The sequence below is a fragment of the Pelophylax lessonae genome, assembly GCF_965119305.1.
Source record: "Pelophylax lessonae genome assembly, chromosome: 10".
Classification (NCBI taxonomy): domain Eukaryota; kingdom Metazoa; phylum Chordata; class Amphibia; order Anura; family Ranidae; genus Pelophylax; species Pelophylax lessonae.
Window position 1 is genome coordinate 791,051 of NC_138777.1, and position 249,222 is coordinate 1,040,272.

At 50.0% G+C, this 249,222-nt stretch overlaps 2 protein-coding genes across 7 annotated transcripts; both read left to right on the top strand.

Moving 5' to 3' along the window:
* Positions 1-83,127: 83,127 nt before the first annotated feature.
* On the top strand, positions 83,128-166,172 carry LOC309565555 (uncharacterized protein; the record flags this gene model as incomplete). The annotated part of the gene is made up of 9 exons (XM_082270512.1): positions 83,128-83,446; positions 114,810-114,893; positions 129,738-129,840; positions 135,491-135,595; positions 137,446-137,518; positions 141,168-141,268; positions 163,080-163,237; positions 165,258-166,096; positions 166,153-166,172. The coding sequence occupies exons 1-9, from the start codon at positions 83,379-83,381 to the stop codon at positions 166,170-166,172; spliced, it is 1,551 nt and encodes a 516-aa protein (XP_082126638.1). The 5' UTR covers positions 83,128-83,378.
* PLEKHA7 (pleckstrin homology domain containing A7) lies at positions 166,149-239,061 on the top strand. Of its 6 annotated transcripts, none has more exons than XM_082269861.1 (20): positions 166,149-166,430; positions 174,589-175,063; positions 177,687-177,773; positions 178,019-178,138; positions 183,383-183,436; positions 184,284-184,364; positions 188,809-188,877; positions 189,357-189,437; positions 192,853-193,002; positions 193,552-193,653; positions 194,133-194,241; positions 194,636-194,877; positions 202,689-202,895; positions 209,185-209,316; positions 222,026-222,079; positions 222,170-222,370; positions 230,612-230,773; positions 232,229-232,362; positions 234,369-234,511; positions 238,470-239,061. In XM_082269861.1, exons 1-20 carry the CDS (start codon positions 166,297-166,299, stop codon positions 238,490-238,492), a joined length of 2,760 nt encoding a protein of 919 aa, XP_082125987.1. In that variant the 5' UTR covers positions 166,149-166,296; the 3' UTR covers positions 238,493-239,061. The 6 variants fall into 6 exon arrangements, with proteins under 6 accessions (XP_082125987.1, XP_082125988.1, XP_082125989.1 ...); XM_082269862.1 differs by having other exon boundaries at positions 177,687-177,743; positions 209,185-209,302; positions 221,994-222,079; XM_082269863.1 differs by lacking the exon at positions 184,284-184,364 and having other exon boundaries at positions 209,185-209,302; positions 221,994-222,079.
* Positions 239,062-249,222: the final 10,161 nt, after the last annotated feature.

Genomic DNA, 249,222 nt, shown 5'->3' on the forward strand with positions numbered 1-249,222 from the left:
CCTTGTGTCTGGTGCTGGTCAGTGATGGTCCTTGTGTCTGGTGCTGGTCAGGGATGGTCCTTGTGTCTGGTGCTGGTCAGGGATGGTCCTTGTGTCTGGTGCTGGTCAGGGATGGTCCTTGTGTCTGGTGCTGGTCAGTGATGGTCCTTGTGTCTGGTGCTGGTCAGTGATGGTCCTTGTGTCTGGTGCTGGTCAGTGATGGTCCTTGTGTCTGGTGCTGGTCACAGTTGGTCAGTGATGGTCCTTGTGTCTGGTGCTGGTCAGTGATGGTCCTTGTGTCTGGTGCTGGTCACAGTTGGTCAGTGATGGTCCTCATGTCTAGTGCTGGTCACAGTTGGTCAGTGATGGTCCTCATGTCTGGTGCTGGTCACAGTTGGTCAGTGATGGTCCTCATGTCTGGTGCTGGTCACAGTTGGTCAGTGATGGTCCTCATGTCTAGTGCTGGTCACAGTTGGTCAGTGATGGTCCTCATGTCTAGTGTTGGGTACAGTTGGTCAGTGATGGTCCTTGTGTCTGGTGCTGGTCACAGTTGGTCAGTGATGGTCCTCATGTCTAGTGTTGGGTACAGTTGGTCAGTGATGGTCCTTGTGTCTGGTGTTGGATACAGTTGGTCAGGGATGGTCCTTGTGTCTGGTGCTGGTCACAGTTGGTCAGGGATGGTCCTCATGTCAAGTGATGGATACAGTTGGTCAGGGATGGTCCTCATGTCTAGTGATGGATACAGTTGGTCAGGGATGGTCCTCGTGTCTGGTGCTGGTCACAGTTGGTCAGTGATGGTCCTCATGTCTAGTGTTGGATACAGTTGGTCAGTGATGGTCCTCGTGTCTGGTACTGGTCACAGTTGGTCAGTGATGGTCCTCATGTCTAGTACTGGTCACAGTTGGTCAGGGATGGTCCTTATGTCTAGTACTGGTCACAGTTGGTCAGAGATGGTCCTCGTGTCTGGTGCTGGTCACAGTTGGTCAGTGATGGTCCTCATGTCTAGTGTTGGGTACAGTTGGTCAGGGATGGTCCTTGTGTCTGGTGCTGGTCACAGTTGGTCAGTGATGGTCCTCATGTCTAGTGTTGGGTACAGTTGGTCAGGGATGGTCCTTGTGTCTGGTGCTGGTCACAGTTGGTCAGTGATGGTCCTCATGTCTAGTGTTGGGTACAGTTGGTCAGAGATGGTCCTCATGTCTAGTGTTGGGTACAGTTGGTCAGTGATAGTCCTTGTGTCTGGTGCTGGTCTCAGTTGGTCAGTGATAGTCCTTGTGTCTGGTGCTGGTCTCAGTTGGTCAGTGATAGTCCTTGTGTCTGGTGCTGGTCACAGTTGGTCAGGGATGGTCCTTGTGTCTGGTGCTGGTCACAGTTGGTCAGTGATGGTCCTTGTGTCTGGTGCTGGTCACAGTTGGTCAGTGATGGTCCTCATGTCTAGTGATGGATACAGTTGGTCAGTGATGGTCCTCGTGTCTGGTGCTGGTCACAGTTGGTCAGTGATGGTCCTTGTGTCTGGTGCTGGTCACAGTTGGTCAGTGATGGTCCTTGTGTCTAGTGCTGGTCACAGTTGGTCAGTGATGGTCCTCGTGTCTAGTGATGGATACAGTTGGTCAGTGATGGTCCTCGTGTCTGGTGCTGGTCACAGTTGGTCAGTGATGGTCCTCATGTCTAGTGATGGATACAGTTGGTCAGTGATGGTCCTCGTGTCTGGTACTGGTCACAGTTGGTCAGTGATGGTCCTCATGTCTAGTACTGGTCACAGTTGGTCAGAGATGGTCCTCGTGTCTGGTGCTGGTCACAGTTGGTCAGGGATGGTCCTCATGTCTAGTGTTGGGTACAGTTGGTCAGGGATGGTCCTCGTGTCTGGTACTGGTCACAGTTGGTCAGGGATGGTCCTCATGTCTAGTGATGGATACAGTTGGTCAGTGATGGTCCTCATGTCTAGTACTGGTCACAGTTGGTCAGTGATGGTCCTCATGTCTAGTGTTTGGGTACAGTTGGTCAGTGATGGTCCTCATGTCTAGTGTTTGGGTACAGTTGGTCAGTGATGGTCCTCATGTCTAGTGTTGGGTACAGTTGGTCAGTGATGGTCCTCATGTCTAGTGTTGGGTACAGTTGGTCAGTGATGGTCCTCATGTCTAGTGTTGGGTACAGTTGGTCAGAGATGGTCCTCGTGTCTGGTGCTGGTCTCAGTTGGTCAGTGATGGTCCTTGTGTCTGGTGCTGGTCACAGTTGGTCAGGGATGGTCCTCATGTCTAGTGTTGGGTACAGTTGGTCAGGGATGGTCCTTGTGTCTGGTGCTGGTCACAGTTGGTCAGTGATGGTCCTCATGTCTAGTGATGGATACAGTTGGTCAGTGATGGTCCTCATGTCTAGTGCTGGTCACAGTTGGTCAGTGATGGTCCTCGTGTCTGGTGCTGGTCACAGTTGGTCAGTGATGGTCCTCATGTCTAGTGATGGATACAGTTGGTCAGTGATGGTCCTCGTGTCTGGTGCTGGTCACAGTTGGTCAGGGATGGTCCTCGTGTCTGGTGCTGGTCACAGTTGGTCAGTGATGGTCCTTGTGTCTGGTGCTGGTCACAGTTGGTCAGTGATGGTCCTTGTGTCTGGTGCTGGTCACAGTTGGTCAGGGATGGTCCTTGTGTCTGGTGCTGGTCACAGTTGGTCAGAGATGGTCCTCATGTCTAGTGCTGGTCACAGTTGGTCAGTGATGGTCCTCATGTCTAGTGTTGGGTACAGTTGGTCAGTGATGGTCCTCATGTCTAGTGTTGGGTACAGTTGGTCAGTGATGGTCCTTGTGTCTAGTGCTGGTCACAGTTGGTCAGAGATGGTCCTCATGTCTAGAGTTGGGTACAGTTGGTCAGGGATGGTCCTCATGTCTGGTGCTGGTCACAGTTGGTCAGTGATGGTCCTTGTGTCTGGTGTTGGTCACAGTTGGTCAGGGATGGTCCTTGTGCCTGGTGCTGGTCACAGTTGGGCATTGTTGGTCTTCATGGCTGGTGCATGGCACAGCTGTTCGGTGATGATCCTCGTAGAGGGAGGGGTGAACACCAATATGTGAATAATTGTTTAAAGCCCAGGGACTGTTTCTGGGACTAAGGAGTAAAATATATGATGGGTGACCAATGTCCAAGCCAGAGATATCCAGGCAAGAAGTCTTCTCACCGGAGGCCTCTAAATTCTTCCACATTTTACAGGAGATAATCACTCGGAGAAGAAACGTTTTCCGTTTTATTGGCCGGCTGCTCCTCTCAGAACTTTTATGGATGAAATAATCATAAAACACTTTTTATTGTGCGAGGTCTCTGGATTCCGACAGCCGCGAGTTACTTCATTTCATGTTCTAACCATTCTATTCTCTTCAAAACGTTCAATCCCCAAATCTCTTCTTGGTGTGCGGTCACTATTCCCATTCACCCCCCCCCCCCAGGATACCTCCACCCCTCAATGGTCCCCATTATAAATCACCCCCAAGATACCTCGATGGACCCTTCTATAAATCTCCCCCCCCCCCCCCCCCGTGTATTTCCACCCCTCAATGACCCCTTCTATAAATCACCCCCTGGTATATCTCTATCCCTTGATGGGCCCTTCTAAAAATCACTCCAGTACCCCAGTATATCTCCTTCCCTCAATGGACCCTTCTATAAATCCCCCACCCCCCCCCAGTTAATTTCCATCCCTCAATGGACCCTTCTATAAATCCCCCCCCCCCAGTTAATTTCCATCCCTCAATGGACCCTTCTATAAATCCCCCCCCCCCCCCCAGTTAATTTCCATCCCTCAATGGACCCTTCTATAAATCTCCCCCGGTATATCTCATCCCTCATTGAACCCTTCTATAAATACCCCCCCCCCCCCCCAGTACATTTCCATCCCTCAATGGACCCTTCTATAAATCACCCCCACTTTATCGTCATCCCTCAATAAACCCTTCTAAAAATCACCCCCCAGTAGATCTCCATCCCTCCAATAGGCCCTTCTAATAACCCCCCCCCAGTATATTTCTACCCCTCAATTGACCCTTATTTAAATCACCCCCCATTATATCTCCATCCGTCAATGGACCCTTCTATAAATCACCCCCCCCCAGTATATGATGAAGTAAAACAATCCCCGGGGTTTCCAGCATCAAGGGGGGTCATCATATTATTTTATTTAAACTTTCTACATCTTCATGTACAGCCGTGGCCAAAATTTTTTGCGAATGACACAAATATGAATTGTCACAAAGTCGGCTTCCTCCGTGTTTATGATGGAATTTGCAGACACTCCAGAATGTTATGAAGAGCGATCAGATGAATGAAGTCGCTCTTTGGCATGAAAATGAACCTAATCCCATAAAATACATTTCCACTGCATTTGTGAAGAAGGCTTAAGGGTGCCCAAGAAAGTCCAGCAAGCGCCACCCACCTGCCTCCTACAGGGGATTGAGCTGTGGGATGGGGGCACCACCAGTGCAGAGAGGGGGATGGGGGCACCACCAGTGCAGAGAGGGGGATGGGGGCACCACCAGTGCAGAGAGGGGGATGGGGGCACCACCAGTGCAGAGAGGGGGATGGGGGCACCACCAGTGCAGAGAAGGGGATGGGGGCACCACCAGTGCAGAGAGGGGGATGGGGGCACCACCAGTGCAGAGAAGGGGATGGGGGCACCACCAGTGCAGAGAAGGGGATGGGGGCACCACCAGTGCAGAGAGGGGGATGGGGGCACCACCAGTGCAGAGAAGGGGATGGGGGCACCACCAGTGCAGAGAAGGGGATGGGGGCACCACCAGTGCAGAGAAGGGGATGGGGGCACCACCAGTGCAGAGAGGGGGATGGGGGCACCACCAGTGCAGAGAGGGGGATGGGGGCACCACCAGTGTGGGGGGGGGGTAGGATGTCACCACCAGTGCAGAGGGGAGGGGGGGGGCACCACCAGTGCAGAGTTTGCTCAGTAATGGCAGCAGGAAGGTGTGAGTGTGTCGGCACGCACAGTGAGGAGAAGAATTTTGGAGGATGGTTTGGTGTCAAGAAAGGCAGCAAAGAAGCCGCTTCTCTCCAGGAAAAACATCCGGGACAGACTGATATTCTGCAGAAGGTCCAGGGATTGGACTGCTGATTCATGTGTGTGGGGGGGGGGGGGGGGGCTCCTCTGCCAAAGGAGGGGCTCACTCACAATTTGCCATGAATTAAGAATGGTACAAAAACCTCCTCCGAGATCAACTTCTCCCAACCATCCAAGAAGAGTTTGGTGAGGAGCGATGGCTTCTCCAGCATGATGGAGCTCCTCGCCATAATGCAAAACTCATAACTAAGTGGTTTGGGGAACAAAACATGGAAATTTGGGGTCCATGGCCAGGAAACTCCCCAGACTCTAATACCATTGAGAACTTGGGGTCAATCCTCAAGAGGCGGGGTCAACCAAAAACCTCCCAATTTCTGACAAACTCCCAGCATTGATTATGGAAGAATGGGGGGGCGGCCATCAGTCAGGGTGTGGCCCAGAAGTTGAGTGACACCATGCCGGGGAGAATTACAGAGATCAGGAAAAAGAAGAAAGGTCACCACTGCAAATATTGACTTTGCAGAAACTTCATGTCATTGTCAGTAAAAGCCTCTGACACTTCTGGAATGCTTGGAATTACTTCCGTATCCCATAGTAACATCTGACACCTATGATGTCATTATACTTCCGTATCCCATAGTAACATCTGACACCTATGATGTCATTATACCTCCGTATCCCATAGTAACATCTGACACCTATGATGTCATTATACTTCCGTATCCCATAGTAACATCTGACACCTATGATGTCATTATACTTCCGTATCCCATAGTAACATCTGACACCTATGATGTCATTATACCTCCGTATCCCATAGTAACATCTGACACCTATGATGTCATTATACTTCAGTATCCCATAGTAACATCTGACACCTATGATGTCATTACACTTCAGTATCCCATAGTAACATCTGACACCTATGATGTCATTACACTTCAGTATCCCATAGTAACATCTGACACAAAGATCTACAAACACGGAGGCAGCAGACTTTGTGAAAATAATATTTGTGTCATTCTTAAAACGTTTGTCCCCGGCTGTGCTCTGATCTGTAGATAATTAGTAGTGAGGGTTCCCTGACGGTTATTTTCAGTTGCTCTGCGGTGAGCAGGCTGGGGAAGGTCGGTGTATTTTCGGTGTATTGTGAAGCCGCGCACCTGCTTATATTTTTGTGGCGGTGACCTTTGTATGGGTGTGAGCGGTGTAGAATAACCCCGGGGAAGGTTTACTCCTCTGCACACCCCTTCTGTCAATCATTTCTCTTCCACACCTGTGTGCTGGGTGTTGTGTTTGGGGATTTGTACTCTGCGGAGATAAGGCACTGCACACCACTCCCGCTGTGTCTACACTCCCACCAACCGCCAGGGAAGGGTTAATGTTGTGTTATTCAGTGTGGTGACCTTTCTCCGCTCTCAGGAATGTCACTTCAGCTCCTTCCTTGTTTGCCTTTCATGAAGCTGTGTGCTTTATCCTGAGGGGATGAGGGCCCGAAACACCGCCTACAGGGCCCATAACATGGGTTAATGCAACACGGCCTACAGGGTCCACAACACAGGATAACACAACATGGCCTTTGGGGCCCACAACATGGGATAACACAACATGGCCTACAGAGCCCACAACACGGCCTACAGAGCCCACAACACAGGATAACACAACACGGCCTACGGGGTCCACAACACGGCCTACAGGGTCCACAACACGGCCTACAGGGTCCACAACATGGCCTACAGGGTCCACAACACAGGATAACACAACATGGCCTTTGGGGCCCACAACACGGCCTACAGGGTCCACAACACGGCCTACAGAGCCCACAACACGGGATAACACAACACGGCCTACAGGGCCCACAACACAGGATAACACAACACGGCCTACAGGGTCCACAACACGGCCTACAGAGCCCACAACACAGCCTACAGGGTCCACAACACAGGATAACACAACATGGCATTTGGGGTCCACAACACGGCCTACAGGGTCCACAACACGGCCTACAGAGCCCACAACACGGGATAACACAACACGGCCTACAGGGCCCACAACACAGGATAACACAACACGGCCTACAGGGTCCACAACACGGCCTACAGGGTCCACAACACGGCCTACAGGGTCCACAACACGGCCTACAGGGTCCACAACACGGCCTACAGGGTCCACGACACAGGATAACACAACACGGCCTACAGGGTCCACGACACAGGATAACACAACACGGCCTACAGGGTCCACGACACAGGATAACGCAACACGGCCTACAGGGTCCACAACACGGGATAACACAACACGGCCTACAGGGCCCACAACACAGGATAACACAACACGGCCTACAGGGTCCACAACACAGGATAACACAACACGGTCTACAGGGTCCACAACACGGGATAACACAACACAGTCTACAGGGTCCACAACACAGGATAACACAGCATGGCCTATGGGGCCCACAACATGGGGATAACACAACACGGCCTACAGGGCCCACAACACGGCCTACAGGGTCCACAACACAGGATAACACAACATGGCCTATGGGGCCCACAACACAGGATAACACAACACGGTCTACAGGGTCCACAACATGGGATAACACAACGTGGCCTACAGGGCCCACAACAAAGGAATATACAACACAGCCTACAGGGCCCACAACAAAGGAATATACAACATTGCCTACAGGGCCCACAACGCAGCCTACAGGGTCCACAACAGGGGCCAACAGTGGCCACAAGGCGGGATAACACAACGTGGCCTACAGGGCCCACAACACAACCTACAGGGCTCACGACACAGAAATATAAAACACAGCCTACAGGGCCCACAACAAGGCAATATACAACACGGCCTACAGGGCCCACAACAAGGCAATATACAACACGGCCTACAGGGCCCACAACATGGGAATATACAACGCGGCCTACAGGGCCCATAACACGGGAATAAACAACGCGTCTTACAGGGTCCACAACAAGGCCTACAGGGCCCACAACAAGGAAATATACAGCACTGCCTACAGGGCCCACAACATGGGAATATACAACGCGGCCTACAGGGCCCACAACACGGGAATAAACAACGCGTCCTACAGGGCCCACAACAAGGGAATATACAACACGGAAATATACAACATGGCCTACGGGGCCCACAACATGGGAATATAAAACCAGCCTACAGGGCCCACAACACGGGAATATACAACACGGCCTACAGGGCCCACAACATGGGAATATACAACACGGCCTACAGGGCCCACAACATGGGAATATAAAACCAGCCTACAGGGCCCACAACACGGGAATATACAACACGGCCTACAGGGCCCACAACTCGGGAATATACAACACGGCCTACAGGGCCCACAACAAGGGAATATACAGAACTGCCTACAGGGCCCACAACATGGGAATATACAACGTAGCCTACAGGGACCACAACACAGGAATAAACAACATGGCCTAGAGGGCCCACAACACAGGAATAAACAACATGGCCTACAAGGTCCACAACACGGGAATATACAACACGGCCTACAAGGCCCACAACACGGGAATATACAACGTGGCCTACAGGGCCCACAACATGGGAATATAAAACCAGCCTACAGGGCTCCCAACACGGAAATATACAACGTGGCCTACAGGGCCCACAACACGGTAATATACAGCGCAGCCTACAGGGCCCCCAACACGGGAATATACAACGCGGCCTAAAGGGCCCCCAACATGGGAATATACAACGCGGCCTACAGGGCCCCCAACACGGGAATATACAACGCAGCCTACAGGGCCCAAAACACAGGAATAAACAACACGGCCTAGAGGGCCCACAACACAGGAATAAACAACATGGCCTACAGGGCCCACAACATGGGAATATACAACGCAGCCTACAGGGCCCACAACACGGGAATATACAACACGGCCTACAGGGCCCACAACACGGGAATATACAACGTGGCCTACAGGGCCCACAACATGGGAATATAAAACCAGCCTACAGGGCTCCCAACACTGAAATATACAACGTGGCCTACAGGGCCCACAACACGGTAATATACAACGCAGCCTACAGGGCCCAAAACACAGGAATAAACAACACGGCCTACAGGGCCCACAACACAGGAATATACAACGCGGCCTACAGGGCCCATAACACGGGAATATACAACCAGCCTACAGGGCCCACAACAAGGGAATATACAACAGGGCCCACAACAAGGGAATATGCAGCACTGCCTACAGGGCCCCTAATATGGGAATATACAACACGTCCTACAGGGCCCCCAATATGGGAATATACAACACGTCCTACAGGGCCCACAACATGGCAACACTCAACATACCCTTTGGGGCCCACACCACTGGAGTACACAACACGGCCTACAGGGCCCACAACACGGAAATCCACAACGTGCAACATGGCTACACACAACATACCCTTTCGGGGCCCACAACACAGGAGTACACAACATGGCTTAAAGGGCCCACAACATGTTCTTATCACCCAACATGGCCTATGATCATACATATTGGGACTGGCCATGCTGCCTTATTTCCCCCATTATTAGCATTCTCTGGGTGATGGTAACCATGTGACTGACAGGTGACATCTGTTCATTGGTCCTTCTGGTGTCCCCTGCCCACCGATTGGTTCTCAGAAGTACAGAGATATTGGAAACCTGGCACTGATCCTTATAGTCATGATGTCATATCTGTGTCACACTGGTGGTGACGGAGGCCGGGCCCCAGCCTCGTTAGGGTAATGTATATATGATGGATGTCGTGAGGGAAGTCAAGCAAGCCCCAGCCTCGTTAGAGTGATGTATATATGATGGCGGTGGTAATGGAGGCCAGGCCCAGCCTTGTTAGGATATTTATGGCGGTAGTGGCGATGGTGAGGGTGGCCGGGCACAGCCTCATTGAGGGGGTGATGATGATGCCCCAGCCTTTTTGGGGTGATGTGAATATATAACAGCCGAGGTGAGGGAGACCAGGCCCCAGCCTCATTGGAGTGATGTATATATGATGACGGTGGCTGGACCCAGCCTTGTTAGGATGATATGTGTGGCAGTGGTAATGGTGGCCATGCCCCAGCCTTATTAGGTTGATATGTATGACTGTGGCAGATGACAGAGGCCAAGCCCAGCCTCATTAGGATGATTTGTATGATGGTGGTGACGGTGGCCAGGCCCCAGCCTTGTTAGGTTATGTATGATGGTGGCGGCGGTGGTGAGAGAGGCCAGGCCCCAGCCTTGTTAGGTTGATATGTTTGACGGTGGTGATCGAGGCTGGGCCCAGCCTTGTTAAGTTGATATGTGTGGCAGTGGTGAGGGAGGCCAGGCCCAGCCTCGTCGGGATGATATGTATGGTGGTGATGATGGAGGCCAGGCCCCAGCCTTGTTAGGTTGATATAACTGTGGTTGTGGTGATGGAGCCCGTGCCCAGCCTCGTTTTGGATGATATGTATGGCAGTGGTTGTGGAGGCCGGGCCCAGCCTCGTCAGGATGATATATATGGCGGTGGTGATAGAGGCCGGGCCCAGCCTCGTCAGGATGATATGTATGGTGGTGGTGATGGAGGCCGGGCCCAGCCTCGTCAGGATGGATTGTATGGCGGAGGTGATGGAGGCCGGGCCCAGCCTCGTCAGGATGATATGTATGGCGGTGGTGATGGAGGCCGGGCCCAGCCTCGTCAGGATGATATGTATGGCGGTGGTGATGGAGGCCGGGCCCAGCCTCGTCAGGATGATATGTATGGCGGTGGTGATGGAGGCCGGGCCCAGCCTCGTCAGGATGATATGTATGGCGGTGGTGATGGAGGCCGGGCCCAGCCTCGTCAGGATGATATGTATGGTGGTGGTGATGGAGGCCGGGCCCCAGCCTCGTCAGGATGATATACGATCGGCTCGGAGGGATCGGTAGTATTTCTGCGGTATGAAACGTTCTCCGGCGTTGAGGTGGATTATGAATGTTCATCATTCCGCACCATGCTGGCCGTTTTGTTCAGTCTAATGGCCAATAAAGTTTTATTGTAGGGAGCGCGGCCGGTACTTACGGGGTCAATTGCTCTCATCATTATCACAGATAACGAGGGAATAAAATGGGCGCAGATGGCGGACGCTGGCTGACCGCGTCCCTGGATAGAATCCCGTCCTCCGGATATATATATATACCGTACCGCCATCAGTCCTGATTGGTAAGAACTCTGTATTGTCCTCCAGCAGCCAATCAGATTCATGCCGTCCTCACGCCATTGTGTTGCAGTAATTTTATTGATAAGGTACAGACCGCCGTCCTGGTTGGTCGTTTTCTCGGTCGGTTGGGGGTGGGGGGAGGGGGCGCTATGGGTATTCGGGGTGCAGCCTGTTCAATATTTATTGGAAAATGAAGATTTGGTATAAGGAGAATCGGAAGAACGGGAATAATGGCGGATCTCTCCGCTTGTCGCTCGCTCGGTCGGTATTTGGCGATAATCTTGTTGTGAAATGAGAATTATAAACGGCTTAGAGAAGAGGAATTCCGCCGGCGTCTAACCGAGTGTGAAATGAGATTATCTGTCCGCTCCGTGTCAGGTGACCCCCCCCCCCCCCCCCACAGGGACCCCTCCGGAGCCGGGCGGGACCCCCAACCTCCACTCCAGGTCCTAAGAGGTCCTGTCTAGGAACAGATACCACAAGGTAGCGCCGTTAGGAAGAATCCATTGCACTTCATAGCTGATGGTAGAAGATTGTACAATGAGATTGTATGGTGTGTGGTCTCCTTTAGGCTGCTGCACACATTGTAATCAGATTGTGCGATCTTCTTTATTTTTACCAAAAGCTGTAAACTGTGAAGACCGCCATAATCCATCCAATCAGGCCGTGATCTCTTGTGGCCCCCATACATGGGGATCATATTGGGCAATAACCCGCCTTTGGCCTGTTAGAAAGGGGGAATGGTCTGACACGAGCCATTGTGTGCACCTCCATTCCTGATTCAAATGCAAAGAAAAGAGTGCCCTGATGGGACTTTAATTGAGGTGCACGCAATAGTCACTATTGTAGAATAATAAATGTATTGGTTTATTGTAAAAACATAACTGAATATGAACAAGTACCAAATGTCAGATATTAATACAAAACACGATTAACATGACAGCATTACAGAGCAACATACATATGAAGCAATGGACTTAGTATATAGCTTTAATTGAGTAAAAACATACAATAAAAGTATAATGGTAATGCACAAGCCAATAAGCATCCATGCAAGGCATATGTAGCAGTAATACATGAGTAGAATGTCTTGGATAAAAACTCAACAGAAAATCTTGTAGAAAACGACGCGTTTCATGGGTCTGTTGGCCCACTCATCAGGAGTAAATAATTATGTAAGCCTGTCCAGACAATAGTGCACATGTTATAAAATAGCCGGCAAGTATGGAATATCAACAAGTGTATGACCCAAGTGGGGAAAACCATACTTACATGCGGCTAAATATGATTGGTAGGGGACGCTGTCATGTGGTGGAGGTACCCGGGAGCTGAAGGGACAAGGATTGGTGACAAAGGGATGGAGAGCCAGGTGAGAAGCCGTGTGATATGAGAGTGTGATGATAAAACGCATGGATAAACGTCTCAGTATTAAACAATGTGTGAGCTGTATATCATAGTGATAACAGAAAAAAGTATTGGTATCCAATACTGGCCTGTTTGTTGTGTCTGTAATAGCAGATTGGGGGGATGGGAAAGGGGAGGGGGGGTAGTCTGCTCCCAGGGGGGGTCCGTAGATTGGGGGGGTCCTGTAATCATGATTGGGGGGGAGGGTCTGTAGATTGGGGGGGGTCCTGTAATCATGATTGGGGGGGAGGGTCTGTAGATTGGGGGGGTCCTGTAATCATGATTGGGGGGGGAGGGTCTGTAGATTGGGGGGGGTCCTGTAATCATGATTGGGGGGGAGGGTCTGTAGATTGGGGGGGGGTCCTGTAATCATGATTGGGGGGAGGGTCTGTAGATTGGGGGGGGGTCCTGTAATCATGATTGGGGGGGAGGGTCTGTAGATTGGGGGGGGGGTCCTGTAATCATGATTGGGGGGGAGGGTCTGTAGATTGGGGGGGGGGGGTCCTGTAATCATGATTGGGGGGGAGGGTCTGTAGATTGGGGGGGGGGTCCTGTAATCATGATTGGGGGGGGGGGTCCTGTAATCATGATTGGGGGGGGGTCCTGTAATCATGATTGGGGGGGAGGGTCTGTAGATTGGGGGGGGTCCTGTAATCATGATTGGGGGGGAGGGTCTGTAGATTGGGGGGGTCCTGTAATCATGATTGGGGGGGGAGGGTCTGTAGATTGGGGGGGGTCCTGTAATCATGATTGGGGGGGAGGGTCTGTAGATTGGGGGGGGTCCTGTAATCATGATTGGGGGGGGAGGGTCTGTAGATTGGGGGGGGGTCCTGTAATCATGATTGGGGGGGAGGGTCTGTAGATTGGGGGGGTCCTGTAATCATGATTGGGGGGGAGGGTCTGTAGATTGGGGGGGTCCTGTAATCATGATTGGGGGGGGAGGGTCTGTAGATTGGGGGGGTCCTGTAATCATGATTAGGGGGGGGCTGTAGATTGGCGGCTGGGGGGGGGGGGGGCTGTGAATTGGGAGCCGTTCCAGTTTGCAGTGAATGTCGGGAAGCAGATCGGAGTTCCTCCTCTCCTCGCTATCCATGAGAATTGAATTGGATTCAGCCGCTGCCTCTCCGTCCTCCGCACCGCACCGACCCCCCATTGTGCACCAGACGTGACCCGCACACTGATGTGAGGGGGGACCCCGCTCCTGAGTGCAGGGACAGATCTAATGCTATCTGCACTGTATTGTCATAAGTATTGGGACGCCTTCCTTTACACACACATGAACTTTAATGACCCCCAGTCTTAGTCTGTAGGATTCAATATTGGGTTGGCTCCGCCCTTTGCAGCTATAACAGCTTCAACTCTTCTGGGAAGGCCGTCCACAAGGTTTAGGAGTGTCTATGGGAATGTTTTACCATTCCTCCAGAAGGGCATTTGTGAGGTCAGGCGCTGATGTTGGATGAGAAGGTCTGGCTCGCAGTCTCCACTCTAATTCATCCCAAAGGTGTTCTATCAGGTTGAGGTCAGGACTCTGTGCAGGCCAGTCAAGTTCCTCCACCCTAAACTCCCTCATCCATGTCTTTATGGACCTTGCTTTGTGCACTGGTCCAAATCATTTGGTGTGGGGGTGTTTTTCAGGGGTTGGGTTTGGCCCCTTAGTTTCAGTGAAGGGAACTCTTAAGGCGTCAGCATACCAAGACATTTTGGGCAATTTCATACTCCCAACTTTGTGGGAGGAGTTTGGGGATGGCTCCTCCCTGTTCCAACATGACTGCCCACCAGTGCACAAAGCAAGGTCCATAAAGACATGGATGAGGGAGTTTGGGGTGTAGGAACTTGACTGGCCTGCACAGAGTCCTGACCTCAACCCGATAGAACACCTTTGGGATGAATTAGAGCAGAGAATGCATGTCGGTGCAGAAACAATGCTGCAGCCGGTTGAACCCAGCACTGTTCCGCACTGACATTCCAGACATATCATTGATCGATCTCCTGTTGGAGTTTTATTGTTAAAAATTAACTTCTCCTGCAACTCTTCCTGCAGAATAAATGTGATATCTGTAGCTGCTCCATACACTGAGAGCTCCCTACACTGATCTCTCCGTACACTGAGAGCTCCCTACACTGATCCCCGACAGTGAGAGCTCCCTACACTGATCCCCGACACTGAGAGCTCCGTACACTGAGAGCTCCGTACACTGAGAGCTCCGTGCACCGATCCCGGACACTGAGAGCTCCGTACACCGATCCCGGACACTGAGAGCTCCGTACACCGATCCCGGACACTGAGAGCTCCGTACACTGAGAGCTCCGTACACTGAGATCTCCGTACACCGATCCCCGACACTGAAAGCTCCGTACACTGAGAGTTTTGTACACTGAGAGTTTTGTACACTGTGAGCTCCGTACACTGTGAGCTCCATACACTGAGAGCTCCGTACACTGTGAGCTCCGTACACTGTGAGCTCCGTACACTGAGAGCTCCGTACACTGAGATCTCCGTACACTGAGAGCTCCGTACACCGATCCCGGACACTGAGAGCTCCGTGCACCGATCCCGGACACTGAGAGCTCCGTGCACCGATCCCGGACACTGAGAGCTCCGTGCACCGATCCCGGACACTGAGAGCTCCGTACACCGATCCCGGACACTGAGAGCTCCGTACAGCGATCACGGACACTGAGAGCTCCGTACACTGAGAGCTCCGTACACTGAGAGCTCCGTACACTGAGAGCTCCGTACACTGAGAGCTCCGTACACTGAGAGCTCCGTACACCGATCCCCGACACTGAAAGCTCCGTACACTGTGAGCTCCGTACACTGTGAGATCCGTACACTGAGAGCTTCGTACACTGAGAGCTCCGTACACTGAGAGCTCCGTACACTGAGAGCTCCGTACACCGATCCCCGACACTGAGAGCTCCGTACACTGAGAGCTCCGTACACCAATCCCCGACACTGAGAGCTCCGTACACTGAGAGCTCCGTACACTGAGAGCTCCGTACACTGAGAGCTCCGTACACCGATCTCCGTACACTGAGAGCTCCGTACACCGATCCCCGACACTGAGAGCTCTGTACACTGAGAGCTCTGTACACTGAGAGCTCTGTACACTGAGAGCTCCGTACACCGATCCCAGACACTGAGAGCTCTGTACACTGAGAGCTCCGTACACCGATCCCGGACACTGAGAGCTCCGTACACTGAGAGCTCTGTACACTGAGAGCTCCGTGCACCGATCCCGGACACTGAGAGCTCCGTGCACCGATCCCGGACACTGAGAGCTCCGTGCACCGATCCCGGACACTGAGAGCTCCGTGCACCGATCCCGGACACTGAGAGCTCCGTACACCAATCCCAGACACTGAGATCTCCGTACACTGATCTCTCCGTACACTGAGAGCTCCCTACACTGATCCCCGACAGTGAGAGCTCCCTACACTGATCCCAGACAGTGAGAGCTCCCTACACTGATCCCCGACACTGAGAGCTCCCTACACTGATCCCCGACACTGAGAGCTCCGTACACTGAGAGCTCCATACACTGAGAGCTCCGTACACTGAGAGCTCCGTACACTGAGAGCTCCGTACACTGAGAGCTCCGTACACTGAAAGCTCCAGACACTGAGAGCTCCGTACACTGAGAGCTCCGTACACTGAAAGCTCCAGACACTGAGAGCTCCGTACACTGAAAGCTCCAGACACTGAGAGCTCCGTACACTGAAAGCTCCAGACACTGAGAGCTCCGTGCACCGATCCCGGACACTGAGAGCTCCGTACACCGATCCCGGACACTGAGAGCTCCGTACACCGATCCCGGACACTGAGAGCTCCGTACACCGATCCCGGACACTGAGAGCTCCGTACACCGATCCCGGACACTGAGAGCTCCGTACACCGATCCCGGACACTGAGAGCTCCGTACACCGATCCCGGACACTGAGAGCTCCGTACACCGATCCCGGACACTGAGAGCTCCGTACACCGATCCCGGACACTGAGAGCTCCGTACACCGATCCCGGACACTGAGAGCTCCGTACACTGAGAGCTCCGTACACTGAGAGCTCCGTACACCGATCCCCGACACTGAGAGCTCTGTACACTGTGAGCTCCGTACACTGTGAGCTCCGTACACTGTGAGCTCCGTACACTGTGAGCTCCGTACACTGTGAGCTCCGTACACTGTGAGCTCCGTACACTGTGAGCTCCGTACACTGTGAGCTCCGTACACTGAGATCTCCGTACACTGAGAGCTCCGTACACCGATCCCCGACACTGAGAGTTCCGTACACTGAGAGTTTCGTACACTGTGAGCTCCGTACACTGTGAGATCCGTACACAGAGTTTCGTACACTGTGAGCTCCGTACACTGTGAGCTCCGTACACTGAGAGCTCTATGACTCAATCCCCCCAGAAGGGAAAAGAAAATGATTATATTTGATAATCTGCTAATCTTCCCCTCTACCTGCACAGCTCATGTGGGGGGAATGTTGGCCCGGTGCCCTCTTAATCTTCTCAGTGTGTCATAGGGGAAGAATATTGTATGATGTCATAGGAGGATAATATTTTAGAATGTCAGTGTGCTTTTATAGGGGAATGATATTGTGTGATGTCATAGGGGAAAAATATTGTATGATGTCATAGGGTGAGATGTCAGTGTAATGCCATGGGGAGGAATATTGCATGATGTCAGTGTGATGTCTTGAGGGGAGAATATTGTATGATGTCAGTGTGATGTCATAGGGGAAGGATATTGTATGATGTCAGTGTGATATCAGGGGAGATGTCAGTATGATGTCATAGTGTGTGTGGGTGTTGGGGATGTGAATGGTCAGGTGGCACATGTGATCAGTGTGATGTCATAGGGGGAGATGTCAGTGTGATGTCATGGGGAGGAATATTGTATGAAGTCAGTGTGATGTCATAGTGTGTGTGGGTGTTGGGGATGTGAATGGTCAGGTCATTAGTGTGCTGATTGGATGTAATGGTCATGTGATCAGTGTGATGATTGGACGGTAGTAAGAATCTCTCCCTCTTTCATTAGACCGGCACTCTTTGCTGGCACCGTTTCCTTCGGGTTTTAGTGATTTCTGGGCCCTGTGAAGTCAGCGGCCAGCTTGGCCAGAGCTCGGCTTTGTGCGGCCGCGGGATCGCGTCCAAGAGACCTGAGGTTGCCTGGAAACCCGGCGGATCGCAGATGAAAGTTGGAGCCGGATCATGTATTATTTAGCGCACTCAGTGCTTTGCATTTTTAATCTCCTGTCGCTTGTTCTGTGATCGGGGACCGCGGTGTAGTCCTGGCCGCCGATCTCTGTGTGCCCGCAGCCTCCGTCGGTGCTGAATGAGCCTCTCACAATATTTGCTCAGTGCCGTCCTTGTCTGCAGCGTGCCGCGTCTTGCCGGGTATGTGGGCGCTTCTCTTTATGAAGACCTCTGAGCCGGTAAACAAACCCAACCGGAGACAAAGGAGAGAATTCCTCTCCAACCGACTCACAATGCCGTATTGTTACATCGTTACCCGGCTGACTTGCTGCAGGTTGTTGGGGGCCAATCAACCTTAAGGAGCGACTTTGCACAAGTATACGGAGCGTGCAAATACCTGACTGGGGGGGGGTAGAGGGGTCCTGGGAAGCCACATTGCTAGCAGAGAACTGCGGAACTTATTAAAAAAAAAAAAAAAAAGTTCTATAAAAAGTGAATGTGAAAATAAAAAAAAAAAAACAAAGTGTCACAAGCCAGAAAAAAACGTTCGATCAAAAGCAAGTTCATAGATTTCAAAAATGGAAGGGCCCCGATCTACCGCAAAATCTGTGCAAGAAAATCTCACCATCCACAGCCACCACCTTCCGAAAAGTGGCTCCCCGGATGTTTTTAACCACTAAAGATGGATAGGATGGTCAAAATGTCTGAAATCAACTGAAACCTGCAGCAGGAAAATCTGCAGAAAGTTCGATCGATCTTTCCTTCAGCAGACAATCTCATTTTACTTATGGAAGGGTTGCAGTTCCTCTACACAGTGCCAGGGCTTTGGATTCCTCTACTCAGGTTCTGGGGTTGTGGATCCTCTACAACGGCCCAGGCCTTGGGGTTTCTTTTCCACAGCCCAAGCCTTCCAGTCTTTCTGTAGAAGCCCAGGGTTTGGGGTTCCTCTACAATGACCCAGGCCTTGGGCTTCCCCTACACCAGTCCTGGGGTTGTGGTTCCTCTACCTTTTGGGGTTCCCCGACACCGCTTCTGGGGTTGTTTCTCTACAATGGCCCAAGCTTTGGGGTTCCTTTTCCACAGCCCAGGCCTTGCAGTACCTCTGTGGAAGCCCAGGGCTTGGGGTTCCTCTTCCAAATCCTAAGCCTTGCAGTCCTTCTTCTCTATAGCAGCTTGGGGGGGGGGGGGGCTTTGTGTTCCTCTACACTGGTCAGAGCCTTGCTGTCCCCCTTCACCAGCCCATATTTGCAATTCTACCACTCCAGAGCCTTGGGGCTCCCTCTACACTATCCCAGGGCTTGTGGACCCCTTACACTGGCCTGGGGCTTGCAGGTACTCTACAACATCTCAAGTCTTACAGCCCCTCTCTTTCAGACCAGGGTTTGGGACTCCTAGACTGGCCCTGGGGTTGAAGTTACTTTAGATCGGCCTGGAGCTTGGGGTTTCCCCCATACCTACACAGGATTTCCTCTACACTGGTCTGGACCTTGAGGTTTTGCTATACTGCTCTGGGACTTGAGGTTCCACTACACTGGCCCTGGGGCTTTGGGGGTCCTCCACACTGGTCCAGGGCCTGAGGTTTCTCAATACCAGTTTGGCGCTTAGGATATCTCTATACCAGTTTGGAGGTTAGGGTTCCTCTACACCAGTCCATGTCTTAGGGTTCCTCTACACCAGTCCATGTCTTAGGGTTCCTCTACACCAGTCCAGGTCTTAAGGTTCTTTTATATTGCCCCCCTGGGCTTTGGGTTTGTGTGCACTGATCCAAGCCTTGGGGCTTGCTCTATTCTGGTCCTAGACTTTGGGTTCCTCTACATCAGCCCTGAGGCTTGAAGGCTCTCTATACTGAACTGATCCAGGATTTATGGGTTCCTCCACACCAGTCCAAGCCTTGCAGGCCCTTTTTATCAGCCTGGGGGTTCTCCAGACTGCTATGAAGCTTGGGGTTTCTGTACACCGGCCCTGAAGCTGTAGTTCCTGTACATTTGTCCAGGCCCTAAGGTTCCTCTAGACCAGTGGTCCTCAACTCCAGTCCTCAGGGCCCACTAACAGGCCAGATTTTAAGTATTACCTTGGGGAGATGCAGACTAGAATACTGCAATCACTGAGCAGCAAATGATATCACCTGGGATGTATTTCAGTTATCTTGCAAACCTGGCCTGTTAGTGGGCCCTGTAGGCCAGGGTTGAGGACCACTGCTCTAGAGCTTTGGGTTTCTGTACACCAGGCCTTGAGGCTGCAGCCTCACTGCTCTGGCACAAGGGTTAAGTTCCTTCTATGGAGGCCCAGGTTGTGGGGTTCCTCTAGACCACCATAAAAACTTGGGGTTCCTTTACAGCTGCCCAGAGTTTACAGTTCCTGTACACCGGTCAAGGGTTTTGGGGTTCCTTTATTCTCTCCCTGGATCTTTGGAGGTCCTTTGCAGCCTCCTTTTTATTCTGTTGTTTGATGCTGGGCTTGCTGGGACTTGTATTTCCAGTGAAGCCGATTCCCCCAGGCTGGCTGCTCTTCTTTAGGACCTATAATTGGTTCATGTAGTTCACTTTCCCCGCGTTGTATTAGTGAATTACATAAAACCTCCATGGAGGTCACGGCCCTTTCAAGAGGCTTTCCAAAGTCCAGCGGTGTTCGTCAATCGACATTTACTACATTTCATGGAAAACGATGCCGGTTGGCTGTTTAAATTGATGACATTTTTTAGATTGGCGCCTAGTTTGGAGTGAAACATTTCCTGAGGACGTCTGTCGGTGAGGCTCGAGGTGTTTTATTCCTCTTCAATTTCTTTGTAGCATCACCTGACACCCAACTATAAATCTTTCCTGCCATAAAAATCTGCCCAGGCGTGCCGTCATTGTCTCTGGAATTTATACTTATAGAGTAAAAATAGCGCCGTGCGTCTCTTCATACGCCGCCAAGATTTAGTGTCATGGCTGACAAATGGAGACGGTCCCGCGTGTAATGCCGCACTTCCGATATTCCGCCCGTCACTCCGCTCTGAACGCGCCGAATATACATTTATTCTGTCCGGGGCAGCGGCTGGCCGGCTTCCAGCATCCCGACTCATGAATTTCATTCCATCGCTCGCGGATTGCCGGGGGAATTGGGACGCGCTTTTGTTAAAGGGATGTTATTGTCAGTCACATTGAATTTAAATTCTGCCTTTAATAGGAGCCGAATGTCCGCATTTCATCGCTATTCCGCCAGGATGGTGTAGAACACCGCCGGCCCGTTCTGGGAGCGCTGCAAATACTCGGGATAAATTCCCAGCAGATGTGATATGGAGGATGTCGGAGATCGGCTGGAGGGTGACACAGGGTTAAAAAGTACCGTAACCCAATCAGAATCTCAGAGGCTTCAGCATGGTCACTCTATGTGAATCTGCTGCTTTGTTTCAAATACGTCCCCGGTGATCCCGCCATGGAGGTCCTTGTTCAGGCACTTCCTGTTATAGGGTGACAACACTCTGTTCCTGTCTCTGAATTGTGCTCCTGTGTTGTCACCCCGTCACATCCGCTTCTGATGGACACACAAACATTATGCTAGAGTGGATAGAGACAGGAAGTGGCTGCAAAGAGGCTGCAGGAGAACATCAATAATAGTAACAAAGGATGGGAAAAAAGGGTGAAAACGAGGTATTTAATAACATTTATGATACACAGAGCAAACGAATGTCATGCATTTCAAGTTTACATTTCCATTGATTTTCTAGGATTTCAGGCAGGATCTGAAATAACTCAGAAAGCCGGTAATAAAGTTCAGGAAACGGCAAAAGTAAAAATGTATTCTCTTTATTTCATTGGATTAACATTCATTATAATCTGTGACCTCTGGATTCAGCAGACGTCTCTCTTCGGAGGGGAGTGCAGGCTTTTGTCACATTCTTTCCTGTGCAACCTCCCTCTCATGCTCCAGTGTGTGTGGGCAGGGCTACAGTGCACTCAGAGTGGGTGGAGCTGGAACTAGAGAACACACTGGTTGGTTGTATTTCTACAGAGTGACCCAGAGGATGGAATACTGGCAATTCCAGGACAGCTGACTGCAGATGGGGGATGGTGGAGGGGATGATGGAGGCACTGTGCGTCCTCTGAGGGACATGTTTACATTTGATTGGGCTATACCCTGAAGTGGTCAGGAATAAGACCGATCTGTCCGTGCCACCAGTCCCGCCGCCCATGCCACCAGTCCCGCCGTCCATGCCACCAGTCCCGCCGTCCATGCCACCAGTCCCGCCGTCCATGCCACCAGTCCCGCCGTCCATGCAACCAGTCCCACTATCTTACCTGCAATTACCATGGATGTTAAGTTGAGAATCTGAGGTCTGGATTGCCTTTCACTGATGGCTGTGAGAAGCATAGTGAGAGGACCGTGGGAGGATAATGGAAGGACGGCGGTGGGGTAACGGGAGGATAATGGAAGGACGATGGTGGGGTAGCGGGAGGATAATGGAAGGACGGCGGTGGGGTAGTAGGAGGATGATGGAAGGACGGCGGTGGGGTAGCGGGAGGATGATGGAAGGATGGCGGTGGGGTAGCGGGAGGGTGATGGAAGGACGGCGGTGGGGTAGCGGGAGGGTGATTGAAGGACGGCGGTGGGGTAGCGGGAGGGTGATTGAAGGACGGCGGTGGGGTAGCGGGAGGGTGATTGAAGGACGGCGGTGGGGTAGTAGGAGGATAATGGAAGGACGGAGGTGGAGTAGTGGAAGGAGGATGGTGGAGTAGCGGGAGGATAATGGAAGGACGGCGGTGGAGTAGTGGAAGGAGGATGGTGGGGTAGCGGGAGGATAATGGAAGGACGGTGGTGGGGTAGCGGGAGGATAATGGAAGGATGGTGGTGGGGTAGCGAGAGGGTGATGGAAGGAGGATGGTGGGGTAGCGGGAGGATGATGGAAGGACGGTGGTGGGGTAGTGGGAGGATAATGGAAGGACGGCGGGGTAGTGGGAGGATAATGGAAGGACGGCGGTGGGGTAGTGGGAGGATAATGGAAGGACGGCGGTGGGGTAGTGGGAGGATAATGGAAGGACGGCGGTGGGGTAGCGGGAGGATGATGGAAGGATGGCGGTGGGGTAGCGGGAGGGTGATTGAAGGACGGCGGTGGGGTAGCGGGAGGGTGATTGAAGGACAGCGGTGGGGTAGTAGGAGGATAATGGAAGGACGGCGGTGGAGTAGTGGAAGGAGGATGGTGGGGTAGCGGGAGGATAATGGAAGGACGGTGGTGGGGTAGCGGGAGGATAATGGAAGGATGGCGGTGGGGTAGCGGGAGGATAATGGAAGGACGGTGGTGGGGTAGGGGGAGGATAATGGAAGGACGGCGGTGGGGTAGCGGGAGGATAATGGAAGGACGGCGGTGGGGTAGCGGGAGGATAATGGAAGGACGGCGGTGGGATAGTGGGGGGATGATGGAAGGACGGCGGTGGGGTAGCGGGAGAATGATGGAAGGATGGCGGTGGGGTAGCGGGAGAATGATGGAAGGATGGCGGTGGGGTAGTGGGAGGATGATGGAAGGACGGCGGTGGGGTAGTGGGAGGATGATGGAAGGACGGCGGTGGGGTAGTAGGAGGATGATGGAAGGACGGCGGTGGGGTAGTAGGAGGATGATGGAAGGACGGCGGTGGGGTAGCGGGAGAATGATGGAAGGATGGCGGTGGGGTAGTGGGAGGATGATGGAAGGACGGCGGTGGGGTAGTGGGAGGATGACGGAAGGACGGCGGTGGGGTAGCGGGAGAATGATGGAAGGACGGCGGTGGGGTAGTGGGAGGATGATGGAAGGACGGCGGTGGGGTAGCGGGAGAATGATGGAAGGACGGCGGTGGGGTAGTGGGAGGATGATGGAAGGACGGCGGTGGGGTAGCGGGAGAATGATGGAAGGATGGCGGTGGGGTAGTGGGAGGATGACGGAAGGACGGCGGTGGGGTAGCGGGAGGGTAATGGAAGGACGGTGGTGGGGTAGCGGGAGGATGATGGATGGACAGTGGTGGGGTAGTGGGAGGATAGTGGTGGGATGGTCATGTGACACAAGTTATGTGCATGTGTATAGTGGTGATATCACAACCCTCCTGGTATCCAGTGACATCACTGATCAGTAGATATACAGACAGCGGGCTTTTACATCTGTGACGTCAGCACGGCTCTATATATTGGATGACACCAAATTTAAAGAGTATTCAGAAAATGATGTGAATCCCACGCTCACATTCCTTGGTGAATTATCGCTGACCATGTCTGACTGTTGATGTACTAAAATTCAGCCATAAAAATACCAAAAATCTCATAGAGCATGTCTGCAGTTCCAGGTTTCACCAGCAGGTGGAGCTATAGTGATATCTGGATATTGTAGCTGAAGTTTGGGCAGAGAGGATCCCTTCGCCCCACTCTTCACTCCCCACCCTTCCCTCCTCCTCTGCACCCCATCCTTCCCTCCTCCTCTGCGCCCCATCCTTCCCTCCTCCTCTGCGCCCCATCCTTCCCTCCTCCTCTGCGCCCCATCCTTCCCTCCTCCTCTGCGCCCCATCCTTCCCTCCTCCTCTGCGCCCCATCCTTCCCTCCTCCTCTGCGCCCCATCCTTCCCTCCTCATCCTTCCCTCCTCCTCTGCACCCCATCCTTCCCTCCTCCTCTGCACCTCATCCTTCCCTCCTCCTCTGCACCTCATCCTTCACACCTCCTCCTCTGCACCTCATCCTTCACACCTCCTCCTCTGCAGCCCGTCCTTCACACCTCCTCCTCTGCAGCCCGTCCTTCACACCTCCTCCTCCGCAGCCCGTCCTTCACACCTCCTCCTCCGCCCCTCCTCCTCTGCACCCCATCCTTCCCTCCTCCTCTGCACCTCATCCTTCCCTCCTCCTCTGCACCTCATCCTTCACACCTCCTCCTCTGCACCTCATCCTTCACACCTCCTCCTCCGCAGCCCGTCCTTCACACCTCCTCCTCCGCAGCCCGTCCTTCACACCTCCTCCTCCGCAGCCCGTCCTTCACACCTCCTCCTCCGCAGCCCGTCCTTCACACCTCCTCCTCCGCAGCCCGTCCTTCACACCTCCTCCTCCGCAGCCCGTCCTTCACACCTCCTCCTCCGCACCCCGTCCTTCACACCTCCTCCTCCGCACCCCGTCCTTCACACCTCCTCCTCCGCACCCCGTCCTTCACACCTCCTCCTCCGCACCCCGCCCTTCACACATCCTCCTCCGCACCCCATCCTTCACACCTCCTCCGCACCCCATCCTTCACACCTCCTCCTCCTCCGCACCCCATGCTTCACACCTCCTCTGCACCCTGTCCTTATCTCCTCCTCTGCACCCCATTTTCACACCTCCTCCTCCTGCACCCCATCCTTTACACCTCCTCCTCTGCACCCCATTCATACTTTCAGGCTTTTCATGTTGGGGTGCCATTTCCTGTCCCCCCATATACAGAGCATTCGTCGGGGGATCGTCCTGCACACGGCACCCATCCTCCCAAACATTGATTATTAATGAAACATAAATCTCCAGAGACACCAGATGGCGATGTGCGTCCGCTGAGAGTCCGGACTGCCCGGTGAGAACTCTGCGTCCGCTGAGAGTCCGGACTGCCCGGTGAGAACTCTGCGTCCGCTGAGAGTCCGGACTGCCCGGTGAGAACTCTGCGTCCGCTGAGAGTCCGGACTGCCCGGTGAGAACTCTGCGCTCCGATCCCCCCACTCCTGTGACAATGAATTGGAATGTATGTGTGCTCATTGGAGACGCTTCTTCTATCCTAACCATCGGAATGACCTCATCATATGACATCACCTCTTTTTATTTTGGATATTTGATTTGATAAGGGGGTGCTCATGGACTACACCCACCAACCCAATACGATTGCCTTGAACCCCTCCCTTCTAATCCTGCCCCAAACACCTAGAAATGTTTCTCGTATCTCCGCTGCCATTGCTGGTTTTCCAGGTGAAACGCGTTGAGATGCATTGTGCAGGATTGACCGTATCTGGACTCAGTCACCCGTCCAGGTTATCCTGATGGTCAGTGTCTTTTGGTGAAGAATGTCCGCTGATAACGGGACGCTTTTTCCATAAGAGGCGGTGACAGCCGCCGACACAAAGCGAGCGCCATTCTCCAGATGAAGAATTACGGCTTTGTTCATTCAATGGACGACTTATCACCGGCGAGCAGACGCAGGAACATGGCGGATAAATCGCCTCCGGAGCCCAGCGAGGACTTTATATAGGAAGCCATTAATAACGCTCGTAAATCTGTGAGGTGACGAGTGCAGATTGTCAGCGACCAATCAAATCTTCTATTTCAGATGTACAGGAAACCCCCTCCCCCCCATAGAGAGCCGACGGTGAGGAAGATCCGGAGCCAAACAACAACCTGCCAATATATTGGAGGAGATCGAAGGTCCTCGATTTTCCCAGTATATTAATCAATCAAAAAACGGTCACAGAGTGAAACAATGCGACTTCTAGATGCTCCGCCCACCCGGGACAGATCCAGAAATGCGCACCCCATCCTTCACACCTCCTCCTCCTCCGCACCCCATTCCTCACACCTCCTCCTCCGCACCCCATTCCTCACACCTCCTCCTTCGCACCCCATCCTTCACACCTCCTCCTCCGCACCCCATCCTTCACACCTCCTCCTCCGCACCCCATCCTTCACACCTCCTCCTTCGCACCCCATCCTTCACACCTCCTCCTTCGCACCCCATCCTTCACACCTCCTCCTCCGCACCCCATCCTTCACACCTCCTCCTCCTCCGCACCCCATTCCTCCTCCTCCGCACCCCATCCTTCACACCTCCTCCTCCGCACCCCATCCTTCACACCTCCTCCTTCGCACCCCATCCTTCACACCTCCTCCTCCGCACCCCATCCTTCACACCTCCTCCTCCTCCGCACCCCATTCCTCCTCCTCCGCACCCCATCCTTCACACCTCCTCCTCCGCACCCCATCCTTCACACCTCCTCCTCCGCACCCCATTCCTCACACCTCCTCCTCCACACCCCATTCCTCACACCTCCTCCTCCTCTGCACCCCATCCTTCACACCTCCTTCTCACCCCATCCTTCACACCTCCTCCGCACCCCATCCTTCACACCTCCTCCTCCGCACCCCATCCTTCACACCTCCTCCTCCGCACCCCATCTTTCACACCTCCTCCTCCGCACCCATCCTTCACACCTCCTCCTCCGCACCCATCCTTCACACCTCCTCCTCTGCACCCCATCCTTCACACCTCCTCCTCACCCCATCCTTCACACCTCCTCCTCCGCACCCCATCCTTCCCACCTCCTCCTCCGCACCCCATCCTTCCCACCTCCTCCTCCGCACCCCATCCTTCCCACCTCCTCCTCCGCACCCCATCCTTCCCACCTCCTCCTCCGCACCCCATCCTTCACACCTCCTCCTCCGCACCCATCCTTCACACCTCCTCCTCTGCACCCCATCCTTCACACCTCCTTTTTCTCCGCACCTGAAGCTTTGTATTCAGATCTCCATCACCTGAACCTTTCTATCCAGATCTCCATCACCTGAACCTTTCTATCCAGACCTCCATCACCTGAACCTTTGTACCCAGATCTCCATCACCTGAACCTTTGTACCAAGATCTCCATCACCTGAACATTTGTACCCAGATCTCCATCACCTGAACCTTTGTACCCAGATCTCCATCACCTGAACTTTTGTACCCAGACCTCCATCACCAGAACCTTTCTATCTAGGTCTCCATCCCCAGAACCTTTCTATCCAGATCTCCATCACCTGAACCTTTCTATCCAGATCTCCATCACCTGAACCTTTCTATCCAGATCTCCATCACCTGAACCTTTGTATCTCCATCACCTGAACCTTTGTACCCAGATCTCCATCACCTGAACCTTTCTATCCAGATCTCCATCACCTGAACCTTTGTACCCAGATCTCCATCACCTGAACCTTTGTACCCAGATCTCCATCACCTGAACTTTTGTACCCAGATCTCCATCACCTGAACTTTTGTACCCAGACCTCCATCACCTGAACTTTTGTACCCAGACCTCCATCACCTGAACCTTTCTATCCAGATCTCCATCACCTGAACCTTTCTATCCAGATCTCCATCACCTGAACCTTTGTATCCAGACCTCCATCACCTGAACCTTTGTATCCAGATCTCCATCACCTGAACCTTTGTACCCAGATCTCCATCACCTGAACCTTTCTATCCAGACCTCCATCACCTGAACCTTTCTATCCAGACCTCCATCACCTGAACCTTTGTACCCAGATCTCCATCACCTGAACCTTTCTATCCAGACCTCCATCACCTGAACCTTTGTACCCAGATCTCCATCACCTGAACCTTTGTACCCAGATCTCCATCACCTGAACCTTTCTATCCAGATCTCCATCACCTGAACCTTTCTATCCAGATCTCCATCACCTGAACCTTTGTATCCAGATCTCCATCTCCTGAACCTTTGTATCCAGATCTCCATCACCTGAACCTTTGTACCCAGACCTCCATCACCTGAACCTTTGTACCCAGACCTCCATCACCTGAACCTTTGTACCCAGATCTCCATCACCTGAACCTTTGTACCCAGACCTCCATCACCTGAACCTTTCTATCCAGATCTCCATCACCTGAACCTTTGTACCCAGACCTCCATCACCTGAACCTTTGTGTCCAGATCTCCATCACCTGAACCTTTCTATCCAGATCTCCATCACCAGAACCTTTGTACCCAGATCTCCATCACCTGAACCTTTGTACCCAGATCTCCATCACCTGACCCTTTGTACCCAGATCTCCATCACCTGACCCTTTGTGTCCAGATCTCCATCACCTGAACCTTTCTATCCAGATCTCCATCATCCTCCGGGTCTCGCACACCCTTGACAATCTGCTTGACTTTTCCAGGACTGAAATCCCTGTCAGAATTTTCTGTTTAAATAAACAGATGATCTGGAGAGTTTGAAGTGCAATGCTCTGCGAGGATCTAGTTGGAGAAGTGGAGATGCAATGCTCTGCCAGAATCTAGTTGGAGAGGTGGGGGGTGCAATGCTCTGCAGAAGTTCATTCAGCACAAGTTGTGTGGTGGAGCGGACCTCCAGCGGTGGGGGGTGGGGGGGTCCTTTCAGCGCTGAGCCCCTCCCCACATTCCAGAGTGATGACAGACGAGTCCTCATTCCCGTCCCCCGCTCACACAATGACACCTCTGTTCCCCGACCTCCATAGATTGTCAGCTCTGCGTGTCACCCCCCCCCCCCCCCTTGTACAGATCACAATAATATATCCTCCCTCCCCCCTACTCAGCTTACATCACTCCCCACACATGTCCCCCAATATCAGCTGGGGGGGGGGGGGTTATAATGCAGTGAATATGACATCCCCCCCCCCCCCCCCTGTGTACAGAGATACAATATATCCCCCCCTCCCGGTCTTATAACCTCCCTCTCATCCCTCCTCCAGTCTTATATCCTTTCCATCCCCCTGAAGTCTTTCATCCTCCACCCCCCCCCCCTCCAGTCTTATATCCTCCCCCCCCTCCAGTCTTATATCCTCTCCCCCCCTCCAGTCTTACATCCCCCTCCCTCCAGTCTTATATCCTCCCCCCCCTCCAGTCTTATATCCCCCTCCCTCCAGTCTTATATCCTCCCCCCCCTCCAGTCTTACATCCCCCTCCCTCCAGTCTTATATCCTCCCTCCCCCCCTCCAGTCTTATATCCCCCTCCCTCCAGTCTTATATCCTCTCCCCCCCTCCAGTCTTATATCCCCCTCCCTCCAGTCTTATATCCTCCCTCCCCCCTCCAGTCTTATATCCTCCCCCCCTCTCCAGTCTTATATCCTCCCCCCCTCCAGTCTTATATCCTCTCCCCCCCTCCAGTCTTCTATCCCCCTCCCTCCAGTCTTATATCCTCTCCCCCCCCTCCAGTCTTATATCCTCTCCCCCCCCTCCAGTCTTCTATCCCCCTCCCTCCAGTCTTATATCCTCCCCCCCCCCTCCAGTCTTATATCCTCTCCCCCCCTCCAGTCTTCTATCCCCCCCCTCCCTCCAGTCTTGTATCCTCCCTCCCCCCTCCAGTCTTATATCCTCCCCCCCTCTCCAGTCTTATATCCTCTCCCCCCCTCCAGTCTTATATCCTCTCCCCCCCTCCAGTCTTATATCCCCCTCCCTCCAGTCTTATATCCTCCCCCCCCCTCCAGTCTTATATCCTCTCCCCCCCCTCCAGTCTTATATCCTCTCCCCCCCTCCAGTCTTATATCCTCTCCCCCCCCCTCCAGTCTTCTATCCCCCTCCCTCCAGTCTTATATCCTCTCCCCCCCTCCAGTCTTATATCCTCTCCCCCCCTCCAGTCTTATATCCTCTCCCCCCCTACAGTCTTCTATCCCTCTCCCTCCAGTCTTATATCCTCTCCCCCCCTCCAGTCTTATATCCTCCCCCCCCTCCAGTCTTATATCCTCTCCCCCCCTCCAGTCTTATATCCTCCCCCCCCCTCCAGTCTTCTATCCCCCTCCCTCCAGTCTTATATCCTCCCCCCCCTCCAGTCTTATATCCTCTCCCCCCCTCCAGTCTTCTATCCCCCTCCCGTCTTGTATTCCCCCCCTCCCTCCAGTCTTGTATCCTCCCTCCCCCCTCCAGTCTTATATCCTCCCTCCCTCCAGTCTTATATCCTCCCCCCCCCCCTCCAGTCTTATATCCTCTCCCCCCCTCCAGTCTTATATCCTCTCCCCCCCTCCAGTCTTATATCCTCTCCCCCCCTCCAGTCTTATATCCTCTCCCCCCCTCCAGTCTTATATCCTCTCCCCCCCTCCAGTCTTCTATCCCCCTCCCTCCAGTCTTATATCCTCTCCCCCCCTCCAGTCTTATATCCTCTCCCCCCCTCCAGTCTTGTATTCCCCCCCCTCTCCCTCCAGTCTTGTATCCTCCCTCCCCCCTCCAGTCTTATATCCTCCCTCCCCCCTCCAGTCTTATATCCTCCCTCCCCCCTCCAGTCTTATATCCCCCTCCCTCCAGTCTTATATCCCCCTCCCTCCAGTCTTATATCCCCCCTCCCTCCAGTCTTATATCCCCCTCCCTCCAGTCTTATATCCTCCCTCCCCCCTCCAGTCTTATATCCTCCCTCCCCCCCTCCAGTCTTACATCCCCCTCCAGTCTTATATCCCCCTCCCTCCAGTCTTACATCCCCCTCCCTCCAGTCTTATATCCTCCCTCCACCCCTCCAGTCTTATATCCTCCCTCCCCCCCTCCAGTCTTACATCCCCCTCCAGTCTTATATCCCCCTCCCTCCAGTCTAATATCCCCCCCCTTCATTCTTATATCCTCCCTCCCCCCCGTCCAGTCTTATATCCCCTTCCCCCCCCCCCGTCCAGTCTTATATCCCCCTCCCCCCTTCCAGTCTTATATCCTCCCTCCACCCCTCCAGTCTTATATCCTCCCTCCCCCCCTCCAGTCTTATATCCTCCCTCCCCCCCTCCAGTCTTGTATCCCCCTCCAGTCTTATATCCCCCTCCCTCCAGTCTTATATCCCCCCCCTTCATTCTTATATCCTCCCCCCCCCCCCCGTCCAGTCTTATATCCTCCCCCCCCCAGTCATATAGCCTCTCTCTGCCCCCCCTCCAAACTTCTATCTTCCCCTGGGCCTCCCTGCAAGTCTTGCAAAGCTCCTCCCCCGTGGACTGAAACGGCTTCCTCTATTTCCTCCGCACACTGTGAGCTTCTCAGCATGTGCATTAGAAGCTGCAGCAAGAGGAGTTCTGAGAAAGGGGGCTGTGCTGTGTTCAGGAAGCTATGTACCGCCCCCTGCCTGCCCCTCCCACCAGCCATAATCTGCCTGCATTGCATAGAGAAGCACAGAGACCCAGTGATGACATCTAAACTAGTTATGGAATATAAACTAAAAGGTTTTATTTATTATCCTGTTGATGAGGGGGAGGGGCAAAATATAATCAGATTAAACTTCACCTTTAAGACAACAATGAGGAATATGATAAAGTTCAGATCCGGCTTCCTGTCAGGATCCCCTCTGTGGTCTTCTTCAGCCTGATAACAGAGAGCAGCTGATTGGACCGTGTAATCAGGCTCCACCCCTGCAGAGCAGTCTGATAAATGCAGGGTGGTGATTGGTTGGAAGGGATGTTCTGGACTTTGCCCCTCACTTTAATAAAGGACCGGTTCCCCCTCAACTGCTACGTCTGTTCTGAGTGAAGCTGGAGGAGGTCCTTATTGGCTGTGACTTCTCTCCGCCCAAATATCCCATCAGAGGCAACAATGTAACAAACACACAATCTATCCATAGAGAGGGCCGACGCCCCCCCCCCCCCTCTGTATTGTATGTGAGTGACCGCATCTTCCCCATATTCTACTTCCCCCAATGGTGGGCAGGTGACATGGACTCCTCTCCCCCGCCCATAGCCCCCGACCCTTGTATTACCCCCCCATCATTATCACCCACCCATCGCCCGCTCCTTGTTTTAACCCACCCATCGCCCACTCCTTGCATTGCCCGCTCCTCATATCACCCACTCATCTCCCGCTCCTCGTATCGCCCCCCCCCCCCATCATTATCACCCACCCATCGCCCTCTCCTCATATCACCCACTCATCTCCCGCTCCTCGTATCGCCCCCCCCCCATCATTATCACCCACCCATCGCCCGCTCCTCATATCACCCACTCATCTCCCGCTCCTCGTATCGCCCCCCCCCATCATTATCACCCACCCATCGCCCGCTCCTCATATCACCCACTCATCTCCCGCTCCTCATATCGCCCCCCCCCCCCCGCCCATCATTATCACCCACTCATCTCCTGCTCCTTGTATCGCCCCCCCCCCCCCCCCCCTCATACAGAATCCTCATGTTTGTGACTTCCCATCCTGTTCTTAGACCTGGAGATCTGGACTTCGTGTTCCTCCTCTGGAGCTTCTGGATCTCTGTCCATCCAGCAGAAGTCCTTCATCCGGACTGTTCTGGAATAAAGAGTTTTTTTTCTGATCATAAACGTTTATTGAAAGTATATTCAAGTACAAAAAAGAACGTTTGTAACATCATTATGAGATTACATTAATAGATTTTTTCAAGCAAAAGTCATCAAATAAAGGTAAAAAAGAAAAAAACAAAACAAAAACAGTCGGCATATATTGGTTGTTTTCAATGTATAACATTTCCAGATAATAGAAAATTAACAAAATGAAGCCAGGGAGACGGAGGAATATCTGAGAATTGATTATTAATCCGTTCAGCACAACTCGTGAGTTTAAGGTGGCGATGAAATTGGTAATTATGGGAGTGTAACCCTTTAATTGTTGACCGAACGGATATATTAGGATATTTTGTTTATGTGACCTAGGAGCTTTTATATAGAAGTACCGGGGGTCCATTTCTGGTCAAATATTTTCTTGGAGTTTGTGATAGTATGATGGTATTGTTCCATCGATCTGATATCCTCGATTCTACCTAAAACTTGAATGGCTGCTTCTTTCCAATGTTTATCGATCGCCCATAACATTGCAATACAGATGGTGTGTGTCAGACGTGTCCGATGTGAGGAAATTTCTGGCATATCTTTAAAAAGTAAGCATTGTAGATGAGATGAAGGAAATTTTTCCCCCGTTACCTTCTCTATCAAAAGGAATACTTCAGACCAGGTGTTTTGGATTTTGGGGCATTCCCAAAAAAATGTGCAATAGAGAGCCTGTAGTATCACAACCCCTAAAACAATTGGGGGGGATCTCAGGGTAGAACTAATGGCTCGTTTCCACTGAGCTTTCTGGTACGGTTCAGTACGGTACGCTATTTATGCCGTTTCCATTGTGAATGGTACCCTAATTCCGAACCGTACCGTACCACTTTTTGGTACCCTTTCGTTGGGGTACCAAGCACATTAGTACCGTACCAACAGGGTGGAGCTACACTCTGCAGAACTTTGATTGGTTGACAGAGAATCGTCTATCACAGCTTTCCTGCTACACCACGCCTATCATATTGGCAGTGGAAACACAATGTGTACCGTTCCGAACCGTACCGTACTGAACCATACCATACCGTACTGAACCGTACCGTACTGAGCCGTACCGTACTGAACCGTACCATACTGAGCCGTACCGTACTGAACCGTACCATACTGAAACCTACCATACTGAACCGTACCATACTGATCTGAACCGTACCGTACTGAACCGTACCATACTGAACCGTACCATACTGATCTGAACCGTACCGTACTGAACCGTACTGAACCGTACTGAACCCTACCATACTGAACCCTACCATACTGAACCCTACCATACTGAACCGTACCGTACTGAACCGTACCATACTGATCTGAACCGTACCGTACTGAACCGAACCGTACTGAACCGAACCGTACCGTACTGAACCGTACCGTACTGAGCCGTACCATACTGATCTGAACCGTACTGTACTGAACCGTACCGTACTGAACCGAACTGTACTGTACTGAACCGAACTGTACCGTACTGAACCGTACCGTACCGTACTGAACCGTACCGTACTGAACCGTACTGTACCGTACCGTACTGAACCGTACCGTACTGAACCGTACCGTACTGAACCGTACCGTACTGAACCGTACCATACTGATCTGAACCGAACTGTACTGTACTGAACCGAACTGTACCGTACCGAACCGAACCGTACCGAACCGTACTGAGCCGTACCGTACTGAGCCGTACCGTACTGAACCGTACCGCACTGAACCGTACCGTACCGTACTGAACCGAACCGTACTGAACCGAACTGTACCGTACTGAACCGAACCGTACCGTGCCACTCAGTGGAAACGAGGTAATATTTAATTTTTTGGGGGTATAATACCATCTCGTAAATATTTTAATAGCCATTTCCCTTACTCCCAGCGATTTGGTGGCCTTACATAAATTCAGCCACATAGCTAGCCAGTCCCCCGTTGATAGGGAAGTTTGCAGTTCCAATTCCCATTCGATCAAATAACTCAACTTTGCATCCGTGTCACTTGTGTTGAGTGAGGTATAAAGTGTGGAGATCATCCTCTGCCTGTGAGATCCTTTAAACATAGATGTTCAAATGTACTAAGTGGAGATCCTGATGATTCAGAGTGGCACGACTCAAAGTCATTTTTAATCAGTTCGTAATTTAATTTTTCAGAGTGAGGGATGCTTTTCATGTTTACCAGTTTATCAAAAGAGTGGAAAACTCCCCCATCATAGAGGTCAATTTGTTGTCTGACCACCATGTGAATCTTTCGGGGGTGTTAAACGCTTCCTGAAATCTGGAGTCCCCTAGAAATGAGGTGCCGATGAAATACAGAGGTTTTGTAGGACCTCCAAACCCCAGAGTCATAGATTCATCCTAAATGTATCTCTGGAGTGTTGGGAGAAACTCACCGAACGTCTCACCCCCGAGACCTTCCAACAAGATATAGACTGAGACAAAAGATGGACATCCTGATGATCCAACACCAGAGAGGTGACTCGGTATATACAGTGCCTTGCGAAAGTATTCGGCCCCCTTGAACTTTGCGACCTTTTGCCACATTTCAGGCTTCAAACATAAAGATATAAAACTGTAATTTTTTGTGAAGAATCAACAAGTGGGACACAATCATGAAGTGGAACGAAATTTATTGGATATTTCAAACTTTTTTAACAAATAAAAAACTGAAAAATTGGGCGTGCAAAATTATTCAGCCCCCTTAAGTTAATACTTTGTAGCGCCACCTTTTGCTACCATTACAGCTGTAAGTCGCTTGGGGTATGTCTCTATCAGTTTTGCACATCGAGAGACTGAAATTTTTGCCCATTCCTCCTTGCAAAACAGCTGGAGCTCAGTGAGGTTGGATGGAGAGCGTTTGTGAACAGCAGTTTTCAGTTCTTTCCACAGATTCTCGATTGGATTCAGGTCTGGACTTTGACTTGGCCATTCTAACACCTGGATATGTTTCTTTGTGAACCATTCTATTGTAGATTTTGCTTTATGTTTTGGATCATTGTCTTGTTGGAAGACAAATCTCCGTTCAAGTCTCAGGTCTTTTGCAGACTCCATCAGGTTTTCTTCCAGAATGGTCCTGTATTTGGCTCCATCCATCTTCCCATCAATTTTAACCATCTTCCCTGTCCCTGCTGAAGAAAAGCAGGCCCAAACCATGATGCTGCCACCACCATGTCTGACAGTGGGGGGATGGTGTGTTCAGGGGGATGAGCTGTGTTGCTTTTACGCCAAACATAACGTTTTGCATTGTTACCAAAAAGTTTAATTTTGGTTTCATCTGAGCAGAGCCCCTTCTTCCACATGTTTGGTGTCTCCCAGGTGGCTTGTGGCAAACTTTAAACCACACTTTTTATGGATATCTTTAAGAAATGGCTTTCTTCTTGCCACTCTTCCATAAAGGCCAGATTTGTGCAGTATACGACTGATTGTTGTCCTATGGTCATCCAGAGTCATCACCCTGCAGTTCATCCAGAGTGATCATGGGCCTTGTGACGAGACCAATCTCGCCACTGGGCATTGGAGAAGCCTGGTTGCTCGCCTCCTGCAAGGTGACTATGGACCCTCTCTCATCAGCCCATGCTAAACGTAAACCCCATGGCAATTTGACTGTGTTTGTGGCATCTGAGTGCTGTTTGGATATGTTGAGTGTTCCAATCCAGGCTATCTGGGGATGGGTTGAATGTGGGGGTTCTGTTCAGTAGAGACTGGGAGTTTTTTTTTTTTTTTTTTTTTTGAGGTTAAAACAGGAACAACATTTATTGGAAGAACACAGCACACTTTTATACAGAATTTGGAACATCCTGCCCCCAACAACCGCTTTCCCATTGGTCAATTACACATTACCTGCAGTTCCCAATAAGGTCCTCTCCAGCCATGCAAATGAGGGCTTGAAAATGAGTCAACAGGGATTGGTCAGATACAGAACAATGGTTCCCTAACGAGCCCTCAATACACATTACTCTGAGTGTCAATACCTCCCTTAGCAGACAACAGGTGAGGTCATTAGCACACCTGACAATAGGTGAATGGAGAGCCACCTCAGACAGTCCGTCTCCTCAGAACTTCCTGTAATGACCATATTAGGAGTTGACTTCCTGTTCAGAGACCTCATGGCAAATGGGAACAAAAATCTTCATATTACAAGGGAGACATTTTTCCTGAATATGACTGTCCCATTTGTAGTAGTCCAAACCATATTTTCAGTGTTCAACACCCTCCTGGTCACCCTGCATCCATAACAGATGCAGGGTGACTTAAACATAAGAAAACCACACAAGGCTGGACATAGTGCCTCCCAACCTCTTTAAAGGAATTTGGGGTCCACAACCCCCATGCCCAGAGTGACTCCTGTCACAGGCCTCTTGGCTGCATCTCTGATCAGTCTTCTCCTTGTATGAGCTGAAAGTTTAGAGGGACGGCCAGGTCTTCGTAGATTTGCAGTGGTCTGATACTCCTTCCATTTCAATATTATCGCTTGCACAGTGCTCCTTGGGATGTTTAAAGCTTGGGAAATCTTTTTGCATCCAAATCCGGCTTTAAACTTCTCCACAACAGTATCTCGGACCTGCCTGGTGTGTTCCTTGTTCTTCATGATGCTCTCTGCGCTTTAAACGGACCTCTGAGACTATCACAGTGCAGGTGCATTTATACGGAGACTTGATTACACACAGGTTGAATTCTATTTATCATCATTAGTCATTTAGGTCAACATTGGATCATTCAGAGATCCTCACTGAATTTCTGGAGAGAGTTTGCTGCACTGAAAGTAAAGGGGCTGAATAATTTTGCACGCCCAATTTTTCAGTTTTTTATTTAACAAAGTTTGAAATATCCAATAAATTTCGTTCCACTTCATGATTGTGTCCCACTTGTTGATTCTTCACAAAATAATTTTTATATCTTTATGTTTGAAGACTGAAATGTGGCAAAAGGTGGAAAAGTTCAAGGGGGCCGAATACTTTCGCAAGGCACTGTAGAGTGCACACCCTAGAAGTGACTCGGTATATACAGTGCACACCCTAGAAGTGACTCTGTATATACAGTGCACACCCTAGAAGTGACTCGGTATATACAGTGCACACCAGATTGGTGACTCGGTATATACAGTGCACACCAGAGAGGTGACTCGGTATATACAGTGCACACCAGAGAGGTGACTCGGTATATACAGTGCAGGGTAGTCAGGGACACCGAGTCCTGAACATTGGGGAGATGAGGAAACCTCCCAACAAATGAAAGCCGGGAATAAGAGGAGAAATTCTACAGCTCAGGACTCGGCCGTCTTCATACACTAAGAAGAGACATTCCTCCGAGGACAGTGAGGTCACATTCTGGACAGAGAGGTCAGCTGGTTTATAAGAGGTGCGAAGGAGGCCATCTACGTCATACTGGAAGAAGGGTGGGGGCCTTCAGCACCATCTGTCCTCCACCAATAATCCAATTTTACCATCTCTACCCTGGAGATCCAACAACCATTCCACCTAGGCAGACCCCCTAAGGATAGATGATGTCACTAGAACAGGGGGCCCCCAACTTTTACACCTCCCATCCCGTTCTGTCTTGACACGTCCTCTGGGGATTGAATGAAGGTGTTGGATCCAACTGTGTGGATATAAATGTTGGGGTATCTTCCTAACCCCCCCAAACTGAAGAATCTACAAAACATCTTCAACATTTCAGAACGAGTCCAGATGAATGTGACTAATTAATACCAGAGATTCCCTTCACCCCAACAATGGCTTCTCATGGCTGAATGGAACCAACATGGCATTCAGGGTTTCCCAGGTGCCCCCTTGAGGGTCCCATGAGACCTGAACTACCCCAACCAGCCAATTTATAATGAGGATAAATATATAAATACAACACATAACAGATATGTGACATATACAGGATATATTAATATATGGAGGGAAGTGGTAGAAATAGGCTGCAGATGACCAGCAGCACTAAGATGGGGGAAAAAAGGGTGAAAAAAACGGAATCACCCGAAAACTGAAAACCCACAACGCAAACGACACGCCCTTCGTGTCAGGATATCGAGATCCATCGTCTCCGCCATGTTCTTTGGTCAGAGAGTGAAATAAAGTGAAGTTAATGAGAAATCTCATCATCCAATAGAGAGGAAGAACCCAATAACCATTCTGGGCTCTGATTGGACGCTTCCAGATCCGCAGCTTCCGGGGCGTTTTATATTCCTTTGTTGAATGTTACATTGATGTCATGTGTCCATATTATAGGAAGAGCGAGTACTGCGCTCCGGGATATGTTGGCGCTATATGTAGGATACAATGTATCCGTATTCTATGAGAGAATACTGCGACAGAACATTGTGGTGTTTATTAATTGCAATCATTAGCCCCCAGTGGGGGGGGGGGGGGGGTTGGTGGTTGCTGCTGCTATGGGTTACTGTGAACTCATCCTGTACGAGGTGTCTGAAAGCTGGGGGATGGGGGTTGTTGCTATGCATTACTGTGAACAGCCAGAAGTGGGTTGGTTACTATGGGTTACTGTGAACAGGTGGGGGTGGCTGCTATGGGTTACTGTGAACAGGTGGGGGTGGTTGCTATGGGTTACTGTGAACAGGTGGGGGTGGTTGCTATGGGTTACTGTGAACAGGTGGCGGTGGTTGCTATGGGTTACTGTGAACAGGTGGCGGTGGTTGCTATGGGTTACTGTGAACAGGTGGGGATGGTTGCTATGGGTTACTGTGAACAGGTGGCGGTGGTTGCTATGGGTTACTGTGAACAGGTGGCGGTGGTTGCTATGGGTTACTGTGAACAGGTGGGGATGGCTGCTATGGGTTACTGTGAACAGGTGGGGGTGGTTGCTATGGGTTACTGTGAACAGGTGGCGGTGGTTGCTATGGGTTACTGTGAACAGGTGGGGGTGGTTGCTATGGGTTACTGTGAACAGGTGGGGGTGGCTGCTATGGGTTACTGTGAACAGCCGGGTGTTATAAGGGCTGAAGTATCCGCAGAGCTCACAGTACCAGTATATCCCCAGCAGGTGGGGCCTCTCCTCTGTGACATTATCACAGCCTGACTTTCCCTGGAATAGGATGAGAGTCGTCCTCCCAGAATTATGGATCTGATGGGGATCTTCTCTGTTGGGGGGGAGGGAGGGAGATCATTGTCACCCCCCCCCCCCCTGTGTGAGATATGAGGAGCGGATAATACACAGTCCATGCAGAAATCTTTATATTATACATCCCGGCACAGAGGTACGAGGCACTCCACCTCACCACATTCATTCACTTCAACTTAAAGGGGTATTCCAAATTCTGCCATCAATGCCGGGGTCCAGGGAGTGTCTATCTGGGAGGATATTGTTTTATATCTCCCCTCTAGGCTTTATATCCTTCCTGTGTCCCTCCCTCTGGTTTTATTACCCCGCAATTTCCTGGTCTGGATCCGCCCTGACCGGGGTAATCCGAAAATCTGCTGTTGGTGGAGGGGATTGTAATGTGGTGAGCCAGGATCTGTGAGGAATAAAGTAACATTGTTTATAAACATTGATTAGAGAGGAGATAGAGAGATACAAAGTAACATTGTTTCTAAACATTGATCAGACGGGAGATAGAGAGATGCAAAGTAACATTGTTTATAAACATTGATCAGACAGGAGATAGAGGCCCCGTTCACACTGGGGTGATCCGACTTCCCCGGGCGACCACACAGGTCACGGCGCGCTTCTCGCACCGCGACCTCGGAGCGGCCGGCACGGACTTCATAACATTGAAGTCTATGACGGTCGCTCCAGGTCTGCCCAAAGAAGCTCTGGACCTTTTTTCTAAGTCGGAGCGACTTGTGTCGCTCCTATTGGAACGGGTCCATAGCTTCTCTATGGCAGGCGATTATCAGGCGACCAGGTCGCCTGACAGGTCGCCCCAGTGTGAACAGGGGCAGAGAGATACAAAGTAACATTGTTTATAAACATTGATCAGACGGGAGATAGAGATACAAAGTAACATTGTTTATAAACATTGATCAGACGGGAGATAGAGAGATACAAAGTAACATTGTTTATAAACATTGATCAGATGGGAGATAGAGAGATACAAAGTAACATTGTTTATAAACATTGATCAGACGGGAGATAGAGAGATACAAAGTAACATTGTTTATAAACATTGATCAGACAGGAGATAGGCTCCTTTCACACGGCCGCTCCGTGTGTCCGCAAATCATCCAATCCGTTTGCGGATGATTTGCGGACATAATGTAAGTGAATGGCACTGCGGGTGTCAGCGGAATACCACCCGCTGACACCCGATTTTCCTCCATTCAGTTCTGTTCCGTTTTTACAAATGGAACAGAACCCATTTTTTCTTCCGTGTAAAACACGGAAAGAAAGGAAAATCGGATGTCAGCGGTGTTATCCGCTGACATCCGCAGTGCCATAGACATACATTAGGTCCGTATATCATCCGCAAACGGATGGGATGATATGCGGGCACACGGAGCGGCCGTGTGAAAGGAGCCATAGAGAGATACAAAGTAACATTGTTTATAAACATTGCCGTTTCCTGGTAATTCGTGGAGGAGATTCTCATTTGACGTGAAATCGCCAGGAACATCTGTGTTCTGATTGGCTGAGATCTGAAATCACATTGATCGGCAGCAGTTCACTCATCAAAGCTGAGCCCCAGTCTATGTGGACTCCGCTATTAAATATCAGCAGCATATGGAACCCCAACTCCCATCAGAGGTCTGACAGAGAGATGGGAATTTCAGTCCAACAAATGCCTGACTTTCCACTGCTATTTACTCAGCATTGTCAGTACAGAGGTTACAGGTAAGGGTGGAGTCACATTGTGATGTGGAGCGCCATCTGGTGGCAGACTTGGGACATCGGTGACAGTCCGGAGTCCTCGGTATAATGTCGGTATTGTCATGTATGCTAATGGAGACTCCTTCACATTGCAGAAAACAATCCACACAAAGCACAATGGTGGAGCCGACTCCGGGGGGGGGGGGGGGGGGCGCATTCCATCCGCGTTCTTCCGACCCCCCAACTGTCCCTGAACAGTGCCGTCTCCGGCCAGAACTGAAGAGCCGACCCAAGTTGGAGCCGTATTCTGCAGACCCCCCCCCCCCCCCCTTCCCGTCTCCGGCCAGAACTGAGAAGCTGACCCCAGGGGTAGCCGTATTCTGCAGACCCCCACCCCCCTGGGACTCCCACCGTCTCCGGCCAGAACTGAAGAGCCGACCCAACTTGGAGCCATACTCTGCAGACCCCCCGCCCCCCTCGGACCCCCACCATCTCCGGTCACAATGGGATTGCGCTGCAGCTGTGTGTGTGGCCGGCCCGGGTATAAGAAGATTTCCTCCGGGCATCAGATGCAGAGTGACCCCTCTACTGACCTGGGGAGCCGACTGCTTCCACCCCCGAGCTGGACAACGTATGTGATTCCATCCAACACCCCCATCTACTATTCACTACACACATCCAATCTGGTTGTACAATCTCCTCCAGACCTACACACATCCAATCTGGTTGTACAATCCCCCCCAGACCTACACACATCCAATCTGATTGTACAATCCCCTCCAGACCTACACACATCCAATCTGATTGTACAAACCCCTCCAGACCTACACACATCCAATCTGATTGTACAGGGGGGGGGGGCATACATGTACTGGACTACCATATTCAAGAGATCTCGCAGCGTTCGCCACACTGCACCCCCAAATCCAAACATTCCCATACTGCTCATCTCCCGGTTCCCCACACTGGACCCCACTCTGCACTGCACCCCCAAATCCATAAATTCCCACTCTGCCAGTTTCCCAGCTCCCCACACTGAACCCCACTTTGGACTGCACCCACAAATCCATGCATTCCCACACTGCCCAGCTCCCCACACTGGACCCCGCTCCCTGTTCTTCATTGCACCCCCCAATCTGTACATTCCCCATTGCCCATTCCCCAGCTCCCCACACCTGGACCCCCCTCTTCTCTCCCCTCTGAACTGCACCCCCAAATCTGTTCATTCCCACACTGCCCATCCCCCGGCTCCCCTTGTTGAACCCTCCATCCCTCTAGGCTATTTTGTTGACCTCCATATTCTCGGTTCTCCCCATTTATAGGTGGGGTTCAGTGTCTTGGTAAACAGGAGCGGGGATGAGGGGGTTTTCTCGGGCACATGACTGACATTCTTCCGCTGTGTACCGCCGCGCTCCGGGCTCTGGACTTTGTCAGAATCATCAGAGGGTTTAATTTTAACTCCAGATAAGAAGGTGGCGGATTTGGCAGCGCCCTCCGCCGGGTCATTCTGAGGTTTTCTTTCCCCCTCTCAGTGTCACCGCGATTTGTGAGACATTTGCCGCATCCGATTGGGGTGGGGGATTTATAATGCGTGGGGTGCCAAATGATTGCTGTGATGATATAGTAAATGCCCCCCCCCCCCAACTTTTCCTTTTCTGGTTCTGTGTCTGCCGTACCGTGTTCTCATAAATCTTCAATGATCCTGCCAGTCCCTCATGCTTAGTGTGGTCAGGCAGTTATAGTCAGAAATAGGAAAGCAGAGAGCACATCCCTCCCAGTGAGGACAGGCAGGCTGTGCCGGGGGGGAGGCGTTACAGCACAAGTCTTGGACGCTGGAGGACAGGCAGGCTGTGCCGGGGTTGGGGGTGTGTCCGCACAAGTGTTGGCCATTGGAGGACAGGCAGGCTGTGCCGGGGGTGAGGGGCGTGTCAGCACAAGTCTTGGACATTGGAGGACAGGCAGGCTGTGCCGGGGGTGGGGGACGTGTCAGCACAAGTCTTGGACATTGGAGGACAGGCAGGCTGTGCCGGGGGTGGGGGGGGACGTGTCAGCACAAGTCTTGGACATTGGAGGACAGGCAGGCTGTGCCGGGGGTGGGGGGGGACGTGTCAGCACAAGTCTTGGTGATTGAAGGACAGGCAGGCTGTGCCAGGGGTGAGGGGCGTTTCAGCACAAGTCTTGGACATTGGAGGACAGGCAGGCTGTGCCGGGGGTGGGGGATGTGTCAGCACAAGTCTTGGACATTGGAGGACAGGCAGGCTGTGCCATGGGTGGGGGGCGTGTCAGCACAAGTCTTGGTCATTGGAGGACAGGCAGGCAGTGCCGGGGGGGGGTGTCAGCTCAAGTCTTGGCCATTGGAGGACAGGCAGGCTGTGCCATGGGTGGGGGGCGTGTCAGCACAAGTCTTGGTCATTGGAGGACAGGCAGGCAGTGCTGGGGGGGGGTTGTCAGCTCAAGTCTTGGCCATTGGAGGACAGGCAGGCTGTGCGGGCGGGGGGGGGGGGGGGAGTGGGGATGTCAGCTCAAGTCTTGGCCATTGGAGGACAGGCAGGCTGTGCCATGGGTGGGGGGCGTGTCAGCACAAGTCTTGGCCAATGGAGGACAGGCAAGCTGTGCCAGGGGTTGGGGGCGTGTCAGCACAAGTCTTGGCCATTGGAGGACAGGCAGTCTGTGACGGGGGTGGGGGGCGTGTCAGCACAAGTCTTGGCCATTGGAGGACAGGCAGGCTGTGCCAGGGTGGGGGGGGGGCGTGCCAGCACAAGTGTTGGCCATTGGAGGACAGGCAGGCTGTGTTGGGGGGGGGGCGTGCCAGCACAAGTCTTGGCCATTGGAGGACAGGCAGGCTGTGTTGGGGGGGGGGGGGGCGTGCCAGCACAAGTCTTAGCCTTGGAGGACAAATAGGCTGTTCTCCCAGCACAGACAGAAAAGTGACAGCAGGAAAGACTGAGTCGTCCATTTTTTTGTTTTTCGTTACTTTATTGTATCTTTGTTTGATACAAACATGCTTGGGACAATCGGAGATCTATACTCAGACAATAAATAAAATCATAAATTATTAAATAAATCATGGGAGAACAGCCTGCTTGTCCTCCAATGGCCAAGACTTGTGCTGACACGCCCCCTGCACAACCTGCCTGTCCTCCAATGGTCAGACTTATACTGATACCCCCGCCCCCCAGCAGAGCCTTCAGATTATTATACTGCTGTTTATTTTCCCCTAGCTCTCAAATCACCCTTGTGCAGCTGAGAACAGAGATTGTGATGTTTTCCCTTTCATTTCTGATATAAATAGAATGGGTTGTTTTACAAGGGAGGGGGTCTCATGCTCTCTGATAATCTTCTCATTTTGTGTTGATGTCCCTGCGTTGTAGTGATTGTACTTTCCAGTTCCTCTCTCTTTGTCATGAAGTCGAGGATTACTTAATTCACCCCCCCCCCATGAGTGTGCGCAATTCCCCCCAGTGACCCCAGGAGCCGATAGTGAGCAATTCCCCCCCAGGGGCTGAGAGTGAGCAATCCCCCCCCCAGGGGCTGAGAGTGAGCAATCCCCCCCCCCCCCCCAGGGGCTGAGAGTGAGCAATTCCCCCCAGTGACCCCTGGGGACCCACAATAAATCTTTACCCCAGTGACCTCTAGGAGCCAACAATAATGGTTTTACTCAGTGACCCCCAGTGGGCTGACCATGAACCATTCCCCCAGTGACCCCCAGAGGCCATCAATAAATATTTTCCTGTGAGTGTCCCCCCATGGGAGGACAATAAGCCATATTCCCAGTGACCCCCATTGACTGACAATGAGCTATTCCTCCAGGTGACCCCGAGGGGCTGAGAATGAGCTATTCCTCCAGGTGACCCCCGTGGAACGACAATGAGTAATTCCCCCAGTGATCCCCAGGGGCTGACAATGAGCATTCCTCCAGGTGACCCCCATGGGAAGACTATGAGCCATTCCTCCAGGTGGCCCCCATGGGAAGACAATGAATGATTTACTGGATGTGACCCCCATGGGAAGACAATGAACCATTCCTCTAGGTGACCCCCATGGGACGACAATAAGCCATTCCTCTAGGTGACCCCCATGGGAAGACAATGAGTCATTCCTCTAGGTGACCCCCACGGGAAGACAATAAGCCATTCCTCTAGGTGACCCCCATGGGACGACAATAAGCCATTCCTCTAGGTGACCCCCATGGGAAGACAATGAGTCATTCCTCTAGGTGACCCCCATGGGAAGACAATGAGTCATTCCTCCAGGTGACCCCCATAGGAAGACAATGAGTCATTCCTCTAGGTGACCCCCATGGGAAGACAATGAGCCATTCCACTAGGTGACCCCCATGGGAAGACAATGAGTCATTCCTCTAGGTGACCCCCATGGGAAGACAATGAGTCATTCCTCCAGGTGACCCCCATGGGAAGACAATGAGTCATTCCTCTAGGTGACCCCCATGGGAAGACAATGAGCCATTCCTCTAGGTGACCCCCATGGGACGACAATAAGCCATTCCTCTAGGTGACCCCCATGGGAAGACAATGAGTCATTCCTCTAGGTGACCCCCATGGGAAGACAATGAGTCATTCCTCCAGATGACCCCCATGGGAAGACAATGAGTCATTCCTCTAGGGGACCCCCATGGGAAGACAATGAGCCATTCCTCTAGGTGACCCCCATGGGAAGACAATGAGTCATTCCTCTAGGTGACCCCCATGGGAAGACAATGAGTCATTCCTCCAGGTGACCCCCATGGGAAGACAATGAGTCATTCCTCTAGGTGACCCCCATGGGAAGACAATGAGCCATTCCTCTAGGTGACCCCCATGGGAAGACAATGAGTCATTCCTCTAGGTGACCCCCATGGGAAGACAATGAGTCATTCCTCCAGGTGACCCCCATGGGAAGACAATGAGTCATTCCTCTAGGTGACCCCCATGGGAAGACAATGAGTCATTCCTCTAGGTGACCCCCATGGGAAGACAATGAGTCATTCCTCCAGGTGACCCCCATGGGAAGACAATGAGTCCTTCCTCTAGGTGACCCCCATGGGAAGACAATAAGCCATTCCTCTAGGTGACCCCCATGGGACGACAATAAGCCATTCCTCTAGGTGACCCCCATGGGAAGACAATGAGTCATTCCTCTAGGTGACCCCCATGGGAAGACAATAAGCCATTCCTCTAGGTGACCCCCATGGGAAGACAATGAGCCATTCCTCTAGGTGACCCCCATGGGAAGACAATAAGCCATTCCTCTAGGTGACCCCCATGGGAAGACAATGAGCCATTCCTCTAGGTGACCCCCATGGGAAGACAATGAGCCATTCCTCTAGGTGACCCCCATGGGAAGACAATGAGTCATTCCTCCAGGTGACCCCCATGGGAAGACAATGAGTCATTCCTCTAGGTGACCCCCATGGGAAGACAATGAGTCATTCCTCCAGGTGACCCCCATGGGAAGACAATGAGTCATTCCTCTAGGTGACCCCCATGGGAAGACAATGAGCCATTCCTCTAGGTGACCCCCATGGGAAGACAATGAGTCATTCCTCTAGGTGACCCCCATGGGAAGACAATGAGTCATTCCTCCAGGTGACCCCCATGGGAAGACAATGAGTCATTCCTCTAGGTGACCCCCATGGGAAGACAATAAGCCATTCCTCTAGGTGACCCCCATGGGACGACAATAAGCCATTCCTCTAGGTGACCCCCATGGGAAGACAATGAGCCATTCCTCTAGGTGACCCCCATGGGAAGACGATGAATGATTTCCTGGATGTGACCCCCCTATGAGTGATTCTGACACCTGGTACTCTCTTGTTTGTTGAATTTGTCTATAGAAGGAATTGCCTTCCCCCCTCCCCCGGGGTATATAACGATCGTTGCGTTCTGTATTCGCTGTAGAAGTGACGCGCTCGTTGTTTCCGGCGTTCTGTTCTAGTTTTCATTGTTGGAGAAGTTTGGGGAAGTTTTCTCTCTCGGTGGGGGTCCCCTCCCCCCTCCATATCCCATAATAATGTATGGCCTGTGGGCGGATGGGAACCTGCTGGGCGTTTGTTGGCTGGGAGCGCTGGCGTCAATGCAGAGCGCGGCGCGGGTAACGAGCGAGCAATCAGCGCTGTGTGGGAGGAATAAGAACATCGTTTTCTCTTCTCCTCTAATTGGTGATAAATGGAGAGATTTGTGTCATAATTACCCCAGAAAATCCCTGAATTCTCCCTCATTGTCACTCCGCGGAGACGCAACGCGTCCGGGCAAGACTGCGGATTATCACCAAATCCTTCCCATCACCCCAACATCTCACCTCTAACCCCCCCCCCCCAGTGATCAGACTGTACATTGTAACTTTGTAGAAGGAGGAGGAGGAGACATTTCCTCAGTCCCCCCCCCAGTGATCAGACTGTACATTGTAACTTTGTAGAAGGAGGAGGAGGAGACATTTCCTCAGTCCCCCCCCCCCAGTGATCAGACTGTACATTGTAACTTTGTAGAAGGAGGAGGAGGAGACATTTCCTCAGTCCCCCCTCCCCCAGTGATCAGACTGTACATTGTAACTTTGTAGAAGAAGAGGAGGAGCATTTCCTCAGTCCCCCCTCCCCAGTGATCAGACTATACATTGTAACTTTGTAAAAGGAGGAGGGGCATTTCCTCAGTCACCCCTCCCCCAGTGATCAGACTGTACCTTGTAACTTTGTAATAAGATGAGAGGCTGCAGCAGCGGCTGATCTGTGTCAGACATTTGTGAACACAGCCAGGGACTGCACAGGCACCAGGATTTACATGATGATGACAGCTGATTTTAAGGGGGGGGGGGGGGTTGGATCAGCTGATCTTTTGCTTTAGGTTTGCTATAAATGTGTCCAATATTTCCCCAGACAGTTCTTGGAGTTCTATGGCAGGACATGCTGGGAGTTGTAGTTGACGGGACATGCTGGGAGTTGTAGTTGGCAGGACATGCTGGGAGTTGTAGTTGACAGGACATGCTGGGAGTAGTAGTTGATGGGACATGCTGGGAGTTGTAGTTGGTGGGACATGCTGGGATTTGTAGTTGGCAGGACATGCTGGGAGTTGTAGTATGACGGGGACATGCTGGGAGTTGTAGTTGGCAGGACATGCTGGGAGTTGTAGTTGACAGGACATGCTGGGAGTAGTAGTTGATGGGACATGCTGGGAGTTGTAGTTGGTGGGACATGCTGGGATTTGTAGTTGGCAGGACATGCTGGGAGTTGTAGTTGACGGGACATGCTGGGAGTTGTAGTTGGCAGGACATGCTGGGAGTTGTAGTTGACAGGACATGCTGGGAGTTGTAGTTGACAGGACATGCTGGGAGTAGTAGTTGATGGGACATGCTGGGAGTTGTAGTTGGTGGGACATGCTGGGAGTTGTAGTTGGTGGGACATGCTGGGAGTTGTAGTTGACGGGACATGCTGGGAGTTGTAGTTGGCGGGACATGCTGGGAGTTGTAGTTGGCGGGACATGCTGGGAGTTGTAGTTGACGGGACATGCTGGGAGTTGTAGTTGGCGGGACATGCTGGGAGTAGTAGTTGATGGGACATGCTGGGAGTTGTAGTTGGCGGGACATGCTGGGAGTAGTAGTTGATGGGACATGCTGGGAGTTGTAGTTGGCAGGACATGCTGGGAGTTGTAGTTGGCAGGACATGCTGGGAGTTGTAGTTGGCGGGACATGCTGGGAGTTGTAGTTGACGGGACATGCTGGGAGTTGTAGTTAGTGGGACATTCTGGGAGTTGTAGTTGGCGGGACATGCTGGGAGTTGTAGTTGATGGGACATGCTGGGAGTTGTAGTTGGCGGGACATGCTGGGAGTTGTAGTTGTTGGGACATGCTGGGAGTTGTAGTTGGTGGGACATGCTGGGAGTTGTAGTTGGCAGGACATGCTGGGAGTTGTAGTTGGTGGAACATGCTGGGAGTTGTAGTTGGCAGGACATGCTGGGAGTTGTAGTTGGCAGGACATGCTGGGAGTTGTAGTTGATGGGACATGCTGGGAGTTGTAGTTGGTGGGACATGCTGGGAGTTGTAGTTGGCAGGACATGCTGGGAGTTGTAGTTGGCAGGACATGCTGGGAGTTGTAGTTGGCAGGACATGCTGGGAGTTGTAGTTGGGGACATCTGGCAGGCTGACATTCAGGTGTCATTAGACAGGAGTTTAACATTTAAATCCTGAACTCTCCCCTCCCCCCCCCCTCACACTGGGGGGTCCTGGACCCCATTTTATCCCCACATACAGAGCATCCGGAAAGTTCTCACAGAGCTTCACTTCTCCCACATTTTATGTTACAGCCGCATTCCAACATGGATTCCATTCATTATTTTCCTCAAAATTCTACAAACCCCCTCCCCCATAATGACAACGTGAGAGAAGTGTGAAATCTTTACAAATTTATTAAAAATTAAAAATAAAAAAATCCCATGTACATAAGTATTCACACCCTTTGCCATGTACAAAAGTATTCACACCCTTTGCCATGACACTCAGAATTGAGCTCAGGTGCCTCCTGTTTCCACTGATCATCCTTGAGATGTTTCTACAACTTGATTGGAGTCCACCTGTGGTAAATTCAGTTGATTGGACATGACTTGGAGAGGCACACACCTGTCTATATAAAGGTCCCACAGATAACAGTGCATGTCAGAGCACAAACCAAGCCATGAAGTCCAAGGAATTGTCTGTAGACCTCGGAGACGGGATTTTATGGAGGCACAGATCGGGGGAAGGGTACAGAAATATTTCTGCAGCATTGAAGGTCCCAATGAGCACAGTGGCCTCCATCATCTGTAAATGGAAGAAGTTTGGAACCAACAGGACTCTTCCTAGAGCGGCCGCCCGGCCAAACTGAGCGATCGGGGGAGGGGGGGCCTTAGTCAGGGAGGTGACCAAGAACCCGATGGTCACTCTGACAGAGCTCCAGCATTTCTCTGTGGAGAGAGGAGAACCTTCCAGAAGAACAACCATCTCTGCAGCCCTCCACCAATCAGGTCTGTATGGGTGTGGCCAGACAGAAGCCACTCCTCAGTAAAAGTCACATGACAGCCCATCTGGAGTTTGCCAAAAGGCACCTGAAGAACTCTCAGACCAGGAGAAACAAAATTCTCTGCTCTGATGAAACAAAGATTGAACTCTTTGGCCTGAATGGCAAGCGTAATGTCTGGAGGAAACCAGGCACCGCCCATCACCTGGCCAATACCATCCCTACTGTGAAGCATGGTGGTGGCAGCATCATGGTGTGGGGAGGAACTGGGAGACTAGTCAGGATGGAGGGAAAGATGAATGCAGCAATGTACAGAGACATCCTTGAAGAAAACCTTCTCCAGAGCGCTCTGGACCTCAGACTGGGGTGAAGGTTCTTCTTCCAATAGGACAACGACCCTCAGCACACAGCCAAGATAACAAAGGAGTGACTACGGGAGAACTCTGTGAATGTCCTTGAGTGGCCCAGCCAGAGCCCAGACTTGAACCCGATTGGACATCTCTGGAGAGATCTGAAAATGGCTGTGCACCGACCCTCCCCCATCCAACCTGATGGAGCTTCAGAGGTCCTGCAAAGAAGAATGGGAGAAACTGCCCAAAAATAGGAGTGCCAAGCTTGTAGCATCATACTCAGAAATACTGGAGGCTGGAATTGGTGCCAAAGGAGCTTCACCAAAGGATTGAGCAAAGGGGGTGAATACTTATGTACATGGCAAAGGGTGTGAATACTTATGTACATGGCAAAGGGTGTGAATACTTATGTACATGGGATTTATTCCTTTTTTTTTTTTAATAAATTTGCAAAGATTTCCAACAAACTTCTCTCACATTGTCATTATGGGGGAGGGGTTTGTAGAATTTTGAGGAAAATAATGAATTGAATCCATTTTGGAATAAGGATGTAATATAAAATGTGGAAAAAGTGAAGCTCTGTGAATACTTTCCGGATGCTCTGTATATGGAGGCTCCTCGGTCGGTGTGTTCGGTGTGGACTGTTTTCCTGATGTGTGATTGGCAGGTTCATCCGAGGTCTGGCCGCATTAGTCACCGTTCACACTACCGCCATCCGTCACCCCGAACACGTCATCCTCCGTCACACTGAGCGCCATTCTCTAATGAGGATTTAATCTCCGCCTGTAATGAATACGGGAAAATGACAAAACTCCAACCAGAAGGACGCTCTCTGCGACACACTGCGACGCCGCTCACCCTCCCCTCCCCCCCGGAGTGGCAGCAGATGTTCCTCCTGAGCTCCCGCTTCCCAATTACTTCCAACAAATGTCTGTGAAATGGAGAGAAATCTACCTGCGGCGTCTCTGCTCGGCGTCCTGCGCTGCGGCCGGCTCTGCGATGAGGTGAATATTTCCTTATTAGTGACAGTTCATCGGCCTCCTTATTAGATCCCCGGACACGCAGCGCCCGTCTCTGCTCTGCCGACGGATTGCATGCTGTTCGGTTCATATCTGGAACATTAATGTCACTGCGCTCATCTCCGATGACCTCTCCGCGTCCGGGCCGCGCCATTCTCTTAATAAGATGGCGGCATTTTATGATGAGTTATGAGTTCTGCTTCACCTGCCCACATCTTATTGTGAGAATTTATTTCTGATGACCCGCTCACTATGCGCGTTCTTGTACTGCGTCCGCCGACCACGGACTCTGATGTCCCTGACGAAGGACTGGCCAACCCCCGAAATCTGTCGGATAATTTTGTGTCTTATTGTGAAGAATAAAATGTAACTACACCGCTCGTGTGTGGCGCTCTCATCTCCTGACGCCGGACCAAGAGAACCTGTCCAGTGATCGATCGGATCGGCCGCTCTGTGATGAGATTCTCATGTCAGGGGGAACTCCGCTTGTACACCCCCCTGTCTGTGTGGGGGAGGATTTGCTGCAGTCATGACTGTAATAAACTTCTCCACATTGCGGGTTTCTGGTGGAACGTCTCTTCCAGGAACGTCTTTGCCGGCGGCAGTTTTCTTAATCCGTTTTATTCCTCTTCAGTTCGGATAATGATGAATTGTCTGATAATAATCTCCTGTCCTCGGATGGCAGAGAAATCGGAGTTCCCCCTTATATGAAGTTAGTGGAGGAGATCAACCACATCCTATAGAGGAGAGTTCCTTCATCCCGGCTGGAGCACGGCGGGGGGGGGGGGTAATACCTTGTCCTGCGGTGAGCATGGTGGTCCAGCCGCTAAAACCATCTAATGCCCTTTGCTGCCCCCCGCATCCAATGATGCCCCTTAATACCCCTTCTTACCTCAACATCTATCCTGATGCCCCTGTATTCATTTTGACATCCTTGTCCCTGACCTCTTCTTTCATATCTTTTAATTTTCCCCTGCATCTTCTTTGATACCCCCACATCCTCTGTGATTCCCCTCTCTGCCCCCTAAATCCTCTCTGATGCCCCTCTCTGCCCCCACATCCTCTCTGATGCCCCTCTCTGCCCCCTACATCCTATCTGATGCCCCTCTCTGCCCCCTACATCCTCTCTGATGCCCCCCTCTGCCCCCTACATCCTCTCTGATGCCCCTCTCTGCCCCCACATCCTCTCTGATGCCCCTCTCTGCCCCATACATTCTCTCTGATGCCCCTCTCTGCCCCCTACATCCTCTCTGATGCCCCTCTCTGCCCCCTACATCCTCTCTGATGCCCCCTTCTGCCCCTACAACCTCTCGAATTCCCCTCTCTGCCCCCACATCCTCTCTGATGCCCCTCTCTGCCCCCTTCATCCTCTCTTATGCCCCTCTCTGCCCCCACATCCTCTCTGATGCCCCTCTCTGCCCCATACATCCTCTCTGATGCCCCTCTCTGCCCCCTACATCCTCTCTGATGCCCCTCTCTGCCCCCTACATCCTCTCGTATGCCCCTCTGTCCCCTGCATCCTCTCTGATGCCCCTCTGCCCCCTACATCCTCTGATGCCCCCTTCTGCCCCTACAACCTCTCGAATTCCCCTCTCTGCCCCCACATCCTCTCTGATGCCCCTCTCTGCCCCCTACATACTCTCTTATGACCCTCTCTGCCCCCTACATCCTCTCTTATGCCCCTCTCTGCCCCCTACATCCTCTCTGATGCCCCTCTCTGCCCCCTTTATCCTCTCTGATGCCCCCCTCTGTCCCCTACATCCTCTCTGATGCCCCTCTGCCCCCTACATCCTCTGATGCCCCCTCTGCCCCCTACATCCTCTCTGATGCCCTTTCTGCCCCCATCATCCTCTCTGATGCCCCTCTCTGCCCCCTACATCCTCTCTTATGCCCCTCTCTGCCCCCTACATCCTCTCTGATGCCCCCCTCTGCCCCCTACATCCTCTCTGATGCCCCTCTCTGCTCCCACATCCTCTCTTACGCCCCTCTCTGCCCCCTACATCCTCTCTGATGCCCTTCTCTTCCCCCTACATCCTCCCTGATGCCCCTCTCTGCCCCCTACATCCTCTCTGATGCCCTTCTCTTCCCCCTACATCCTCCCTGATGCCCCTCTCTGCCCCCTACATCCTCTCTGATGCCCTTCTCTTCCCCCTACATCCTCTCTGATGCCCCTCTCTGCCCCTACATCCTCTCTTATGCCCCTCTCTGCCCCCTACATCCTCTGTGATGCCCCCCTCTGCCCCCTACATCCTCTCTGATGCCCCTCTCTGCTCCCACATCCTCTCACGCCCCTCTCTGCCCCCTACATCCTCTCTGATGCCCCTCTCTGCCCCCTACATCCTCTCTGATGCCCCTCTCTGCCACCTACATCCTCTCTGATGCCCCTCTCTTCCCCCTACATCCTCTCTGATGCCCCTCTCTTCCCCCTACATCCTCTCTGTTGTCTCTCTCTGCCCCCTACATCCTCTCTGATGCCCCTCTCTTCCCCCTACATCCTCTCTGATGCCCTTCTCTTCCCCCTACATCCTCTCTGATGCCCCTCTCTTCCCCCTACATCCTCTCTGATGCCCTTCTCTTCCCCCTTCATCCTCTCTGATGCCCCTCTCTTCCCCCTACATCCTCTCTGATGCCCCTCTCTGCCCCATACATCCTCTGTAATGCCCCTCTCGTCCCCTTGATCCTCTCTGATGCCCCCTTGTTGCCCCCCTGGATTGCGCGGTTGGTGAAGTTTTGGATGTTTTGCTGTTTCGGTTGGTTGGTAATGTGGAATGTGAAGCTGTAATCTGGATGGGATGTAAACGAGTCTAATGATCGGATCTGATGGGATTATCTCCTCGGGGCCCGACTGTTCCGGGAGAAACCGCTGCAGGTGAACCGAGAAGAGATCCGTCCGGGGAGCCGCTTTAAGAACCCATTTACACCGATGTCTCTGGGGGGGGGGGGGGGGGTGGGGAGTTCTGATGTGTAAGGGGGGCTCTGAGGAAATGTGGGGGGGACTTCCGATGTGTAAGGGGGGCTCTGAGGAACGGTGGGGGGGGACTTCCGATGTGTAAGGGGGGCTTTGAGGAACGGTGGGGGGGGACTTCCGATGTGTAAGGGGGGCTCTGAGGAACGGTGGGGGGAGTTCCGATGTGTAAGGGGGGCTCTGAGGAAAGGTGGGGGGGATTTCCGATGTGTAAGGGGGGCTCTGAGGAAAGGTGGGGGGGATTTCCGATGTGTAAGGGGGGCTCTGAGGAACGGTGGGGGGAGTTCCGATGTGTAAGGGGGGCTCTGAGGAACGGTGGGGGGGAGTTCCAATGTGTAAGGGGGGCTCTGAGGAAAGGTGGGGGGGATTTCCAATGTGTAAGGGGGGCTCTGAGGAAATGTGGGGGGGATTTCTGATGTGTAAAGGGGGCTCTGAGGAAAGGTGGGGGGGATTTCCGATGTGTAAGGGGGGCTCTGAGCAAAGGTGGGGGAGGGGTTCTGATGTGTAAGAGGGGCTCTGAGGAATGGGGGTGTTCTGATATGTAAGAGGAGCTCTGAGGAAGGGGGGGTTCTGATGTGGAAGGGGGGCTCTGAGGAAATGTGGGGGGGACTTCCGATGTTTAAGGGGGGCTCTGAGGAAAGGTGGGGGGGAGTTCCGATGTGTAAGGGGGGCTCTGAAGAAATGTGGGGGAGAGTTCCGATGTGTAAGGGGGGCTCTGAGGAAAGGTGGGGGGAGTTCCGATGTGTAAGGGGGGCTCTGAAGAAATGTGGGGGAGAGTTCCGATGTGTAAGGGGGGCTCTGAGGAAAGGTGGAGGGAGGGGGGCCTCTGATGGAAGATGGAGTGGGGGGCTTACTTTTTCCAGCCTGTGAACATCTGTAAAATCTGCAGTGTGGCCCTCATAGTGATCGGACCGGGGCCCCCGGGCACAGAGGACCCGATCCTTCACCTCTCTTATCTAATAGGAGGACGGCTGGCAGTGGAGGATCACACTGGAGGTGATCTGCTCTATGATGATGACATTCACACATAGATGAGATCCTGTCGTCAGTCTGAGGGATCCGATACCAACCGACGGCCAGCAGGACGGAGCGCAGATGTTGGTTTTGTTGGTGAATGGCAGCTGTCTGCATCTCCAGAATATACTCCTAACACCGACAAAGCAAGTTATTAATGTGATTTATGTGATGGTCCAAATCATCTGGTGGAGGGGGGGCATTATGATGTGGGGGAGGGGGGATTATGGTGTGGGGTTGTTTTTTAGGGGTTGGGCTTGGCCCCTTAGTTCCAGTGAAGGGAACTCTTAAGGTGTCAGCATACCAAGATATTTTGGTCAATTTCATGCTCCCAACTTTGTGGGAGGAGTTTGGGGGAGGAGTTTGGGGATGGCCCCTCCCTGTTCTACCACGGCTGCCCACCAGTACACAAAGCAAGGTCCATAAAGACATGGATGAGCGAGTTTGAGGTGGAGGAACTTGACTGGCCTGCACAGAGTCCTGACCTCAACCCCATAGAATACCTTTGGGATGAATAAGAGTGGAGACTGCGAGCCAGACCTTCTCATCCAACATCAGTGCCTGATCTCACAAATGCACTTCTGGAAGAATGGTGAAACATTCCCATAGACACTCCTAAACCTTGTGGACGGCCTTCCCAGAAGAGTTGAAGGTGTTATAGCTGCAAAGGGCGGAGCCAACTCAATATTGAACCCTTACTTTTGGTTATATAGTGTTTTTATATATACATTCTGTGTACTGTGTATGTGAGTGTGTATATACGGTATATACAGTGTATATATATATATATAAAATCAGTGTTACATTTAATGGAAAATAATGAATGAAATAAAAAATGAACCAATTTTAGTATTTTTTGCGCACAGATCGGTCGCAGAGAACGGCCGGAATTTTAGAATTAATTCTAAACATGCGAGATTTCACGGCGCGTCTTATTTTCTATAGAAGCGATGACTTCACCTCCATCTTGTATCTCGGTGTTCCTCGTCTTCTCTGCATCCAATTTACTGATCCCGATGTACGATCGTCCCGGGACCCGGCTCTGCCCTGATTACATCGAAGACTTATTATTGGTGTGATTGGGGGAGGGGTGATGAGTCCGCAGCGTCCGTTGTCTCCCCACCAATCCCCATCACTCCCCCTGTACAGTGTAAGGGTTAGGAAATAGATTTGTATTTAGAACCCTCAGCAGCCAATCAGCAGCGACCTTCCATCATTCACACTGCGATTAATGTGCAGCAGATGGAATGTGATTGGTGGACGGAGTCCTCACCCGACGCTCGTTTTACAGAAGAGCAAATTAATAACCATTTGCTCCGCGTTCCCTGGCGGAGGAGCTGCCATCGATCGATTTTACACATTGCAGATAAATCCGCTTCTAGGAGCTTTATGGGGCAATCTGAGGCCAATTCTCACATCGAGAGCGCAATTGTCTGAATTAGAAAAGATTGAGCCGCTCACCGACCAATCAGATGATGGCACAGCGAGAATACTAATCCCTGGGGGCACTACAGGGGGCGATACATATTAACCCCTTTATATATCTCTGACATATACCGCAGTGATGTACAGAGATCACTGAGCCAATCACAGAGGAGCTTACACTCTAATGTCCCCTCCCCCACAGTCACATCAGCCTCTGTACCAGAGGAGCTTACACTCTAATGTCCCCTCCCCCACAGTCACATCAGTCTCTGTACCAGAGGAGCTTACACTCTAATGTCCCCTCCCCCACAGTCACATCAGCCTCTGTACCAGAGGAGCTTACACTCTAATGTCCCCTCCCCCACAGTCACATCAGTCTCTGTACCAGAGGAGCTTACACTCTAATGTCCCCTCCCCCACAGTCACATCAGTCTCTGTACCAGAGGAGCTTACACTCTAATGTCCCCTCCCCCACAGTCACATCAGTCTCTGTACCAGAGGAGCTTACACTCTCATGTCCCCTCCCCCACAGTCACATCAGTCTCTGTACCAGAGGAGCTTACACTCTAATGTCCCCTCCCCCACAGTCACATCAGTCTCTGTACCAGAGGAGCTTACACTCTAATGTCCCCTCCTCCACAGTCACATCAGTCTCTGTACCAGAGGAGCTTACACTCTAATGTCCCCTCCCCCACAGTCACATCAGTCTCTGTACCAGAGGAGCTTACACTCTAATGTCCCCTCCCCCACAGTCACATCAGTCTCTGTACCAGAGGAGCTTACACTCTAATGTTCCCTCCCCCACAGTCACATCAGTCTCTGTACCAGAGGAGCTTACACTCTAATATCCCCTCCCATACAGTCACATCAGTCTCTGTACCAGAGGAGCTTACACTCTAATGTCCCCTCCCCCACAGTCACATCAGTCTCTGCACCAGAGGAGCTTACACTCTAATGTCCCCTCCTCCACAGTCACATCAGTCTCTGTACCAGAGGAGCTTACACTCTAATGTCCCCTCCCCCACAGTCACATCAGTCTCTGTACCAGAGGAGCTTACACTCTAATGTCCCCTCCCCCACAGTCACATCAGTCTCTGCACCAGAGGAGCTTACACTCTAATGTCCCCTCCCCCACAGTCACATCAGTCTCTGTACCAGAGCAGCTTACACTCTAATGTCCCCTCCCCCACAGTCACATCAGTCTCTGTACCAGAGGAGCTTACACTCTAATGTCCCCTCCCCCACAGTCACATCAGTCTCTGTACCAGAGGAGCTTACACTCTAATGTCCCCTCCCCCACAGTCACATCAGTCTCTGTACCAGAGGAGCTTACACTCTAATGTCCCCTTTCCCCACAGTCACATCAGTCTCTGTACCAGAGGAGCTTACACTCTAATGTCCCCTCTCCCCACAGTCACATCAGTCTCTGTACCAGAGGAGCTTACACTCTAATGTCCCCCTCCCCCACAGTCACATCAGTCTCTGTACCAGAGGAGCTTACACTCTAATGTCCCCTCCCCCACAGTCACATCAGTCTCTGTACCAGAGGAGCTTACACTCTAATGTCCCCTCCCCCACGGTCACATCAGTCTCTGTACCAGAGGAGCTTACACTCTAATGTCCCCTCCCCCACAGTCACATCAGTCTCTGTACCAGAGGAGCTTACACTCTAATGTCCCCTCCCCCACAGTTACATCAGTCTCTGTACCAGAGGAGCTTACACTCTAATGTCCCCCCCTTCACATCAGTCTCTGTACCAGAGGAGCTTACACTCTAATGTCCCCCCCCCCTTTACATCAGTCTCTGTACCAGAGGAGCTTACACTCTAATGTCCCCTCCCCCACAGTCACATCAGTCTCTGTATTAGAGGAGCTTACACTCTAATGTCCCCTCCCCCACAGTCACATCAGTCTCTGTACCAGAGGAGCTTACACTCTAATGTCCCCTCCCCCACAGTCACATCAGTCTCTGTACCAGAGGAGCTTACACTCTAATGTCCCCTCCCCCACAGTCACATCAGTCTCTGAACCAGAGGAGTTTACATTCTAATGTCCCCTCCCCCACAGTCACATCAGTCTCTGTACCAGAGGAGCTTACACTCTAATGTCCCCTCCCCCACAGTCACATCAGTCTCTGTACCAGAGGAGCTTACACTCTAATGTCCCCTCCCCCACAGTCACATCAGTCTCTGTACCAGAGGAGCTTACACTCTAATGTCTCCTCCCCCACAGTCACATCAGTCTCTGTACCAGAGGAGCTTACACTCTAATGTCCCCTCCCCCACAGTCACATCAGTCTCTGTACCATAGGAGCTTACACTCTAATGTCCCCCCCCCCCCATAGTCACATCAGTCTCTGTACCAGAGGAGCTTACACTCTAATGTCCCCTCCCCCCACAGTCACATCAGTCTCTGTACCAGAGGAGCTTACACTCTAATGTCCCCTCTCCCCACAGTCACATCAGTCTCTGTACCAGAGGAGCTTACACTCTAATGTCCCCTCCCCCCACAGTCACATCAGTCTCTGTACCAGAGGAGCTTACACTCTAATGTCCCCCTCCCCCACAGTCCCATCAGTCTCTGTACCAGAGGAGCTTACACTCTAATGTCCCCTCTCCCCACAGTCACATCAGTCTCTGTACCAGAGGAGCTTACACTCTAATGTCCCCCTCCCCCACAGTCACATCAGTCTCTGTACCAGAGGAGCTTACACTCTAATGTCCCCTCCCCCACAGTCACATCAGTCTCTGTACCAGAGGAGCTTACACTCTAATGTCCCCTCCTCCACAGTCACATCAGTCTCTGTACCAGAGGAGCTTACACTCTAATGTCCCCTCCCCCACAGTCACATCAGTCTCTGTACCAGAGGAGCTTACACTCTAATGTCCCCTCCCCCACAGTCACATCAGTCTCTGTACCAGAGGAGCTTACACTCTAATGTTCCCTCCCCCACAGTCACATCAGTCTCTGTACCAGAGGAGCTTACACTCTAATATCCCCTCCCATACAGTCACATCAGTCTCTGTTCCAGAGGAGCTTACACTCTAATGTCCCCTCCCCCACAGTCACATCAGTCTCTGCACCAGAGGAGCTTACACTCTAATGTCCCCTCCTCCACAGTCACATCAGTCTCTGTACCAGAGGAGCTTACACTCTAATGTCCCCTCCCCCACAGTCACATCAGTCTCTGTACCAGAGGAGCTTACACTCTAATGTCCCCTCCCCCACAGTCACATCAGTCTCTGCACCAGAGGAGCTTACACTCTAATGTCCCCTCCCCCACAGTCACATCAGTCTCTGTACCAGAGCAGCTTACACTCTAATGTCCCCTCCCCCACAGTCACATCAGTCTCTGTACCAGAGGAGCTTACACTCTAATGTCCCCCTCCCCCACAGTCCCATCAGTCTCTGTACCAGAGGAGCTTACACTCTAATGTCCCCTCTCCCCACAGTCACATCAGTCTCTGTACCAGAGTAGCTTACACTCTAATGTCCCCCTCCCCCACAGTCACATCAGTCTCTGTACCAGAGGAGCTTACACTCTAATGTCCCCTCCCCCACAGTCACATCAGTCTCTGTACCAGAGGAGCTTACACTCTAATGTCCCCTCCTCCACAGTCACATCAGTCTCTGTACCAGAGGAGCTTACACTCTAATGTCCCCTCCCCCCACAGTCACATCAGTCTCTGTACCAGAGGAGCTTACACTCTAATGTCCCCTCCCCCACAGTCACATCAGTCTCTGTACCAGAGGAGCTTACACTCTAATGTCCCCTCCTCCACAGTCACATCAGTCTCTGAACCAGAGGAGTTTACACTCTAATGTCCCCTCCCCCACAGTCACATCAGTCTCTGTACCAGAGGAGCTTACACTCTAATGTCCCCTCCTTGCCATCATTTACACGTTTCTGATTGTTTTATCTGCTATCTATAAATGTCAGAAAAACATTTCTTTAATCCCGCGGCGGCAGTTTATCTGGCGGTTGATTTGCCGCCATCGATCTGTTTACTAGAAATTCAGAATTGTGTGTCAGCCTTGTCCTCCCTCTTCCCGCTCCAGAAATATCAATACCAGGACAGCGGAGGGAAGTTCATAAATCATAGATGGTGACAGCGCTCAGGTGGTCTGATGATGGATGCGGCTGGGTTCATCCTCGTTTTCTACATAGTTACATAGTTACATAGTTACATAGTTAGTGAGGTTGAAAAAAGACATCAGTCCATCCAGTTCAACCTATGATGTGTGTGTGTGTTGTACATTGTATACCCCTGTATGTTGTACATTGTATACCCCTGTATGTTGTACATTGTATACCCCTGTATGTTGTACATTGTATACCCCTGTATGTTGTACATTGTATACCCCTGTATGTTATACATTGTATACCCCTGTATGTTATACATTGTATACCCCTGTATGTTGTACATTGTATACCTCTGTATGTTGTACATTGTATACCCCTGTATGTTATACATTGTATACCCCTGTATGTTGTACATTGTATACCCCTGTATGTTGTACATTGTATACCCCTGTATGTTGTACATTGTATACCCCTGTATGTTGTACATTGTATACCCCTGTATGTTGTACATTGTATACCCCTGTATGTTGTACATTGTATACCCCTGTATGTTGTACATTGTATACCCCTGTATGTTGTACATTGTATACCCCTGTATGTTGTACATTGTATACCCCTGTATGTTATACATTGTATACCCCTGTATGTTGTACATTGTATACCTCTGTATGTTGTACATTGTATACCCCTGTATGTTGTACATTGTATACCCCTGTATGTTGTACATTGTATACCCCTGTATGTTATACATTGTATACCCCTGTATGTTGTACATTGTATACCCCTGTATGTTGTACATTGTATACCCCTGTATGTTGTACATTGTATACCCCTGTATGTTGTACATTGTATACCCCTGTATGTTGTACATTGTATACCCCTGTATGTTGTACATTGTATACCTCTGTATGTTGTACATTGTATACCCCTGTATGTTATACATTGTATACCCCTGTATGTTGTACATTGTATACCCCTGTATGTTATACATTGTATACCCCTGTATGTTGTACATTGTATACCCCTGTATGTTGTACATTGTATACCCCTGTATGTTGTACATTGTATACCCCTGTATGTTGTACATTGTATACCCCTGTATGTTGTACATTGTATACCCCTGTATGTTGTACATTGTATACCCCTGTATGTTGTACATTGTATACCCCTGTATGTTGTACATTGTATACCCCCTGTATGTTATACATTGTATACCCCCTGTATGTTATACATTGTATACCCCCTGTATGTTGTACATTGTATACCCCCTGTATGTTATACATTGTATACCCCTGTATGTTGTACATTGTATACCCCTGTATGTTGTACATTGTATACCCCTGTATGTTGTACATTGTATACCCCTGTATGTTGTACATTGTATACCCCTGTATGTTATACATTGTATACCCCTGTATGTTATACATTGTATACCCCTGTATGTTGTACATTGTATACCTCTGTATGTTGTACATTGTATACCCCTGTATGTTATACATTGTATACCCCTGTATGTTGTACATTGTATACCCCTGTATGTTGTACATTGTATACCCCTGTATGTTGTACATTGTATACCCCTGTATGTTGTACATTGTATACCCCTGTATGTTGTACATTGTATACCCCTGTATGTTGTACATTGTATACCCCTGTATGTTGTACATTGTATACCCCTGTATGTTATACATTGTATACCCCTGTATGTTGTACATTGTATACCTCTGTATGTTGTACATTGTATACCCCTGTATGTTATACATTGTATACCCCTGTATGTTGTACATTGTATACCCCTGTATGTTATACATTGTATACCCCTGTATGTTGTACATTGTATACCCCTGTATGTTGTACATTGTATACCCCTGTATGTTGTACATTGTATACCCCTGTATGTTGTACATTGTATACCCCTGTATGTTGTACATTGTATACCTCTGTATGTTGTACATTGTATACCCCTGTATGTTATACATTGTATACCCCTGTATGTTGTACATTGTATACCCCTGTATGTTGTACATTGTATACCCCTGTATGTTGTACATTGTATACCCCTGTATGTTGTACATTGTATACCCCTGTATGTTGTACATTGTATACCCCTGTATGTTGTACATTGTATACCCCTGTATGTTGTACATTGTATACCCCTGTATGTTGTACATTGTATACCCCTGTATGTTGTACATTGTATACCCCTGTATGTTGTACATTGTATACCCCTGTATGTTGTACATTGTATACCCCCTGTATGTTATACATTGTATACCCCCTGTATGTTGTACATTGTATACCCCCTGTATGTTATACATTGTATACCCCTGTATGTTGTACATTGTATACCCCTGTATGTTGTACATTGTATACCCCTGTATGTTGTACATTGTATACCCCTGTATGTTGTACATTGTATACCCCTGTATGTTGTACATTGTATACCCCTGTATGTTGTACATTGTATACCCCTGTATGTTGTACATTGTATACCCCTGTATGTTGTACATTGTATACCCCTGTATGTTGTACATTGTATACCCCTGTATGTTGTACATTGTATACCCCTGTATGTTGTACATTGTATACCCCTGTATGTTATACATTGTATACCCCTGTATGTTGTACATTGTATACCCCTGTATGTTGTACATTGTATACCCCTGTATGTTGTACATTGTATACCCCTGTATGTTGTACATTGTATACCCCCTGTATGTTGTACATTGTATACCCCTGTATGTTGTACATTGTATACCCCCTGTATGTTGTACATTGTATACCCCCTGTATGTTGTACATTGTATACCCCTGTATGTTGTACATTGTATACCCCCTGTATGTTGTACATTGTATACCCCCTGTATGTTGTACATTGTATACCCCTGTATGTTGTACATTGTATACCCCTGTATGTTGTACATTGTATACCCCTGTATGTTGTACATTGTATACCCCTGTATGTTGTACATTGTATACCCCTGTATGTTGTACATTGTATACCCCTGTATGTTGTACATTGTATACCCCTGTATGTTGTACATTGTATACCCCTGTATGTTGTACATTGTATACCCCTGTATGTTGTACATTGTATACCCCTGTATGTTGTACATTGTATACCCCTGTATGTTGTACATTGTATACCCCTGTATGTTGTACATTGTATACCCCCTGTATGTTGTACATTGTATACCCCTGTATGTTGTACATTGTATACCCCCTGTATGTTGTACATTGTATACCCCTGTATGTTGTACATTGTATACCCCTGTATGTTGTACATTGTATACCCCCTGTATGTTGTACATTGTATAGCCCTGTATGTTGTACATTGTATTCCCCTGTATGTTGTACATTGTATACCCCTGTATGTTGTACATTGTATACCCCTGTATGTTGTACATTGTATACCCCTGTATGTTGTACATTGTATACCCCCTGTATGTTGTACATTGTATACCCCCTGTATGTTGTACATTGTATACCCCTGTATGTTGTACATTGTATACCCCCTGTATGTTGTACATTGTATACCCCTGTATGTTGTACATTGTATACCCCTGTATGTTGTACATTGTATACCCCCTGTATGTTGTACATTGTATACCCCCTGTATGTTGTACATTGTATACCCCTGTATGTTGTACATTGTATACCCCCTGTATGTTGTACATTGTATAGCCCTGTATGTTGTACATTGTATTCCCCTGTATGTTGTACATTGTATACCCCTGTATGTTGTACATTGTATACCCCTGTATGTTGTACATTGTATACCCCTGTATGTTGTACATTGTATACCCCCTGTATGTTGTACATTGTATACCCCCTGTATGTTGTACATTGTATACCCCCTGTATGTTGTACATTGTATACCCCCTGTATGTTGTACATTGTATACCCCTGTATGTTGTGGTCTTTAAGGTGCCCATCTAATAGTTTTTTGAAACTATCGATGCTCCCTGCTGATACGACTGCTTGTGGAAGAGAATTCCACATCCTTACTGCTCTTACAGTGAAGAACCCCTTACGCACTTTAAGGTTAAACCGCCTTTCCTCTAGTTTTAGCGAGTGGCCACGTGTCTTATTGTATTTCCTTACTCTGAATAGTTTGTTCCTTATGCTCGGGTCACCAGTACAGTATTTGTACATTGATATCATATCCCCCCTCAAGCGTCTCTTCTCCAGAGAGAATAGGTTCAGTGCTTGTAGTCTTTCCTCATAGCTGATGTCCTCCATTCCCCTAATTATATTTTTGTTGCCCTTCTCTGGACTCTTTCCAGTTCCAGCACATCCTTCCTGAGGACCGGTGCCCAGAACTGGACAGCATACTCCAGATGTGGCCGGACCAGAGTCTTGTAGAGCGGGAGAATAATCTCTTTATTTCTGGAGTGAATCCCCTTTTTTATACATCCCAGTATTCTGTTGGCTTTGCTTGCAGCGGCTTGGCATTGCATGGCACTGCCAAGCCTGTTGTCTACCAGTACCCCCAAGTCCTTTTCCATCCTAGACTCACCCAGAGGTTCCCCCCCTAGTGAGTAGCTTGCTTTCTGGTTTCTGACACCCAAGTGCATTACATTACATTTTTCAACATTAAACCTCATCTGCCATGTAGTTGCCCCCCCCCCCCCCCCATTATTTTGTTCAGGTCTGCTTGCAAGGTTTCCACATCCTGCATAGAAGATATTGGCATGCTTAGTTTAGTATCATCTGCAAATACTGAGATTGTACTCGATATCCCCTCCTCTAGATCATTTATGAATAAATTAAACAGGATTGGTCCCAGGACAGAACCCTGGGGGACCCCACTTTCCACACCCGCCCAATCCGAGTACTCCCCATTAATCACCACCCTCTGGACTCTCCCCTGGAGCCAGTTCTCTATCCAGGTACTCACCCTATGGTCCATACCTACCTTCCTTAGTTTGTACAGTAAGCGTTTGTGGGGAACGGTGTCAAAGGCCTTTGCAAAGTCCAGATACACCACATCCACAGGCCTTCCTTTATCCAGATACACCACATCCACAGACCTTCCTTTATCCAGATACACCACATCCACAGACCTTCCTTTATCCAGATACACCACATCCACAGACCTTCCTTTATCCAGATACATCACATCCACAGACCTTCCTTTATCCAGATACACCACATCCACAGACCTTCCTTTATCCAGATACATCACATCCACAGACCTTCCTTTATCCAGATACACCACATCCACAGACCTTCCTTTATCCAGATACACCACATCCACAGACCTTCCTTTATCCAGATACACCACATCCACAGGCTTTCCTTTATCCAGATACACCACATCCACAGGCCTTCCTTTATCCAGATACATCACATCCACAGACCTTCCTTTATCCAGATACACCACATCCACAGGCCTTCCTTTATCCAGATACACCACATCCACAGGCCTTCCTTTATCCAGATACACCACATCCACAGGCCTTCCTTTATCCAGATACACCACATCCACAGACCTTCCTTTATCCAGATACACCACATCCACAGGCCTTCCTTTATCTAGATACACCACATCCACAGGCTTTCCTTTATCCAGATACACCACATCCACAGGCCTTCCTTTATCTAGATACACCACATCCACAGGCTTTCCTTTATCCAGATACACCACATCCACAGACCTTCCTTTATCCAGATACACCACATCCACAGGCCTTCCTTTATCCAGATACACCACATCCACAGGCCTTCCTTTATCCAGATACACCACATCCACAGGCCTTCCTTTATCCAGATACACCACATCCACAGACCTTCCTTTATCCAGATACACCACATCCACAGGCCTTCCTTTATCCAAATACACCACATCCACAGACCTTCCTTTATCCAGATACACCACATCCACAGACCTTCCTTTATCCAGATACACCACATCCACAGGCCTTCCTTTATCCAGATACACCACATCCACAGACCTTCCTTTATCCAGATACACCACATCCACACACCTTCCTTTATCCAGATACACCACATCCACAGGCTTCCCTTTATCCAGATACACCACATCCACAACCCTTCCTTTATCCAGATACACCACATCCCCAGGCTTTCCTTTATCTAGGTGGCAGCTCACTTCATCGTAGAAGGTTAATAGATTGGTTTGGCAAGAACGATTTTTCATGAATCCATGCTGATTGCTACTAATAATACAGTTTTCATTACTAAAGTCTTGTATGTGGTCCCTTATCATCCCCTCCAAAATCTTGCAGACTACAGCTGTTAGGCTGACCGGCCTATAGTTACCCGGGATATATCTCGGCCCCTATTTTAAATATTGGTACCACGTTGGCTTTTTTCCAATCAGCTGGCACCATATCCGTCTGTAAACTATCCTTAAAGATCAAGAATAACGGTCTGGCAATCACCTGGCTGAGCTCTTTAAGAACCCTCGGGTGCAAGCCATCCGGTCCCGGGGATTTATTTATGTTAAGTTTCTCTAGTTTAGCTCTAAGTCTATCTTCTGTTAGCCATGGCGGCACTTCCTGAGGTGTGTTGTTTAGTTCTGCCTTACAAGCTGGGTTAGTGTAGCCCCCCCGATTCTTTTGTGAAGACTGAAGAGAAGAAATTATTTAACACTTCCGCCTTTTCTCTGTCCTCAGTGGCCATATTTCCTTTATCATCTTTTATGGGGCCAATGTGTTCTGGCCTCGCTTTCTTACTGTTTATATACTTAAAGAACTTCTTGGGGCTCTTTTTACTCTCCTCCGCTATATGTCTCTCGTGTTCTATTTTAGCCGCCCTGATTTCATCTTTACATTTCTTATTACACTCTTTGTAATGCTTAAATACTGCCAATGACCCCTCAGTCTTGTATTTTTTGAAGGCCTTTTCTTTAGCTCTAATATACATTTTTATGTTGGAGTTTAGCCACCCAGGGTTTAGTTTTGCTCTTTTAAATTTATTTCCCTTTGGAATGCACTGGCCAATCCCCTTGTTTAGTATGCTCTTGAAGCACTCCCATTTTTCCTCCGTGTTCTTTGTTCCCAGGGTTCTATCCCAATTGATATTTTCTAGCAGCGAGCGCAGTTTAGGGAAATTGGCTCTTTTGAAATTCAGTGTCCTTATACTACCCTTGTGTTTCCTATTACTGTAATTAATACTGAAACCAATTGACCTATGGTCACTGTTTTCTAAGTTGTCCCGTATTTCTATATCCGTGAGCAGGTCTGTATTGTTGGTAATCAGTAGGTCAAGTACCGCATTGTTTCTTGTCGGTGCATTCACCATCTGACCCATAAAATTGTACTGCAAAACATTTAGGAACTGCCGAGCCTTGGCTGAGTGCGCGGTTCCTTCTGCCCAGTCTATATCAGGATAATTAAAGTCCCCCATTATAATGACATTTCCCATCCTTGCTGCCAATCGTATCTGTAACATGAGGTCCACCTCCCCCTCCTCACTCTGGTTGGGGGGCCTATAGCATACGCCCAATATTACCTTCCCCACCGTGCCTTCCCTTTGAAGCTCTACCCATAGGGATTCTGCCTCGTCCATAGCTCCATTATTAATATCATCCCTCATATTTACCTGTATACTGTTCTTAATATACAGACATACCCCTCCCCCTTTTTTACCTTCTCTATCTCTACGATAAAGGGAATACCCCTGAATGGTCGCCATCCAGTCATGAGAGCTGTCAAACCAAGTCTCAGTTATCCCCACAAAATCTAAGTCCTCCTCAAACATCAGCAGCTCCAGCTCTCCCATCTTGTTGGCCAGGCTTCTGGCATTGGTATACAAGCCTCGTAATTTTGATCGGTTACATTTATCCTTGATGTTTTTAGGCTGCTCTCCTGATTTTTCCCCATACCCACCCTGGGTATAGGAGATCCGAGCACCCTACCGCTAATGCCCCCATTTCTGCCCTCTGAAACTTGCTTTCCACTGGCTAATTCTACATCTGTACCCTCCCCCCCATTCCCTAGTTTAAAAGCCCCTCTAACTTTTTGGCCATCCTCTCACCCAGTACGGCTGCACCCACCCCATTTAGGTGCAATCCGTCCCTACCAAAGAGCCGGTGACCGACTGAGAAGTCGGCCCAGTTCTCCAGGAACCCGAAACCCTCCTTACTACACCAGCTCCTCAGCCACTCGTTAACTTCCCTAATCTCCCGCTGCCTCTCTGGTGTGGCTCGAGGTACCGGTAGTATTTCTGAAAATACTACCTTGGAGGTCCTACTCCTCAACTTAGCGCCTAAGTCCCTTATCGTTTAGGACTCTCCGTCTTCCTCTGCCTATGTCATTGGTACCCACGTGTACCATGACAGCTGGGTCTTCCCCAGCCCCACCCAATAATCTGTTCACCCGATCCGCGATGTGCCGAACCCGAGCGCCCGGCAAACAACAGACTGTTCGTACATCAACACACAATGGGCACAGCGGGGGTACAGACCCAGGAACTCAGCACAGGGATGGTGAGAACCCCTCATAATGGGCACAGTGGGTGTACAGACCCGGGAACTCAGCACAGGGATGGAGGGAACCCCTCATAATGAGCACAGCGGGTGTACAGACCCGGGAACCCCTAATGGGCACCGTGATGGGGGGAACCCCTCATAATGGGCACAGCAGGTGTACAGACCCGGGAACCCCTAATGGGCACCGTGATGGGGGGAACTCCTCATAATGGGCACAGCGGGTGTACAGACCCGGGAACTCAGCACAGGGATGGTGGGATCCCCTCATAATGGGCACAGCGGGTGTACAGACCCGGGAACTCAGCACAGGGATGGTGGGAACCCCTCATAATGGGCACAGCAGGTGTACAGACCCGGGAACTCAGCACAGGGATGGTGGGAACCCCTCATAATGGGCACAGCGGGTGTACAGACCCGGGAACTCAGCACAGGGATGGTGGAAACCCCTCATAATGGGCACAGCAGGGATCTCTCTAGGAGATTGTTGACATTAAACTCTTCAACATCCAGAAAGAAGTGAAATTGCAGTTGTTGGTGGATCGGCCCCCCAGTAGTATACGGAGATAGCCATGGCCCCTCAGTAGTATACGGTGATAGCCATGGCCCCTCAGTAGTATACGGTGATAGCCATGGCCCCTCAGTAGTATACGGTGATAGCCATGTGGTGTCTCCCTGGGCGTGGGTTGAGTCGGTCTCCTGGGTCGTCTTATCTCCATTGGTTGGGATATTTTTGGCCGGGATATAAGTGTCTCTCGGAAGTCTCAGCAATCAGTCCTGTAGAGTGGAGAAGGTCGGCACTCCGGGGTGTACAGACGATCGCCTCTCCTCATTGTGGAGGATTGGTGGCTCAGCGGTGATTGTGGCGGAAGACGCAGACATGGCGGACGGTGTGGAGCAGTGCAGGTGATACACAGAGGATTCTGGGATATGACGATTGTTTCTCAGGACTTCGTCCTATTAGTGATCAGCGGTGTTCGTTGTGAAGATGAGGATGATTGTCAGTTTATCGGGAATAGTTCGTCCTCTGCTGGTAGCAGTGAGTGGGAAGGAATAAATGTGAATGGTGGAGAGGAACCAGGGGCAAGTCATACGAATTGTCACATTTACCTTTCTTATTGTCAGCTTACTGAATTCTGATTGGCTGTTGTGGGGGCGATTGCAGTTTAGTGATTTGTGCGGTCACTCATCCCAGTCCATTAGACTTCTGCTTACATCTGTGTAACCCAATCAGAGCATTGATTGCTGATGTCTGATTGGTGAGTTTTGGAGCACTGTTCCTCCACTCAGACTTTACCTATGTATCTTCCTGCAGCCGTAGAGTTGAGGGTAGTGGGTAACAGGCGTATGGTCGTAGTGTTGAGGTTCATTGATGGTGGTCATATGGTTGTAGTGTTTGGTGGTTATAGTCATACAGTCATAGCGTAGAGGGTTGATGTGACTTTTGTACAGTTGAGATTCAAGGGTGACTGTCATGTTGAGGGTTAGGAGCAATGGTCAAGGTGTTGATGGTCTGGAATGATGGTCATAGTCTTTGGGTCAGGTGTGACACTCTTAGTGTTGAGGGTTGGAGGTGTGGGGTGAGGGTCATACCTTCATAGTGTTTACGGTCAGGGCTAAGAGTCATAGTGTTGAGGGTTGGGAATGATGGTCGTATGGTTGTAGTTTTGAGGGTTGGAAGTGATGGTTGTAGTGTTGAGGGTCCGCAGGGATGGTTGTAATGTTGAGGGTTGGAATGATGGTCATATGGTTGTAGTGTTGTGGGTTGGGAGGGATGGTCGTAATGTTGAGGGTTGGAAGTGATGGTCGTAGTGTTGTGGGTTGGGAGGGATGGTCGTAATGTTGAGGGTTGGAAGTGATGGTCGTAATGTTGAGGGTTGGAATGATGGTCATATGGTTGTAGTGTTGAGGGTTGGAATGATGGTCATATGGTTGTAGTGTTGAGGGTTGGAAGTGATGGTTGTGGTGTTGTGGGTTGGGAGGGATGGTCGTAATGTTGAGGGTTGGAAGTGATGGTCGTAATGTTGAGGGTTGGAAGTGATGGTTGTAATGTTGAGGGTTGGAATGATGGTCATATGGTTGTAGTGTTGAGGGTTGGGAGGGATGGTCGTAATGTTGAGGGTTGGAATGATGGTCTTAGTGTTGAGAATAAGGAGTGATGGTTGTATGGTCATAGTGCTGAGGGTCAGGAGTTATGGTTGTAGTTTTGAGGGTTGGAAGTGATGGTTGTAGTGTTGTGGGTTGGGAGTGATGGACGTATGGTTGTAATGTTGGAAGTGATGGTTGTAGTGTTGAGGGTCAGGAGTGATGGTCGTAGTGTTGAGGGTTGTAGGTCAGGACTGAGGGTCAGGGGTGACACTTGTTGTGTTGGGTGTGATGGTCATAGGGCTGAGGGTTGGGGGTCAGGGGTGACTGTTGTATTGTGGAAGGTTGAGGTGATGCTTATAATGTTGAGAATGGGGTGATGGTTATAGCATTGGAGAGTGGGGTTGACAGTTGTAATGAGGGTCAAGGGTGATAGTCCTAGTGTTGGGGTTTGAGGGTGACAGTCATAGAGTTGAGGGTCCGGGGTGATGTTTATAGTGTTGAGGATCAGGAGTGTGATGGTCCTAGCATTGGGGATTGAGGGTGACGGTCATAGCAATGAGGATTGAGGGGTGACAATTGTAGTATTGAGGATCGGGGGTGACAGTTGAGGGTTGAGGATTGGGGGTGACAGTTGTAGTGTTGGGGATTGGGGGTGACAGTCGTAGTGTTGGGGATTGGGGGTGACAGTCGTAGTGTTGGGGATTGGGGGTGATAGTTGTAGCGTTGTGGATTGGGGGTGAAAGTCGTAGTGTTGAGGGTTGGGGATTGGGGGTGACAGTTGTAGTGTTAGGGATCGGGAATGACAGTTGAGGGTTGGGGATTGGGAGGTGACAGTGGAGGGTTGGGGATTGGGAGTGACAGTTGAGGGTTGGGGATTGGGAGTGACAGTTGAGGGTTGGGGATTGGGGGGTGACAGTTGAGGGTTGAGGATCATGAATGACAGTGGTAGTGTTGGGGATCGGGGTTGACAGTTGAGGTTTGGGGATCGGGGGTGACAGTCGAAGTGTTGGGGATTGTGGGTGACAGTCGAGGGTTGGGGATTAGGGGGTGACAGTTGAGGGTTGGGGATCGGGGGTGATGGTTGTGAGTTAAGTTTTGCTCAGTCCTGATTCATAATCTTCTATAAAATGATGTTGAGAACAGTTTCCTGGGGAACGGGTTCCTTGTGTTGGGGGTCCCTTGTGTTGGGGGTCCCCTGTGTTTGGGGTCCCTTGTGTTTGGGGTCCCTTGTGTTGGGGGTCCCTTGTGTTGGGGGTCCCCTGTGTTGGGGGTCCCCTGTGTTGGGGGTCCCCTGTGTTTGGGGTCCCTTGTGTTTAGGGTCCCTTGTGTTTAGGGTCCCTTATGTTCGGTGTTTCCCGGTGATTTGGGGGTTTGGGTGTGTACACTCGGAGAGGAAGCCATGTTTGCGGAGATCTTGTTCCCTGAAGGAAGAGAAGTCACCCGGATTCTGGAACCTCGGTTGATGTGAAGATCTCCCAGCATGCTGGACATTTTCTCCCCCACCCCCGATCATTGTTATTGGTGGTAGAGTTTGGATTTTCCCGTCTCCGGTGGCGGCTCTTGTCCCATCCGGTGAAGAGCGTTCTGCGTTTATCAGACGGGCGTTGTATTATGTCTGCGTCGCCCTTATCTCCAGCGCCTGACATCGTCCTTACAGCGACCTTGTTGCCTTCCGGGAGCGGCCGCTGGCGATCTGAGAACTATTTTATCTGGAATGTGTCAGATTGCGGGACGCGGCTCGGCAGCTCTTAATATGGAGAGGCGATTCTCGTGGCCCCCGGCGTTATCAGCCAGCCGCTGCCAGGGCCGGGACACTGACACTCCGCTGTCGCTTCATCCGCGCTGATACAACAAATCCGCTAATACACCGCCGAAAGGACGCCGATAATTCCGTCTGCTGTATAACCGATCACATGACCGATCATTTCTCCATTTTATTATTTCTTCTGATTTCTGATTCACTTCTTTATGTCAGACGAATGAAGCTGCAACAATGTAACAATCTTCAGCTTCACTCTGTGGGTGGGGGGGAGGGGATTCAGTCTCTATGGTAACATGAGTCCGCTTCTACAGCCAGTGCCGGGACAAGGTCACCTAGAGCCCCGGGGCAACATCCCAAACTGCCCCCCCCAAAGAAAAATATATATAAGTAATATGTGTCAGCAAGAATGCCCCCACAAAAACACTGAACACTGATCTGCATGATTACCCCCTAAGCATAAATCCCCCCCTCCACCCAGTACAAATATACCCCCTGCTGAAATCCCCCCTCTCAGCACAAATGTTTGCCCCCCCATCCCCCAAATCCCCTCTCCAAAAAAAAAAAATTCACCCCTCCTAGCACAAATCCTCTACCCCAAAAATTTCCTCCCTTGTTCACATCTTCTCCCCCACTTCAACCCCCCCAGTACAAATTCCCCCTCCTATCACAGATCATCTACCCCTAAATTTCCCCTCCTAGTTCACATCTTCTCCCCAACCCTCACTCCAAACCCCCCCCCCCAGCACAAATTTCCCTAAATCCCCCCTCCTAGCACAACTCCTCTACCCCTTAATTTCCAAATTTCCCCCTCCTAGTTCACATCTTCTCCCCCACCCTCACTCCAAACCCCCCCCAGTACAAATTTCCCTAAATCCCCCTTGCTAACACAGATCCACTCCCCCTAAAATTTCCCCTCCTAGTTCTCAACTTCTCCCCCACCCTCACTCCAAATCCCCCTCCCCCTCCCAACACAAATCTCCCTAAATCACCACTCTTAGCACCCCCTTAAATTTCCCCTCCTAGTAAATGTTTTCTCTTCCCACTTTATATCCCCCCTCCCGGCACTTATTTCCCTAACTCCCCCCTCCCGGCACAAATTACCCTTAATCCCTCCTCCTAGCATAAATCTTCATCCATCCCCCTCCCAACACAAATCCTCCTAAATCACCACTCTTAGCAACCCCCCCCTTCAGTTTTCCCCCCCTATAACAATACTTACATCCTGCAGCCCCCCAAATTCCCCTTTCTACTACAAATCCCCTCCCCCAGTCTCCTTGTGGTGCCCCCCCCCCAGGGCCGGAATAAGGGATGGGCAGGAGGAGTGGTTTCCCTGGGCACAATGGTTTATGGTGCAGAGATGGGGGGGGGGGCCTTTACCACAACCCTAAGGGAGGGAGGGTGCAGTTTGGCATCCTTGCCCTGGGTGCTGGATAACCTTGTCCCGGCACTGCGCCCCCCCTCCCCTTCCCACCTCACATGATACCACAGTGCCCAGGGCCAGCGTCCCTCATGCCCACCCCTTGTCCTGGCCCTGTCTACATGGGAATTGATGAGAGATCACATGACCCGGTCCCTCCCCCTCTACCTTCTCCCGCTGCTGCCGATTGGCAGTATAATGCCAGGCACGGAAGGGAATGTCATTTTAAATAAAACATTTTTTTTTTTTTTTTTAGCTACAAATTGTTTTCCCTCCAAAACAAAAAATTTGATCGCAGAGGGGCGGAGCTCTCAGGCCACTCCTCCAACATTGACAGTTCATGATTCTGGCTTCAGACAGTAACATGTTTCATGTAGTGGGATAAAGATGGCCGCACATTGGAACATTTTATTTTTGCATTCTTTAATTTAGATATAAAAACCCAGGAAAACGGCAATCTATAGAAATTGGAACGTTCTGATTGGCTGCTCGGTTTTTTTTTCTCCTATAGGATTTGACTGAAGATTCTTTTATTCCTCATTTGTACATTTTGTGTAACCGACCGATGGCGATCTCGCCGTGTGCGTCCGGCTCTGGTATGGGCGGGATTTCTCTCCTCCTGTAATTGTCTCTGCGGAGTTCCTCCGGCGGCCATGTTTTCCATGGTTACAGCGATGTGATTTCTCTGCGGTCCCGGCCGCGGCGTATAATGGGGCGCCGGTCTCAGGCGGTCTCAGGATTGATGCGACAAAGGGAAATGAAATGAAATTGAGGCCGGCGGGATCCTCCGGTGCGCTGCACTGCGCTCTCCCGTCTGATGAATCGAGAGACGATTGGGGGGGGGGGGGGTGAGCGTCATCCTTTATTCTCAGCTTCTGTAACAATTACAATGTGACCCCCCCACCCCCCTTCCCTACACGGATCTGCAGCTGCGGGGGACTGATGTGTGATTCTCAGTGCAGGCGCTGCAGCCTATAAAGAGGCCCTGTAATGCACATAACCCCTCGCTGGGCGGATTTGTGGTCTCCCGGGTTATGATGTCATAGTTTCTCTCCTGTGGACATCATGTGACTTTGTATCCCTCATGGTGTCCCAATGCCGGAATCTTCCGGGCCGCGCCTCGTCTTTGAAGTAATGGGATATCTGGCAGACATTGATGAATTGTCGGGTGACATGTCAGACTCGTTCTGCCGGTTACCTGCGGCCGCATTGTATAAATATTTAGCACATTCTGATCCTTCCTCATCTGCGGGTGTATCCCATCCCCCGAAATTCTGTACAATCGGCAGTTAGGACAGGGCAGGTTCTGGTACCCCAAGAAGATGGAGGGGGGAGAGACTGGTACCCCAGGAAGATGGAGGGGGGAGAGACTGGTACCCCAGGAAGATGGAGGGGGAGAGACTGGTACCCCAGGAAGATGGAGGGGGGAGAGACTGGTACCCCAGGATGATGGAGGGGGGAGAGACTGGTACCCCAAGAAGATGGAGGGGGAGAGACTGGTACCCCAGGATGATGGAGGGGGGAGAGACTGGTACCCCAAGAAGATGGAGGGGGGAGAGACTGGTACCCCAGGAAGATGGAGGGGGGAGAGACTGGTACCCCAGGAAGATGGAGGGGGAGAGACTGGTACCCCAAGAAGATGGAGGGGGGAGAGACTGGTACCCCAGGAAGATGGAGGGGGAAGAGACTGGTACCCCAGGAAGATGGAGGGGGGAGAGACTGGTACCCCAAGAAGATGGAGGGGGGAGAGACTGGTACCCCAGGAAGATGGAGGGGGGAGAGACTGGTACCCCAGGAAGATGGAGGGGGAGAGACTGGTACCCCAAGAAGATGGAGGGGGGAGAGACTGGTACCCCAGGAAGATGGAGGGGGAAGAGACTGGTACCCCAGGAAGATGGAGGGGGAGAGACTGGTACCCCAGGAAGATGGAGGGGGGAGAGACTGGTACCTCAGGAAGATGGAGGGGGGAGACTGGTACCCCAGGAAGATAAGGGGGGAGAGACTGGTACCCCAGGAAGATGGAGGGGGGAGAGACTGGTACCCCAGGATTATGGAGGGGGGAGAGACTGGTACCCCAAGAAGATGGAGGGGGGAGAGACTGGTACCCCAGGAAGATGGAGGGGGGAGAGACTGGTACCCCAAGAAGATGGAGGGGGGAGAGACTGGTACCCCAAGAAGATGGAGGGGGGAGAGACTGGTACCCCAGGATGATGGAGGGGGGAGAGACTGGTACCCCAGGAAGATGGAGGGGGGAGAGACTGGTACCCCAGGATTATGGAGGGGGGAGAGACTGGTACCCCAAGAAGATGGAGGGGGGAGAGACTGGTACCCCAAGAAGATGGAGGGGGGAGAGACTGATACCCCCAGGAAGATGGAGGGGGGAGAGACTGGTACCCCAGGATTATGGAGGGGGGAGAGACTGGTACCCCAAGAAGATGGAGGGGGGAGAGACTGGTACCCCAAGAAGATGGAGGGGGGAGAGACTGATACCCCCAGGAAGATGGAGGGGAAGGTTCGGGTATCCAAGAGAGTTGGAAGGGAACCTTCTGATACCACAGGAAGATGGAAGGGAGGGTCTGGAAGGGACTGGTACCCCAGGAGTGATGATGGGGCAGGTTCTGGTACCTCGGGAAGATGAAGGGTGGGGGAAGTCTGTATGGAAAGTTTCTCATACCCCAAGAAAATGAAGAGGCCGGCTCTGGTACCCCAGGAAGATGGAGGGGAAGGTTCTGATACCCCAGGAGCGATGATGCGGCAGGTTCTGGTACCTTGGGAATATGAAGGGGGAAAGGTCTGATTGGAAAGTTTCTGATACCCCAAGAAAATGAAAAGGCAGGTTCTGGTACCTAAAGAAGATAGAGGGGAAGATTTTGGTACCTTGGGAAGATGGAGGAGGGGGGGTCTGAATGGAAAGTTTGATACCCCAGGAAGATGGAGGGGGCGATTCTAGCACCCCAGGAAGATGGAGGTCAGTTCTAGTATCCCAGGGAGATGAAGAGTTAGGATTCTGAAACCCAAGGGAGGTGAAGGGGAAGAGACTGGTACCCCAGGGAGAAGTGAGGCGATAGTTCTGGTACCCCAGGAAGGTGAAGAGGTTGGTTCTAGTATCCTAGGAAGATGAAGGGTAAGATTTTGGTACCCCAGGGAGGGGAAAGGGAATGTTTTGGCATCCCAGGAAAGTGAAGGGGAAGCAGTTTGGTACCCTAGGAAGATGGAAGGTTTTGGTATCCCAGGCAGATTAATGGGAAGGTTCTGGTACCCCAGGAAGATGGAAGGGAAGGTTTTGGTACCCCAGGAAGGTGAAACATAGAAACATAGAATGTGTCGGCAGATAAGAACCATTTGGCCCATCTAGTCTGCCCAATATATCTGAATCCTATGAATAGTCCCTGGCCCTATCTTATATGAAGGATAGCCTTATGCCTATCCCATGCATGCTTAAACTCCTTCACTGTATTTGCAGCTACCACTTCTGCAGGAAGGATCTGGTACCCCAGGAAGATGGAAGGGAAGGTTCTGGATTCCCAGGGAGGTAAAGGAGAAGGTTCTGATGTCCCAGGAAAGTGGAGGGAAAGGTTCTGATACCCCAGAGAGGTGATAAGGACTGTTCTGGTACCCCTGGAAGAAGGGAGAGTATAATTCTGATACCCCAGTGAGGTGAAGGGGAAGGGTCTGGTACCCCAGGATGATAGAAGGGATGGTTCTGGTATCCCAGGGAGGTGAAGGGAAGGGTCTGGTACCCCAGGAAGAAGGGAGGGGATAATTCTGGTACCCCAGGAGGATGAAGAAGCAGGGTCTGCTAGCGCCATTTGCAGGTCCGTTAATAGAGTTTACTGTACTGTCAGCTGGATCCAATGTTCATTCCACTTCTATTCTCACACATCTCCCAGCAGTCCCTTCGTTGTCCCCCACACATCTACAATAATATTGTATGGTAAACATTCTTCTTGGTCGGTAAGACTTCGGTCTCCAGTGGGGTCACCAGTTTGGTCGCCCCGGCTTATAATTCTCCATGAAGCCATTTTGTTCCTCCTAGGGCCGAGGCCTCTCTTGGCTGTGGGCCCTGACCTGGTCAGTTGGGGGTTCAGAGAGGAATGGGGGAAAGCCTGTGGCTGCCAATCAGATGGCCAGTCAGGGAAAGGCGATTGCTGATTGGCTCTTTTAGTCATGTCTGTGGCGGTGTGACGGCTTTCATGACAGCGCAGAATTCGTTAATTCACTTTTTGTCTGCAGCCAATTACACTTCGATTAGCGAATTATCCGGATGATTCTGTATTGAATTTGACGTCGTCTGTGTCAGAGATATCAATATATTTCTCTAAGTGTCCGCCACCATCATCCGTCCCGCCAGACCTCCGGGGGGAGGGGTGACTATGAGTCAATTTCTCCAATTATTGTTATTATCTGCGGAGGAGTTATTGTTACAATGAATCAGATTTGTATGTGGCGGGAAGGTGGCGGTTCTCAGAGTGGGGGAAGCAATCTGTTCCTGGGGGGCTGTGCTGGGAGCTGCAAGCTGAAATCAGTCTGTCCTTACAGTAGGGATGAGCTCAGGCATGTTTGGATCCAACTCCGATCCCACCTGAGCGAAGCCCTTCAGGAGGCGGTCACTGTTCTGGGCCAATCATAAACAGGAGGGTTCTTGTAGATTGGGGTTCTTGTAGATGGTAGGGAGGGGGGGGGAGGGTTCTTGTAGATTGGGGTTCTTGTAGATGGTAGGGGGGGGGGGTTCTTGTAGACAAGAGAGGCCATGTAGATGATAGGGGGTTCTTGTAGATGAGGACGGGGTTTACGTAGATGAGGGGGTTCATGTAGATGGTTCATGTAGATGATGGTTCTTGTAGATGATGGGGGGGGGTGGGTTTGTAGACAAGAGAGGTCATGTAGATGATGGTTCTTGTAGATTGGGGTTCTTGATAGGGGGGGGGGGTTCTTGTAGACAAGGGAGGTCATGTAGACGAAGGGGATTCTTGTAGATGAGGACGGGGTTTACGTAGATGAGGGGGTTCATGTAGATGGGGTTCTTGATGGGGGGGGGGGGGGTTCTTGTAGACAAGGGTGGTCATGTAGATGAAGGGGGTTCTTGTAGATGAGGACGGGGTTTACGTAGATGAGGGGGTTCATGTAGATGGGGTTCTTGCCTGAATTTCAATCTATCTATGGGCAGGCTGGTTGTACTGAAGTTGGTCTATTGATTGACTTTGATACAACCAGTCTGGCAGATTATTTGGTATGATTACTGCCCCCGCCTCTAGGTGGCAGCAGTAGCCATTGTATTCTGATGTCGGGGAAACCTCCCACAATAGCGCACCAAGAGGGAGGGATTCCCCCGGCAACACTGTACTGATAGAGGAATCCAGCAAGTTTATTGCCCTCGGCCGATGCAGGGAAATTTCCGCATAGGTTGGAGATGGAGATGGACAGTCAGCCCAGCAGTAAATGAGGCGTTTGTAGTGAAAGTTTTTTGCTTTGATTCATTGCTGTGCATTGTTTGTCCTCTTTAAGAAGAAGGAGAAGAGGGCTGCTGGAGCCCCCCAGTGCACCCCGGCGTCTTCCCACTGCACCCCCCTTGTCCCAGCCTTAGGAGAAGGAGTTCAATGGCCAGGCACCGCATGGAGGCAGAAAGAGGGCTGTTGGCTTGGGGGTACAAATTAAGTTTTGGGGGGGGGGGGACACAGACCACCCCAGCACCCCCTTAGATCCGGCCATGATTGGGATCATTTTGGTGAGCAGGGTTTTTGAATTTCTCATAGAATTTATTCTGTGGGTGGCGAAGTCTTCGCTTCCTCATTCCTTCTCCTCCCAGAATCCCACAGACAGAAACCCGGCCCGGAAAACATAACATCCAATATAAATAGATTCTTATCTGACGGAATGTGCAACGGGGGGGGGGTCAGACCTCTGTCCTTCTTTTACATATACATTGTGAGGGGTTCCCACCATCCCTGTGCTGGGTTCCCGGGTCTGTACACCTGCTGTGCCCATTATGAGGGGTTCCCACCATCCCTGTGCTGAGTTCCTGGGTCTGTACACCTGTTGTGCCAATTATGAGGGGTTCCCACCATTCCTGTGCTGAGTTCCCGGGTCTGTACACCCACTGTGTCCATTATGAGGGGTTCTCACCATCCCTGTGCTGAGTTCCTGGGTCTGTACACCCGCTGTGCCCATTATGAGAGACTCCACTCTAATCCTGGATAATATATCTGGAGATGGAGGTGCAGTTAAAGTTGGAGAGAACAGAGACGGGGATATTGTCTGGGAGGTGTCACCACTGAAGGTATAGAAGGTCAGCCGTGACTCTCCACATGTAGCGGAATTTTCACTTTTCGGGAACCGGCCCATCTGAGGGTCAGTTCCTGAAAATGGCAAATCCTGTCCCTTTCATGGGCCTAATCATATCCCATTCTATATAACAGCCCATTCGTGTCCCATAAGGGGCCCATTCCCATCTCATCCAGGGGGCCATTCGTGTCCCATAAGGGGACCCATTCCCATCCAGGGGCCCATTCCCATCCCATCCAGGGGCCCATTCCCATCCCATCCAGGGGCCCATTCTCATCCAGGGGCCCATTCCCATCCCATCCAGGGGCCCATTCCCATCCCATCCAGGGGGCCATTCGTGTCCCATAAGGGGGCCCATTCCCATCCCATCCCATCCAGGGGCCCGTTGGTACACCATGTTCCTTGGTAATGGGGATGGTCTTCCATGTTGGGACACGCCATTCATATGGAATGTTGGGTGATACTTGATATAATAGGGGGGCAGAATTCTTACAATGCACAGATGGATCACGAGTAATGTGCATCGCACTGTGGGGGTGGGGGAGGTGCGTTGGGTATTATTGAACGCCGCGTTGGGATTTGTTCTTTTGTATATTTTGTATTTTTTATTCTTTTATGTTATTGTGTAACCTGCAATAATCTGTCAGCTTCCAGACAGAGCGACCTTGGGGTTCTGTGCGCTGCGTCTGCGTGCGTCATGTGTGGATTGGACGCCTTTCATGGTCGTCATTCCTAATTAATGTTTTGTCTCCCCCCCTCATTACACCGAATTCTTCACATCGCTCCCTTCGCCTTCGCTGAGCGGCCACATTGCGTCTTGCGGATAAATGTCGCCTTGTGTCGCACGGCTGAGCGCCGTCTCCCGATCATTGATTGATGATTCCCCCAAATTTTGTACCTTTCCTCTCTAATGTGGGATACGTGTGTCAGATGGGGCTGTGATGTCACAGTGATGTCATGGTGATACATTGTTGTACTTTTTGGCAGTGACACGTTTCATATAATGATATAAATCTATGGTGATACATTGTATCTTGTGATATCTCACTGATGCGTTCTATTCTATGGAGATACATTTTTCTATTCTATATATATATATGGAGAGACGGGCAGTGATACATTGTTATAGTCTATGGAGATACAGGCAGTGATACTTTGTTCTATTCTATGGAGATACAGGCAGTGATACTTTGTTTCTTGTGTTGTCACACTGGTACATTGGATTCGGTGGTGACACGTTTCATGTAATGATATGAATCTATGGTGATACATTGTATCTTGTGATCTCACACTAATACTTTCTATTCTATGGAGATACAGACGGTGATACATTGTTGCATGTCTTATCACAATGAATGATACGTTGGATTGATCGGTGACACAGCGATTCCTGTGGAAGTTCTCGGGGGCTCCAGTCGCACTCCATTCTTTGTCTGACGCCCGTCTCCATTGTCCCCGGAATTGTCTGCAGTGACCCCGTGCTGAGTGATCCTTCTGTAGACAGATGTCATCCTTTGTGTGGGGGGTCCCTGGGGCTCGGCGCTGCGGACCCCTCAAGGTCATAGATCAGTGGAAGGCTGGCGGTGAGAAGAACGTTTCACCTGCAGCGCGCCCGGCGCATCATTAGCTGATTGGAGCCATTCGCAGCATTGGCAATAAGTTGTGCTGTTGGCTGGTTGCCAGGAGGAGGCAGCGCTCGCTCTCTCTCTCTCTCTCTCGCTCTCTCTCTCTCTCTCTCTCGCTCGCTCTCTCAGAGACGTAGCAGTGTGTTCGCTCTAATGCAGGAATCTCCTCGTACCTGGAGCTGTCTTGTGATGCCGTGAGTCGCAGGGTTGATGGGGATGAAGTGTCGCCTGCTGTCTGGACTATTGGGATCCACAGCTGTGGAGTGCGGGAGGTGAACGCTGCGCTCTCTGCGCTCCGCTCTGCAGTAGATGATCTCCCCGACTCTGGATGGAATCATGTCTGGAAAGTGGATGTGAGAAGCGGAGAGGATGTGGAAGCCGGCGTACTCCAACTCCCTCCCCCGTGTGAATTATCCCATCTACCAGGTGCCTCGCAGGTGTGTATAGATCCGTCCGACCTTCCTCCGTCTGCTGCCAGCTGTGCTCTCCTGTATACTGTCACTGCGCTTTCCTGTATACCGTCACTGCGCTTTTCTGTATACCATCACTGCGCTTTCCTGTATACCGTCACTGCGCTTTCCTGTATACCGTCACTGCGCTTTCCTGTATACCGTCACTGCGCTTTCCTGTATACCGTCACTGTGCTTTCCTGTATACCATCACTGCGCTTTCCTGTATACCGTCACTGCGCTTTCCTGTATACCGTCACTGCGCTTTCCTGTATACCGTCACTGCGCTTTCCTGTATACCGTCACTGCGCTCTCCTGTATACAGTCACTGCGCTTTCCTGTATACAGTCACTGCGCTTTCCTGTATACCGTCACTGCGCTTTCCTGTATACCGTCACTGCGCTTTCCTGTATACCGTCACTGCGCTTTCCTGTATACCGTCACTGCGCTTTCCTGTATACCATCACTGCGCTTTCCTGTATACCGTCACTGCGCTCTCCTGTATACCGTCACTGCGCTCTCCTGTATACCGTCACTGCGCTTTCCTGTATACCATCACTGCGCTTTCCTGTATACCGTCACTGCGCTTTCCTGTATACCGTCACTGCGCTTTCCTGTATACCGTCACTGCGCTTTCCTGTATACCGTCACTGCGCTTTCCTGTATACCGTCACTGCGCTTTCCTGTATACCGACACTGCGCTTTCCTGTATACCGACACTGCGCTTTCCTGTATACCGTCACTGCACTTTCCTGTATACCGACACTGCGCTTTCCTGTATACCGTCACTGCGCTTTCCTGTATACTGTCACTGTGCTTTCCTGTATACCGTCACTGCGCTTTCCTGTATACTGTCACTGCGCTTTCCTGTATATTGTCACTGCGCTCTCCTGTATACCGTCACTGCACTTTTCTGTAAGCCGTCACTGCGCTTTTCTGTATACCGTCACTGCGCTTTCCTGTATACCATCGCTGCGCTTTTCTGTATACCGTCACTGCGCTTTCCTGTATACCGTCACTGCACTTTTCTGTATACCGTCACTGAGCTTTTCTGTATACCGTCACTGCGCTTTCCTGTATACTGTCACTGCGCTTTCCTGTATACTGTCACTGCGCTTTTCTGTATACCGTCACTGCGCTTTCCTGTATACCGTCACTGTGCTTTTCTGTATACGGTCACTGCGTTTTCCTGTATACCGTCACTGAGCTCCCCTGTATACCGTCACTGCGCTTTCCTGTATACCGTCACTGCGCTCCCCTGTATACTGTCACTGCGCCCCCCTGTATACTGTCACTGCGCCCCCTGTATACTGTCACTGCGCCCCCTGTATACTGTCACTGCGCTCCCCTGTATACTGTCACTGCGCTCCCCTGTATACTGTCACTGAGCTCCCCTGTATACTGTCTCTACGCCCCCCTGTATACCATCACTGCGCTCCCCTGTATACTGTCACTGCGCTCCCCTGTATACTGTCACTGCGCTCCCCTGTATACTGTCACTGCGCTCTCCTGTATACCGTCTCTACGCTCCCCTGTATACCGTCACTGCGCTCCTCTGTATACTGTCACTGCGCTCTCCTGTATACTGTCACTGCGCTCTCCTGTATACTGTCACTGCGCTCTCCTGTATACTGTCACTGCGCTCCCCTGTATACTGTCACTGCGCTCCCCTGTATACCATCACTGCGCTTTCCTGTATACCGTCACTGCGCTTTCCTGTATACTGTCACTGCGCTTTCCTGTATACCATCACTGCGCTTTCCTGTATACCGTCACTGCGCTTTCCTGTATACAGTCACTGCGCTTTCCTGTATACCGTCACTGCGCTTTCCTGTATACCGTCACTGCGCTTTCCTGTATACCGTCACTGCGCTTTCCTGTATACCGTCACTGCGCTTTCCTGTATACCGTCACTGCGCTTTCCTGTATACCGTCACTGCGCTCTCCTGTATACTGTCACTGCGCTCTCCTGTATACCGTCACTGCGCTTTCCTGTATACCGACACTGCGCTTTCCTGTATACCGTCACTGCGCTTTCCTGTATACCGACACTGCGCTTTCCTGTATACCGTCACTGCGCTTTCCTGTATACTGTCACTGCGCTTTCCTGTATACCGTCACTGCGCTTTCCTGTATACTGTCACTGCGCTTTCCTGTATATTGTCGCTGCGCTCTCCTGTATACCGTCACTGCACTTTTCTGTAAGCCGTCACTGCGCTTTTCTGTATACCGTCACTGCGCTTTCCTGTATACCATCGCTGCGCTTTTCTGTATACCGTCACTGCGCTTTCCTGTATACCGTCACTGCACTTTTCTGTATACCGTCACTGAGCTTTTCTGTATACCGTCACTGCGCTTTCCTGTATACTGTCACTGCGCTTTCCTGTATACTGTCACTGCGCTTTTCTGTATACCGTCACTGCGCTTTCCTGTATACCGTCACTGTGCTTTTCTGTATACGGTCACTGCGTTTTCCTGTATACCGTCACTGAGCTCCCCTGTATACCGTCACTGCGCTTTCCTGTATACCGTAACTGCGCTTTTCTGTATACCGTCACTGCGCTCCCCTGTATACTGTCACTGCGCCCCCCTGTATACTGTCACTGCGCCCCCTGTATACTGTCACTGCGCTCCCCTGTATACTGTCACTGCGCTCCCCTGTATACTGTCACTGAGCTCCCCTGTATACTGTCTCTACGCCCCCCTGTATACCATCACTGCGCTCCCCTGTATACTGTCACTGCGCTCCCCTGTATACTGTCACTGCGCTCCCCTGTATACTGTCACTGCGCTCTCCTGTATACCGTCTCTACGCTCCCCTGTATACCGTCACTGCGCTCCTCTGTATACTGTCACTGCGCTCTCCTGTATACTGTCACTGCGCTCTCCTGTATACTGTCACTGCGCTCTCCTGTATACTGTCACTGCGCTCTCCTGTATACTGTCACTGCGCTCCCCTGTATACCGTCACTGCGCTCCCCTGTATACCGTCACTGCGCTCCCCTGTATACCGTCACTGCGCTCCCCTGTATACCGTCACTGCGCTCTCCTGTATACCGTCACTGCGCTCTCCTGTATACCGTCTCTACGCTCCCCTGTATACCGTCACTGCGCTCCTCTGTATACTGTCACTGCGCTTTCCTGTATACCGTCACTGCGCTCCTCTGTATACTGTCACTGCGCTCCTCTGTATACCGTCACTGCGCTCCTCTGTATACTGTCACTGCGCTTTCCTGTATACCGTCACTGCGCTCCTCTGTATACCGTCACTGCACTCTCCTGTATACTGTCTCTACGCCCCCCTGTATACTGTCACTGCACTCCCCTGTATACTGTCACTGCGCTCTCCTGTATACTGTCACTGCACTCCCCTGTATACTGTCACTGCGCTCTCCTGTATACTGTCACTGCACTCCCCTGTATACTGTCACTGCGCTCTCCTGTATACTGTCACTGCACTCTCCCCCATACTCGGTCTGTACAGGTCTCCGGCTGGCAGGAGGTTCATGTCATTGCTGAGGTCGGGAGATCTGCATTGCATCCGCCAGAGCCGCTCCGTCTCTTCTATTGATTGCCGGAGAATCTCTGCGGATAATAGAGATGTGGGGGAGCAGCGTCCTTCTGTCCCCACTGGAGGGATCAGTCAGTCCGCAGAGTGCGGCCACCCTACCTACCTACCTCAACCATCCTATCCACCTACCTACCTACCTCAACCATCCTATCCACCTACCTACCTACCTCAACCATCCTATCCACCTACTTACCTGAGCCATCCTACCTACCTACCTCAACCATCCTATCCACCTACCTACCTGAGCCATCCTACCTACCTACCTCAACCATCCTATCCACCTACTTACCTGAGCCATCCTACCTACCTACCTCAACCATCCTATCCACCTACCTACCTGAGCCACCCTACCTACCTGAGCCATCCTACCTACATATCTACCTGAGCCATCCTACCTACTTACCTGAGCCATCCTACCTACCTACCTGAGCCACCCTACCTACCTACATACCTTAGCCATCCTACCTACCTACCTGAGCCATCCTACCTACCTGAGCCATCCTACCTACCTATCTACCTGAGCCATCCTACCTACCTATCTGAACAATCCTACCTACCTGAACCATCCTACCTACCTACCTTAGCCATCCTACCTACCTACCTTAGCCATCCTACCTACCTACCTCAACCATCCTATCCACCTACCTCTCTACCTGAACCATCCTACCTACCTGAGCCACCCTACCTATCTACCTGAGTCATCCTACCTACTTGAGCCACCCTACCTACCTACATACCTGAGCCACCCTACCTACCTATCTGAACAATCCTACCTATCTGAGCCATCCTACCTACCCACCTGAGCCATCCTACCCACCCACCTGAACCATCCTACCTACCTACCTGAGCCATCCTACCTACCTACTTGAGCCACCCTACCTACCTACATACCTGAGCCACCCTACCTACCTATCTGAACAATCCTACCTATCTGAGCCATCCTACCTACCCACCTGAGCCATCCTACCCACCCACCTGAACCATCCTACCTACCTACCTGAGCCATCCTACCTACCTACATACCTGAGCCACCCTACCTACCTATCTGAACAATCCTACCTATCTGAGCCATCCTACCTACCCACCTGAGCCATCCTACCCACCCACCTGAACCATCCTACTTACCCACCTGAGCCATCCTACCTACCTACCTACCTGAGCCATCCTACCGGCCTATCTACCTATCTGAGCCACCCTACCTACCCACCTGAGCCATTCTACCTACCTGAACCATCCTACCTACCCACCTGAGCCATCCTACCACCTGAGCCATCCTACCCACCCACCTGAGCCATCCTACCTACCTGAGACATCCTACCCACCTGAGCCATCCTACCTACCTACCTGAGCCATCCTACCCACCTGAGCCAACCTACCTACCTGAGCATCCTACCTACCCACCTGAGCCATCCTACCACCTGAGCCATCCTACCTACCTACCTACCTACCTGAGCCATCCTACCTACCTACCTACCTATCTGAACAATCCTACTTATCTGAGCCATCCTACCTACCTATCTATCTACCTGAACCATCCTACCCACCCACCTGAGCCATCCTACCTACCTGAGCCATTTTACCTACCTGAACCATCCTACCTACCTACCTGAGCCACCCTACCTACCTACCTGAGCCATCCTACCTACCCACCTGAGCCATCCTACCTACCTACCTACCTACCTACCTGAGCCATCCTACCTACCTACCTACCTACCTATCTGAACAATCCTACCTATCTGAGCCATCCTACCTACCTATCTATCTACCTGAACCATCCTACCCACCCACCTGAGCCATCCTACCTACCTGAGCCATTTTACCTACCTGAACCATCCTGCCTACCTATCTGAGCCACCCTACCTACCTACCTGAGCCATCCTACCTACCAACCTGAGCCATCCTACCTACCTACCTACCTGAGCCATCTTACCTACCTACTTACCTGAGACATCCTGTCTACCTACCTACCTGAGCCATCCTACCCACCTATCTGAGCCATCCTGTCTACCTACCTTCCTGAGCCATCCTACCTACCCACCTGAGCCATCCTACCTACCTGAGCCATCCTACCACCTGAGCCATCCTACCTACCTACCTACATGAGCCAAACTACCCACCTGAGCCATCCTACTTACCCACTTGAGCCATCCTACCACCTGAGCCATCCTACTTACCTAACTGAGCCTTCCTACCTACCTGAGCCATCCTACCTACCTACCTGAGCCATCCTACCACCTGAGCCATCCTACCTATCTACCTACATGAGCCAAACTACCCACCTGAGCCATCCTACTTACCCACTTGAGCCATCCTACCACCTGAGCCATCCTACTTACCTAACTGAGCCTTCCTACCTACCTGAGCCATCCTACCTACCTTCCTGAGCCATCCTGTCCACCTACCTACTTACCTGAGCCATCCTACCTACCTATCTGAACCATCCTACCCACCTATCTGAGCCATCCTGTCTACCTACCTTCGAAGCTTAGCCATCCTACCCACCCACCTGAGCCATCCTACCTACCTGAGCCATCCTACCACCTGAGCCACCCTAGCTACCTGAGCCATCCTACCTACCTACATGAGCCAACCTACCCACCTGAGCCATCCTATCTACCTGAGACATCCTACCTACCCACCTGAGCCATCCTACCACCTTAGTCATCCTACCTACCAACTTACCTGAGCCATCCTACCCACCTGAGCAAACCTACCTACCAGAGCCATTCTACCTTCCTACCTACCTGAGCCATCCTACCTACCTACCTGATCCACCCTACCTACCCACCATAGCCAACATACCTACTGGAGCCATACTACCTACCTACCTGAGCTATCCCACCTACCTGGGCCATCCTACCTAGCTGAGCCATACTACCTACCTAAGCCATTCTCTGTACCTGAGCCAACCTACCTACCCACCAAAGGGAAATCCAGCTTTCTAGGGGCACAGTGCACAGTATATACCTCTGCTGGCAGATTTACACAGAGCCTGGACTGGAAGTGGGAGGAGGAAACAGCACTTGGACTGGGAGAGGGGGAAGGGGGAGCACTTGGATTGGGAGAGGGGGAAGGGGGAGCACTTGGATTGGGAGAGGGGGAAGGGGGAGCACTTGGATTGGGAGAGGGGGAAGGGGGAGCAGCTCTTGGAATGGGGAAGGGATGTAGCCCTTGGACTGGAAGAGAGGGGTAGCACCCAGTGCCATCTTAAGAGCATTAAAGGGCCCCGGGCAATGCAGAGCACTGGGGCCCCGCCTACACAATCACCCACGAGAATATAAAATGCAAATTGTGGATAAGGCGATATTTATTTGTACAGCAGTGCCAGGCTAATGACAGCTTCCAAGTTCGGCAGCTGGGTCCGGTGACCTCACACAGGGATGGGAGTCAGACTCTGTCCTGTGCGCCTGTTCCCGTGGAGGAAGATAGGCATTTCTGCAGTTGGGGGCTCCCCCTCCATGGCCCAAGTGGGCTGGCAGCAGCACAGGGCCGACAATCGCTTGCCTGCCACCTGCTAAGTTTAAGGCGGGATACACATGGGACTCGAGACTAATGCTTGGCCGGGGTTGGGTCGCTGGGCAGGTGGGGCCCTTGGGCAAGTGGGGCTCCCGGGCAACTGCCCAGCGTGCCCATTCGGTAAGATGGCCCTGGTAGCACCTGTGGGGGGTGGGGTGGGGGGGGGGTAGCTCTTGGAGCCAACCAGATGCCCTGCATTCACCTGTGCTCACAGTAGGAGAGATCAGAGAGCTGACTGCATCAAACTGTTGCTGATCCTTCTTTGTCCTATCACGGGTTGGGGGTGGGGAAGTGACCAGGCTGCATTACTTAGCGGCAGTAGCAAAAAAGTGTGGTCAGACAGACCTGGCTGTGCTATGTGGCAGAGCTGTGTAATTCTCAGGACTGGATGGACAGAAGTAGCAGTGAACTCCCCTCTGTGTATTTAGCGCTTTGTCTGGAGAGAAGTCGCAGTGCAGCAGGCTTCCATTCCCAGCAGTCTTTGCAGCAGTTGTGTGCGGCTGTAAATGGAGACACTCGCACACATCTGGCAGCCTGCAGAACTCACAGCCGGGGGTGCATGTTAAGGTGACAACGCCTCTGCATTGCAAGCCAGCGGGGGGAGCGTTGTCACCTGACACCAGGAAGTGACATATACAAAGCGATGAGTGTGACAATGTCAGCGATATTCTGAGTGACACGTGGAAGGAGATGTGGATTGGGTGACATTTATTGGCTTTGCTCTTCGTGTCTCAGAAACAATCGGCTTTTCTTTCCCCATAAAATTTCCTGGTCCTCTTTTCCCAACTCAGCACTGCTGATCTCCTGCAGCCTCTTTACAGACACTTCCTGTCTCTGTGTCCCCCGCGATGACAATAGGGAGTCGGGGACAGAGCGTTGCCCCCCCATAATAGGAAGTGCCTGAACAAGGACCTCCATGGCGGGATCACCGGGATTATTAGAATGGAAGCTGCAGATTTAGAAATATTGGAAATGAGATTAGAAGTGACGTGAGCCGTGATTGGGTGTAAATCTCAGGGGGGGGGGGGTTCAGTTCTCAGGATTCTCCGGGGATTAATTATTTAGTGTGAAACAATTTGATGAGCGGAGAACGATAATCGGATTACAAACAATACAAGGCGGATCCAAACCGCTCCCCGCCCCGGGGAGAGCGCCGAGCCGTCTATTCGTATTATCCCATTATCGGGTTCCCAATAACATGGAGGGGACACAGATCCCACACCCATCCTACACACATCGAACACTCGGATCCTACACACATCGAACACTCGGGTCCTACACACATCGAACACTCGGGTCCTACACACATCGAACACTCGGATCCTACACACATCGAACACTCGGATCCTACACACATCGAACACTCGGATCCTGCACACATCGAACACTCGGGTCCTACATACATCGAACACTCGGGTCCTACATACATCGAACACTCGGGTCCTACACACATCGAACACTCGGGTCCTACACACATCGAACACTCGGGTCCTACACACATCGAACACTCGGGTCCTACACACATCGAACGCTCGGATCCTACACACATCGAACACTTGAAATCCTAGACACATTGAACACTCGGATCCTACACACATCGAACACTTGGGTCCTACACACATCGAACACTCGGGTCCTACACACATCGAACACTCGGGTCCTACACACATCGAACACTCGGATCCTACACACATCGAACACTCGGATCCTACACACATCGAACGCTCGGATCCTACACACATCGAACATTCGGATCCTACACACACCCTACACACATCGAACACTCGGATCCTACACACACCCTACACACATCGAACACTCGGATCCTACACCCATCGAACACTCGGATCCTACACCCAAATCGTACACACATCGAACACTCGGATCATACATCTTGATGGTACACACATATCGAACACTCGGACTGTTCACCCGGATCATACACTCAGATCATACTTCGAATTGTACACACACATCGAACACTCGGATGGTACACCTAGATCATACACCTGGATGATACATTTGGATCATACAGCTCGATCGTACACTCAGATCATACACTCGGATCCTACACCTGCATTGTACACCTAGATAGTACACTCAGATTGTACTTTGGACCATACACCCGGATCGTACACCCGGATCGTACCCTTGGATCATACACTCGGATCATTCATCTGGACTGTAAAACCAGATCGTACCCCTGGATCATACATTATGGATCGTATATTTGGATCATACACTCGGATCCTACATTTGGATCGCACACCTGGATTGTACACCCGGATCGTACACTTGAATCATACACTCGGATCGTACACATGGATCATACACCCAGATCAACCATTTGGATTGTACACCCGGATCGTACACCCGGATCGTACACCCGGATCGTACACTCGGATCCTACACTTGGAACGTACACCCAGATCGTACACCCGGATCATACACCTGGATCGTACACTCTGATCATACACCCGGATCGTACACTTGGAGCGTACACTCGGAACGTACACCTGGATCATAGACTCGGATCGTACACTCGGATCGTACACTCGGATCGTACACTCGGATCGTACACCCGGATCGTACACCCAGATCGTACACTCGGAACGTACACCCAGATCGTACACCCGGATCATACACCCAGATTGTACACTCGGATCATACACCCGGATTGTACACTTGGATCGTACACTCGGAACGTACACTTGGATTGTACACTCGGAACGTACACCTGGATCATACCCTTGGATCATACACTCAGATCATTCACCTGGACTGTAAAACCAGATCGTACCCCTGGATCATACATTATGGATCGTGTACTTGAATCATACACCCGGATCGCACACCTGGATCGTACACCCAGATTGTACACCTGGATCAAAGACCCAGAACGTACACCGGGATCATACACCCAGATTGTGCACCTATGTCGTACACTCGGAACGTACACCTGGATCATAGACCCGGAACGTACACCTGGATCATACACCCAGATCGTACACCTAGATCGTACACTCGGAACGTACACCTGGATCATAGACCCGGAACGTACACCTGGATCATACACCCGGATCGTACACCTGGATCATACACCCGGATCGTACACTCGGAACGTACACCCGGATCGTACACTCGGAACGTACACCTGGATCATACACCCGGATTGTAAACCCGGATCGTACACCCGGAACGTACACCTGGATCATAGACCCGGAACGTACACTCGGAACGTACACCCGGACCGTACACTCGGATCGTACACCCGGATCGTACACCTGGATCATAGGCCCGGATCGTACACTCGGAACGTACACCTGGATCGTACACCCGGAACGTACACCTGGATTGTACACCCGAATCATACACCCGGATCGTACATTCGGATCGTACACTCCTGTACACAATGTAACAATCTGTGCGGAGTCGCACCTTTACACAATGTAACAATCTGTGTGGAGTCGCACCTTTACACAATGTAACAATCTGTGTGGGGTCACACCTTTACACAATGTAACAATCTGTGTGGAGTCAGACCTGTAGACAATGTAACAATCTGTGCGGAGTCACACCTGTAGACAATGTAACAATCTGTGCGGAGTCACACCTGTACACAATGTAACAATCTGTGCGGAGTCACACCTGTACACAATGTAACAATCTGTGCGGAGTCACACCTGTACACAATGTAACAACCTGTGCGGAGTCACACCTGTACACAATGTAACAATCTGTGCGGAGTCAGACCTGTAGACAATGTAACAATCTGTGCGGAGTCACACCTGTAGACAATGTAACAATCTGTGCGGAGTCACACCTGTACACAATGTAACAATCTGTGCGGAGTCACACCTGTACACAATGTAACAATCTGTGCGGAGTCACACCTGTACACAATGTAACAACCTGTGCGGAGTCACACCTGTACACAATGTAACAATCTGTGCGGAGTCACACCTGTACACAATGTAACAATCTGTGCGGAGTCACACCTGTACACAATGTAACCCTGGCAGAGGCGGGTTTCGGGTGACACTCCCCGCACTCAGGAATGTGGATTGACGTTCCGGGGATATTCGTCATTCTTGGTTAATGATCACTCCTGGCTGCCAGGATCGGGATCTGCCGCATTTTCCGGGGATTGGAATTCTTTGTATTCCGGAGGAACTTTCTCTGTAAGTTTCGGATTTTTCTGATTTTTGCTTTTCTTTCACCAGCTGGACGCCGCTCAGTCACTGCATTCCACCCCCCCCAACAACCAATCAGACTCCAGCTCTCTGTAGGGGGACAGGGGGAAGGTGACTTCTGATTGGTTCTTGTGCCTTTTTGAGTGTTGTGTATTCAGCGCAGATCTCTTCTGTACTACCGAGGTCTCCCCTCCAGATTTCCTCCCAGTATGTGGATGGCGGGGGAGGCGGGGGAGGTGGGGGGGGGGGTTGTGTGCAATGTTTGTGTACAATAGTTGGGAAGTCATTCTATAGAAGGGAGGTTCTATCCGACCAAAGCTGTATATTATACCAGATCTTCAATGCCACCCAACACTCGGTGTATAGTACCGTCCATAGATCGGAGTATAGTACCGTCCATAGATGGGAGTATAGTACCGTCCATAGATCGGAGTATAGTACCGTCCATAGATGGGAGTATAGTACCGTCCATAGATGGGAGTATAGTACCGTCCATAGATCGGAGTATAGTACCGTCCATAGATGGGAGTATAGTACCGTCCATAGATGGGAGTATAGTACCGTCCATAGATGGGAGTATAGTACCGTCCATAGATGGGAGTATAGTACCGTCCATAGATGGGAGTATAGTACCGTCCATAGATCGGAGTATAGTACCGTCCATAGATCGGAGTATAGTAAGGTCCATAGATCGGTGTATAGTACCGTCCATAGATCGGTGTATAGTACCGTCCATAGATGGGAGTATAGTACCGTCCATAGATGGGAGTATAGTACCGTCCATAGATCGGAGTATAGTAAGGTCCATAGATCGGTGTATAGTACCGTCCATAGATGGGAGTATAGTACCGTCCATAGATCGGAGTATAGTACTGTCCATAGATCGGAGTATAGTACCGTCCATAGATCGGAGTATAGTACCGTCCATAGATCGGAGTATAGTTCCATCCATAGATCGGAGTATAGTTCCGTCCATAGATCGGTGTATAGTACCGTCCATAGATCGGAGTATAGTACCGTCCATAGATCGGTGTATAGTACCGTCCATAGATCGGTGTATAGTACCGTCCATAGATCGGTGTATAGTACCGTCCATAGATCGGAGTATAGTACCGTCCATAGAATGGAGTATAGTGCCTTCCATAGATCGGAGTATAGTACCGCCCATAGATCGGTGTATAGTTCCATCCATAGATCGGAGTATAGTTCCGTCCATAGATCGGAGTATAGTACCGTCCATAGAATGGAGTATAGTACCATCCATAGATCAGAGTATAGTACCGTCCATAGATCGGAGTATAGTACTGTCCATAGATCGGAGTATAGTACCGTCCATAGATCGGAGTATAGTACCGTCCATAGATCGGAGTATAGTTCCATCCATAGATCGGAGTATAGTTCCGTCCATAGATCGGTGTATAGTTCCATCCATAGATCGGAGTATAGTACCGTCCATAGAATGGAGTATAGTACCGTCCATAGAATGGAGTATAGTACCATCCATAGATCAGAGTATAGTACCGTCCATAGATCGGAGTATAGTACTGTCCATAGATCGGAGTATAGTTCCGTCCATAGATCGGAGTATAGTACCGTCCATAGATCGGTGTATAGTACCGTCCATAGATCGGTGTATAGTACCGTCCATAGATGGGAGTATAGTACCGTCCATAGATCGGAGTATAGTACCGTCCATAGATCGGAGTATAGTAAGGTCCATAGATCGGTGTATAGTACCGTCCATAGATGGGAGTATAGTACCGTCCATAGATCGGAGTATAGTACTGTCCATAGATCGGAGTATAGTACCGTCCATAGATCGGAGTATAGTACCGTCCATAGATCGGAGTATAGTTCCATCCATAGATCGGAGTATAGTTCCGTCCATAGATCGGTGTATAGTACCGTCCATAGATCGGAGTATAGTACCGTCCATAGATCGGTGTATAGTACCGTCCATAGATCGGTGTATAGTACCGTCCATAGATCGGTGTATAGTACCGTCCATAGATCGGTGTATAGTACCGTCCATAGATCGGAGTATAGTACCGTCCATAGATCGGAGTATAGTAAGGTCCATAGATCGGAGTATAGTACCGTCCATAGTTCGGAGTATAGTACCGTCCATAGATCGGAGTATAGTACCGTCCATAGAATGGAGTATAGTGCCTTCCATAGATCGGAGTATAGTACCGCCCATAGATCGGTGTATAGTTCCATCCATAGATCGGAGTATAGTTCCGTCCATAGATCGGTGTATCGTACCGTCCATAGATCGGAGTATAGTACCGTCCATAGAATGGAGTATAGTACCATCCATAGATCAGAGTATAGTACCGTCCATAGATCGGAGTATAGTACCGTCCATAGATCGGAGTATAGTACCGTCCATAGATCGGAGTATAGTACCGTCCATAGATCGGAGTATAGTACCGTCCATAGATCGGTGTATAGTACCGTCCATAGATCGGTGTATAGTACCGTCCATAGATCGGAGTATAGTACCGTCCATAGATCGGAGTATAGTACCGTCCATAGATCGGAGTATAGTACCGTCCATAGATCGGAGTATAGTACCGTCCATAGATCGGAGTATAGTACCGTCCATAGATCGGAGTATAGTACCGTCCATAGATCGGAGTATAGTACCGTCCATAGATCGGAGTATAGTACCGTCCATAGATCGGAGTATAGTACCGTCCATAGATCGGAGTATAGTACCGTCCATAGATCGGAGTATAGTACCGTCCATAGATCGGAGTATAGTACCGTCCATAGATCGGAGTATAGTACCGTCCATAGATCGGAGTATAGTACCGTCCATAGATCGGAGTATAGTACCGTCCATAGATCGGAGTATAGTACCGTCCATAGATCGGAGTATAGTACCGTCCATAGATCGGAGTATAGTACCGTCCATAGATCGGAGTATAGTACCGTCCATAGATCGGAGTATAGTGCCGTCCATAGATCGGAGTATAGTGCCGTCCATAGATCGGAGTATAGTACCATTCATAGATCGGAGTATAGTACCGTCCATAGATCGGAGTATAGTACCGTCCATAGATCGGAGTATAGTACCGTCCATAGATCGGAGTATAGTACCGTCCATAGATCGGAGTATAGTACCGTCCATAGATCGGAGTATAGTACCGTCCATAGATCGGTGTATAGTACCGTCCATAGATCGGTGTATAGTACCGTCCATAGATCGGAGTATAGTACCGTCCATAGATCGGAGTATAGTACCGTCCATAGATCGGAGTATAGTACCGTCCATAGATCGGAGTATAGTACCGTCCATAGATCGGAGTATAGTACCGTCCATAGATCGGAGTATAGTACCGTCCATAGATCGGAGTATAGTACCGTCCATAGATCGGAGTATAGTACCGTCCATAGATCGGAGTATAGTACCGTCCATAGATCGGAGTATAGTACCGTCCATAGATCGGAGTATAGTACCGTCCATAGATCGGAGTATAGTGCCGTCCATAGATCGGAGTATAGTGCCGTCCATAGATCGGAGTATAGTACCGTCCATAGATCGGAGTATAGTACCGTCCATAGATCGGAGTATAGTACCGTCCATAGATCGGAGTATAGTACCGTCCATAGATCGGAGTATAGTGCCGTCCATAGATCGGAGTATAGTTCCGTCCATAGATCGGAGTATAGTACCGTCCATAGATCGGAGTATAGTGCCGTCCATAGATCGGAGTATAGTACCGTCCATAGATCGGAGTATAGTTCCATCCATAGATCGGAGTATAGTACCGTCCATAGATCGGAGTATAGTGCCGTCCATAGATCGGAGTATAGTACCGTCCATAGATCGGAGTATAGTACCGTCCATAGATCGGAGTATAGTTCCATCCATAGATCGGAGTATAGTACCGTCCATAGATCGGAGTATAGTACCGTCCATAGATCGGAGTATAGTGCCGTCCATAGATCGGAGTATAGTACCGTCCATAGATCGGAGTATAGTACCGTCCATAGATCGGAGTATAGTACCGTATATAGAATGGAGTATAGTGCCGTCCATAGATCGGAGTATAGTACCGTCCATAGATCGGAGTATAGTACCGTCCATAGATCGGAGTATAGTTCCATCCATAGATCGGAGTATAGTACCGTCCATAGATCGGAGTATAGTACCGTATATAGAATGGAGTATAGTGCCGTCCATAGATCGGAGTATAGTGCCGTCCATAGATCGGAGTATAGTACCGTCCATAGATCGGAGTATAGTACCGTCCATAGATCGGAGTATAGTTCCATCCATAGATCGGAGTATAGTACCGTCCATAGATCGGAGTATAGTACCGTATATAGAATGGAGTATAGTGCCGTCCATAGATCGGAGTATAGTGCCGTCCATAGATCGGAGTATAGTACCGTCCATAGATCGGAGTATAGTTCCATCCATAGATCGGAGTATAGTACCGTATATAGAATGGAGTATAGTACCGTCCATAGATCGGAGTATAGTACCGTCCATAGATCGGAGTATAGTGCCGTCCATAGATCGGAGTATAGTACCGTCCATAGATCGGAGTATAGTACCGTCCATAGATCGGAGTATAGTACCGTCCATAGATCGAGGTATAGTACCGTCCATAGATCGGAGTATAGTACCGTCCAGCTCGCTGTCTCTATAAATCGGCTGCGAATTGATTTTCTGGCCCTTTAAATGATTTGTAGCGTTCTGTCAGATTGCGGCGGCGGTCAGAGCGCGGTTGGAGGGGGAGGGGGGGTGCGCAGTGTGGGGGGGAGGGGCGTATTCCAGCGGGGCTCCGTGTACTTGGTGTAAATTTTATTGATTAAGATTATCTTGTAATCCATAATTTAGTACGATTTGCTGAACCGCCGCACTGCCGGCTATTGAGCGCGGCCCCTCGGAGGATCGGCGTTGGCGGTCTGAGTGCGATTCGTCGGTCGGCGCCATCTGTTCTCCCGCCAATATTTCTCTGTGAAATCTCATTATCGCCCAGAGACGGCTCATCTATTTATAATGCACTTTGTGAGCTCTCTGAGAACCGCGCCGGTTATAAATTCACCGTGATTTACCGATCGTTATTGTGTGACGTTCTGCGCCAGAGGAACTGTGATCGGACAGCTAGTGTTACCCCCCCCCCCCCCAGGAACTGTGATTGGGCAGCTAGTATTACCCCCCCCCCCTCAGGAACTGTGATTGGACAGCTAGTGTTACCCCCCCCTCAGGAACTGTGATTGGACACCTAGTGTTACCCCCCCCCCCTCAGGAACTGTGATCGGACAGCTAGTGTTACCCCCCCCCCCCCCAGGAACTGTGATTGGGCAGCTAGTATTACCCCCCCCCCCTCAGGAACTGTGATTGGACAGCTAGTGTTACCCCCCCCTCAGGAACTGTGATTGGACACCTAGTGTTACCCCCCCCCCCTCAGGAACTGTGATTGGACACCTAGTGTTACCCCCCCCCCCCCTCAGGAACTGTGATTGGACACCTAGTGTTACTCCCCCCCCCTCAGGAACTGTGATTGGACAGCTAGTATTACCCCCCCCCCTCAGGAACTGTGATTGGACACCTAGTGTTACCCCCCCTCCCCAGGAACTGTGATTGGACACCTAGTGTTACCCCCCCTCCCCAGGAACTGTGATTGGACAGCTAGTGTCCCCCCCCCCTCCCCAGGAACTGTGATTGGACAGCTAGTGTCCCCCCCCCTCCCCAGGAACTGTGATCGGACAGCTAGTGTCCCCCCCTCCCCAGGAACTGTGATTGGACAGCTAGTGTTACCCCCCCCCCCCAAGGAACTGTGATTGGACAGCTAGTGTCCCCCCCCCCCCCCTCCCCAGGAACTGTGATTGGACAGCTAGTGTTACCCCCCCCCAAGGAACTGTGATTGGACAGTTAGTGTCCCCCCCCCCTCCCCAGGAACTGTGATTGGACAGCTAGTGTTACCCCCCCCCCCAAAGGAACTGTGATTGGACAGTTAGTGTTCCCATCTGCACATGACATTCATGAGTTGTTCTCCCCTTTTAGTAATGGATTGTATAGACACAACGTTCCTGGTGTGCACAGTTCCCTGTGAGATGCCTTGCTGCTCTCAATGCTTCACCTAGTTCCCAGAGAAGATTTCACAAAGTCTCCTTCCTGCTGCTGAAATCACTTTTCTCCTTCTGTGATTGGCCAGATCTGGTTGGGGGTGGGGATTGGGTTGTAGAATGATTCAGACATTGCCATCATTATTATTGTGTGTGAGGAAGAGTTCATTTCTCTGTTCTTAAATCGTTCTGGAGATTTCCCTCACTTCATTTCCCCGTGACACCTGTACAGAAACGGGGGGGGGGGGGGGGGGGTCCTTTCCCTGTAACGCCCATACAGGAATGGGGGGGTCCTTTCCCTGAGACACCCGTACAGTAATCGTGGGGGGGGGGTCCTTTCCCTGTGACACCTGTACAGGAATGGGGGGGTCCTTTCCCTGAGACACCAGTACAGGAATGGGGGGGTCCTTTCCCTGAGACACCTGTACAGGAATCGGGGGGGACCTTTCCCTGAGACACCTGTACAGGAATGGGGGGGTCCTTTCCCTGTGACACCAGTACAGGAATGGGGGGGTCCTTTCCCTGAGACACCTGTACAGGAATGGGGGGGTCCTTTCCCTGTGACACCAGTACAGGAATGGGGGGGTCCTTTCCCTGTGACGCCTGTACAGGAATGGGGGGGTCCTTTCCCTGAGACACCCGTACAGTAATCGTGGGGGGGGGGTCCTTTCCCTGTGACACCTGTACAGGAATCGGGGGGGTCCTTTCCCTGTGACACCTGTACAGGAATCGGGGGGGTCCTTTCCCTGTGACACCTGTACAGGAATGGGGGGGTCCTTTCCCTGTGACACCTGTAGAGAAATGGGGGGGTCCTTTCCCTGTGACACCTGTACAGGAACGGGGGGGGGGGGGGGGTTGTCACCGGGACAGGAAGACATTGATAATTTTCTCATCACTTCCCCTTCTGACCCGTCTCCCCTCTGCTCAGACAGAATCTGTCATTGTAGCGGGATTGGGGTGTTGGCTGTTTCTGGAAACACTGAACCCTTCACTGACTCCCCATTGGCTCTCCCCTCTGTATGGAAGCAGCGGTCTCTCCGCAGAGGTCTGCCATGCTCTCCAGTCAGCATCTGTGGGGGGTTGTAGTGGTCGGTGCCTTCCTCCTGTGAGAGGATCGGATTCTCTCTACATGGAAGTCATTCATTCGTTACTTTTTGTTATTTTATTTTTGGTCTTTTTTTTTCTTTTTCGGGATTTTGTTAGTTTGGATTTCTGTGAGACTTTTTGACGTTTGTTGTGCGATTTCTTCTCGGTGGGTTTTGGTGATCTTTTATTTTTGTAGACGTTTCTCATTTGTGCAGCTTGGATAGGACTTTGGCTTTGGCCAGTGATAATGGAGAAGTGTTACATTGTTTATCATTTAGGTGCGACTTTCATGCATTTTCTGAGGGTTTACATTGCAGTCTATGGCACTCAGGTTGCATGAAAGTCGGACCAAAGTAGCGCAGGAACTACTTTACAGTCGCACAGATATGAACGGTTATCATTGGAAAACTTGGGGAACGACTTGTCATGTGACTTTGATCTCCAAAGTACAAGTGTGAATGGAGCCTGAGGAGCGCTGTATGGTTCTCGGTGTATATAACATTCGATGTGACCGAGCGATTAGTGTTCTGGATCTGCAGTGTGGTGAAGGAGGTTTGAAATACATTGTAATGATAGGAGAACCGGTCGGGGCGAGATGATGTCATGGCGTCGCCCCCCCCCCCCCCCACCCCCATCCAGACACAACTCTGTCATCTCTCTTCAGATCGAAGGTGAAGATAAGACAATGCGCATCACAGTAACCTGCAAAGCCGGGTTTGAGGAACTACAACTCCCAGCTGGCTGTGTTATATTCCCCATTGCAGTGCATGTAGAGTACAGCGGGGTACCCAGCAGATGGATTGCAAGCTCTTTGGGCCATGACCACACATTACATGTCAGGAAATGTGCTGTGTTGTGATTTCGGAGTATCTCTCCACCCAGAACATTCGATGTCCTCCAGACTCCGCCGTTATCTACAATCCTCTTCCAGGTCATCCACAGACATTGCGATATTGTCCATCGCAACCAATCAGATTCAAACTTTCACCTGCTGTGTTGTTTTCCTGTGTGGGGCGGAGTCTGCTGGTTATGTGCCCTGGATTCCTGACCTCCCTCCACCCGGAGGAACCTGTTTTGTTGCCTCGAGGGAATTCCCTCTCCTCCATTCATTGCTGTGGTCGCCCTGGGTCACTGTGAGCTGCTGCGCCTGGTAACTGTCATCCACAGCCGGGTGATATTTGGGGGGCAGAGCCGGTGGTGGGTTCTGTCGGCAGTGAGTAGATATGGTGGGTTCTGTCGGCAGTGAGAAGGTATGGTGGGTTCTGTCGGCAGTGAGAAGGTATGGTGGGTTCTGTCGGCAGAGAGAAGGTATGGTGGGTTCTGTCGGCAGTGAGAAGGTATGGTGGGTTCTGTCGGCAGTGAGAAGGTATGGTGGGTTCTGTCGGCAGTGAGAAGGTATGGTGGGTTCTGTAGGCAGTGAGAAGGTATGGTGGGTTCTGTCGGTAGTGAGTAGGTATGGTGGGTCCTGTCGGCGGTGAGAAGGTATGGTGGGTCCTGTCGGCAGGGAGAAGGTATGGTGGGTCCTGTCGGCAGTGAGAAGGTATGGTGGGTTCTGTCGGCAGTGAGTAGGTATGGTGGGTTCTGTCGGCAGTGAGTAGGTATGGTGGGTTCTGTCGGCAGTGAGAAGGTATGGTGGGTCCTGTCGGCAGTGAGAAGGTATGGTGGGTTCTGTCGGCAGTGAGAAGGTATGGTGGGTTCTGTCGGCAGTGAGAAGGTATGGTGGGTTCTGTAGGCAGTGAGAAGGTATGGAGGGTTCTGTCGGCAGTGAGAAGGTATGGTAGGTTCTGTCGGCAGTGAGAAGGTATGGTGGGTTCTGTCGGCAGTGAGAAGGTATGGTGGGTTCTGTCGGTAGTGAGAAGGTATGGTGGGTTCTGTCGGTAGTGAGAAGGTATGGTGGGTTCTGTAGGCAGTGAGAAGGTATGGTGGGTTCTGTCAGCAGAGAGAAGGTATGGTGGGTTCTGTCGGCAGTGAGAAGGTATGGTGGGTTCTGTCGGTAGTGAGAAGGTATGGTGGGTTCTGTCAGCGGTAAGACGGTATGGTGGGTTCTGTCGGCGGTAAGACGGTATGGTGGGTTCTGTCGGCAGTGAGAAGGTATGGTGGGTTCTGTCGGCAGAGAGAAGGTATGGTGGGTTCTGTCGGCAGTGAGAAGGTATGGTGGGTTCTGTAGGCAGTGAGAAGGTATGGTGGGTTCTGTCGGCAGTGAGAAGGTATGGTGGGTTCTGTCGGCAGTGAGAAGGTATGGTGGGTTCTGTCGGCAGTGAGAAGGTTTGGTGGGTTCTGTCGGCAGTGAGAAGGTATGGTGGGTCCTGTCGGCAGTGAGAAGGTATGGTGGGTTCTGTCGGCAGTGAGAAGGTATGGTGGGTTCTGTAGGCAGTGAGAAGGTATGGTGGGTTCTGTCGGCAGTGAGAAGGTATGGTGGGTTCTGTCGGCAGTGAGAAGGTATGGTGGGTTCTGTAGGCAGTGAGAAGGTATGGTGGGTTCTGTAGGCAGAGAGAAGGTATGGTGGGTTGTGTCGGTAGTGAGAAGGTATGGTGGGTTCTGTAGGCAGTGAGAAGGTATGGTGGGTTCTGTAGGCAGTGAGAAGGTATGATGGGTTCTGTCGGCAGTGAGAAGGTATGGTGGGTTCTGTCGGCAGTGAGAAGGTATGGTGGGTTCTGTCGGTAGTGAGAAGGTATGGTGGGTTCTGTCGGCAGTGAGAAGGTATGGTGGGTTCTGTCGGCAGTGAGAAGGTATGGTGGGTTCTGTCGGCAGTGAGAAGGTATGGTGGGTTCTGTCGGCAGTGAGAAGGTATGGTGGGTTGTGTCGGCAGTGAGAAGGTATGGTGGGTTCTGTCGGCAGTGAGTAGGTATGGTGGGTTCTGTAGGCAGTGAGAAGGTATGGTGGGTCCTGTCGGCAGTGAGAAGGTATGGTAGGTTCTGTCGGCAGTGAGAAGGTATGGTTGGTTCTGTCGGCAGTGAGAAGGTATGGTGGGTTCTGTCGGCAGTGAGAAGGTATGGTGGGTTCTGTCGGCAGAGAGAAGGTATGGTGGGTCCTGTCGGCAGAGAGAAGGTATGGTTGGTTCTGTCAGCAGAGAGAAGGTATGGAGGGTTCTGTAGGCAGTGAGAAGGTATGGTGGGTCTTGTCGGCAGTGAGAAGGTATGATGGGTTCTGTCGGCAGTGAGAAGGTATGGTGGGTTCTGTCGGCAGAGAGAAGGTATGGTGGGTTCTGTCGGCAGTGAGAAGGTATGGTGGGTTCTGTCGGTAGTGAGAAGGTATGGTGGGTCCTGTCGGCAGAGAGAAGGTATGGTGGGTTCTGTCGGCAGTGAGAAGGTATGGTGGGTTCTGTCGGCAGAGAGAAGGTATGGTGGGTTCTGTCGGCAGTGAGAAGGTATGGTGGGTTCTGTCGGCAGCGAGAAGGTATGGTGGGTTCTGTCAGCGGTAAGACGGTATGGTGGGTTCTGTCGGCGGTAAGACGGTATGGTGGGTTCTGTCGGCAGTGAGAAGGTATGGTGGGTTCTGTCGGCAGAGAGAAGGTTTGGTGGGTTCTGTCAGCGGTAAGACGGTATGGTGGGTTCTGTCGGCGGTAAGACGGTATGGTGGGTTCTGTCGGCAGTGAGAAGGTATGGTGGGTTCTGTCGGTAGTGAGAAGGTATGGTGGGTTCTGTCGGCAGTGAGAAGGTATGGTGGGTTCTGTCGGCAGTGAGTAGGTTTAGTGGGTTCTGTCGGCGGTAAGACGGTATAGTGGGTTCTGTCGGCAGTGAGAAGGTATGGTGGGTTCTGTCGGCAGTGAGAAGGTATGGTGGGTTCTGGTGGCAGAGAGAAGGTATGGTGGGTTCTGTCGGCAGTGAGTAGGTTTATTGGGTTCTGTCGGCGGTAAGACGGTATGGTGGGTTCTGTCGGCAGTGAGAAGGTGTGGTGGGTTCTGTCGGTAGTGAGAAGGTATGGTGGGTTCTGTCGGCAGAGAGAAGGTATGGTGGGTTCTGTCGGCAGAGAGAAGGTATGGTGGGTTCTGTAGGCAGTGAGAAGGTATGGTGGGTTCTGTCGGCAGTGAGAAGGTATGGTGGGTTCTGTCGGCAGTGAGAAGGTATGGTGGGTCCTGTCGGCAGTGAGAAGGTATGGTGGGTCCTGTCGGCAGTGAGAAGGTATGGTGGGTCCTGTCGACAGTGAGAAGGTATGGTGGGTTCTGTCGGTAGTGAGAAGGTGTGGTGGGTTCTGTCGGTAGTGAGAAGGTATGGTGGGTTCTGTCGGTAGTGAGACGGTATAGTGGGTTCTGTCGGTAGTGAGAAGGTGTGGTGGGTTCTGTCGGTAGTGAGAAGGTATGGTGGGTTCTGTCGGTAGTGAGACGGTATAGTGGGTTCTGTCGGCAGTGAGTAGGTGTGGTGGGTTCTGTCGGCAGTGAGAAGGTATGGTGGGTTCTGTCGGCAGTGAGTAGGTATGGTGGGTTCTGTCGGCAGTGAGAAGGTATGGTGGGTTCTGTCGGCAGTGAGAAGGTGTGGTGGGTTCTGTCGGCAGTGAGAAGGTATGGTGGGTTCTGTCGGCAGTGAGTAGGTGTGGTGGGTTCTGTAGGCAGTGAGAAGGTGTGGTGGGTTCTGTCGGCAGTGAGTAGGTATGGTGGGTTCTGTAGGCAGTGAGAAGGTGTGGTGGGTTCTGTAGGCAGTGAGAAGGTGTGGTGGGTTCTGTAGGCAGTGAGAAGGTATGGTGGGTTCTGTCGGCAGTGAGTAGGTATGGTGGGTTCTGTCGGCAGTGAGAAGGTATGGTGGGTTCTGTCGGCAGTGAGAAGGTATGGTGGGTTCTGTAGGCAGTGAGAAGGTATGGTGGGTTCTGTCGGCAGTGAGAAGGTATGGTGGGTTCTGTCGGCAGTGAGAAGGTATGGTGGGTTCTGTAGGCAGTGAGAAGGTGTGGTGGGTTCTGTCGGCAGTGAGTAGGTATGGTGGGTTCTGTCGGCAGTGAGAAGGTATGGTGGGTTCTGTCGGCAGGGAGAAGGTATGGTGGGTTCTGTCGGCAGTGAGAAGGTATGGTGGGTTCTGTCGGCAGTGAGAAGGTATGGTGGGTTCTGTCGGTAGTGAGAAGGTATGGTGGGTTCTGTCGGTAGTGAGAAGGTATGGTGGGTTCTGTCGGCAGTGAGAAGGTATGGTGGGTTCTGTCGGTAGTGAGAAGGTATGGTGGGTCCTGTCGGCAGTGAGAAGGTATGGTGGGTCCTGTCGGCAGTGAGAAGGTATGGTGGGTTCTGTCGGCAGTGAGAAGGTGTGGTGGGTTCTGTTGGTAGTGAGAAGGTATGGTGGGTTCTGTCGGTAGTGAGAAGGTATGGTGGGTCCTGTCGGCAGTGAGAAGGTATGGTGGGTCCTGTCGGCAGTGAGAAGGTATGGTGGGTTCTGTCGGTAGTGAGAAGGTATGGTGGGTTCTGTCGGTAGTGAGAAGGTATGGTGGGTTCTGTCGGCAGTGAGAAGGTGTGGTGGGTTCTGTCGGTAGTGAGAAGGTATGGTGGGTCCTGTCGGCAGTGAGAAGGTATGGTGGGTCCTGTCGGCAGTGAGAAGGTATGGTGGGTCCTGTCGACAGTGAGAAGGTATGGTGGGTTCTGTCGGTAGTGAGAAGGTGTGGTGGGTTCTGTCGGTAGTGAGAAGGTATGGTGGGTTCTGTCGGTAGTGAGACGGTATAGTGGGTTCTGTCGGTAGTGAGAAGGTGTGGTGGGTTCTGTCGGTAGTGAGAAGGTATGGTGGGTTCTGTCGGTAGTGAGACGGTATAGTGGGTTCTGTCGGCAGTGAGTAGGTGTGGTGGGTTCTGTCGGCAGTGAGAAGGTATGGTGGGTTCTGTCGGCAGTGAGTAGGTATGGTGGGTTCTGTCGGCAGTGAGAAGGTATGGTGGGTTCTGTCGGCAGTGAGAAGGTGTGGTGGGTTCTGTCGGCAGTGAGAAGGTATGGTGGGTTCTGTCGGCAGTGAGTAGGTGTGGTGGGTTCTGTAGGCAGTGAGAAGGTGTGGTGGGTTCTGTCGGCAGTGAGTAGGTATGGTGGGTTCTGTAGGCAGTGAGAAGGTGTGGTGGGTTCTGTAGGCAGTGAGAAGGTGTGGTGGGTTCTGTAGGCAGTGAGAAGGTATGGTGGGTTCTGTCGGCAGTGAGTAGGTATGGTGGGTTCTGTCGGCAGTGAGAAGGTATGGTGGGTTCTGTCGGCAGTGAGAAGGTATGGTGGGTTCTGTAGGCAGTGAGAAGGTATGGTGGGTTCTGTCGGCAGTGAGAAGGTATGGTGGGTTCTGTCGGCAGTGAGAAGGTATGGTGGGTTCTGTCGGCAGAGAGAAGGTATGGTGGGTTCTGTAGGCAGTGAGAAGGTATGGTGGGTTCTGTCGGCAGTGAGAAGGTATGGTGGGTTCTGTCGGCAGTGAGTAGGTATGGTGGGTTCTGTCGGCAGTGAGAAGGTATGGTGGGTTCTGTCGGCAGGGAGAAGGTATGGTGGGTTCTGTCGGCAGTGAGAAGGTATGGTGGGTTCTGTCGGCAGTGAGAAGGTGTGGTGGGTTCTGTCGGCAGTGAGAAGGTATGGTGGGTTCTGTCGGCAGTGAGTAGGTGTGGTGGGTTCTGTAGGCAGTGAGAAGGTGTGGTGGGTTCTGTCGGCAGTGAGTAGGTATGGTGGGTTCTGTAGGCAGTGAGAAGGTGTGGTGGGTTCTGTAGGCAGTGAGAAGGTGTGGTGGGTTCTGTAGGCAGTGAGAAGGTATGGTGGGTTCTGTCGGCAGTGAGTAGGTATGGTGGGTTCTGTCGGCAGTGAGAAGGTATGGTGGGTTCTGTCGGCAGTGAGAAGGTATGGTGGGTTCTGTAGGCAGTGAGAAGGTATGGTGGGTTCTGTCGGCAGTGAGAAGGTATGGTGGGTTCTGTCGGCAGTGAGAAGGTATGGTGGGTTCTGTCGGCAGAGAGAAGGTATGGTGGGTTCTGTAGGCAGTGAGAAGGTATGGTGGGTTCTGTCGGCAGTGAGAAGGTATGGTGGGTTCTGTCGGCAGTGAGTAGGTATGGTGGGTTCTGTCGGCAGTGAGAAGGTATGGTGGGTTCTGTCGGCAGGGAGAAGGTATGGTGGGTTCTGTCGGCAGTGAGAAGGTATGGTGGGTTCTGTCGGCAGTGAGAAGGTATGGTGGGTTCTGTCGGCAGTGAGAAGGTATGGTGGGTTCTGTCGGTAGTGAGAAGGTATGGTGGGTTCTGTCGGCAGTGAGAAGGTATGGTGGGTTCTGTCGGTAGTGAGTAGGTTTGGTAGGTCCTGAGTCTCCCTGGGGGGAAAGTGAGGAGTAAAGTGTACCTGTCGCCAGCCAGTGGGCGGAGTCACACAAATGGCCGCCAGAATTTTCACTCTGGCGCAGCGCTCAGACCAGCCAACCATCGAATGATACCGAACCAAACTCCAACCTGACCATTTCCTTCTCGCTTTATTACCCCCCGGGTAAATGTGGGTGCACGTCGCTGCAGTATAGACGGTATAGTGTCAGTAAAGGGGTTGTGGTGACCCCAGCAGCCAAGCAGATGACAGCAACATTGGCATAGAGTTCGAGGCTTCGGGTATTTTACTGAAATTCCCCCCACAGAGCTGAGCAATTGGAACATCTATGGGCCCCTTTACTCTGCAATACTTTATCATCACCTAATGTAACAATGGAATACATGGACGTTAGACAAACACGGCTTCCTATTGGTGGTATTAGTAGTAACATGATACTTTGTATGTCACTCGCTCCCCCGTCTGATCAATGTTTATAAACAATGTTACTTTGTATCTCTATCTCCCGTCTGATCAATGTTTATAAACAATGTTACTTTGTATCTCTCTATCTCCCGTCTGATTAATGTTTATAAACAATGTTACTTTGTATCTCTCGATCTCCCGCCTGATCAATGTTTATAAACAATGTTACTTTGTATCTCTCTATCAGTTTCTGTATCTTGTGTACTCGGTGAATCTCGGGGATTGTGTTTGATAGTTGGGAGTTACCGGTAAGGGTGTGTCGGTAGTGGGCGGGAGTAGTGAGGGTTCTGATGGTAGATTGGGGGAGGGGCTGGAACGTTTGCCACCATTGTGCGGTCAGCGTCTCGGTATGAGGGGTGTCCTTTATACGGCGCCCTCTCATTGCAGGGCCGGGTTACAGCAGCCAATGTTTGGGGGGGCCGCAGGTTATTGGTCACAGTTGATGCGTGTTTATTACCCGGCACACGTTCCTGGCCGCGCTCGGTGTCTGGTCCCCCCCCCCCCCCCCCCGGATAACGCTGATAAATTGTCATTTACATTTAGATTGATATTGTTGATAGAATTAGCGGCGGCCATGACTGAGCGCCGCGCTCTCTGTCGGCTTTTGACAACTTTGCATTCTTGGTTGCATTCAGGTGGCCGGCCAATAAATGAATCCCATAAGAGATCTCATCTCAGTTGTATCGATCGTCTTCCCCTAATGGGCGCTGCCTCACTCTCTACAATGTAAACTTTTGAAAGTTGCGTCTTGATGTCCGCAGTTTGACCTTCAAGGAGGGAGACTAAAGGGGGGGGAGGGGGGTGAGCCCCATCATGGCTTGTGGAAAATTTCAGCCAATTACTGCAGTTAGATGTGAGTTTGCGTAGGCTGAGATGATGTCATCAGTCTGCTGCAGGCAGGAGAAGGCATTTCCTCAGTCTCCCCCCCCCCCCCCCCCCTGTGATCAGGGATTTTTTTCCTGTTTGATAATAGGAGGGGAAGTGAGCGTGTGCAGGAAATCCCCCCCCCCCCCCCCATAGTAAAATGTTAAAGGAGAACTCTGCTGAGGTAAATACAGAGGAAGGCAATGCCTCTCACCTGGCTGTCTCCACTGCCAACATCTTCAGTCTATGGCCTGGGACAAGCATGCAGCCAGTGAATAACTCTACCAGGTCAGTGCCTCAGAAAGTATTAAAGGTGGAGGATCAGAATGACAGGCGTCAGCGCGGACAGCCCCGGTCTTCTCTCCGATTCTCTCCTTTAACACGTTGAAGTCATTTCTGAACGATTTCCTGAAAGGTTTCACCCGTCGTCCTGTAATTCAGACGTACCGGCCCTTTAAGCGGTTGTCCTGTGCAGTGCGGGGATCTGCGTTCCCACCTGGCTGCCAATGGATTCCGGTAATTGGTTGTTTCACCTCGTTTGGTGCTCAGTGGGAGAGCGTTCCGTGATCGATGGCAGCTGTTTATGATGTGCGGGGGGAGGGAGCCGTCACCCATGGCAACCAGACGAATTCTGAGCGCTCGTGTTTAGGTCACCGCACTTCTTTCCCGTCTCCTGAGGAAGCCGAGACCGAGAAGCCGCACAATCTATCCCCGATTATTATAATCCAATCTATCCCCCATTTATTATAATCATGCAATCTATCCCCGATTATTATAATCCAATCTATCCCCGATTATTATAATCCAATCTATCCCCGAATTATTATAATCCAATCTATTCCCGATTTAATATAATGATACAATCTATTCCCGATTTATTATAATGATACAATCTATTCCCGATTTATTATAATGATACAATCTATTCCCGATTTATTATAATGATACAATCTATCCCCGCTCCATACAAGCGAGAACTTTCCATTTGAAAATTAACTTTATTACAATAAATGAAATGACAATGTCGGGGATAGAGGGCGGAGACTATTCTGGATTGTGGGCGGGGAAATCATTGTTTTGGGGATTGGGTTTATAGGAGAGCCGGAGACGTTTGTTATATAATTATAAATTTACGGAGGTGGATTTGTACCTCGCCATGGCCGATGGCGGCTCTATAGAGGTCATAGCTGGATTTGCACTGCGCTCAGGACGGCGGCGGCGTTATTGGCACTTCTGTCGCTCCTCATATTTCTCCTCCATCTCTCCTCATCTGCAGTTTATTGTTGCCAAGGGAACGGCTGCGGCTGGAAACGTATCATTAATATTCACATATTTCTCCATGACAGCCCGGCGCTCCTCCAACCAATCCTCGCCATCTGCCCCTCCCCCACAAATCTGCCGCCAATCATTGGGTGTGGAGGGTCCAACTTATTTCCTCCTCGCTCTCTTCCCATCTGCTCTTCACTGAAACATCGGAGGTCTGATTATTATTATAGAGGACCCGTCTACAATATATCCCAATATACACCATCATAACCCCGCCTTCCATCAGATCCAATCAGAGAGTCTGCCTAGGCTGGGATGATGTCATCAGTCTGCTGCAGGCAGGAGGAGGCATTTCCTCAGTCTCCCCTCCCCCAGTGATCAGACTGTACATTGTAACTTTGTAGAAGGAGGAGAAAGCATTTCCTCAGTCTCCCCTCCCCCGGTGATCAGACTGTACATTGTAACTTTGTAGAAGGAGGAGGAGTCATTTCTTCAGTCTCCCCTCCCCCAGTGATCAGACTGTACATTGTAACTTTGCAGCAAGTCACAAGGAGAGAGGCTGCAGCAGGGGCTGATCTGTGTGAGACATTTGTGAACAAGAATGGCAAAGGCACCAGGATTTACATGACGATGCCAGTCTCTGCACCAGAAGAGCTTACACTCTAATGTCCCCCATGGTTCTTGTGGGGGATGGGTGTCGATTATTATACAGCGCTGGGAAGGTCCCCTCTTTTCTGTACATTCAGCAGATTTCTCATCCAGAATCTTCTGCTCACATTTAGTCAATTAGGAGCATTAATTGGTTGTTGTGTGTCTGCCAACCGAGGAGAGAGCGCCATGCTGGGCCTCCGCCACACTCTGTGAAAGTATTCACCCCCCCCCCCCAATCACAGCTGAGTCATTCATACCGAGCCGCATTCCAGAGCTTCAATTCTCATCTCCAGCATAAAGAATATTAATCTCATCTCCGCGTCCCCAACCAATATCTATCCAATCAGATCTAATCGTGGAATTACTGAGGATTTCATGTCTCTATTCAGTTCAGAAGGAAATCCACATTGAGAGAATCCCTGTCCAATCAGGAGAATAGGCTGATCTGATTGGGTGGTTGTAAAAGATTAAATTGGTCTAATTGGTCGGTTGTGGAGGATTGGGGTGATGGGATTGGTCGGTTGTGGAGGATTGGGGTGATGGGATTGGTCGGTTGTGGAGGATTGGGGTGATGGGATTGGTCGGTTGTGGAGGATTGGGGTGATGGGATTGGTCGGTTGTGGAGGATTGGGGTGATGGGATTGGTCGGTTGTGGAGGAATGGGGTGATGGGATTGGTCGGTTGTGGAGGATTAGGGTGATGGGATTGGTCGGTTGTGGAGGATTGGGGTGATGGGATTGGTCGGTTGTGGAGGATTGGGGTGATGGGATTGGGTGGTTGTGGAGGATTGGGGTGATGGGATTGGTCGGTTGTGGAGGATTGGGGTGATGGGATTGGTCGGTTGTGGAGGATTGGGGTGATGGGATTGGTCGGTTGTCGAGGATTGGGGTGATGGGATTGGTCGGTTGTCGAGGATTGGGGTGATGGGATTGAGTGGTTGTGGAGGATTGGGGTGATGGGATTGGTCGGTTGTGGAGGATTGGGGTGATGGGATTGGTCGGTTGTGGAGAATTGGGGTGATGGGATTGGTCGGTTGTGGAGGATTGGGGTCATGGTGTCCCCACTGTGATGTTTGGGGTGCAGATTGCAGGGTGACATTTCTTCTCTCTCGGTTTTGGCTCCTCCCAGCGTCTCTCTGTCAGTAAATCTGATTTTCTGATTGGCAGCGATCTCGAATTGGTGACGATTGCGTTATTCAGACTCTCCGCCCTCTCCGGTTTGGTTCTGATTGGTGGAACTCCCAGCATCCCGCAGTTCCCGGTTTCCAGATCTTCGGTTGTTAGTTAAGGAGTCTCTTTATTTGGAGAAGTGGCAGTTGAGAAGTCACATGACCTTAGCCCTGCCCTCTCTTCACCCCCCACCAATGGCTGGCAGTTGAGGGAGGAGGAAGCCATGACTGTGCGGTATATGAGCAGTGGTAGGGGGGAGGGGTCAGTGCGATGCAGCCGGCCTCCATTATTTCCATATTTGGACCAGAAATTTTGTATTGTAGTTCTGAGGCCCTCATACCGGTCACTGGAAGAAGTCCATATGTGATCACATCCCATCCTAACAGCCATCCCCCGCTTTGTGGTCCAGGAAAGACTGGAATATCTGGGTGGTGGGATGAGCCATAAGGCGGAAGGTGATTGGCCGGGACACTCGTGTCTACTGGGGGGATAATATTGGCCCCTGGGTGGCAGACCTATGATGGGCCCCATGTGGCCCCGGGTTCCTGGAGGTGGGGTCTGGGTGGCTGATCTATGATGGGCCCCATGTGGCCCCGGGTTCCTGGAGGTGGGATCTGGGTGGCTGATCTATGATGGGCCCCATGTGGCCCCGGGTTCCTGGAGGTGGGATCTGGGTGGCAGACCTATGATGGGCCCCATGTGGCCCCGGGTTCCTGGAGGTGGGATCTGGGTGGCAGACCTATGATGGGCCCCATGTGGCCCCGGGTTCCTGGAGGTGGGATCTGGGTGGCAGACCTATGATGGGCCCCATGTGGCCCCGGGTTCCTGGAGGTGGGATCTGGGTGGCAGACCTATGATGGGCCCCATGTGGCCCCGGGTTCCTGGAGGTGGGATCTGGGTGGCAGACCTATGATGGGCCCCATGTGGCCCCGGGTTCCTGGAGGTGGGATCTGGGTGGCAGACCTATGATGGGCCCCATGTGGCCCCGGGTTCCTGGAGGTGGGATCTGGGTGGCAGACCTATGATGGGCCCCATGTGGCCCCGGGTTCCTGGAGGTGGGATCTGGGTGGCTGACCTATGATGGGCCCCATGTGGCCCCGGGTTCCTGGAGGTGGGATCTGGGTGGCAGACCTATGATGGGCCCCATGTGGCCCCGGGTTCCTGGAGGTGGGATCTGGGTGGGTTTCGGGGAATCTTCTAGATTTATGTCTGACGCAGAGATGCTGATAGAATGTCTCACAGTATTTTCTTCTCTCCGCAGCCACAACCAGAGAACAACGACCTTCCGACACCCGGTGACCGGCGACCTCTCCCCGGAGAATGCCGAATTCCATCTGCGTGAAGGGTAGGTGCCCATAGACATTGTACCTCCACACATAGGAAGATCGATCGATGAGCCAGCCCTCTGTCATGTGACCTGTCATTGCATCCCCTTCACTCCCACAATGCATTGGGCCAGAACAGGTCCACTCCGGTACTATTAGTGAGATGGGTAATACAAGAAGAGAGTGAGATGAAGGGTTAAGGCCCCCCTGGACACAACAATTATGAGGTGCTTAGACTGGTGGGTCTGTAGGTTCTCCCCAGGACTCTAAAATTGAGGTCCTTGGACTTTTAGGTGTCCCCAGGACCCCAAAATTATGAGGTGCTCAGATTGGCAGGTCTGTAGGATCCCCTCAGACCACAAACTTGAGGTGCTTAGACTCTCGGGGGTCTGTAGATTCCCCTTAGGACCCCCAAAATGATGAGGTGCTCGCACTCTCAGGGAGGTCTGCAAATTTCCCCCAAGGACTTCAAAACTGAGGTTCTCAAACTGGGGGGGGGGGGTCTGTAGGTTCACCCATGACCCCAATATTATGAGGTACTCCAGAATTTGGGGGTCTGTGTGTTCCCCCCCTGGACCCCAAAATTGAGGTGCTCAGACTCCTTGGCGGGGTGCTGGTGACCCCAAAACTGGGATGCTCTAGGATACTCGAATCTCATCTTTCCTGGAAAAGCATTGGATGATCCGTCTCCTCCCTCCTTTCCCGGGGAGCCAATCAAGTTGAAGAATAAACCGGAAACTACAGTTGGTGTGAAGGGGCCCCCCCAAGGTTTTTGAGGATCCCAGGCTGCTTGTGTAGGGGTATCCTTCATTGCCATCATGGGGGCCCTGGGATCCCTTAAGTCAGGGACACCGAAGTTCCCACCATCTGCATCTCCTTGTTGATATCTGAACTCTGAAGGAGGCATGGAGGGGAGACGGGGGCCAGAGATCTCCATGTTGGGGGTTCTCACATGTTGGGGGTTCTCACATGTTGGGGGTTCTCACATGTTGGGGGTTCCGGGGTGCTCTGGACTTCGTTCAGATTGAACTTCCGGAAGTTTAACTCTAAGGGCAGTAAGTGGTGTAAAAGGTGAACTTACCTCTTCTGTCTGTATTACTCCCTCCTCTGTCCTGTCCAGCATGCTGGAAAACCCGGGACCTCCATACACTTCTATGACGACGACTCCGTCCAATCGAATGCCGCAGAGAAAAGCGCCACCCCAAGCTCAGAGTCCATCTCCCGGGGGTCTTCTTTAGAGATGTATAGAGTGGGGAGATTTACCCCTCAGCGTTTCCCAGCTGAAAGCTCCAAAACGCGGGAGGGCAAAAATGAAGTCATCTATGGAGAAGGTTCAAATCTCCACTGCAAGTCACCCTATGCTCAGAAAAGTTCTGGAGGTCAAATTGGGCGGATTGGTGCGTTTTTAAGAGTTTTTTTTTTTGTTCCATAGAAATGCTTGGAAACATTTGATTTGAGCGTTTTAGCGCATGTTTTTGAGCATTTTTCTGCTTAAATGCAATAAGGAAATAAAAATAAATAATCATTAAATTATAAAATACATAAAACATTTTTTACAAATATATAAATAATAATCATCAAATAAAATAAATAAAAAGTGAATAAATGAAAAACCCCCTAACCCTGATATTAACCCCTTAACCCTATTAACCGCTAAACCTAATCAAATCCCTTATCCTTAACCCTAATATTAACCCCTAACCTAACTAAATAAATTAATTTGAAAATAAATATATCAACCCCTAACCAAACCTTTTAATCCCAAACCCCTTAAAAAAATGTAATAATAATAAAAAATGTAAAAGTAATAGTTATAATACATAAATAAATAATAATAAAAAATGAACAAAATAACCCTAATATTAACCCCAAATCCTCATACTAAACCTACAGCAATTCTAACAAAATAAATAAATGCATAAATTAACCCCTAACCATAACCTTTACCCTTTAATTGCTTAAAAAACAAAAGTTAAAAATAATAATAAATGTGGATAAAAAAGCTGAAGAACGTAGCAACAAACAATGAAACCGATGATATTTTTCTTGGTTGGCTAATAATAGAAAAACGCCAAAACTCAAAAACGTTTTAGAAGCACTGTGCAAAAATGTGCATAACAACGCTCAAATAAACGCTCAAAAACGTAACACGCGTGTGAACGCAGCCTAAGGCCTCATGGACACGGAACGTTTCCTCAGCTTCCCTGAGAAAAGCTGCTTAAAAACCTCACCTAATGCGGTGTGTGCACGCGCGTTTCGCTGCGTCGGTGCGTTATTGGATTTTATGATAACTTCTTCTGCCCATTGGAATGAATGAACACTAAATGTGTCTAGGTGTTTTCAGGTGCGTCAAGCATTTTTTTTGCTGCACGAAAGCTCCTCCCCTGAACGCTCAGCTGACAGGTTTTCTGCCTGTGTGCGCGGACACGCCACATAGACGCAGGGTGACATGGGGGGGGGCTTACAATTGGAACAAAAAGCCGAACGCATATAAAAGTTGTGGTTTTTTAAGCCCAATCCGTGTATAACATGGGTGCGTCTGGGTGGCATGGGTGTGCTGGTAGCATGGGCGCGCCGGTCACATGGGTGCAATGTTCTGCAGCTCGTTATACCATCTCCCTCCTGAGCATGACGGCGGCAGGGAAGTGATTAGAGGTCCGGGTGGAAATCTCTGATCTGTGGATGACAGTACATGAGGCGGGAGCGACGCACTGCTCGTTAATTTGCTGTACAGACCGCGAATACCGCGAGCGGCTAATAACTTTCCGCTTTGGTACTTCACACTAATTACACGCTGAGCGTTCCCTGAGCCCGGCAGAGGCTTCTAGATGATTATCGCTGTGGATTCGCATGGTGCGCTGGATGAGGGAACGCAGTGCCGTCCCAGGATGATCGATCATCCTGCCAACGTGGGTAATTCGAGGTGTGCTGTGCTCACTGGTGTCCTCCATAGTCCAAAGGGGGTGTGTTTCTCTGTCAGGTTATAATGGTGCATTGTCCTCCCCCAGGCTGCACTCTCCACCCGGGTCCAGCACGCTGCACTCTCCACCCGGGTCCAGCACGCTGCACTCTCCACCCCAGGTCCAGCACGCTGCACTCTCCACCCCGGGTCCAGCACGCCGCACTCTCCACCCCGGGTCCAGCACCCGCACTCTCTCCACCCCAGGTCCAGCACGCTGCACTCTCCACCCAGGTCCAGCACGCCGCACTCTCCACCCCGGGTCCAGCACGCTGCACTCTCCACACCGGGTCCAGCACGCCGCACTCTCCACCCTGGGTCCAGCACGCCGCACTCTCTCCACCCCAGGTCCAGCACGCTGCACTCTCCACCCCGGGTCCAGCACGCCGCACTCTCCACCCCGGGTCCAGCACGCCGCACTCTCTCCACCCCAGGTCCAGCACGCCACGCTCTCCACCCCGGGTCCAGCACGCCACGCTCTCCACCCCGGGTCCAGCACGCCACGCTCTCCACCCTGGGTCCAGCACGCCGCGCTCTCCACCCCGGGTCCAGCACGCCGCGCTCTCCACCCTGGGTCCAGCACGCCGCGCTCTCCACCCCGGGTCCAGCACGCCGCGCTCTCCACCCCGGGTCCAGCACGCCACGCACTCAACCCCGGGTCCAGCACGCCGCGCTCTCCATCCTGGGTCCAGCACACCACTCTTTTGGAGGGTGGCGGTTTCGTCTTTTGGAGGATGGCAGTTTCGTCTTTAGGCGGATGGCAGTCTGGTCTTTTGGAGGATGGCAGTTTTGTCTTTTGGAGGATGGCAGTTTTGTCTTTAGGCGGATGGCAGTCTGGTCTTTTGGGCAATGGTAGTCTCGTCTTTAGGGCCATGGCGGTCTCGTCTTTAGGGCGATGGTGGTCTCGTCTTTAGGGCGATGGCGGTCTCGTCTTTAGGGCGATGGTGGTCTCGTCTTTTGGGCGGAGGCGGTCTCGTCTTTTGAGTGGAGGCGGTCTCGTCTTTTGGGTGGAGGTGGTCTCGTTTTTTGAGTGGAGGCGGTCTCATCTTTGGGCGGATTGAGTGAGAGTTCCAGGATAGAGAAAGAAAGAGAATTCTCGTCTTTTGGGCGGAGGCGGTCTTGTCTTTTGGGCGGAGGCGGTCTCGTCTTTTGGGCGGAGGCGGTCTCGTCTTTTGGGCGATGGTGGTCTCGTCTTTTGGGCGGAGGCGGTCTCGTCTTTTGAGTGGAGGCGGTCTCGTCTTTTGGGTGGAGGCGGTCTCGTCTTTTGGGCGGAGGCGGTCTCGTCTTTTGAGTGGAGGCAGTCTCGTCTTTTGAGTGGAGGCGGTCTCGTCTTTTGGGTGGAGGCGGTCTCGTCTTTTGGGCGATGGTGGTCTCGTCTTTTGGGCGGAGGCGGTCTCATCTTTGGGCGGATTGAGTGAGAGTTCCAGGATAGAGAAAGAAAGAAAGAGAATTCAAGACTGGTAGAGATTGTGACCTTGCCTGGAAGGATAGACATCCATTATATTTTTTTACTCGATGCCGTCTCATCTCTTGGGATTTGTTGGGCTCAGTGATAATTGTTGTTGTACGTCGGCTTTGAGATGGAGAATCGATTTGTTGTACGCAAAGATCAGCCAGTTGATAACATGCGCTATCAGCAGAGTGGGCGCATCGCCATCCTATAGATCGGTGAGGGGGAACCTTGGCAACCCAGATCTTTTGGAACTACATTTCCCATGATGCTCCACTACACTGCAGAGTGCGTGAGCATCATTGGAAATGTAGTTCCAAAACATCTGGGGTTCCAAAGGTCGCCATCACTGCTATAGATGCATATTGTCCCAGTGGGGACTGAGATGGGGGCTCTAACCATTCCTTACCATTCCACCAATCACATTCAGGCTTCTGGACACCAGCTGATGTTTATAACCTGAGGCTCTCGCTCTGATTGGTTGCTGATATTAGTCAGATCGGCTCTCTTTGGCCAGTTTATGCTCGGTGCGATGTCTGCGTTGGCGGGACACGAATGAAAGATCTTCTTAGCGTCTGGTGGAAGGAGCTCGGCCTTGCATGGCGGGTTACAACAATATCTCTGCGTGCCGTGATTTTAGTACATGGCATAATTACAGCTGATAAAGGCAGCACGGCGCCTCCAGAGAGAGGACTTGTGCGGCTCCGTGCCTGTTACTATGGCAGCCAAACAACGGAACACCTGGGAGGTGGAAAGTGTAGCGTGAATCGTGGCGGCGTGATATTTCTTATTAACTCTTGTGTGGGCCGATGTTTACCACATGTGTCCCGTATAGAGAGCGCTCAGCCTATGACGCCGTCTCTGTGCAGCGTCTGCGGTAACCCATGGCAACCCCGTTTTACCATTTTCCAGCAGTCTAAACCTTGACAAAGCAGTTCTGATTGGCTGCTGTGAATTGCTGGGGTGAGTTGGTCGTTCTTTTTCTTTAGATAAGTTACAGATCTTCAGAAACCATGAAATTTGCGCAGTCCGTGGAAGTACCTGTAATCCCTGCCTCACTGTAAGCCTGATTTCAGCCATCAGCTGGTGTGTCAGCGCCTTCTCTTAAAGCTATGGTGAGGGGAAGGGGTTCAGGTTAGGTCACTGAAGGAGGGAGTTCACTAGGTGGTTTAGTGGGTGGAGTCTGCAGAATTGTGGGCTCTGAAAAGTGTTGTCTCTCTCCTGATGCTGTAGGTTGGGGGGCAGAAGTCTGTACTTTACTTTACACAACGTAACCGATTGGGTACGGGTGGTCTGTCTGTGTATAGAGCGATGAGGAAGGACAGTCGGTTATCTTCATCCTCAGTGAATAATCTGCTTATTCTCCGTCTGTTCCCTATAAAAATGATGAAAAACGATACAAATTATCATTGGAAGGATACAGAGGATTTCCTGTGCGGTGTCAGCGCTCCATGGGGGACACTCTGGGTGGGGACAGCTCACAACTCCTCACTGTGAAGGGAGAACAGGGATGTTCGACTCCAACTCAGGGATGAGGGGGTAAAATTTCTGGGGTGCAGACGGGGTGCTGTCCTCAAACTGAGGAGAACAGAGGGTGCAGAAGAGAGGGTGTTGCCCTTAAGCCTAGGAGGTCTGATTAGTGTAGTGGGGCTTTCTTCTCTGAGCCCAGATGGTGCCGAGGGGGTGCTGTCCCCAAGCCTGGATTTCAGAGGTTGCAGAGGGGATGCGGTCCCTGAGCCTGGAGTTCAGAGGGTGCAGAGGGGGTGCGGTCCCTGCCCCTGGGAGTGCAGAGGGGGTGCGGTCCCTGCGCCTTAGAAGTGCAGAGGGGGTGCTGTCTCTGAGCCTTAAGTTCAGAGGGTGCAGAGGGGGCTTGTCCTCAAGCTTGGGAATTCAGAAGGTGCAGAGGGGGTGCAATCCCCGAGCCCGGGAGTTCAGAAGGTGCAGAGGGGGCTCGTCCTTAAGCCTGGGAGTTCAGAAGGTGCAGGGGATGTGCTGTCCCTGAGCCTGGAGTTCAGAGGGTGCAGAGGGGTGCAGTCCCAGAGCCTGGAAGTTCAAAGGGTACAAAAGGGGTGCTGTCCCCGAGCCTGGAGTTCAGGGGGGTTCTGTCTCTGGGCCCAGGAGGTTGGAGAGCATAGAGAGGAGAGACACTGTCCCTGAGCACAAGAATTGGAGGGAGCATTGTCCCTGGGCCCAGTGGTCCGGGGGGCGCTGTCCTCAGGGGGGGGAGGTTGTAGGCGGTGGTGAGAGCCAATGAAATAGATTGTATGCTCTTGTGTGCTTACTAAGTGCCAGCCTGTGCGTTCAGGGATTTAACTCCTTCTTGTCCTATAAACTCTCACCCATCTGACATGTAATGCTGATAACTCTGCATTTTATTTATTTATATGGCACCGCCATTGTCTGTGGTGCTGTACAAAGGAACTGTTGTATTGGGTTCAATGGTGGAGCTCTTTGTATCTCCACATATGAACTATTAAAAATTAATGGTAACTTTTTGGGTGTGATTCAGGAGACATTACCATTGGCAGCCCCTCCCACCTTGGTGCTAACCCAATCACAGCTGGGAGGAGGGGGAGTGGGAGTGCACCCCTCCCAATTGCTGAATCCTTCCACATGTGCCGGACTGTTACAGAATGAGAACCTCATAAACTCCTGAGCCGGCGGAGGTGGAATTATTTTTTCTGAAGCCAGGATTTTGTACTGTCACCAGTTTAAATGTAGCCGGCACTGTGTATAGGCGGGGGCATGGTGAGGGCGTTCCCGCTGATTTGGGCACTTTGCCGCTGTGGAACGCTGCGATTGAAGTGTTTTGATCTCTTTGAGTAACAAATTGCACATAATAATCCATATTTGTATGTCGGGAATCTCTGGCGTGTGAGATCAGAGCGCGGATGTCGTCCGTGTGATTGAGAGCCACATGGCGGAAGATCTGAAGATCAGTCCAGACGCTTCTCTGTAAGAGAGATGAAAGATCGAGGAAAATCAATGTCATCTCCATCCTTCATCTGCCACTTGTAGGACTCGCCGGAGTAACTCCTTCCCGTCTGAGGCAGTGCCGGTGGACCCGCCTGATGGGTTGGAATCGGGAAGTCTCGTGTTTCAGGTTATGGTGACTTGTTAAAGGATCCGTTTATAGATCGTTCATGTAGTCCATTGGCAGTAGTCCGCGTAGTACTTAGCTGGGAAGAACTGCATTTAGATCTCCATAACGTTGGCACCGCGTTCCCAGCGGACTGCTTATTCACCGCCGTGTTCATAATTAAATGATTATCGATTCTGCAATAAACAAAAGCAGCGGAGAGCCGAGGATCATACCAACAGTGGTAACGGGAGAGAAGTTAATCGATAAAACTCTGGGAAGACACAAAAATCTGTCCATGGAATACAGAGATGCAGAGAGGGTCAGCGAAGGGCGATAATCCTGCGTCTTCACTGGGCCCTCTCTGGGGAGCCGCCGGACGCACGCACAGAGATCCTCCGATCCTTGTATCTGCTGTTTAATTATCTGTTTTCTTATTTCTATGTGCTCCTCTTCTCAGCATCTCATTCTCGTCTGTATTTAATTCCTCTCCAATCAATTCACCATTGTGAGAATTTCATCAATGGGATGTGCCGCTGCTGCTCCGTGATTGGGGCAGGAATGGGAGGAATTCAAATTGTCCCTCTAAGTGGCAATTACTGACACACATTTTCCATCATTAGTCTGGAGGCAACTCTAGAAGCCATAAAGGGGAACTCCAGCTAAGCCTTTGTTAGTTCTCTATGGATTGGGGAATGGTTTAGATCACCCTTCCCCAACATTGGTTCCTCCAGAGATTGCTTTCGTTTCCTTGAGGATTCAGCAATTCGTATCTCTCCAATAACTAACCACTGACACCAATGATCTGTTCTATGTAAAGGGAGCGTTCTTACTTCCCATTGACCACCAGTGCAATGGGACCATCTGCAATGACCACCAAGCTAGGACTGCTATTCACTGACATCCCATGACCATCATGATAGGTGGGACCATTCTCCACTGATATCCAATAATCAGTAAACAAGGGAGACCACTATACACTGACTTCCTCTGACCACCAAGCTATGAGAACTATTCTCCACTGACTTCAAATGACCACCACGCTGGGGGAACAATTCTCCACTGAATTTCAATGACCAGTGTAATGGGACCTTCTCCAATGACCCCCAAGCTTAGACTACTATTCACTGACTTCCAATGACCTTCAAGATAGGGGGACCATACTCCACTGACTTCTTGTGACCACAAAATTAGGGAGACCATTCACCCCTGACTTCCAATGACCAACAAGCTAGGGAGACTATTCTTCTCTGACTTACAATGACTACCAAGCTAGGGAGACTATTCTCCTCTGACTTCCAATGGCCACCAAGCTAGGGGAAACTATTCTCCTCTGACTTACAATGACTACCAAGCTATAGAGACTATTCTTCTTTGACTTCAAATGACCACCAAGCTAGGGAGACTCTTCTCTTCTGGCTTCCAGTGACCACCAAGCTAGGGGGAGCTATTCTCCTCTGACTTCCAATGACCACCAAGCTAGGGGGAACTATTCTCCTCTGACTTCCATTGACCACCAAGCTAGGGGGAACTATTCTCCTCTGACTTCCATTGACCACCAAGCTAGGGGGAACTATTCTCCTCTGACTTCCAATGACCACCAAGCTAGGGAGAGCATTCTTTTTTTTTTTTTTTTAAACAAAAGTTTTATTGAAAAAGTAAGGAACAGTACAGATCATGAGACATTATATACATGCAAAGCAGGGCAAAGACATCATTATCAAGTATATCTGTATGTAAATAACATTTCCAAAACATGGGTTAAAACTCAACATAGAGCTTCAAAACCTCTTCCCAGGAAGTCCATAACTGCAGACAGCCGGCCACACGCCCAGCTCACAGAGAATGATGTACGTGTCCACCATGATACATGAAAAGGGGTAGCCACCAGTCGGGGGGGGTGGGATATAACATTAAACTCCTGCGGGACACCGTGCATCCCTTATCTCAACTGTTGTCCTCCAGTACCTATCACTGCAAGATTCTCTGCATAACCAACTCCTCAGGAGACATCCCAGGGGTGTCGAGCCAGGCGGACCATAGCTTTTTGAATTTTTGGGGCCGACTATTCTTCTTTGACTTCCAATAATGACCAAGCTAGGGGGAACTATTCTCCTCTGACTTCCAATGACCACAAAGTTTGGGACACTATTCTTCTCTGACTTCAAATGACCACCAAGCTTGGGGGAAACTACTCCTTTGGCTTCCAGTGACCACTGAACTAGGGAAAACTATTCTCTACTGACTTCCAGTGACCACCAAGCTAAGGAGACTATTTTTCTCTGACCTTTAATGACCACTAATAGGGAGACTATTCTACCCTGATTTCTAATGACCATCAAACTAGGGAGACTATTGTCCTATGACTTCTAATGACCACCAAGCTGGTGGGACAATTCTTCACTGACATCCAATGACCACCAAGCTATAAGGACTATTCTCAACTGACTTCCAATCTGACATCCAATGAATAAACTGAGGTAACTACACTCCACCAGTGTAATGGGATCGTCTTCAATGACCACCAAGCTTGGACTACTATTCACTGACTTCCAATTACCATCAAGCTAGAAGGACCATTCTCCTCTGACTTTCACTGACCACAAAGCTAGGGGGACCATTCTCCACTGACTTCCAGTGACCACCAAGCTAGAAGGACCATTCTTTTCTGACCTATAATGGCCACTAAGCTAGGGAGACTATGCTCCTCTGACTTCTAGTGACCACCAAGCTCCGGAGGCTATTCTCCACTGACTTCCAATGACGACCAAGCTAGGGGGACTATTCTCCACTGACTTCCAATAAGCACCAAGCTAGGTGGACTATTCTCCCCTGACTTCCAATGACCACCATATTAGGGAAACTATTGTCCTTGGTGACATCTAATTACCACCAAGCTATGAGAACTATTTTCCACTGAATTCCAATGATCACCAAACTAGGGGGGCCATTCTCCACTGACATCCAATGATCAAGCCGGGGAACTATTCTTCACTGAATTTCAGTCACCGCCAGTTTAATGGGACCCTCTCCAAAGACCACCAAGTTTGGACTACTATTCACTGACTTACAATGACTATCAAGATAGGGGGACCATTCTCCTCTGACTTCCAATGACCACCAAGCTTGGGAGACTATTCTCCTTTGACTTCCAATGACCACCAAGCTAGGAAGAATTGTCTCCCTCTGACTTCCAATGACTGGGGGACGAGGAGCAAGCTACATTTATGAAAACAATTTGAAAGTGACATGGGACGTTACATTCCATGGCACACTGTATCACGTCCTGAAAGGGTATTACACTCCAGGGCCCGCTGTATTACCTCCAGCATGGGAATACACTCCAGAGTCTGCAGTATCATCTCCTGGATGGAAGTTACACTCCAGGGCCCGCTGTATTACCTCCTGGATGGGAGTTACACTCCAGGGTCCGCTGTATTACCACCTGGATGGGAGGTACACCCTGGGGCCCGCTGTATTACCTCCTGGATGGGAGTTAGACTCCAGAGTCTGCAGTATCATCTCCTGGATGGAAGTTACACTCCGGGGCCCGTTGTATTACCTCCTGGATGGAAGTTACACTCCGGGGCCCGCTGTATTACCTCCTGGATGGAAGTTACACTCCGGGCCTGCTGTATTACCTCCTGGATAGAAGTTACACTCCAGGGCCCGCTGTATTACCTCCTAGATTTGAGTCACACTCCCAGGGTCCACTGTATTACCTCCTAGATGGAAGTTACACTCCGGGGCCGCTGTATTACCTCCTGGATGGGATTTACACTGCGGGGCCCGCTTTATTACCTCCTAGATGGAAGTTACACTCCGGGGCCGCTGTATTACCTCCTGGATGGGATTTACACTCCGGGGCCCGTTGTATTACCTCCTAGATGGGAGTTACACTCCGGGGCCGCTGTATTACCTCCTAGATGGGATTTACACTCCGGGGCCCGCTGTATTACCTCCTGGATGGGAGTTACACCCCGGGCCCGCTGTATCATCTCCTGGATGGAAGTTACACTCCGGGGCCCGCTGTATTACCTCCTAGATGGGAGTTACACTCTGGGGCCCGCTGTATTACCTCCTGGATGGGAGTTACACTCCGGGGCCCGCTGTATCACCTCCTGGATGGAAGTTACACTCCGGGGCCCGCTGTATTACCTCCTGGACGGAAGTTACACTCCGGGGCCCGCTGTATTACCTCCTAGATGGGAGTTACACTCCGGGGCCCGCTGTATTACCTCCTAGATGGGAGTTACACTCCGGGGCCGCTGTATTACCTCCTAGATGGGAGTTACACTCCGGGGCCCGCTGTATTACCTCCTGGATGGGAGTTACACTCCGGGGCCCGCTGTATTACCTCCTAGATAGGAGTTATACTCCGGGGTCCGCTGTATCACCTCCTGGATGGAAGTTACACTCCGGGGCCTGCTGTATTATCTCCTGGATAGAAGTTACACTCCGGGGCCCGCTTTATTACCTCCTGGATGGAAGTTACACTCCGGGGCCCGTTTAATTACCTCCTGGATGGGATTTACACTCCGGGGCCCGCTGTATTACCTCCTGGATAGAAGTTACACTCCGGGGCCCGCTGTATTACCTCCTGGATAGAAGTTACACTCCGGGGCCCGCTTTATTACCTCCTGGATGGAAGTTACACTCCGGGGCCCGCTTTATTACCTCCTGGATAGAAGTTACACTCCGGGGGCCCGCTGTCCATAGGATGCACAGAGCGATATAAGCGGCATCATTAGGATGTATTGAACATTGGGCGGTGGGAGGGAATTATTCACGCTGCGCTCTTCTGGGAAGAATATTGATGCCCCGTCAGCCTTCCTGATCCTTGTAATGTTCGCTGTTCAGTGTAAATCATTCCCGCTCATTAAGCTGCTCCCAGGACGGCCGATGGAAGCTGTGCGCCAATTATGAAAAATAGAGGAAATATATTGAGGTCGATGGTTCTTCTTTCCTTATAGACAGCAAATATCAGGAGGGAGATCTCTGACACCCGAAATTCCTCAGTGCTCCCCGCCTGGAGGACGCACTGACTGCTTCCTGAACTCTGCTTTCTCATCCTGTACTTATACACAGAGAGCCTGCGCTCCCACACATACTGTACCCCCTTTCCCGGGCACAACACAGGGCCCTCACTGCAGCTAATCCCTTCCCGGGCAAAGCACAGGGCCCTCACTGCAGCCAATCCCCCCACCCCCTGGGCACAGCACAGGGCCCTCACTGCAGCCACCCCCCCTTTCCCGGGCACAGCACAAGGCCCTTACTGCAGCCACTGCCCCCACCCCTTCCCGGGCACAGCACAGAGCCCCCACTGCAGCCACTGCCCCCACCCCTTCCCGGGCACAGCACAGAGCCCCCACTGCAGCCACTGCCCCCACCCCTTCCCGGGCACAGCACAGAGCCCTCACTGCAGCCACTGCCCCCACCCCTTCCCGGGCACAGCACAGGGCCCTCACTGCAGCCACTGCCCCCACCCCTTCCCGGGCACAGCACAGAGCCCCCACTGCAGCCACTGCCCCCACCCCTTCCCGGGCACAGCACAGAGCCCTCACTGCAGCCACTGCCCCCACCCCTTCCCGGGCACAGCACAGAGCCCCCACTGCAGCCACTGCCCCCACCCCTTCCCGGGCACAGCACAGAGCCCTCACTGCAGCCACTGCCCCCACCCCTTCCCGGGCACAGCACAGGGCCCTCACTGCAGCCACTGCCCCCACCCCTTCCCGGGCACAGCACAGGGCCCTCACTGCAGCCACTGCCCCCACCCCTTCCCGGGCACAGCACAGAGCCCTCACTGCAGCCAATCCCCAAAAACCCCACGGCAGTCATTCTCCCCCCAGGCAGAGCAATGTGCCCTCACTGCAGTTTAACCCCCAGGCACAGCATGGCACCTTCACTAGAGCCACCCCCCCCCTTTCCTGGGCACAGCACAAGGCCCTTACTGCAGCCACCCCCCCCCTTCCCAGGCAAAGCACAGGGCCTTCACTGCAGCCACTCACCCCCTCTCTTTCCAGGCACAATCCAGGGCCCTCACTGCAGCCAATCCCCCCCCCCTTCCTGGGCACAGCACAGAGCCCTCACTGCAGCCACTCCCCCCACCCCCTGGGCACAGAACCCTCACTGCAGCCACTCCCCCCACCCCCTGGGCACAGAACCCTCACTGCAGCCACTCCCCCCCCCCCCCATTTACGGGCACAGCACAGGGCCCTCACTGCAGCCACTCCCCCCCCCCATTTACGGGCACAGCACAGGGCCCTCACTGCAGTTGCTCCCCTCACCCCACGGCACAGCACAGAGCCACTCCCCTACCCCCAGGCACCACCTGTAGTCACTCACCCTACCTTCTGGGCACAGCACAGAGCCCTTGCTTCAGTCACTGCCCCCACCCCTGAACATAGCACAGGGCTCTCACTCCACCCCCAGGCACAGCAAAACCAAGCCCCCCCTTCCCCCCATCCTGGACATGACAATTGGCCCTCATTGCAGTGTCATTCTACAAACCCCCTACCTTCCCCCTGAGCACAGCACATTGCCATCACTGCATTCTTCTCCCCACCAATTACCCCTCTGCAGTCATTCTCCCCCAGGCAGAGCAATGTGCCCTCACTGCAGTCACTCCCCCCCCCCAGGGCACAGCCCCCTCACCACAGCCCCCCCCCCAGTACATTCCCTGCAGCCTCCCCCCCCCCGGAGCACAGCATCCTCACTGCAGTGCCCCCAGTATGTTCCCTGCAGTCCCTAGGGCACAGCATTGTCACTGCAACCCCCCAGTTTGTTCCTTGCAGTCCCCCCCCCCCCGGGCACAGCATTCTCTGCAGTCCCCCCCCCAGGGTACAGCATTCTCACTGCAGCCCCCCAGTTTGTTCCCTGCAGTCCCCCCCCCCAGGGTACAGCATTCTCATTGCAGCCCCCCAGTTTGTTCCCTGCAGTCCCCCCCCAGGGTACAGCATTCTCATTGCAGCCCCCCAGTTTGTTCCCTGCAGTCCCCCCCCAGGGCACAGCATTCTCACTGCAGCCCCCCAGTTTGTTCCCTGCAGTCCCCCCCCCCCCCCAGGGTACAGCATTCTCACTGCAGCCCCCCAGTTTGTTCCCTGCAGTCCCCCCCCCCCCCAGGGTACAGCATTCTCCCTGCAGCCCCCCCAGTTTGTTCCCTGCAGCCCCCCCAGGGTACAGCATGCTCACTGCAGCCCCCCAGTTTGTTCCCTGCAGTCCCCCCCCCCCGGGCACAGCATTCTCCCTGCAGCCCCCCAGTTTGTTCCCTGCAGTCCCCCTCCCCCCCCCCCCCCCCGGGCACAGTAGGCATTGGTGGTGTGGGGCTGTGATGCCGGTGAGGACAGGTTAATGGTGTCAATGTCTTCTCTCTGCAGGATCATGTCTCCACAGCAGCTGAACCAAAGACCGTACAGCATGGTGAGTGAGGGCTCCACCGCGGTCACCACGTCCACAGCCGACGCCAGGCCCCCTCCCAAGGTAAGTTCTCCTTCTGATGTTCCTTAGAGAACATTATGGGGGTCCCCTGTACCCCCATACACGCGTTTGTCCTTGAAGTCTCTGAGGGACATTTCACATGTCAGACAGTCAGCACAATCAGCAGTTAGTGTTAAACGCTCTAATTTATCATCACTGATAGGGGAAGGTGCCGGCTGGATCTCCTGCAGATGGATGTCGTGGGTTTTGTTTGCTTTCAGGAAATTTGCAATTCAAACGACAGCGCAGTCCGAGGAAAGACTCTGTGTGCTGAAATCTGTGCATCCGGGACTCCGGCACATGGGGGGGGGGGGTAAACAAATAAGGCGTTTATTATTTGTATACGGGGAATTATTTGCTGCACTCTTCTTATTTGAGGAGGAACTCCGATCTCACTATAAATGTTTTCTATCTCAAAAATACTCCAAATTCAGCCCAAAACCCGCCTGAGAGAGACAGACGACTCCGAACCCCCAGAGAGGAGATTGTATACCGCGGGGTCCCCTACACCTCCTCTGTGCATGCTGAAGGGGTAGATGATGGGGGTCGTTCTCCACGGATCTGTATATGGAGGGGCTGAGGGGTACATAATAGGGGTTGTGTTTCTCAAATCTGTATAGGAGTACATGATGGGGGTCGTGTTCCTTGGATCTGTATAGGAGTACATGATGGGGGTCGTGTTCCTTGGATCTGTATAGGAGTACATGATGGGGGTCGTGTTCCTTGGATCTGTATAGGAGTATATGATGGGGGTTGTGTTCCTTGGATCTGTATAGGAGTATATGATGGGGGTCGTGTTCCTTGGATCTGTAAAGGAGTATATGATGGGGGTCGTGTTCCTTGGATCTGTATAGGAGTATATGATGGGGGTTGTGTTACTTGGATCTGTATTGGAGTATATGATGGGGGTCGTGTTCCTTGGATCTGTATAGGAGTATATAATGGGGGTCGTGTTCCTTGGATCTGTATAGGAGTATATGATGGGGGTCGTGTTCCTTGGATCTGTGTAGGAGTATATGATGGGGGTTGTGTTCCTTGGATCTGTGTAGGAGTATATGATGGGGGTCGTGTTCCTTGGATCTGTATAGGAGTATATGATGGGGCTCGTGTTCCTTGGATCTGTATAGGAGTATATGATGGGGGTCGTGTTCCTTGGATCTGTGTAGGAGTAGAAGTATATGATGGGGGTCGTGTTCCTTGGATCTGTGTAGGAGTATATGATGGGGGTCGTGTTCCTTAGATCTGTATAGAAGTATATGATGGGGGTCGTGTTCCTTGGATCTGTATAGGAGTATATGATGGGGGTCGTGTTCCTTGGATCTGTACAGGAGTATATGATGGGGGTCGTGTTCCTTGGATCTGTACAGGAGTATATGATGGGGGTCGTGTTCCTTGGATCTGTATAGGAGTATATGATGGGGGTCGTGTTCCTTGGATCTGTAAAGGAGTATATGATGGGGGTCGTGTTCCTTGGATCTGTACAGGAGTATATGATGGGGGTCGTTGTCCTTGGATCTGTATAGGAGTATATGATGGGGGTCGTGTTCCTTGGATCTGTGTAGGAGTATATGATGGGGGTCGTGTTCCTTGGATCTGTAAAGGAGTATATGATGGGGGTCGTGTTCCTTGGATCTCTATAGGAGTATATGATGGGGGTCGTGTTCCTTGGATCTGTATAGGAGTATATGATAGGGGTTGTGTTCCTTGGATCTGTAAAGGAGTATATGATGGGGGTCGTGTTCCTTGGATCTGTGTAGGAGTATATGATGGGGGTCGTGTTCCTTGGATCTGTGTAGGAGTATATGATGGGGGTCGTGTTCCTTGGATCTGTGTAGGAGTATATGATGGGGGTCGTGTTCCTTGGATCTGTGTAGGAGTATATGATGGGGGTCGTGTTCCTTGGATCTGTATAGGAGTATATGATGGGGGTCGTGTTCCTTGGATCTGTAAAGGAGTATATGATGGGGGTCGTGTTCCTTGGATCTGTGTAGGAGTATATGATGGGGGTTGTGTTCCTTGGATCTGTGTAGGAGTATATGATGGGGGTCGTGTTCCTTGGATCTGTGTAGGAGTATATGATGGGGGTTGTGTTCCTTGGATCTGTGTAGGAGTTTATGATGGGGGTCGTGTTCCTTGGATCTGTATAGGAGTATATGATGGGGGTCGTGTTCCTTGGATCTGTAAAGGAGTATATGATGGGGGTCGTGTTCCTTGGATCTGTGTAGGAGTATATGATGGGGGTCGTGTTCCTTGGATCTGTAAAGGAGTATATGATGGGGGTCGTGTTCCTTGGATCTGTAAAGGAGTATATGATGGGGGTCGTGTTCCTTGGATCTGTGTAGGAGTATATGATGGGGGTCGTGTTCCTTGGATCTGTGTAGGAGTATATGATGGGGGTCGTGTTCCTTGGATCTGTGTAGGAGTATATGATGGGAGTCGTGTTCCTTGGATCTGTATAGGAGTATATGATGGGGGTCGTGTTCCTTGGATCTGTAAAGGAGTATATGATGGGGGTCGTGTTCCTTGGATCTGTAAAGGAGTATATGATGGGAGTCGTGTTCCTTGGATCTGTATAGGAGTTTATGATGGGGGTCGTGTTCCTTGGATCTGTAAAGGAGTATATGATGGGGGTCGTGTTCCTTGGATCTGTGTAGGAGTATATGATGGGGGTTGTGTTCCTTGGATCTGTAAAGGAGTATATGATGGGGGTCGTGTTCCTTGGATCTGTGTAGGAGTATATGATGGGGGTTGTGTTCCTTGGATCTGTATAGGAGTTTATGATGGGGGTCGTGTTCCTTGGATCTGTATAGGAGTATATGATGGGGGTCATGTTCCTTGGCTCTGTAAAGGAGTATATGATGGGGGTCGTGTTCCTTGGATCTGTATAGGAGTACATGATGGGGGTCTCGTTCCTTGGATCTGTGTAGGAGTATATGATGGGAGTCGTGTTCCTTGGATCTGTGTAGGAGTATATGATGGGAGTCGTGTTCCTTGGATCTGTGTAGGAGTTTATGATGGGGGTCGTGTTCCTTGGATCTGTAAAGGAGTATATGATGGGAGTCGTGTTCCTTGGATCTGTATAGGAGTATATGATGGGAGTCGTGTTCCTTGGATCTGTGTAGGAGTATATGATGGGGGTCGTGTTCCTTGGATCTGTAAAGGAGTATATGATGGGGGTCGTGTTCCTTGGATCTGTGTAGGAGTATATGATGGGGGTTGTGTTCCTTGGATCTGTGTAGGAGTATATGATGGGGGTCGTGTTCCTTGGATCTGTGTAGGAGTATATGATGGGGGTTGTGTTCCTTGGATATGTGTAGGAGTATATGATGGGGGTCGTGTTCCTTGGATCTGTATTGGAGTATATGATGGGGGTCGTGTTCCTTGGATCTGTATAGGAGTATATAATGGGGGTCGTGTTCCTTGGATCTGTATAGGAGTATATGATGGGGGTCGTGTTCCTTGGATCTGTAAAGGAGTATATGATGGGGGTCATGTTCCTTGGATCTGTATAGGAGTATATGATGGGGCTCGTGTTCCTTGGATCTGTATAGGAGTATATGATGGGGGTCGTGTTCCTTGGATCTGTGTAGGAGTAGGAGTATATGATGGGGGTCGTGTTCCTTGGATCTGTGTAGGAGTATATGATGGGGGTCGTGTTCCTTAGATCTGTATAGAAGTATATGATGGGGGTCGTGTTCCTTGGATCTGTGTAGGAGTATATGATGGGGGTTGTGTTCCTTGGATCTGTGTAGGAGTATATGATGGGGGTCGTGTTCCTTGGATCTGTACAGGAGTATATGATGGGGGTCGTGTTCCTTGGATCTGTGTAGGAGTATATGATGGGGGTCGTGTTCCTTGGATCTGTAAAGGAGTATATGATGGGGGTCGTGTTCCTTGGATCTGTACAGGAGTATATGATGGGGGTCGTTGTCCTTGGATCTGTATAGGAGTATATGATGGGGGTCGTGTTCCTTGGATCTGTAAAGGAGTATATGATGGGGGTCGTGTTCCTTGGATCTGTATAGGAGTATATGATGGGGGTCGTGTTCCTTGGATCTGTATAGGAGTATATGATAGGGGTTGTGTTCCTTGGATCTGTAAAGGAGTATATGATGGGGGTCGTGTTCCTTGGATCTGTGTAGGAGTATATGATGGGGGTCGTGTTCCTTGGATCTGTATAGGAGTATATGATGGGGGTCGTGTTCCTTGGATCTGTAAAGGAGTATATGATGGGGGTCGTGTTCCTTGGATCTGTGTAGGAGTATATGATGGGAGTCGTGTTCCTTGGATCTGTGTAGGAGTATATGATGGGGGTCGTGTTCCTTGGATTTGTGTAGGAGTATATGATGGGGGTCGTGTTCCTTGGATCTGTGTAGGAGTATATGATGGGGGTCGTGTTCCTTGGATCTGTATAGGAGTATATGATGGGGGTCGTGTTCCTTGGATCTGTAAAGGAGTATATGATGGGGGTCGTGTTCCTTGGATCTGTGTAGGAGTATATGATGGGAGTCGTGTTCCTTGGATCTGTGTAGGAGTATATGATGGGAGTCGTGTTCCTTGGATCTGTATAGGAGTATATGATGGGAGTCGTGTTCCTTGGATCTGTGTAGGAGTATATGATGGGGGTCGTGTTCCTTGGATCTGTATAGGAGTATATGATGGGGGTCGTGTTCCTTGGATCTGTGTAGGAGTATATGATGGGGGTCGTGTTCCTTGGATCTGTGTAGGAGTATATGATGGGGGTCGTGTTCCTTGGATCTGTGTAGGAGTACACAATGGGGGTCCAATTTTTTTTGGTACAGCAGTGCAAGCCTAATGGCAGCTTCCAAGTTCGGCTGGGTCTGGAGAACACACACATGGACAGGAGTCAGACTCAGCTGTCCTGTGTGTGTCTGTTCCCGTAGAGGCGGACAGGCATTCCTGCAATTTTGGGCTCCCCCTCCATGGCCCAAGTGGCCTGACAGCAGCGCAGGGCCGACAGGTGCTTGCCACCTGCTAATTTCTGCGGTGGGATGCAAACGGGTATCGGCACTAATGCTTGGCTGGGTCGCTGGGCAGGTGGGGCCCCCCGGGCAAGTGGGGCCCCCGGTCAACTGCCCAGCGTACCCATTCAGTAAGATGGCCCTGGATGCGGATTATATATATATATATATATATATATATGAAGATGGTTACTTTTGATTGTAGAATAGATTCTTGCATCTCTGGGCGCAATGTGTAGATATATATATATATATATATATATATATATATATGTTATGTGCAGATGGATAGAGAGAGAGAGAGACACAGGAAAAACGAAGGACTGCTGCACTTAAAATGTATTTAAATAAATAGGGGGAGAGGGGGGGGTTGGTTCTGATCCTCCATCAACTTTAGATTTCTTTACCTTGATACAAATCCATTCTTTCTGCACCGATCACTGGAATTTAGCGTTCCCCGTTGGTTGGAGTGCGGACTGTGCGCATTGTTCAGGGAAATGTTGGCTTCCAATGACAATCCTCTCATTGTTGGTACCGGCGGCTTCTATTACCCCAGGAACATTACCCCCCCCCCCCCATTGTTCTCCAGTCTTTGCTGTCTCTTGTTGATCGGTGAATGTGATCCTTCCAGGAAATGAGAGATCTTCACCAATGTTCCTTCGTCTCTCCAGGTTCTGAAGTCCAACAGTAAAGCGTACAGCTTCGGTAAGAGAGATCAGTCCATCAAGAGGAACCCCAATGTCCCGGTCCTGGTGAAAGGATGGCTCTACAAACAGGTGAGTCCCGACTCTGGAGTTCACACAACATGGCGGATACTATATGTGAGAGTGTGTCCGATAGTGATTCCTTCTCTCCACAGAGAGCAGGGGGGGTCTCTATAGGATATATATTCTATATACTGTATATATGTCTCTGTGCTGATCTCCTCTATAGTAAGTACACCCCTCACATTTTATTCTATCTTTTCATGTGACAACACTGAAGAAATGACACTTTGTTACAATGTAAAGTAGTGAGTGTACAGCTTGTATAACAGTGTAAATTTACTGTCCCCTCAAAATAACTCAACACACAGCCATTAATGTCTAAACCACTGGCAACAAAAGTAAGTACAACCCTAAGTGACAATGTCCAAATTGGGCCCAAAGTGTCAATATTTTGTGTGGCCACCATTATTTTCCAGCACTGCCTTAACCCTCTTGGGCATGGAGTTCACCAGAGCTTCACAGGTTGTCACTGGAGTCCTCTTCCCCTCCTCCATGATGACATCACAGAGCTGGTGGATGTTAGAGACCTTGCGCTCCTCCACCTTCTGTTTGAGGATCCCCACAGATGCTCAATAGGGTTTAGGTCTGGAGACATGCTTGGCCAGTCCATCACCTTTACCCTCAGCTTCTTTAGCAAGGCAGTGGTCGTCTTGGAGATGTTTGGGGTCGTTATGTTGGAATACTGCCCTGCCCCCCAGTCTCTGAAGGGAGGGGATCATGCTCTGCTTCAGTATGTCACAGTACATGTTGGCATTCATGGTTCCCTCAATGAACTGTAGCTCCCCAGTGCCGGCAGCACTCATGCAGCCCCAGACCATGACACTCCCACCACCATGCCTGACTGTAGGAAGACACACTTGTCTTTGTACTTCTCACCTGGTTGCCCCCACACACGCCTGACACCATCTGACACCAAATAAGTTTATCTTGGTCTCATCAGAGCACAGGAGATGGTTCCAGTAATCCATGCCCTTAGTCTGCTTGTCTTCAGCAAACTGTTTGTGGGCTTTCTTGTCCATCATCTTTAGAAGAGGCTTCCTTCCGGGATGACAGCCATGCAGACCAATTTGATGCAGTGTGCGGCGTATGGTCTGAGCACTGACAGGCTGACCCCTCCCCCACCCCTTCAACCTCTGCAGCAATGCTGACAGCACTCATACGTCTATTTCCCAAAGACAACCTCTGGATATGACGCTGAGCACGGCACTCAACTTCTTTGGGGGACCATGGTGAGGCCTGTTCTGAGTGGAACCTGTCCTGTTATACCGCTGTATGGTCTTGGCCACCGTGCTGCAGCTCAGTTTCAGGGTCTTGGCAATCTTCTTATAGCCTAGGCCATCTTTATGTAGAGCAACAATTCTTTTTTTCAGATCCTCAGAGAGTTCTTTGCCATGAGGTGCCATGTTGAACTTCCAGTGACCAGTATGAGAGAGTGAGAGCGATAACACCAAATTTACCACACCTGCCCCCCATTCACACCTGAGACATTGTAACACTAACGAGTCACATGACACCGGGGAGGGAAAATGGCTAATTGGGCCCAATTTGGAGATTGTCACTTAGGGGTGTACTCACTTTTGTTGCCAGCAGTTTAGACATTAATGGCTGTGTGTTGAGTTATTTTGAGGGGACAGTAAATTTACACTGTTATACAAGCTGTACACTCACTACTTTACATTGTAGCAAAGTCTCATTTCTTCAGTGTTGTCACATGGGAGGGGTGTACTTACTTTTGTCAGATACTGTATATTCTATATATACTGTATATATATGTCTCTGTGCTGATCTTCCCTATAGGAGATATATTCTATATACTGTATATATGTTTCTGGCTGACTCTGTGCTGATCTCTTCTATAGGACAGCTCAGGGATGAAGCTGTGGAAGAGGAGGTGGTTCCTTCTGTCAGACTATTGCCTATTTTACTACAAAGGTGAGAGGTCAGAGGTCACTCCCATTACATTCCCTTCTATGGCTCTGCACATTTTGGGGGGATGTCGCCTTATTTATCCTCTTTTGCACTTCCTGGGTAGGGGGATCAGGGGTAACCCCATTAATTCCCTTTTATGATTGCATATTTTGGGGGTGGGGGAAGGGGTCACTTTCGCTTACTCTGTTCGGAAATAGCAGGGAGTGGGGTGGTGGGTTGAGGATCATCCCGTTATACCTCCTTCTGTAGCTCTGCACATTCTGGGGTTGGGCGAGTTAAGGGTCGCTCTCGTTACATCCCCTTATATGACTCTGTACATTCTGAGGGGGAGAGTCAGGGGACACCCCATGAATCCTTTTATGGCTCTGCACATTTTGGGGGTGGGGGTCAGGTTTACCCCATTACATCCCTCTTTATGGCTCTGTACATTCTTTGGAAAGAGGGGGTCAGGAGTACATCCCTCTGACTCTGGAACATTAGGGAGTCAAGTGGAGGGTCAAGGGTCACCCCCCATTACACCTCATTTTAGGATTCTACACATTCTGCGGGGGCTGTACACAATATGGGTGTAGGGGGGATTAGAGGTCACCCCCATATTACCTCCTTTTATGGCTCTGCTCATGGGGAGGAATTCCGGGGTCACCCTCTTTACTACCACTTTTCTGGCTCATTCTGGTGGGGGGGTGGGGGGCAGTGGTCACTCTATTACATCTCTGTCTAGGACTGCACACACTGGGGAGGGATTGTCCCATTACATCACCTTCTTTGGCTCTGCATATTCTGTGGGGAGGTGGATTCTACCTTTTCACCCCCCCCCCCAATTTTTGGTATATTATATTCCTTCTCTGTGAAATTCTTTGTCTTGGTGTCACATTCCATCTCTCTCCACCCCCAATGTGTCATGCTGCACCAGAGTATATACAGATAATACAATGCTCTGCTCAGTACTGGAAATGCTGTGGGGTACAACGCTGTGCAGAATGTAGTGGGGTGTAGCGGCATACGGGGTATAGCAGTAAGCAAGTAGGGGTGTGCAGAGTGTAGTGGGGTTTTAGCGGGGTATAGAGGTGTGCAGAGTGTAGTGGGGTGTAGCGGGGTATAGAGGTGTGCAGAGTGTAGTGGGGTGTAGCGGGGTATAGAGGTGTGCAGAGTGTAGTGGGGTGTAGCGGGGTATAGAGGTGTGCAGAGTGTAGTGGGGTGTAGCGGGGTATAGAGGTGTGCAGAGTGTAGTGGGGTGTAGCGGGGCATAGGGGTGTGCACAGTGTAGTGGGGTGTGTGGGGTGTAGCGGGGCATAGGGGTGTGCACAGTGTAGTGGGGTGTAGCGTGTATAGGGGTGTGCAGAGTGTAGTGGGGTGTAGCGGGGTATAGGGGTGTGCAGAGTGTAGTGGGGTGTAGCGGGGCATAGGGGTGTGCAGAGTGTAGTGGGGTGTGCAGAGTGTAGTGGGGTGTAGCGGGGCATAGGGGTGTGCACAGTGTAGTGGGGTGTAGCGTGTATAGGGGTGTGCAGAGTGTAGTGGGGTGTAGCGGGGTATAGGGGTGTGCAGATTGTAGTGGGGTGTAGCGGGGTATAGGGTTGTGCAGAGTGTAGTGGGGTGTAGCGGGGTATAGGGGTGTGCAGATTGTAGTGGGGTATAGCGGTGTATAGGGTTGTGCAGGGTGTGTGGGGAGTAGCGGGGTGTAGGGGTTGTGCAGAGTGTAGTAGGGTGTAGGGGTGTGCAGAGTGTAGCAAGGTATAGGGGTGTGCAGAGTGTAGCAAGGTATAGGGGTGTGCAGAGTGTAGTGGGGTGTAGCGGGGTATAGGGGTGTACAAAGTGTGGTGGGGTGTAGCGGGGTGCAGAGTGTAGTGGAATGCAGAGAGCTATAGGGGTGTGCAGAGTGTAGTGGGGTGTAGCGGGAAATAGGGGTGTGCAGAGTGTAGTGGGGTGTGCAGAGTGTAGTGGGGTGGCGGGGTATAGGGGTGTGCAGAGTGTAGTGGGATGGTGGGGTATAGGGGTGTGCAGAGTGTAGTGGGGTGGCGGGGTATAGGGGTGTGCAGAGTGTAGTGGGATGGTGGGGTATAGGGGTGTGCAGAGTGTAGTGGGGTGTAGCAGGGTATAGAGGTGTGCAGAGTGTAGTGGGGTGTAGCGGGGTATAGGGGTGTGCAGAGTGTAGTGGGGTGTAGCAGGGTATAGGGGTGTAGCAGGGTGTAGTGGGGTGTAGCAGTGTATAGGGTTGTGCACAGTGTAGTGGGGTGTAGCAGTGTATAGGGGTGTGCACAGTGTAGTGGGGTGTAGCAGGGTATAGTGGGGTGTAGCAGGGTATAGGGGTGTGCAGAGTGTAGTGGGGTGTAGCGGGGTATAGAGGTGTGCAGAGTGTAGTGGGGTGTAGCAGAGTATAGGGGTGTGCAGAGTGTAGTGGGGTGTAGCGGGAAATAGGGGTGTGCAGAGTGTAGTGTTGTGTGCAGATTGTAGTAGGGTGGCGGGGTATAGGGGTGTACAGAGTGTAGTGGGGTGGTGGGGTATAGGGGTGTGCAGAGTGTAGTGGGGTGTAGCGGGGTGTGCAGAGTGTAGTGGGGTGGCGGGGTATAGGGGTGTGCAGAGTGTAGTGGGGTATAGGGGTGTGCAGAGTGTAGTGGGGTGTATCGGGGTATAGGGGTGTGCAGAGTGTAGTGGGGTGTAGCAGGGTATAGGGGTGTGCAGAGTGTAGTGGGATGGTGGGGTATAGGGTGTGCAGAGTGTAGTGGGGTGGCGGGGTATAGGGGTGTGCAGAGTGTAGTGGGGTGTGCAGGGTGTAGTGGGGTGGCGGGGTATAGGGGTGTGCAGAGTGTAGTGGGGTGTAGCGGGGTATAGGGGTGTGCAGAGTGTAGTGGGGTGTAGCGGGGTATAGGGGTGTGCAGAGTGTAGTGGGGTGGCGGGGTATAGGGGTGTGCAGAGTGTAGTGGGGTGGTGGGGTATAGGGGTGTACAGAGTGTAGTGGGGTGGTGGGGTATAGGGGTGTGCAGAGTGTAGTGGGGTGTAGCGGGGTGTGCAGAGTGTAGTGGGGTGGCGGGGTATAGGGGTGTGCAGAGTGTAGTGGGGTATAGGGGTGTGCAGAGTGTAGTGGGGTGTAGCGGGGTATAGGGGTGTGCAGAGTGTAGTGGGGTGTAGCGGGGTATAGGGGTGTGCAGAGTGTAGTGGGGTGGCGGGGTATAGGGGTGTGCAGAGTGTAGTGGGGTGGTGGGGTATAGGGGTGTGCAGAGTGTAGTGGGGTGGCGGGGTATAGGGGTGTGCAGATTGTAGTAGGGTGGCGGGGTATAGGGGTGTACAGAGTGTAGTGGGGTGGCGGGGTATAGGGGTGTACAGAGTGTAGTGGGGTATGCAGAATGTAGTGGGGTGTGCAGAGTGTAGTGGGGTGTAGCGGGGTATAGTGGTGTGCAGGGTGTAGTGGGGTGTAGCGGGGTATAGGGGTGTGCAGGGTGTAGCGGGGTGTAGTGGGGTATAGGGGTGTGCAGGGTGTAGCGGGGTGTGTGGGGTGTAGTGGGGTATAGGGGTGTGCAGAGTGTAGTGGGGTATAGGGGTGTGAATTGCTGAGGTGCTGGGTGATGTATAAAGAGAAGTGCGGTCAGGAAATCCGCCCAGCCCCCGCTCTGTTATCCTGGAGCGAGCGCTCTGATTCTCCGATTTCCTCCCGCAGATATGAAGGAGGAGTCCATTCTCGGCAGTATTCCGCTTCCAGGATACATCATCTCCCCCGCGGGCCCTGAGGATCGCATCAACCGCAAGTACTCCTTCAAGGTATCCTTCCCGTTCCTTCTCTGTGTCCCCGCCCACTACGTCCCTCTTCCCATTTCCCTCCCCAAGTCCTTTTCTGTAATTCTCTTCTACATAAAATCATTCCCCGACCTCCCGCTCTGCATAGTGGAAGCTATAATAAAGATATTATTAGGCTCCGCCCTTATTGTCTCCCTCCCCCCCCCTCTACTCCAACCCCTTACCTCCAAAGCCTATATGAGTATAGACTCCCTGAAAGTCATTATTTGCATAACACTGAAAACACCCCGCCCACATGATGTTTGGAACCCCTCATAAAGGGCACAGTGGGTGTACAGACCCAGCAACTCAGCACAGGGATGGTGGGAACCCCTAATAATGGGCACAGCGGGTGTACAGACCCGGCAACTCAGCACAGGGATGGTGGGAACCCCTCATTTGTTATCCCATCACCAGCACTGCTGCTCGGTCCAGGGTAGAAGCACTTTCTCAGCTGTGTTAGCTGTCCGGGAGGCCTTGGAGCGTTGTAGGGCTGCTGGTTGGGGTAAATATCTGCTGACATTGGATCAGGCTAAGGCCTTTGATAGGGTTAATCATGAGTACCTATGGCTCCTTCTTGGCAAGTATGGCCTGGAGGGGGGTTTCATTGATTGGCTCAAGATTTTGTACAAAGGGGCTGAAAGCTTTCCTCTGGTTAATGGTTGGGTTGGGCAGCCCTTTGTGGTTGGCTCAGGTGCGTCAGGTCTGTCCTTTGAGTCCTCTGCTATATGTGTTTGCAATCGACCCCTTCATTAGAAGGCTAGAGAGTGGACCATGGTGTGGGGTACCTTTGGGCATCGCTGGTGAGCCTCCTTTGAAGGTTGTGGCTTATGCTGATGACGTTTCTGTTTTTGTCTCTGGGACTGGGGAAGCGCAGGAGGTGGTCTCAGTGATAGGGCAATATGCGGAAGCATCAGGTTCAAAGGTCAAACAGGACAAGTGTGAAGCTTTCTGGATGGGCGTGGAAGGTGAGAGCTTTGTTCTCCCGGACGACTTCCCAGAGCCCCAACAAAAAATTAGAGTTCTAGGCATTGAATTTGGCCCAGGTGACTATGGTCATGCAAATTGGGTGAACAGGCTGGAGAATGCCAATGCCAAGGTGGCGAGCTGGAAAAGTTGGTGGTTTTCCTTAAGGTAAAAGGTTGATCTGATCAAAGGTTACCTGATTCCAATTTTTCTGTATGTCAGATTTGTCTGCGTTTTGCCAGTGTCTCTCTATACCAGGATCTATAGTTGTTTCTTCCAGCTGTTATGGGGGAACAGAATAAACCTTGTCAAAAGGAGTGTGACTTATCTTCCTAGGCGGGAGGGTGGTCTAGGAATGATCAACCCTGTAGTCTTTTTCTCTCTGATGTTTGTAAAGTATAACCTGGGTAACATGTTGGCAGAGAGACCTCCTGGGTGGGTGGGTATTTTCCAGTCCTGGTTTAGGCCCGTTTTGCGAAACTGGGAAAATGGTGGGCCAGTGAAAAGCCTGAGGGTCAAGCATGATAACCTCCCGGCTTATATTGCCCCGTGTTTGAAAATACTTCGGCAGTGGCAAGTAACGGCAGGGGAGATCAGATCTCTTCCAAGGAAACTTCTTGAGAAGCGGATCATGAGCTCTGTTTTTTGCGAACCACTGGCCTTAAGGGATTGTCCAAGCCTGGTTTTGGGGAAGGGTTTGCGTTTGATTAATTTGGAGAGAATCCCAATGAAGTTTAGGGATCAGGCTTGGCTCGCTTTCCATGGAAAACTATATGTGAAGGGCAACCTGAAGTTTCTCTCTGTGAATGATCGGGCTGCCCGAGAGTAGAGTGTGGAGGAGCGGTGGAGTCCATGGATCTTTTTCTGCTTCAGTGTCCTTTTAATATAGAGATGTACAAGAGGGTAAGGAGGGCTCTGAGTGTACCCTTCCTCCCCCATATGAGTTATGCAGAGTGGGTGTATGGGGCATTCCAAACTCGCCGGGATTATGATTTGGAAACACTTTTTTTAGTTTGTTTAGTAGTCCGTTATTTCACGTGGAGTGCGCAATGCCAGGTATCCTTACGGAGTAAAGTCCTCCCTTTTGAGGTGGTGGTGCAGAACATTCTGGGTGAGGTTGGGAAGATTTAGGGTCTTGAGAAAGACAGGTGGCAGCAGGAGGCCTGGATAAAGGCGTGGAGGAATATCAGGACTCTGTAGCTGCTGCCTGTTGATCTCGGGGTGTGCGGCTTTTCTTTCTGTCCTTGCTTCACTCCCCTAGATTTTCAGATAAAATATATTTTTGATAAAAGTCTCCATGCATGGTGACGGTGATGTTCCTTAGTCTGGCTCTCTCGTAGGGTTTATGCTGTGCGCTATTCGGTTTATTTATTATGTTCTTGTTTGGTTTTTGGTTTTGTATCGTTATATTTAATTATTTTGTAAATATGTTATTTATTAATTTATTTATTATGGTTTTATTGTATATAAGTTGTTGTTTGTAAGATTTTCCAATAAACAAAATTAACCCCTCATAATGGGCACAGCGGGGGTACAGACCCGGGAACTCAGCACAGGGGTGGTGGGAACCCCTCATAATAGGCACAGCGGGGGTACAGACCCAGGAACTCAGCACAGAGGTGGGAACCCCTCATAATGGGCACAGCGGGTGTACAGACCCGGGAACTCAGCACAGGGATGGTGAGAACCCCTCATAATGGGCACAGCGGGAGTACAGACCCGGGAACTCAGCACAGGGATGGTGGGAACCCCTCATAATGGGCACAGCGGGTGTACAGACCCAGGAACTCAGCACAGGGATGGTGGGAACCCCTCATAATGGGCACAGCGGGTGTACAGACCCGGGAACTCAGCACAGGGATGGTGGGAACCCCTCATAATGGGCACAGCGGGTGTACAGACCCGGGAACTCAGCACAGGGATGGTTGGAACCCATCATAATGGGCACAGGGGGTGTACAGACCCGGGAACTCAGCACAGGGATGGTGGGAAACTGCCATTCCACTCCCTGACAGCGAGGTGTGAGGTTGCTGATTCCTTAGCTCGTGTGCTTCCAGAAGCCAGGGGCTAGAGTTGTTTCTCTGCCCCAGGAGGGATGCTGGATCCTGGGGAGGACCCCGGCGGGGGCCCCCTGGATAGGCCTGAGACTAGGCCTCAGCCTATGGAAGACATGGAGCTCGGCCCAAGGAGGGGTGAATCCCTATCTACCTTTAGACGGAGGATTGTGGACAAGCTGACAAGGATTGAGAAAGAGGAGGAGAAATTGGCAGCTTTAAAAACTGAATTTAAAAAGAAAAAGTTGTATTGTGCCAAACTGTACAGTAAGAAGAGACCGGCTCTGAGGCCTGAATTAAAGGACTTGGAGCAAGCTTTGAGGAAGCAGAAAGAGTTGGTGAGCTCTCTGAAGGAAAGTAGCGGAGCTTTTAAGGAAAAATACAGGAATGAGGAACGTTTCAGCCGTATGAGGAGAGGAGCCGTTTCCAGCATGGAGAGTGACCCAGTCAGTGAAGAGATGCAGGTACCGACAGAGTCAGCAGAGAGTGAGAAAGTGGGCCCGGAGGATGAGCCCAGCTCTTCAACACCTCAGACATCTGCTGAGCCCCCAATGGCGGAGGCCTCTGTCTCCCTCCCTCTGCAGCAGCAATGTGGAACATCTGAGCAGGAGGTTGAGGGGGGTACTGGCATGTTGGAGTTCATCGCTGAGCTGGAAACCCCTCTGGATGGAAGAAAGTTACATTTTTCTGCGGATTCCTCAGATGAGGAGATGGATACCGTTCCTCGCCCTATGAAAGAGAGACCTGTGGAGAGAGGAACATTCACCATGAAGCCTGCAACAACCAGGAGGAAGTTTGATCCCACCATCAGCCATGACACTGCAGAGGTAACAACACAGCAAGCAGGTACAGTGTGTGTGCAAGGTGGTGATGTGAACTTTAATGACAATGTGCTTGCTGAGGGTTGTAGTGCTATGGGCTGTCAGCCCACACCCATAGACAATCTGCAGCATGCAGTGCAACCTGATGCACCTGCTAAAAAAACTTTAAATGCGATTGGTGGGAAAACTGAAAATAACTTTGAGCTTTTGGTTGAAGTGTCTGCAGAGAGGAGCACCACGGACATTGCAAAGGCTTTTCCTGACCCAAATAAAGCTGTTGTTCCTGAAAATGGTGCAGGAGATGCTGGGAGCAGTAGTGCTACAACTGTTGGGGATTCTGCAGTAAAAAAAACTGTGATTGAACCCAGGAAAGCAGCTGAGTGCTTAGAGAAGGGGGAGGGGGTGGGTCTTGTCTCTGCTGCTCCAAAGACTGCAAGGGATGTTTCAGGCTCCTTGTCAGCAGGTGTGGCTGTGTCTAAGGACAATGCTGTAATTACTGGTATGTCTGGGAGGAAAACCTATGCTGGTGCTGCTACAGGATCTGGTAGGGGGGAGCATGGAAATGGTTTATCTTCCTCACTATTTAAAAGGAGGAATGTGGTTCAGCTCAGATGGGAAGGCGAAGGTATTCCCCCATATAGGAGAGCTGTGGTTGATAAGATTCTGCAGATGGGGTTTAGACCCGAAGATATCTTCGCCCTGATCAGTCCGACCGGCTCCTATGAGTATGATTTGTCCTTTATCCGTCCGGAGTCTTTGGACATATTTTGGGAGAAATATGAGCATGTGTGTAGGAGCCTGCCGGACTGGAGAGGGCTCATCCCCAAAGTTGTGTCACGTCAGCCACTTATTAAAATGGTGACGATTCTTGTGCGCAATGAGTCCATACCACAAGGGGATTTATCTGTATGGCTGAGGAGATATGGAGACATCCTGAGCCCCTTACACAAAATTATGGATGACCGAGGAATATGGACGGGGGGATGGTCTGTGCAGCTAAAACTGAGGGTTATTGATAATGTCATCCAGCATCTGCCATCCTCAGCTTTCCTGGGAAGGGACAGGCTGACCATCTTTTATCCAGGCCAGCCAAAACTGTGTAATAAATGTGGGGATAAAGGGCACTTTGCATCCTCCTGTCCAGTGATGAAATGCTCTCTGTGTCAGGATTTAGGGCATTTGGCAAAGGATTGCAACATTATAAGGTGCAACTTGTGCAATTCGGTTGGGCATCCTTATAGCCAGTGTCCAGAGGCAATGCATAACCAGCCTGAGCTCATGAGAGAGTTCTTCCGCCTGGACATGGAGGATGCTCAGAGCTCAGCAGCTAGGGTGCCTGCGATTCCCTCTGAGTCTGTGCCAATGCCCAGTGTGCATGTGTCTTCCCAGTCTGTGCATTTGCCTAGTGTGCCTGTGTCTTCCCAGTCTGTGCGTTTGCCTAGTGTGCCTGTGTCTTCCCAGTCTGTGATTTCCCAGTCTGTGCCAATTCCCAGTGTGTCAGTGTCTTCCAAATCTGTGGCGCCCCAGTCTGTGCGTTTGCATGTATCAGTTACCGAGAATGTGTCCAATCCTTCTGTGTCTATGTCCTCCAAAATTGCAGAGGCCGCAAGAGGTGCTGATGCAGGGGCATCAAGTGCAGTGCCAGTCCCACCCCCTCGACATTTCAGGGCTTCTATTGGGGACCAGGGGATGCAGAGGAGTGGGGAAAATGGTGAAGAGGCTGGCCTGGTGGCAGATAAGGTAAGGGAGAGTGGGGGTGAAGGGGAGGCTAAGAGTGGGGAGACTGTAATTTGCAGTTTGTCCAAGGATGATGTGGAATGGTTGGAGGAGAAAAGGAAGAAGGGCAAAAGAAAAAAAAAAAGGTGTTCAGTTGCCCAAAGTCCTAAGGTTTTGCCCTTGAAAAATAAGTTTGGGGTCCTGTCAGATGATGACGATGAATGGGACTCGTTGAGTACGGCGTCTTCTATGGATGATGAGTCCCAGGGTGCATTGAAGCGCACTGGTTCTCCAGGGAGAGAGAGTAGTCAGGCTAAGAAACGGCTGCCTCAATTATCCTAATGGCAGTTCCCACTCCGTTAAAAGTGGCAACCATTAATGTTGCCAGCTTAAAATCAGTGAGTGCTCGTCATATGGCCTTATTTTTGCTCAGCGAGTTTGATGCTGACATTTTGTTTTTGCAAGAGACCCATCTCAGTAATCTGGCTGATATACATCTGGCAAAGAAGGAGTGGAAGCGTGGTCCCTCCTTTTGGTCTCTTGCGGCCGAGCCTTACAGCGGGGTTGCGGTCCTTTTTTCCGGTATGGTAACATGCCGACGGGTAATTGAGGTAGAGATTGGGAGATGCATGATTTTGGATGTCTCTGTGAGGGGGCAGGACCTGCGCCTGATTAACATCTATGGTCCCCAGACAAAATGGGACAGGAAATGCCTCTTTACAAAGATTAAGCCTTTTCTTTTTACGGCTCAGCAGGTTATCTTTGGAGGTGACTTCAACACCATTACTAGGCCTAAAGACAGGAGAGGTTTCAGAGATAAGCTGGGCTATGACAGCCTTTTCCTAAATGCAATGGTTAGGGAAGCAGGTCTGGTAGATGTGCACATTAAGCGCTGCCCAGACAGCACGGGGTTCACTTTTCAGCGAGGTAATAGTCAGAGTAGGATAGATAGGTTTTTTTTAAAGGAGGACTCTGCTTTTTCGGCACCTGTTTGTCGGGCAGTGGAGTTTTCTGATCACTGTATTCTATATTTGACTCTGAATGCCTCAGGCGTGCCACCTAGGGGGAGGGGTATCTGGAGATTGAATTCGGCCCTCCTGGATGACGAGGAAGTAAGACAATCCTTTGAGGAATTTTTTCAGGCACAGGTAACTATCCTAGACTTTTGCAACAGTAAGTCAGAATGGTGGGAGCTTATAAAACAGCGGACTGTTAGGCTTTTCAAGGCCATAGGGAGAAAGAGACAGCAAGATAAGTATATCACCTACCAGCGTTTGCGGAGGAAACTTGACCGCCTTGTATCGAATGGAGGAGATTCTGGGGCGATCTCTGAGGTGAAGCTCCTCCTGAGGACCCATCAATATGACCGGCACGCCTCTTTGGTTCAGGAAAGGGACTATGGGAAATACCATTCGCCTGACCCTTACCAGAATTGTAAACAGAGCGTAGCAGTTAAGACGGTCAATGGCCTGAAGGACAGTACGGGCTCTCTGACGAAGTCTAGGTCAGGGATCCTGGAGGTCGTCAGGTCATACTATGCTGATCTCCTGGGAGGAAAGAACCTTGATCGGACAGGGATGTTGAGTTTTTTGGACTCTACGCCAGGTCTGGAAAATATTGTTCCTTTGATGAATTTGACAGATGAAATCACTGCAGATGAGGTGATCCAGGCTATTGATAAACTAGCCATCAGGAAAACGCCAGGGCCAGATGGTTTGACAGCCGAATTTTATAAATGTTTTAAGAAGATCCTGGCTTCACACCTTGCGGAGGTTTTTAATGGCTGTTTGCATGAGGGTTCTCTCCCTCCTTCCATGAGGCAATCTGCAGTGGTTCTTCTGTCAAAGGGCAAAGATCCTTCGATGATTGAGAATTGGCGCCCCATTAGCCTTCTTAATGTCGATAGAAAGATACTGGCAAAGATTTTTTTCTGGCGATTATCATCAGTGGCAGGCGATTTGTTATCCCATCACCAGCACTGCGCAATCCAGGGTAGAAGCACTTTCTCAGCTGTGTTAGCTGTCCGGGAGGCCTTGGAGCGTTGTAGGGCTGCTGGTTGGGGTAAATATCTGCTGACATTGGATCAGGCTAAGGCCTTTGATAGGGTTAATCATGAGTACCTATGGCTCCTTCTTGGCAAGTATGGCCTGGAGGGGGGTTTCATTGATTGGCTCAAGATTTTGTACAAAGGGGCTGAAAGCTTTCCTCTGGTTAATGGTTGGGTTGGGCAGCCCTTTGTGGTTGGCTCAGGTGTGCGTCAGGGGTGTCCTTTGAGTCCTCTGCTATATGCGTTTGCAATCGACCCCTTCATTAGAAGGCTAGAGAGTGGACCATTGTGTGGGGTACCTTTGGGCATCGCTGGTGAGCCTCCTTTGAAGGTTGTGGCTTATGCTGATGACGTTTCTGTTTTTGTCTCTGGGACTGGGGAAGCGCAGGAGGTGGTCTCAGTGACAAGGCAGTATGCGGAAGCATCAGGTTCAAAGGTCAACCAGGACAAGTGTGAAGCTTTCTGGATGGGTGTGGAAGGTGAGAGCTTTGTTCTCCCGGATGACTTCCCGGAGCCCCAACAAAAAATTAGAGTTCTAGGCATTGAATTTGGCCCAGGTGACTATGGTCATGCAAATTGGGTGAGCAGGCTGGAGAATGCCAATGCCAAGGTGGCGAGCTGGAAAAGTTGGCGGTTTTCCTTAAGGGAAAAGGTTGATCTGATCAAAGGTTACCTGATTCCAATTTTTCTGTATGTCAGTTTTGTCTGCATTTTGCCAGTGTCTCTCTATACCAGGATCTATAGTTGTTTCTTCCAGCTGTTATGGGGAAACAGAATAAACCTTGTCAAAAGGAGTGTGACTTATCTTCCTAGGCGGGAGGGTGGTCTAGGAATGATCAACCCTGTAGTCTTTTTCTCTCTGATGTTTGTAAAGTACAACCTTGGTAACATGTTGGCAGAGAGACCGCCTGGGTGGGTTGGTATTTTCCAGTCCTGGTTTAGGCCCTTTCTGCGAAACTGGGAAAATGGTGGGCCAGTGAAAAGCCTGAGGGTCAAGCATGATAAGCTCCCGACTTATGTTGCCCCGTGTTTGAAAATACTTCGGCAGTGGCAAGTAACGGCAGGGGAGATCAGATCTCTTCCAAGGAAACTTCTTGAGAAGCGGATCATGAGCTCTGTTTTTTGCGAACCACTGGCCTTAAGGGATTGCCCAAGCCTAGTTTTGGGGGAGGGTTTGCGTTTGATTAATTTGGAGAGAATCCCAATGAAGTTTAGGGATCAGGCTTGGCTCGCTTTCCATGAAAAACTATATGTGAAGGGCAACCTGAAGTTTCTCTCTGTGAGTGATCGTGGCTGCCCGAGAGTAGAGTGTGGAGGTGCGGTGGAGTCCATGGATCATTTTTTGCTTCAGTGCCCTTTTAATATAGAGGTGTACAAGAGGGTAGGGAGGGCTCTGAGTGTACCCTTCCTCCCCCATATGAGTTATGCAGAGTGGGTGTATGGGGCATTCCAGACTCGCCGGGATTATGATTTGGAAACACTTTTTTTAGTTAGTGTAGTAGTCCGTTATTTCACGTGGAGTGCACGGTGCCAGGTATCCTTACGGAGTAAAATCCTCCCTGTTGAGGTGGTGGTGCAGAACATTCTGGGTGAGGTAGGGAAGATTCGGGGTCTTGAGAAAGACAGGTGGCAGCAGGAGGCCTGGATAAAGGCGTGGAGGAATATCAGGACTCTGTAGCTGCTGCCTGTTGATCTCGGGGTGTGCGGCTTTTCTTTCTGTCCTTGCTTCACTCCCCTAGATTTTCAGATAAAATATATTTTTGATAAAAGGCTCCATGCATGGTGACGGTGATGTTCCTTAGTCCGGCTCTCTCGTAGGGTTTATGCTGTGCGCAATTTGGTTTATTTATTATGTTCTTGTTTGGTTTTTGGTTTTGTATAGTTATATTTAATTATTTTGTAAATATGTTATTTATTAATTTATTTATTATGGTTTTATTGTATATAAGTTGTTGTTTGTAAGATTTTTCAATAAACAAAATTAACCCCTCATAATGGGCACAGCGGGTGTACAGACCCGGGAACTCAGCACAGGGATGGTGGGAACCCCTCATAATGGGCACAGCAGGGGTATAGACCCGGGGATGGTCGGAATTCCTCATCAAAAGATAGAAGTTTTTGGGGTGGGGTCCCCCCATATACAGTATGTGTGTTGGTAGATTCTGGTGAATAGACGGTGGTGGGGGAGGGGTGCGCTCATTACGGATCGGACGGTTACACTGTAACAAATAGAAATGTGGGTTGCGGGTTGAATAGACGAGGGGCTGAGATCACTGCGAGAATTGCTGATCCCACCACAGTCCTTCACTGCCTGTCAGGTCACGTTAGTGATGAGTCCGTCCCAGAGCAGCGCTGCCAATCCCACCGCATAGACCCAACCGCCCGGAGATGGGGTAAGACTCCCATCCTCTGCTGTCTGCATGGAGTGTGTCATCTACATGGAGGGTGTTGTGGTCTCTGGTGTCAGGTACATGGAGGGTGTTGTGGTCTCTGATGTCAGGTACATGGAGGGTGTTGTGGTCTCTGATGTCAGGTACATGGAGGGTGTTGTGGTCTCTGGTGTCAGGTACATGGAGGGTGTTGTGGTCTCCGGTGTCAGGTCCATGGAGGGTGTTGTTGTCTCTGATGTCAGGTACATGGAGGGTGTTGTGGTCTCTGGTGTCAGGTACATGGAGGGTGTTGTGGTCTCCGGTGTCAGGTCCATGGAGGGTGTTGTTGTCTCTGATGTCAGGTACATGGAGGGTGTTGTGGTCTCTGGTGTCAGGTACATGGAGGGTGTTGTTGTCGCTAGTGTCAGGTACATGGAGGGTGTTGTGGTCTCTGATGTCAGGTACATGGAGGGTGTTGTGGTCTCTGATGTCAGGTACATGGAGGGTGTTGTGGTCTCTGATGTCAGGTACATGGAGGGTGTTGTGGTCTCTGGTGTCAGGTACATGGAGGGTGTTGTTGTCGCTAGTGTCAGGTACATGGAGGGTGTTGTGGTCTCTGATGTCAGGTACATGGAGGGTGTTGTGGTCTCTGATGTCAGGTACATGGAGGGTGTTGTGGTCTCTGATGTCAGGTACATGGAGGGTGTTGTGGTCTCTGGTGTCAGGTACATGGAGGGTGTTGTTGTCTCTAGTGTCAGGTACATGGAGGGTGTTGTGGTCTCTGATGTCAGGTACATGGAGGGTGTTGTGGTCTCTGATGTCAGGTACATGGAGGGTGTTGTGGTCTCTAGTGTCAGGTACATGGAGGGTGTTGTGGTCTCTGGTGTCAGGTACATGGAGGGTGTTGTGGTCTCTGATGTCAGGTACATGGAGGGTTTTGTTGTCTCTGATGTCAGGTACATGGAGGGTGTTGTGGTCTCTAGTGTCAGGTACATGGAGGGTGTTGTGGTCTCTGGTGTCAGGTACATGGAGGGTGTTGTGGTCTCTGATGTCAGGTACATGGAGGGTGTTGTCTCTGATGTCAGGTACATGGAGGGTGTTGTGGTACTAGTGTCAGGTACATGGAGGGTGTTGTGGTCTCTGATGTCAGGTACATGGAGGGTGTTGTGGTCTCTGATGTCAGGTACATGGAGGGTGTTGTGGTCTCTAGTGTCAGGTACATGGAGGGTGTTGTGGTCTCTGGTGTCAGGTACATGGAGGGTGTTGTGGTCTCTGATGTCAGGTACATGGAGGGTGTTGTGGTCTCTGATGTCAGGTACATGGAGGGTGTTGTGGTCTCTGGTGTCAGGTACATGGAGGGTGTTGTGGTCTCTGGTGTCAGGTACATGGAGGGTGTTGTGGTCTCCAGTGTCAGGTACATGGAGGGTGTTGTGGTCTCTCATGTCAGGTACATGGAGGGTGTTGTGGTCTCTGGTGTCAGGTACATGGAGGGTGTTGTTGTCTCTAGTGTAAGGTACATGGAGGGTGTTGTGGTCTCGTGTCAGGTACATGGAGGGTGTTGTGGTCTCTGGTGTCAGGTACATGGAGGGTGTTGTGGTACTAGTGTCAGGTACATGGAGGGGGTTGTGATCTCTGATGTCAGGTACATGGAGGGTGTTGTGGTCTCTGGTGTCAGGTACATGGAGGGTGTTGTGGTCTCTGGTGTCAGGTACATGGAGGGTGTTGTGGTCTCTGATGTCAGGTACATGGAGGGTGTTGTGGTCTATGATGTCAGGTACATGGAGGGTGTTGTGGTCTCTGGTGTCAGGTACATGGAGGATGTTGTGGTCTCTGATGTCAGGTACATGGAGGGTGTTGTGGTCTCTGATGTCAGGTACATGGAGGGTGTGGTGGTCTCCGGTGTCAGGTACATGGAGGGTGTTGTGGTCTCTGATGTCAGGTACATGGAGGGTGTTGTGGTCTCTGGTGTCAGGTACATGGAGGGTGTTGTGGTCTCTGATGTCAGGTACATGGAGGGTGTTGTGGTCTATGATGTCAGGTACATGGAGGGTGTTGTGGTCTCTGGTGTCAGGTACATGGAGGATGTTGTGGTCTCTGATGTCAGGTACATGGAGGGTGTTGTGGTCTCTGATGTCAGGTACATGGAGGGTGTGGTGGTCTCCGGTGTCTGGTACATGGAGGGTGTTGTGGTCTCTGATGTCAGGTACATGGAGGGTGTTGTGGTCTCTGATGTCAGGTACATGGAGGGTGTTGTGGTACTAGTGTCAGGTACATGGAGGGTGTTGTGGTCTCTGATGTCAGGTACATGGAGGGTGTTGTGGTCTCTGATGTCAGGTACATGGAGGGTGTTGTGGTCTCTAGTGTCAGGTACATGGAGGGTGTTGTGGTCTCTGATGTCAGGTACATGGAGGGTTTTGTTGTCTCTGATGTCAGGTACATGGAGGGTGTTGTGGTCTCTAGTGTCAGGTACATGGAGGGTGTTGTGGTCTCTGGTGTCAGGTACATGGAGGATGTTGTGGTCTCTGATGTCAGGTACATGGAGGGTGTTGTGGTCTCTAGTGTCAGGTACATGGAGGGTGTTGTGGTCTCTGATGTCAGGTACATGGAGGGTTTTGTTGTCTCTGATGTCAGGTACATGGAGGGTGTTGTGGTCTCTAGTGTCAGGTACATGGAGGGTGTTGTGGTCTCTGGTGTCAGGTACATGGAGGGTGTTGTGGTCTCTGATGTCAGGTACATGGAGGGTGTTGTTGTCTCTGATGTCAGGTACATGGAGGGTGTTGTGGTCTATGATGTCAGGTACATGGAGGGTGTTGTGGTCTCCAGTGTCAGGTACATGGAGGGTGTTGTGGTCTCTCATGTCAGGTACATGGAGGGTGTTGTGGTCTCTGGTGTCAGGTACATGGAGGGTGTTGTTGTCTCTAGTGTAAGGTACATGGAGGGTGTTGTGGTCTCGTGTCAGGTACATGGAGGGTGTTGTGGTCTCTGGTGTCAGGTACATGGAGGGTGTTGTGGTCTCTGGTGTCAGGTACATGGAGGGTGTTGTGGTCTCTGATGTCAGGTACATGGAGGGTGTTGTGGTCTCTGATGTCAGGTACATGGAGGGTGTTGTGGTCTCTGATGTCAGGTACATGGAGGGTGTTGTGGTCTATGATGTCAGGTACATGGAGGGTGTTGTGGTCTCTGGTGTCAGATACATGGAGGATGTTGTGGTCTCTGGTGTCAGGTACATGGAGGGTGTTGTGGTACTAGTGTCAGGTACATGGAGGGGGTTGTGATCTCTGATGTCAGGTACATGGAGGGTGTTGTGGTCTCTGGTGTCAGGTACATGGAGGGTGTTGTGGTCTCTGGTGTCAGGTACATGGAGGGTGTTGTGGTCTCTGATGTCAGGTACATGGAGGGTGTTGTGGTCTATGATGTCAGGTACATGGAGGGTGTTGTGGTCTCTGGTGTCAGGTACATGGAGGATGTTGTGGTCTCTGATGTCAGGTACATGGAGGGTGTTGTGGTCTCTGATGTCAGGTACATGGAGGGTGTTGTGGTCTCTGATGTCAGGTACATGGAGGGTGTTGGGGTACTAGTGTCAGGTACATGGAGGGTGTTGTGGTCTCTGATGTCAGATACATGGAGGGTGTTGTTGTCTCTGATGTCAGGTACATGGAGGGTGTTGTGGTCTCTGGTGTCAGGTACATGGAGGGTGTTGTGGTCTCTTGTGTCAGGTACATGGAGGGTGTTGTTGTCTCTGATGTCAGGTACATGGAGGGTGTTGTGGTCTCTTGTGTCAGGTACATGGAGGGTGTTGTGGTCTCTGATGTCAGGTACATGGAGGGTGTTGTGGCCTCTGGTGTCAGGTGCATGGAGTGCATTGTGGTCTCTGGTGTCATCTACATGGAGGGTGTTGTGGTCTCTTGTGTCAGGTACATGGAGGGTGTTGTGGTCTCTGATGTCAGGTACATGGAGGGTGTTGTGGTCTCTGGTGTCAGGTACATGGAGGGTGTTGTGGTCTCTTGTGTCAGGTACATGGAGGGTGTTGTTGTCTCTGATGTCAGGTACATGGAGGGTGTTGTGGTCTCTTGTGTCAGGTACATGGAGGGTGTGGTGGTCTCTGATGTCAGGTACATGGAGGGTGTTGTGGTCTCTGATGTCAGGTGCATGGAGTGCATTGTGGTCTCTTGTGTCATCTACATGGAGGGAGTTGTGGTCTCTGGTGTCAGGTACATGGAGGGTGTTGTGGTCTCTGGTGTCATCTACATGGAGGGTGTTGTGGTCTGGTTTCAGGTACATGGAGGGTGTTGTGGTCTCTGGTGTCAGGTACATGGAGGGTGTTGAGGACTCTGGTGTCATCTACATGGAGTGTGTTGTGGTCTCTGGTGTCAGGTACATGGAGGGTGTTGTGGTCTCTGATGTCAGGTGCATGGAGGGTGTTATGGTCTCCAGTGTCAGGTACATGGAGGGTGTTGTGGTCTCTGATGTCAGGTACATGGAGGGTGTTGTGGTCTCTCATGTCAGGTACATGGAGGGTATTGTGGTCTCTGATGTCAGGTACATGGAGGGTGTTGTGGTCTCTGATGTCAGGTACTTGGAGGGTGTTGTGGTCTCTGGTGTCAGGTACATGGAGGGTGTTGTGGTCTCTGGTGTCAGGTACATGGAGGGTGTTGTGGTCTCTGGTGTCAGGTACATGGAGGGTGTTGTGGTCTCTGGTGTCAGGTACATGGAGGGTGTTGTGGTCTCTCATGTCAGGTACATGGAGGGTGTTGTGGTCTCTCATGTCAGGTACATGGAGGGTGTTGTAGTCTCTCATGTCAGGTACTTGGAGGGTGTTGTGGTCTCTGGTGTCAGGTACATGGAGGGTGTTGTGGTCTCTGATGTCAGGTACATGGAGGGTGTGGTGGTCTCCGGTGTCAGGTACATGGAGGGTGTTGTGATCTCTGGTGTCAGGTACATGGAGGGTGTGGTGGTCTCTGGTGTCAGGTACATGGAGGGTGTGGTGGTCTCTGGTGTCAGGTACATGGAGGGTGTTGTGGTCTCCGGTGTCAGGTACATGGAGGGTGTTGTGGGCTCCGGTGTCAGGTACATGGAGGGTGTTGTGGTCTCTGGTGTCAGGTACATGGAGGGTGTGGTGGTCTCTGGTGTCAGGTACATGGAGGGTGTTTTGGTCTCTCATGTCAGGTACATGGAGGGTGTTGTGGTCTCTGGTGTCAGGTACATGGAGGGTGTTGTGGTCTCTGGTGTCAGGTACATGGAGGGTGTTGTGGTCTCTCATGTCAGGTACATGGAGGGTGTTGTGATCTCTCATGTCAGGTACATGGAGGGTGTTGTAGTCTCTCATGTCAGGTACATGAAGGGTGTTGTAGTCTCTCATGTCAGGTACTTGGAGGGTGTTGTGGTCTCTGGTGTCAGGTACATGGAGGGTGTTGTGGCCTCTGGTTTTAGGTACATAAAGGGTGTTTTGGTCTCCAGTGTCAGGTACATGGAGGGTGTTGTGGTCTCTGGTGTCAGGTACATGGAGGGTGTTGTGGTCTCTGATGTCAGGTACATGGAGGGTGTGGTGGTCTCCGGTGTCAGGTACATGGAGGGTGTTGTGATCTCTGGTGTCAGGTACATGGAGGGTGTGGTGGTCTCTGGTGTCAGGTACATGGAGGGTGTGGTGGTCTCTGGTGTCAGGTACATGGAGGGTGTTGTGGTCTCCGGTGTCAGGTACATGGAGGGTGTTGTGGGCTCCGGTGTCAGGTACATGGAGGGTGTGGTGGTCTCTGGTGTCAGGTACATGGAGGGTGTGGTGGTCTCTGGTGTCAGGTACATGGAGGGTGTGGTGGTCTGTGATTGGAGGTCACCCCTCCCCCCATGTTTGCTCTATGATAAGTTGGGAAGATTTCTCTGGTTACTTTGTATCGGATTCTACCTCGGGGGACGTCTCCTGATTCGACTCCGCAGAGTGACGTCTCTTGAGTTGTATGCTGTAGGAATGGGAGGACACAGAGTTCAGGAGGCCGTCAGTCCGTGTAGTAAGTGCTCGGCTGTCATGTTCATCCTCATTGTTCATCCTCTGTACATTTTGTGGGTTCAGTCTATTTAAAAATATTGATTATATCCAATGGATCTGATTGAGCAGGGGAGGGTCTGTCCTCTGATGGGAGGTCTCTGGATATAATGTGATTGGTCAGGGGAGGGTCTGTCCTCTGATGGGAGGTCTCTGGATATAATGTGATTGGTCGGGGGGGGGGGTCCTGTCCTCTGATGGGAGGTCTCTGGATATAATGTGATTGGTCAGGGGAGGGTCTGTCCTCTGATGGGAGGTCTCTGGATATAATGTGATTGGTCAGGGGAGGGTCTGTCCTCTGATGGGAGGTCTCTGGATTTAATGTGATTGGTCAGGGGAGGGTCTGTCTGATGGGAGGTCTCTGGATCTAATGTGATTGGTCAGGGGGGGTCTGTCCTCTGATGGGAGGTCTCCGGATATAATGTGATTGGTCAGGGGAGGATCTGTCCTCTGATGGGAGGTCTCTGGATATAATGTGATTGGTCAGGGGAGGGTCTGTCCTCTCATGGGAGGTCTCTGGATTTAATGTGATTGGTCAGGGGAGTGTCTGTCCTCTCATGGGAGTTCTCTGGATATAATGTGATTGGTCAGGGGGGGTCCTGTCTTCTGATGGGAGGTTTCTGGATATAATGTGATTTGGTCAGGGGAGGGTCTGTCCTCTGATGGGAGGTCTCTGGATATAATGTGATTGGTCGGGGTAGGGTCTGTCCTCTGATTGTAGGTCTCTGGATATAATGTGATTGGTTGGGGGAGGGTCTGTCCTCTGATGGGGTTCTCTGGATATGTGATTGGTTGGGGGAGGGTCTGTCCTCTAGTGGGAGGTCTCTGGATGTAATGTGATTGGTCAGGGGAGGGTCTGTCCTCTGATGGGAGGTCTCTGGATTTAATGTGATTGGTCAGAGGAGGGTCTGTCCTCTGATGGGAGGTCTCTGGATATAATTTGATTGGTCAGGGGGGGGGGTCCTGTCCTCTGATGGGAGGTCTCTGGATATAATGTGATTGGTCAGGGGAGGGTCTGTCCTCTGATGGGAGGTCTCTGGATTTAATGTAATTGGTCAGGGGAGGGTCTGTCCTCTGATGGGAGTTCTCTGGATATAATGTGATTGGTCAGGGGGGTCCTGTCCTCTGATGGGAGGTCTCTGGATATAATGTGATTGGTCAGGGGAGGGTCTGCCCTCTGATGGGAGGTCTCTGGATATAATGTGATTGGTCAGGGGAGGGTCTGCCCTCTGATGGGAGGTCTCTGGATATAATGTGACTGGTCAGGGGAGGGTCTGCCCTCTGATGGGAGGTCTCTGGATATAATGTGATTTGGTCAGGGGAGGGTCTGTCCTCTGATGGGAGGTCTCTGAATATAATGTAATGGATCGGAGGAGGGTCTGGCCTCCGACGGGAGGTCTCTGGATATAATGTGATTGGTCAGGGGAGGGTCTGTCCTCTGATGGGAGGTCTCTGGATATAATGTGATTGGTCAGGGGATGGTCTGCCCTCTGATGGGAGGTCACTGGATATAATGTGATTTGGTCAGGGGAGGGTTTGTCCTCTGATGGGAGGTCTCCGGATATAATGTGATTGGTCAGGTGAGGGTCTGTCCTCTGATGGGAGGTCTCTGGATATAATGTGATTGGTCGGGGAAGCGTCTGTCCTCTGATGGAAAGTCTATGCATATAAGGTGTTTGGTCAGGGGAGGGTCTGTCCTCTGATGGGAGGTCTCTGGATGTAATGTGATTGGTCGGGGTAGGGTCTGTCCTCTGATGGGAGGTCTCTGGATATAATGTGATTGGTTGGGGGAGGGTCTGTCCTCTGATGGGAGGTCTCTGGATATAATGTGATTGGTTGGGGGAGGGTCTGTCCTCTGGTGGGAGGTCTCTGGATATAATGTGATTTTTCAAGGGAGGGTTTGTCCTCTGATGGGAGGTCTCTGGATATAATGTGATTGGTCGGGGGAAGGTTTGTCCTCTGATGGGAGGTCTCTGGATATGATGTGATTCCTCAGGGGAGGGTCTGTCCTCTGATGGGGGGTCTCTGAATATAATGTGATTGGTCGGGGGAGGGTCTGTCCTCTGATGGGAGGTCTCTGGATATAATGTGATTGGTCGGGGGAGGGTCTGTCCTCTGATGGGAAGTCCCTGCATATAAGGGGTTTGGTCAGGGGAGGGTCTGTCCTCTGATGGGAGATCTCTGGATATAATGTGATTTGTTGGGGGAGGGTCTGTCCTCTGATGGGAGGTCTCTGGATATAATGTGATTGGTTGGGGAGGGGCTGTCCTTTCATGGGAGGTCTCTGGATATAATGTGATTGGTCAGGGGAGGGTCTGTCCTCTGATGGGAGGTCTCTGGATATAATGTGATTGGTCAGGGGAGGGTCTGTCCTCTGATGGTAAGCCTCTGGATATAATATGATTGGCCAGGGGAGGGTCTTTCCTCTGATTGGAGGTCTCTGAATATAATGTGATTGCTCAGTGGTGGGTCTGTCCTCTGATGGGGGGTCTCTGAATATAATGTGATTGGTCGGGGGTGAATCTGTCCTCTCATGGGAGGTCTCTGGACATAATGTGATTGGTCAGGGGGGGGGGGGGTCCTGTCCTCTGATGGGAGGTCTCTGGATATAATGTGATTGGTCAGGGGAGGGTCTGTCCTCTGATGGGAGGTCTCTGGATATAATGTGATTGGTCGGGGGAGGGTCTGTCCTCTTATGGGAGGTCTCAGGATATAATGTGATTGGCTGGGGGAGGGTCTGTCCTCTGGTGGGAGGTCTCTGGATATAATGTGATTGGTTGGGGGAGAGTCTGTCCTCTGGTGGGAGGTCTCTGGATATAATGTGATTGGCCAGGGCAGGGTCTGTCCTCTGATGGGAATTCTCTGCATATAAGGTGATTGGTCAGGGGAGGGTCTGTCCTCTGATAGGAGGTCTCTGGATATAATGTGATTGGTCTGGGGAGGGTCTTTCCTCTGATGGGAGGTCTCTGAATATAAAGTGATTGGTCAGGGGAGGGTCTGTCCTCTGTCTGTCCTCTGATGGGAGGTCTCTGGATATAATCTGATTGGTCGGGGGAGGGTCTGTCCTCTGATGGGAGGTCTCTGGATATAATGTGATTGGTTGGGGGAGGGTCTATTCTCTGGTGGGAGGTCTCTGGATATATTGTGATTGATCGGGTGAGGGTTTGTCCTCTGATGGGAAGTCTCTACATATAAGGTGATTGGTCAGGGGAGGGTCTGTCCTCTTATGGGAGGTCTCAGGATATAATGTGATTGGCTGGGGGAGGGTCTGTCCTCTGGTGGGAGGTCTCTGGATATAATGTGATTGGTTGGGGGAGAGTCTGTCCTCTGGTGGGAGGTCTCTGGATATAATGTGATTGGCCAGGGCAGGGTCTGTCCTCTGATGGGAATTCTCTGCATATAAGGTGATTGGTCAGGGGAGGGTCTGTCCTCTGATAGGAGGTCTCTGGATATAATGTGATTGGTCTGGGCAGGGTCTTTCCTCTGATGGGAGGTCTCTGAATATAAGGTGATTGGTCAGGGGAGGGTCTGTCCTCTGTCTGTCCTCTGATGGGAGGTCTCTGGATATAATCTGATTGGTCGGGGAGGGTCTGTCCTCTGATGGGAGGTCTCTGGATATAATGTGATTGGTCGGGGGTGGGTCTGTCCTCTCATGGGAAGTCTCTGGATATAATGTGATTGGTCGGGGGTGGGTCTGTCCTCTGATGGGAGGTCTCTAGATATAATCTGATTGGTCGGGGGAGGGTCTGTCCTCTGATGGGAGGTCTCTGGATATAATGTGATTGGTCGGGGGTGGGTCTGTCCTCTCATGGGAAGTCTCTGGATATAATGTGATTGGTCGGGGGTGGGTCTGTCCTCTCATGGGAAGTATCAAGATTTAATGTGATTGGTCAGGGGTGGGTCTGTCCTCTGATGGGAGGTCTCTAGATATAATCTGATTGGTCGGGGGAGGGTCTTTCCTCTGATGGGAGCTCTCTGGATATAATGCGATTGGTCAGGTGAAGGTTTGTCCTCTGATGGGAGGTCTCTGGATATGATGTGATTGGTCGGGGGATGGTCTGTCCTCTCATGGGAAGTCTCTGGATATAATTTGATTGGTCAGGGGAGGGTCTGTCCTCTGATGGGAGGTCTCTGGATATAATGTTATTGGTCGGGGGAGGGTCTGTCCTCTGATGGGAGGTCTCTAAATATAATGTAATGGATCGGAGGAGGGTCTGCCCTCTGATGGGAGGTCTCTGGATATAATGTGATTGGTCGGAGGAGGGTCTGCCCTCTGATGGGAGGTCTCTGGATATAATGTGATTGGTCGGGGGATTCGCATACAGATTAGAATTCTATTAACAGATCTGTGAATGTCCCACAAAGATATAGATTACAGACTGTCCCTCCAGATCTGCCCGTCTATGGTGAGCTGAGAACCACCTCCCATGATTAGCGGAATAAAGAATGTCGCAATGTTTCCGCCTAAAGGATCAGTCCACCCAAAGCTGATTTTAGTGATAGGCGGAGTTATCCCCGGGCTTCTTTATCCATCTACCAATACTGAGGTCTCCCCGACACGTTCCGGTCTATTGCTGAGTTATGGACATCTACCACCCTCCTTTAACTAATACCCTTCTATTGGATGTTCCTGCCCTGTTTTTTCTATCCTGTCCTCCTTTTGGATGTCCCTGCCCACTTTTATCTGTCCCGTCCTCCTATTGGGTGTTCCTGGACATTTCTTTCTGTTCCTTTCTTCCGATTAGTTGTTCCCAGTCACCTGTATCTGCTCCTGCCCCCCTATTGGTTGTTTCCACACACCTCTCTCTGTTCCCTTCTCCTATTGGTTGTTCCCACACACCCGTCTCTGTTAGCCTCTCTTATTGGTTGTTCCCACACACTTATCCCTGTTCCCTCCTCCTATTGATTGTTCCCATACACCTGTATGTGTTACCGCCCCCTGTTTATTGTTCCCACACACGTCTGAGTTCCCTCCTTTCTATTGGTTGTTCCCACACACTTGTGTCTGTTCCCGCCCCCTATTGATCCCACACACCTGTCTCAGTTCCCTCCTATTGGTTTTTCCCACACACCTTTCTCTGTTCCCGCCCCCTATTGATTGTTCCCACACACCTGTCTCTGTTCCCGCCCCCTATTGATTGTTCCCACACACCTGTCTCAGTTCCCTCCTCCTTTTGATTGTTCCCACACACCTGTCTTAGTTCCCTCCTCCTATTGGTTGTTCCTATACACCTGTATGTGTTACCGCCCCCTGTTTATTGTTCCCACACACGTCTGAGTTCCCTCCTTTCTATTGGTTTTTCCCACACACTTGTGTCTGTTCCCGCCCCCTATTGATCCCACACACCTGTCTCAGTTCCCTCCTATTGATTGTTCCCACAAACCTGTCTCTGTTCCCTCCTCCTATTGGTTGTTCCCACACACCTGTCCCTGTTCCCGCCCCCTATTGGTTGTTCCCATACACCTGTATCTGTTCCTGCCCCCCCCTTATTGGTTGTTCCCATACACCTGTCTCTGTTCTCGCCCACCTATTGGTTGTTCCAGCACACCTGTCGTTGTTCCTGCCCCACAATTGGTTGTTCCCACAGACGTGTCTCTGTTTCTGCCCCCCTATAGGTTGTTCCCGCACCCCTGTCTGTTTCTGACCCCCTATTGGTTGTTCCCGAAATGTGGTGGGTGGACGGTGTGGTGGGTGGACGGTGTGGTGGGTGGTGGGTGGACGGCGGGTGTTGTGTTCCGGCACAGAGTGAATATTTGCTGACGTCGGCGGTGTGTTCTTGTCTCAGGCGGTACACAATAGCATGCGTGCCTACATCCAGCACCGAGAGCATGAGAACCCGGGAATGAGGACCTACTACTTCAGCGCTGACACCCAGGAGGACATGAATGGCTGGATCCGGGCGATGAACCAGGCGACCCTCGTCCAGAGCACCCCCGACAAGAGGCAAGTGCAGTGTGCACAGGGGCGCGCTCCTGGAAAGGCTATGCAGTGTTTTACAGGTCACTGGGGGGGGGGGGGGGGTGTATTTCTATGTTACTGGAGTACATAACTGGAAATATAGTCTGGAGAGGTATTCTGGGGAGACCAGATCTCTACATTGGGGGTTATGGTCTGGAAGGGGATCTGGGGGAGATCAGATCTCTACATTGGGGGTTATAGTCTTGAGGAGGATCTGGGGGAGATCAGATCTCTACATTGGGGGGTTATGGTCTGGAGGGGGATTCGGGGGAGATCAGCTCTCTACATTGGGGGTTAATGTCTGGAGAGGGATCTGGGGGAGATCAGATCTCTACATTGGGGGTTAATGTCTGGAGGGGGATCTGGGGGAGATCAGATCTCTATATTGGGGGTTATAGAACCCTTGTGATAGAAGTTGAGAGGTAAAGTTCTAATTTTTATTGTTTTAGAATTTGTGTCAAATTATTTTCGATGTTAAATAGAAATGTTCTGAAATCATTGATAGCTTTCAATATATTGCAAGTTCTCCCTCTATAGGGATCTAAAGGAGTTGGGAAACTCTGACTTGCTGAGAATTGTAATCCCTAACAGTGTAGAGAAACCATGCTGAGACTTGTAGTCCCCAACAGTGTAGAGAGGCTATGCTGAGACTTTTAGTCCCCAACACTGCAGAGAGACCATGCTGAGACTTGTAGCCCTCAACAGTGCAGAGAGACAATGCTGAGACTTGTAGTCCTCAACAGTGCATAGAGACCATGCTGAGACTTGTAGTCCCCAACAGTGTAGAGAGGCCATGCTGAGACTTTTAGTCCCCAACACTGCAGAGAGACCATGCTGAAACTTTTAGTCCCCAACACTGCAGAGAGACCATGCTGAAACTTGTAGTCCCCAACAGTGCATAGAGACCATGCTGAGACTTGTAATCCCCAACAGTGTAGAGAGGCCATGCTGAGACTTTTAGTCCCCAACACTGCAGAGAGACCATGCTGAGACTTGTAAGTCTCAAACACTGCGGAGAGACCATGCTGAGACTTGTAGCCCTCAACAGTGCAGAGAGACCATGCTGAGACTTTTAGTCCCCAGCAGTGCAGAGAGACCATGCTGAGGCTTGGAGTCCCCAGCAGTGCAGAGAGGCCATGCTGAGACTTGTAGTCCCCAACACTGCAGAGAGACCATGCTGAGACTTGTAGCCCTCAACAGTGCAGAGAGACCATGCTGAGACTTGTAGTCCCCAATAGCAGGGATGCTTCACACTGTCCAATATAAGGTGAAACGCGTTGAGCGCTGCAGAAGATAGACACCAATCAGCAGTTGCCACAATAGATAAAAATCAGCAAATGATTTAGATTTGATTTTTATTGATAATATTATAATGGACTCTTTGTGGTATGAGAACCGCCATTGCTGAACTCTAAGGGGGGGAATTGGATTGAATAGTTTGTCCGGCATTTTATGGCCCCCCCACATTCTCCCTGTCTGCCCCCCCCCCCTTGGTGATTGTCCGGCGGGAATGTGGAGAATTATCGCTTCCTCCTATCGGGCTCCTGATATCACATGGCGTCCTCCGGATTCCGCTTTATCTCCTGCAGTCTCACCCTCCCCCGATCTGCAGATTGCTTCTCGATTTTCTGATTATTCCTCATTTACTGACGCTGGCTGTTAATTGACATTGTGCCGCGTCTTTTATCGATCGGCCTGTGAAATGCTGCAGATCCGGGGAGCGCTGCGGAGAGCGCGGGGTCTCTAACCCGTCCGCGGAGTCTGCAGAATCCCGGATTGTGTCAGCTGAGGATTCATTCTCTGACGGGGGATGTGAGTCCTGAGCTCAGCACTATCCTCATCCAAAGTCCGCATTGACTCCGTAGAGGGACCGCCATGACTCACCGCATGGGGAGAGAGATGGGATAGATGGGGGAGGGGGTGGAGGTGATGACATTTCTCCGAATGTCAACCAATGCTTCAATTATTGTCTTAGAAATACTTTTTTTTTTGTTTTGTCTAATAGAAATATTTTTCCATGTTTTAGGGAAATTGTTGACATGGAATGGCCGGAAGTCCCGGTGAACGACCACATCGAGTCCTTCAAAGAGTTTCCCCAGCCGAAGACGGTCCAGATGAGGAGCAGCTACTCCAAACCCAAACCCAAAGAGCCGCCGGCGTCCTGGAAAGAGGAGCCACGGCGCAACTCCGGAGAGAAGGACCAGAACCGCGATGTGGGACTCATAGATGGCTACCGGGAAGAAGGTGAGAAGGAGCACCATCGGGAGACGGCAGATAAAGAACGCCATCGGGAGACCGGAGACAAAGAACCCCATCGAGAGACAACAGACAAAGAGCACCATTGGGAGAAGGCGGACAAAGAACGCCATTGGGAGACGGCGGACAAAGAACGCCATTGGGAGACGGCGGACAAAGAACGCCATTGGGAGACGGCGGACAAAGAACGCCATTGGGAGACGGCGGACAAAGAACGCCATTGGGAGACGGCGGACAAAGAACGCCATTGGGAGACAGCGGAGAAAAATCGCCATTGGGAGACGGCGGACAAAGTACACCATTGGGAGACGGCAGAGAAAGAACGCCATCGGGCGGCTGCGGACAAAGAACACCATCGGGCGGCGGCGGACAAAGAACGCTATCGGCAGGTGGCAAATAAGGACCTCTATCACAATGGCGGAGACAAGGAGCGCCAGCGGGAGCCGGTTAAGGAACTTAATTGGACCGGCGGAGACAAAGCACGCCAGCGAGAGGGCGGGGATAAGGATCGCTTCAAGGAACGGATAGACAAGGATTACTACTACCGGGATCTGGAGGAACCAGAGCGTTCCCGAAATGGCCCTGACCGCGAGAGCTTCGTCGCCCACAAAAACACCATCAACGCCAATGGAGGGAAAGCGCAGAATTCTTTTCTCTACAGTGACCGGCAGTCTGCGTTTACCGATTTCTCCAAAAGGTACCGATATGCGCCCCCACAGGCCCCTCAGCCGCAGACCCTGGAGAGGAACGGGACCTTGCCGGCTTCCTTCCGGACCAACACCAGTCCCATGGAGCAGAACGGGGCCGACACCTACAAGAGGGGCTTCGTGTCCAGAGCCGAGCCGGAGAAACATGTGCAGAGGCGCAGTGCGATGGGCCAGGTGGAGCAGTGGGTGAAGATCCAGAAGGCAGATGGCAAGAGGTAAGACTTGTCTCATCTACCCCACAAATATGGGTATAGGAAGATAAGCATTCTGGGTACAGAGCGCCCCCTGCAGTCACTGAGGAGTATTAGGAGATAAGCATTCTGGGTATAGAGCGCCCCCTGCAGTCACTGAGGGGTATTCGGAGAGAAGCATTCTGGGTACAGAGCGCCCCCTGCAGTCACTGAGGGGTATTCGGAGATAAGCATTCTGGGTATAGAGCGCCCCCTGCAGTCCCTGAGGGGTATTAGGAGAAAAGCATTCTGGGTACAGAGCGCCCCCTGCAGTCACTGAGGGGTATTCGGAGATAAGCATTCTGGGTATAGAGCGCCCCCTGCAGTCCCTGAGGGGTATTAGGAGAAAAGCATTCTGGGTACAGAGCCCCCCTGCAGTCACTGAGAGGGGTATTGGGAAATGAGCATTCTGGGTATAGAGTGCCCCCTGCAGTCCTCTGAGGGGTATTAGGAGAAAAGTATTCTGGGTACAGAGCGCCCCCTGCAGTCACAGAGGGGTATTAGGAGATGAGCATTCTGGGTACAGAGCGCCCCCTGCAGTCACTGAGGGGTATTAGGAGATAAGCATTCTGGGTACAGAGCGCCCCCTGCAGTCACTGAGGGGTATTAGGAGATAAGCATTCTGGGTACAGAGTGCCCCCTGCAGTCACTGCGGGGTATTAGGAGATAAGCATTCTGGGTACAGAGTGCCCCCTGCAGTCACTCCGGTATTAGGAGATTTGAACTCTGGGTGCAGAGCACCCCCTGCAGTCACTGCAGGGTATTAGGAGATAAGCATTCTGGGTACAGAGCGCCCCCTGCAGTCACTGAGGGGTATTAGGAGATTTGAACTCTGGGTGCAGAGCGCCCCCTGCAGTCACTGAGGGGTATTAGGAGATAAGCATTCATAAGCAGAGGAGGAGGCGCAGGAGGTGGTCTCTGTGATAGAGCAGTACACTGAAGCTTCTGGCTCTAAAATCAATCATGAAAAGAGTGAAGTTTTCTGGATGGGTGAGGAGGGTGAAAGCTTCGAACTTCCGGATGCCTTCCCAGAGCCCCAGCAGGAAATTAAAGTGTTGGGCATCAAATTTGGTCTTGGTGACTATGGTCATCGAAATTGGGAAAGTAGATTGTTGAATGCCAATGCCAAAGTAGCAAGCTGGAAAAAATGGAAACTTTTCTTGAGGGAAAGGGTTGACTTGATTAAAACTTACCTGATCCCAATCTTTTTATATGTCAGCTTTGTCTGTATCTTGCCGGAATCTCTCTATGCAAGGGTGTACAGCTGCTTTTTCCAACTGTTATGGGGAAATAGGCTGAACCTGATCAAACGCGATGTAACTTACCTGTCCAGGCGGGAGGGTGGTCTAGGAATGGTCAACCCTATGATTTTATTTTCTCTGCTCTTTTTAAAGTATAATCTTGGTAATATGTTCGCAGAGACCCCGCCGGGATGGGTGGGTATTTTTCAATCTTGGTTTAGGCCTTTTCTGCAATGCTGGGAAGAGTCCGACGTGGCAAGCTTCCGGCTTATGTTGCCCCGTGTCTGAAAATACTTATGCAGTGGCAGGGGACAGTGGGGGATATCAAGTCCCTCCCCAGGAAGCTTCTGGAAAAGAGGAATTTGGGCTCTGCTTTCAGTGTGTCACTGACCTTAATAAGGGATTGCCCAGGCCCTGTAATGAGGGAGGGGTTGCGTTTAAATAACTTGGGAAGAATCCCTTTGAAGTTTAGGGATCAAGCCTGGCTCGCTTTCCATGGAAGGCTCTATGTGAGAGGGAACCTGAAGGATCGCCCTGTGGATGATCGGGATTGTCCTAGAGCGGAGTGTGTTGGTAAAGTGAAGTCTATGGACCACTTTTTGCTCCAGTGTCCCTTTAACATAGAGGTGTATAAAAGGGTGGGGAGGGCTCTAGGCATCCCCTTTCTCTATCGCATGAGTTATGCGGAGTGGGTGTACGGGGCATTCCCGACTCACTGGGATTTTGATTTGGATACACTTTTTCTAGTTAGTATAGTTGTCCGTTACTTCACGTGGAATGCACGGTGCCAGATTACCCTGCGGAAGAAAGTCCTCCCTGTCGAGGTGGTGGTGTACGATATTCTGGGGGAGGTTAGGAAGATTTGGGGTCTTGAGAAGGGCAGGGAGCCTGGAGCGGTCTGGATAAGGGCGTGGAGGAATATCAGACCTGCCTTTGGTGAACTGTCCATCTCTGGGTGAGGAGCTTTTTTCCTATGCTATTTCTTTCACGCCCTTAGACTTTGTTGGTTAATATCTTCATTTTTGAAGAAGGACTGCATGCATAATGGGGGTGGTTTTGTTTCTTGACCTCGCAGGTTGGATGTCTGGTGTGGTGGTGTGAGTCTTACTAAGATTATTTTTCCCGGTAATGATGTGTTTCATGATGTGAGTTTTGCTTTTGCTGTAAAGGCAGTCTTTGTTTGAGAGCAGAATTTGCTATGTATTTTTCCCCCCCTTTTCATGTAAATATGTATATATTTATTTATGTATATTGATTTTATGCTTATTGATTGCAAGAATTTTATTAAACAAAAATTAGGAGATAAGCAATCTGGGTGCAGAGCGCCCCCTGCAGTCACTGAGGGGTATTAGGAGAAAGGGAAATGTACAGACTGGCCTTTCCTGTCTGTGAGGAATTTTCTCACTAAACTGTTTAGTCCAGAAATGAAATTGGGGAGCGTCCAGCAGCTGATACCACCTGTGAACTGTATTCTGGGTACACAGCGCCATCTGCAGTCAATGTGGGGTATTGTTCAGTGCTGTGAAAAAGTATTTGCCCCCTAAAAACTAAGTTTTTTTGTTTGTTTGTTTTTTGCAAATCTGTCACATTTAACCACTTAAGACCCGGAAGATTTTACCCCCTTCCTGACCAGGGGTTTTTTTGCGTTTTTTTTTTTACTGCGTGACTTTAACGGACAATTGCGCGGTCGTGCGACGCTGTACCTAAACAAATTTGACGTCCTTTTTTTCCCACAGAGCTTTCTTTTAGTGGTATTTGATCACCTGTGCGATTTTTTGATCGTGCGCTATAAACAAAAAAAGAGCGTAAATTTTGCGAAAATAACAATATTTTTCACATTTTTTTTATATGAAATTCCCCAAAAAAAAAAATGTAAAAATCAAAATTTTTTAACATTTTCGGCCAATTTGTTTTATGCTACATGTTTGGTAAAAAAATAGCAAAAAGCGTATTTTGATTGGTTTGCGCAAAAGTTATCGCGTTTACTAACAAAGGGAAAGATTTTTGTCATTTTTGGTGTTTTTTTTTTTTTAACGAGTAATGGCGGCGATCTGCGATTTTTTTTTTTGTGGGACTGCGACATTGCGGCGGACAGATCGGACCATTGACTGCCATTTTTGACACTTTTGGGGTTACCAGTGACATTACTGCAGTAATCAGTGCTATACATATGCACTGTTACTGTAAAATGACACTGGCAGGGCAGGGGTTAACTTTATTGGAGAGGGAGGGGTTAAGTGTGTCCTAGGGGCGTGCTTCTAACTGTGATGGGACATGGCTACTACTGTAAAAACAGAGATCAACGGTCCTACATAGTAGAACCGTCTGATCTCCATTTTTACATAGGGGAGAATGACAGGCGGCTTGTTTACATTAGCCGCCTGCCTTTCTCCCTCTCTACCGACGATCGCCGTGTGACCGGCTGACATCGGGTCCGCCGGTCACACGCACGGACTCCTTAGTGAACGAGCCGGGGCAGGCGCGCGCCTCAGGCTATTGGCTCACAAGCCGGTGACAGGCTAGTGACATATATATACGTCACTTTGCCTGGCCGGGGCTGACCGCCGCAAGTACATAAATGGCAAGCGGTTAAATGATTCACCCGTTCATACTATGTTGGATCCGACTTCGGGGCGACCTGTGAAGTCGCCTGCAATGAATGTCTATGCAAGTCGCTCCAGGTCGCCCCGAAGTAGTACAGGACCCTTTTTCTAAGTCGTAGCGACTTGTGTCGCTCCTATTAGAACCGTTCCTGTACTACACTATGGGACGCGACGGTGCGTGACTTGTCAGGCTGACCAAGTCGCCTGACAAGTCGGACTAGTGTGAATGGAGACTTAGATCATCAAAAAAATGTTACTATGACACAAAGCTAACACGAGGAGATACGAAATGCAGTTTTTAAATGATGATTTCATTTATTAAGGAGAATAATCTGTCCAATCCTGCTTGGTCCTATGTGAAACAGTAATCCCCCCCCGGTATATCATGAATGAACTGCGTTTAATAACATGTTTTGGAAATCTGAGTTCAATTTTACTTGCTACTCCCAGGCCTGATTTCTGCCAGACCTGTTGAATCAAGAAATCAACTAAATAGACGCGGTCTGACATAGTAAAGCGCACAAAAAGATCTAAAAAAGTAACACATCATCCCCATCTAAAGAAATTCAAGAGAAGAGAAACAAAGTACGGAAAGGGTTACAAAGCAATTTCTAAGGCCCCTTTCAGACGATCCGACCAATCGTTTTTCAGGCAGACCTGATTGGGCCACCCATTCTCCTCTATGGGGAGATGGATGTCAGTGGACATGTGCCCGCTGACACCCGCCTGGCATCCGATCCGACAAGATCCGATGAAAACCGATGGATGGCGATACGTTCGCCATCTGTCCAGCAGGTCGGATTGGATGAAATTGGACAGGCTGTCAGTTTTCATCCGATCTCCCATAGATGAGAGCGGGACTCTGACAGGTCCGTCTCTGCACTGTGAGCAGCAATGGACCTGTCATCTGCCGGCTCAGCGGGGATCAGTGGAGCGATCCCCACTGGGCAAGCAGAGTCTGTCAAAACGGATCCGCCCCGTGTGAAAGGGTCCTCAGGCTTTGGAACTCCAGCGAACCACGGTGAGCGTCATTATCCACAAATGGAGAAAACTTGGAACAGTGGTGAATCTTCTCAGGAGTGGCCGGCCGATCAAAATGACTCCAAGAGCAAGACGATGACTCATCCAGGAGGTCATAAAATAAGCCAGAACATCATCTAAAGAACTGCAGGCCTCAGGTAAGGTCAGTGTTCATGGATCAACAATAAGAAACTGGGAAAAAATGGCGTCCATGGGAGAGGTCCAAGGCCAAAGCCACCGCTGACCAAAAAGAACACAAAGACTCGTCTCACATTTGCCAAAAACATCTGGATTATCTCGAAGACTTTTTGGGCAAATTTTCTGCGGACTGATGAGACAAAAGTAGAACTTTTTAGAAGGTGTGCGTCCCGTTATATCTGGTGCAAAACTAACACAGTATATCATACAAAGAACATCATCCCAGCAGTCAGACACGGTGGGGGTAGGGGGATGGTCTGGGGCCAGACGACTCGCCATCATTGATAGAACCATGAATTCTGTGCTCTACCAGAAAATCCTGAAGGACAATGTCCGCCCATAACTTCCTGACCTTCAAGCTCAAGCGCACTTGGGTTATGCAGCAGGACAATAATCCAAAACGCACCAGCAAGTACACCTCAGAATGGCTAAAATAAATAAATTAAGTTTTGGAGTGGCCTAGTCAAAGTCCAGACTGAAATCCCATTGAGATGCTGTGACATGACCTTACACAGGCCGCACATGCTGGAAAACCCTCCAATGTGGCGGAATGAAAACAATTCTGCAAAGAAAAGTGCGCCAAAATTCCACCACAGCGATGTGAGAGACGCATGGCCAATTATCGTACATGCTGGATTGCTGGAACCAGTTATTAGGGGGGCAATTACTTTTTCACATAGGGACAGGCCGGTTTGGACAGATTTTTTTCCCCTCATAAATGAAATCATCATTTAAAAACTGAATTTTGTATTTCCTCTGGATATTTTTGTGAAATAACATTTGTTTAATGATCGGAATCATTGAAGTGTGACAAATATGCAAAAAGTAAAATATCAGGAAGGGGGGGGGGGGTAAATACTTTTTCACAGCTCTGTATATGATATGTATTCTAGACAATTGAGAACTGTCTGTGATACTTTTTTTATTTGCACTAACGTACAATTTTTCAGGGAAAGTTTTCGGAGAATGTCCTCTTCATCGAGGTCCAAGCAGTACTGATTCACAATTGTCCGATTTTCCTCGTTGTTTCACAGCAAATCGGAAACAATGAAAAATTCGTACAGAAATTCTCGTACCACAAAGGCTTTTTTTGTTGTTCGTTGTTTCTGATCAGGCGCAGTCTTTCTTTTCTGATTTTTCTTGCACAAAAATTGTACGAAAACGGCACACATTAAACGAAAATCGTTCGTTTTTTCCCGTACAACAAAAATTTTGGAGTTTCTCCCTTTGAGAATTTTTCGTAAGAAAAATTCTGAATCGTCTGTAGAAAGTTCTGTACACATTATACGAAAATCGTGCGAAAATTCTTTGGACCAAAATGTTCGCCCGATTTTCTTCTAGTGTGTACGAGCCTTTATACACAACTACTTCACTTTCAACACTGACATCTGTCTCCGGTGTATGGGTACTGCTATGGGAAGTAAAATGGCATGTGTGATGAGTTCTGGGTACAGAGCGCCACCTGCAGTCATCGTGGGGTATTGTGTGTGATTTTTTTTTTTTTATAAGTAAAGCCAGCAAGAGGTCTTGCAGATTTGGCCCTAATTTTGGTTATTCAGTTTTAGAGGAAAACATTGTATGGTGGGATCAGGTTGGGTACTGTCTGTTGTATATGGGAGCTGGGTACTGTCAAGTGTCTGGGGGTTGGGTACAGTCCAGTGTCTAGGGGTTGGGTACAGTCCAGTGTCTGGGGGTTGGGTACAGTCCAGTGTCTGGGGGTTGGGTACAGTCCAATGTCTGGGGGTTGGGTACAGTCCGGTGTCTGGGGGCCTGGGTACAGTCCAGTGCCTGGGGCCTGGGTACAGTCCGGTGTCTGGGGCCTGGGTACAGTCCGGTGTCTGGGGCCTGGGTACAGTCCGGTGTCTGGGGCCTGGGTACAGTCCACTGTCTGGGGGTTGGGTACAGTCCAGTGTCTGGGGGCCTGGGTACAGTCCAGTGTCTGGGGGCCTGGGTACAGTCCAGTGTCTGGGGGCCTGGGTACAGTCCAGTGTCTGGGGGCCTGGGTACAGTCCAGTGCCTGGGGCCTGGGTACAGTCCAGTGTCTGGGGGTTGGATATACAGTTCAGTGTCTGGGGGTTTGGTACAGTCTGGTGTCTGGGGGTTGGGTACAGTCCAGTGTCTGGGGCCTGGGTACAGTCCGGTGTCTGGGGCCTGGGTACAGTCCAGTGTCTGGGGGTTGGGTGCAGTCCGGTGTCTGGGGCCTGGGTACAGTCCAGTGTCTGGGGCCTGGGTACAGTCCAGTGTCTGGGGCCTGGGTACAGTCCAGTGTCTGGGGCCTGGGTACAGTCCAGTGTCTGGGGCCTGGGTACAGTCCAGTGTCTGGGGGTTGGGTGCAGTCCGGTGTCTGGGGCCTGGGTACAGTCCGGTGTCTGGGGCCTGGGTACAGTCCGGTGTCTGGGGTCTGGGTACTGTCAAATGTCTGGGGGTTGGGTACAGTCCAGTGTCTGGGGCCTGGGTACAGTCCAGTGTCTGGGGGTTGGATATACAGTTCAGTGTCTGGGGGTTTGGTACAGTCTGGTGTCTGGGGGTTGGGTACGGTTCGTTGTCTGGGGGTTGGGTACAGTTTGGTGTCTGGGGGTTGGGTACAGTTTGGTGTCTGGGGGTTGGGTGCAGTTCGGTGTCCGGGGGTTGGGTACAGTCTGGTGTCTGGGGGTTGGGTACAGTCTGGTGTCTGGGGGTTGGGTACAGTCTGGTGTCTGGGGGTTGGGTACAGTCTGGTGTCTGGGGGTTGGGTACAGTCTGGTGTCTGGGGGTTGGGTACGGTTCGGTGTCTGGGGGTTGGGTACGGTTCGGTGTCTGGGGGTTGGGTACAGTCTGGTGTCTGGGGGTTGGGTACAGTCTGGTGTCTGGGGGTTGGGTACATTTCGGTGTCTGGGGGTTGGGTACGGTTTGGTGTTGCGGGGGTTGGGTATGGTTTGGTGTTGCGGGGGTTGGGTATGGTTTGGTGTTGTTGGGGTTGGGTATGGTTTGGTGTTGCGGGGGTTGGGCTTGGTTTTGCGGGGGTTGGGTTTGGTGTTGCGGGTGTCTTCCAGGGTAAATCTTCTCACCTCTCACTCTCTGCCCTCCTCTTCTTCTTTTCAGCATCGGCACAGAACAGGAGAGGTATCAGACTTTGCCAAAGACCAGCAGACACCCTTCCAGCGGCTCTCCACCCCCCAACCGCAACTTGCCAAGCGACTACAAATACGCCCAGGACCGGGTCAGCCACCTGAAGATGTCCAACGAGGAACGCAAGGCCACCAAGGAGGGGATGGTGTGGCAGCTGTACGAGTGGCAGCAGCGGCAGCAGTTCAAACATGGCAGCCCCACCGGGCAGATCTACATGGGCACCATGGACGCCACAGACCGCGTCCGAGCCAAGAGTATGCTAGACGTCCCGCGGTGTGTGTCTGTCCCTCCCTCTCCCTCCGACATCCCACCGCCCGGCCCCCCCAAGATGTTTCCTCCCAGAAGACCCCACACCCCAGCAGAGAGGCTGACCATCCAGCCGGAGGAGGGAGCCATTGATGTCCCCTATATTGGATCACCACAGAAGACCCATGTCAGTGCTGTCAAGGTAAAGAGGACCGGCCTGGGACTCCTCCATCCCACACAAGAATCCCTTCTCTTAATGAGAACAATGGCCGTTACCCAGTAGAGCCCCTAAAGTGTGGGATCCCAATAAGGACCTCCCTTCTTCCCATCCGTTATATATCCCAATGAAAGTGTTTTGTTATATCTGCTCAGTAAGAGCCTGGGCTGACAACGCAGTCCTGGGGTGACAACACAGCAACACAGTCCCGGGGTGACAACACAGTTCCAGGGTCACAACACAGCAACACAGTCCAAGGATGACAACGCAGTCCCAGGGTGACCACACAGCAACGCAGTCCCTGGGTGACAACGCAGTCCCTGGGTGACAACGCAGTCCCAGGGTGACAACGCAGTCCCGGGGTGACAACGCAGTCCCGGGGTGACAACGCAGTCCCGGGGTGACACACAGTCCCAGGGTGACAACACAGTCCCAGGATAACAACGCAGTCCCGGGGTGACAACGCAGCTGCAATATGTGACATGTTTCTTCTTGGGTTTAGATACATTTTGTATCACTATGGGGAGAATTTACTAAAACCGGTGCAGCTGTGCATGGCAGCCAATCAGCTTCTATCTTCAGATTATTCAGTTAAGCTTCGAAAATGAAAGAAGCTGATTGGTTACTATGCACAGCTGCTCTAGTTTGGGGTCTGTATTACTGGGGGTCCCCCCAGGATCCCATACATTATAGGGGGGTCTGTGTCACACTGTATATACAGAATGGGGTCTGGGTGACTCCCCATTATCTTATAATGCATTAAGGGTCATGTCTAGCTGTATACATACAATGGGCTCAGCATTGCTGGGGGTCCTCTAGGATCCCATACTGTATTGGGGGGTGTTGTGGAAATTGATAGGGCTTGGAGCATAGAAACCCGCTTCAGTGCGCTGAAGATTATTACACACCAAACTCCATTAATAGCTTGTACTGAAAAGTACAAATGCACCGCTCTCCTGTATAACGTTTTACCAATCGCTCGGCGACAAAGAAAGGAACAGACGCGCTGGGTCATTTTGATGCCATCTGCCAGGTCTCTCTCCGGATGTGTGTGTGTGTGTGAGAGTTTCTGTGTGTCTGCATGGATGAAATGGCTGTGTGAGCTGCTGTGTGAGCTTGTGTGTGTGTGCTTCCTGTGTCTTCTGTCCTCTGTGTGTTCTATGTGAGTCTCAGGGCAGGGCTGGTTTATTTACAGCAAGTGAACAAAAAGGGAGTTACAGGGAGTGGCTTCAAGACCACCAATCACAGACACGTATACATTCAAAAAGCACAATAGAAACTGTGGAGTACATGCCCATAAATGAGCGAACAAAGGGCTCAACTGCCACAAGGAGCACATGGCTTTTCATTGTTCATTCATGTCAATCCATAAACATGAGTCCATTACCTGTTAGTGGGTCCAATCATACATGATTCATATATAAACCAAATATGACAGTGGCCATTCTAATTGTTCCAGTTGATGAGGCTTTATCTGTATAAGACAATAGTAGCAGTGTTTCAATCACACGGATCTGAATGTGACTAAAAGATGCCCTCTATTAATCTTGGTAAAATAAGAATTTCCATATCGCAGACATATCTCAGCAGTACGGGCCCCGAACTGCAGACATAGATCTGTGCGATGGACTCTCTCTGCTACTAGTATTGTGCCATCTCATCCAATGGAAGGTTTTCACCAACAAGTCTTTCCTGCAATGACAGTTAAAGAGACAATCACTGTAAATGGCGATTATCGGTAAAACTTGACACTGGGAGACATAATGACTATTTAAACTAAGGAAATGTCCATCAAAATTTCCACAACAGGGGGGCTGTGTCACTCTATGTGGAATGGGGTCTGCATTGCTGGGGGTTCTCCCAGGATCCCATACTGTATTGGGAAGTCTGTATCACAATGTATATACAGAATGGGGTCTGGGGGCCCCCCATTATCCTATAATGCATTAGGGCCAGGTCTTGCTGTATACATACAATGGGGTCTGCATTGCTGGGGGTTCTCCCAGGATCCCATACTGTATTGGGAAGTCTGTATTACAATGTATATACAGAATGGGGTGTGGGGGGACTCCCCATTATACTATAGAGCATCAAGGTCGTGTCTCGTTGCATACATACAATGGGGTCTGCATTGTTAGGGGTCCCCCAGAATCCCATACTGTATTGGAGGCTGTGTCATGCTGTATATACAGAATGGGGTCTGCATTACTGGGGTCCCCCAGGATCCCATACTGTATTGGAGGCTGTGTCATGCTGTATATACAGAATGGGGTCTGCATTACTGGGGTCCCCCAGGATCCCATACTGTATTGGAGGCTGTGTCATGCTGTATATACAGAATGGGGTCTAGGGGACCCCCCTATTTCCTATAGAGCATTAGGGGTTGTGTCATGCTGTATATACAGAATGGGGTGTGGGGGACCCCCCTATTTCCTATAGAGCATTGGGGGTTGTGTCTTGCTGTATACATACAATGTGGGGTCACCATTGCTGGGAGGTCCGACTGCTGCCTCTGAACCCCCTATGGAGGTTTTTAGTCTCTGTATGCAGTTCTCAGCCTCGCCCTCTAGGGGGCGTCTCACTCCACCTTTGTTTTTTCTCCCTCCAGTCTGCAGCGCACGTGGATCGCCGCTCCATGCCGTCCATGGGATATATGACACACACTGTAAGTGCCCCCAGTTTACATGGCCAGTCGGTAAGCGCTTTTCCTCATCCTCTTATTTTGGCATTTTGTAGTTTCTGTTAAAAAATGTCCTTCAAATTCCTGTCCAGTTCTTCCTCTCAGTAACAGAGAACTTTCCCTTTAATACTGAGCCCATTCTGAGTCCCTGGGTGGCGGTGGTGCAGAGTTGGGCGCAGGGGCCGTGTGATTGGCCGCTGAGGGAGGACTGGCGGTGACCTGTCTCTAATCTCCTCTCACAATGTTCTGAATGCCTGCAGCCTGAAGAGATAACTTTATTCCTCATTCGATTAAGGAGACACCAGGCCCAGCTGGCTACAATCCGAAATTACACAATGGCCAAACTAAAGCAGCATCAGCCGACCTTCCCCCGCTACCAGGTCAGCTGGGAGTGTTTGTGGTGCCCCATCCCACCCTGCGCTCATCTGACTGTGTGTCCCACCGCATGCCTGCCCATCGCTCCCATTGTCACTGTATTCCAATGAGAGAGCGCCCCCTACTGTCCCTGCCAACGTCTGACAAGACCTAACTTTGTGTCTCTGCCCCTCCCACAATGGGGAGATTTCCCTGTAGTAGTTTGTCTCTGCTCCTCCCACAATGAGGAGATTTCCCCTGGGTAGTTTGTGTCTCTGCCCCTCCCACAATGTGGAGATTTCCCCCGGGTAGTTTGTGTCTATGCCCCTCCCACAATGAGGAGATTTCCCCCAGTAGTTTGTGTCTCTGCCCCTCCCACAATGTGGAGATTTCCCCCGGGTAGTTTGTGTCTCTGCCCCTCCCACAATGAGATTTCCCCCCAGTAGTTTTTATCTCTGCCCCTCCCACAATGGGGACATTTCCCCCAGGTAGTTTGTGTCTATGCCCCTCCCATAATGAGGAGATTTCCCCCAGTAGTTTGTGTCTATGCCCCTCCCACAATGAGAAGATTTCCCCCAGTGGTTTGTGTCTATGCCCCTCCCACAATGAGATTTCCCCCCAGTAGTTTTTATCTCTACCCCTCCCACAATGGGGACATTTCCCCCGGGTAGTTTTTGTCTCTGCACCTCCCACAATGAAGAGATTTCCCCCAGTAGTTTGTGTCTCTGCCCCTCCCACAATGTGGAGATTTCCCCCGGGTAGTTTGTGTCTCTGCCCCTCCCACAATGAGATTTCCCCCCAGTAGTTTTTATCTCTGCCCCTCCCACAATGGGCACATTTCCCCCAGGTAGTTTGTGTCTATGCCCCTCCCATAATGAGGAGATTTCCCCCAGTAGTTTGTGTCTATGCCCCTCCCACAATGAGAAGATTTCCTTCAGTGGTTTGTGTCTATGCCCCTCCCACAATGAGATTTCCCCCCAGTAGTTTTTATCTCTACCCCTCCCACAATGGGGACATTTCCCCCGGGTAGTTTTTGTCTCTGCACCTCCCACAATGAAGAGATTTCCCCCAGTAGTTTGTGTCTCTGCCCCTCCCACAATGGGGAGATTTCCCCCAGGTAATTTGTATCTGGTAGGAGTTGTCACCAGTGGAGTCCTCCAGAAAATATAAAGATTCGGATCGCCAGCAGTTGTTCGGAATTCTAGGTGGAGTTTCCCTTTAATACCCCCCCCCCCCCCCAGTGCGGGGACAGTCAGCGGTACGCCGCGTCCTGAGATGACCCCCCCGCCGTCATTACAGATTGAATGAGTAAAACCCGCAGTGCAGCGGCCATCCGGCATCGATGTGAGAGATGGAATCCCGAGGGGGCGCTCCGCGGCCTTTCCTGGAAATTAATTTCAGAGATTTCATTTATTTTTGGGATCCGAGAAAACGAGGCGCAGACAGAACCCATAAATATCATTGGACCCCCCCCAATCCTTACTAGTCATGTGACCCCCCCAATCCTTACTAGTCATGTGACCCCCCCCCCCCCAATCCTTACTAGTCATGTGACCACCCCAATCCTTACTAGTCATGTGACCCCCCCCTATCCTAACTAGTCATGTGACCCCCCCAATCCTTACTAGTCATGTGACCACCCCAATCCTTACTAGTCATGTGACCCCCAAGTCCTTACTAGTCATGTGACCCCCCAATCCTTACTAGTCATGTGACCCCCCAATCCTTACTAGTCATGTGACCCCCCAATCCTTACTAGTCATGTGACCCCCAAGTCCTTACTAGTCATGTGACCCCCCTATCCTAACTAGTCATGTGACCCCCAAGTCCTTACTAGTCATGTGACCCCCCAATCCTTACTAGTCATGTGACCCCCCAATCCTTACTAGTCATGTGACCCCCCAATCCTTACTAGTCATGTGACCCCCCAGTCCTTACTAGTCATGTGACCCCCCAATCCTTATTAGTCATGTGACCCCCCCCCCCCAATCCTTACTAGTCATGTGACCCCCCAATCCTTACTAGTCATGTGACCCCCCCAATCCTTACTAGTCATGTGACCCCCCCAATCCTTACTAGTCATGTGACCCCCCCTATCCTTACTAGTCATGTGACCCCTCAATCCTTACTAGTCATGTGACCCCCCAATCCTTACTAGTCATGTGACCCCCCAATCCTTACTAGTCATGTGACCCCCCAGTCCTTACTAGTCATGTGACCCCCCCAATCCTTATTAGTCATGTGACCCCCCCAATCCTTACTAGTCATGTGACCCCCCCAATCCTTACTAGTCATGTGACCCCCCCCAATCCTTACTAGTCATGTGACCCCCCAATCCTTACTAGTCACGCGACCCCCCAATCCTTACTAGTCACGTGACCCCCCCAATCCTTACTAGTCACATGACCCCCCCAATCCTTACTAGTCATGTGACCCCCCCAATCCTTATTAGTCATGTGACCCCACCAATCCTTACTAGTCATGTGACCCCCCCAATCCTTACTAGTCATGTGACCCCCCCAATCCTTACTAGTCATGTAACCCCCCCAATCCTTACTAGTCATGTGACCCCCCCAATCCTTACTAGTCATGTGACCCCCCCAATCCTTACTAGTCATGTGACCCCCCAATCCTTACTAGTCATGTGACCCCCCCAATCCTTACTAGTCATGTGACCCCCCCAATCCTTACTAGTCATGTGACCCCCCAATCCTTACTAGTCATGTGACCCCCCCAATCCTTACTAGTCATGTGACCCCCCCAATCCTGACTAGTCATGTGACCCCCCCCCCCCAATCCTTACTGGTCATGTGACCCCCCCCCCCCAATCCTTACTAGTCATGTGACCCCCCCAATCCTTACTGGTCATGTGACCCCCCCAATCCTTACTGGTCATGTGACCCCCCCCCCCCCAATCCTTACTAGTCATGTGACCCCCCCAATCCTTACTAGTCACGGGACCCCTCACTGACAATGTGGGAGGGTGTATTTATAGATCTCACATGGGATAAGAAGGAGGCTGCTCTGTATTTGGTAGATATTCTTTCACCTTGCATTTTACTTGGTGCCACCTGCTGTGTATACAGCGCTTGTTTTATAACCCCGCCCCTGTATCCCGCGTCCCGCCATCTCTCCCCCAGGTTTGGCTTTTGCTGATTTTCGTGGCGTCCTCTGCATGGCGACTTCCCCCCATCTGCTGCATGATGTCACCAGTATATATATATATATATATCTATATACATCTATATACACTGCCTGGCCAAGAAAAAGTCACCACCTGGAATAACTAACTAAACTAAGCATATATATGATGTGTAGCTGGCAGTATACAGATGCTGTATATATATATGATGTGTAGCTGGCAGTATACAGATGCTGTATATATATGATGTGTAGCTGGCAGTATACAGATGCTGTTTATATACAGTGCCTTGCGAAAGTATTCGCCCCCCCCCCCCCCCCCTTGAACTTTTTCAACCTTTTGCCACATTTCAGGCTTCAAACATAAAGATATAAAACTGTAATTTTTTGTGAATATTCAACAACAAGTGGGACACAATCATGAAGTGGAACGAAATTTATTGGTTATTTCAAACTTTTTTAACAAATAAAAAACTGAAAAATTGGGCGTGCAAAATTATTCAGCCCCTTTACTTTCAGTGCAGCAAACTCTCTCCAGAAGTTCAGTGAGGATCTCTGAATGATCCAATGTTGACCTAAATGACTAATGATGATAAATAGAATCCACCTGTGTGTAATCAAGTCTCCGTATAAATGCACCTGCACTGTGATAGTCTCAGAGGTCCGTTTAAAGCGCAGAGATCATCATGAAGAACAAGGAACACACCAGGCAGGTCCGAGATACTGTTGTGTAGAAGTTTAAAGCCGGATTTGGATACAAAAAGATTTCCCAAGCTTTAAACATCCCAAGGAGCACTGTGCAAGCGATAATATTGAAATGGAAGGAGTATCAGACCACTGCAAATCTACGAAGACCTGGCCGTCCCTCTAAACTTTCAGCTCATACAAGGAGAAGACTGATCAGAGATGCAGCCAAGAGGCCCATGATCACTCTGGATGAACTGCAGAGATCTACAGCTGAGGTGGGAGACTCTGTCCATAGGACAACAATCAGTCGTATACTGCACAAATCTGCCCTTTATGGAAGAGTGGCAAGAAGAAAGCCATTTCTTAAAGATATCCATAAAAAGTGTCGTTTAAAGTTTGCCACAAGCCACCTGGGAGACACCAAACATGTGGAAGAAGGAGCTCTGCTCAGATGAAACCAAAATCAAACTTTTTGGGAACAATGCAAAACGTTATGTTTGGCGTAAAAGCAACACAGCTCATCACCCTGAACACACCATCCCCACTGTCACACATGGTGGTGGCAGCCTCATGGTTTGGGCCTGCTTTTCTTCAGCAGGGACAGGGAAGATGGTTAAAATTGATGGGAAGATGGATGGAGCCAAATACAGGGCCATTCTGGAAGAAAACCTGATGGAGTCTGCAAAAGACCTGAGACTGGGACTGAGATTTGTCTTCAAACAAGACAATGATCCAAAACATAAAGCAAAATCTACAATGGAATGGTTCACAAATAAACATATCCAGGTGTTAGAATGGCCAAGTCAAAGTCCAGACCTGAATCCAATGGAGAATCTGTGGAAAGAACTGAAAACTGCTGTTCACAAACGCTCTCCATCCAACCTCACTGAGCTCCAGCTGTATTGCAAGGAGGAATGGGCAAAAATTTCAGTCTCTCGATGTGCAAAACTAATAGAGACATACCCCAAGCCACTTACAGCTGTAATCGCAGCAAAAGGTGGCGCTACAAAGTATTAACTTAAGGGGGCCGAATAATTTTGCATGCCCAATTTTTCAGTTTTTTATTTGTTAAAAAAAGTTTGAAATATCCAATAAATTTCGTTCCACTTCATGATTGTGTCCCACTTGTTGTTGATTCTTTACAAAAAATTACAGTTTTATATCTTTATGTTTGAAGCCTGAAATGTGGCAAAAGGTCGAAAAGTTCAAGGGGGCTGAATACTTTCGCAAGGCACTGTATATGATGTGTATCTGGCAGTATACAGATGCTGTATATATATATATATATTTATGATGTGTAGCTGCAGTTAACAGATGCTGTGTGTAATATATATATATAATGATGTGTAGCTGGCAGTATACAGATGCTGTATATACATGATGTGTATTTGGCCCCGGGGCCCCTCTGGGACCTCTATGTAACGTCTTGTCTTCTCTCGGAGGCGGATGACACCTACATTCAGCTGAAGAAGGAGTTGGAATATTTGGACCTGAAGGTAAATCCTCGAATCTTCATTTTACAGCCTTGTGAAATCATCTGTGGGCCCTGACAAGTCTGATATGGGGGCCCCAATGTACAGTGAAGGATTCTGAAGTGTGACTGACAGACATTGTAGGGGACCGGAACCCTCTACAGCCCAAATCCACCCACTGAAATATCACCTCTGTGGGGGGAGGAAATACAATTACTGGGGGCCCCACACCAATGACGCACTGACACTTGGGGGGTCCCAGAACAATGACACACTGACACCTGGGGGGGGGGGGTCCCAGATCAATGACACACTGATACTTGGGGGTCCCCAGAACAATGACGCACTGACACTTGGGGGTCCCCAGAACAATGACACACTGACACTTGGGGGTCCCAGAACAATGACACACTGACACTTGGGGGTCCCCAGAACAATGACACACTGACACTTGGGGGTCCCAGAACAATGACACACTGACACTTGGGGGTCCCAGAACAATGACACACTGACACTTGGGGGGTCCCAGAACAATGACGCACTGACACTTGGGGGTCCCAGAACAATGACGCACTGACACTTGGGGGTCCCAGAACAATGACACACTGACACTTGGGGGTCCCAGAACAATGATACACTGATACTTGGGGGTCCCAGAACAATGACACACTGACACTTGGGGGTCAGTAAAGTAGTATGAGGGCCTCTGAGTTGGATAGGGGGGATGGGGTCTGGTCCCCCATATTTCCTGGTGACTTCTAAGGATTTGGGGGTGTCCTCGTCAGATTTGGGGGTCTCTGGGCAGTGTAGATCTGGACTCTCTCCTGGTTTCTCGAATTCTGGTAACAATGTAACTTTTAATTTGGAACAGATAAAATATAATGAGCCTCTGATCAACTTGGTTCACAGTGTTCTCCGGAACTCCACCCCGGGGTACCGAACGAGCATTAACGTAAGCCGCCTGTCCCGCCCCCGCTGTGACCATTTCATGGCTTTGTGCGCGGCACGCCGCTTGTTAGAGACGCAGCCGCTTCTCCTAGGTTTTATTATTTCTGGTTGTCGTGTTTTTTGTTTTTTTTGTTCCTGTAGATATAATTTTTGGCTTGCGATGGCATTCAGTCTGCTTGCAAATAAACATCATTGTGTTCCGTGTATTATTGGGAATGTAGAGTGTCAGCTCTGTGACAAGGGCTTTGTAGCAGGATGCTAACACAGAAAGAAAGATTTGGAATACACAGTAGTGTCCTCTGCCGCCCTTTACATCATCCACCACAGTAGTATCCTCTGTTCCCCTTCATGTCACCCCCCCCCCCCCCTCCACAGTAGTGTCCTCTTCTCCCCCACAGTAGTGTCCTCATCATCCACCACAGTAGTAGTATCCTCTGTCCCCCTTCATGTCACCCCCCCCTCCACAGTATTGTCCTCTGCTCCCCCACAGTAGTGTCCTCTGCCCCCCTTTACATCATCCACCACAGTAGTAGTATCCTCTGCCCCCTTCATGTCACCCCCCACAGTAGTGTCCTCTGCCCCCCTTTACATCATCCACCACAGTAGTAGTGTCCTCTGTCCCCCTTCTTGTAACCCCCCCCCCCCCACAGTAGTGTCCTCTACTCTCCCACAGTAGTGTGTCCTTTGCCCCCCCTTTACATCATCCACCACAGTAGTAGTATCCTCTGCCCCCCTTTACATCGTCCACCACAGTAGTATCCTCTGCCCCCCTTCATGTCACCCCCCCACAGTAGTGTCCTCTGCCCCCCTTTACATCATCCACCACAGTAGTAGTATCCTCTGTCCCCCTTCATGTCACCCCCCCCCCACAGTAGTGTCCTCTGCTCCCCCACAGTAGTGTCCTCTGTCCCCCTTTACATCATCCACCACAGTAGTATCCTCTGTCCCCCTTCATGTCACCCCCCACAGTAGTGTCCTCTGCTCCCCCACAGTAGTATCCTCTGTCCCCCTTCATGTCACCCCCCCCCTCCACAGTAGTGTCCTCTGCTCCCCCACAGTAGTGTCCTCTGCCCCCCTTTACATCATCCACCACAGTAGTAGTATCCTCTGTCCCCCTTCATGTCACCCCCCCCACAGTAGTGTCCTCTGCTCCCCCACAGTAGTGTCCTCTGCCCCCCTTTACATCATCCACCACAGTAGTATCCTCTGTCCCCCTTCATGTCACCCCCCCACAGTAGTGTCCTCTGCTCCCCCACAGTAGTATCCTCTGTCCCCCTTCATGTCACCTCCCCCTCCACAGTAGTGTCCTCTGCTCCCCCACAGTAGTGTCCTCTGCCCCCCTTTACATCATCCACCACAGTAGTAGTATCCTCTGCCCCCTTCATGTCACCCCCCACAGTAGTGTCCTCTGCCCCCCTTTACATCATCCACCACAGTAGTAGTACCCTCTGTCCCCCTTCATGCAACCCCCCCCCACCCCCACAGTAGTGTCCTCTGCTCTCCCACAGTAGTGTGTCCTTTGCCCCCCCTTTACATCGTCCACCACAGTAGTAGTATCCTCTGACCCCTTCAGGTCACCCCCCCCCCCCCCCCACAGTAGTGTCCTCTGGCCCCCTTTACATCACCCACCACAGTAGAATCCTCTGCCTCCCCAATGTCACCGCCCCCCCCCCACACATACAGGGGTGTCCTTTGCTCCCCCACAGTAGTATCCTCTGCTCCCCATAGTAGTATCCTCTGCCCCCCTTCACATCACCCCCCACAGTAGTGTCCTCTATCCCCCCACCTATTGTAGTGTCCTCTGCCCCCCTGAGCTGTCTCCTATGCCCTTCAAAGCAGTGTTCTGTGCTCCCCATAGCAGTGTCCTCTGCCCACCTCTCACCCCCCACAGTAGTGTCCTCTGCTGCCCTCTAAATCAATGTCCTGTTTCCTCTAAAGAGTAATGACCTCTGCCCCTCTTCTCATCACCCCCCCCAACCCCCACAGTAGTGAGCCCTGCCACTCCGCTCCCCCACAGTAGTTAAATCTGCTCCCCTCACCACCCCCCCCCCCCCCCCCACACACACACACACTAGTGTCCCCTGCCATTCCGCTCCCCCACAGTAGTGTACTCTAACCCCCCCCCCACAGTAGTATGCTCTGCAGGACATTAGTGTCCTGTGTTTCCCACAGTTGATTTCTCTGCCCCCCCATAGTGGTGTCCTCTGCCTTCTCCTCACACACACAGAGCAGTTCTCTGCTCCTACCTATTCAGGAGTGCAGCACAGCGGAGAGCGGGAGCAGCAGAGTCAGCTTTTCATATTAATAAGCTGGAGATTGGTTGCTAGGACGCAGGGCGGTCACCCTAAAATTAACCTTAAAAGCTAACTTGGGCAGCTCCTGCCCTTCCTCCTGACCTGTGCTGCCTCCCGCCCTCCACTCTGACATGAGGATGAGAGCAGCGGAGGAGGCTGGGGGGGAGGGGAGGGGAGGAGAGGCACCAAACGCGGGTTGGCAAAGCAGAGATGTGGTCGTGATCTACCCATCACCTTCCCGTGGTTGACGGGTTGCTGACCCCTAATATACAGTGTAACATTATTTTCTATATAGTACAGTGTAACATTATATATAGAATACAGTGTAACATAATAAAGTGTAACATTATAATATATAGAGTGCAGTGTAACATTATAATATATAGAGTGCAGTGTAACATTATATATAGAGTACAGTGTAACATTATAATATATAGAGTGCAGTGTAACATTATAATATATATATAGAGTACAATGTAACATTATATATAGAATACAGTGTAACATAATAAAGTGTAACATTATAATATATAGAGTGCAGTGTAACATTATAATATATAGAGTGCAGTGTAACATTATATATAGAGTACAGTGTAACATTATAATATATAGAGTGCAGTGTAACATTATAATATATATAGAGTACAATGTAACATTATATATAGAATACAGTGTAACATAATAAAGTGTAACATTATAATATATAGAGTGCAGTGTAACATTATATATAGAGTACAGTGTAACATTCTAATATATAGAGTGCAGTGTAACATTATATTATATATAGAGTACAATGTAACATTATATATAGAGTACAATGTAACATTATATATAGAGTACAATGTAACATTATATATAGAGTACAGTGTAACATTATAATATATAGAGTACAGTGTAACATTATAATATATAGAGTACAATGTAACATTATATTATATAGAGTACAGTTTAACATTATAATATACTAGACATTAAGCCCGTTAAATTAACGGGCACTAGAACATATGTAGCGTCCCTGTTGCCCTAGCAACATCGGGGACACGCGCAGAGCTGACCGAGTGGCTCTCGCGTGCGAGCGTGCACCCGCCGCTTGAACATTTTCGGCCGGCCGCCCGAAGTCTCTGCACTCCAAGTCCCAACGGCTGTCCGTGGGGCACATGCGCAGTAGCGCAATCCCACGGACACAGGGACTGGACGTAGAGACACTTGTACATTATATAGTAAGATTACAATGGGGGGTGACCTGTCTGTGTAATGGGGGGGGGGTCTCCATGGTGACGGTGAGGTGAAGTTGTGTCGGGCCGCTCACCTGTGTGATGATATGACAGGAGGAAGGGGGAGGGGATGTCGCTCACCTGTACAGTAGCGGTGTACAGCCCTGTATCCTGGCAGCGGCAGGCCCTCTCCAGGTGGTGATATCCCCCCTCCTCACCCGAGCTCCTCTGCGCTCCCCTACCGCTCACATCCCAGCCGCCTGACTCATCTTTGTCTGTCTCCTGGCCGCCATGTTAACACTCAGCACTGCGCACCTTCCACCCCCCCACCTCAACACTCTCTCTCTCTCTCACACACACAGACTGGCCGAGCGGCCCCACGGGGGGAACTCTGGGAGTTGTAGTTCCCGACACCGCCGGCTTCACCCCGGAGAGCGAGTCGCCTGGACTACATCTCCCAGAGAGCAGCGTGGGCAGACTGGGCGGGCATTACGGGGGGAGGCGGGGCTCAGCTCATGCCCTAACAGACTGAAGTAGGGCGGGGTGAAGGCATCCGCCGCTTCAACATTTTCGCCCGGCCACCCGAAGTCTCTGCGCTCCAAGTCCCAACGGCTGTCAGTGGGGCACATGCGCAGTAGCGCAATCCCACGGACACAGGGACTGGACACAGAGACACTTGCACTTTATTTATTAGATAGAGTACAGTGTAACATTATAATATATAGAGTACAGTGTAACATTATAATATATAGAGTACAGTGTAACATTATGTGGAGTCCGGGTGATAACAATGGATGTCTATGTGTCTGGTTGATGCTGAGGAACAATGTTACCCATGATAGCGGTCTTGCTGCATGTGCTACAGCTTGGCAGTCTATGGACACATCGCTGTCAGTGCAGGCTCCTCATTTCCATCATAACGCCGCTCTTCTATCATCAGGTGGGGGGAAGAGAATCTCTGAGGGATCGTTCCTCCAAGCCGGTCAGAATTGCGGAGAGCGATGTCGATGTAAGTGTTGTATTTCTTCAATATTAATGTCCTCTCTTCCGCTATTTGGGAAATTTGGCAATTTTAGTAAACTTTCTTTGTGGAAGCAGCGATCTCTCTGCAGAGGTCCAACCCACAGCAGGCAGAACTCCCCCAATAAGCAGGTAGCATGAACTTTTTGCTTGTAGATCCATAGGTATAACTCATCGGGGGGGAGGGGGTGTCTGATCTCTGCAGAGAGACCACTGCTTCCATGCAGAGAACAAGGGGCTTTCTCTGCAGCATGCTGGCTGGGGGGGGGGGGCGGAGGGGTTTTTCTACTTAAGCTGTGAGTGCTTTGTGAAGAAAATCAACTGTAAGACTGCACAGCTTTTGTTTTGATGCCCCTCCCCCAGTGTCGGGTGTATGAGATTGTATATAAGCCCCTCCCCCAGTGTCAGGTGTATGAGATTGTATATAAGCCCCTCCCCCAGTGACTCCCCCGTGTGCTCTCTCTCCAGGTGAAGCTCAGCATTCTGTGTGAACAGGATCGGGTCCTGCAGGATTTAGAAGACAAAATTCGAGCTCTGAAGGACAACAAGGTGAGCAAACATGTGGAAGAAGGAGCTCTGCTCAGAGGAGACCAAAATTAAACTTTTTGACTAAAAGTAAAATGCTATGTGTGGGGGAAAACTAACACTGCACATCACCCTGAACACACCATCCCCACTGTGAAACATGGTGGTGGCAGCATCATGGTGTGGGGATGCTTTTCTTCAGCAGGGACAGGGAAGCTGGTCAGAGTTGATGGGAAGATGGATGGAGCCAAATACAGGGCAATCTTAGAAGAAAAGACTTGAGACTGGGGCGGAGGTTCACCTTCCAGCAGGACAATGACCCGAAACATCCAGCCAGAGCTACAATGGAATGGTTTCATGTGTTAGAATGGCCCAGTCACAGTCCAGACCTAAATCACATTGAGAATCTGTGGCAAGACTTGAAAATTGCTGTTCACAGACGCTCTCCATCCAATCTGACAGAGCTTGAGATATTCTGCAAAGAAGAATGGGCAGAAATGTCCTCTCTAGATGGGCAAAGCTGGTAGAGACATCCCCAAAAAGACTCCCAGCTGTAATTGCAGGGAAAGGCGCTTCTACAAAGTATTGACTCCGGGGGGTGAATACAAATGCAGCCACACTTTTCACAGATTTATTTGTATCATTTATCATTTTCCTTCCACTTCACAATTATGGCCACTTTGTGTCGGTCTATCACATAAAATCCCAATAAAATACATTTACGTTTTTGGTTGTAACATGAGAAAATGTGGGAAATTTCAAGGGGTGTGAATACTTTTACAAGGCTCTGTATGTTGTGGTTTGCAAGTGTTTTAGTGATTATGGATGAAGCTATCGGTCATAACCCCAGTATTATTATTTTTTTATTGTACATCACGGGACACAGAGCCGCCATATTTATTACTATCTGGGTTATATGCCACCTATAGGTGAATGGACACCAGCAACCAACAAGACAGGAAGTCCCCCTCTATAGAACCCCTCCCATACAGGAAGTCCCCCTCTATATAACCCCTCCCATACAGGAAGTCCCCCTCTATATAACCCCTCCCATACAGGAAGTCCCCCTCTATATAACCCCTCCCATACAGGAAGTCCCCCTCTATATAACCCCTCCCATACAGGAAGTCCCCCTCCCATACAGGAAGTCCCCCTCTATATAACCCCTCCCATACAGGAAGTCCCCCCTCTATATAACCCCTCCCATACAGGAAGTCCCCCCTCTATAGAACCCTTCCCATACAGGAAGTGCCCCTCTATAGAACCCCTCCCATACAGGAAGTTCCCCTCTATAGAACCCCTCCCATACAGGAAGTCCCCCTCTATAGAACCCCTCCCATACAGGAAGTTCCCCTCTATAGAACCCCTCCCATACAGGAAGTTCCCCTCTATAGAACCCCTCCCATACAGGAAGTCCCCATCTATAGAACCCCTCCCATACAGGAAGTTCCCCTCTATAGAACCCATCCCATACAGGAATTTCCCTTCTATAGAACCCCTCCCATACAGGAATTTCCCTTCTATAGAACCCCTCCCATACAGGAAGTTCCCCTCTATAGAACCCCTCCCATACAGGAAGTCCCCCTCTATAGAACCCCTCCCATACAGGAAGTCCCCCTCTATAGAACCCCTCCCATACAGGAAGTCCCCCTCTATAGAACCCCTCCCATACAGGAAGTAACTCAGTTTTTTCACCAGTGACTTAGAGGGTGATGGTCACGTTTGGAGAAGCTCTGCAGGTTTTTTTTTTTTTAAAGAAGAAGAAAAAAAAGATTGTTATATTCCCGGTGTTGTAAAATTTTGTCGGACCCGTGAAAAAATCGGACCTCGTCACTTCCGGTGGACAGAGTGTCACAAAACAGCTGATGGAGTCGTCCGTGCGCATGCGCAGAAGAAATTTTTCGAGGTTTGCCAAAATTATAACAGAGAGCGGACAGCTGATTGAGAGGAGGCGGGGCTGAGGTGCGACGGAGGACACCGCCGCTTCACTGAAACATTACAGGGACGGAGGCACATCTGCAGAGCTGAATAGAGGAGGCGGGACAGAGGCGCGGCCGTGTAATACATGCAAGGGCTTAAGCGACTCCTTCTGTTTTATTATCTTTAGTAATTATCGTATTATTTATCCTTAGGATTTCATTACATTTAGTATTTCTTATTTTGTATTATAGAAATACTAAATGTTATTAAATCCTAAGGATAAATAATACGATAATTACTAAAGATAATAAAACAGAAGGAGTCGCTTAAGCCCTGCATCTATTACACGGCCGCGCCTCTGTCCCGCCTCCTCTATTCAGCTCTGCAGATGACGCGGCGGTGTCTTCCGTCCCACCTCAGCCCCGCCTTCTCTCAGTCAACTGCCCGCTATGTGTTATAATTTTACCAAACCAAGATAATGTCTTGTGCGCATGCGCACTTGAGACTCCATCAGCTGTTTCATGACGTAGGACCACCGGAAGTGACGAGGTCCGATTTTTTCATGGGTCCGAGGAAATTTTAGAACACCGGCTAAGATCTCTGGATCCAAGGGGATTGGTAATCAGATCCATCCAAAGGTACAGGCCAACTTTGCCACATTGAGGGGCCAATGGGCGGGGCCATGTTGATGTAGGGAGGGGGCAATAGACAGGACCATGTATTGTAAAATCTTGGATGAGAACCTTCTTCCCTCAGCCAGAACACTGAAGATGGGTCATGGATGGGTCTTCCAGCCAGGGCCATCTTTAGCACAGGGCAACAGGGGCAGCTGCCCCAGGCCCAGTCATTGTTGTGGGGCCCAAAGCAGCTACCCCTTAAGCCTGCACTGCCTAAAAATAGTTGATTCAAGAGAGCCCGAGAAAATGTTTGCCCAGGGTCCAATCAATATTAAAGACAGCCCTGCTTCCAGCATGACAATGACCCAAAACATATCGCCAAGGCAACAAAGGAGTGGCTCAAGAAGAAGCACATTAAGGTCATGGAGTCTCCAGATCTTCATCCTATAGAACATTTATGGAGGAAGCTGAAACTTCGAGTTGCCAAGCGACAGCCAAGAAACCTTAAGGATTTAGAGAAGATCTGTAAAGAAGAGAGGACCAAAATCCCTCCTGAGATGTGTGCAAACCTGGTGACCAACTACAAGAAACGTCTGACCTCTGTGCTTCCAACAAGGGTTTCTCCACCAACTACTAAGGGGATCAAATACTTATTTTACTCCCTGAACTGCAACTCCATTTATAACATTTGTATCATGTGATTTCTGGATTTTTGGTTGATTTTCTGTCTCTATCATATAAAATACACCGATGATAAAAATTATACACCCGCCATTTCTATGTAATCTGCAGGGAGCCAATCATTATTCCCCCGCACTGTATATGTACATATATATATATAGAGGAATGCCCCCACATTGGTGATTTTTTACTTCTTTCCTAACTAATCGGGGTTCCCGCAGGACAAGCTGGAAACGGTTCTGGAGGTTCTGCACAGACAGATGGATCAGTATAAAGAGCAGCCTCAGCACACGGAGAAAATCTCCTACCAGCAGCGCCTCCTACAGGAGGATTTGGTGCAGATCCGAGCGGAGATGTCCAAGGTCTCCACGGTAAGTATTCATTTTGTGTATTAGAGCGCCCCCTACTGACTGAGGTGTGCTATGATTCATATTCCTGTCTACTAGAATGTTATTATGTAGCTGATTCTGGGAGATCACGTGACATCATGAGTTGTAGAAATGATGGACACTGATTGGTTCAGACATGTGACTTATAGGCGGTTCCTTGTAGATTGAACGCATAGAATGAGAACATTGATGGGAACGTTGTTACCTCACAAAGAAATTCTGTTTGGCCAATATTGTGATCCAGACACCCCTGCCAGACAGATCAACCAGGTCACTGACCTCCAGTGTAGCGCCTTGGTCAAGGCTGCTGATTGGACAATGAGGGATCAGCAGCAAACTGATGAGGAGATCTCTCTGCTCTCTCCCTCTCTGGTCTTTCCTGGGTTTGAGGTCCTGCAATAAGAACTGTCTGTTATCACTGAGCTAGCAGTCTGATTCTTCTGTTCTCTCCTCTGGCATCTGATTGGCTGTTGTGCGGCAGCACAGACAGTTCCACATTCTCAGACTGATGTATTTTGTGTCCCCGCACAGGATATGGAGACCGCATGGAACGAATATCTGAGGCTGGAGAGTGACGTCATCCGGCTGAGACAAATGTTACAGGAACAGATGAACCGCTCGCCCTCATCTCAGGTGACGTCACCTCGCCGATGAGCCCCAATACACGCACCAATGACGGGGGATGGGGGCTGTACAATATAGAGAGCTGGACACACACACCACAGGCTGGCAGCTAGAAGCGTGCACCTGCGCGCTCTCCCTGCGCGCTCTCCCTGCCCGCTCTCCCTGCGCGCTCTCCCTGCGCGCTTTCCCTGCCCGCTCTCCATGCCTGCTCGCCATGCACGCTCTCCCTGCCCACTCTCCCTGTGCGCTCTCCCTGCCCGCTCTCCCTGAGTACTCTCCCTGCCCACTCTCCCTGTGTTCTTGTATTCTCACTCCTCATACACGTTATACAGTACAGCAGATTTGTGTTCTCGCTCCTCATACACGTTATACAGCAGATTTGTGTTCTCGCTCCTCATACACGTTATACAGCAGATTTGTGTTCTCGCTCCTCATACACGTTATACCGCGGTGATGTCACATGATATTTCTTCTTCGTTGATCTCTAGGACCGGACGAAGCTGCAGAAGGATCTGTGGAGGATCGAGGACGTCACGGCCGGTCTCAGCTCCAATAAGCTGAATTATAAAGTGCTAGTGGAGTCGTTCAAGAATCCAGGTAGGATCCCTGACTCCGCCCCCACGCTGTACCCTGGGCTACTGCCTAAGAGGACGATACCCCAAGGGAATGCCAATATCTCAGACTGTGTTTGGATATTCTGATTTGAGTGACTCAAATGCATTTTACTAAAGGGGGAGGAGACACGGGGGATTGATTTTTAGCTGTTCAGCCAGAATGCTGACCTTACTGCCTGTAAAGCTGACTACTAAAGAGAGAATCTGCTGATTGTGTATACAGTGATGAAAATGTGGGATAGCAAGCATTAAATTATATAATCTATCATCAATGTCAGAGAGATAATCGCCATTAGTGAGTGGAGCATCCTATGACCTCCCTGATGGATTCTGTTATGGGCAGAGCCAGGCTCAGGGTGTGAAATTCTCTCTTGCAGAAAGGAAAACGGTGCCTTTGGCTTCATCCACATTTGTGCCTTCCGGAAGTACGGCGTTTACATCCGTTCGCAGTAAATCCGTCTCTCCTCAGAACCAGCCCAGTCTTGTGATGCAGACGCTGGAGGCGGGGCTTTACCATCAGCCGTACACCCAGAGCAGGTCGCAGTCCCAGCCGCAGCTTCTGCAGAAACCAGAACTGCGCCTTCATTCGCCAACCCGAGCGACGACGCCACCAAAGCTCGTGAGTAACGGGGTGTGTGAGGGGGGGCGCTCTCATCTAGCCTGGCCCCCCGGGGATAAAATGCCGTCATCATTTTCTATATACTGAACATTAGTATGGACTGGGTAATGTGTTAGGATCTATACTGGTATGGACTGGGTAATGTGATAGGATCTATACTTGTATGGACTGGGTAATGTGTTAGGATCTATACTGGTATGGACTGGGAAATGTGTTAGGATCTATACTGGAATGGACTGGGTAATGTGTTAGGATCTATACTGGTATGGACTGGGTAATGTGTTAGGATCTATACTGGTATGGACTGGGAAATGTGTTAGGATCTATACTGGTATGGACTGGGTAAGGTGTTTGGATCTATACTTGTATGGACTGGATAATGTGTTAGGATCTATACTGGTATGGACTGGGTAATGGGTTAGGATCTATACTGGTATGGACTGGGTAATGTGTTAGGATCTATACTGGTATGGACTGGGTAATGTGCTAGGATCTATACTGGTATGGACTAGGTAATGTGTTAGGATCTATACTGGTATGGACTGGGTAATGTGTTAGGCTCTATACTGGTATGGATTGGGTAATGTTTGTGGGTGTCCGGCAGACATTGCCGCCGCAGGACCCGCTGATTGTCTCCCCCTGTAGCTCATCGGCGCAGCCCCACTATCGGTCCCCCGAAGCGACGTACAGGTAGGTTGTTTTGCGGGACAGAGCCAATCTGCTATAGTATAAGTACGGCAACTGGTTGGCAAGTGGTTCAACTGCACCTAATAAAGTGCATTCAAATAACGAGCAAAACATTAATCTATTGTGATACAAAATAAACATTTGGTAAAGTGCTAAAGATAAACTGCTAACAGTGTTAGAAAGTGCTAGTAATAAAAGTGCTGAGTGCAGTATCAAATCAAAAAGTCCATAAACTTTAGGTGAGTCTTGCTACGATGTGACTCCAAAGTGGCGTGCTCCCCTCTTGTGTGCTCCCCTCCTGTGTGCCCCCCTCCTGTGTGCTCCCCTCCTATGAGCTCCCATCCTGTGTGCCCCCCTCCCGTGTGCCCCTCTCCTGTGTGCTCCCCTCCCATGTGCTCCCCTCCTATGAGCTCCCCTCCTGTGTGCCCTCCTACCTATGAGCCCCCCGTCCTATGTGCCCTCCTCCCGTGTGCCCCTCTCCCATGTGCCCCCCTCCCATGTGCTTCCCTCCTATGTACCCCCTCCTATATGCCCCCACTCACCAGCTGTATGTATAAATCAGGCTTTGATTATATATGCTCCCTCCTCCGCTCCTTTCACGTATTGGTGTTTGGCTGTTAGTGGGATCCAAATCGGGCATATGACCGTATAATCACTCCTTATCACCTCCTCCTCGGCTTCATTTCATTCTCCAAATGTGAGCCAGCGTAGGGATCACCAGGAAAAGGACGGGAGAACATTCATAGTGTAAAACTGTTGACTTTTATTAAAGAATAAAACGCAATTGCACTTACATAAAAACGATCAATAAACGTAGAAGTAAATCCAAAAGCCATCTCGGCTTGTTCTCATGTGGCAGATTCTAGTCACTGACAGACTGCGCTTGACATGTTTCGTCCCTCCCACTGGGCGTCTTCAGAAGCTAAGTCGGTCAGTGATTGGTCTATATTTATACATGTGCACTGATTGCACTCAGACTACTCTCCGCTGTCCTCCTACTCCACCTATGGAGACTAGAAAAATACCCATCTTATGTTAAGGATAGTAGAGAGATAATTAATAACATCAACGATATAACACCGAACCAACATTACATACTGGCAGGTATAGATCTCACTTTATATGAACATTAAACAGAAGGATGCTTTACCAGCAGTAGAATGGGCTTTGAAGAATTAAACAAAATGAAAACACAAAAAAATAGATTTCATGTTGCAACTTCTTGAATTAGCGATGAGTGGGAATTATTTCCGGTATGCTAAAAACTTCTATAAGCAAAAAAAGGGTGCAGCCATGGGCACCAAATATGCACCCAAAGTAGGTAACGTTTTTATGAGCAGGTGGGAAGCAGAGGACAATTCTAAGTATCCTAGAAAGGAATCGATAACCTATAAAGGTATATTGATGATGTGTTTTTGGTGTGGGTAGGATCGGAATCAAGATTAAAGGAGTTTTTTAAAAGCGATCAAAGCGATCAATGTTATTGATTACAATATCTCCTTCACAGCCAAGTTGAATGAAACCAAAGTGCAATATTTAGATCTGGAAAAATACAAACATCAAGGAAAATTATATATGAGGAAATTTTTTTAAAGATACAGATAGAAATAGCTATATACTTACTAAAAGTAGACATCACCCTAAGTGGATAGGAACAATACCGAAGGGACAACTAATGCAGAGTAAAAGGAACTGTGATTTAGAGGAAGATTTTGAGGAGCATTCCAGTAAACTTATCGATAGATTTAGGGAAAAAGATTATAGATCACAACAATTACAGAAAACAAAAGAACAGGTGAAGAACATGAATAGAGAGGATTTATTGAAACCAAAAAGAAAAAAATAAGAATTTGAAACGGCATATTAAAGAATAAAACGCGATTGCGCTTACATAAAAACGATCAATAAAAGCAGAAGTAAATCCAAAAGCCGTCTCGGCGTGTACTCATGTAACAGATTCTAGTCACTGACCGGCCTCGCTTGACATGTTTAGCCCCTCCCACTGGGTGTCTTCAGGAGCTAAGTCGGTCAGTGATTGGTCTATGTTTATATATGCCCGCTGATTGTATTTGCACTACTCTCAGCTGTCCTCCTACTCCACTTATGGAGACTAATTTCCTGGTAGGTCATTTCCTGTGTAGACAGGAAGTGGCACCTCCGTTCTCCATCTTAGTACACCCAGCCTTATCCTACATTATTCTTCTTCCCATGTGTAAGGGAAGTTTCAAAATAGTATTGCACTAATAATTCTGTTCTATATCCAGCAGGATTACGGAGCAAGACGCAATCAACTATCCGTATCCTGTATTGCTTACCTTCTCTTATACATCGGAAGCAGAGCAACAATTAACCTTCTATAAAACTCAGTGTCCAGAAATTATAATGGCTTACATCCTAATTGCAATTATGTATATGATAGGAGATTCACAATAATACAAATCCACCTGTGGCTTATAGAGAGGGATCATCCAAAAATAATGAATAAACAGTCATTCAAACTGTTTTTTATAAAACATTTTTTGTTTGCTGAACCTATATGTATGTTAAAAAAATATGTATAACCATGAATTCATACAAGGACACGATAAATCAAAAAAAACATGTAAACCAAGAGCACCTCAATATAGCAAAACTGTCATAAATGTATGTAATCTTAATTATTTAATAATTATTGAAGTAGGAGTTTATGTCCATCTCCACATTGAGCCCCAGAGGTGTAGAAGTACGCAGACAATGTATCCATTTAGTTTCCTTCTGTGACACATCTCTTTTCATGTGTGTACCTCCCAAGTGTCTTATTTGTCTATGCCACAGAAAGTCATTTTAGTTGGATTCCTGTTGTGATATTTTCTAAAATGATCTGATAAGCTATGGTATTTAAAACCCTTTTTGATATTGTTAACATGTTCTCTCAATCTGAGCTCCCTAGTGGTTCTACCTATGTATTGCAGTCCACTTTCACATTCCAACAGATGCGTGATGTTGTGCGTTTTACACGTTCGAGAATATTATTCTGAACGAGTATAATGAGTTATTTTTGATCGATTAATTTCTTTTTAACAGCATATACCAATCTTAGTGAATACAGACTACAGTAGGGAATTTATAAGTATATTTATTCACAAGACATGTATTCACAATAAATATTTAGACTTGAGGTGACACAAAGAGATAGCTTTGACATAAAATACAAACTTAAAACGATAAATGCAATGTGATTTTAGCTCAATGATGAAAGTAAAAATAAAGCAAGATTACGTTTCCCCAGGTATAGTATAAACCATAGATAAGTATTCTATATAATCAGACCACAATTGTCTGCGAATTGCGCAGCCAACAGTCGCTCCACTGCAGTTGGAGTGAGAATAGACTATGCAAAACGGGAGACTAAATCGCTAATATTGCGCTAAACTTGATACTAATAAAAACGTATAAAAAAAAAAACAGCTTTTAGAGAAAAATCTACTATGGTTCATACGGCTGGGACTGTAATCTCGTTACCCTTAAATATGAAATATAAAACATATAAGGAAGGAAATAGACGATAGTAAATAATAATCAGATAATTAGCAAGGTATATTTACCACATTTAAAATGGCTGCTATCTTAAAATGGTCGTTACCAGAGTCCTTAAGATGGCTGCCTTCCCAAAATGGTGGCCGGTTAGGGAGGAGTTTCATCTGGCGTCCTTCAAAGTTGCAGATAATGGAGCAAGATGGAGTATGTATAGATGAGTATATGTATGGATGTGAGTAGCGTGTGTGTTGTAAGTGTAATGAATGTTGTCGTAATGTGTCCTATTACATCTGGGGTTCCTTTTTATATTGTGTTGAACAAAAGGGCTGTAAAATTACCATAAGTCAAACCCAGAAGGAGGAACTTCATCCCCATTGGTTGGGATAACTTATCCATTAACTAATGACGTCATTGGGCGACACCTCTAGTGGTTAACCAGTATATTGGATATTTAAAACTATATGATTTCTTATTTTAAGAATAATCATAAAAACAACAAAAATCTATCCATATTCTCATCTAATATACCTGTCCATCTAATATCTCCATCATGTATCTAGGTAAGGATTGAGTCTGGTAACACCATTTAATTAAGAATATATTATTAATACGATATATATATTGATTGGAAATGACTGATTTGCCCAGATACTTTACATTTAGTAGCAGTAAAAATTACATAGATACATAGACAGTTATATATATATTGCTACACAACAACTTGTATATGTAAACTTTTCTACACATGGGTTATTTCCAATCAGAATATTATCCATTAAGGGATTATTATGTTAACAACAATACAATCATGATTTGGGACTGGGTTATAAAATATGGGAGAAATTCTGACCATTATACACTACTATATAATAGATATAATGTACTTCTCAATAGAAGATTGTCATAAAATCATAAGTTTCACACCCCCCTTTGGTATATGATGGGACAAGGATGTTGTATAAGCTTATGATTATATTAAATTCATTTGAAGACGCAGTTCTCATCAGTCTAAGTGAACAATGTTTATTTGACACCATGTAGCTTCCAATGGACAATTGTCTGTGTGACACAATCTCTACCCCCGTCTCTGGTGAAGGTAAATGAATTACAGGTTCTTGTCTTTGTCCAGGCTGTTTTCCGTTTGTTTGACTTCTCAGGGTAGAAACAATAGTTTATTTGCTAGGGAATAGATGAACACAGGCATGATCCTGAAACTGGTTGAATTCTGCCATTGTGGAGAGAAATTTAATTGCCAGAGCATTATATTCAAAGTTTATCTAAACACAATTTCCTTTTGGGGGCAGACGACCTAGCTTCTCATCTCAAGGACATGTAAATAACCAAATTCAACAATGGACGCAGTGTGTGCTTGAAACTGAGGGTATTTTGACTGAATCAGTGACAAGGTCATTTAAGGGCTCAAAGTTCACAATTCTTGACCTGTAATAGGAAAAATGTATTTCTATTTCGTACTGGAAGTCCAACAGTGAGTCGTGACATGTGTACTGCTACACGTGGTGAACCGGTTAATCTCAAACGTTTCTCCTGTGGTATTGGATTTAAAATGTGTCATTTTTCTTTTAACTGTTGGACATGTTCTACAGGTGATACATCTTCCACATCTGCAGAAGCCCACCTGGTCCAAATATAAATGTTCTAGAAAGGGGTCTACTATACTCTTTACTACTTCATCCCTAAGTGTGGGTGGTCTTTTTTAAATATGATCCCTTCACAAAATGTGCCAATGTTTTCTAAAGATTTTTTTAATGGACTTAGATTGTCTATTATTTTCAGTTCAAAATTCTTTTTTTCTTTTTGCTTTCAATAAATCCTCTCTATTCATGTTCTTCACCTGTTCTTTTGTTTTCTGTAATTGTTGTGCTTTATAACCTTTTTCCCTAACTTTATCAATAAATTTATTGGATTGCTCCTCAAAATCTTCCTCTAAATCACAGTTCCTTTGAATCTACATTAATTGTCCCTTCAGTATTGCTCCTATGCACTTAGGGTGATGTCTACTTTTAGTAGGTATAAAGTTATTTCTATCTGTATCTTTAAACAATGTCCTTGTATATAATTTTCCTTGATGTTTGTATATTTCCAGATCTAAATATTGCACTTTGGTATCATTCAAGTTGGCTGTGAAGGAGATATTGTAATTAACATTGACCTCTTTTAAAAACTCCTTTAAGCTCGATTCCGAAACCACATCATCAATATACCTTTTCTAGGTTATCAATTCCTTTCTAGGATACTTAGAAATGTCCTCAGCTTCCCACCTGCTCATAAAAACGTTACCTACTGTGTGTGCATATTTGGTGCCCATGGCTGCTCCCTTTTTTGCTTATAGAAGTTTTTAGTATACCGAAAATAGTTCCCACTCATCGCTTAGTCAAGAAGTTGCAACATGAAATCTATTTGTGTTTTAATTTTGTTTCATTCTACTGCTGGTAAAGCATCCTTCTTTTTAATGTTCGTATAAAGTGACTCAACATCTATACCTGCCTGTATGTAATGTGGGTCCTGTGTTATATCTTTGATGTGATTAATTATCTTTCTACAATCCTTAACCAGTTCTGGACCGGAAGGATTTGCCTCCTTAATGACCAGGCCCTATTTTGCGATTCGGCACTGCGTTATTTTAACGGACAATTGCACGGTCGTGCGACGCTGTACCCAAATAAAAGTTGACGTCCTTTTTTTTTCCCCACAAACAGGGCTTTCTTTTGGTGGTATTTGATCACCTCTGCGGGTTTTTGATTATGCGCTATAAACAAAAAAATAGTGACAATTTTGAAAAAGAAAATAATATTTTTCACTTTTGGGACAGTACCAAAAGCCTGTGTACCATTGGTCAGGTTTCCTCCAGCATCCAACGTACCTCCCCATTGGATCAGCTGGGGACACTCCCTGAGACCAGATGAATCACACACTGGGCACACTGAGTAGGCCTAACTACCAATCCTGCTCCCTGATAAGCGGAGTGCAGAAATGTTTTACCTGCTGCTCTTCTGGTAAGCAGAGAGAGACAAAAACCACACTCTCTTACCCAGCACCTGACTAGGAGGGGCTACATCCAATTTAGTGCCTATAAAGTCCCAACCAAGGGGCAGTCTATACTTTGTATGTACCAAGGGGTGAGGCACATATAGGGAGGTTAATCACCGACATTCTCCAATTATTTGATTAAGGTAGTAAATACCATTCACCTAAAATTTAAGGACTTTTTTCATGTTTATGGACTATTTGATTTAATTCTGCACTCAGCACTTTTTAACATCGTTAGCACTTTATTTTTAGCACTTTACCAAAAGTTATTTTCTATCACCATAGATGAATGTTTAGCTCATTATTTGAATGCACTTTATTAGGGCAGCGCTGCAATCACCCCACACTACTAGATTGGGTTATTTAACCATCAACACAGCAGCAGCGGTCTGATTAAATAATTACTTACCCAAAAGGATTCACAGACCTTTGCGCAGGGTCCCCACCCATTAATAATTCTTCTTTACAGTGTTTATTGATTTTTGTTATTTGTATTTTTTCTGATAAAATGTTACTCTTTGAGGACGGAGTTGCCCTTTAAGTGTATCTCATATTTCCAGGAGGATGGCGTTCCGCCACGACCTCCCCTACCGGACATGTACAGTCCAGATGACCTTCCCCCGAATATCCCACCCCCACCAGCACTACCCCCGCCCCCGCGGGAATCATCTGTCATCAGACATACGTCAGTGCGGGGGTTAAAGAGGCAGTCCGATGAGAGGAAGAGGGATCGGGAGCTGGGACAGGGTGTCAACGGAGACTACAGGGTAAGTGTTCCCACCACAGTGCACCCCCCCCAACCCCCGGGGGGGATGTTCCCACATAATTTTGGCTATGAACACATCACCATAGAAGGGTAAAGGTGACCTGCCATGTTCACAACCCCCTGCAGCGATTGTATGTATTACTCCCCCTCCCCCAGTCACATGTGCTGAGATAAGACTTTTCAACCTGAATTACAGCCTCTGCATTCCTCTAGATGTGAGCTCTCTGTGCAGGTTCATTATCATGCATCTTCATCATCCCTCTCTGGATATACTGTGTATACAGTTAGGTCCATGTTTATTTGGACACAGGCACAATTTTCATACTTTTGGCTCTGGATGCCACCGGAATAAAATTAAAATGAAACAATCCAAATGAATTTGAAGTGCAGACTTTCAGCTTTCATTCAAGGGGTTGAACATAAATATCAAATACAAAATTTAGGAACTGCAACCATTTTTTTACACAATCCCCCCATTTTCAGGGGCTCAAATGTAATTAGACAAATGAATATGATCATAAATAAAATGTTCATTTTTAATATTTTGTTGAGAATCCTTTACTGGCAATGACTGCCTGAAGTCTGGAACCCATGGGCATTACCAAAGACTGGGTCTTCTCCTTTCTGATGCTTTGCCAGGCTCTACCGGCAGCTGTCTTCAGTTGTTCTTTGTCTGTGGGACTTTCTGCCTTTAGTTTTGCCTTCAGCAAGTGAAATGAATTCTAAGTTGCGATGAGATCAGGTGATTGACTCGACCATTGCAGAATATTCCACTTCTTTTCCTTCGGAAGCTCCTGGGTTGCTTTTGCAGTGTGTTTTGGATCATTGTCCATCTGTACTGTGAAGCGCCGTCCAATCGACTTTGCTGCATTTGGCTGAATCTGGGCTGACCGTATATCTCTAAGCACTGCAGAATTCATCCGGCTGCTTCTGTCTTCTGTCACATCATCAATGACCACCAAGGATCCAGTGCCACTGGAAGCCATGCAGGTCCATGCCAACACACTGCACCCACCATGTGTTACAGATGACGTTGTGTGCTTTGGATCATGCGCTGTTCCAAGCTTTCTCCACACTTTTTTCTTCCCGTCATTCTGGTACAGATTTATCTTAGTTTCATCCGTCCAAAGAATGCTTTTCCGGAACTGGTCTGGCTTTTTTTAGATGTTTTTTTGGCAAAATCGAATCTGGCTTTTCTATTCTTCAGGCTTATGAATGGTTTGCACCTTGTGGTGAACCCTCTGTATTTGCTCTCGTGAAGTCTTCTCTTGATTGTAGACTTTGACAATGATACGTCCACCTCCTGGAGAGCGTCCTTCACTTGTATGGATGTTGTCAATGGGTTTTTCTTTACCATAGAGAGGATCCTGCGATCATCCACCACTGTTCTTCTGTGGATGGTCCAGGCCTTTTTATGTGGCTGAGCTCACCAGTGCGTTCTTCTTTCCTCACAATGTACCAAAATGTTGATTTGGCCACTTCTAATGTTGCTGTGATCTCTCTGATGGGTTTCAATTTTAAAGCCTTACAATGGCCTGTTTCACTTGCATGGACAACTCCTTTGAACCCATGATGGAGGTTTACAGCAATAGATTCCAAATGCAAATACCACACTTGAGTCTCGTACACACGATCAGATTATCGAACGATCTTGCGTCCGAATTTGTCTCATATGGAAAGTGAAGAGGTTACTTTCATACGAAAATTCCCGTACGACAGAATTCAACTTCAGAAGTGATGTCATGTGTTGGATTGTTTTATATGTGTTCTTTTGTTTCTGAGTATGCCTAGTCTTGCTCTTATGATTTTTTTCGAACGAAAACTGTACTAATTAAACAAAAATTGGACGTTGTGTTGACGTACGATAAAAATTTTATAGCCTGCACATCCAGATTTTGTCGTCCGAAAATTCGTAATCGGCTGTCGAAAGCACTGTACTAACAATCCGAAAATCGGCATATCGTTCGTCGGACGAAATTTTACTTCCGATTTTCGTATCGTGTGTACGGGCCTTTAGAATCAACTCCAGACCTTTTACCTGCTGAATTGATGAAGAAATAACGAAGGTGTAGCCTACATCTGGCCATGAAACAACTTTTCATTCAATTGTCCAATTACATTTGGTCCCTTAAATAAGAGGGGATGGCTATTCTTAAAGCGGAGTTCCAGCTGTTTCTGTGTTCATTAAAAGTACAGTGGAACCTTGGTTTACGAGTGCCTTTGTTTACGAGCATTTTGAAAGACGAGCAACATTTTTTTTTAAAAATCTGTCCTGGTTTACGAGCACTGTCTTGATATACGAGCAGTTTTATCCACTAAAAGCATGCCATCCCCTCTGTTAATGCCCCTCTGTCACATAACATTATGTGTCCCAGTGCTTCTACTGTATATAAAGATGCCTATATACTGTTTTAGAGTGTTTCCCTGCACTTAATTTGTACGATTCCTGTCCCTCTGTCACTCTCTGCTCTCCGTCCTGTCTGTTCTCCCCGGCGGGAGGGGCCGATCACTCCTCCTGACGTCATCTGAGGAGGAGGGGGAGGAGAGCAACAGAGCAGGGCTGATGAGTCACACAGAGCCAGACACGCTCTAATACACTATAAATCGGCTGTTATATACAATACAGACACAGGGGCACATAATGTTATCTAACAGAGGATATGGCATACTTATACTGTACAGTTATGTACTTTATATATAATACAGCATATCTTTTTATTTATAACATTAAATGCTTGTGGAACGAATCATCTGAGTTTCAATGCTTTCCTATGGGAAAACTTGCTTTGATATAGGAGTGTTTTGGATTACAAGCAAGCTGCTGGAACCAATTATACTCGTAAACCAAGGTTCCACTGTAATCGGCTACAAAAAGTGTATCTTCTGACTTTTAATAAACACTCGCCTGTCCCGCGGTCCAACGAGGCGACCTTCCAAAGCCTCGGTTCTTTTCCTCTCCTTTCCCACACGTCGGCATGACTAGTGTAGGCACCCAGCTGTGACCGCTTGCGGCTTCACAGCCGGGTGTGCACTGCACATGCGCGAGTCGTGCTGCGTGTCCTGAATGGCCGGCAATCTTCTGGGACCTGTGACGTGTCCCAGAAGATTGCAGGGAGGGGGAGGGGAGAACTTCTGCTTGAGCTGCCTAGGCAGCCCGAGCAGAAGTTGGACGGGTACCTGTCAAAACTAGGAACCCCCCCAAAAAAAAAATGTGGCATGTCAGGGGGTCAGGAGTCACTTTTGGGTGGAACTCTGCTTTAAGAGTTGTAATTCCTAAACCCTTCCTCCGATTTGGATGTACAAACTCTCAAATTAAAACTGAGAGAGCGCACTTTCAGTCCATATCCATTATAGAACTATAGCTTGAATATGTTTTGGTAAAAAACTAAAATTATGCCTGTGCCCAAATATATCTAGACCTAACAGTAAGTATACTATGACTGCTTTATTAAATATAAGGAATGTATCAAAAATGTGTCAAAGAATACCAACAATTAGTGAGTATAAATCCCCCTAGCCTTAGAGGAAATCACACTGGTAAAAAGTGCATGCAATCGATGCTTGACAGACAAACATACACAGAACATAATCACATCGTCCTGACGCCAAGTATTGATACACAACAAATGGTACCACAACAACTGCCGTTAAACAATTTAACCAAGAAAATGTATATGCAATTAAAGGTATTAACTCATATGTGTATAACACCTTGGGAGCTCGAGCTGAAAGCCTCCGAAAGTTTTGCTACATTCTAGCGAAACGTATTGAGGTCACCTCTGCATCACGTGACACCACCCGTACTACACCCCGCTGTTGGGAGCCAGGGAGCCGGAACGATAGCAGCGTCTCTGAAGGTGACTGGAATCATGCAGGGAGAAGAGTGTGAACTTTGCTAGCGGTGAAGTATGGACTTACAATGATTGTGGTAGTATATGAATCAGTTCTTGGAAGCAAGGACTTCATTGCCCTTAATAACTCTGGCTAAGCTGGTGCAAGCGGGCTGCCGCTAATAAGCAGAAGGTGTTCAGCAAGAGCATAATGATATAAGGACTGGTTGTACTACTTGATTCTCGGAACGTAGTTACAACTGGTCCACCACTTTTATCTATATTGCCAGCTGCTTTCCAACACTAACAAGCTCTATCTATGTGCTACTGTCTACTCCTCCTTTATTCCTTATCCCGCTTTATGCTGCTTACCTGGCTACGTCTCCTTTCTTCCTTATCCCGCTTTATGCTGCTTACCTGTCTACTCCTCCTTTATTCCTTATCCCGCTTTATGCTGCTTACCTGTCTACTCCTCCTTTATTCCTTATCCCGCTTTATGCTGCTTACCTGCCTACATCTCCTTTCTAATTTATCCTGCTTTATACTGCTTCCCTGTCTACTCCCTGTTTTATGCTGCTTACCTGCCTACTCCTCCTTTCTTCCTTATCCTTCTTTATGCTGCTTACCTGTCTACTCCTCCTTTCTTCCTTATCCGGCTTTATGCTGCTTACCTGTCTACTCCTCCTTTCTTCCTTATCCCGCTTTATGCTGCTTACCTGTCTACTCCTCCTTTCTTCCTTATCCCGCTTTATGCTGCTTACCTGTCTACTCCTCCTTTCTTCCTTATCCCACTTTATGCTGCTTACCTGGCTACGTCTCCTTTCTTCCTTATCCCGCTTTATGCTGCTTACCTGTCTACTCCTCCTTTCTTCCTTATCCCGCTTTATGCTGCTTACCTACCTACTCCTCCTTTCTTCCTTATCCCGCTTTATGCTGCTTACCTGTCTACTCCTCCTTTCTTCCTTATCCTGCTTTATGCTGCTTACCTGGCTACGTCTCCTTTCTTCCTTATCCCGCTTTATGCTGCTTACCTGTCTACTCCTCCTTTCTTCCTTATCCCGCTTTATGCTGCTTACCTGCCTACTCCTCCTTTCTTCCTTATCCTTCTTTATGCTGCTTCCCTGCCTACTCCTCCTTTCTTCCTTATCCTGCTTTATGCTGCTTCCCTGCCTACTCCTCCTTTCTTCCTTATCCCGCTTTATGCTGCTTCCCTGCCTACTCCTCCTTTCTTCCTTATCCCGCTTTATGCTGCTTACCTGCCTACTCCTTTATTCTTTATCCCGCTTTATGCTGCTTCCCTGCCTACTCCTCCTTTCTTCCTTATCCCGCTTTATGCTGCTTCCCTGCCTACTCCTCCTTTATTCTTTATCCCGCTTTATGCTGCTTCCCTGCCTACTCTTCCTTTATTCCTTATCCATCTTTATGCTGCTTACCTGCCTACTATTGCCTCTCCATACTAACCTGCTAAGCCACCCAGTGTCCTGGACATCATTACTGTCAAATTTTGTACTGCCTATTTTATTCTGTATAAGATCCTAATTAGTGATTTTTTTTTTTTTTTTTGTAACGCAATACCCAGTGGGATTGACCTGCTCACAATCTGAACATATTTTCTAAGGTCACTCAGCATTGTTTTGTATTTCTACCCCCAGTTGGTTTTTGAAGAATATGGACTTATCTCTAGACCTCATGGTCTGCTACTTATAATTTTCCAGTGGTGGAAATTTTTTAGGACCCGACTTAGGTAGGCTTTCAGCTCCAGCTCCCAAGGGGTTGTACATGTATGAGTTGATACTTTTAATTGCATGTACTTTTTTTTTTGTTAAATTGCTTAATGGCGGTTGCCGTGGTAACATTCATTGTGTATCAATACTTGGCGTCGGGACGATGCGATTATTATTTTCGTGTTTCATGTTCTGTGTATGTTTGTCTGTCAAGCATCGATTGCATGCACTTTTTACCAGTGTGATTTCCTCTAAGGCTAGGGGGATATTTACTATTCTTTGACACATTTTTGATACATTCCTTGCCAAGGCTGCAATAAAGGCCTGTTGGGGGTGCCAGTCCTTACAAATCAGATGCGAGAGACAGCGAGCCAGTTAAAAAAAGGAAGGATTCTGGGTAATTGTGATTGGCCTGAAATTGGGATGCAAAAAGTAAATTACAAATTTATTTCATTATATTACTTTAAGTAAACACGGCAAAGTCCCCCCTCGGGGGGGGGGATCTACTGAACCAACACACGGCCTATTCTTTGACTATTCTGCCGATTGTGTGATGTCACTCTGGGTCCTCTTTGGGTGGAAAGTTTCAGGATATCCCTGGAAGTTGTCTGTCCATATGTTCCACTTGACTTGTAGCGTCCATTCGTCCTTTGCCTGGGGCCCTTATAACGCAGCTTGTTTTTTTTTTTTTATCTATTTTATTATCTGAATTTCTCCCCCTCCTCTGTGCTCACAGGTAGAACTGCGCACTTATGTCAGCGAACCAGAACTGGCCAATCTCAGCAGTGACTCCGCCTCCCCGCCGTCTGGCTTCCTGGGCTCAGATTCTGGCTACCAAACGTTGCCTACTAGAGGTAAGAGAAGGAATGTTGACCTTCGCCATACAGGGAGGGAAACTACAAATCTCAGCATGCCTGGTCACCTCCAAGCGCTTTTCCCAGCTGGAGGGGGAGGGGGGGGGGGGGCTAAATGACATCTAAAGGTGTAGAGACCTTTTAAATGTTCTAAAGCAGAGGTCTTCAAACTATGGCCCTCCAGTTGTTCAGGGACTACAATTCCCATCATGCCTAGTCGTGATTGTGAATGTCAGAGTTTTAGTTGTACAATGCCTAATGGGACATGTAGTTCTGCAACCGCTGGAGGGCCGCAGTTTGAGGATCCCTGATATAAAGTGTGTTACTGACAGGTTCATGGCTTGACTCAGTTGAAACGTAACATGTTCCTGAATGTGAATTTATAAAGTCTTGTGAAGAAAAAAAAAAAAAGAAAGTTTTCTCCTGCAAGGCAATCTCATAGTGTGTAGGATGCTCAAAGGTCTAGGAAACACAAAATTTCAGTGAAAAAAACGCAATAAATTACCAAATTTTCAGGTAATAAAAATAAAAGACGAAGTTGTTCCAGTAAATAGATACCCGACATGTCAAACCTTAAATTTTCAGGCGCCCGCTAAATGGAAACAAACTTCAGTACCCGATATTTTCTATAGGCGACACTTCAGAAGCCCCCTATAGACCATCAGTTTAGTGTTATGAATGAGGTCTGGTGCTAGAATTATCGCTCTCATTCTGGCATGCATGGCAATATGTAACATGTGTTTCACAACCTAAATTGTCAGTCGTAGGCGTGCATTTATGTTCATACTTGTGAGGACCCTCAATTTTTGTGGGGGGGGGGGGGGGGGATGGGGATTTTATGAGCTTGGGAGTAACTTTAATTTTTTAATTAAACAAAAACATTTTTTTTTTCAGTTAAGTAGCAGAGGGGGTTGTTAATCAGTTTCAGCTGCATTGCTGTTAATGAAATTAACAACTGGGGCACTAGATGGGCAACACAGAGAGATGACCTCCAAAACAGGAATGGATTTACAGGTGAAGGCCATTGACTTTTTCCCTTCTCATCTTTTCTGACTGTTTGTTACTAGTTTTGTATTTGGCTTTCTTCCATGCGTTTTTTCATATCCGCTATCTGAGCTTGCAATGTTGCGACTTGCTCTGATAGGTTTTTCTTTGCTTCCTCCTCCTCTTTTAATTGTTCCAGGAAGCCATTTTTCTCAACTTCCATTTGTTTGAGCTTTGTGCTAAAACTCAGCCTTTAACACCTCTCTTCCTGTAAGAGCTCCTGAGTGTCTTGCAGCTGCGATTCCAAGATAGAGAAATCTTTGGCAATTTCTCTAGATTTGCGGTCTGCTTGAGAAAGCTGATTTGTGACACTGTCCAACTCAACCTGCAGTCGGTTTGCCTTCTCTGACAGCTTAGCAAACAAACGGTCACCTTCTGACACTTTGCCTTGCAATTCCAGAAGCTGTGCCTCTACTTTTTTTCTCTTGTGTTCAGAATCTCCTTTTCCCTGCATAAGAGCCTTCACCTCATTGGCTAGTTTCTGGGAATGAGACTGTAATTCTGCCACACAGGCTTCTTTCTCCTTTAACTGCTGCTGGACACGTTGGGCTTCCTCTTTCCAACTTTCACATTCCGTACGTAATTCATCTACCACATTGCTCAAAGTGGTGAGCTGATACACAGTACTCAGTAATTTAGCCTCTCTCTCATTTTTCTCCTTGTAGCTGAGAGACAATGTCGTTTTCAGAGCGACATTCTGTTCCTGCACCCCCTGCAGGTCTATTTTTGTAGCTTCCAAAGACTGAAGACTTTTTTCAGCTGATTACGCAACTCTGACATATCACTCATACTTTGCTTCTGCAAAGTCTGAACTTCAATTTCCTTTTCCATGAGGATGGTATCTTTCTCCATTATAATCTCTCTACGTTTTTGTAACTCGGAAAAAAGAAGAGCAGTGGATTCTTCCCACTGTAACACCTGAGCCTGCAAGTTTCTATGCTCCATCCTAAGCAACTCCAGGGCGTGTTCCTTTTCTTCCATTTTCCATTGCAAGGCATCCAGCTCAGCCCTGCACACATACTCGGTTTCCTCCAAACCGATGGCTTCCATTGGCTGCTGGCGTCACTGTTTCAAGCCTGCCATGCTCTCTTGGTGAGCCTTTTGTTGAGCTGCAAAGCTCCGTTGAAAATCCGCATTTGCCTCAGTGTTGCTAGGGACAACAACCTTTCTCTTTAGCAGACTCTGTTCAGGCATGGATGGGGCTCGTTCAGGCGGTAGCATCCCCTCCATCCATAGAATCCTGTCTCTCATTTCAGCTAGCTTTGCATCTTTCAGGCGCTTTGATCGCCCCATCTTCAATAACTCCACAATACATTTTTCACAGTCCAGCAAAACATTTTGAGACCACTGTCTCTTTAAAGCAAGTAGCTAATACTTACCTGGCAGGAGAGATACCATGATCATGAAGGTGGTTCTCCCAGGGCGAGGCTCAGCCATTGCACTCCGGCTGTGCTGACCCCTGCGATTTCCCCAAATGTGGGAAACTCGACTGCATAATTTGTGGTAGTGGGGGACTGTGTTTGCGCTTTCCCCTGAAAAAAAAAAAAAAAAAAGCAAGTAGCTTTTCTCTCTCTTGCAGGATCTCCTTTCCTGCACACACAGTTTGTGCAGTCTCATGCACCAGACAAAGTTCATCAAAAATTTTGAGACCACTGTCTCTTTAAAACAAGTAGTTTTTTTTTCTCTCTTTCAGGATCTTCTCTCCTGCACACACAGATTGTGCAATCTCATGCACCAGACAAAGTTAATAGAACATATGCACTTCTTTGCAGGGATCTCTGCTTCTGCCCAATGCATACCTCCACCATATGTGGGAGATTCGCTTGGTGGCGGGCGTGGATGACCCCTTGGGGGGGGGGGTGCGTTTACACAGGGAGATAGCCGAGAAGTGGTTGCAAAAAACAGTTTGGTTTATTCTAGCAATTTACTTCACACAAGTGCAAGCCTCAAAAACATCAAAATAAAACACAAAATAAATCCTTGCCACTGTGGGCGGCTACCTTCTCACATACAGGAACCTGCCTACGGAGTCTGTCTCCAACCTACTGTTGGGCAAACTTTGCTGATCCTACAGCAGACACTCAATAGTCCATTTATTTCTTCACACAACAAATGTCCATTGAACATGTCCCTTTTCCTCTTCACATTGAACATGTCCCTTTTCCTCTTCACATTGAACATGTCCCTTTGCTTTTCTCTTCACATAGAACACATTCCTTTGCTTGTCTCTTCACATAGCAAACCGTTCATTTATTTCTTCCACATAGAAACAATCCCAGACCTCACCTTGAGTAGTCTTCACACTTTTTACCCTCCTCAGCGCACATCACTTTAGGAGGTCTTCTCCCATGCTCACACAGCGTCGGGAGGTACACATCTGACTGTCCTCCTCTCCCCAACTCACACAGCGTCAGGAGGCAGCAATCCTTAGACTTCCTTTGGACAAATTATAGAGGCCTTACTTCCTCATTCCGAACAGCTGAAGGCCTTTCAACTTCCTTAAGCCGTCCTGGCTACCTTTCCTGCTGCCTTTGCAGCCGACACCCTATAGTAATCGGTGAATTGTCTAAACCAAGCAGAAGTGTATCTCCTGTCTGTGACAACATCCACAGATTTACCTGACTTCCTGTCACAGTATTTATACATGGAGATCATATTCCCCCTTATGTATTTAGTCAGTTCCAATCTCTCCTCATAGCTGAGCTCCTCCATGCCTCTTATCAGTTTGGTTGCCCTTCTCTGCACTTTCTCCAGTTCCCCGATATCCTTTTTGGGAACTGGAGTCCAAAACTGAACTGCATATTCTAGATGAGGTTTTACTAATGATTTGTACAGATGATATCTCTCTCTCTGGAGTCCATGCCTCTGTTATACAAAAAGGAAACTGCAGCTTGGCATTGCATGCTATTACTAAGCTTAGGATCTACCAGAACACCCAGATCCTTCTCCGCTATGGATTCCCCCAGATCCTTCTCCACTATGGATTCCCCCAGATCCTTCTCCGCTATGGATTCCCCCAAATCCTTCTCCGCTATGGATTCCCCCAGATCTTTCTCCGCTATGGATTCCCCCAAATCCTTCTCCACTATGGATTCCCCCAGATCTTTCTCCGCTATGGATTCCCCCAAATCCTTCTCCGCTATGGATTCCCCCAGATCTTTCTCCACTATGGATTCCCCCAGATCCTTCTTCGCTATGGATTCCCCCAGATCCTTCTCCACTATGGATTCCCCCAGATTCTTCTCCGCTATGGATTCCCCCAGATCCTTCTCCGCTATGGATTCCCCCAGATCCTTCTCCGCTATGGATTCCCCCAGATCCTTCTCCGCTATGGATTCCCCCAAATCCTTCTCCACTATGGATTCCCCCAGATCCTTCTCTGCTATGGATTCCCCCAGATCCTTCTCTGCTATGGATTCCCCCAAATCCTTCTCCACTATGGATTCCCCCATATCCTTCTCCGCTATGGATTCCCCCAGATCCTTCTCCGCTATGGATTCCCCCAGTTGTACTCAGTGGCGGAGCTAGACTTTTAAAACAGGGGTGGCAAAGGGGTGGCAAGGTATTATTTTGGGGGGTCAATATACATGCGTGTGTATATATATATATATATATATATATATATATATATACACATACATACATACATACATACATACATACATACATACATACACACACACATACATATACACACACTTTTATAACTAAATGTAAACAAACTTCCTAAGCGGTATTAAAACATTTTTAATTAAATAAACAATTATCAAAGTAAACATTATTCTTTTAAGGCCGCACACTGATCACAGGGCTCTGCTCTAAAGGGGATCTATGGGGACCCTGCTCTAAAGGGGGATCTATTGCATAGATCCCCTTTAGAGCAGGATCCCCATATATCTCCCTTTAGGGCAGGCTAGGGCAAGTCCCCCATAGATCCTCCTTTACAGCAGGCCAGGGTGAGGTGAGGACCCCTATATAGATCCCCCCTTACAGCAGGCCAGGGTCCTCCCCCAGACAGTCCCTATCAGTCTCCGCACCGACAGGATTGGGTTCGGGAGCTGAGCAGCAGACACAGCGGCGGCAGCCATGGCAGAAGCACTGCATGAGGGTGATTAGGGTGTGCCTAGGCACACCCGGCACACCCCGTGCGCATGCCTATGAGTAGGGCTGCACAATATTGCCCCCCATCAATGTAGTGACCAGCATGCCCCCCCATCAATTGACAATGTAGTAACCAGCGTACCAACCCATCAATGTAGTGACCAGCGTACCAACCCATCAATGTAGTGACCACCAGCGTACCAACCCATCAATGTAGTGACCACCAGCGTACCAACCCATCAATGTAGTGATTACCAGCGTACCAACCCATCAATGTAGTGACCACCAGCGTACCAACCCATCAATGTAGTGACCACCAGCGTACCAACCCATCAATGTAGTGATTACCAGCGTACCAACCCATCAATGTAGTGATTACCAGCGTACCAACCCATCAATGTAGTGATTACCAGCGTACCAACCCATCAATGTAGTGACCAGCGTGATTGCCAACCTATCAATGTAGTGACCAGCGTGATTGCCAACCTATCAATGTAGTGACCAGCGTGATTGCCAACCCATCAATGTAGTGACCAGCGTGATTGCCAACCCATCAATGTAGTGACCAGCGTGATTGCCAACCCATCAATGTAGTGACCAGCATGATTGCCAACCCATCAATGTAGTGACCAGCATGATTGCCAACCCATCAATGTAGTGACCACCAGCGTACCAACCCATCAATGTAGTGACCACCAGCGTACCAACCCATCAATGTAGTGATTACCAGCGTACCAACCCATCAATGTAGTGACCACCAGCATACCAACCCATCAATGTAGTGACCAGCATGATTGCCAACCTATCAATGTAGTGACCAGCGTGATTGCCAACCTATCAATGTAGTGACCAGCATAAATGCCAACCTATCAATGTAGTGACCAGCATGATTGCCAACCCATCAATGTAGTGACCAGCATGATTGCCAACCTATCAATGTAGTGACCAGCGTGATTGCCAACCTATCAATGTAGTGACCAGCGTGATTGCCAACCTATCAATGTAGTGACCAGCGTGATTGCCAACCCATCAATGTAGTGACCAGCATGATTGCCAACCTATCAATGTAGTGACCAGCATGATTGCCAACCTATCAATGTAGTGACCAGCATGATTGCCAACCCATCAATGTAGTGACCAGCATGATTGCCAACCTATCAATGTAGTGACCAGCGTGATTGCCAACCTATCAATGTAGTGACCAGCGTGATTGCCAACCTATCAATGTAGTGACCAGCGTGATTGCCAACCTATCAATGTAGTGACCAGCATGATTGCCAATCTATCAATGTAGTGACCAGCATGATTGCCAACCCATCAATGTAGTGACCAGCATGATTGCCAACCCATCAATGTAGTGACCAGCATGATTGCCAACCCATCAATGTAGTGACCAGCGTGATTGCCAACCTATCAATGTAGTGACCAGCATGATTTCCAACCTATCAATGTAGTGACCAGCATGATTGCCAACCTATCAATGTAGTGACCAGCATGATTGCCAACATATCAATGTAGTGACCAGCGTGATTGCCAACCTATCAATGTAGTGACCAGCATGATTGCCAACCCATCAATGTAGTGACCAGCATGATTGCCAACATATCAATGTAGTGACCAGCATGATTTCCAACATATCAATGTAGTGACCAGCGTGATTGCCAACCTATCAATGTAGTGACCAGCATGATTGCCAACCCATCAATGTAGTGACCAGCATGATTGCCAACCTATCAATGTAGTGACCAGCGTGATTGCCAACCTATCAATGTAGTGACCAGCGTGATTGCCAACCTATCAATGTAGTGACCAGCGTGATTGCCAACCTATCAATGTAGTGACCAGCGTGATTGCCAATCTATCAATGTAGTGACCAGCATGATTGCCAACCCATCAATGTAGTGACCAGCATGATTGCCAACCCATCAATGTAGTGACCAGCATGATTGCCAACCCATCAATGTAGTGACCAGCGTGATTGCCAACCTATCAATGTAGTGACCAGCATGATTTCCAACCTATCAATGTAGTGACCAGCATGATTGCCAACCTATCAATGTAGTGACCAGCATGATTGCCAACATATCAATGTAGTGACCAGCGTGATTGCCAACCTATCAATGTAGTGACCAGCATGATTGCCAACCCATCAATGTAGTGACCAGCATGATTGCCAACATATCAATGTAGTGACCAGCATGATTTCCAACATATCAATGTAGTGACCAGCGTGATTGCCAACCTATCAATGTAGTGACCAGCATGATTGCCAACCTATCAATGTAGTGACCAGCATGATTGCCAACCCATCAATGTAGTGACCAGCGTGATTGCCAACATATCAATGTAGTGACCAGCATGATTGCCAACCCATCAATGTAGTGACCAGCGTGATTGCCAACCCATCAATGTAGTGACCAGCATGATTTCCAACATATCAATGTAGTGACCAGCGTGATTGCCAACCTATCAATGTAGTGACCAGCGTGATTGCCAATCTATCAATGTAGTGACCAGCATGATTGCCAACCTATCAATGTAGTGACCAGCATGATTTCCAACCCATCAATGTAGTGACCAGCGTGATTGCCAACCTATCAATGTAGTGACCAGCATGATTGCCAACCTATCAATGTAGTGACCAGCGTGATTGCCAACCTATCAATGTAGTGACCAGCATGATTGCCAACCTATCAATGTAGTGACCAGCATGATTGCCAACATATCAATGTAGTGACCAGCGTGATTGCCAACCCATCAATGTAGTGACCAGCGTGATTGCCAACATATCAATGTAGTGACCAGCGTGATTGCCAACCCATCAATGTAGTGACCAGCATGATTGCCAACCTATCAATGTAGTGACCAGCGTGATTGCCAACCTATCAATGTAGTGACCAGCGTGATTGCCAACCCATCAATGTAGTGACCAGCATGATTGCCAACATATCAATGTAGTGACCAGCATGATTGCCAACCCATCAATGTAGTGACCAGCGTGATTGCCAACCCATCAATGTAGTGACCAGCATGATTGCCAACCTATCAATGTAGTGACCAGCGTGATTGCCAACATATCAATGTAGTGACCAGCGTGATTGCCAACCCATCAATGTAGTGACCAGCATGATTGCCAACCTATCAATGTAGTGACCAGCGTGATTGCCAACCTATCAATGTAGTGACCAGCGTGATTGCCAACCCATCAATGTAGTGACCAGCATGATTGCCAACATATCAATGTAGTGACCAGCATGATTGCCAACCCATCAATGTAGTGACCAGCGTGATTGCCAACCCATCAATGTAGTGACCAGCATGATTGCCAACCTATCAATGTAGTGACCAGCATGATTGCCAACCCATCAATGTAGTGACCAGCGTGCTGTGTCCCCTTCAATCATGCAGAGACCAGAGAGAGACTTACCTAAGGTTACAGGTAGAAGAAGTGAACGAGAGGGCGCCTGTGTAGCTAGTTCTCTGTGACTGTCTGTGACTGAGCGCAGTGAGCAGCAGCGGCGCCGTGATTCTAGCGGCACAGCGAACCAATCAGGTGTGCAGGCACGCGTGATTGGTTAGCTGTGCAGCGAATCACGGCGCCGCTCCTGCTCAGCTCACCGCACTCAGCTATGCTATGTAATGTAGTGGTGAGAGAGGGGGAAGGGGGTAGTAGTGAGAGAGGGGGAGGGGGGAAGTGGTGAGGGAGGGGGGTAGTAGTGAGAGAGGGGGGAGGGGGTGGTAGTAGTGAGGGGGGGTAGTAGTGAGAGAGAGGGGGTGGTAGTGGGGGGGTAGTAGTGAGAGAGGGGGGGGGGGGCAGAGCCAGCAACACTTACCAAGTCCAGGAACCGGCGCTGACACCATCCATCCTTCCATCCCGTGGCTGAATCCTTCCTGCCCCATCCAGCTTCAGTCAGTTTCTTTCTCTGATGGTGGCAGGGAGGTGGGTGGAGCCAATTTCAGGCGCGGAGGATGAAATGAAAATCCTCCTGGCTCTGAATGCTGGGGGAGGATGGGAAGCTCTGTGTGCCCATACAGCAGCTACAATTGGTCCCGCCCCCTGCCAGCTTCCTTCCCAGCCAGCTTCTGTTTCTCCACGGAGCAAGGGGGCGGAGCCCCGGCCCCCCGCATACGGCCCCGCCCACACCCGACATCAATGCCTAAATTTGACAGCTGCAATCACATTGCAGCTGGCCCCCTCCCCCGCCGAATCGACCATTTATCACTTGCTGTGCTAGTGTGCTGCCTTTAATGTTAAAGTGCTGATATGTAGCCCCGAGTTCCCGGTCAAACCTCCCCTGCCCTGAGCAGGGTGGCAACAGGGGTGGCAAGGATTTTGTCTGGGGTGGCAATTGCCACCCCAGCTAGCCCTCTGGCTCCGCCACTGGTTGTACTCCCCCTAGTATGTATGATGCATGCATATTCTTACCCCCCAAGTGCATAACTTTACATTTATCAACATTAAACCTCATTTGCCACATAGTTGCCCAATGAAACAGTGCATTGAGGTCAGATTGTAAATTGGAGACATCCTGTAAGGAAGTTATTCCACTGCAAAGCTTGGTGTCATCTGCAAAGACTGAAATTGTACTTTTAATCCCAGACCCGATATAATTTATAAACATATTAAAAAGTAAGGGTCCCAACACTGAACCTTGGGGTACCCCACTGATAACCTTACACCATTCAGAGTAAGAATCATTAACCACTACTCTCTGAATTCTATCTTTTAGCCAATTTTCTATCCATTTACAAACTGATCTTTCCAAGCCAGTAGACTTTACCTTTCACATTAGCAGTGTGTGGGGAACTGTGTCACAGGCTTCCGCAAAATCCAAGTATACCACGTCCACAGCCCCCCCTCTGTCCAAGTATACCACGTCCACAGCCACCCCTCTGTCCAAGTATACCACGTCCACAGTCACCCCTCTGTCCAAGTATATCACATCCACAGCCACCCCTCTGTCCAAGTATACCACGTCCACCGCCACCCCTCTGTCCAAATATACCACGTCCACAGCCACCCCTCTGTCCAAGTATACCACGTCCACATCCACCCCTCTGTCCAAGTATACCACATCCACAGCCACCCCTCTGTCCAAGTATACCACATCCACAGCCACCCCTCCGTCCGAGTATACCACGTCCACAGCCACTCCTCTGTCCAAGTATACTACATCCACAGCCACCCCTCTGTCCAAGTATATCACATCCAAAGCCACTCCTCTGTCCAAGTATACCACGTCCACAGCCACCCCTCAGTCCAAGTATACCACGTCTACAGCCACTCCTCTGTCCAAGTATACCACGTCCACAGCCACCCCTCTGTACAAGTATACCACATCCACAGCCATCCCTCTGTCCAAGTATACCACATCCACAGCCACCCCTCTGTCCAAGTATACCACATCCACAGCCCCCCCCTCTGTCCAAGTATATCACGTCCACAGCCACCCCTCTGTCCAAGTACACCACGTCCACAGCCACTCCTCTGTCCAAGTATACCACGTCCACAGCCCTCCCTCTGTCCAAGTGTGACGGTTCACACCGTCACTGACAGTGAAAAAACTATGTGACAGATAAATTGATGGTTTGGACTGCTTCAGTTGGTCAGACTTGTAACAGATGCATGTCATTAGCCCAAACACCTGTCTTCCACGCATTGTAAATCATGCTGATTTGCTCACCTATTGTTTATGGTGGATTCTCAGTATTTACATTATGATATGTGTATTTGTATCTTGTTTTAGCTTTGGTGCCGGCAGTCTGTTCTTCCAGGCTGGCTTAAGTGTAATGAGTTAATTAGTATGTTAATTGGGATTAGCCATGAGTCAGCTGTACCTCGTTAGCTATTCATTGTGTAATGTTTTGGGCAAATATTCATGTAGTGACCGACCTACGTCTAAAGTGTATAAAACTCTGTTTCATTTTTAATAAAGTAGTCAGTTGTTTCCAGACACATGCAAGCTAAGTTTTCAGGCTAGTTTTGTATGACGACAGCTGGGATTTGATATCTATGTTCATGACTGCGAGGAAGCCGTAAACTGACGGAAGACCACAAGTACAGCGTGGGTCTGAGGTTCCGTCACACCAAGTATACCACATCCACAGCCACCCCTCTGTCCAAGTATACCACATCCACAGCCACCCCTCTGTCCAAGTATACCACGTCCACAGCCACCCCTCTGTCCAAGTATACCATGTCCACAGCCACCCCTCTGTCCAAGTATACCATGTCCACAGCCACCCCTCCGTCCAAGTATACCACATCCACAGCCACCCCTCTGTCCAAGTATACCACATCCACAGCCACCCCTCCGTCCGAGTATACCACGTCCACAGCCACCCCTCTGTCCAAGTATACCACGTCCACAGCCACCCCTCTGTCCAAGTATACCATATCCACAGCCACCCCTCCGTCCAAGTATAGCACGTCCACAGCCACCCCTCTGTCCAAGTATGCCACAGCCACCCCCTTTGTCCAAGTATACCACATCCACAGCCACCCCTCTGTCCAAGGTTTTACTTACCTCCTCATCAAAATAAATCAGGTTTGTTTGACAACTTCTGTCTTTCATGAATCCATGCTGTCTGTTGCTTAAAACATTTTTTTCCAGCTAGACTAGCCTGCTGCATAATTTTTTCCCTTTGATTTTCGGGGTGTCTTTGAATTCAGCCCTCTGTAGAGTAAAAAAAATGTAATTTCCATCAAACTATGTGGCATCCTTTCTTTCCTTACACATTACCCAGTCCACACCAGTATAGATCCTAACACATTACCCAGGCCATACCAGTATAGATCCTAACACATTACCCAGTCCATACCAGTATAGATCTTAATATATTACCCAGTCCACACCAGTAAAGATCCTAACACATTACCCAGTCCATACCAGTATAGATCCTAACACATTACCCAGTCCATACCAGTATAGATCCTAACACATTACCCAGTCCATACCAGTATAGATCCTAACACATTACCCAGTCCATACCAGTATAGATCCTAACACATTACCCAGTCCATACCAGTATAGATCTTAATATATTACCCAACCCACACCAGTAAAGATCCTAACACATTACCCAGTCCATACCAGTATAGATCCTAACACATTACCCAGTCTATACCAGTATAGATCCTAACACATTACCCAGTCCATACCAGTATAGATCCTAACACATTACTCAGTCCATACCAGTATAGATATCCAGCATGATATGTTTCCCCATTGAGATCTGAGGTGTTTTCAAAGTGTTCCTTTCATTTTTTTGAGCAGTGTATGTTTATTATACATTGTGCGGGGCAGTCATGTTTATTATACATTGTGCTGGGCAGTCATGTTTATTATACATTGTGCGGGGCAGTCATGTTTATTATACATTGTGCTGGGCAGTCATGTTTATTATACATTGTGCTGGGCAGTCATGTTTATTATACATTGTGCTGGGCAGTCATGTTTATTATACATTGTGCGGGGCAGTCATGTTTATGATGAAGTATGATCTCCGCCTTGCACCGTATCTTATGATTTTTGGTCTTCTCCAGGTTTCTCTGGATCCACCTCCAGGCTCCCTCAGTCGTCTTCGGTCACATCGTATGTCACGTTGCGGAGGGGCACCGACACTTCTAAGGTAACGCCATGAAACGCTCGGAAATGCCGGGAAAGTTCCCTTTTGTTCCTCTGTCACATTGGTGGTCGTTTCTCTTTTCACTCCCGGCAGGACAGACCAAAAAGTGCCTTTGAGCGCCTTTACTCCGGCGACAACCAAAGAGGTAAAATCAGCGCCGAAGAGCAGCTCCAGCGCATGAAGCGCCACCAGAAAGCCCTCGTACGCGAACGCAAGAGGACGCTCAGCCAAGGGGAGAAGCCGCCAGCGAGTGGCCGCCCAGCCTCCCGGCCCGTGTCCGCGGACATCAGCTCAGTATGTTAGCGCAGGGGGAGGAGCCTCCTCTGACTTTTTCTCTTCTATAGCATCTGATAGTGAGCACTTTATCGGCAGCGTGCATGGTGCCAGCGATCTCATTTAGAAGTAGATCCATCGCTTTCTTAGCTGCAGGGAGTAACCGGCTGCTTGGACCGAGGAAACCTAACCGGGTAGAATTTATAAGATGAATAGTTATTTTTTCTAAGAAAAAAGAAATAAAACAAAAATAACAATTGACATCCCCAGCTTCTAGACTGTTAACAAGCACAAGCTGTGTGGGGGCGCTCTGCACCTTTCTGGGATAAGAAGAATATAGTTTATATACGGCTTCAGCACAATGGAGATAGGCAGGATTGCCCCCGGTGACCTGCAGAGGGCGCTGAGGATGGAGCAAGGCTGGGGTAACGATGTCTGCCGCCTGTGTCATGTGACTTGGCGTCTTCTATAGGGTGCTATGCATACATGCAGTGACTTCTTCCCGAGTGCGCTGTGTCTCCATACCTAACAAAACGCCATCCCTCCCCCTAACGCTCCGCCTCCTCATCCTTCTCCATCTTCCGCTTCTCTTTTATGTTGATGAAAAATATTAATTTGTTATAAGAAGTCGCTAACCGTCATACTCATTGCTACCAGGCTTCCTCCTCATTGTAGCCGCTCTGTGCATTAATGACATCGCTGCGTCACCCATCCAGTAACTTCATCCGGACGCCATCCCCATAACCGCTACCAGGGCAAATACACCGGGGGGGGGGCAGGAAATACCACCTCCCGCCATTACCGGTGCCAGGGCAGATACAGTGTGATCCCCAAGGGGGGTATATGAAATACCACCTACCGCCATTACTGGTGCCAGGGCAGATACAGTGTGATCCCCAAGAGAGGGTATTGGAAATACCGCCATTACTGCTACCAGGGCAGATACACCCGGGTGTATGGAGTGGGGGCAGGAAATACCACCTTCCCCCATTACTGGTGCCAGGGCAGATGCAGTGCGACACCCACGTGGGGGCTGGAAATGCCACCTTCTGCCATTAGTGGTGCCGGGGCAGATACAGTGTAACACCCAATGGGGGGGGGGAGCAGAAAATAACACACTCCACCATTACTGGTGACAGGGCAGAGACAGTGTGACACCCATGGGGGGGAAGAAATACCACTTTCCACCATTACTGATGCCAGGGCATATGCTGTTTGACACCCAGTGGTAGCAGCAAACGCCATCTTCTGCCCTATGTGGTGTGAGGGCAGACACAGTGTGACACCTGGGGGAGGAGGGGGGGGGGGATTTGGAAATGCCACCTTCCCCCATTCGTGGTGTCAGATGCAGCGTCATACAGGGAGTTGGGTGCAGGATACGTGGATTGTCCAATCATTATAACCTCTGCTGGCTGCCGTGTCACTGACTGCATTACCCATTGCCCCCCTGCTTTCCTCTCCGCCCCCCCCCCCATTGACATCCTGTCTGCCTGCACCCCCTAAAGTGCGGGTAAACACAGAATTTTCTTGATTTAGGTGCGCCTCTCACCTGCACAGGAGCCAATGTCACACAATGGAGGGCAGCGGCATGGTGGGAGGTGGAATGCCTCCAGTTGGTCCTGGACAGAGTCCTCTTTGAGTGCCCAGAGAGACACACGGTATCACCGAGGGGCCATTTATAAAAGCTGGAAGTTCTCCCTTCCTGTTTGTAAATCGTTTTATCAGTTTTTGACGGTTTTCTGCCAGTTTTTTTCCCCGGTGATTCCAATCCAATACACGGATTATACATGGATGAGGGGATTCTCCTCAAACCCGCGTCGGGTTTTATTTTGTCTGTCAGTCTGTTTTGCTTCGTCGTCATAACTTCAATTTTGAAATGTTTGAAATTGGAGAAAGAAGATCTTTATAAATGGGCCCCTCGAATCTATCTCCCGCTTCACTGACATGGCCCCTCCCCCCTCCTGACCCCGCCCCCCCCCCCAGAGAGCAATAACTCCATGGTAGGAGGCACTCGGCGTTCTCTCACAATACTGTAACTTTTATAAAGTGTGAACTTTACTACTTGTCTAGAACTTCTCTTTCTGGGATGATTTTTGGGATGATGTTAATCTCGGCTCAGTGCTTTCTAATGTATGATTACCACAATCAATAAAAAGACTTCAAATGTCATTTCTCTGCTGGATGTTTTTGGGGTTCAGTCGGAGGCGGAGCCTGGTGTAATGAGTATGGCGGAATATCTGGGAGGTATTGGTGAAGATGGAATTGGTGGAGAATGTTGGAATTAAAGGGAAACAATCAGCCTGTCTGACATTTCATATCTGAGATACAAAGAGCGATCATGGAGAACGACCCAAAAATTCCACCTCTAGGCAGATTCCACCCACCTGACCTGCAGAGGTCCACTGACTTCTCTATACACAGAGCTTTGAGGGGCGTGTGTAAGGCATATCCTTAGAGGTCATCCCCCGAGGAGTATCTAATGAGTATCCTTGGAAGACCTTATCCCCTGAGGGGGGTGTAAGGGGTATCCTTGGAAGACGTTATCCCCTGAGGGGTGTGTAAGGGGTATTCTTGGAAGGAGTCATCCCCTGAGGGGTGTGTAAGGGGTATCCTTGGAAGGAGTCATCCCCTGAGGGGTGTGTAAGGGGTATCCTTGGAAGTTGTTTTTCCCTGAGGGGTATATAAGGGGTATCCTTAGAGGGAGTCATCCCCTAAGGGATATGTAGGGGTATCCTTAGAGGACGTTATCCCCTGAGGGGTGTGTAATGGATATCCTTAGAGGAAGTAATCCCCTGGGGGGTGTGTAAGGGGCTTTCTTAGAGCGGGTCATCCGCTGAGGGTCGTGTAAGGGGTATCCTTGAAGGGAGTGATCCTCTGAGAGTTGTGTAAGGGATATCCTTGGAGGGGGTCATCCCCTGAGAGTTGTGTAAGGGGTATCCTTGGAGGGGGTCATCCCCTGAGAGTTGTGTAAGGGGTATCCTTGGAGGGGGTCATCCCCTGAGAGTTGTGTAAGGGGTATCTTTGGAGGGGGGTCATCCCCTGAGAGTTGTGTAAGGGGTATCCTTGGAGGGTGTCCATCCCCTGGGGGGTGTGTAAGTGGTATCTTTGGAGGGTGTCCATCCCCTGGGGGGTGTGTAAGGGGTATCCTTGGAGGGTGTCCATCCCCTGAGGGGTGTAAGGGGTATCCTTGGAGGGTGTCCATCCCCTGGGGGGTGTGTAAGGGGTATCCTTGGAGGGTGTCCATCCCCTGAGGGGTGTAAGGGGTATCCTTGGAGGGTGTCCATCCCCTGAGGGGTGTAAGGGGTATCCTTGGAGGGTGTCCATCCCCTGAGGGGTGTAAGGGGTATCCTTGGAGGGTGTCCATCCCCTGAGGGGTGTAAGGGGTATCCTTGGAGGGTGTCCATCTCCTGGGGGGGGGTTGTAAGGGGTATCCTTTGTAATTATATTTAATTATCTGTTCTGCGGGATGGAACTGATAGACACATAATAGTAGGACAGCAGGAGGGGGTCAGCGAACAGATAAACCTGGAAAATTGTGGCGTTTGACCCTAATGCTGGCCATACACTAGACAAAAAATTGTTCGAAAATCTGCCATTGGGACGAATCGTTTTTCGCCTAGTTAATGGGCACAAATAGAAAATCGCTTTTTAATTTTTAGAGCCAAAAAATTGAAGGAACGGGTTGGAAAATCCTGGCAAACTAAGGATAAATGGAAAGGTTAACGTGTTTCTCGCATATTAAATAATGAATTGTTTAAATTGCGCATATGTGAGAAAACGCAGGAAAAAGTGGTTCATTTATGTCCATGGAATGATTTATTGATCAATATTCGATCATTACATGATGGTACTATCGTCTGCTGTCCGGGACGGCCGAGTGTTCGCTATTTGAAAACGAGTTGGAACGATTGTTCGTATAGTGTATTGCCGGCATAAGTCTGATTTTTAACAAATAATTTCTCCAGCCAGATTTTATTGGTGGAATTTTTGGCTCTCGGATCCGTTTCACTTTTAGAATAATTGGTTTCAGTATTGGCTACATTGTTACATAACGAGACTGAAAACAGCAACAATGTATCTAATTCAACTAATAGTTCTCCAATATTGGGGGTCAGTAAACTCCAGACTTTCTCCAGAATTTTGTTAAACTTCAGGAAATTTAGTGGACAATTTTGGATTTAGTGGGAGACCCAAATGTTCCACTTCATGACCAACACCAGAGGGAAGTTCTCCATCAACTGCTGAGAAGGTGACGTATGATCCCGCTGTATGATCCCCGCTGTATGATCCCGCCGTGTGATCCCGCTGTATGATCCCGCCGTGTGATCCCGCTGTATGATCCCGCCGTGTGATCCCGCTGTATGATCCCGCCATCCACATGTCCTCTATAGAAAGGATCAGATCCCACCATCCACATGTCTTCTATAGAAATGATTGGATCCTGCCATCCACATGTCCTGTATAGAAATGATCAGATCCCGCCATCCACATGTCCTGTATAGAAATGATCGGATCCCGCCATCCACATGTCCTCTATAGAAAGGATCAGATCCCGCCATCCACATGTCCTCTATAGAAATGATTGGATCCCGCCATCCACATGTCCTCTATAGAAAGGATCAGATCCCGCCATCCACATGTCCTGTATAGAAATGATCGGATCCCGCCATCCACATGTCCTGTATAGAAATGATTGGATCCCGCCATGCTCCACCATGGAGACTGCTGGGATCACTGGAGGGTCTAACCACCCCATGGAGACAAAGGTTCCTACTGATTGTTTCCCTTTAATGTATCGGAGACGCTGTGTGTTGGGGGATGGGTCTGGTGACACAAAGTGATCGGTATTACCGGATGTCAAATGTTTCTTGTTTTGAAAACCCAGAAGATGGTTTCTCCCAGTAATCTGAAGGCTGATCCTCTTCCCTGTCCACACGAGTGGTCGGAGGGCCGATGACAGCGCAGTATGGAGGAGCGCCCGGTAGGAGATCTCACTGTATGTCTCTCTATGGGTTGCTAGATGTGATGAAGATGCAGAATCTGCAGAAGGAAGTTTTATAAGTATTTTGAAGTGAAGTCTCTGGGAGAGTTAGAAGGGGATTTATGGTGGTAATACGTCCCATTTTATTACAATGCAGCAATGTTTCTTTATTGGAGCAGACAGTGATCATCACCCCTACCCCCCCCCCCGGGTACAGCGGTCATCACCCCCGGGTACAGCGGTCATCACCCCCGGGTACAGCGATCATCACCCCCCGGTACAACGATCATCATCCCCGGGTACAGCGATCATAGTTCCCAGGTACAATAATCCTCACCTCTGGGTACAGTAATCATCACCCCCGGGTACAGCGGTCATCATCCCCGGGTACAGCGGTCATCATCGCTCCCGGGTACAATAATCCTCACCTCCGGGTACAGCAGTCATCACCCCCAGGTACAACGATCATCACCCCCCGGGTACAATAATCCTCAACTCCGGGTACAGCAGTCATCACCCCCAGGTACAGCAGTCATCATCCCCGGGTACAGCATTCATCTCAACACGCCCTGGTAGAGCGGTCATCATCCCCGGGTACAGTGGTCATCATCCCCCGGGTAAAGTGGTCATCACCCCCGGGTATCAATAATCCTCACCTCCGAGAACAGCAGTCACCACCCCCGGGGAACAGCGGTCACCACCCCCGGGGAACAGCGGTCACCACCCTCGATTAAAGCGGTCACCACCCTCGATTAAAGCGGTCACCACCCCCGGGTACAGCAGTCATCACCCCCGGGTACAGCAGTCATCACCCCCGGGTACAGTAATCATCACCCCCGGGGAACAGCGGTCACCACCCCCGGATACAGCGGTCATCACCCCCGGGTACAGCGGTCACCCCCCCCCCCGGTCAGGGGGTGGCAGTTTACAGATCTTACTCATGAAGGCAGAGTGAAACTAAATCAGAGAGGGGCACAGAAGGAGCTCCCCTGGGTAATGAAGGTCATGTCCGGGGTTACAGGTTCCTTTCCAGAGAGAGACATGGAGGTGCCCAGCGCTGCTTCTCATTCTGCTGGTTTCCTGGCTGTTGGGTTTCTCTCTGTGTCCTGACCTGGAAGAAGCATGAAGAGACTCGGCCCTCTAATACCCAGACAACCGGATCTTCTGAAGAGAATCCGCAATGGCCGCTGCCATGTGCCTCTTATGAAAGGTTTAACTTAAAGCCCAACTCCAGCCATAACTCTTTTTAGTTTTTGGTGGAGTATGCAGCCTGAAATGGGGTGTGAGGGGTGTATGCTAAATGTATAGAGCCTAAAATAGGGTGTACACTAGGTGTATATATTTACACAACCTAGAAAGGGGTGTATGAGGCATGACAGGTGTGTGAGAAGAACGTTGGCTGTAAGTGGCATTTAATGGGGTATGTGGGGTGTCTGGAGAGTGTATAGGGCCTGGAATGGGGTGTGTGCGGTGTATGGTGGTGTACAAGGTTTGGAATGAGGTATGGTGGGTGCACAAGGACTGAAATGCAGTGTATAGAGGGCGAACAAGAGCTGGAATGGGGTATTGAGGGTTACAGGAAATGGGTTATACTGGGTGTACAAGGCCTTAAATGGGGTATGCAGGGTGTACAAGGAATAGAATGAGGGTGGGGGTGTACAAGGAATGGGGTACGCGGGGTGTATGGTGGGGATGTACAAGGAATGGGGTACATGGGTGTACAAGGAATGGGGTACGAGGGTGTATGGTGGGGATGTACAAGGAATGGGGTAAGCAGGGTGTACAAGGAAGGGGGTATGGGGGGGTGTACAAGGAATGGGGTAAGCGGGGTGTATGGTGTGGGTGTACAAGGAATGGGGTACACGGGGTGTATGGTGGGGGTGTACAAGGAATGGGGGTACGGGGGTGTATGTTGGGGTGTACAAGGAATGGGGTATGGTGGGGTGTACAATGGGGGTACGGGGGTGTATGTTGGGGTGTACAAGGAATGGGGTATGGGGGTGTATGGTGGGGGAGTACAAGGAATGGGGTACGCTGGGTGTATGGTGGGGTGTGTACAAGGAATGGGGGTACGGGGGTGTATGTTGGGGTGTACAAGAAATGGGGTACGCTGGGTGTATGGTGGGGGTGTACAAGGAATGGGGGTACGGGGGTGTATGTTGGGGTGTACAAGGAATGGGGTATGGTGGGGTGTACAAGGAATGGGGGTATGGGGGTGTATGTTGGGGTGTACAAGGAATGGGGGTACGGGGGTGTATGTTGGGGTGTACAAGGAATGGGGTATGGTGGGGTGTACAAGGAATGGGGTATGGGGGTGTATGTTGCGGTGTACAAGGAATGGGGTACGGGGGTGTATGGTGGGGTGTACAAGGAATGGGGTACGGGGGTGTACAATGAATGGGGTACGGGGGTGTATGGTGGAGTGTACAAGGAATGGGGTACACGGGGTGTATGGTGGGGGTGTACAAGGAATGGGGGTACGGGGGTGTATGTTGGGGTGTACAAGGAATGGGGTATGGTGGGGTGTACAATGGGGGTACGGGGGTGTATGTTGGGGTGTACAAGGAATGGGGTAAGCGGGGTGTATGGTGTGGGTGTACAAGGAATGGGGTACACGGGGTGTATGGTGGGGGTGTACAAGGAATGGGGGTACGGGGGTGTATGTTGGGGTGTACAAGGAATGGGGTATGGTGGGGTGTACAATGGGGGTACGGGGGTGTATGTTGGGGTGTACAAGGAATGGGGTATGGGGGTGTATGGTGGGGGAGTACAAGGAATGGGGTACGCTGGGTGTATGGTGGGGAGTGTACAAGGAATGGGGGTACGGGGGTGTATGTTGGGGTGTACAAGAAATGGGGTACGCTGGGTGTATGGTGGGGGTGTACAAGGAATGGGGGTACGGGGGTGTATGTTGGGGTGTACAAGGAATGGGGTATGGTGGGGTGTACAAGGAATGGGGGTATGGGGGTGTATGTTGGGGTGTACAAGGAATGGGGGTACGGGGGTGTATGTTGGGGTGTACAAGGAATGGGGTATGGTGGGGTGTACAAGGAATGGGGTATGGGGGTGTATGTTGCGGTGTACAAGGAATGGGGTACGGGGGTGTATGGTGGGGTGTACAAGGAATGGGGTACGGGGGTGTACAATGAATGGGGTACGGGGGTGTATGGTGGGGTGTACAAGGAATGGGGTACGGGGGTGTATGGTGGGGTGTACAAGGAATGGGGTACGGGGGTGTATGTTGGGGTGTCTGCAGACATTGACCCGTTGTGTCTCCTCAGTGGCAGCGAGAACAGGAATTCGATCTGCAGTTGCTGGAGAGAGCGGCTCGGGATGTGGAGGAAAGGGACTGGGAGGACCAGGACTGGGTGCAGGCCATCGCTGTCCCTGTCACTGAGATGGATCTGGAGCCTCAGGACTACAACCTGGACATCAGCAAGGAGGTAAGTGACAGCCATGTGACACGGCATGCATAGTGGTTCCTCTTCCTGCACTGTCATGCATGCCATACATTGGGTGTGGTGTGTGACACATACAGGGGAGTAGAGCTGTCACAGATCAGGGGGGTCCAATGACAGTGCTGGAAGATGGAGGGGGGGTGGGAGATGCACACACAGACACAGAGAGGAACAATGAGTGCTGATGGGGTACTACAAGTCTCAGCATTCTCCTTGGCTCACTATCTGCCTTGGAATGCTGGGAGTTGTAGTTCATCACAAGAATAAAGACTGCAGGGGATTGAGGTGGCTCCAGTATATGCAGGCGACATTGCTGTGCCTGTGACACTATATGGGGTGTGGGGATATAATGACTGTATTTGCACCCCCAGAGTGATATATCGGGGTGTTGGGTTATAATGACGGTGTCCTTGTATACGGAGTACGTAGTGATATATCGGGGTGTCGGGTTATAATGGCGGTGTCCTTGTATACGGAGTACGTAGTGATATATCGGGGTGCAGGACGTTCCTCTGATATATTTCATGTTATTGATTTGATATTCGCACCGAGCCGCTGATTATCCGAGAACTGAGACTGATGGGGAGATGCTGCCATCTAGTGGTGAATATACATTATAACCTCTCACAAGGGTGTCTGTGTCCCCATTAGAGGGATTCACCCTATTTCTCCCGGTGAATGTTGTCAGAGACAGAAAGTGATCCTAAATCTAATAGTTGTCACCAGAGAGGAATAGAGGGGAAATCGGTCCTGGAGACAAAGTCTACATTAGGAAGATTTCCCTCTTTATGTTGTGCTTCTGGGACAGGAAAGGAAGGGAAATTTCCCCAATTAGATCCAGACAGCGGAACAGAACAGGTATAATTCAGTAGCAAAGGGGGCGGAGCTACTATCACAGACAGGTATAATTCTGTACAATGATGGATAGCGGAGGGGGCGGAGCTGCTGTCACAGACAGGTATAATTCTGTACAATGATGGATAGCGGAGGGGGCGGAGCTGCTGTCACAGACAGGTATAATTCTGTACAATGATGGATAGCGGAGGGGGCGGAGCTGCTATCACAGACAGGTATAATTCTGTACAATGATGGATAGCGGAGGGGCGGAGCTGCTGTCACAGACAGGTATTATTCTGTACAATGATGGATAGCGGAGGGGCGGAGCTGATGTCACAGACAGGTATAATTCTGTACAATGATGGATAGCGGAGGGGCGGAGCTGATGTCACAGACAGGTATAATTCTGTACAATGATGGATAGCGGAGGGGCGGAGCTGCTATCACAGGTATAATTCTGTACAATGATGGATAGCGGAGGGGGCGGAGCTGCTATCACAGGTATAATTCTGTACAATGATGGATAGCTGAGGGGCGGAGCTGCTATCACAGGTATAATTCTGTACAATGTCTTCTCTTCCAATCATTTCATGTCTCTGGCAGTTGGCGACTCCAGACAAGGTGGAGATTCCGGAGAGGTACATTGATTTGGATCCAGAAGAGCCACTGACCCATGAGGAGCTGGAAGCACGACGGAGGAAAGTCCAGAGGATAAAGAATATTCTGGCCCGGTCCAGGTGAGTCTCTCTGAGTATTGTCTGTGGAAGTCTCCCCGGGGATCACCTGGAGGAAAGTTATTTCTAGGTATGAGATATGATGGCACACGGCCAGTCTGGTGATCATAGAATAGTCCTCTGGCTGCCATGTTTGCCCGGTGTAGGACTGGCCTAGTGATCAGTAGAGTGACTCCATAGATGGGATAGAGGAAGGTCCGGATCTGAGGAATAATGGGGTCTCTGGAGAAATTTCCATGGGTGGAGGGGACAGCAGACTGGAGAAGATCAGTCACTTGTATGTAAAGTGAACCCATCACTGGATATCTCACCTTCCATTCCACGGCCCAATCACATTATTATATGAAATGGAGTGCAAACCCTAAACACGAATTTTCAGTTATTTGCTCCATATTTGGTCTGTTAAATATAACATTGAAGGTGTTTTGGATGGTTTATAGTTTTTCTTCTGGTTTTTCTCTTCCTGTCTGGGCTTTGGTTGGTCTCCTCCTGTCTGGGCTTTGGTTGGACTCCTCCTGTCTGGGCTTTGGTTGGTCTCCTCCTGTCTGGGCTTTGGTTGAACTCCTCCTGACTGGGCTTTGGTTTGACTCTTCTTGTCTGGGCTCTTGTTGGTCTCTTCCTGTCAGGCTAGCTCTTGGTGCCTGGGCTGTGGTAGTTCTCCTTCTGCCTGGGCCATGGTGAGTCTCCTCCTGCCTGGGCAGTGGTGGGTCTCCTCCTGCCTGGGCCATGATGGGTCTCCTGCCTGGTCCGTGGTGGTGGGTCTCCTCTTGCCTGGTCCGTGGTTGGTCTCCTGCCTGGTCTGTGGTGGGTCTCCTCTTGCCTGGTCCGTGGTGGGTCTCCTCCTGCCTGGTCCGTGGTGGGTCTCCTCTTGCCTGGTCCGTGGTTGGTCTCCTGCCTGGTCTGTGGTGGGTCTCCTCTTGCCTGGTCCGTGGTGGGTCTCCTCCTGCCTGGTCCGTGGTGGGTCTCCTCCTGACTGGTCTGTGGTGGGTCTCCTCCTGCCTGGTCCATAATGGGTCTTCTCCTGCATGGGCTCTGGTGGGCCTCCCCTTCTCTGGGCTCTGGTGGGTCTCCTCTTCTCTGGTGGGTCTCCTCTTCTCTGGGCTCTGGTGGGCCTCCCCTTCTCTGGACTCTGGTGGGTCTCCTCTTCTCTGGGCTCTGGTGGGTCTCCTCTTCTCTGAGCTCTGGTGGGTCTCCTCTTCTCTGGGCTCTGGTGGGCCTCCCCTTCTCTGGACTCTGGTGGGTCTCCTCTTCTCTGGGCTCTGGTGGGTCTCCTCTTCTCTGGGCTCTGGTGGGCCTCCCCTTCTCTGGGCTCTGGTGGGTCTCCTCTTCTCTGGGCTCTGGTGGGTCTCCTCTTCTCTGGGCTCTGGTGGGCCTCCCCTTCTCTGGGCTCTGGTGGGTCTCCTCTTCTCTGGGCTCTGGTGGGTCTCCTCTTCTCTGGGCTCTGGTGGGCCTCCCCTTCTCTGGGCTCTGGTGGGCCTCCCCTTCTCTGGGCCCTGGTGGGTCTCCTCTTCTCTGGTGGGTCTCCTCTTCTCTGGGCTCTGGTGGGCCTCCCCTTCTCTGGGCTCTGGTGGGTCTCCCCTTCTCTGGGCTCTGGTGGGTCTCCCCTTCTCTGGGCTCTGGTGGGTCTCCTCTTCTCTGGGCTCTGGTGGGTCTCCTCTTCTCTGGGCTCTGGTGGGCCTCCCCTTCTCTGGGCTCTGGTGGGTCTCCTCTTCTCTGGGCTCTGGTGGGTCTCCTCTTCTCTGGGCTCTGGTGGGCCTCCCCTTCTCTGGGCTCTGGTGGGTCTCCTCTTCTCTGGGCTCTGGTGGGCCTCCCCTTCTCTGGGCTCTGGTGGGCCTCCCCTTCTCTGGGCTCTGGTGGGTCTCCTCTTCTCTGGGCTCTGGTGGGTCTCCTTCTCTGGGCTCTGGTGGGTCTCCTTCTTTGGGCTCTGGTGGGTCTCTTTTTCTCTGGGATCATGTAGGATCTGGTTGGTCTCGTTGTTCTGTGCTCTGATTGGTCTGTGTCCTCTGCAGCGTACACAATCTGCAGCCGATGTCATACCCGGATGAGATGAGCCCCTCTGATATGGACAGCCAGGTGCAGGAACAGGAGAGGATGATTACTATATCCTACGCTCTGGCCTCAGAGGCTTCTCAGCGCAGCAAGCAGGTAGCAGGTAAGAAGGGGGAGGGGCATTGTAATTGGTTGGCCAGACATTGTACTGTATGTGCCTGCTGGGAAAACTGTCTAAACTTAGGGGAGGAGTTCAAGTCACCCGTAGCACTTGATTCTCCTGTGCATTGTGGGAAAATTGGGACTCTTGATGCTTTAGGCAACAATATTGATTCTTCCTGAATGGCATTGGACGCCGGTCACTCACAGCGACCAATCCGCTTCTCCATTTCAGGTGATCAGTGTAGGTTTGGAACTAAAACGGATAATCCGAGTGGTTGTATTACCGAAGCTTTCCAGATCTCTTGGGGGCCATCTACAAATGTTCTCACACACGTTCACCCGGGATTTATACGTTTTTCCAAGCAGAACACGTGTGAATCTCAGGTGAAAACAGTTATAAAATGACTGCTTGTGTAAGTGTCGGATTTCACCTGCAATATAACCTGTCTGTGATCCATTGCAGCTGCTCTCTGCCCCCATCACCCCCCAGCACACAGCGGACTGTGCTCCACCGTAGTCTGAGCCACGTAAGACCGCGTATTGTGTGACCGCATGCTGAACTCCGCCCCCTTCTACACTTCTCTCCTCCTCCTTATTTTATCTTTTTATATTGATCAGAATTAAATCTCCTTCAGACTCGCCCAATCTGCATGTCAGTGTGTTGTATGTGGCAAAGTGTCATTGAAGAAGATTTCCCATGATTCTCTGAGACGTCTCTGTAGTTCCTCCTCCAGACGCCTCCTCCCTCTACTGGTGACATCACACCCTTAAAAGGACAGCAGAGAGGGGAGGAGGTCCCCGGAGGACTGTGCGAGGGTGGGGGGGGGGTTCATACACAGGCTGCACTCATTACCCCCTGCTTGGTGTAAAATATGGGCGGAGTCATTCTCTAATGTTACATTTGGCAGCATGGTTTGTGTTTCTGCACGTGGCGTCCAATCAGATATTTAGAGCGGAGCCGTGTGACCTCACCCTCTTCTCAGCCAAATATCTGCAAAGTCGGTTCATATGGACAGATATCAATTACTATTATTATGCAGGATTTATATGGCGCCAACAATAGTTTGCGCAGCACTTTACATCGTTAGGGCAGACAGTACAGTTACAATACAATATAATACAGGAGGAATCAGAGGACCCTGCTCATAGGAGCTTAGTGGTGTCATTGGATAGGAAGAGGCGTACTTTTGAGATGTTGCGGAGGTTGAGGCGGCAAGCTATGGACAGTGATTGGATGTGGAAAGGAGAGTTCAGGATTGCACCCAGGCATGCCAGGATGGGTTGATAGTTGAGCCACTGATCTTGAGAGAAGTCGGGGGAAGGGGCACATGGGGGAGGAAATATTATGATCTCAGTTTTGGATGGATTGAGTTTGAGATATGTCTGTTAGTAAATCAGTGAAATGGGAGGAGACTGATGGGGTGAGCTGAGGGGTAGAGATAGATTTGGGTGTCAATAGCATAGAAATGGTATTGGAAGCTATGGGAGGCCATCAGCTGACCCATGGATGAGCTGTAGATAAGAGAATAGGAGGTCCATGAACAGAACTTTGGGGGACCCCAACAGAGAAAGGGAGAGGAGAGGAGGAAGTAGAATTGCGGTGGGATCGGTAGGATGAGAACCAGCGAAGAGCGCAGTCATGGAGATCAAAGGCATGGAGTTTTCTGAGGAGGAGGAGGGGGGGGGGTCATCTGTATGAAAGGCAGCAGAGAGGTCCAGGAGTAGGGGGACAGAATGGTGTCCATTGGGTTTTGCGGTTAGTAAATCCTTTGTGAGGTTTAGGAAGGGAAGATTCTGTGGAGTGCTGAGGGTGAAATCCATTATTCTTATGAGGGGGTCGGATGTAGACCAGACATTCATGGAGTTTGTAGGAAAAGGAGATGGGGCGTAGGTTAAGATTGGTGGGGATCAAGGAAGGCTTTTTAACTATTAGGGTAACTAGTGCATGTTTTAGAGAATTTAGGAAGATGCCAGAAGAGAAGGACAGATGGAAGATGTGGGTTAGAGAGTAAAGGATAGAGCCTAAGGGTGACCTCAGTATTTGTGAAGGACCCGAGTCCAGGGGACAGACAGGTTGGTAGATAGGCGTTAGAAAGAAGTTTAGTAACCTTGTCTACATTGGCAGGGTTAAATAAGGGGCGTGTTGATTGTAGATGTGGACATGGGGTGATAACTTGGGGGAGAACCTGTGAAATTGAGATTTCATCACAAATTAATATTAACCCCTTCGGCACCCCTATCTCCCCCCCCCCCCCCCTTCCATGGGGCAGAGCTGTTACATTTCTGTTATGGGTCGGTTTATTCAACAACAAAATAATACAATCATCATTCGCTAGGACACACACGGCTTTCTTTTGGTGATCTTTTCATGCAAATTTTTTTCTTTGCGTGCAATCAATAGACAAAAAGAGGAACCAAACGAGGGAGGAGCATTTTTTTTTTCTATTTTCATCAGCGTGTAAAGGGAAAATATTGCACTATTCTCCTAGATAGATACTTTGTATCTCTCCTCTGAACAATGTTTATAAACAAAAATACTTTGTATCTCTACTCTGAACAATGTTTATAAACAAAATTACTTTGTATCTCTCCTCTGAGACAGGACATAGAGAGATACAAAGTAACATTGTTTATAAACATTGATCAGATGGGAGATAAAGAGATACAATGTTACTTTGTGTGATCAATGTTTATAAACAATGTTACTTTGTATCTCTCTATCTCCTGTCTGATCAATGTTTATAAACAATGTTACTTTGTATCTCTCTATCTCCTGTCTGATCAATGTTTATAAACAATGTTACTTTGTATCTCTCTATCTCTCATCTGATCAATGTTTATAAACAATGTTACTTGGTATCTCTCTATCTCTCATCTGATCAATGTTTATAAACAATGTTACTTGGTATCTCTCTATTTCCATCTCAGTGGTACAAACCCTGTCAGATGTTTTTTTTCTTCCATTAGAGGTGTTGTAGTTACACTCCCTGCTGTCATTTTGACAGCCAAGACCTGCCAACAAGTGTGTGGGGTGGTAATAAAAGGGTAGAAGAGGGCACATTACATACATCCGATGTACTTTAAGTATTTTAGACATCTGTAGAATGCTCGGTGTCCGCAACTGCTTAACCTCTTGGTGCTGACAGTATGAAAATACGCAGCCTTTCCGTGGGCGGGCCTTAACCTCCCTGGCGGTAATCCTGAGTGCGGCTCGGGGATAATTTTCAGTACCAAAAGCGGTGACCCCCGAGCCACACTCAGGATTACCCTGTAGTGAAACTTACCTTGTCACTACGATCCCCTATGTCCTCCGGCCGATGCCGGCATTCATCTTCCAGGTTCCCTTCCCTGTGAGCGCCGCGACGCAGGGGGGGGGAACTGGGCAGAAAGTTCAAAAAAGTACACAAAACATGACAGGATACATTGTAATCTGTTAGGATGACATTACTGTATCAATCCACCTCAGTTTTGTCCCCAGTGGGTTTTTTTTTCTGTGCCCTGCCTGCACTTTTACTGTTTTATTCCTTTTATTTTATTAATAATTCTTTTTCACTTTTACTTTTTTTTTTTAAGAATTCCAGGCCTTTTATATAAAACAAGAGATTTCCATGCAAAACAATGTATCGCTTTGACATTGAAAAATACTGACATAATCAGACCGCCAGGGAGGTTAACGCGAGTGGCCGCCTATTTGTGTACCAGAATGTAAATAAAGCTGTGCCGAGAACACGCGCCATGCACGCTCCTGGCACGGTTACTGGCAGCCAATCACGGCGGTCACATGATCATAAATCCCACCTCCCAGGATCTGAAACCTCTCAAAGGGCTGGAAGGCGCCAGCGCCAAGGGTTAATAAGCCGCATTATTGTCAGGATGTTGGCCTGTACTTTGTGTGTTACATGCGGGATTCTGTCTGCAGACTTCTCATTATTTCTCTCTGCTGTATTTCTCTTCCTCAGCTCACGCTGGTATTGACCATTGAGCCCAGAAATCTGCTGAAGGAGCACCCCGGATCCTGCTGGAACTCTGTGCACAGATATAGCGCCTCCGCCTGGTTGTCTTGTTGTGGCTGCACACCGCAGATGGCCTGTATTTATATTTGTACAGTGAAGACTACTCCGCCCAATCACTGCGCTTTACACCACGATCAAATTTAATCTGTTAAATTTTCAACAACAAAACAGCCAATCGTGTAAGAAATCCAATATGATGGAATAATCAGCTCCGCCCCCTTCCCCTCAACCCAGCGCTGCACAGAGGCGGGGTGACAACATCCACAAGGGCAACTCTGAACTGAAAGTTGAGGTATGAAAAGTGTCCTCCTCTACCAATCATGACGATTATTCATCTCACCGATTGGCAGTGTGACTTCTGACGGCGAAGGGCGGCCTGGGTCTTGTTCGCTCTTCCTAGTGGTTTGAAGTGCCTTAACTGTAACGTGATGCAAGATGGCTGTGCCCAACCAGGGGTCTCAGGGGGTGTGGCCTCCTATAACTCCGCCTTTCAACTGTGACTCTGCGGGCAGAGAGCGCCCCTGGTCTTCAGGACTGATCACTGACATTGGGGTCCCTCCATCCCCCTTCCTATCTCTGGGTGCCGATATTTCACAGCTTTAGGTGACTTTTTCCATGTTTTTTATAGAAATCCACACAGGAGGGAATAACGCTTTATATTTTAGAGTTATTAACACGTTTTATAACACTATAAATCTGGAGTTCCAGTTCAATCCCGAGGGGCGTATATCCCTATATACTGCGCATGCGTGTGAGTATTCATAGTGCTGAACGGCCCACCTGTGAGTAGAGAACGCACCGCGCACATCTTTATACGTCCGACGCCAGGAATGTGTGCGGATTTATTGTGTGACCTCCAATCCATGGGGATGAATGACATCCAATTCCTCCAAAACAACGAATGGAACTCCCAGTAGAGGGAATCCATTATCAGGGGTACCAGGATCTGAGAAATAATCTTCTCCTCCAGATCCAAGTCTGATGTCGAAAATTGCAATTCTGATACAAAGTAACGGGAAACCGTGAAATAGAGGGAGGAGGAGCCTATTTCCAACACCTTTCCAACTACCTCCCTTGCATCGTCTATCCCCTCCACCCTAACTTCCCTCCAACCAGTTCCACCCTACCCCCCCCCCCCTTTGCCCTACCTCTCCTCCAACCCCCTCTTCCCCACCACCCTACCTCTCCTCCAACCCCCTCTAACCAGTTCCACCCTACCTCCCCTCCAACCAGTTCCACCCTACCCCCCCCCCTTTGCCCTACCTCTCCCCCAACCCCCTCTTCCCCTCCACCCTACCTCTCCTCCAACCCCCTCTAACCAGTTCCACCCTACCTCCCCTCCACCCTACCTCCCCTCCAACCAGTTCCACCCTACCCCCCCCCCTTTTGCCCTACCTCTCCTCCAACCCCCTCTTCCCCTCCACCCTACCTCCCCTCCAACCAGTTCCACCCTACCCCCCCCCCTTTTGCCCTACCTCTCCTCCAACCATCTCTTCCCCTCCACCCTACCTCCCCCCCAACCAGTTCCACCCTACCCCCCCCCCTTTGCCCTACCTCTCCTCCAACCCCCTCCACCCTACCTCTCCTCCAACCCCCTCTAACCAGTTCCACCCTACCCCCCCCCCTTTGCCCTACCTCCCCTCCAACCCCCTCCACCCTACCTCCCCTCCAACCAGTTCCATCCTACCCCCCCCCCCCCTTTGCCCTACCTCTCCTCCAACCCCCTCTTCCCCTCCACCCTACCTCCCCTCCAACCAGTTCCATCCTACCCCCCCCCCTTTGCCCTACCTCTCCTCCAACCCCCTCTTCCCCTCCACCCTACCTCTCCTCCAACCCCCTCTAACCAGTTCCACCCTACCCCCCCCCCTTTGCCCTACCTCCCCTCCAACCAGTTCCATCCTACCCCCCCCCCTTTGCCCTACCTCTCCTCCAACCCCCTCTTCCCCTCCATCCTACCTCCCCTCCAACCAGTTCCACCCTACCCCCCCCCCTTTGCCCTACCTCTCCTCCAACCCCCTCTTCCCCTCCACCCTACCCCCCCCCCCTTTTGCCCTACCTCTCCTTTAATCCCCTCCTCCCTATCTCCCCCCAACCCACCTTCCCTCCCCTCCAACCCGTTTCACCCTACCTCTCCTCCAACTCCCTTCCCCATCCCCCCTCCTCCCTTCCCCATCCACCCTCCCCTCCACCAACTCCCTCCACCCTACCCCTCCTTCTTCTCTTCCCCATCTCCCCTCCACCCTACCCCTCCTCCTTCCCTTCCACCCAACCCCTCCTTCCCTATCCCCATCTCCCCTCCCCTTCACCCAAACCCTCCTCCTTCCCCATCCCCCCTCCCCTTCACCCTACCCCTCCTGTCATCACACAAGCGGGGGAATAAATGATCCTCCATAGACACTACATGCAGCACAATGGTTCAGACCTGGGTTGTCCTCTTTACCCCCCTCTGGTCCAATATTGAGAGTGAGAGACATTCATGGGCACAGTGTAGGCAACCAGCGGATGATCATTGGACAGCGATCACCAGACACAGTAATGCTGCCATTAAAGTCTTCCTCCCCTGAACAGAAGGTGGCAGCGCCCGGGCACGGTGCACCAAAACAACAAGCAGAATGAATGATTCTTCTTCACGTTCTGAATTCTAACAATCGGAACGTGACCAATCAGATGAGGTCCAACTATAGGAGAATGGGACATGTGGTGACCCACCTCTGATAGCATCACATTGCATGTGGAATATCGAGTGATCTTGGATCTCCACATCATCACTGATTGGTGAAAATTTCTTTAGCGCTGTGCATGGACTACCTACACCCTCCAGCAGGGCCGCCATTGGAAATTGTGGGGGCCATCTCTGTCTGGGCCCCTGTACTCCCCACAAAAAAATCCACAGCAATCCAGTGGGGAAAGCATTGCTGATATTTCCATGGTGGGGCAAAAAAGTCAAGCACTTACCTGCCCTGCACAGCGCTCTCTTCACATAGTGACAGTGCGCACCAGAGAGCGCCATCACTATGGTAACAGGGCCCGCTCCACTCTATTACAGAGCGCGGTGTGTAGGGCCCGCTCCACTCTATTACAGAGCGCGGTGTGTAGGGCCCGCTCCACTCTGTTACAGAGCGCGGTGTGTAGGGCCCGCTCCACTCTGTTACAGAGCGCGGTGTGTAGGGCCCGCTCCACTCTGTTACAGAGCGCGGTGTGTAGGGCCCGCTCCACTCTGTTACAGAGCGCGGTGTGTAGGGCCCACTCCACTCTGTTACAGAGCGCGGTGTGTAGGGCCCACTCCACTCTGTTACAGAGCGCGGTGTGTAGGGCCCGCTCCACTCTGTTACAGAGCGCGGTGTGTAGGGCCCGCTCCACTCTATTACAGAGCGCGGTGTGTAGGGCCCACTCCACTCTGTTACAGAGCGCGGTGTGTAGGGCCCGCTCCACTCTGTTACAGAGCGCGGTGTGTAGGGCCCGCTCCACTCTGTTACAGAGCGCGGTGTGTAGGGCCCGCTCCACTCTGTTATAGAGCGCGGTGTGTAGGGCCCGCTCCACTCTATTACAGAGCGCGGTGTGTAGTCGGCGCCCCTATCTGGAAGAGGGAGGAAGACTGCAGCAGCTCTGATGATTGAACTGAGAGACGTCCAATAGAATGCTTTATTAGAGCTGCCTGTGAGTGCTGCCCTCTGCCAGCATCTGATTGGACGTTGGGACAGAGGCTGCAAAACGGAGAGACAGCTCATGCCTGACCCCTATGGGCCCCTCCAACCACCGAAACACCAACTGTAAATATGTCCCAGGAAGTGGTGTGTAAAATCCGTCACCTTATTTAAGGTTTGTCTTGGATGGCGGTCGCGGCGTCCCGGCCAGCGAGGAGGTTTGCAGTGCATTGTGGAATATTTAATAACCGTTTTTGGAATTTTTATAGCTTACAATGATGAGTGAACTTGGATTTTAAATTTTGGTTTTAATTGGTACAGATTTTATTTTCTATATTCTGACAGAATAATCTATAATATATATATTTAGAATTCGTCTATTTTTAACTAACTCTGAACTGCCGTTATCACCAGTATGAGGTTTTTTGCCAAATTAGATTGTCTTTATTTTTGAATTTGTATAAAAAATAAAATTAATTTGTGAATTAAAGAAAAAACAAAATATGAAAAACTCTGAATGTGAGAAATTATTGGAACGTTCCAGATCTGCCGATTGGGAGAAATCCTTCTAAAAATGCTGCCAGGCCCCATCACACCTGGAATCTGCATTCCACCAGAATGTGCCGGGAGCTGCCATTTCATTTATACCCCAGACACACCCAACACCCACCCCAGACACATGTAATACACCCACCCAGACACTCCCACCCAGACACACCCAACTCCCACCCAGACACAGGTAATCCATCCAGACACACCCAACACCCACCCAACTCCCACCCAGACACTCCCAACTCCCCACCCAGACACTCCCAACTCCCCACCCAGACACTCCCAACTCCCCACCCAGACACAGGTAACCATCCAGACACACCCACCCAACTCCCACCCAGACACAGGTAATCCACCCAGACACACCCAACTCCCCACCCAGACACAGGCAATCCATCCAGACACACCCAACTCCCACCCAGACACACCCACCCAGACACACCCAACACCCACCCAGACACAGGTAATCCACCCAGACACTCCCAACTCCCACCCAGACACAGGTAATCCATCGAGACACACCCAACACACACCCACCCAACTCCCAACCAGACACACCCAACACACACAACACCCACCCAGACACACCCACCTCCCTCCCACCCAGACACACCCAAACACAGGTAATCCATCCAGACACACCCAACACCCACCCAGACACACCACCCCACCCAGACACAAACCAACACCCACCCAAACACAGGTAATCCACCCAGACACACCCAACACCCACCCAGACACACCCAACACCCACCCAGACACACCCAACACCCACCCAGACACAGGTAATACTCCCACCCAGACACTCCCAACACCCACCCAGACACAGGTAACCCACCCAGACACACCCAACACCCTACCAAACACAGGTAATCCATCCAGACACATCAAACACAGGTAATGCACCCAGACATACCACAGGAGCACCCAGAGCGCCAAGCACCCGGACACAGGCAATGCACCTGATACAAGCTGTGCGCCCAGAATTTTGGCCTCCCAGACACACCCAGTGTATCCACCTAAGCACAAACCATGCACCCAGAACACCACGCACCTACCTGGACACAGGCCACACACCCAGAACATCACGCACCCACATTGACACAGGTCATGCACCCAAAACACCACACACCCATTCCGGACACGTCATGCATCCACCTGGACATAGGCTGCAGTCTACCCAGACACACAACTGATGCACCCAGACACAGGCAGTGCACCCACTCAGCCATGCACTCACCTAGCCACAGGTCACGCACCCAGAATGCCACACACCCACCTCGTACAGAGAGGGCGGGGAGGCGAGATCGTGCTCCACTACACAGGACACTGGAGCAATAGAAGCCCAGACTGAAATGTTTCCACCGGGGGCAGAATCCTAACACTGGGGCAACTGCCAACCTGAAACAACGCAGGCCAGACAAACCCTAATACTTGTGATTTGTTGGGGTGCAGGACTTGGGCGTGTTCTCATGTTTTATATTTTCCATCTTGGAAAGAACGTTATACTTGTGTTTCTTATGGAGTGGCCAAACATAACACCACCCAGGTTTCCCCTGCTAGGTTTCTACACTGATAAGCTGAGGAGATGAAATTACTGTGGAGAAATTGATGGTTAGGAGTCCCACCTTCCCAGAAACCGGACTGGCGGTAGGACTATCCAGCACCCTGCATGTTATATGAATCCCACTAAAATAAAATAAAAAACCTGATAAATCCATCTCCTGCACCTTATACTAGTGAGTGGCCGGTGATTGCATGATATCCCGGAGTCTGCTAGCGCCTGGGAATGCTGCAGCATTGGAAGCCACTCCCCCCGGGAATACTGCAGCATTGGAAGCCCCTCCCCCTGGGAATGCTGCAGCATTGGAAGCCCCTCCCCCTGGGAATGCTGCAGCATTGGAAGCCCCTTCTCCTGGGAAAGCTGTGGTATTGGAAGCTCCTCCTCCTAAGATGGCACATCATGCTGCAGACACAGCTAACACCACCATTTCTAAAGAGGCGGACGTGCATTGTCACCCTGTCTATTGTGATTTACACCAGCCATAACATATTGGCCACCCCCCTAATATTCAGTCTGTCCCCCTTTCCTGACCCCTCCATGCATGGACTCCACTAGACCTCTGAAGGTACGCTGTGGTATCTGGCACCAAGCCATCACTAGCACATTCTGTCCTGTAAGTTGTGAGGTGGGGCCTCCGTGGATCAGACTTTCCAGCACATCCCACAGAAGCTCGATTGGATTGAGATCTGGAGAATGTGGAGGCAACGCCTCAGACTCGTTGTTGTGTTCCTCAAACCATTCTTGAATTCTTTAGACAAGGCCATCTTCTTCCATTGCTCAGTGCTGACGCTCACATGCCCATTGTAGGAGCTGTTCGCTGTGGAGATGGGTCAGCATGGACACTCTGAGCGCTCTGCTGCCACACAGCCCCACACACAACAAACTGGGACGCTCTGTGTGGTCTGACATCTATCACAACCAGCATCACCTTTATCACCAATTGGAGCTCCAGTAGCTCTTCTATTGGATCAGGCTACATGGGAAAGCATTCCCTCCCCCACCTCCATCATTAAGCCTTCCCCACCACCTCCATCGCTGATCCTTCCCTCCCCCACCTCCATCGCTGATCCTTCCCTCCCCCACCTCCATCATTAAGCCTTCCCCACCACCATCATCAATGAGCCAACCCTCCCCCACCTCCATCAATGAACCTTTCTCCCCCACCTCCATCGCTGATCCTTCCCTCCCCCACCTCCATCGCTGATCCTTCCCTCCCCCACCTCCATCAATGAGCCAACCCTCCCCCACCTCCATCAATGAGCCTTCCCTCCCCACCTCCATTGCTGATCCTTCCCTCCCCCACCTCCATCAATGAGCCTTTCTCCCCCACCACCTCCATCAATAAGCCTTCCCCACCACCTCCATCAGTGAGCCTTCCCTTCCCCCACGTTCGCCAGTGAGCCTCCCCTACCCCGCCATTGGGCCTTCCCTCCCCCACCAGTGAGCCTTCCTTCTCTTCCTCCACCTCCGCCAGTGAGCCTTCCCCCCACCTCCGCCAGTGAGCCTTCCCCTCCCCCCCCACCCCAGTGAGCCTTCCCTTCCCCCCACCTCCGCCAGTGAGCCTTCCCTCCCCCAGTGAACCTTCCCTCCTCCGCCAGTAAGCTTTCCTTCTATTCCTCCACCTCCGCAAGTGAGCCTTCCCTCCCCCCCCCCCCCCCCCCTCCACCAGTGAGCCTTCTACCCACCGCCACCAGTGAGCCTTCTCTCCCCCCACCTCCGCCAGTGAGCCTTTCCGACCCAAGACCCTCGGCCAGTAAGCCTAACACCATCAATGAGTCTTTCTCCCCCACCTCCATCAGTGAGCCCTACCTCCGCCAGTTAGCCTCCCCTCCCCCGCCAGTAAGCATTCCCTCCCCTCCCCCCCGATCACCTCCGCCAGTGAGCCTTCCCTTCCCCACTTCCACGAGTGAGCCTTCTTCCCCCCCCCACCCGTGAGTCTTTCCGACCCAAGACCCTCGGCCAGTTAGCCTTCCCTCCCCCCGCCTCCTCCAGAGAGCCTTCCCTTTCCCCCACCTTCGCCAGTGAGCCTTCCCTCCGCTAATGAGCCTTTTCGACCCAAGACCCTTGGCCAGTGAGCCTAACACCATCAATGAGTCTTTCTCCCCCACCTCCATCAGTGTGCCCTACCTCCGCCAGTTAGCCTCCTCTCCCCCCATCACTTCCGCCAGTGAGCCTTCCCTCCCCAGCCTCCGCCATGCCTTCCCTTCCCTTCCCCACCTCCGCCAATGAGCCTTCCCCCCCCCCCCCCACCAGTGAGTCTTTCCGACCCAAGACCCTCGGCTAGTTAGCCTTCCCTCCCCCCGCCTCCACCAGTGAGCCTTTCCAACCCAAGACCCTTTTGCCGGTTCTCCTTCCTTCAACCACTTTTGGTCAGTCCTGTCCAGCGCAGACCAGGAACATCCCACAAGACATTACAATTTGGTCCTTGTCAGAGTCCCTCTAATCCTTACATTTGTCCATTTTTTTTCTTCTTTCATCACACCACGTTTAGGGAAAACATGTTCACTTGCTGCCTAATATAGCCCACCCACTTTCAGATGTCATTGTAACCAGATAATCAACTTTATTCACTTTACCTGTTAGTGGTCATAATGTTATAGCTGATCCCCAATCCTAGCCATAACCCCAATTCTAACACAACCCTAGCCATAACTCCAATCCTAGCGTAACCCTTGCCTTTACCCGAATCCTAACCTAAACCGGACACTAATCTAACCCTAGCCATACCCTCAACCCTAACCATAACCCCAACCCTAACACAAGCCATAACCCCAATCCTAACCATAAATCCAATCCTAGCCTAACCCTTGCCTTTACCCAAATCCTAACCTAAACTGAACACTAATCTAACCCTAACCTCAACCCTAATCTAACCTTAGCCATAACCTCAATCCTAGCCTAATCCTAACCTAACCCTAGCCATAACCCCAATTCTAACCCAACCCTAGCCATAACCCCAATCCTAACCCAACCCTAGCCATAACCCCAATTCTAACCCAACCCTAGCCATAACCCCAATTCTAACACAATCCTAGCCATAACTCCAATCCTAGCGTAACCCTTGCCTTTACCCGAATCCTAACCTAAACCGGACACTAATCTAACCCTAGCCATACCCTCAACCCTAACCATAACCCCAATCCTAACACAAGCCATAACCCCAATCCTAACCCAACCCTAGCCATAACCTCAATCCTAACCTAACCTTAACACTAATCCTAACCCCCAATCCTAGCCATAACCCCAATCCTAACACTAACCCTAGACATAACCCTAATCCTAACCTTACCACTAATCCTAACCCCAATCCTAGCCACAACCCCAATCCTAGCCATAAATCCAATCCTAGCCTAACCCTTGCCTTTACCCCAATCCTAACCTAAACTGAACACTAATCTAACCCTAACCTCAACCCTAATCTAACCTTAGCCATAACCTCAATTCTAACCCAACCCTAGCCATAACCCCAATTCTAACCCAACCCTAACCATAACCCCAATTCTAACCCAACCCTAGCCATAACCCCAATCCTAACCCAACCCTAGACATAACCTCAATCCTAACCTAACCTTAACACTAATCCTAACCCAAAATCCTAGCCATAACCCCAAACCTAGCACAACCCTAGACATAACCCTAATCCTAACCTTACCACTAATCCTAACCATAACCCTAAATCCTAACCTAATCCTATCCATAATCCCAACCCTAGCCATGTCCCAAATCCTAGCCATAAACCCAATTCTAGCCCAAATCCAACAATAATCTATCCCTAGCCATAACCCCAATCCTAGCCTAACCATAGCCATACCCCCCAATCCTAACCTAACCCTAGCCATAACCCCAATCCTAACACAACCCTAACACTAATCCTAGACATAACCCCAATCCTAGCCATAACCTCAATCCTAACCTAATCCTATCCATAACCCCAATCCTAACCTAACCCCAATCCTAGCCATGAACTCAATCCTACCCTAACACTAATCCTAACCATAGCCATAACCCCAATCCTAACCCTAGCCATTACCCCAATCATAGCCTAACCCTAGCCATTACCTCAATTCTAGCCTAACCCTTGCCTTTACCCCAATCCTAACACTAATCTAACCCTAGCCATAACCTCAATTCTCACCTAACCCTAGCCATAACCCCAATCCTAACACAACCCTAGCCATAACCCCAATCCTAACCTAACATTAACCCTAACACCAATCCTAGCCATACCCCCTAACCTTACCCTAGCCATAACCCCAATCCTAACCTAACCCTAGCCATAACCCCAATCCTAACCTAACATTAACACTAATCCTAACACCAATACTAACCCCAATCCTAGCCATAACCTCAATCCTAGCCTAGCCATACCCCCTAACCTTACCCTAGCCATAACCCCAATCCTAACCATAACCCCAATCCTAACACTAACCCTAGCCATAACCCCAATCCTAACCTAACACTAACACCAATACTAACCCCAATCCTAGCCATAACCTCAATCCTAGCCTAGCCATACTCCCTAACCTAACCCTAGCCATAACCCCAATCCTAACACAACCATAACCCCAATCCCAACACAACCCTAGCCATAACCCCAATCCTAACACTAACCCTAGCCATAACCCCAATCCTAATACAACCCTAACCATAACCCCAATCATAACCTAACCTTAACACTAATCCTAACCTTAACATTAATCCCAACCCCAATCCTAGCCATAACCCCAATCCTAGCCATAACCCCAGTCCTAGCCTAACACTAATCCTAACCATTACCCTAACCCTAGCCATAACCCCAATCCTAACCCTAGCCATGTCCCCATCCTAGCCATAAACCCACTTCTAGCCTAAGCCTAACAATAATCTAACCCTAGCCAAACCCTAGCCATAACCCCAATCCTAGCCATTACCCCAATCCTAACACAACCCTCGCCTTTAC

Excerpts from the sequence above, each read along its gene's own strand:
- PLEKHA7 (XM_082269861.1), top strand. The coding sequence starts at position 166,297 with ATGGAGCAGAACGGGGCCGACACCTACAAGAGGGGCTTCGTGTCCAGA. Across the intron at positions 193,003-193,551 it reads AGATGTCCAAGGTCTCCACG|GATATGGAGACCGCATGGAA; the intron begins GTAAGTATTCAT and ends GTCCCCGCACAG. Across the intron at positions 194,242-194,635 it reads GGAGTCGTTCAAGAATCCAG|AAAGGAAAACGGTGCCTTTG; the intron begins GTAGGATCCCTG and ends TCTCTCTTGCAG.